General features: G+C 36.2%; 1 protein-coding gene, 2 long non-coding RNA genes and 1 other non-coding gene across 10 annotated transcripts; all 4 read left to right on the top strand.

The window, feature by feature from the left end:
• The first annotated feature begins 34,115 nt into the window (after window positions 1-34,115).
• Window positions 34,116-53,082, top strand: LOC123538403 (uncharacterized). Of its 2 annotated transcripts, XM_045322484.2 has the most exons (6): window positions 34,116-34,346; window positions 38,423-38,931; window positions 39,534-39,743; window positions 40,757-41,032; window positions 50,636-50,763; window positions 51,613-53,082. In XM_045322484.2, the coding sequence occupies exons 2-6, from the start codon at window positions 38,913-38,915 to the stop codon at window positions 51,871-51,873; spliced, it is 894 nt and encodes a 297-aa protein (XP_045178419.2). In that variant the 5' UTR covers window positions 34,116-34,346; window positions 38,423-38,912; the 3' UTR covers window positions 51,874-53,082. The 2 variants fall into 2 exon arrangements, with proteins under 2 accessions (XP_045178419.2, XP_053385559.1); XM_053529584.1 differs by lacking the exon at window positions 50,636-50,763 and having other exon boundaries at window positions 51,613-51,749.
• Window positions 53,083-65,569: 12,487 nt separating this feature from the next.
• On the top strand, window positions 65,570-65,642 carry Trnak-cuu (transfer RNA lysine (anticodon CUU)). The gene has a single exon. It is a non-coding gene; the product is annotated as a tRNA-Lys (tRNA).
• Window positions 65,643-123,266: 57,624 nt separating this feature from the next.
• LOC123543765 (uncharacterized) lies at window positions 123,267-135,965 on the top strand. 5 transcript variants are annotated; one of them, XR_008368285.1, is made up of 6 exons: window positions 123,267-125,488; window positions 126,826-127,967; window positions 129,558-129,686; window positions 131,175-131,514; window positions 135,186-135,290; window positions 135,880-135,965. It is a non-coding gene; the product is annotated as an uncharacterized LOC123543765 (long non-coding RNA). The 5 variants fall into 5 exon arrangements; XR_008368288.1 differs by lacking the exon at window positions 123,267-125,488 and having other exon boundaries at window positions 125,999-126,952; window positions 127,473-127,967; XR_008368286.1 differs by lacking the exon at window positions 123,267-125,488 and having other exon boundaries at window positions 125,999-127,547; window positions 127,736-127,967.
• An 11,552-nt stretch (window positions 135,966-147,517) lies between these two features.
• On the top strand, window positions 147,518-246,219 carry LOC123559740 (uncharacterized). Of its 2 annotated transcripts, XR_008368487.1 has the most exons (14): window positions 147,518-147,646; window positions 156,480-156,568; window positions 159,856-159,941; window positions 172,956-173,217; window positions 192,468-192,578; window positions 199,569-199,701; window positions 200,975-201,091; window positions 202,446-202,521; window positions 203,416-203,586; window positions 213,006-213,109; window positions 214,870-214,978; window positions 215,430-215,569; window positions 241,346-241,544; window positions 246,084-246,219. It is a non-coding gene; the product is annotated as an uncharacterized LOC123559740 (long non-coding RNA). The 2 variants fall into 2 exon arrangements; XR_008368488.1 differs by lacking the exon at window positions 202,446-202,521.
• The last annotated feature ends 42,139 nt before the right edge of the window (window positions 246,220-288,358 follow it).

Raw genomic sequence — 288,358 nt, 5'->3', positions numbered from 1 at the left:
ATTAATTCCTTCTGTTTCATTCCCATTTACATATTCATAGTTCTTTCATCACTGCAAAACAAAAATTCATCAACATTAGAACTTCATTTTAATAAGATCAGTGTAAGGTTACAGAATATAAGACTATAAAGCATCTTTTTAAGCTTAAGAGAGTCTTTTTGTTAAAAGCTGAATGAAAGCAGATTTGATAAGCATAAACTCATCCCAAAAATCTTACAGTATTCATGCAGAAAAGGGACTTTCAAGAATACATAAACTAGCTAAGATTCCTACAGGCTAGACATACAATTCATGCAATCAAACTTAATGTAAACACAAATACTGTAAAAATAATTTTGAAAATATGAAAAAATACATACATGATATATTCAATTATTGTATGTCATTACTTATTCACTTCTTAATATATTACACATATTTGTTGAATGGGTCTATAATCAAAATCATTTCTCATAAAATGTTATGAATGAAATAGATCATTTATGTTTATGCTACTTTAATGTCTTTATCTTACTTAGAATAGCAGTATAGTAACTGTAAAAAAAATACTAAAAATGTATGAAGAAATTTACAAACCCCCTAAAATCCAGCTTGTTGTGTATAGACCTTCCTGGAAAATCATTTCACTGTTTAACATCATTGCATCAAGCCAAACAATCCTCAGTGGTTGATCTGTAAATGAAAAAAATCCTGAAAAAGGCTGTAATGTGAGATAAAAATGCCCTGGGCAATTAGCTCAGTACATATTTAGCACAAAGACTTCTATAAAAAGAGTATTAGGTTTTAATTCCTAGCAAGGCTTTCAAAACAAAATGTATCTAAAGTTTATTAATTTTACTAAGTAATTTTTAGTCACTTGCCAAGAACAGTACAAAATGGTGAGGAATCCAGAAATAATGGCCAAGTGAACAGTATGCAAATTTAACATGAAAAGCTTTGGAAAAAACTGTCTCTTTCCAAGTAAAAACAATATTTATGTCTTGTAGAAGTTTTATGTATGGACTGATTTGACATTACATGTAAGAAATTAGTGGTTGAAGCTGACAATAGATGTGTTTCAACTATTCCTAATCAGTCACTTTCTGTTGTAATTTTGTCTGGCACCAGAATCACAAGGTTTTCATGTAATGTCTTGCATACTGATTCTACTGAATACTTCTTGTAATTGTCTTGCATACAGATTCTACTGAATAAGAGTCAAAACCGATTTTAAAAAAGTTAAATTCATGGCAGATTTAGTAAATAAAATATAGTCTACAATATATTGACACTTGTAAATAAAATGTAAACTGCACTAAATCTACCTCGAATCTGTCATTAGACTTAGTGTCAAATGGGGGTATTTTGGAAAAAGATTGGCCAAAATGTAATAAAAAATTAAAAAAATTTTTTTAACGACATATCGCTTAAATACTTACTTCTTGAGTTTCTAACTGTCATTCTTTTGAAATCGAAAAAATCATCAAAATTTTTGTTTTTTAGTTTCATTTTCTCCGCGACTTCGATGTTTACAAATGGCTGTCGATTAAAGGGCGATAAATTATCAATCATTTAAAAATTTTAAAGAAAACGAAATTGCAAAACAGGGAAAAATGTTATAAATGTCACTTCATTTTTTTCTTTGGCGGTGAGTATTTTTGAAAAAAAGAAAGGATTAATTGCCGCGAAAGTGGTAACGTCCCCCATTTTTTGTGACGTAATTTTAATTGTGTTTGTAAAAAGACGTAACCCCGAATTTGGACCCAAAATTCATGGGCGTCACATATGTAAAGATTGACATTTTTGATGTGATAAGAAACGGCCCTTTTTCACCCCCTCCCACAAGTGTTGGGGGGATTATGGGGAATGGTCTCCACCCGCCCTGCGTCTGCCCGTTCGTCCGTAACACTTTTGTCGTTTCCAATTTTAAAACCCCCTTGAAGGATTTTCATGAAACTTGGGTAAATGATCACCTCAAAATATGTTCAGAACTCACGAGTCACCCATGTTGACCAAGGTAAAAGTCAAGTCAAGGTCATGGTTTTTTTTCCCTTCCATTCGTGTCCCCCCTGTATCCCCTAAACCCCTTTTAAGGAATTTTTAAAAAAATTTTGGTCAGAGATTGCTCTCAAGACAATGTGCGAGCTTTGAGTCAGCTGTGGGGGCCCAAAAGGTAAAGGTCAAACCTAGGGTCAAAGGTTTTGGCCTTCATTTTGTTTGTTTCCCCTAAACCCTTGGGGTTTTCATGAAATTTGGGGTCAAATGATTACCCCCCTTTCAAGAGTGTGGAACTCGGTCAGCATTTTTGGCAAAAACTCGGGGTCAAGGTTTGACCATCCATTTTGTGTTTGCTCGTATTTCCTAACCCCCATTGAAGGACATTAAAACCGGGGTAAAAATCCCCCATCAAAACGATGTGCGAATCAAGGAGCCCGGGCTGGTCAAGGTTCCCCAAACTTGGGGGTCAAAGGTTTGAGTTTTTTATTTTGGGGGTTGTCTGTACTTCAAAAAACCCCATGAAGGATTTTCATGAAATTGGGTAAAATGATTACTGTATAAGAGATGTGCAGAATGTGTCTGGTGAGAGTCAGTTTTTGGTTAAGGTTAAAGTCAAATTTTGTAAGGGTTTTGGGCCCTTCCTTTTTTTTTTTTCCCATCTGTTTCCAAAAACCCCCTTAAAAGGTTTTATCAATTTTGGTCATATGATACCTATTGAGAACTCTGATTCGCTATGTCAATCGGTTAAGTCAAAAACTAAAGGCAAATTTTTTGAGCTCTCTGCCCCTAAACCCTTGAAGGTTTTTGAAACTTGGAAAAAATGTCCCCTCATAAGATGATGGGGGGGATTTATGAGTCCCCCTGTCAGATAAAGATAAATCATAGCTAGGTAAAAGGGGGTGTACTCTTTCATACCCAAACAGTGGTAGGGGATTGCTGTCTTTAGATCCCTGTTATAATAAAATGTCGGGATTAGAAAATATATTGAAAAATTGAGATGGTGTAGTATGTGAATTAGTGACAAAATGTGCAGTTTGTATTTAAAAATTTCTATGAAGTTTGTTTATAGTTGTACCTTTTTTCCAGCTCTGCCTGAAAATGTCTTTGGTATTTACCCCCAGTGGACTTATGCGCAAGGAACCAAACTGTTTTTTTAGTCCACTTTTCGGAGAATGGGGTGCTTTTTACTCCCCGGGCATCAGAATGAGCTTTTTTGGGTTAAAAATTTTTTTCAGTGTTTTTTTTTCTTTGTTCTTTTGTTATATAAAACTGAATCCCATTACAATTAATGATTCAAACAAAGTATGTGCAGGGGCGGGGCCCTTTTTCCCCCAAAGCAGGTCCCCAAAGGTGTTAATTTGGGTTATTTTTAAGGGTTTAAAAATTTTTTTGGGAACCCTTTGGTTTTCTGTCATATCTTTTTTTACTATTGCTTATTCCTGTAAGTTCCAAAAACTTTGTCAAGCATAAAAAAAAAATTGTGTGGGGGCTGGGCCATTATATTTAAGGTAAAGGCCTCACGTGTTTACTTAGGTTAGTTTTATCCCAAATCCCCAATAGTGGAGCGGGTGTATAGGGGGAAACTTTGTTACCGTGTTCCTTACGCCAAAGATTTACACCACCAGATCACCACCTACAGGATTAACGTATTTTTTTCTTTCAACATCAGGAAGCAATTTCCCCCAAAACGGTGGTTCCCCGTTTGATGCAGTGGGGTTTTCCCATTCAGGTCCGATTCTTCCTCCCTCATGTCCTGTATCACAACACCCCAATGAAGTTTTGTAAATATGTTCTAGTGGGCAAAATTTTCAGTGACATTTTAAGCTTTTTTAAAGTAAATGTATAGTTTAAAATTTTCCTCCCTTCCCCCTTTATACCTTAGTTAAAGTTTGATGCCAATGATGGATTTTCTTCAAAAAAAATTTTTAAATTAACCCCTCCACCCCCATCTCTGGACAAGGGCCCTAATCGACCAATTTTTGAGAATTTCTTTCCCTTTACTTAGAAAATTTAGGTTTTAAAAATTTTTGGCCTTTTACTTTATCTCGTTTTTAGCTCACCTGTCACAAAGGGCAAGGTGGCTTTTGTGATCGGCGGTGTCCGCCGTCGTGTGTCCCTAAACTTTTTCTTTGGACCCTTAGAGGTCACATTTTTCATTGGATTTTATGAAAGTTGGTTGTGTTATCTTTATGATTTAGGCAAGTTTGAAAAATGGGTAAAAGGCTTCAAAAAAAGGTGTAGGTCTAAAAAAAAAAACCTTGTGACTTATAGAGGGGGGCCCTTATTTCACAAGTCTTCTGAAAAAATTTGGCAGAATGTTTTACCCTTTTGATTCTAGGTCAGGTTCGAAATGGGTCATGCCTTTTAAAAATAGGGGCGTAGGGCTAAAAAAAAGAAAAACCTTGGCCTCTATAGGGGCATATATTTCACAAGATCTTATGAAAAAAAATTTGGGCAGAACGTTCATTTAAAGATATCTGGTCAAAAATTTGAAATGGGTCAGTGCCATCAAAACTGGTCGTAGGTCAAAAAAAAACGAAAAAAACCCTTTGGGCCTCTCTAAAAAGGATATTTTTCATGGGATCGTATGAAGTGGTTGAATGTTCATCTTGATGAATTGGTCAAGTTCGAAACTGGGTCACGTGCGATCAAAAACTGGTCAGTAGGTTAAATAGAAAAACCTTGTGACCTCTTAGAGGCCTAATTTTCATGGGGTCTGAAAAGTTGGTTGAATGTTCATTTGATGATATCTAGGTCAAGTTCGAAAGGGTCCTGCCCTCAAAACTAGGTCAGTGTTCAAATATGAAAAACCTTGTGACCTCTCTAAAGGCCCTATTTTTCATGGGACTGTATGAAAATTTGGGCTGAAAAGTTCATTTGTGTATCTAGGCAAGTTCGAAAAAAGGATCATGTGCGGCCAAAAACTAGGTCGCAGGTCTAAAAATAGAAAAAAACCCTTTTGACCCCTCTGAGGCCTATTGTGAACGGTCTCCATTAAATTGGTCAAAGTTACCTTGATGTATCTAGGTCAAGTTTGAAATGGGTCGGTGCCCTTAAAAAAAATAGGTCAGTGGTCAAATAATAAAAAAAAACCCTTTTGACCCCTCTAGAGGCCCAATTTTCATGGGATCTGTTGAAAGTTGGGAATGTTCATCTTTAGATATTAGTCAAGTTTGAAATGGGCAATGCGGTCAAAAATAGGTCAGTAGGTCTAAAATTTTAAAATTTTTGACCCCTTAGGGCCATATTTTCAATGGATTTCTGAAAAATTTATCGAATATTCACTTGTGTTATTAGGTCAGTTTCGACTGGGTCAGTGGGTAAAAACTGGCCATGGTATAAAAATAGAAAAAATTGTGACCCCTCTGAGGCCCTTTTTTCAAAGAGATCTTCATGAAAATTAGTGAGAATTTCACCTTGTGAATTAGGGAAAAATTTAAAAAGGGTCAGTACCTTTTAAAATAGGTCAAAAAGGTCAAATAAAAGAAAAACCCTTTGCCCCTGTAGAGACCAATTTTTCAATGGATTTCATGAAAATTGGTAGAATTTTTTTTGTTATATGTCAGTTCAAAATGGGTAATGAGCTCAAAAACTAGGTCATATGTCAAAAAATGGGGTCATACTAAAACGGGTTTATGTGGGAAGGGTGAGGATTCGGACCCCCTTTGGTCTCTTGTTATTAAATAGATTTGATTCAAACTTAAAACATCAGCACCCATTTGACACAAGGTTCATAACTCTAGCACCAATATTTTTAGAATTATGCCCCTTTTTAGCTCACATGTCACAAAGTGACAGTGTGAGCTTTTGTGATCGCGCAGCGTCCGTCGTCCGTGCGTCCGTCCGTGCGTCCGTGCGTAAACTTTTGCTTGTGACCACTCTAGAGGTCACATTTTTCATGGGATCTTTATGAAAGTTGGTCAGAATGTTCATCTTGATGATATCTAGGTCAAGTTCGAAACTGGGTCAACTGCGGTCAGAAACTAGGTCAGTAGGTCTAAAAATAGAAAAACCTTGTGACCTCTCTAGAGGCCATATTTTTCACAAGATCTTCATGAAAATTGGTCAGAATGTTCACTTTGATAATATCTAGGTCAAGTTCGAAACTGGGTCACGTGCCGTCAAAAACTAGGTCAGTAGGTCAAATAATAGAAAAACCTTGTGACCTCTCTAGAGGCCATATTTTTCATTGGATCTGTATGAAAGTTGGTCTGAATGTTCATCTTGATGATATCTAGGTCAAGTTCGAAACTGGGTCAGCTGCGGTTAAAAACTAGGTCATTAGGTCTAAAAATAGAAAAACCTTGTGACCTCTCTAGAGGCCATACTTTTGAATGGATCTTCATGAAAATTAGTCAGAATGTTCACCTTGATGATGTCTAGGTCAAGTTCGAAACTGGGTCACGTGCCGTCAGAAACTAGGTCAGTAGGTCAAATAATAAAAAAACCTTGTGACCTCTCTAGAGGCCATATTTTTCATGGGATCTGTATGAAGGTTAGTCTGAATGTTCATCTTGATGATATCTAGGTCAAGTTCGAAACTGGGTCAGCTGTGGTTAAAAACTAGGTCAGTAGGTCTAAAAATAGAAAAAACCTTGTGACCTCTCTAGATGCCATATTTTTCACAAGATCTTCATGAAAATTGGTCTGAATGTTCACCTTGATGATATCTAGATCAAGTTCGAAACTGGGTCACGTGCCATCAGAAACTAGGTCAGTAGGTCAAATAATAGAAAAACCTTGTGACCTCTCTAGAGGCCATATTTTTCATGGGATCTGTATGAAAGTTGGTCTGAATGTTCATCCTGATGATATCTAGGTCAAGTTCGAAAACTTGGTTAGCTGCGGTCAAAAACTAGGTCATTAGGTCTAAAAAATAGAAAACCTTGTGACCTCTCTGGAGGCTATACTTTTGAATGGATCTTCATGAAAATTGGTCAGAATGTTCATCTTGATGATATCTAGGTCAAATTTGAAACTGGGTCACGTGCCGTCAATAACTAGGTCAGTAGGTCAAATAATGAAAAAACCTTGTGACCTCTCGAGAGGCCATATTTTTCATGGGATCTGTATGAAAGTTGGTCAGAATGTTCATCTTGATGATATCTAGGTCAGGTTCAAAACTGGGTCACATGAGGTCAAAAACTGGGTCACTATGTCAAATAATAGAAAAAAATGACGTCATACTCAGTACAAAACTGGGTCATGTTGGGACAGGTGAGCGATTCAGGACCATCATGGTCCTCTTGTTTACTTAGAATATTAGGTTACTTTTTGTGCATTTTGACCACATCATCAGCGACATCATTTTATACAAGGGTCATAAGTATGGCACAAGTATTACCTTAGTTATACCCCCTTTTGACACAGGATGGCTGTAGAGTGAATGGTAATTTTGCACATAACTTATGTTTTTCTGCATAATGTTGCAACTTCACATAGGTTCATGAAAACTAAAAAAAGGACAAGCGTTATCAGTTTTTACTTAACTAAAAAACACAACCTGCTATGCTCTGCAGACATGGGTTTTTATTTTCATGATGACACAAAATTTTTCTGGCATAACCCTTGAATACGTACAAAGCACTAATTTTTTTAAAAAGTGTATAGGCCCCTTTCCCACGGTCTCGTGAATTTATTATTTGGGCTGACTTCCTTTGGGTTTTTTATCCCAAAACCCTGATCCCTACTTATATTTTGAAATTTAGTATCGAGGCTTTTTTCTTTTTCATGCCCTCACAAGATTTTAAACTTTTCCACAATTATGTATTTCTACTATTCTACTTTCCAAGCATTTACCTAATCAACCATATTTCATCCGTTTCAGCTTTTCTAATTCAGGCTGTCCAAAACAGATCATTTGGGGAGCCTTATTTCAGAGCCAAAGACCATGTTGGGGGTGTGAAACCAATGGCTTCTTTTAACAAACACAAGGGCCATTAAACATAAATACAACTTGTTGAAGTCATTTTTTGGCTCGACACAAATACTGTTAGCATGTCGAGCAAACTTCGTTTACACGCTCATTAAAAGAACCTTCATTTGAAATGAGGTATTTCTTGAATCCTAAAAGTTTACATAACTTTGAAAAAACTTTGACTCAAATTGCCCCTGATGGGTATGAAAAAGGGGGGAGCCAAATCTTGAAAATTTTTTTCAATTAACGCTTAGTGACTGTTACTGTTTCTAAATTTTTGGAAAAGGCACTCTTCTTCCTTTTCATAAAATAACTGATACACCATTAAATACTGATTTTTGTTTGCATTTTTTACCAATGGGCCTACAAAACTATAGCTCCTTTTTCCTTTTTACACCGGAGGGAACTGTTTCAAGGGGGCCTTTAAATTATTTTTTTTTGGCATTTTTCGAATGTACATACTACATTTTCTACACCATTTCTTCACTGCATCACGCACACCTAAAAGAAAAAATTCTGTCTTTTTCTTTTAAAGGGTTTTTCTTTACACCAAATGTGAACGGGTCAGAGAGTCATAAATTTTTCCGACAATATAAATTTGGTCACCCAAAGCACCCCTATTTCTACAATGAAATAATCGTTGAATAATCAGCCAAAGGTCAACCACCCGGGGTAATTTGCGACTACTATATTAATCACCATTTGGTTATTTGGTATAAAGTCATTTTTTATAAAAGAAAAATTCTCTGCGCCTGATTGATAAAGATACATGACCCCTTCCCAAAAACTTGTATCAAGAATCCTTGTTTAAAGGGAGCCAGCAGTTTATTTCTAATGGACTTTTCGTTCAAATATCATTAAGCGCCACCTGTGTTAACAGCAGATCATGTTGTCCCCTTTTGTTGACTGCTTAAATACGGGTTTAAACTGTGACTTTTTCCCATATTTAAAGTGGCAGTTTTCCCTTTGTTCCACCCAGTGTACCATGCAGAGAAAGGGCCCAATTTAGAAATAATATTATGCCAAGATAAAAATTTTACGGCAGGGGAGGAAGTTTTTGGGGTAGCCAAGGCGAACCTGATAACGCCGGAGCTGAGCCAGATAAATTTCTCCACTTAGGCAAAACCTTATTCTATTTACTTGTCTTTACTTCTTTTTCGAAAATTTGGGAATTTTTTTTATAAAAATAAGTGTGCAACAACCTTTTTTAATGACGTCATATTCGAATGACGTCACTTATATAATGACGTAATAAAAACGACAAAATCGCAAAAATTTCTTCTTTTAGAGTAAAAACCATTATTTACCACTCATTTTCTATTTTGGACTTTTTTACCATAAGGTAATGGTTTTTAAGCAAAATTTTATAACAAAAATCGATCATAAGGCACAGACATCTGACCGCATACACGGTCCCTTTTCAAATGACGGATATCAAAAAGATTTAAAAGGCACCCGATATCGGTCAAAATACTGCAAGTGCAGAAAAATTTGCCTCTTCCTGCTGTGTCTTTAGAAAACACCAACAAACCATTTTTTTCCGCTGGTATCCCAGGCACCAAAGGGTATTTGGGCCAACACCAAAAAGATGTTCAGCTTGGGACCATCGGGTATTTTGGGCCCCCAAAACCAAATAATGTTTTCCCGCCCCGACACCCATCAGGATTTTGGGGCAAACACAAAAAAGCTATTCCGCCCCAATTTCCCGGGTATTCCAGCTAAACACCTATTCAACAGCAATACCATCTTGAAGCCCACACCTACATGGGGAAGCCCATTGTTGGACCCCCAAAAATTTAATCATGTCTGCAAAAATTGTAAATATTACTTCTTACTTTAAAAAATAAAAATCTGTTCCCATATTTTATCAGTTTTTAAAAAAATATGGGCCCGGATTATGCACATAATTAAAACACAAGTGCATAGCACAAATATTTAAAATTTTTTGCATTTTAACGACTGCAATTTTTTATTAAACTGATAAAATTTTGGGAAAATGCTTTTTTATTTCAATTCTAACAACATAAATTATTCGCATTTTTTCAGTACTACATTTTCAGCTAATACGTCATTTGGGTCACTGCTTTCAATTTACTCCCATGGTTAAAAAGTGTTTTATAATTTTTTAAAAGTATTTAAAAAATAATAATCAACAGCTCGCAAAAAAATTTTTAAAAAGAACATCAAATTTTTTTTACTTACCCAAGGTTGGGACTTAACTTTTGTATGAATCTCACATTGCGAATCATAACTGGGGGAATTATTCGTAGAGATCAAAACGGTTTTTTTTGGCCTCACATAATCAATATGACTTGATCATAATAAAATTTTTGAAATGTTTTTCAATCTTTTGGTCCTGGGTGTATGTAATGGAAAGAACAAACTAGGGGGAAATTATAATACTGTCAGCCAACCAAGTTTTTCAAAGATAAAAAAGTGTGATAAAATATAATAATTTTCAGTTCGGTTGTCCGATTAGCGCTTAACTTCACTCTCCCGTCGTGGGTTTAAAGCCATGAAAACCACATCTGCAACCAGAATTTAACCAATCAGAACCACAGTGTCCAACCTGAACCAGAATTTCATTAGCCAATCAGAATGTAAACCGTATTTCTCCATCCCCATTACTGACAGTATACTGAATCGGGAACAATATTTTTAAGTTTCCACCTTTTGAAATGTACTTAACCTGTATGTATCGTTTCTTTTCAGAAACAGGTAATAATGTAGTTTCATTTTGAAAGATATTTTCATAAAATGTAGAACTGCTGGTAGAATAATTCATGATTTAAATATTTACAATTCTAACATGGTTCAATTTTATTTCCAGGTAAGCAAAGAAGGAAATCAAGAGCTGTATATTTTGCAATAAACAACAGTTGACACGCTGACCGGTAAGAGAGCATTATGACGTCAAAATGCCGCATGAATTATGATACATTCCTCCTCGGGTAGATGAAGTCCAGCATAATATTTATTAAAATATGTCAATAAGCATGTCAGAATGAAAACAATCAAGGCCTTTTTGTGATTTATCGTCTAATTTACCACGGTTCATCGTTAGATGCTTCCGTATTTAACCACTTGGGCTAACGCCCTCATGGTTCAATTCTTACGCATCTGAACTCTGAACTGTGGTTAACTAGACGATAAACAACTCGAAGGCCTTGATTATTTGTTCATTCTAACATCGCTCGATTTGATATCCAGTTAAAGAAGAAAATAAAGCTCTATTTATCCTGCGATTAACAACAATTGACACGGGGACCGGTAAGAGAGCATAATGACGTCAATTATGATGTCATATTGCCGCCTGACATCAAATACATTACTTCTTGCGTAAATGAAGTCCAGCGTAATATTTATTAAAATATATCGATGAGCATGTCAGAATGAAAACAGTCAAGGCCTTCTTGTAATTTATCGTCTAATCAACCACGGTTCATCGTTCAGATGCTTCAGTATTTAACCAATCGGGCTAATGCCCTCGTGGTTCAATTCCTACGCATCTGAACTCTGAACCTTTGTAAATCAGACGATGAACCTCTCAAAGGCCTAAGCCACCTTGATTATTTGTTAAATGTATACAATTGCAAAATCTAGTACATACTAAGTGTGTTCACAGTATTGATTTTCAACAGTTACAACACACATTAATTTGTTCGTTTAACTTTTCATATACAGTTTAAACCTACTTATCCACCAACAATTTTTGACAGTGATGTCATTTTGTCAACAAACTATTTATAACCATGGTATATCCCCAAACGGTTGTACTAATAAACTTTGAAAATATGGCAGTTGACATAAATCCAATTGACAGTTTATTTTCCAGTACAGGTACATCCAATATTTGCTTTACACTTGAGAACTTATTATTTCGATTCTAACACATACTAGTATCAACAGTGTTAGAAAAAAATGGTAACTACTTTTTCGGACCGCGCTACGCACCTGGATCGGATGACGTCATTGCACGTGAGTGGTATATTGCAGAATAACCCGAGATAGATTTTGCTCTACATGTATGTAGGTTATTTGCTGGTCGTGTTAGAATATGAATTATACCAAATGTTAATTCAACATATGCCTGTCTCACCATCAGTCAATTGTGTTTTGGAATAGATATTGTTTTTCTCGTTATTCTTCTCAAGCTTGTTAAAGTTGTAACTTGTTACAGTTGTAAACATGCTCAAAGCCTTTTGAGCCATTTAATGTGGAGTGAAATTTGTTTGGGAATCCTTTAAGGTTATTAACCGTTCTTAGCAAGTCAACATCTTTTTTAAACTTATTTCTTTTTATTTTTTAGAAAAATGTATCCAAGATTCCGGCGTCATCTGGTTAGTATGGAGTTGATCATATGGGATAGTGAGGAGGCCAAAAGGGCGAAGTCAGAAGGGCAGAGATGGAGTCCTGCTATTTCTGCAGAACGGGTACAGTGTCGGAAGCAACTGAACGAGTAAAAGCCCGTAATGGTGACACTCAGGATGAGAAAGATGTTCTTGGTATGTAGAAAATAATTTCAATAAGTTAATTTTTTAATCAGTACTACCTTTGTCAGGGGTTGATAAAAAAATCTTTGGTCAGACTATTATGTGCAGGCTGACCTGGGCCCTGAGTGTGAAAAAACTCCCTAAAATTCATTAAATGCAAATTTTCACATGACCAAGGTTTATACTATATAGTAAGAGGGGAGCGTTGGTGTAGTTGATAAGGTGTCGTCCATCAATCCAGGGGTCATTGGTTCGAGCCCTACTGTGGTTGCGACCATGCATGTTTAAATGTTGAAAATCTGGGCCAGTAAGTTTTAACTGCGGAGAAGTCTCATTTGTCTGTGGACATGTGAAAAAAATTGGGATTTCCGCATCCCTGGCTGTTACAACAGAATCATTTCTAACACATGTATTACTCTACTGACAATAAGCTTCATGTATGTTATGGTTGAACAGTCCTGATTTAATTCAAGATTAAATCATTTGTTTGATAACGGTTTTTGGCTGTCTTGATACAGTCCATAATGACAGGATATTTAATAAAAAACTTGGTAGCTGAACTTGAAAACAAATAGGCTGTCAGTGATTGTCTTATTGTAGGAGAGTATGTGGTCCAGTTTGGTTCTTTTCATGGAAGGAGGTTCAGGTGGCTCCTTGAGAACTCACCAGGATATGTGGGCTGGTTGGTGGCCTCAGGTGAGCAAAGAAGCAGACCCGTCAAACGTGGAAAAAAAACGAACTTGCTCTAAAGGTATCTTTCATACTGTAGATAATTTCGTCCCATATGCTCTTTAACACTCTCACAAATGTGGTTTTTATATTTACAAATTGTCGTGTGACTATCTGTAAGTAATATTCAGTTATAATTGATACTTTTTTACCTTGAAGTCAGGGGCGGCAAATTCAATTGTCTGTATTGCACAGGTTGTCCCAAAGCTTGTACAGACAAGTGAAATTTGGCCAGAATTTACTATAAAAGAATCATACGGACAAGTAAAAACTAGCAAATGTCAAAAACAGATAAGCAAGTCAAAATCAGATTTTGCTGCCCGAATGAAAAGTTTCAATCTGTAAATCTGATAATCTAATACTTGTATCTTAACAGATTCTACTTTTCTTCCATTACATACAAATTACTCCATGGCCAAATGGTTGTAAAGAACATTTCAAAAATATAACTTTATTTTGTGTACAGATTTATAATTTCTAAAATAACATGCTCTTAACATTAAAAAACCAACAGCATATTATAAAAGTTATCTGTGATGTAATTAGTAATAACCTCGGCTTGCTCTAGCAATCAAGTTATTATTGCTTCACCCAGCCACGGTAACTTTACATAGAAAATAAAAGGAAATAAGCTGGAGACAAACTATTTGCTCGAGTGCGCAGTGTTTCACTGTATTATATTATGAATTTTAGTGATTTAAATCAGCACTGTTTCTTTCTGTTAAAATTTTGTCTGGTAAAACAGGATATATTACGGGACCGACTGTCATATAAATGTACCAGTACCTTTAGCATAGACTGCAATGCACATGTAGCTTAGGTGACTGTTTTACAATATATTTTATTGCCTTTTTATACGCCGCCCGCCCTCCTTAGCTCAATAGTAAGCGTCGTCTACGGATCGCGGGTCGTGAGTACGAATCCGGCGGGCGTATGTTCTCCGTGACTATTGATAACGACATTGTCTGAAATCATTAGTCCCCACCTCTGATCATGTGGGAATTGGCATTACTTGCGGAGACAGTTTTACTGGTACGAACCAGGAACCTGTAGGTTAACTGCCCACCGTTACTGACGAATACTGTTGAAAACGGTTAAACCCAAAACAAACACAAACATTTATACGTCCATCTTTGAGAGTAGGCGTATAATGTGACATCTGTTGCATGCCAAAGTATGTCCACCCTCAGTCGAACAGTGTTTATCCACTGTGCTTTAATAATTTTGTAACAGTCTGGCACTCATACAAAGGCAACACAATTTTGTGAAAGCCATCAGTTGTTTTTGTTTTTTTTTTCCAGAAGTACATGATGATGTTTGAGGAGGGCAAGGAGATTGTGAAGAGAAAATCTGAGCCAGCCACTCGGTCACCAGCCTTAGTTAAATCTCTGATGAATGGTCCTTTGCCTCCACCAGATGTGTTGAAGAAAAGAATACAGAGGCTATCTTCTCCACCAAAGTTTACACCAAGTAAGCATCTGTTTCCATTCAGGCTATCTTTAATATTTTTTACTGCAAAATTTGCAAAATATACCATACAGCAGCAAGTGATAATAATGGTGTTTTGTTTACTTGCCAATCCTTCCGGGTTCAAAGTTACACCAGAATCCAGTTTGTAGTCCAGTGCAGCTGACTGGATGTAAAGGAGTCAAAATCGTCAGAAATGAGAGAGAGTGAGAATTATAGTTCTAACAATGTTATTCTTCATAATGTTCAGTCTATATGTCTTGTGTGTATATCTTGTGAAAGTGTTGCAAAATATTGTATTTGGTAAATTGCATTTGGATCGCATTCAGTACACGTGTAATAGAGCTTTACTTAAGCCAGTGCTAGGGGGCGTGAGAGATGTTTCACATTTCATTACCTCTCATGAACAGACACAATAGTACCAAGTCCACTATTATGCTTTTTGGGTTTTATTCTATGCTTCCAAGGGATCTTTTTACAGACTTTATTGGAATGACAAGAAATAATTGCAGTGGTAAGTTTACAGCTCATTTGATGACATAAGATGATGTTTTTGGTATTTAAGTCTTTCCTTTTTATTCATAGATATTCCAACCAGACAGGACAGTGAAACTGTAGCTGCTGAAAAGCAAGTCTTACCTGAGCTAGGTCAGTGGTCTTTACTTACTGCTATGAATATATCCACATATGAATTTGAAGTATTGCTATTCAAATAAACTCGAAGAGACCAATGGTCCCAGTCAATACTTCTTTTGTAAAATACACACTGTAAGCTACGATTCGCTTTGAAGTGTTAACAGAAGTGAAATGTTTCTAGGCCATAAAGCAGATGAATTGAAGCACTCGTAATTTATGAAAAAGTACCTTCAGAATCAAACCTGTTTTATTTCAAATTTTGGTCAGGAAAGTACATTCCTTTTTTAGCTCGACTATTCGACTATTTTGCATACTTGTTTACCATCATGACCCCAGACTGTAAAAAGGAGGAGGCAACTGTATCAAGCATTTTGACTGAATTATGGCCCCTTTTCGACTTAGAATATGCTTATTGTAATGTTGAAGATTTACTCATAGCTTATATTATACATATCAAGCACTGAGAATACTCGAGCGCCCTGTCCACTGACAGCTCTTGTTTTAATCCATACACTTTGCAGGCCCTATAGATTTAAGAAAATCTGTTATTTTTTTTCATCCAAAGAGATGTTATGAAGACATAAATGCATTGCTTTGTTAATTATTCTTAACTTGAAAATAGTTTTATTACGGTATGTGTAATTGCAATAACTTGCTAATTTTCAAGATGAGCCATAAAGCATGGATTAAATTGTTAAAAACATCACATATATTACTTTGCAGATACCCCAACAACAGAGGATATGGAATTAGTTGCATGCCTTGAGGAACACGTGTCTGCTCAGAGAGGTTTGTGTTTAAAACATAGCTTGAGAACACAAAAGAGAAATTCAGGCCTTGATGTTAAAACGCTAAAATTGAACTTGGTTCTTTCTCAAAGGTTTTCTCAGTTCGATCCCATGCATTGCAGTTGTGAGATGAACTAAAATTAGCTTCATGTAAAGCAGTAACTTCCGAACTTGCTTGCTTCACGTGGTACTGATAGAACACTGATGGGCTTGGCATGCCCTTGAAAGTGTTTTAACTCACTGCGGAGATGCGACTGATATCCGTATTCTTGAGACTTTACATTTTCATTTATGATTTCATTACCAAATTAGATTGAAATTTTACTGGCCATGCTAAAATATAGTAGAAACCCCACAAAGGTCAATGAAAACATTTGTTTCAGGCAAAACATTAATATTACCTCATAACCGAACTGTGTTTCATGAATACAGTTGTGTAGACTGCCTTGAAGCCATCTTCGGACAGATTAAGAAACCGTTTCATTGTTTTGGTTCATCTCATTTTTATTTTGAAATAAGTTGCAAGTATGGGCATGCTTTAAAGGTTACTAATGACTGGTAGTATCTATTTACAGTCTATATGATATCAGTTTTACTTTAGTAGAAATACTGTTAGAAAAGGGGGAGCTGATGGTACAGGTATGTTCACCATTTTCTGCCAACTATTTTATGACAATTTTACTAATATCATGATTGCTTACAAAGGAGGTTCTCCAGAATATGTTCAATTTACATGACTACTTATATTCTAGTTATCTGATATAATAGGCTATTCCTGGTAAGTTAGATACAATTTTCCAGTGGCAAAAGAATCATTAACTTGCATTTACTTTTTCTAAAAAGCTTAGTGTTTAGGCATATTCCAAAAATAACTGAACTTGCTGAAATCTGGCACTGAAAGGAAAGGAAACTTCGGTTTCATTTTAGAGCATGCATAGTCTGCTTGTAAGGATAAGTTAAACTCGTTTTAACTGAGCAAGTGTAATGATACTATGTCAGTGGAAAATTAGAAACATATATACTGTGTGGCTATTATGAGTGTTGTGGTCTTATGGTGCAATATTTAACCTGAACAGACAAGACCAGCAGCCAGTACTTCTATCTAAGGGAATTTTCTAGCCATAAATCATTTTGTATTGCAAACATTTCATATTCTTTGCAACTAAATTGATGTACTCTTTACAAAAAGTTTCAAAACCATCACAGTCTGCAGTTTTTACAGTTTTTGGTCTTTTGTTTACTACTTGCAGATTATGAAATTAAATGGACTAAATCATGTCATACTTTATTTCACACCATTCTCCTTTCCTTTTTAGGTTATTCAGTCATAGACATTATTTAAGTGTAATATGCTGACTTTACTTAATATAAACCTGATGCTGGTTCTTGTGTGTGTTTTGCTTTCCTTTGGTAATAGGAACCTACATGTAGCTTACTATATTAACTGCTATTTACATTATACACATTGTATTCACTGCTTCGGTATCTTGGCTATCAGGTTTACAGAACATCTGTGAAAATCAATTGACTACCACATTTTATGCCAGTAATCTGAGTCAGCTTACCTTGAGCATTAAAACCCCGAGTGCTGTATATCATCTGGCATTGTCTAGATTTTAAACAGATTTTTCTGTAAACTTTCTTCCATATGGTAAAACTCGGATATAACATACTGCACAGGACTCGGCAAAGGCAGTTACTGTATACATGATACGATACACATTTATTGCAAACAAAGTTCTTTATTACCATAACTGAATAGTGAGTTCTCCGTATGCAAACATTTTACAGAGGGGTAAAGATGGTTTACAAATGAGCCGGCGAAAACCTAACTGTGTGTTGTATCCGAATTTGTTGTAATTGAGTTCTGCTGTACTATGCTTTTATTTTAGATTAAAAAATTTATCTTGAACTCGGATTAGTTTGAAGAAATGCATTTATCTCATCCTCAAAATGTGATGTGCCTTGAAATATTCACTTCTTTTCCTGAATGGAAAACTTTAGTATGTTTTAAGTAAACATGCAATCAGTATCTTTCGCAATTATCCAGATGTTCTTTAAAGTGTGTTCAGTAATCTGGGTTTGTAAATTTCGGATAGATTACAAAAAGCAAAAATGACTATTGAAGTAAACACACATGGTTTGCATATATATTCATGCTTTGATGGGTGCACCAAGATATCGAATACAACAGAAATAGAAACCCTATTTAACAAAGATGCACAAAATTTTCACATACACAAGACATAGGCAAATACTCATGACAAAGGCATTATAGAGTTAACTGATTGAATACTAAATTTTCATTATTTCTTCTCGCTTCATTCTGCGCATTACATGCTGCATTATCTGTACATACTTTGCTTTCCAGTCCTTGGACTGTTGCCATATGTTTTAAAACATTGGTGACAATATCATCTTGTGATCATATATAAATGCTAGCAAAGTTATTGTATCGTCTGTAAGCATATGCACTGTCTTCTGTGTATCTATTTTTATGCCCCCGAAGGGAGGCATATTAGTTTTCAACTGTCCGTCTGTTCGTTAGTTCGTTCGTTTGTCACAACGTTAACTTTTTGCATAAAGGCACTTTACTCACGAACCACTGCACCCAGGACCTTCAAACTTCACATGCTGATAGTACTTATTGAGTACACGACCCCTACTGACTTTTGGGTCACCAGGTCAAAGGTCAAGGTCACCAGGTCAAAGGTCAAGGCCCTGCTGGGGCATTTGTCACCATTAGTGACAGCTCTTGTTCAGACCTATTTAGTATATACTCTGAGATGGGTTATTTTTCCATTATTTTGTGACAATAGATAAGACTACCGGTACTCATATTTTGGTGTATCTTATTTTAAATATATCATGACAGGCAAATCAGAGACTATTGGTTATGATCAAGTGGATGTTTTTTCTTAGTGGAAATATACTGCGGGCTATCATATAGTATGTGCTGGTCAAAGAAATTGTTAAAGATAAAGTACATGCTGTTTATTCTTTGAGAGCGATAAGCGGTTTTGCAAAATTTAAACCGGTTTAACCTATTAATCGAATTGGATCTGATTAACTAGGTAATCATTCCAGTCCTACATTTATTGTAAAAGCATTCAAAAGCAAATTATCCAATTAATTTTTATTTTACACATCACCATCGAAATGCCTGTCAGCATGGTCATTTAGCATGTATTTTGGATATGTGTTGTAATAAAAGCTGAAAGATAGAAAGAACTTCTTATGAAGTGTTTATAAAAACTCTGAAAATTTTGGTAACATTATTCTTTAATGATATTGCTTGAAAATGAGCAAATTGTTTGAATGTGAAACACTGTTTTATTTGGATGTCAAATAAAAGCGTTATTTAGATTGTGTACAATATTTTTTGACAGCTGTTGTATTAAGAGGGGAAAATAATAATGATATGATAACATTGACTATTGCAGGTTCCAAAAAAAAACCACAGATAGAACAGGGAATGTTACCATGACAGATCTGAAGTCGAATGTTACCAGAGCACGTAAGAATTTATTTTTTAACCCTTAGCCTGCTGCAGGCGAATTTAACAGTCTTTGCAAACAGCTTGGAACCAGATCAGACCGATTAAATCGCGTCTTGATCAGGTTCCAAGCTGTTTGCTACTCTACAATTGTCTTCCAGTTTGGAAGCAAATTGAATGACTTTACAATTTTAGCAGACGACAATTTCCAGCAGACACAATTTCTTAGCATGCTAAGTTAACTGGTTCAACATTAACAGATGAGAAACTGATGTCCAAAAAGAAAAGCTATATTGCTTTGAACATAATTTCGTTGTTTTTGTTTGTTTGTAACAAAATTGTAATGAGTTCTATATCATGCGCGACCGACACCATACAGTTTTAGCAGTTGACAACTGTCTGTGTAATCAGTACCCCATGGATTTAATTAAAGCAAGATTTTATTCATGTGTAAGCCTTTGCATTTCCTTTTTAGCTCGACATTGAAGAATAAGTAAGCTTCCTACTCACCACTTCGAGTCGGCGCACACCTTGGTTAGTTTTGTCAGTTCACTTTTTAATTCACCCACCCACCCCATGCAGAGTATAGGAATTGGCTGCCTCCGTACGTCCGTAACACTTTCGTTCCGCTCCATAATCCCTAAACCCTTGAAGGATTTTCATAAACTTGGGTCAAATGATCACCTCATCAAGACGATGTGCAGAACCCATGAGTCAGCCTTGTCGGTTCAAGGTCAAGGTCACAACTCAAGTCAAAGGTTTGAGCCTGCCATTCTGTGTCCGCTCTATATCTCCTAAACCCCTTGAAGGAATTTTATAAAACTTGGGTCAAATGATCACCTCATCAAGACGATGTGCAGAACCCATGAGTCAGCCTTGTCGGTTCAAGGTCAAGGTCACAACTCAGGGTCAAAGGTTTGAGCCTTCCATTTTGTGTCCGCTCCATATCTCTTAAACCCCTTGAAGGAATTTTATAAAACTTGGGTCAAATGATCACCTCATCAAGACGATGTGCAGAACCCATGAGTCAGTCATGCCGGCTCAAGGTCAAGGTCACAACTTAGGGTCAAAGGTTTGAGCCTTCCATTTTGTGTCCGCTCTATATCTCCTAAACCCCTTGAAGGATTTTCATCAAACTTGGGTCAAACGATCACCTCCTCAAGGCGATGTGCAGAACTTATGAGTCAGCCATGTCGGCTCAAGGTCAAGGTCACAACTGAAGGTCAAAGGTTTGAGCCTTCCATTTCGTGTTCGCTCTATATCTCCTAAACCCCTTAAAGGAATTTTATAAAACTTGGGTCAAATGATTACCTCATCAGAACGATGTGCAGAAATTATGAGTCAACCATGCCAGCTCAAGGTCAAGGTCACAACTAAGGGTCGAAGGTTTGAGCCTTCCATTTGGTGTCCACTCTGTATCTCCTAAACCCCTTGAAGGATTTTCATCAAACTTGGGTCAAATGATCACCTCATCAAGAACTCATGAGTCAGCCATGTCAACTCAAGGTCAAGGTCACAACTGAAGATCAAAGGTTTCAGCTCTGTATCTCCTAAACCCCTTGAAGGATTTTCATGAAACTTGGGTCAAATGATCACCTCATCAAGACATTGTGCAGAATTCATGAGTCAGCCATGTCTGTTCAAGGTCAAGGTCACAGCTAAAATCAAAGGTTTACCCTTTCACTATCCATAGCAGTGGCGGGGGATTTAGCTGTCTTTCAGACTGGCTTGTTGACAAAGTCTTTTGATATAAAGCTTCAAAACTTTCAACACTTGTTTACCATCACCATGGCCAGTTGTAGGCAAGAGCACATAACTATCAAGGATTTTGGCTGAATTAGGGCCCCTTTGGACTTAGAAATCCTGGTTAAGTTTTTCGTATCAGTTCATATTTTGGCAAAGTCTTTTGAGATAAAGCTTTGAAACTTTACACACTTGTGTACCATCACCATGTCCAGTTATAGGCAAGAGCACATAACTCCATCAAGAATTTTGGCTGAATTATGGCCCTTTTTGGCATAGAAATCTTGGTTAAGTTTTTCGTACCAGTTCATATTTTGGCAAAGTCTTTTGAGATAAAGCTTTGAAACTTTCAACACTTGTTTACCATCACCATGACCAGTTATGAACAAATGTACATAACTCCATCAAGGATTTTGGCTGAATTATGGCCCCTTTCTATTTAGAAATCTTGGTTAAGTTTTTCGTACCAGTTCATATTTTGTGTAAAGTGTTTGACATATGGTTTTGAAACTTTTATCACTTATTCACTATAATAGTCTATATCTGTAGGAAAGAGTACATAACTCTATCATCTATTTTGGCTGAATTACGGCCCTTTTTGGACTTGGAAATCTGTTCTGTTTTCATACAAGTCCATGTTTTGTCAAAACTATTTGACATATAGCTTTTAAACTTTGAACACTTGTTTATCATTATGATATACATCTGTAGGCAAGAGTACATAACTCTGACAACTATTTTGGCTTAATTATGACCCTTTTTGGACTTTGAAATTGGTTCACACATTGCCATTTAGTGCAAGACTTATTGAAATCCACAAATATTGGAACATTGTTTGTCTAATCTATTTTTTTCTTTTGTCTGAATATCTATGATAATATTTTGACCCCATTCTTCAATCAATTCTTCGAATAGTCGAGCGCGCTGTCATCAGACAGCTCTTGATTTATATGAGCATAAACATATATAAACATATTTTGTGTCATAATATGATATGAACCTTAGTATGTGTGTAAATTCTATACATGTGCCTTATTTCTGTAGTTCCATGTTTAATGGTATTTGACAATTTTGCCATAAATACAATATGTGATGATGCGCATATGAGGAAAGAACGATGACATCACTGTGCTCCAAATGGCTGCTGTTTGATAATATTTGATAATATATAAAAATAATTGATATTATTTAATTTGCTACATCTGTTTTATTCATAGTTGGATTTCTTTTTTTTTTCTGTATTTTCATAACATTTGAGACAGATTATAGTATTCCTTAAATTCTTTCAAACATATACATCTTCTAAAGTTGAATATTCCCCTTGAACCAAAAAATGCACTCCTGCAGTATTAGCATGTAGATAACTGTACCTGTCTTTGAACCGCTTCAAAAGGTCAGTACCGGTGTAAGAGTGAAAATTCTGTCTTTGATATTGACAGACATTGAAAAGAATTTGAATAAATTTTGTTTTATAAGAAAAAATGTCAGTTTCTTTTTTCAACAGTTTTCCGTGACAATGAGATAACACTTGCCCCAGCACCTAAGCCGAAATCAAGGTCATATACCACCTTGTTGCAGCCAGGTAAAGACAGTGAGATGACACTTCCTCTAACAAAATCCAAGTCATCTTCTACTTTGTTGCAGCCAGGTAAAAATAAGATTAGACAACAGTTTATTACTGAATGTTGTATTCTATATCTGTCCTATTAAGGATAGAACAACTTTTATATTGTGGCCCCAAAAATTGCCTCTGATGAGATTCAAACCTAAGACTTCTGAATCCAAGGTCAAGTGCAATACTGGTCAATGGACAAGTGCCTCCATTTAAACGTGACTTGCTTTTGCAAATTCACTTTGAAATACAGGAAAGAAAACATAAAATGTTGCATATAAAGTCCTTTAAGTTAATTTTGTTTAAACAATTTTCATTTTGTTGGCATAGTTAGCAAATTGTAAACTTAATTATTATTAAGATATGTGCATATGAATTCTTATGACTAAACTATAACATTCATTTTAATTTTCATTGGTTACAACAATAAAAGTAGTGTTATAATCAAAATATCACAAGTTTACATATAAGTCAATCAAAGAAGTCATGACGTGTTTAGTTCCAGTTTTGTTCTATCAGTTGCAGTTTAACATGATTTTTTGATAAAATAACGTGATTTCAATCGAGAAATATACTATCAGGAACCTATAGGAACTGTCAAGGTATTGAATTTTTATTCTGTTTTTTTAGCACGACTATTCGAAGAATAAGGGAGCTATCCTAATCGCTTTGCGTACCACCCCAAATATTTTCAAAGTCCATTGAGGTATTGCTTTCACATTTTGCATCATACTTGCTTACCATCATGACCCCAGACTGTAAAAAGGAAGAGGCAACTCTATCAAGCATTTTGACTGAATTATGGCCCCTTTTTGACTTAGAATATGCTTATTGTAATGTTAAAGTTTTACTCATTGCTTATATTATGCTATCAAGCACTGAGAATAGTCGAGCGCGCTGTCCACTGACAGCTCTTGTTTTTTTAGCTCACCTGTCACAAAGTGACAAGGTGAGCTTTGTGATCGCGCGGTGTCCGTCGTCCGTCGTCCGTCCGTCCGTGCGTGCGTGCGTCTGTAAACTTTTGCTTGTGACCACTCTAGAGGTCACATTTTTCATGGGATCTTTATGAAAGTTGGTCAGAATGTTCATCTTGATGATATCTAGGTCAAGTTCGAAACTGGGTCACATGCGGTCAAAAACTAGGTCAGTAGGTCTAAAAATAGAAAAACCTTGTGACCACTCTAGAGGTCACATTTTTCATGGGATCTTCATGAAAGTTGGTCAGAATTTTCATCTTGATGATATCTAGGTCAGTTTCGAAACTGGGTCACGTGCGGTCAAAAACTAGGTCAGTAGGTCCAAAAATAGAAAAACCTTGTGACCACTCTAAAGGTCACATTTTTCATGGGATCTTTATTAAAGTTGGTCAGAATGTTCATCTTGATGATATCTAGGTCAAGTTCGAAAGTGGGTCACGTGCCTTCAAAAACTAGGTCAGTAGGTCTAAAAATAGAAAAACCTTGTGACCTCTCTAGAGGCCATATATTTCAAAAGATCTTCATGAAAATTGGTCAGAACGTTCACCTTGATGATATCTAGGTCAAGTTCGAAACTCGGTCACGTGCCATCAAAAACTAGGTCAGCAGGTCAAATAATAGAAAAACCTTGTGACCTCTCTAAAAGCCATATTTTTCATGGGATCTGTATGAAAGTTGGTCAGAATGTTCATCTTGATGATATCTAGGTCAAGTTCGAAACTGGGTCACGTGCGATCAAAAACTAGGTCAGTAGGTCTAAAAATAGAAAAACCTTGTGACCTCTCTAGAGGCCATATATTTCATGACATCTTCATGAAAATTGGTCAGAACGTTCACCTTGATGATATCTAGGTCAAGTTTGAAAATGGGTCACGTGCCATCAAAAGCTAGGTCAGTAGGTCAAATAATAGAAAAACCTTGTGACCACTCTAGAGGCCATATTTTTCATGGGATCTGTATGAAAATTAATCTGAATGTTCATCTTGATGATATCTAGGTCAAGTTCGAAAGTGGGTCACGTGCCGTCAAAAACTAGGTCAGTAGGTCAAATAATAGAAAAACCTTGTGACCTCTCTAGAGGCCATATTTTTCATTGGATCTGTATGAAAATTGGTCTGAATGTTCATCTTGATGATATCTAGGTCAAGTTCGAAACAGGGTCATGGGCGGTCAAAAACTAGGTCAGTAGGTATAAAAATAGAAAAACCTTGTGACCTGTCTAGAGGCCATACTTGTGAATGGATCTCCATAAAAATTGGTCAGAATGTTCACCTTGATGATATCTAGGTCAGGTTTGAAACTGGGTCATGTGCCTTATAAAACTAGGTCAGTAGGTCAAATAATAAAAAACCTTGTGACCTCTCTAAAGGCCATACTTTTCATGGGATCTGTATGAAAGTTGGTCTGAATGTTCATCTTGATGATATCTAGGTCAAGTTTGAAACTGAGTCAACTACGGTCAAAAACTAGGTCAGTAGGTCTAAAATTATTAAAATTTTTTGACCTCTCCAGAGGCCATATTTTTCAATGGATCTTCATGAAAATTGATCTGAATGTTCACCTTGATGATATCTAGGTCAGTTTCGAAACTGGGTCATGTGCGGTCAAAATATAGGCCAGTAGGTATAAAAATAGAAAAACCTTGTGACCTCTCTAGAGGCCATATTTTTCATAAGATCTTCATGAAAATTAGTGAGAATGTTCACCTTGATGATATCTAGGTAAAGTTGAAAACAGGGTCATGTACCTTCGAAAACTAGGTCAATAGGTCATATAATAGAAAAACCTAGAGACCATATTTTTCAATGGATCTTCATGGAAATTGGTCAGAATTTTTATCTTGATAATATCTAGGTCAAGTTCAAAACTGGGTCACATGACCTCAAAAACTAGGTCACTATGTCAAATAATAGAAAAAACGACGTCATACTCAAAACTGGGTCATGTGGGAAGAGGTGAGCGATTCAGGACCATCATGGTCCTCTTGTTTAATAAAATATAAATTACTACATAAATCTTTTACATATATGTAGTTCGTAATACCACACTAGAGTCACCCCTGGGTGTAAGATACATTTTTCAAGCACTGGTAAAAATACCGGAAATTCCCGTCTGGTATGCAAGAAATGTAAGAGACTATAAGATTCTTTCACTGGTTGTAGATGCAGATTGGAATATCCGGCTCTCGGGTAACTGTTTAGGTGGTAATGAGGCTTCTTGCCGAGTTACCGCTTAAACAGTTACCGGAGAGCCGGATATTTTCATTTACAGCACGATAGTCATCTTACACCCCGAGGTGTAAGATGGACTTTTCCAGCACTGGTAAAGATACCGGAAATCCCCGTCTGGTATGCAAGAAAGGCTAGAAGTTTATAATCAGCTTCGAATTCATAATGGCCCTTAGGCTGTCATTCATTCTCGAAGTCTACGACACTTCATTGAATACGACACTTTGCCGAAATTGACACATCATCACTCCGACACTTTGCGACACATAGTCAAAGCTACCTATTCATCGAATTTTGTTGAATGTTGGTCGAAAAAATAGGAGGAGTACATGTACTTAAAATATTGAAGCAGAACAGACAGCGGAAACACTTACTAAACTCTGCTTGATTTATAACAAAATCAATCAGTTAGATTAATCGAGTTACAGAACATTGTTCACAAGATAACATTTCTAATCAATTATGGCTTATCACGCATTGAAAATTTATTGTAAATTTTCATCATAAAGGCCTTTTCAAAGGGTACAATTTCGACTAAGTGTTGTACTTATATGAAAATTAGATCAATTGTTGTATTCAGCTAAGTGTCGGATTTGACCATGTTTCATGTTCAGTGAAGTGTCATATTCTGCCAAGTGTCTTTCGACAAAGTGTCATGCATGCCTATTTCCCAGGATGATTATCACCTCCCAACCCAGCTCTGTCATGTTTTAACGTCTTAGTAAAACCAAACTATGACATGCTCAGTGTTTCATGGTGAATGCCAGTGTCAGATATTGGTATGTTCTTCAGTGTCAGATATTTGGTATAGTCATTTGTGTTATTGTTTGCTTCAACTGAATCATGAGTTATTGTTGATAAAGCATTTTGTTTTCTCAACATTTTTAGCTCACCTGTCACATAGTGACAAGGTGAGCTTTTGTGATCACGCAGCGTCTGTCGTCCGTCGTCCGTTCGTCCGTGCGTCCGTCCGTCCGTAAACTTTTGCTTGTGACCACTCTAGAGGTCACATTTTTCGTGGGATCTTTATGAAAGTTGGTCAGAATGTTCATCTTGATGATATCTAGGTCAAGTTCGAAACTGGGTCACGTGCCGTCAAAAACTAGGTCAGTAGGTCTAAAAATAGAAAAACCTTGTGACCTCTCTAGAGGCCATATATTTCAAAAGATCTTCATGAAAATTGGTCAGAATGTTCACCTTGATGATGTCTAGGTCAAGTTCGAAACTGGGTCACGTGCCATCAAAAACTAGGTCAGTAGGTCTAAAAATAGAAAAACCTTGTGACCTTTCTAGAGGCCATATATTTCACAAGATCTTCATGAAAATTGGTCAGAATGTTCACCTTGATGATATCTAGGTCAAGTTCAAAACTGGGTCACGTGCCGTCAAAAATTAGGTCAGTAGGTCAAATAATAGAAAAACCTTGTGACCTCTCTAAAGGCCATATTTTTCATGGGATCTGTATGAAAATTGGTCTGAATGTTCATCTTGATGATATCTAGGTCAAGTTCGAAACTGGGTCGCGTTCGGTCAAAAATAAGGTCAGTAGGTCTAAAAATAGAAAAACCTTGTGACCTCTCTAGAGGCCATATATTTCATGAGATCTTCATGAAAATTGGTCAGAATGTTCACCTTGATGATATCTAGGTCAGGTTCGAAAGTGGGTCACGTGCCTTCAAAAACTAGGTCAGTAGGTCAAATAATAGAAAAACCTTGTGACCTCTCTAGAGGCCATATTTTTCATGGGATCTGTATGAAAGTTGGTCTGAATGTTCATCTTGATGATATCTAGGTCAGATTTGAAAGTGGGTCACGTGCCGTCAAAAACTAGGTCATTAGGTCAAATAATAGAAAAACTTTGTGACCTCTCTAAAGGCCATATTTTTCATGGGATCTGTATGAAAATTGGTCTGAATGTTCATCTTGATGATATCTAGGTCAAGTTCGAAACAGGGTGATGTGCGGTCAAAAACTAGGTCAGTAGGTCTAAAAATAGAAAAACCTTGTGACCTCTCTAGAGGCCATACATATGAATGGATCTCCATAAAAATTGGTCAGAATGTTCACCTTCATGATATCTAGGTCAGGTTTGAAACTGGGTCACGTGCCTTAAAAAACTAGGTCAGTAGGTCAAATAATAAAAAAACCTTGTGACCTCTCTAGAGGCCATACTTTTCATGGGATCTGTATGAAAGTTGGTCTGAATGTTCATCTTGATGATATCTAGGTCAGTTTTGAAACTGGGTCAACTGCGGTCAAAAACTAGGTCAGTAGGTCTTAAATTATTAAAATCTTTTGACCTCTCTAGAGGCCATATTTTTCAATGGATCTTCATGAAAATTGATCTGAATGTTCACCTTGATGATATCTAGGTCAGTTTCGAAACTGGGTCACGTGCGGTCAAAAACTAGGCCAGTAGGTATAAAAATAGAAAAACCTTGTGACCTCTCTAGAGGCCATATTTTTAATGAGATCTTCATGAAAATTAGTGAGAGTGTTCACCTTGATGATATCTAGGTAAAGTTCAAAACAGGGTCACGTACCTTCGAAAACTAGGTCAATAGGTCAAATAATAGAAAAACCTTGTGACCTCTCTAGAGACCATATTTTCAATGGATCTTCATGAAAATTGGTCAGAATTTTTATCTTGATAATATCTAGGTCAAGTTCAAGCTCAGAAACTAGGTCACTATGTCAAATAATAGAAAAAACGACATCATACTCAAAACTGGGTCATGTGGGAAGAGGTGAGCGATTCAGGACCATCATGGTCCTCTTGTTTTCAGTAACTAGTCAAGAACAAACACACCCTGAGATCATCCAGATAACTACACCTGATGCACAGTCATCTATTCCTCTCGAATCCTTGCAACAGCCTTCAGCTACTTCAGGTATGAGAACAGGAATTGGTAACTTCTTAAAGCGACTTACCTACACATAGTGGTGTGAGAATTTACAAAATCAAAATTTTACCTATATTGACCTTTTATGTGGCATATTTAAAGTTCTAACAATGTATGTTTCATTGAAATCTGTCCCAGATTGAACAATTGTCTGCCATAAATGATAAGGGTTTTCCAGGTCGAATGCTGTCTTTCTGTTCTGAATTTTGCTTACTCCATTTAAAAATAACCTTAGGGCAGAGGTAAAACCTACCTAAATTTCTTCCACAATATATAATCTAAGAGTGAAAGTAAAATAGAGAACTTTCACCGTGTGCAACTCAATGTTTTTAAACTTGTGTAACTCTACCCCTTCTTTTATTTAGTAAATTATGTCTCCCACCACACAGTGGTGTGGGAGACATATTGATTTACTCCAGTCTGTGTGTGTGTGTCTGTCACAAACCTTGTCCGCACTCTCAGTGGAACATTTCTCATCCGATTTTCATCAAATTTAAACAAAATGTGTTTGACCATGAGACCTCGGCCAAGTTCGATAACCAGCCAAATCGGTCCAGGTATTTTGGAGTTACGGCCCTTGAATTACCAAAAATTGGCCTTTATACTCTTGTCCGCACTCTAATTCGAACATTTCTCATCCGATCTTCACCAAACTTGAACAAAATGTGTTTGACCATGAGACCTCGGCCAAGTTCGATAACCAGCCAAATCGATCCAGGCATTTTGGAGTTAAAGCCCTTGAATTACCAAAAATCTGCCTTTTTACTCTTGTCCGCACTCTTATTCGAACATTTCTCATCCGATCTTCACCAAACTTGAACAAAATGTGTTTGACTATGAGATCTCGGCCAGGTTCGATAACCAGTCAAATCGGTCCAGGCATTTTAAAGTTACGGCCCTTGAATTACCAAAAAAGTCCGTCTGTTTACTCTTGTCCGCTCTCTAAGTCGAACATTTCTCATCCGATCTTCACCAAACTTGAACAAAATGTGTTTGGCCATAAGACCTTACCCAAGTTCAATAACTAGCCAAATCCGCCCAGGCACTTTTGATTTATGGCCCTTGAATTACTGATTGGATCCACTCATCCAGACCATCTAATTGGATCCACTCGTCTAAAACATCTAGAGAAACTAACATTTTTCATAGGGGCAGTTGTGGGAGACATGCGCTTTTCTCAAAAGCATCTCTAGTTCACTTTGAACACCAAGAAATCGCTTGTAAGATTCATGTTTTTCCATTTCTGTACAAGAAGTCAATAGTAAGTCTTGAAAGAAGTAAAAACTTACTAGGAGAAAAGGAAGTTAAGGAAAAAAAATGTTGGTCCCAGTAGGGCTTGAACCTACATCCCCTAAGTATTGCAGTAAAAGTAGGTTTATGGTAGGAATTGAGTACTATTCAAAAAGGAGGTTCTCTATTAGTGATCTGATACCTTAAATATAGCAGTTGTTTTTTAGCTCACCTGTCACATAGTGACAAGGTGAGCTTTTGTGATCACCCTTCGTCAGTCGTCAGTCCGTGCGTGCGTCTTGCATAAAAAAACATTGGTTTGAATTCCTATTAGCTGTGTATTAACAGGGAATGAAATTAATTTTTACATGCAATACAAAATTTGACATATCTTTGTCAAAGAACTATGTTATACTTTCATATACATGCATCACCAATGTTCATTTGCCAAATAGACAGGGCACAATTTCCTATTTCTACTGATATTTTAGGGGGAAAAATGATTCAGTGATGAGAATATTTAGCCTCAAATCATCCATCCTATATTTTTCTTTATTTAAGAAATTTACAGCTTTATCGAGTAATGAAACAGTTTCAACTACATATGCAGAATTCTTGGTTTGCGATGTTTTCTCAGATTGACTTCTGTTGAAAGTCATTTCAATAAAGCTTTCTACTGTTTGCAGATAAAATTGTTCTTTCACCTTTTCTTAAATGGATAGACTTTTACCTTTACGTCATAAAAGCAGCAATGCTGAAGCTATTTTTAGATCTCGTTTATAGAGGTTACACCGACTATCCAATACAAGTAAAACAAACTTGTTTACATTGATTGTATGACCGAGAAAAGATGATTATGATGATTTAAATACTGTTGGAACGGGTGTTTAAACGGAATATAACAATTGTTCTAGATCTAATCTTCATTTAGAATTTTGCCACACTACGTCATTTAGGTGTTCACATCTGCATCTTCAAAAAAAAGACACCCTCTTGTACATTACAGGCCTTTTCTGCCTAAATTTCAGTACCTTTTGCTGCAGACTTTTCTTTTAAATAATGTATCTCCCATTTAGTTTTCACAATAATTATAAAACGCAACTGAATTGAGTTGTTGGATCCGCTCATCATTGATTGAATGGCACAAGTTAGATTCTCGGAACCGACCATGCCTCTTTAGTTGAAAAAAGTTAGCAATTTCTTACGAAATATGTGAGTCTTAGCCTAACTAATTTTAAGCAATCCTAGGGAACAGTTAAAAGTTATTTTCTCCACTGGAAAGAAATTGTCATCGCTAGAGTTGGGTTTAAATGCTGATTTTGTTGCAAATATGAGATAAATTCAAGTGAAACATACATGTATCTAAAGGTAGTCCAAATTCAAATGAAACATACATGTATCTAAAGGTAGTCCAAATAATTACAAGTACTCTTGAAGAGTTGAATATCGTTATATTTGTTGACTGGTCGATATCCCCTTTATGTAGACAGCGTAAAATATCAAAATGTAAAATCGGTCTACCCGAGGTCTCATTATTTAGACTAATCAAAAGAGGGATTCAATTTTTCATTAATTTTTGTAAAAAAATATCATAATTCCCCTTAACACGATTAACGTTACTTATATGTGCAAGGGATAAAACAAATAACTTTACATGATGGTGTAGGTCTACTGTGATTTATTCTCAGTTATTTTGGTCCTTTTAGAGTGACTGTCGAAATATTATACCAAACTAAACGTCGAATTATTTTGACTTATGTGAGTCCATTACTGGTTCTTTCCATGAACGAAGACATCCAAAGACAAGGATTATCAATTGCCTGTAGATCTATGTAAATAGCTGAAATAGTGTTTAAACAACTTCAGTAGTAGATAAATTCACATACACGTAAACCACACCAAAAAAACAAAAAAAAAACAAACAAAACAATAAAAAAAACAACAGATTTGCGATAGTTAAGGTACTGAAGACTGTAAAAGTTTGAATATCCAATAAATCAGTTTTTATGGATATGACAATTAGATCTACAAGTGTTGTGCAGCTTGAAGGTTCAATGTTACCTTTCTATAAAACCTTGTATACCTTGCGTGGTTGGAAATTTCGTCAATAATAATAAACAAAAAAAACTGCTGTTTTCAAAAAAAATTAACATAGTTGAAATATTCCATATTCTACTTTTAAAGCAATATATCTAATATCACCTTATTGCGCTTTAAATACAATGTATGCAAGTACGGTGATACTTCAAAGATAGATTCAGAGCGCGCGCTTTGTGTGACGTTAAGATAAAGAAAAAAAGTTTCACAGCAAGGTAAATGAATAATTTATTGAGGATGAGGTGGGGTTAACCTGTCCGGATTACTCCAAAAATAGCTTCAGCTTCACCGTTTTTGTGAAGTAAACATGCAAATCTATAGATTTCAAAAATATTGAAGGGGCAACTTGATCTGCAAACAGTAGTATCTCACCCAAAGTTAAATGTGGCAAAGTTTAATGTGAGACAATTTCATTATGGTGTATGCATTTATGGACACATTGTTGACCGGTATCTATCTGTTTATCTATCTATCTATCTATCTATCTATCGATCTATCTATCTATCGATCGATGACGACTACACATTTTGCACGTCAAAATCAAGAAGAGAAGGACTGTACTGATAAAAAAGTTACAGTGGAAGAAACTAAAAATAAATTTAGTAATATCAAAAGATTAAAACTTGAGTTGGCAGTGCAGCACTGAACTGCTCTAGGGTAGGGAGGTGGGCTATACTGGGGCAAGTTCTTTCACCTTTTTGGGTGGCATAGCTGTTATGTAGGATGTAAACAATAACCAGGCAACTGAACTAATAGTAAAACCTGACTGGAAAAGTATTGAAATTTCTAATGGGCTAATCATTGATACAAATCAAATTTCTTGTTACGTATCTCATTCTTTGACCGGTGAGCATTTAAAATATTCATTCTGTAAGTTTCGCATTTCGGATTAGGTTTGAAGATGCAGGCCCCACACTTAAAATAAACACTGCAGCAAAGTGTTATTGATTAGCTTTTGTTGTTGCAACAAAATAATCTTTTCTAATACGACACATGGGGTGAGAATGTTGCATGCATAGTTCACATCTTCTCCAAAGATTTTGAACTCTCGTTTGTCTAGAATTTTACAATTTCCTGAAATTACAGTGCAATCCAGTTATTTTGTGTGATAGCTGTTGTACAATTATTGTTGCAATATATGCATTTCTGTTACTGGAATCGGGGATTTATTTTCCAATTTATCTTGCAGGTCATTTACAACCTCTTTTGTTCTACCTAATTAATGTATATAGACAAAAAAAACAGAGTCAAGAACATTCATTTAGACAATTTTGAAAAATATGAGTCATTAAGTAGAGGTATATTTATCACTGTGAAGTCTGCATTCTATACACACTAATTAGTTCAACTTGTGACGTAATTATTTCGTTATGTCTCCCACCACACAGTGGTGTGGGAGACATATTGATTTACTCCAGTCTGTGTGTGTGTGTCTGTCTGTCTGTCTGTCACAAAGCTTGTCCGCACTCTAAGTCGAACATTTCTCATCCGATCTTCACCGAACTTGAACAAAATGTGTTTGACCATAAGACCTCAGCTAAAATCAAAAACTAGCTAAATCCGCCCAGGCACTTTTGAATTATGGCCCTTGAATTAATGATTGGATCCACTTGTCCAGACCGTCTAATTGGATCCACTCTAGACCATCTACAGAAACTAGACATTTTTCATAGGGGCATTTGTGGGAGACATGCGCTTTTCTCAAAAGCATCTCTAGTTTCAGTCCGATATTATCGGTGGACGGACCATCAGGGGAGGTGACTAGAGTCACAAATTGGGACTACACATTAATGTGACAGCTTAATATTTTTCTTGTAGGAAGAAGTGCGATGACGTCAATGTGGGCAACAAATGTTGGTAATGAATGTGGGCAGGTTGCCATGACGGTTCTAACGACCAGTGAAGGTGAGGGCCTGGCCAACATGATCACAGGTCTCTGTCGTAGATATCACTTGGCAGGAGTTCCTGCACCACGGCTCCTTTATGTTGACAGGGACTGCTGTGGCAACAGTTGTGTCCTTAAATACTTCAGCTGGCCATTCCTGATTGTGAGGTATAAACTTGTGTTTCAATGCTTTATTTTGTACATTTTCATGTTAGCTTTGAGTTTTGCCTGTACATTGGAAGGGTCTTACCACAAATCTTTTGAAAGTCAGGGAAAAATGGAATCTGTGAGCCCACACGCTTAGCTCAATAGGTAAGAGCGTTGGTCTATGGATCTCGGGTCGCGAGTTCGATCCTCGGGCGGGGCGTATGTTCTCCGTGACTGTTTGATAAACGACATTGTGTCTGATATCATTAGTCCTCCACCTCTGATTCATGTGGGGAAGTTGGCAGTTACTTGAGGAGAACGGGTTTGTACTGGTACAGAATCCAGGAACACTGGTTTCGTTAACTGCCCGCTGTTACATGACTGAAATACTGTTGAAAAACGACGTTAAACCCAAAACAAACAAACAAATGGAATCTGTGGGTCATTTTTTTTTTTTTTTTTTTTGTTCAGTGGCTGTGGAAGTGTTCAAGCAATATTTATATGCATTGTCTAACACATTTTAGTGTCATTTGTACAAACATGATTTTAATGTGTTTCAATCAATTTCCTTTTTGTTAACTTTGATTTTTTTGTACTTACAAATTAAAGTTTGTTATATCTGAAGCGAAAAAAACATAAAAGAATGGTATGAATGGTTGTAAGGGAGGAGGAGGCAGAGACGTTGCCGCCCCAATATTTCGGCCTGGAGAAGCAATACGGCGATTCAATATTTTTGAAAATATCCAGATTTTTTCAGTATCTTCCAATGCTCCAAGTTAGAGGGGGCGAAATGGCTGGAATCAACAAGAAGCCGCCAATGAAATAACTTTTTTTAAATTGAATTAAAAGGTTGTTGAGTGTGAAAGTCTACATAGGGCAGCGACATGTCAGTTAAGAAATAGAAAGTTTTCTTTTCAAATAGCTGGTTATACTTGAACGTAATAAGTGAAGTTTTGCTCAATACAAGTTAAGCGCCGACAAAAGCTGTAAAAGCTGTTTCCAAATCCGATGCTAATAAGTAATTATGTCTCCCCCAGGAGACATATTGTTTTTGCCCTGTCCGTCCGTCCGTACGTCACACTACATTTCCGAGCAATAACTGGAGAACCATTTGACCTAGAACCTTCAAACTTTATAGGGTTGTAGGGCTGCTGGAGTAGAAGACCCCTATTGATTTTGGGGTCACTCTGTCAAAGGTCAAGGTCACAGGGGCCTGAACATTGAAAACCATTTCCGATCAATAACTAGAGAACCACTTGACCCAGAATGTTGAAACTTCATAGGATGATTGGTCATGAAGAGTAGATGACCCCTATTGATTTTGGGGTCACTCGGTCAAAGGTCAAGGTCACAGGGGCCTGAACATTGAAAACCATTTCCGATCAATAACTAGAGAACCACTTGACCCAGAATGTTGAAACTTCATAGGATGATTGTTCATGAAGAGTAGATGACCCCTATTGATTTTGGGGTCACTCCGTCAAAGGTCAAGGTCACAGGGGCCTGAACATTGAAAACCATTTCCGATCAATAACTAGAGAACCACTTGACCCAGAATGTTGAAACTTCATAGGATGATTGGTCATGAAGAGTAGATGATCCCTATTGATTTTGGGGTCACTCCGTCAAAGGTCAAGGTCACAGGGGCCTGAACATTGAAAACCATTTCCGATCAATAACTAGAGAACCACTTGACCCAGAAAGTTGAAACTTCATAGGATGATTGATCATGAAGAGTAGATGACCCCTATTGATTTTGGGGTCACTCCATCAAAGGTCAAGGTCACAGGGGCCTGAACATGGAAAACCATTTCCGATCAATAACTGGAGAACCACTTCACCCAGATTGTTGAAACTTCATAGGATGATTGTACATGCAAAGTAGATGACCCCTATCGATTTTGGGGTCACTCCATTAAAGGTCAAGGTCACAGGGGCCTGAACATTGAAAACCATTTCCGGTCAGTAACTTGAGAACCACTTGACCCAGAATGTTGAAACTTAATAGGATGATTGGTCATGCAGAGTAGATGACCCCTAACGATTTTGGGGTCACTCTGTGAAAGGTCAAGGCCACAGGGGCCTGAACATTGAAAACCATTTCCGGTCAGTAACTTGAGAACCACTTGACCCAGAATGATGAAACTTCATAGGATGATTGGTCATGCAGAGTAGATGACCCACTAACGATTTTGGGGTCACTCTATTAAAGGTCAAGGCCACAGGGGCCTGAACATGGAAAACCATTTCCCAATCAATAACTTGAGAACCTCTCAACCCAGAATGTTGAAACTTCATAGGATGATTGTTCATACAGAGTAAATGACCCCTATTGTTTTTGGGGTCACTCCGTTAAAGGTCAAGGTCACAGGGGCCTGAACATTGATAACCAGTTCCGATCAATAACTTGAGAACCACTTGACCCAGAATGTTGAAACTTCATAGGATGATTGAACATGCAGAGTAGATGACCCCTATTGATTTTGGAGTCAGTCAATTAAAGGTCAAGGTCACAGTGGCCTGTTCATGTAAAATCATTTTTTGGAAATAACTTGAGAACCACTTGACCTACAATGTTGAAACTTAATAGGATGATTGGACATTCAGAGTAGATGACCCCTATTTATTTTGAGGTCACTTGATCAAAGGTCAAGGTCACAGGAGCCTGAACAGTGACTTGAGAACCACTAGGCCCAGAGTGTTGAAATTTAGCGGGATGACTGGACATGCCAAGTAGATGATCCCTATTGCAGCCAACCATCAGTGTCTCTTTGACTTTCGCTCCTGGCCCCTATTGACTTCTTGCCTATAGGACTTTGCATTTGGGGAGACTTGCGCTTTTTTACAAAAGCATTTTCTAGTTACTATAAGTTTTAAAAATGAATTTAATTTATCAACAGATCATCAGTCGTGAATCAGAAATAGTTAATTCTAATCAGGGAATAATTTTCAAAGCGTTCAGAAGTCTCCTAAATGGTATTGACACAAGAACAGTTCAACTCAAAATAACAATATCAGAACACCTGGTTTGGCAGACACTCAATTCGCCCGCCAGCTTAGCTCAGTAGGTAAGAGCGTTGGTCTACGGATTTCGGGGTCGCGAGTTCGATCCTCGGGCGGGGCGTATGTTCCCCGTGACTATTTGATAAACGACATTGTGTCTGAAATCATTAGTCCTCCACCTCTGATTCATGTGGGGAAGTTGGCAGTTGCTTGCGGAGAACAGGTTTGTACTGGTACAGAATACAGGAATACTGGTTAGGTTAACTGCCCGCCATTACATGACTGAAATACTGTTGAAAAACGGCGTTAAACCCAAAACAAACAAAAAAAAAAAGCAGACACTCAAAATTCCGTTGAACTAATTTTAGAATTAATTTCAGTAAACACTTTGTTATTTTGAAGTAAATGCCTTCTTGATAAAAATGTTTACATGGTCTCTAAAAACACGGAAAACTCATTACTTCATGTGTCATTTGATCCAGTTAATTAATGGTGAGTTTATGTGTATTATCTAAATTATAACGTCTACAACTATTACATTGAAAAATAGAATAATAATGTATATTATTTAACATTCATAGACGTATTATTACATGATACACTTTTATCTGCCATTTGTGGCGTCTAAACGTCAACGTCCATTTGGCGCGTCAACGTCATTTCCGTATTTCACGTATCGTGTATTTTATTGTCAACTGAAGAAGCTTATTAAAGCGAAACATGTTTTGACAAAACTGTGTTGGTTTATGAATTTTCAACATCATTATTTCTGATACAAATTTCAAAATTTTTCTCACTGCCTGGGAGGGGACACCCCTCACATATCCACCCCATTAATGTCTCCCGTCGCCCAAATGTCATACACCTTGCGACGCGCCTGGGAGGCTGAAAATACCGTGGTATTGGTCAGTGAAAAGTATGGTTAAGTCTGGGAAAAATCAGTGAAAGTCCAGGGAATTTTATTTTCTCAACTAAATGGCAGCCTTGGACATTATATTCCTTATGCGAGATGTATGGAAGTATTTTTTTAACTGTGGAAAACAGATTTCTGTATAACATGTATATGTTATGTTTATAATTCTATATCTTTACAGGTTGGACATATGGCATTTTATGAGACGGTTGTCTGTCGGTTGCACAACAGACGCCCATCCTTTATATGGGACGTTCAAGTGGGAAGATGAAGATGTTAGTCTTCTCAAATGAGCAAAGAGGGCAGAGATGATCCAACAACACATACCAAGTCCATCTGAGTCTGATGTGCTCTGAAGCATTAAGAAGGACGAGCTTGCTTTACACTGCCGCCGCATCACAAGAGGCACACAGGAAACAACAACATTGATCACACAACTGATCCAATCCCTAGAAGGTGACAAAGGACTTGATGTTCTTGGTGTGCCTCTTATTGACTCTCTCAAGATGCAGCAGATCTGGGCTCAGCAGAGTCACCACGTTGCGTGCCTGCAGGATCCAGATGGTGTCCAACTCTACACACAGGTTGGAACAATAAGAAAGGGTGGTGTGGAATGGCCGAAGTAGAGATGCGCTAGAGGTTCGACTTCATTGGAAAGTTTCCATCTACACATGAACCGCTTCATACCAGGTATAATTAATCAATTTTTGAAAAGTTCTCTTTGTGAAAGGGTACTTCAGTTTCTGGTGGTTCAAAATGGTTCTTCAGTTAGAAAGATTTGATGGTCCTGAAAACACACTGGTCTTGGGTCAGCAGACCAGTGTTATTGTTGAGCCCTGACGGGGAGGGAGAATTATTTGGATCATCCTGCTGGTTGGTGACCTGCTCAGATGATTGCTTTCTAAGAATATCGAACTAAGATTTTTTTCATTCAGTGTTACACAGATTTCATACTTTGATAAGTGTAGGCTATTTTAACTGTAAATTATCCTAATATGCTGTTTCGTTTAAAACACACTTATACTAAAGTGATGCCACATTATTGTCAAATGACAATATTTATTGGGCGGACAATAAAGAGTGCTACTATAGCTACCATACTTTTCCGTTAAGGGCATAAACGCAAGAATATTTAACTATGGCTATGGCCTTGTCAAATTATAATGACCATTGGCATATCAGTGGGATTTCAAACAAGCATGTCATGCAATACTACACTGCCTCACATTATTATTTCTGTTTTTACTGCAGAACTTTAAAAGACATGAAATTTTTTTGTAAACATTTTGCAGGGACATTGGCGAGTGATGTCAACTTCCAAGTCTTCCTTTTGGATGGAGTCCACCGGTGGAACCAGGATCGACAGAAGGAGATAACCACACTGGAAAACAAGGCACCACTGTCGTATGATGGCATTCTACAACACTCAGTCAATCAGTTGGCAAATGTGGTGCTTGGCAAAGAGATTTTTCCAGACTTCACAATACCTGGAACATACACGGGTATGTCAGTTATTGTTTTTAACTTAATGTCTCAGCTTCATTTATCTGAATTCCAGCTACTTATGCAATGAAAATGCTGCCAGGTCATAATAGATGAATACATTCTCCTGCAAAGTCATTAACTTTCCATGAAATGGGCAGGAATATCCGAGTTGTTTTTTAACATGAACCTTGTATCCATTTAAATTTTCATTCAAATTTGTATTTCCTCAAGTTCAAGTAGTGGCAAAGTTCAAAGTGATTGCCACTTGTCAAAACATTAGCAGAGAAATCACTTTACCATTAATTGAAATAAAAGAAACATCAAGCTATTGGTAAACAATTACAAAACACAACATAAAACTGTCAATATCACTTTTTTCTAGGGTGCCTCATGGAAATGAATTTAAGGAAACAGAATTGTTACTACAACAGTGATAATTACAGGTCAAGCCCTGCGAGTCTGTTTTGAATTTTGCTCACTTCATTTAAAACTAACCTTGGGGCACAAGTAAAACCTACATATACCAACATTTCCAAAATATTAATTAAGTAATCTAAAAAGTGAAAAAATGGTTATGGTTGGAATAAAGTGAATACTCTATGAAAAGGAGTTAATCTATTATGGGTCTAATACCTTGAATTAACCAAATGACACTGATGTTACTGTTCAAGACGAAGTGTTATTAGACATTTCTAACGTTAACGTAAATCGGAAACGGATTACTGAATCCGTAAATATTATTTGCAAATAATGGTCTAAGGGAGATACTATTGCATTACTATTAGATGAAATTGTCTCCCGTAGACCACAAATTAGCCTAAAATTTTACGGATTCAGTATTCCGTTTCGTAATTACGTTTACGTTAGAAAGGTCTATTAGGCGGTTCATATGTATTTTAAATGTAATGACTGCTTTGGATAAGAAACTCGAGTATAGGTTTAGTGTATTTATATGCAGGTGAATTTATGGTAACAGCTGCTTTGTTTATGAAACTCAAGTTTAGTTATAGTGCAAGTATTTATTTTGCAGGTGAACTTATCGGTTCAGAGTATTTTTACTCTCAGTCAACAGGCACAACTGTCAGGTATAAGGAGGCGGAACAGTCCATGGAAGAAGAGGAGGATGTGGAGGAGGATAGTACTGTCGAGGAAGATGACAGCTACGACGAGCCTGCTATTGACGACTTGACTGTTCCAACACTTGCCACTACCAATATACAAAGACAGTCTGAGCCGGGAAGAATGTGCGTCCGTATTCCAACAGAGGAGGACCGGCAGTTCCAGCAGGAACTTAACCAACATTTAGGTTTGTCAAGGTTTTCACCTCAACTAGTCGAAGTATATGGAGAGGTATTCTACTATTCTACTCAACGTCAGTGTCTTTCCACGTCCCTGGCTTGGTATAAGTTTCTTTTACCCTTTATCTTTTTTCTCCTTATCTGTAATTATTTGATTGATTTGCTTTATACTTAACAGTTTTTCCTTATCATCTCCCTAATCATATGGCACAAGTGTCATAACTATCACAGCAACAGTTTATGAATTATCTCCCATTTTTATATCCCAAAAGGGACATATTATGTTTTAACCACGGTGTCCTTCTGTCTTTCTCCATCCATCTGTTAGCAACTTGTGTCCGCTGTGTAACTCCTGAACCCGTTTATGGATTTCAAAAAAAAATACATAAATACTCACCACACACAGACAATGTGCAGAGTGCATGTTTTGGATGTCTCTCTCCAAGGTCAAGGTCACAGGTGTCAAAGGTCATATATGACTTTGCTTTGTGCATATTGCACTGCATTGTGGTATCTTGCATTTATTTGGCAGATCACATTTTTGTTGAAAAGTAACAGTGAACCATAATTTGTCGTAGATTCGTGTATAGGCAATTTCGCTAGATATTTATACAGCAATTTAATATTTTTGACACAGACTCAAGCTGTTGAGCAATATCTTCAGCCATCATTGGAGTCATTAAACAGTTCATTGACAGATCAAGTTTCCTCAGATATGCCCAGATATGCCCAGTTTCACTACCTCGCATTGAAATAGTCTAGTGCACTGTCTTCTTTGACAGCTGTTGCTTTTTGACTGCTTTGACTGGTGTCCAGAAATTTACGGGTTATTTATTGTATGCCATTATTAGAAGTTCAATATCTCCTTAATAAGGAAAACCCGAACAAAACGCTGTCAGGCGTGACCTGCTTGTTGTCGACTTAAGTTGACATGCTACATAAACTTTTTATAATGCATAAATACATTGAATTAATCAGTACAAAAATGAAAACATATTGTAGTAATTCTTGTTATTTTTTCTGTCTGCAGTCCTACTTTTTTCCTTTTTAATCTGTCTTTTGTGAACTTCTGACAAAATATATTTTGCATCTTGTGAGTAATATGAAGAATTTTGCCCACTTATTACAGTATGTTTTATTAGCTCACCTGTCACATAGTGACAAGGTGAGCTTTTGTGTTCACCCTTTGTCCGTCGTCAGTCCGTGCGTCCGTCAACAATTTCTTGTCTGCACGATAGTGGTTTCATTTATGATTTTATTTTAACCAAACTTGCACACAACTTGTATCACCATAAGATCACGGTTCCTTTCTTGAACTGGCCAGATCCCACTATGGGTTCCAGAGTTATGGCCCCTGAAAGGTCCAAAATTAGCTATTTTGACCTTGTCTGCACAACAGCAGCTTTATTTATGATTTGATTTTTACCAAACTGGCACACAACTTGTATCACCATAAGATCTTGGTCCTTTCTTGAACGGGCGAGATTCCTTTATAGGTTCCAGAGTTATGGCCCCTGAAAGGACCAGAATGAGCTATTTTGACCTTGTCTGCACAATAGCAGCTTCATTTATGATTTTATATTAACCAAACTTGCACACAACTTGTATCACCATAAGATCACGGTTCCTTTCTTGAACTGGCCAGATCCCATTATGGGTTCACGAGTTATTGCCCCTGAAAAGGCCAAAATCAGCTATTTTGACCTTTTCTGCACAATAGCAGCTTTATTTATGATTTGATTTTTACCAAACTGGCACACAACTTGTATCACCAGAAGATCTTGGTTCCTTTCTTGAACTGGCCGGATTCCTTTATGGGTTCCAGAGTTATGGCCCCTGAAAGGGCCAGAATTAGCTATTTTGACCTTGTCTGCACAATAGCAGCTTCATTTATGATTTTATTTTAACCAAACTTGCACATAACTTGTATCACCATAAGATCCCGGTTCCTTTCTTGAACTGGCCGGATTCCATTATGGGTTCCAGAGTTATGGCCCCTGAAAGGGCCAGAATTAGCTATTTTGACCTTGTCTGCACAATAGCAGCTTCATTTATGATTTTATTTTAACCAAACTTGCACATAACTTGTATCACCATAAGATCCCGGTTCCTTTCTTGAACTGGCCGGATTCCATTATGGGTTCCAGAGTTATGGCCCCTGAAAGGGCCAGAATTAGCTATTTTGACCTTGTCTGCACAATAGCAGCTTCATTTATGATTTTATTTTAACCAAACTTGCACATAACTTGTATCACCATAAGATCCCGGTTCCTTTCTTGAACTGGCCGGATTCCATTATGGGTTCCAGAGTTATGGCCCCTGAAAGGGCCAGAATTAGCTATTTTGACCTTATCTGCACAATAGCAGCTTCATTTATGATTTTATTTTAACCAAACTTGCACATAACTTGTATCACCATAAGATCCCGGTTCCTTTCTTGAACTGGCTAGATTCCATTATGGGTTCCAGAGTGATGGCCCCTGAAAGGGCCAAAATTAGCTATTTTGACCTTGTCTGCACAAGAGCAGCTTCATTTATGATTTGAATTTAATCAAACTTGCACAAAACTTGTGTCACCATAAGATCTCGGTTCCTTTGTTGAACCAGCCAGATCCCATAATGGGTTCCAGAGTTAGGGCAGTCTGAGTCCATAGCTCCTGTCCAAACAGTTCCAAGGCAGTCTGAGTCCATAGTTCCTGTCCAAGGCAGTCTGAGTCCATAGTTCCTGTCCAAACAGTTCCAAGGCAGTCTGAGTCCATAGTTCCTGTCCAAACAGTTCCAAGGCAGTCTGAGTCCATAGTTCCAAGGCAGTCTGAGTCCATAGTTCCTGTCCAAACAGTTCCAAGGCAGTCTGAGTCCATAGTTCCTGTCCAAACAGTTCCAAGGCAGCCTGAGTCCATAGTTCCTGTCCAAACAGTTCCAAGGCAGCCTTCAACAGCTACTTCCAGTAAGTAAATAGTGTAGATGACTATTTTGAACTCATTTCTTGTGGGTTATTTGGTGGTGGGGGGGAGCAAGGTCCCAGTTACAGTAAAGTGTATCTCAAAATTACAGATGCATTTTAGGCATCTTTTTTTATGTCTGGACTTGAAATGGAACTGTGTCATGTTGGTAAATATTTTATTGTAGAAAATAAATGGTTGCCACAGTTGATGTTACATTTCAGAAAATGCATGTAAATGAAAAATAATGAGAAATTTCAAAACTACGGTTTCATTCAAGTGGCATAAATATACCATGCAGGAAAATGTATACCCTTTGGGAAATACGAAGGATATACTGTATTGCTAGCATTTCTGGTGGAGATTTCATTTTGGCAATATTAGCGCAAACAGAAACAAAACTAAAAAAATAAAACTTGGCCAACTTATATTAAAAAAAAATTTAACTTTAGATGATGTATTGCTGCAAACATTATGTAACGATTACTGGGTTTATCGGACATGCTTCAATTACTAGGTGAAACCAGTTTCAAATTTGCAAAACCGTAAAACGCTCTTGAACAGTAAACATATCCCACAGTCCAAGTAAACTGTATATTAGCTCTAATTCACTTTGCATCCTTGACAGCAACATAGACCCACAGTATATTTCTGCTGAAACACATCTATAAAATCAATAGTCTGTGATTATCCTGTTGTTGATTTATTCAGAAATACACCAAAATATGACTTATTATCAATCCGACTGCTTCCTCAGTAGATATCGCTTCTATCAGGTCCATAATATTAGTTACACTGCTTGTTGGTGACAGGATATGGGATATATGCTGTTGAGGAAATCCATATCTCTTGAGCCTGATATGGATTTTGGAGACAGCATATATCCAATATCCTGTCGCCAACAAGCAGTGTAACAATTTTATCTTGCAGACTACCTTTTACATTCTCCCTGTAATTGTACCCCCCGACAACAAAGTTGTAAGGGGGGGTATACTGGTTTCAGGATGTCTGTCTGTCTGTCCGTCTGTCTGTCTGTCCATAGACGCAATCTTGTGTGCACCATCTCTCCTTATCCCCTTGACAGAATTTAATGAAACTTCACACAAGTGATCAGTACCAACAGTAGTTGTGCATGGGGCATGTTAGGTTCTTTTAGAAAAAAAATTTGCAGAGTTATGGGACTTTGTTTTTTGTTACTATACTATATACATAGACACAATCTTGTGCACACCATCTCTCCTCATCCCCTTGACACAATTTAATGAAACTTCACACAAGTGATCAGTAACAACAGTAGTTGTGCATGGGGCATGTTAGGTTCTTTCAGAAAAAATATTTGCAGAGTTATGGGACTTTGTTTTTTGTTACTATACTATATACATAGACACAATCTTGTGCGCACCATCTCTCCTCATCCCCTTGACACAATTTAATGAAACTTCACACAAGTGATCAGTAACAACAGTAGTTGTGCATGGGTCATGTTAGGTTCTTTCAGTGACAAAAATTGCAGAGTTATGGGACTTTGTTTCTTGTTAACATACTATGTACATACAGTCTGCATATGCAATCTTGTGCGTGCCTAATCTACCAAACCCTTGCACACAATTTAATGAAACTTCACACAAGTGATCAGTACAAACCCTAGTTGTGCATGGTGCATGTTACATTCTTTTAGATAAATATTCTGCATAGTTATGGGACTTTGTTTTTTGTTACTACAGTAAACCTCACTTATAAGGAACTCGGATATTAGGAACACTCCGTTATAAGGAACAGTTTTCAATTTCCCGATCTAATTCCTTCTTTATTCAATGTAAAAATCCTCGGTTATAGGGAACTCGGTTATAAGGAACACTCGGTTATAAGGAACACTTTTTCCAGTCCCAAAGTACGAAAATCAATGGAAAACCCCTCGGTTATAGCGAACAGACTTAAAGAATGAAAATTATTGAAAACCAGAAATAAACATGAGAATCGCTGATGACGTCAGAGTAACGTCGGCACTTTTTTGTGCTTTCATGTTCATGTATAAACACAATTTTTTTCATTTCTATGATCTTATGTTTGTTAATTCACAGATACGAAAAATAGAAAATATGCAATATAATCATTAGATGTATTTCATGTTAACAATAGTAAACGAAAATCAGTCACGGTTACGGTCACATTCACCAAACCTTGGATTTTAATATTGGTCATTATTAGTCTAGTTTCCTGAAGATGGAAATATCCTAAATAAATGTGCTAATTACGTGTGATTAACAATGGCAAACAGTCCAGTTTACCAAATTTCTAATTGTAAAAAATATAGCAGGTGCTAAAATGGACAATAGCAAAACTATAGGTATAGGCCTAATTTACCCTTTAACCTATGACGTTGTTGTCCAGTGTGTGCAAAATTTAAAAAAATGAACATTTATTTTATATTAATATTGATGCCTCTTCACATAACATGCAATCGAGGAAATTGAAGGAAGTTACTGCAACATTTCTTACAGTCATAATGTAGCGCTCTTTAAAATAAAGAAGATAGAAATAACTGACAAAAATTAAACAAAATTTTGTCACATAAAGATTCATAGTCGGCCTAGAGGATGAACACATAGCCCTTTCAAACGCCGGTCAAATAGTGTTTGCTATACAAATAAAAAATTAATTGTGTTCTTTATACATACCTCGGTTACAAGGAACTAGTTCGCTATACGGATATAAGGAACCTCGGTTATAAGGAACAATTTTTAGAGGTCCCAAGCTGTTCCTTATAAGCGAGGTTTACTGTATACTGTATACATACAGTCTATATACATACAGTCTACATAATTATGCAATCTTGTGTGCGTCAAATTGCAATGTACTGTGTCAGTGCATGCGGGGGGTACATTCATCACCTTTAGTGATAGCTCTAGTAAACATAATTTTTATATTAATAAAGCTACTTACAGTTACAGTGCTGACTAGAATTCTGCAATCTTTTCTGCTCTGATCATGCTTTGATTATAGTTGATAAACACCAGCCATAAAATGCAAAATGAACTGTATTTTGACTGAATCACAAAACACAGAAGCTCATTTATACAGGTCATGAACTGGTTTTCAAAAACTTTTAAGGTCCATCCTTTCGAAAAATCATCACATTACACGATGTCAGACATGTCTTAAAACTTTGGCTTTCGTCCTGTTTCCTTTCTCTTGCAAGTAGATTAAATGATCCTACAACAATCTGCTGTCTTACGAATATGTTAATCCCCTTGATTTACGATGATTTAACTAAAACATCATTTCAACCTGGCAATCGTGGCCTTCCCATACAGAGTTACTGTTCTGTTCTTCTATTGCCACTAACTTCACGAACATAATTTAGATAGGAAAAAATAGAACGGCAAGAAAACGCTAAATTTTTTATCTCTGAAATGATATCTATAGCTGGAGCTTATAATCTGACTTGATTCAATTATGCTAGCGATGTGGCAGCCATTTTGTTTTTAATCAAAATTCATATCTGAAATGTACTTGCAGAATATGGAATATATCCTGTCTCCACGTGACGTCTATTGACCAAATGCAAGAATCTTGTAGGAGGCAAGATAAATACACATATCAACACATCAAAATGCAGTAACTGTGTATTAATTCTTAATATGAAATTAGGTGCTACCTAAAAGGCAGAGCTCCCTGAAAAATCACAGTGCCCCTTTAAAATTAAAGGAGTGGTGTCGGAATTGTCTGGAATTATAGATTCGTTTAGGAAGTTTATGTTCTATTAGATCTATTAAAATTATAAGTATTAATGATAATCCATGATTTCTGAATGCATGTTTTAGACTGCATCAAATTTAATTCTTGACATGTGAAATACTCGTAAGATATTCTGTATATAATTAAAAGAAAGTTCGATATAGATTAAAATCTGCACCAAGATAAAGAAGAAAACGTATTTGAATAATTTCTGTTATTATTATTAAAACGTACTGCATCAACAATTTTACATATTAAATTATTATTATACATTGTACTGGAAGCCAGTCACAAATGATAACCCCTTCAAATTGAAAAGCTTCAAAGCTAACAGAATCTCATTAGGCCAATAGCTGAAGGAATTCTGTCTCTTTGCGTGTGAATGTTTGGCAATAAGGACTTAATGTAAAAAGTTAATGTTTCAATTCCAAAGTTAATAGAAATTAGAATTTACGTAATCCTGGAAATGACTATTGTAATTCTTTTAACCTTTAGCATGCTAGATAAATTGTCGTCTGCTGGAAATGTCGTCTGCTAAAATTGTAAAGTTCATTCAATTTGCTTCAAAATTGGAAGAAATATTGTCAGAGTAGCAAACAGCTTGGAACCTGATTAAATCGGCGTCTGATCTGGTTCCAAGCCTGCAGCAGGCTAAGGGTTAAATGTCATTATTGTCAAATTTTGGTTCTTTCTGAAAGGAAGAATGATTGTGTCCAACTTTCAGTCAAAAATACTGCTATAATAGACGCCTGGTATGGGAAAATTACAATCATTTACATGACTGTACAAAGCTTGTTTTAAACCCAAAAGACTAGCAATTTTTAAAAGTTAATGATCAGAATTTTACCTGAGAAAAACAGTGTATGCCGAAATTCTCGAAAAACCCTGTTTATTTACTAATCTTCTAAGTTAACATTTTTATAGCTTTTTATGGTTAATCTTTTAGCACTATAAAATAGGGATGGTAGTAAGAACCTTTAAATTTATGTTTATTGATAATTCATCGCCAATAGTTTTAGTTTTTTAGATAAACTCTTGTCAGTGATTTTAAAGCTAACGGATGAAATATATGCGAACGGGGAGAAGAGCATTATTTGCTTTTCACAGTTCAATGCCTGTATATTTTGATCCTAAAGCTGTTTTTGTTTTTAAAGTTATGTCTACTGACTACTGCACAGGCACTGCATTGGAGCCTGACATCAAAACTAAACACTTGTTAAATTTCACATGAATGACTTTAGTTATACAATATTTTCAAAACTCATAATAATAGAAAAAAAAACTGAAATAAAAAAAAAGGAATTGAAAAAAAAAAAAAAAATCTGGTCCAGGAGGTTCGAACTCGTGACCTCTGGTTTTCAACGCGAACTCGCTAACCACTACACCACTGTGGAGTTATGACGTCATCATGACAAACATAAGTATATATAATAAAGTTCGGTAATGGCAGCGTGAGGAAAGTCGTTTCAAAGTGAAAATATTGTATTTTATTTCTTTTTTCTTCGTACAAAATGTATTTAGCACTAAATTTTTATTATCAAACGTGCATTTACATTTTTATTCAATATTCAAAGCAGTAAGCGAGACGCTTTTGTCAACTGTAAACAGTGAGCGTCTACTGACGTCTTTACTGATTAATTACTATGTGCATAGAGCACATGAAAAAATCCGAACAACACCAATTCCAAAAAGTACCACGAATTTTCAACTCGATAGTATACACAGTTAGATCTCTCTATTCGTTATTTGTTCATACGTCTAACTGTAATGTGACGCTGTCGGCGCGCCTAGCGGCGCCGGTAGCTCTGCTATAAATAAGTATTTCCTGACCAGTTCATAATTACTTGCAATAATTTGGGGTCAGTAGGTCAAAGGTCAAGGTCACAGTGACCCTGAACAGTTAAACGGTTTCCGGATGATAACTTGAGAACGCTTGAGCCTAGGATCATAAGTTTTGGTACACGGGTGTAACATCATGAAATGCAGGTCAAGTTCGACTTTGAGGTCTGTAGGTCAAAGGTCAAGGTCACAGGGACTCGGAACAGTTAAATGGTTTCCAGATGGTAACTTGAGAATGCTTGGGCCTAGGATCATAAATTTTGGTACACAGGTGTAACATCATGAAATGCAGGTCAAGTTTGACTTTGAGGTCTGTAGGTCGAAGGTCAAGGTCACAGGGACTCGGAACAGTTAAATGGTTTCCGGATGATAACTTGAGAACGCTTGGGCCTAGGACCATAAATTTTGGTACACAGGTGTAGCATCATGAAATGCAGGTCAAGTTTGACTGAGGTCTGTAGGTCAAAGGTCAAGGTCACAGTGACTCAGAACAGTTAAATGGTTTCCGGATGATAACTTGAGAACACTTGGGCCAAGGACCATAACTTTTAGTACACAGGTGTAATATCATGAAATACAGGTCAGGTTCTACTTTGAGGTCAGTAGGTCAAAGGTCAAGGTCACAGTGACTTGGAACATTTAAACGGTTTCCGGATGATAACTTGAGAATGCTTGGGACTAAGATCAGGAAACTTAATCTGGAGGTTGGTCATGTCAAGCAGATGACCCATATTGATTTTGAGTTCCAAAGGTCAAAGGTCATTTAAACCTTTTACGGACAATAACTTGAGAACGCTTGGGCGGAGGATCATGAAACTTCATAGGGAGGTTGATCATGACTAGCAGATGACCTCTGTTGATTTTGTGGTCATTAGGTCAAAGGTCAAGCAAGTTCTCTTTGACATCGGCTAAGTTCTGTGACAAGGCCATATTGTGGGGGTATAATTCGTCACTCTTGTGACATCTCTAGTTTAATGTATTGGCCGCGGCCTATTGTCCAGATAATACAGTATTTGTTAATACACATTTTCTGTGTTATGGCTCAAATATAGTACAGTGTTGGTGAACATTTTTATTTACACAATTTTCCAGAATGTGTTAATCCTGAGCAACCAGTAGAGACCTCTCCTGTCACACAACCAGTAGAGACCTCTCCTGTCACACAACCAGTAGAGACCTCTCCTGTCACAAGTACCTTGAATGAAACAATTCCAGATTATGTAAGTTGAAATTTTGATTAAGTTTGATCATGGAGTCCATTCGAATGTATATTTGAGTTCCACTTAAACCGGTACTAGGGGGCATTACAGATGTTGCACATTTCATTACTGTGAAATCATTAATATTCGTGGAGAACTAATTTTCGTGAATTTCGCGGTTGAGTCAATCCATGAAATTTAATCTCAAATGAACAAGTAAATTTCCGTTCATTTTAGGTTCAAAAGTTGAAATCCACGAATTCATATTAAGCATCTGTTTACAGATTTAATTCCAATCTGTGTCTTTTCTTGTATTATATCTGCCCCTGTCCTTCATCCTCAGTTGTTTTTAGATCACGAGTGTGGACTGGCGGTACCTGATAAAAAGTCTGTGTATTTTACTTTTGTTTGTGATTTCTCTTTGCTTATTATTTCATGCTCATTTTCTGGCTTTTTTTACTTGCAGTGATGTCAATATTTTTGATACGACCAAGAAAGAGCGCCACAGTATTTTACATACTATTTTAGATTAAGGGCATGTAATATGATATTAGATTCAGTATAATTTATAGTAAAACCATATTTAATCACTATTTATGCACTCAATTGGTAAAACATTATAGTCAAATAATTTCACCCGGGCTGCGCTGCGCCCTGCTGAAATTATATGATGTATAATCGCCAACCATGCATAAATAGTGTTAAAGCACTCTTGCAATAAATTGTTTTTTAATTATGTAATAATGTTGTTTTTGGTCCAAGCTAATAACATGAATCTGATACAGTTATTTACAGATCTAACAGCCAATAATGGCTGACATTGAACTTTAAACTTGATATTATTTAAATACGAATTTGTACTTTTAACAGAGTGACATTGGACCAGACAGTATACCAGGATTCAGCAAAGTACAAAACCTCGCCACATTTCTATGTTCTCTTCGTAAGCAGACAGATGGTTTAACAACTGCCCAAGTAAATGAATTAATTCAGCTGTGGAATGCCCTTTCGGACTACGATAAGTCTAGAACTAAGTTCCCACAGAGGTTTTCTTCACCAGGATCAGGCCGTTTCAAAAGTCCAAAAAAAATGGTTGCAATTACAGGGGTTTTTTTTTGCCTGATTTTATAGCCGTTATTCGGTCATGTTCCCAATTGAAAATAGTATCTTTTTTTCCCAATTGAAGCAAAAAAAATCCCAATTCAAAGCCAAAAAAAATCCAAGAAAAATCGATCCATTTTACCGAGAAAAACAGCAAATATGTCTTTACTCCCGCATCTTGATTTGTAAATTCCCGATGAAAAGTCGCCCGCCATCTTGAAATTTGAAAAAATACATCGATATGAAAATAACCGATAATTTAGCGATAAAGTTATAAAAACGTATCAAGTTTACAATGAATCAATTACAAATGCAATGCCCTAGTTATGTTTTCATAAATAATTTGTCAAAATGTTTTTATAAGGCCGAAATTTGAGTTCAAAGTGCCAGGCCGCAAGCGTCACTATACTCCGAAATTTCGAGTTGAAATTTACACAAAATACGTTCGTTCATCTTACATGATATTATTTATTTTGCATTTAGGGGTTATATTTGTCTAGCATTGGATTATGATAATAAAAAGGAAGAGAATTAAGTTTAAATTACCAAATTTTTCGAGTTATATTGGAAAAACAACGGACAGCGACGCTCGCGGGCACCTGTTATAACTCGGAATTCGGATAACATCTTTTCGGATACCAACGTTCAAGCATACTTTATCCTGTTACGTGTGACGGCTTTCTAGCGTTTAATTTTCATTTTGAAGTTTAATGGTGAAATGTTATGCAATCATCGCCTTCTGTAGCACAGTGAAATATCCTGGTGACTTCTGTCAGCAGATAAAAATTGCTGGGAAAAAATGTTGAAAAATGATTGACTCAACTTCTTCCAGACTTACAGTCATTAAAACATTCAGCTTTATATATTTGTGTAAGATGACTTTCTCTTCGAATTATTATAGCTGTGCTTAATTCTGTGATTGTTTTTTTTAAAAATCTGTCGTAGGACAATCTGATCCTGCATTTATTTTTTATTTAATTCTAAAAGCCTTAATTATTAATCATTATCAAAAGCTTGTTAGTGTTAGTTTGATGAAGAACCTATGTGCGGCTGCACGAAGTCGACTTAGCTAAGAGTCACTGGTCAGTCTGATGAGGATATGTATCCACAAAGTCATCAGTCGCTTTCACCAGCACAACTTACCAGGGTTGACTTGTTGACTGTTTCAAGAATATGAAAGTCTATGAAATTGATCTGTAAATCTTATCACACTGAGTTACAGTTAATTAAACATAAAAATCAGTAATTGTGTTCATTTTGGCTTTAACAAGAATGGATATTGAAATTTGTACTTTTTCCCAATTTGGCAAAAATGCCGCGAAAATTCCCAATCCCAGGGGTATGGGTCATGTTCCCAAAATGGTGAGAAAAAACCCTGCAATTGGAGTAACGAGCATAGAAAGGTATGCAATTGCTATCTGTTTTTTTGAAAATTGATATTATGGGAGTGAAAAAATCCTGTCTTTTTTCTTCAAAATAAGCTCCGACTTTTACAAATTGTTGTAAAACTTTACACGATCTTTTAAACAGAAAACAATATTGTAGCATAAAACTGCTGTTCTTGTCACTTTCCCGGGGTGTTTCAACAGGAGAGAAAACATGTGTTAACAGAGATTCTAGCGCTCGCATGCTATTATAACATCTTTTTATATATGCACGTTCTGTGGCAAAGCGTAAATGTCATTCGGCCACAAAACAGATAATAATAATTCAAAACGAAATGACGTCAACGAAAAAAAGGAACTCAGACATTCCCGCGCATTTTGTGGACATTTAATGATGTTGAGTGACATTGTATTCATTTATCACTTTTTAGGTGTTTTATGCTAGAATAGCGTTAGCGCATGTTCATTTCGTGTTATAACATCTGCAGAATCCCTCGGGTACCAACCAATCCCTCGGGATTCTGCAGATGTTATAACACATGCGTTATCCCTACAGCATTAAACCTTCAGTATTTTTTGTGTATTCAGTCATGACAGGCTCCAAGGTCAAGGTCACACTTTGAAGTCAAAGGTTAACCAGGTCTGTTCCCTGTCTGGTCCATAACTGTCATTAATCAAGGGATTTTGAAATTACTTGGCATAAATGTTACTCATAATGAGACAATTTGTCATGTGCAAGATCCAGACCCCTAGCTCTATTGTCAGGGTCACATTTAGAAAGTAAAGGTTAACATGGTCTGTTCCTTATATGGTTCAAAACACTGCAATTGATGAAGGGATTTTAAAATTACTTGGCATAAATGTTCCCTATAAAGACATGAGTTGTCATGCACAAGACCCAGACCCCTGTCTCCAAGGTCAAGGTCACACTGAGAAGTTAAAGGTTTCTCCTGCCTGGTTTATAACTCTGCCATTCATCAGGGGATTTGAAAATAATTTGAAATAAATTTTAACCATATTGAGTGTGTCGCGCCTATGACCTGGGCTTCTTAGGTCAAGGTCATGAAATGATGTGGGATTTTTTTACACATACAGCTGTAGCATTCTTGAGCAATCTGAGGTCCATTTGCAGATCTTGTTCACTTCTATAATTGGAGCTCTTAGTTGTAAATGCATTATTTCCTCAAACCAAATTAATAATGATTCCCAACATCATTCATCATTACAAAAATTGGAAACAATAATTAGTATTAAATAAATATGTTATGTTTTACTCATTAATCTTCCAAAAAGGTAACCTTTTCTGCCAGAAATTAATCACATATTTTTTGTGATACTTAGATTGATATGCATATATCTCTAGTGTTTTTCTCTTTCATTTTGTTACATGGTCAGAACAATGGATCAACTGTTTTCCATAATGAAAATGGACACTCTTTTTAAGCTATGTTTTAATTCAATATGGAGTCGATTGGTTTTTAGAATTCATGACTCTTTATTAACAGAGCTGTCCTTGGACCTAATCCAACCCGAGCAAATTGGCCTGATTGCAACAGGTATGTGGAAACTCTTGTTGAAGACCTCTTGAGGGCATATCCGAGCGATCTGCGGGTAAAGGGCAGACCGAGTTTGTCAAGATGGTTACGAATTGTGCAAGCTTACGGAAGAATCCAGAACCTCATTGTCAAGAATCCACGTGTTATAGAATCAACTGAAATACAGCTTCCGAGCTTGAACAAAACAACCATTACACAGTGGTAAGATCTATTTTTCATGATTTTATATTTTTTCCGAATAGTGAAATAGTGAATATTCATTGCCATCCCTACTACTAAGAAATGCTTGATTTACTTCTTCCTCTCTGCTGCGAGCCACAAATCTAGCTTGAAGAATACAGGTCTTTTGTATTTAGATGTCATATAGCTGGAACAAACTTGGTGGTATGGTTTTATTTGTGCTGGAAAAAATTGTCCTGGGGTTGTCTTCCACCATAAAAAAAAACCCTGCTGCTATATGATGATGTGATATTAACTGGACAAAGTCATTACAACACTCGTGTAAGAAAGCTTTGCAGTTGTCATATACAGTAGATGAAGGCCTGTCAGATTGAATCGTTCATATAGTAAGAGAAAGCTGCCTTGAAGTTTCGAGAGAGAAAAAAAGATACCATGTAATTCAAATATTACGTTTCTGACTTTCCACATTTAGTTTATTATACACAATTAAAATTGATAAAATGCTTGGCAGAGTCTCCCATTTCATTACTTTATGCAGCTTGGGTAATATATTCAATATGAATATACACTTATATCCTCTGTGTAATCTGTTCATCAAATGAAGTGATTTTAATTAATTTTACCCAAATGTGACTCCTACATTTTGTTCATCAAGTGGCAGGCATGTGAAAATCTCAATATTTTTCATTTGTCCATGAAGAAATGAGCTTTAAAAATGTACTTGTCCGCAGTCAAAGCTTACTTGCCAAGAATTTCAACATTTAAGCATGCATGAAACTACAGTATTTCTTTGTTTTGGACAATGATCTACAGGTAGTAAAAAGCAAACATATAATACCTTAATGTTCAAGAAAGCCTCCAAGACATGCTGGTGTTCATCCGCAAGGTAGTCAAACATTAAACAAAAATACCTAGAAGGCTGCCTATCATGCCATGCGAAACTTTCTCACTCGTACCGGTGAACTCTTTGTGCTTTGTTCAATTTGTTGGCAAACGAAGTTGAAACCAGATTTGTCCAAAACTTTGTGATAACTGATAAATGTTTCTGGTTTCTCTACGCCATGTTACTGTGTACAAAATCATGTGAGACTGAGACCAGGAACAAATCAGTATGCAGAAAAAGAGATGCTAAACTGCAGGAATTGAGAGGCTTTAAACAACTGATTTATTCGTCTCATACGTCTAATTGTTTATATAATCCATAACCTTGAAGCAGTGTTTGGCATTTCATAGTTATTCTTTCCTTTTCTCATTTCAAACCAGAAATTTTGTGCTTGTCTGCGGATGAAAGGAATTCAACACCCTTGAGTGTTGTTCACTTTTTGGTTTAAATGAAAATTTATGTATTGCTCCAATTTCAGGTATAACAAGAAAGGAAAGAAGAAGGACCAAAAGATATTGCTGCAAGGTATACAGTTACCAAAGCCTCAAATGACTGGAACTGGAGCTCCTGAACCAAAGGTAAAACTGGAAACCTTGCCAGCAGTAAACACAGAAAAGTTTGAGTTCACTTTCCCCCCTGACACTGCAGGAATGGCCAAACTGAAGGTACGACCATCGAAGTTGCCAGTGCTGACACCTTCACAACCTACTTTACAGCCGATTCTGCCGAAGCCGATTGTTATCCCTCAATTTCCTCAATTTGTGGCAGTTAAGTTACAGCAAGCAGCATTGCAGCCAGCAGCTACTGTCCAGAAGCGAAAAGCGGAAAATCAATCGGAGGTGGTTCGCCGGAAATATACAAGGACTGCAACTTCGATCAAGTGCCCTAAGTGCGGCCTGGAACGATTGGAGCCCATACACAAGCAGTACACATGGGATATAGGTACTGTGCACGAACAGAAACAGTCCCCTTCGACCAATGGCGCGATAATTTAAAAGCAAGTGGAGCAGCCCGGAAAAAGAAATCTTGATCTTTTTATAACCAATTTAAAGGAAGCAGGTGTTATATATAGATAAAAAAATTGAAATGTAATAGGACTGTTCAAGCAAATTATAAGAAAATAAATTAGGGATGGGAACGAATGTTCGAATATTCGAAAATCGGCCGAATATTCGAATATGAAAATCAAATTCGAATATTCATAAATTAGTGAAAATATTTTTTTTCTTCTCAAAATAACAAAGAAATATAAAATTATCGTTGATTTTGTGCAATATAAGCATGCTAATTCTGCAGAATAAAACCGTTTGTTCTGTCATGTTTGTTTATCGCGTATCAAAAGATGTCCAATTAACAAGAAAATTGCAATGCATAATTGGCAGGGACCACCGTTATGGATTAACAGTTTGCAACAGGCGTAATTGTGTTGCATGTCAAAAATTGTCCAATTAACAAGTGAATTGCAATGCATAATTGGCAGGCGTCATCGTTACGGATTAACAGTTTGCAACAGGCGTAAATGTGATGCCTTTTTATCTTTTGTTCATTTTTATTGGCGCCTGTTTTATCTAACAAATTTAAGTTTTTTTTTTCGAAAACAATACCAAACTTGTAGATATTGGTGATCTTTATATGATCTTGAAACGAGGCTATGAATATGACGGACGTAATTTTTTAATCTCTCTTGGTGTTGAGTGAGAAAATACATAATTATTGGATAATATTTGCTTTTTTGATCGGACATTATTGAAAATCTAGAAAACTTTGTTCGTTGTTACGGAGTTAACACTTAGTGACTAATTACTATAGTGGATGGGGTCCAAAAATAGAAAAAGGACTAAGTCGGAAGCTTCACCAAATTCTACACTGTTGACTCAGGATAAACGCCCTTTTCTTGAAACTTTAAGAGCAATGGCACAAAACTTAACCTCACCGACTCAAACTCAGGCTGGGTTTGTGAACCAGTTTCCAGTTTACTTGGGCAGCAATCCAGGAAATAATGCAGGTCAGTTCGTTCCTCCATCAACTTACATGTATATGTCGCCACCACAAATGGTTAACTCAGTACAGAATCCACAGTCTTCGGCAAGTAGTAATGTTGACTTTACATTTTTGTTTGAAAAGTTGGAAAATAAAATTGACTCGAAATTTGCAGCCATTGACAATAAATTGAGGAAACTGGATGATATTGAAAACAAAATTTCGGAATTGACCCAGAAAATGTTTAGCATGGATACGAGATTAGGTGCGATTGAACTGAAAGTGAGCGATTGTCAACATAATATAACAGACCTAGAGGCTAGTCGTGCGTATGATTCAAATTTGTGACGAAATTAGGTCAAAGCAATTAATGATCGATAAACAGTTAGAAAACGAGAAAAAGGTGCAACAAGAAATTTCGAAAGATCATGATCGTTTGCAACGGGAAAATACAAGGTTATCAGAGGAGATTATTGATCTCCAGGCACGCTCCATGCGTGATAATCTGCTGTTGTATGATTTCGAAGAAGGGAAAAAAGCAGATAGAGAGAAAAGCAGAAGACTGTGTATCATTAGTATATAATCTCTGCAGGGATGAGTTAGAAATTGACAATCCGCAGGAGAATGCCAAAATTGTTCGAGCTCATCGTATTGGGCAGTATAACCATGACAAGAAACGCCCCATAGTAGTTAAATTCAGGGACCCGGATGTAAAATCAGTAATTAAGCAAAAGGTTTTGGACAAAAAAGAAGCGACAGGGCATGGGGCAAGTGACCAGTACCCTAGAGCAATTCAGGATAGACGGAGGTTGTTGACCCCATATATGAAAAAAGCACGTGATGCAGGTTTGCGTGCAAATCTCCACCTTGACCGTCTATACATTGGCAACAGATTATACACAGTCAACGACCTTCCGATTCATGAGCTTGAAAATTCAAGTTCTATTCCGGGTTTGCATTTTATTGGCAGTAATTCTATGGAAACAAATCAAGGGTCAGTATAGGAAACACTATGGGAACAGTTTAAGATTGTACTGTGGAATATTCATGGTTTAACATCTAAAATAAATGATGCTGATTTTTTAAGTTTTCTTTCACAATATGACCTGATACTTTTGACAGAAACATGGACATCAAGAATTTCAAATGTATCTATACCGGAATTTGAATATTTTAATTGTCCCCGACCGAAAAATAGCCAAAAATCAAAACGTGCTAGTGGGGGCATAGTTATATACTTTAAAAAGGAATTTTTAGGTAAAATCGAAGTAGTTAATTCGAATGCAAAAGGAATAGTATGGATTAAATTGAAAAAAGATTTTTTTTGGTATGATAAAGATATTTATATAAGTGTATGCTATTTTCCACCAGAAGATTCGAACTTACATAAATCGCCGAACTCGTGTTTATTTGAGTGCGATTTATTTGATCAGTTGAACACAGACATAAGGAACTACAGTGACCTGGGGTATGTGTTTTGCACAGGTGATTTCAACTCACGTACTGGAGAGAGACCGGATATCATTGAAACTATAAATATGAACCGTTACATTTCTGCACCTTTAGATGATGATAATTTGAATGACTTACCAAACAGGAGAAATAATGATAAAAAAGTTAACTCTTTTGGGAATCAATTATTGTCGCTTTGTAAAGAAAATAATATACAGATTTTGAATGGACGTCTCGAAAATGGTGAATGAACTTTTCATTCAAAAGTAAGAAATAAATGTATTCAAAGTACGGTGGATTACGTTTTGTCACACTATAGTAATTGCTCTAGTGTAACCAACTTCAATATTTTAGAGCTAACGGAATTTTCGGACCACTGTCCGGTGGCATTTTCACTGAATTACAGTACTAAGTTTAAAATACAGACAGAATTGATCAAGGTTGATAAAATTAAGTGGAAGGAGGATAACAAGGAAACATTTTTTTATAACCTTGAATTAAAAAGGCACATATTTGATCAAACATGTGATAAACTAATAAACGGAGAGAATGATATAAACGAGTGTGTTAATTGTTTATCAGATGTTATTCATGATATATCATTTAAAAGTTTTGGTAGAACATGTACAGTTAAGGAGCGTAAAAATGATAAAAAAGCTCCGTGGTTTAATACAGAATGTAAAGAAGCAAAGAACTATTTTTTCAAGTGTAAAAGGGACTTTAAAGCTAGTAAATGCGATAGAAGTAAACTTATATTTTTGCAAAGTAGGGATAGCTATGCGAAAGTTAAAAATAAAGCTAAAAGAGATTTTTACTTTAAAGAAAAACAAAAGCTTTCTGATTTGAGTAGAAAGTCTCCAAGAAATTTCTGGAAATATATTAAGAAATTTAACAAAAGAAACAATAGTGGAAATATTTCTAATTCTAACGATTTCTTAAAGCATTTTGAAGATTTGTCGAATAGTTCGGACTGGCAAGTTCCTAATGATATTTTTGATAATGGACGTAATGAATCGGTTCGGATAGACCAGCTAGATTGTGTAATTACTGTTGAAGAAATAGAAAAAGTTATTTTATCTATGAATAGAAATAAGAGTCCCGATTTTAATAATATTGTTGCAGACTTTTTTATAGATGCTAAAGCATTTATAAGTCCATTATTTATGTATTATTTTTAACAAAGTTTTTGATTCGGGTGTATATCCAGAAAACTGGACTAAACGTATCATTGTACCTATTCATAAAAAAGGTGATAAAGACAATCCTGCTAATTATAGAGGAATAACATTGGTTAGTATCATGGGTAAGATTCTATCGCTAGTGTTGAGAAACAGAATTAACTCTTGGTGCGAATCGGAAAATGTTTTTAGTGATGTGCAGTATGGTTTTAGGCAATCACGATCTACAACTGACGCGATATTTATACTTCATTCATTAATTAAGAAAATATTAGATAAAAACAAAAAATTTTATTGTATATTTATCGACTATGAAAAAGCATTTGATACTGTTGTTAGGGATGCACTCTGGGTTAAATTAGTTGATTCTGGAATAAGTTGTAAAATGGTTAATATTGTAAAGTCTGTATATTCTTGTGTAAAATCATGTGTTAAACTAAATTTTGATGTATCAGATTTCTTCGATGTTTCGATTGGTTTAAAGCAAGGAGAGCCATTATCTCCCTTGTTATTTATACTGTTCATTAATGATATCGAAAAATGTATTAATTTAGAGAGAATGACTCCATATGCTCTTGAACTTTTATCAAAATATCTTCTGTTATTTGCTGATGACATTGCACTATTTACTACTGATATCGATAGTCTACAGGCACAAGTCGATAGCATATATCAGTATTCATGTAAATGGGGTCTTAAAATTAACGTTTCGAAAACAAAAGACTGTGTTTTTGAAAAGCGTAAATCAATTCATGATAAAGCTATTAAAATAAATGGTGTTAATATAGAATTTGTAGATACATTTACATATTTAGGCGTTAAATTTGCTTACACCGGGGATATAAAATTAGCTATTAAGGCCTTATCAGACCAAGCTTTGAAGGCGTATCATAATTTACTGTCTTTATTTGACAGAGTTGATTTTGACATCAAAACGAAATTAAAGCTTTTTGACTCTATGGTTGCACCTATCTTATTGTATGGATCTGAAATCTGGGGAGTGTACAACTGTAGTGAAGTAGATAAGATACATATTAAATTTTGTAAATATTTGTTAGGGGTAAAAAAACAAACACCTAATTATGCGATTTTTGGAGAATTGGGTAGATTTCCATTGTCAGTGTTATGTCAAGAAAGAGCCTTGAAATTTTGGATTAAGGTTAAGAAACAACCCACATCCCAATTATTCAACATTTATATTGATCAGCTAAATAATGTAAGAGGTAATTGCTGGGCTACTAATATTCATAACCTTATTAATAACTTAGGATATGCGGATGTTATGGAGCATTTAGACAATAATATTAACTACACAGCACTATTTAAGCAACGTCTGCGTGACCAGTTCGTACAGAAATGGCACGACTCTATTAATAATATGTCGAAACTTGATTTATACAGAAAATACAAAGATGTTTTTTGTTTCGAGAAATATTTAGATAATGTAGGAAACAATAAGTTACGTAAAGAGTTATCTCGTTTTAGATTGTGTTCGCATTCTTTAGAAATTGAAGTTGGTAGATATAGTGGTTTGGATAGACAAGATAGACTTTGTAAATTATGTTCACAGAATTTTGTTGAAAATGAATTTCATTTCTTGTTATGTTGTCCAGTATATAGAGATTTAAGAATTCTTCATAAGATACCATCATCTTTTCCAACTGTTGACAAATTTGTTCGAGTTATGTCAAACTCTAAGAAAAAGCAAGTATACAATCTATGTAAATTCTTGAAATTTGCTTTTAGCCGTAGAGCTGAGTTGTTACAAAACGCTTGATATGTTAACTACATGATGTAACGTATGAATTTTGTTTTTGTTAACGCTTTAAAACTACTTTATATTGTACGAATTGTATGTTTGCCATATTCATAATTGTATATTGCCAAAGGCAGATAACTGCCGATTTGCAAATAAACTTGACTTGACTTGACTATAAAAAAAATATTTTGTACGACATTTCAGACCGTCCGCAGAATCGGTTTTCATCCACAGCACCCTGGCAATTCATTTATTGAAATCGGCCGTATTTGAAATAAATTTCGAAGTAGTTTATAATAAAATCAAGAAATAACATATGATTGATGCATAAGATCATGTTGAAGGAGGTTTAAGTCTGCCTTTGGTAAGTTTATCGGCTTTTTACACGCTGATTGAAAATTTTCAAAATGGCGGCGATAATACAACAGCGTGACGTGCTTAAATTGGACGGCCTTCTATTTTTAGATAAAGTTGCGACGGTCTAAATTATAATCGATTTGAAAGTTTTCTTTATCATTTTGAAGCTAAAACACGGGATTAGTTAAATATGTTCATAATTATACTGACAGAATCGTGAAATAAAACACTAGGGTGGTGGGTTTAACTTGGTAGGAACAAACATTTTTAGGCCTTATTACGTACGATGATTCACGTTTACACTGCGAAATATATTGTGTATATGCCAATCACTTAATAAGAATTTAAAGCTGCCATTAAAAAATGTCGAATATTCGAATATATTCGAATATGGCAAACCGAATATTCGAATATTGATTTCAGTATTCGTTCCCATCCCTAAAATAAATATTAATTAAGACTTCTGAGAAAGGAAAATTTAAGCCAATTCTTTATAGGAAAATTTTAATGAATTCGGACTTGTGAGGAAGTAATGTCCAAGCCGATTGTGGTGGGAAAATTTAAATGTATTTGGACTTGTGAGGAAGGAATGTCCAAGCTGATTCTTTATAGGAAAATTTAAGTGTATTCGGACTTGCGAGGAAGGAATGTCCAAGCCGATTGTGGTGGGAAAATTTAATTGTATTCGGACTTGTGAGGAAGGAATGTCCAAGCCGATTCTTTATAAGAAAATTGAAGTGTATTCAGACTTGTGAGGAAGGAATGTCCAAGCCGATTCTTTATAGGAAAATTGAAGTGTATTCGGACTTGTGAGGAAGGAATGTCCAAGCCGGTTCTTTATAAGAAAATTGAAGTGTATTCAGACTTGTGAGGAAGGAATGTCCAAGCCGATTGTGGTGGGAAAATTTAAATGTATTTGGACTTGTGAGGAAGGAATGTCCAAGCTGGTTCTTTATAAAAAAAATTCAAGTGTATTCGGACTTGTGAGGAAGGAATGTCCAAGCCGATTTTTTATAGGAAAATTTAAGTGTATTTGGACTTGTGAGGAAGGAATGTCCAAGCCGATTGTGATAAAAAATTTACATGAATTCGCAATTCTGAGGGAGGAACGTTCAAGCCAGTTGTGAAGGGAAATTTTAAAATGCATTCTGACTTGTAAGGAAGGAATGTGCAAGCAGATTATAAAAAAATAATTATGTGAAACATAGTGCACTATTTGTTAAAAATTTACAGAGAATAGAGAAAATTAGAGGAATATAATGGTATTAATAGACTTGTGAACACTTTTGTGGAAGCCTGTTGTGGAGAATTTGAGAAAAAATAGCAAAATTGAATCGGACTTGTGAAAAGCATTGTCGAAGACAATTGTTTAATAACTTAAGTTCACAGAATACAGTAAGCTAGAAAAAAGCTCAAAATTTTTAATGCAGCCAGTCTTTTTAAAAAAAAAAAATTGAGAAGGACTGAAGGTTCCAAGCCCTTTGAATGCAGAGGAAATCTTTTGAGTCAAGTCTACTTTTCACTTGGATAAAACCCTTAGTATTACTTAAATCTTGATAGCGCAGCTCACTTTTGATATTTAATCAAAATACAAGATGTGGGCAGCAACAACATCATTGTAATAAGTTCTACATGTACATGTAGCTATAGACAAGTTGATATATTGAATGGTTTCATCAAAACTTCTGTGTTGCCATTCCTATTTCATTTTTGTGCCCGCCCCCCATGAGTGGTGGGGGCATATACATTTGTCTGTTGCGCCTAGCTCCAAAAGTATTTGACATAGAGTCACAAAACTTTACAAGAATGTTGGTCAGCATATGCTCCTGGGGTTTCGCGTCAAGATTCATTCAGTATTGTAGGAGTTATGGCCCCTGACTTATTAAAAAATTGGTCATTTTAATGTTGTGTCGTGCGTAGCTCCAAAAGTATTTGACATAGAGTCACTAAAGTTTTCAGGAATGTTGGTCAGCATGTGCAGTTGTGAACCTGGGGTTTTGCATCAGGATTCATTCAGTTATGTAGTAGTTATGGCCCCTGACTTAGTTAAAAAATGGTCATTTTAATGTTTTGTTGTGCGTAGCTCCAAAAGTATTTGTCATAGAGTCACCAAAGTTTACAGGAATGTTGGTCAGCATGTGCAGTTGTGAACCTGGGGTTTTGCGTCAGGATTCATTCAGTTATGTAGTAGTTATGGCCCCTGACTTAGTTAAAAAATGGTCATTTTAATGTTGTGTCGTGCGTAGCTCCAAAAGTATTTGTCATAGAGTCACCAAAGTTTACAGGAATGTTGGTCAGCATGTGCAGTTGTGCACCTGGGGTTTTGCGTCCGGATTCATTTAGTCGTGTAGTATTTATGGCCACTGACTTAGTAAACAAATGGTCATTTTAATGTTGTGTCGCGCGTAGCTCCAAAAATATTTGACCTTGAGTCACCAAAGTTTACAGGAATGTTGGTCAGCATGTGCAATTGTGCACCTGGGGGTTTTGCATCCAGATTCATTCAGTATTGTAGGAGTTGTGGCCCCTGACCTAGGAAAAAATTGTCATTTTAATGTTTTGTTGCGCGTAGCTTCCAAAATATTTTACTTACAGTCATTATTTCACTATGCAAGACCAGACTTCTTGTCCAGACTTACTCAAAAAAAAAAGTTTGTGAAACATGTTTGTTAAAATGTACTTGACCTAGAATCATAAAACATTAGAAGATTGTTTTATAGCCTATGAAGTGTTCTCTTTAGGATTTTACTCAGCTTGGCCAGAGTTATGGCCAACGAAGTGAAAAATACACTTAAGGTTTTTAAAAGAACATCTTAAAAATTGTTAACCAGTCATTAAACCATGTTACAGTGGCAGGATTGGGGGGCACCTGTGTCCTGTGGACACGCATCTAGTTTTTTTTTTCAATTTCTTTTTGTCTTCATTGCCATGAACTGGGTGGGTTTTCAGTTTGTTACACATACATTGTACTTAGTTTTGAAACACACACACAGGAAGCTTTAGTAGTTTAATGGTGAGAACACTTTCCTCTTATGGAAAGAGATCTGAGTTCAAATCTCAGCTGAAGCGTACATGTGTTGTAATACTAGTATGATTTCCATTGACATAAAAATAAGTAAACAAATTACAATAATTTATTTGTTTCATGCTGTTTATTTTATATAAGAGTAATATGAGGCATTATATTACCAGGTCTTTTACTTTCTGGGTTAATATTTCGTACCAGTTCATATTTTGACAAAGTCTTTAAAGATAAAGCTTTGAAACTTTCAACACTTGTTTACCATCACCATGGCCAGTTATAGGCAAGAGTACATAACTCCATCAGGGATTTTGGCTGAATTATGGCCCCTTTCGACTTAGAAATCTTGGTTAAGTTTTTCGTACCAGTTCATATTTTTTGTAAAGTGTTTGACATATGGCTTTGAAACTTTTATCACTTGTTTAGTATAATAGTCTCTATCTGTAGGAAAGAGAACATAACTCTGTCATCTATTTTGGCTGAATTATATTCCTTTTTGGACTTTGAAATTGGTTCTGTTTTCATACAAGTCTGTGTTTTGTCAAAACTATTTGACATATGGCTTTTAAACTTCGAACACTTGTTTATCATTATGATTTCCATCTGTAGGCAAGAGTACATAACTATTTTGACTGAATTATGGCCCTTTTTGGACTTTGAAATTGGCTCATATATTGCCATTTAGTGCAAGACTTATCGAAATCAAAGTAATATCCGTGGAAATATTTTGACCCCATTCTTCAATCAATTCTTCGAATAGTCAAGCGCGCTGTCATCAGACAGCTCTTGTTTTTCTTTTTTCCCCTTTTTTTCTTTCCTCCTTTTTAGTCCCCTACTGGTTGAAAACCAGTTTCGGGGACTATAGGAATGCACTTTTCCGTCATTCCGTCCGTCCGTCCGTCCGTCCGAGCTCACATTTGCAGATTTAGGTGGCTATAGGAACAATAGGTAACTGTACTTTTACTTTGATGTCATTCATTCCGTAAGGCTATTATGTGGCTATTTTTCTCTTACGTGGCTAAAAGAACAATAGAAAGAACAAAAGAGTAGCCACATAAGTATCCATATGTAGGAACGTCCGTCCGTCCGCAATTTCGTGTCCGGTCCATAACTCTGTCATCCATGAAGGGATTTTAATATTACTTGGCACAAATGTTCCCCATGATGAGACGACGTGTCATGCGCAAAACCCGGACCCCTAGCTCAAAGGTCAAGGTCACAATTGGAGGTCAAAGGTCAACAGGGCTTTTTTCCTGTCCGTTCCACAACTCTCCCATCCTTGAAGGGTTTTAAGTATTACTTGGCACAAATGTTCCCCATGATGAGATGATGTGTCATGCGCAAATCCCGGACCCCTAGCTCAAAGGTCAAGGTCACAATTGGAGGTCAAAGGTCAACAGGGCTTTTTTCCTGTCCGGTCCATAACTCTCCCATCCATGAAGGGATTTTAATATTACTTGGCACAAATGTTCCCCATGAGGAGACGACGTGTCATGCGCAAAACCTGGACCCCTAGCTTAAAGGTCAAGGTCACAATTGGAGGTCAAAGGTCAACAAGGCTTTTTCCTGTCCGGTCCATAACTCTCCCATCTATGAAGGGATTTTAATATTACTTGGCAGAAATGTACCTCAATATAAGACGATGTGTCATGCACAACTTTCAGACCCCTAGCTCAAAGGTCAAGGTCACACTAAGCAGTCAAATGTTAACATAGCATGAACAGGGTCTGTTTCGTGTCCGGTCCATAACTCTGACATTCATTAAGGGATTTTAATATCACTTAGCACAAGTGTTCCCCATGATGAGACGACGTGTCATGCGCAAATCCCGGACCCCTAGCTCAAAGGTCAAGGTCACAATTGGGGGTCGAAGGTCAACAGAGTTTTTTTCCTGTACCGTCCATAACTGTGCCATCCATGAAGGGATTTTAATATTACTTGGCACAAATGTTTCCCATGATGAGACGACGTGTCATGCGCAACACCCAGTACCCTAGCTTAAAGGTCAAGGTCACACTTTGAGATCAAAGGTCAAGAGGATTTTTTTCCTGTCCGGTCTATAACTTTGTCATGCAAAGCAGGATTTAGATATCAGTTGGCACAAATATTCCCTTGGATGAGACAACATGTCATGCGCAAGAACCAGGTCCCTAGGTCTAAGGTCAAGGTCATATTTAGAGGTCAAAGGTCAAATTCAAGAATGACTTTGTACGGAACATTTCTTCTTCATGCATGGAGGGATTTTGATGTAACTTGGAACAAATGTTCACCACCATGAGGCACCCTTGTTTTTAGAATTACGTCCCTTTGTTTTACTATAAATAGATTTTATTGTAACTTTTTTATTACTGGCGGTAGAGAAAAATCGAGACCACTTTTCTATGGTACAGCATGCATGTTACATCCAATTTTTAGGTGTATTTTGACCTATCTCTACCTGGTAAAGAGTTTCTTGTGGACTTATATTATATTGATTTTTTTTTCTTTTTTTTTTTTTAAAGATTAATTTCCCTTTGTTGTTACTATAAATAACTTACATGATAACATTTTTATAATCAGCCAAAAAAATTCAATATGAAAACAACTGTGGGTTTTTATATATGCACATTTTAATCCAAGTGTGTTGTTATAACATATTGTATATGTAGTACAATATTGTTTATACATCATTGACAGATATCAGTTCATTATGTTATACTGCAGTAGAGAAAATTAGGTGCCTTCCAGTAGGGGACTTTGTATTGCATGGCAATACTTCATTCACTTGTTCTCCTTTCCTTTACTTTCTCTGCTCTGATTTCTGGATTAGCCCTGGAGACTCATGGGTGATATCCTTAGCTCAGTCGGTAGAGCGTTTGCCTAGTAATCAAGGGGACCCGAGATCGAATACAGGTCCGGCCGTACATTTTTTTTCGGATTGCAATTTTATCTTTCAGATTTTTTTTCTCAAGTATGTAACAATAATTTCTTTTGCAATAATTTGCTTTTGAAAATTATTGTTTGCGCACATTTCATAATTTCTAAGCGCATATCATATATTTGCCCTTAGAGATTATTATACTTCTTGAAGGCAGTAATTTTTAGAAACAATTGGGAAACACTGTTGGTGGTTGTTTTCCTTTTACTTACATACGTTTGAGTTATAATAGAAAGACGGCGTAGCCCATAGCCGGCATTAAATATATGGGTTCGTCTCTGATGTAATGCATAAACAGAACGTTGCATACAATGATCTAATGACAAGTGCAACAAAGCATTGCATTTGTCACCTGAGCACAATAGGCAACGTCATGGGTGAATAGTTAAAGCCCTTCTCCCGTCCTACCTTTTAACCTTGAATTGTCACTGAAAACGCATGAAAATCCTGACTATGAACAGTAACGCCTGTCAAAATAGAGTTTATTTTATATTAAATTCTATATGAAATACCTGTGGTTTTGCGTGCTAAAGTGTGGCACGTGGCTGTTAACTGTTACCTATTGTAATCATGGGTTGCATACACACAAAAGAATTTGAATAGCTGCGGAGCAGGGCTTTAATATAGGTTAGTAACTAACAGCATAGGACGGAATGGGATAATGGTACAGTGGATAGGATTATAGGAATATGACGGAATAAGGTGCTATGTAGCATGAAAGAAAATGAAAAACACGGGTATGGTGGAAATAGTATATTTATATTTTACGGCCCGCTTGTAATTAAACACATTAGGCTTCAGCCCCATGACAGAACTCTGGCATGTTTTCCTTGTCAGAGATTGGCAAGAGGACGTTGTAGACTTGTTGATAGGAGACTAGACGACTTCAGTCTCATTTATTTATTATGCCCCCTTTCGAAGAAGGAGGGGTATATTGTTTTGCAGTCTGTTGGTATGTAGACCAAGCCGTTTCCGGAAGATAACTCAAGAATGCTCGGGCCTAGGAGCATGAAACTAGAGAGGTATGTCATGTCCAGCAGATGACCACTATTGATTTTGAGGTCAATAGATCAAAGGTCAAGGTCACAGTGACCCAGAACAGTGAAACGGTTTCCGGATGATAACTCCAGAACTCTTGGGCCTAGGATCATGAAAGTTGATAGGGAGGTTGGTCATATCCAGTCCTATTACTTTTGAGGTCAGTAGATCAAAGGTCAAGGTCTCAGTAACCCAAAGCAGTTAACCGTTTCCGGATGATAGCTTAAGAACACTTGGGCCTAGAAACACGAAACTTGATTGGGAGGCTGATCATGACCAGCAAACGGCCCCTACTGATTTTGAGGTCAATAGGTAAAAGGTCAAGGTCACGTTGATCCAGAACAGTAGAACTTTCTTGTACAGTCGCCATATAATTTCTGTTCCAGGTGCAATTACTGAACGCATCAAGGGAGGGCATTTCGTGTTGAAAGAGCTCTTGTTTTTGTTGGGTTTAACGTCACACTGACACAATTATAGGTCATATGGCGACTTTCCAACGTTGATAGTGGAGGACAACCCCAGGTGCTGCTCTGTGCATTATTTCATCACGAACGGGTACCATGCCACTGACATCCCGTTAGCCAACTGGATGGCTTCCTCACATGAAGAATTCAACGCTCCAGGTGAGGCTGGAACGCACATCGATGAGGGGCATGTGATTTGAAGTCAGCAACCTTAAACACCCGGCCACGGAGCCCCCTAGACTTTAGTCTCAGCTGCCTCGGCGTTTCTTCTCTAAAAGGAACAATTAAAACTTCTTATACAAGAAAACAGAACACACTGTCAACATTCACAACAAAAAATGTTTTTGTGCTCCGTAAGGGTGACATACTTTTGGCTATGAATGATAACAATTAAAATGATTCCGACCAAACTACACAAATGATACAATCATGTGAAGGGGTATGGAGCCCCACATTCCATAATATACTGTTACCTCCAAAGCCCACCCGCATAGCTTTATAGGGAGATTGTTGATATACAGGTCGCGGGGTAGTGAATTCAATCCACGGGTAGGGCGTATGTTCTCCATGACGATTTGATAGATTTTTTTTTGAAATCATTTGTCTTTCACCACTTATTCATATGGAAAAGTTGGCGGTTACTTGCGGAGATCAGTTTTGTACTGGTTCAGAATCCAAGAACGCCGAGAATAATTTTAAAAAATCATTCCAGGTGAGTGTGTGGGGAGTGCACCAATTTTAGATAATAAAAAAAAAAACAACAAAGAAACATCCTATTTAAGAAGTTAAAACACTGTTGAATTACTCTGACTTGAAAGATGTCAGATTATTCAAAACACTTTTTACATTCACCATTCTATCATCCTATGAAGTATGAAAGTCATTGATCAAATGGTTGTCCAGTAATTGATCGGAAACATTTTCCATCTTCAAGCACTTGTGACCTTGACTTTTGATGGAGTGACCTCAAATCAATAGGGGTCATCTGCCTTGCGTGTCCAATCATTCTATGAAGTTTCAACATTCTAGGTAAAGTGGTTCTCGAGTCATTGATCGTATACGGTTTTCCATATTCTGACCCCTGTGTCCCTGACCTTTGATAAAATGACAAGAAAAACAATAGGAGTGATCTCTGTAAACCCTATCACGCTATGAATTTTGATTGTTCTAGGTCGAATACAGTCATTGATTGAACATGAAGCGTGACGGCTTCAGCAGACTGGACATGTTTCAAAGTTAATACACGAAGTTTGGCTTTGAAACCAGAAACCATGTTAACTTCATATTTTGATCGTTTATCAGGTTGGACAGAAACATTTAACAGAATGTACGAATTAACGAAAATGATGATCTGGTTTTAAGAAGTCGTTTCGTTTGCACACCATACTGTGTTCGTTTCGTTTGCACACCATATTGTGTTTGTTTCATTATTTACAGTAGTGCGTATTAAAAACCGTTTGATATATCTTCAAAAACTTAGTTTGTAGCATCGTTCCTTTTCATCGGGCCAGTTTTATTTAAATTGTACGGAGGAGTAAGAGCTCCAATTTGGGGCCAATAGAGATATAAATAGAAATACATTTAAACAACTTTTCTCATTAACCACATGTCGGATATTCATCAAACTTCACCAGGCCCTTTTAGAGATCAGTACAACTAAAACTAGAAATACTTTAGAGAGCTCTAGGGATCTTCACCAAAGTTGTAATTATACCACCCTGCTGTTTATTTTAGGTCAAAACTTCACCCGCCAACTGCACTGCTATTTTCATAATGTAGTATGCTCTTTCTGATCGAATTCCAGACGTTTCACCCCCAAGACTTTTCCTCCCCTAGACATTTCACCCCCAAGATATTTCCTCCCAAGACTTTTCACCCCCAATTTTACAAACCCTAGACTTTTCACCCCCAATTTTTAACATACTGAAAATATCTTGAAATATTTTGTTATTTGATATATAAGATCTTTTTTATATATTTTTTATAGATTGTTAGGGCATTTATGAAGATAATTTGTTATTTTACCGACCACAATTCTATAAAATATACACTATACATGTAGTCAACTTAATCAATTGATCTTTTTAAATGTCAATTTGTTGAGACTTCTTGATTATTTTTTTTTCTATGTTATTCAAATGGATTCAAGTTTTTATTATGTAATATAAATTATAATTATGAAAAATATGAGTAGATTTAGATTACAATAGTAGATGTAAATATTAACTAGGGGATAGAATTAGAGGGTGTTTATCCTTTAGTATAATAATGATAGCCCAATTGTGATAACATGTAATATGGGTATTTATATGTGCAGTATGATGTGGAATTTATTTTTATGATATATTTCTATATATTTAACAAGATATATAGTCTCAGGTAACTCAGTATTGAGTGGCAGCATTCAATATGTTTAATGTTACTATATGTAATACATGTATGTACTGTGATGTTATTTATGTATGCTGATGAGACTGAAATGAATATATAAACTAATATTACTATTTGAAAGTCATTCATTTCATTGTAGGTCAATATTTTAAACTCTTCATAGGTGTTGTGTTTAATCAACACCTTTTGATTGACAGGAATAATGTGTTAAAATATAAATGGATTAACTGGCTAACCTGTAGTATGTTAAACTTTAATTAATCTAAACCTTGACTGACCTTATGGAAATAAAAAACAAACAGAATTATACTCTCACTCAAAAATGATGTTGCTTCAAAAATGAAACTAACTTTCAGTATCTTGTCTAAGTTTATTTGAAAAATAAATGAATTTTGACAGCTTCAGTAATTCCTTCCTGTTTTCCATAGACAACAGATTTTGGGCCATCTACAGTAATATGGTTTTAAATATTTTCTTTGTAATTCTTTATACAACGGACATACAAGAAGAAAGTGATATTCATTTTCTAAAGAATTAAGATTACAAAATTTACATTTCATATGTTGTTATGTCTGCCTCTTTCTATTTCAAAATCATGTGATGATAATCTAAATCTACTATTAAAGAGCAATTCGAATTTTTTTATCTTCAATTATAATTATTAATAAGTATTTTTCAAGATTAAAGGAATGTTTAAATCTACTATAAGAGATCTTGAGTAATTGTTGAGAATTGTTAATGTAAGCATATCAAGTTTGATACTAATTGTCCAATATTCTCTGTAGATAAAGAATTACTGTTACTATCCTGACTTATCCATATATCCAACAATCCCAGGTTTTCTAACAGCATTTTTATTTGAAACGCCCAGTTTGAATTATTATTATGTACAGTTATGTTATTGTTTGCATCGTTACGCAGTACATGATAAATTCTTTTGTAGTGAGTTTCATTCGAATTCAGTAAACGGAACCAGTAGCATACCATATTTATCCTTTTTGTTTTCTTATTCTATTATACTTAGTACGCATGCTTGTAAAATTAATTCTATTTCCCTCATTTTTGTCTTTCACAAATTAATGTATTTCTTGCTTTCTTGAAATTATTTTTTGCTATATATAACAAGATTCATCAAACCATTTTGACTTATTAGATAATCGAGAATTTGTTATTATTTCAAATTATTGATAAAACTTGAACATGTACAGTTTATCATTATAATGACAAAATATACTAAAACATGCAAGACAATGCTGCCAATTAATTAACGGTTGATAGACTTCACTTGCCTATTTTTTAAAGGATAACAAAAACTAACAATTACGTTGTCAACAACAGATGATGCGCGATACAAACAATTTTAATATAACATTTTTTCCACAATAGATTTATTGCTTATTTCCTACACAAAATCAGCATAATATTTAGACAAAATTAATTGAAGTCCGAAAATCCCCAAATTTTGTTTTAATCAGCCAAATCATTAATCTTCTAACACTTGATTGACTTATATAATTTATTTTCTCACAATATAACAAACAAGACAAATGGGTCATTTTTTATTCGATCTTATTTTTTACCACTGATAATTTATTATACAAAATTTGCAAATATATATATATATATATATTTCTATACCATGATGTAAATTATTTGATAGCGGCTTTTAGCAATGTATTTTTTTTATGTCACAACACTGTTAATTGATAGCAAACTTTCAAACCTTGCAAAACAAGGCTAATTTTAACATCAATAAAATATTTTACTTTGTAGTTATTATTATCAAAAGTACTTTTATTTTTTTTGAATCACTGAACATCAAACAAAGGGATTAAATATTTTTTTAGTTTTGTAACTATTATCAAAAGTACCTTTACTCATCAAAGTCACATTTTCAATCATTGAACAAACAAATGGATTAAAAGATAACCTTGTAAATAACTTATGTTTAAAGTTAATTAACCTAATTATAATACATATGAAATTATTCATAACTATACAGCCCCCTCCCCCCAAAAAAACATTATAATCATATTTAATAATAAAAACAAATAGGGGGTGAAAAGTCTTCATATGCTATAAAACACCAGACTTTTCACCCCCAATTTGGGGGTGAAAAGTCTTGGGAGGAAAAGTCTTGGGAGGAACAGTCTTGGGGGTGAAACGTCTGACACCCTTTCTGATCTTGTACCTTTTCATTTTTCCATTCTTTTCTGTTTTCGAACTAGTAATTAGGGGCAGCTGATAAAAATACTGTGAACAAGTTATAAGATTTGCCTCCCTTACATTATAGGTCTTAAAAAGCACTAACAAGGTCTCAAGAATTATCTCCCTTATAAAGCATTGTGCTTTTGGCTGTAGCTTTTGTTGTTTCGACATTTTGGCGTCGAACAATTCTACTTCAGTCATTGCGCTTTTACGAAAATACCTTAACACATTTTGCAACAGTATAATTTCTGTTGCACCGCCAATGTATACAAAAGCAAAATAAAGATGAAGTCAAATAATATTACAACTAACATAATAGATTAAAAATATTAACTTAATGCCAGCAAACAGACGATGGAGAAAAAAACCGACTTTGATTACGAAGCGCTCATGTATCGCGTGTGAAATATTCATTGTGTTTGACTTTGCAACAAAATTAATCAAATTTATGAAATACACGGTGTATGATCAATCCTATATTGTTGGTATAAAAGTCGCGTCTTCAACTCACTGGTGCGTACAAGCACCCAACTTTTCCTATTAGCCATGGATAAACAAGATAAGTCGGAAATGTAGTGACCTTATTTATCATCCCTTTATTCTTAAATTCGTCTTTATTTCATATCGTGGATGGTTTTACGGAACAAATCGAAGATGTAAAAATGTAATCGACACAGTATTTTGCCAAACTTTGTATCCAATGTATGAAATAAAATGTGTTTTCAGTTTCATGTCATAGCAGAGGAAGGTAACATGTGTGTTGAAAATGCATTTAAAATACGAATCTTGGTATTTTGGTATTGTTTGGATGTTTAATTATATGGTATTTAATATTAGAATGCTGTTTATACATAAAAATAGCGGAAATAGCTTCTCGCAAATGCAAAAATCTTGCAAAATTTAGTTTTTAGTAAGTCAACTATATTTTTTGTATAAAGGCACCTATATTATGCCACAAATATTTCGTCCCAGAGCTTAGGAAACATCAATTTTGGGAGGTATTTGTGAGGGGCGACTGTTTCTGGCTGGAAAAATCCTTCCTTTATCCTTCGGCATATAGGCCTATTTGTCAATACATGCGCGTGCCAGTTTTTAATTTTTGTATAAGACTTTGTTTATTATAGTGTCGACTTATTGAATGGTCAAGTCAAATTTGGACTATGAGACACATTTTCTCTGTGCGCATTACCTCCCGAATCCTATCCTTGTAGGTCAGGTGGCCTGACGGGATTCGAACTTCGATCTCCCGCTCTGAAGGCGGACGCTAGGTCAAAGGAGACGCAAACTTTGTATGTGTGTTCATTGGGTGTATCTGAGTAAATGTAGATATAGCGATCTCTCTTTTCTCTCTCTCTCTCTCTCTCTCTCTCTCTCTCACTCTTTCTTTCTCTCTCTCCCTCTCTGTCAATTTTAACCGCCTCGGTAGCCTAGTGGTAGAGCGTCCGCTTCGAGTGCGGGAGGTCGTGGGTTCGATTCCGGGCCGCGTCATACCAAAGACATAAAAATAGTACTAGCAGCTTCCTCGCTTGGCGCTCAGCATTAAGGGGATAGTGCTAGGACTGGTCAGCTCGGTGTCAGTATAATGTGACTGGGTGGGGTATTATGCCACGTGTCTACGGCGTGATATTCCAGTGAGGCAACCCTATAAAGTTGGGCACTGTGCTCACTGCTACAAGTAGACACCGTCGTTTATATAACTGAAAAAGTGTTGAAAAAGACGTTAAACCCGAACACACACACACTCTCTCAATTTATCTATCTTGATTCGCAATCGAGAACAAATAATACAATGTTGTATTTCAGTTGTATTAGTATACATTATACAAATTTTCATGATCACATTGATTAACTTAATAGTCCTTTTTTGGGCTAAAAATGTTCTCCCCGATCTACATACAAGCTTTGCTATTAAACAGTTGTTTACATAAGGCAGTGTAAACCTATATATACAAATGTATGAGGATAGGCTATAGTGGACGCAACTTGACCCCGATGGTTGACCTTTGTATTATAATACATAATGAGGCACAATCTATTTTTGAAAAGGAGTGTACGTAAAACACGAGATGCACGAGAAAAAGGAAATGTAAACTTGTGTAAATATAAATTAGTGTATTGGAAAGTTTTAACTAATCAAATGTAAGTATATATACTTTGAAACTGCATTATATACAAACTAATTTCATATAAATATATACGGCTATCCTAAGCACCCTTGATTTCTATAATGAAATATTCGATATGAATAATCAGCCTAAGGTCAACCATCGCGGTCAAGTTGCGACTACTATAAGAGTTTATGAGCATGAAATTTACGTTAAAACATGCTTAAAGTTAATAAAAAATTCCTTAATGAAAAAGGCAATGACGAAAAAAGGCGTTTTATTTACCATGTTTTGAGCTTAAATCATTCGAGAATGACAACGATATTTCCTCCATGCAATGGTTTAATCAAAAATGGCGAACAGATAACGAAGAATTCAACGGCAGACATGTAACTCGCTATTTTAAGTAAAATAAGTAAGCTAACAACAACATAAATGTATATATTTACGTGTATACATTTCATGTCTCATAAATACTTCCGCAATCCTAGCCTGTCCTCATGGGTTTATCTGGAGATACGGAACTTTCGGTACCGTGATCCTAGCCACTGCCATTACATAATGTAAACTTCTCAAATAGCAAAATAGGCTATTTTTCAAACTCGTCCTTTGGTGACACAGTCTGTTTGTTATGTATACTGGGTTCATATAGAGTATGAATGCTTAATATAATACAAGAAATACAAGATACATTTCCCGACCGAATCTCTCGCTTGAACACCAGCGTATATGGTACATATTACGGCTAAACCATGACTGCCTCGTCTGAAACATCTAATTTACAGAAAAAGTTTGCGTAATCCTGTTACATGACATTTAAATTAAATTGTTGCCCTTCGCCTTCCACAGCTTATATCGCGCAGTCGCCACGCAGTTGTCCTTCCTTACACTCACATTCACCTCTGCAACAGGTTAATGTCAAGATTTTTTACGTAACTTTGAAACGACATTTTCACAAGCTTTAAGAATACTGGTACCCTCAGCACAATTAGTTTCTTCAACACAAAGTGTCTATTAAACAAATCATTTACTAGCATTCTAAATGCACGGACTATATTTGTGTTTCATACAGTAGATCTAACTCTGTAAATAGTGTGATAAGCAGCGGTACAAGGGAGAGCGTAGCTGCGTTTTTCTAAGTTACCACATCTACACGGTCTGTCAATGATCTTCGTTTTGGCGTATGGAGCCAAAGTAGCGATGAACGCCGCTTACCAGTCTTGGCACTGAAAAAAACAAAACATATTTGCTAAATATTGCATTAAAATTTTGGAAAATAACGGAGGTGCCTCAGTTCAGTGTTATACGTAAAATATAGGTGCTTTATATTTTGATGAAATCGTGTTTTTAAGAGTATAAATTGATTTTAAAAAATGGTTTCTTTTCTTTTACTGTTTCTACGGATAAAATTTTAATATATCTGTACGAAATTGTGCCCAAAACATCACGAATCTGTAAGGATTGCAATAAACGATTTACTTTTGCATCATTTGTACAGCAGTACTCAAACTGTAACGATTATTTAGCGAAAACTGCTGAAGCTTTTCATTTCGTTTTCATGCAGGTGGAAGCTTAGAAGTTACTTAAGTTCCGTGATAACATAAATAAAATCAACTTACGTCTCTAAAATCGTATTTTTCCACGTACTCGCCTCCTGCTCCGTAGCATGTTTACATTTTTTGTACGTAAAAGTTCGTTGCTTATACCAAAAAGTGAAAGCACCGCAAGCTTTGTACCAAAAATATAGGATTGATCATACACCGTGAAATAGCAATACATAAGACACAGACAGCGATAGGAACTTTGAACGTTTGTTCAAATCTGGAACTTTCTTTAATATGGGACTTTTACATGAATTTTTGGTGAAACTCGGCCTCAGTTTTACGCGTTTTGAGTTCGTAGCTTAATCGCTTGTGACGTCGAAATAAACTTGACAACTTAATGTACATGGAGAGTTTCTTTTGCTGTATTTTAGTTATATAAGAAAGGTTGCTGAAAATGTATTAAGTACTTCCTTTTGCGCTCTGTTGAAAATACATGTACGACATAACTGGTAAACTTTGAAGACATACAGCAGCAAAATGGAGAATAATAGAGAACTGAATAAAAAAGGAACAGCTGTCAGAAATAACATCAACATTAAAATTTCAAAAATGCTGGATTTAGCGTTTTGTGTATCTACGTGTACCATTGCTTTACTCTACCTGACACGTGTTCTCTCCCCGCCGTCCAGCTGACGCACGTTCTATCTCTTTTGCCCAGTGACATGCGTTCTATCCCCGCCGTCCAGTTGTCACACATTCTATCTCTGTCGTCCGGCCGACTTGGTCATATCCCTGTCTTCCAGCAGGGAGGGCGTTGGTCTACGGATCGCGGGGTCGCGAGTTCGATCCGCGGGCGGGGCGTATGTTCTCCGTGACGATTTGATGAAAGACATTGTGTCTGAAATCATTCGTCCTCCACCTCTGATAATTCATGTGGGAAAGTTGGTAGTTACTTGCGGAGAATAGGTTTGTATTGGTACAGAATCCAGAAAGACTGGTTAGGTTAACTGTCCGCCGTTACATGACTGAAATACTGTTGAAAAATGGCGTTAAACACAAAAAAAAAAAAAAAAAAAAAAAAAAAAACAAAGTCACAAGTTCTATTCTTGCTGTCCAGCTACCCGACGCGTCCAGTCTCCACCATACAGCTGTCACATGTTCCGCCGTTCAGCTGTCATGCGTTCGATACCCGCCGTTCAGCTGTCATGCATTCTATTCCCGCCATCCAGCTGTCACGCGCTCTATCCCCGCCTTCTAGCTGTCACGCGTTCTATCACCGCCTTCTAGCTGTCACGCGTTCTATCCCCGCCTTCTTGCTGTCACACGTTCTATCTCCCCCACTTGGTGATACGAGTTCTATCCTGAAGTCACGCACACTATCTCCGCCGTCCAGCTGACACGCCTTCTATTCCCGATGTGCAACTGACACACTTGCAGCTGACATGTTATATCCCGCCGTTCAACTGACACGCCTGCTGACTCCGATGTGCAACTGACACGCCTTCTATCCCCGATGTCCAACTGACACGCCTGCTATCCCTGCCGTCCAGCTGACATGTTATATTCATGCCGTCTAAATGATACGTTGCAGCCACTATCTACAGCGAGTCATTGCGGATAATTGTAGCCATACAGAACATTTCCAGCGAGCTAGAACAGAAAGAAAACTGCAGTGAGTAATTGCAGGCCCACTGAACCCTTATTATATGCAGCAGCGGTGGTGGTTTGTACTGGTGAAATGGGAGATAATTAAATCTGAAATAAAAGGCACCAAACTTGTTTATTTCCCCTTTCCCAGCTGCTTGTTCAATATGCATTGAAGTGTATCTCTTTTGCATGGGTATCACGGGAAATCTCTGTTTCTTGTTACATGTGCTCTCAAAATGAATGAAAAGTAAAGGTAAGAACTTTATTATCCCCCGACGAAAGTCGGAGGGATATAGTTTTGGCGTTGTCCGTCCGTCCGTCCGTCCGTCCTTCCGTCCGTCTTTCCGTCCGTCCGTCCGGAGCCATATCTAGGAAATGGTTGGGAATATTTATTTAAAACTTCATATACATGTTCACCACTATGAGTTCTTGCGGCCCGTCAAGTTTCAGTCAGATTGCCCAAGTAACACCAGAGTTATGGCCCTTAGAAGTTTTTAGTATTAACTATATAGGGTACTATAAATATGGCAATTTCTGCATCATAACTTTTGATATATTTGACTTAGAACTATGAAACTTAAACAGAATTTAGATCACCATAATGTGGTTGTGTACACACAATTTCATTCGGATTTATTTTGTAAATTAAGAGTTATTGCCCTTTAATTGTATAAAAATCCACATATTTGTACATAACAAACTTACCATTTGGTAGAATTTCATTAAATTTCTTTCATTCTTTTCCATGAACTTTATTGTAAACATGTGAAGTTGTGTACCCACACCTGGTCACCCCCTTACCTTGATCACACACCTCCCCCTGACACCCCCCGCCCCTCCAAAAAAAAAAAAAAAAAAAAAAAAAAAATTCCTTTTGTTAGATTTTTTTCAAACAAACTTCATATACATGTTCACCACTATGAGGTTATGGGGCCCATCAAGTTTCAGACAGATTGCCCAAGTAACACCAGAGTTATGGCCCTTAGAAATTTCTAGTGTTAACTATATAGGGTACTATAGATATGGCAATTTCTGCATCGTAACTTTTGATATATTTTACCTAGAACTATGAAACTTTAACAGAATTTAGAGCACTATAATGTGGTTGTGCACAGACAGTTTTGTACGGATTTCTTTTGTAACTTCAGAGTTATTGCCCTTTAATTGTCTAAAAATCCACATAATTTATTTGTACATAACAAACTTACCATTTGGCAGAATTTCATTAAATTTCTTTCATTCTTTTATATGAACATTTATTATAAACATGTGAAGTTGCGCACCCGCACCTGCCTTGGTCACACCCCCTCCCCCCCCCCCAAAAAAAATATAAAAAAAATTTTCATTTCTTATTTTAGATTTTTTTCAAACCTTCCAAGTTGTACCATTCCCCCACCTCACTTCTCCACCAAGTCATGCCCACCACTGATCATGCATCCTCTCCCCCCCCCCCCCCCACCAACTTCACCCTTTTACCCTTTTTTTTTTCATGTTTAATTTTCAGTCAATATTTATAATCAACATGTGAAATTTTGTTTCCTCTCCCGTTCCCCTGCACCCCCACCCCCTAAAAAAATAAATATATACATATATATATTTCCATTCCTTTTTTTTTTTTTAAATGTTCAAACCTTCAACATGTTAAGTTGTGACTGCACAAACCTTGCCCTCAGCCATGTTCAAGATATCTTACCTGTGTTCTCTTATGGAAACTGTCCTTTTAAGTTCAAATGTACATGTTAAACAGCAACACCTGGTGCCAAACCACTCGAAGACAAAATTTCGTTCCAGTTAAACTTCAAGCTCATATTTCAATTAACTGCATTTAATTTTAAAAGCTAAGCTTATTACAGTAAGCATATCCCATTCAAAATAAATTCTTTAGTCAGGATCAAACTGATGCTAAAATATTAAGAAAGTCAGTAGGTCATATTCATGGTGAATGAAATTCAGTTTTAGTATTGGTGTGCAAAACTGTGCATGTCATCCAAATTTCAAGGCTTTTATCTGATTCTATTTCCTAGACTGTTTAATTATAATTACCTGATACCTACTTTCTTGTTTTTTAAGATACAGCCTTGAAATCAGGTCAGAGTCAGGATTTATTATATACTCTTTAATTAAACATTTGTTTTCTGTTAAATTGATTTTGACTAATGAAATTATTTGCTTCTTATTAACATCCTTTCACTTTTTGCTGGATATATCTTTTTGCCATTCCTCACCACAAACCCTTTCGGCGGGGGATACCAATTCATCGAATTTGCTTGTTCTTATTATGTTGATCTGAGATATTTCATATATATAATAATATACGACGCTTTTATATTTAAATTATATATGCTGAGCTCGAAAAAAACATCTTCTTCCATTGTTTAAAAACAATAAGTATTACAGTCTGTGCAGTGTGTTATATTATTATTCCAGTGAAACATCCGCACTGACCGTCTCTAATGCCCGTCCCCCTACTTTAGTAGCAGCAATCTTGCCGAATCCCCGCCAAACACACACAGCTGTGTCTATGCCACGAGATCTTGCTGAGGTTTTATCGCCCTTTCAGCAGGCCAAAGACCTGGATTTGGAGGGCATTCATTCAATCTAAACTCTGTCTCTCGTTCGAAAGTTTGAGAGACTCAAATTAGCTTAAGTAGTCAATATCATTGAAACTGAAAGACGTACAAATTTATTCCAAAGATAGAAAATGATCTTTCTTTTGTCATTTTCAAAATCAAACGAGAGATAGTGTTTAGATCGTCCAGTCTCCAGCTCGTTCAAGTGGTGTAGTTTTGTATCTATAAAAAGATCATAAAAGACCAAGGCAGAAAACTACCTTGAGCAGCCACTGGGTGGCCCTGGAGCGGCATATAAGATGACCTTGCAGTGTTTAAAATTTCATTATTTTTCCATGTCTTGTGTTTTTTTTACAAAGTTTGTTACAAGGAAATACAGCCATAGGCCTACTCTATACGAACGTGCAACCAACTGAAGCCAACAGTGTGAGCCTAGAGCAGCTGCATTGTGCGAAAATACCAAAAGGTGACTGGTTATGTTCGAACTGATTCATTTCACTATTTTGACCTATCTTGAAGTTTTTTTTACTTGGAACATGCCGTGACAGCCAGAACAGACACACTTAATGACTTATTCGCCCATACTATACATGGACAAACATGTGCATTTTATGTATATATTCTTAATTCCTATAGTTTGAAAAGATTCTAGGGTAGGTTGGTATGTTAAAACCGCTGCATGCTTTGTGTAAATAGATGAATCAGCTTCATATTTAAACTATTTAAAGCGGCATGTCTCCAGATCGTACGGCAACAACAAGAACAAAAAAAAAGATATCTTATTTTGGATATTTTCAAATAAATGCTATATTTCTTACGGCTTTAAAACTTAATTACTGACAAACTTTATGTTATGGAAACGCATGAGAATTTGCTGTTTTTAATACTTTTTACGATGAAAGTCGAAAAACGTTTGTCACGCAGGTAAAATGTCTCGATTATAAATATCTATATTTCGAAGTTATTATTCACTACTTCAGCTATAACGCACGGGAAAGTGTCTTTATTGCCGCGGTGGTCCGGGGTTCGATTTCCGGCGCAGTTGTCTTTTTTTTTTCTTGATTTGGAATTTTTAAAATAATTTAGAAACAAAAAATCGTATTCTAATGTCCATATGACCAAACTTGAATTTGAAAGAAAGATTATTTTCAAGCCAAATCTTTAAGAGTCAAAATAAACTGCTTATATGCTTATGTGTTTAACCGCGATGAGTTTTTGTTTTTTTGCTTTTTTTGTTTTTGTTTTTCACCATTTGTCCTATAGAACTTCATAATTTTTACCGCGGGAGGACATCCAGCCCCTTTCTATTTTTGGCCACGGAAATACCCGATGTTACTAGCCGTTATTTTCCGTTGACGCACGAGCGATTGGAAGATACCATTTATGAAAGACAGGGTAGGGGGCAGATTTGAAATATGAAAAAAAAACTGAAATGAAATGTAAACATCAACAAGAAGTCCAAATAAGAAGGAAGAAATGCAGCATTGTTTAGGATTCGATCAATACAGTGATATACAATAATTGAAAAATGACCTGCAAACTGCAAACAATTGTAAATAAACCCTTATTGCTACTGTCCATTATCCAATGAAATCGTCCGCTTGATTTGACCTACTATATATACGGAAATTCAAATTTTGACCTTCAGAAATTTAGCGCTTGCCAAGTATTACACATTGACTAACAAAGTTATCAAGATGGCTTTTCTTAGCAGTTGCTGGATTTCTGTTAACAGTTTTTGTTCTTCCCTGTTCCAGAGGTTGAGGTCTTTTGCCCTGCGACTTGGCCAGTCGCAGGGCGAGGGTGGGACTTGTAAGTACATTTTCGATTCATTTTCAGTCAATCTTGGTGGCTTTCTTTATCTTCTTATGAATTCAATTATAGAGTTAAAGGTATGTTTACTGACTGTTTGAAAATATTTGAATTTTCATGCATGTGCTCAAGTGAAGAAAACTGAGCTGGCGGACTCGAACTCGCACTAGGTATTCGGCTACCAACTCCTGTGAGTGATTCTGTACTCCTGTGATTTATATATATTATGTACGTGTACTGGATAATCACAACTAAACCATGTATATTTATTACCTATTTTACTGAAGATTTGAAAAGTATTGATTGTGTAAGATCATACCGCAACAATTACACTGGCCTTAGCTTTCACAGAAGCCGTGGTTCCAGCGCCATGGCCATGGAGGATTTGTCGCAGAAACGATGGAGAAATATGGCCGACTGACTATATTTACGCTCTCATCAGTACTTTTTTACTTTTTCTAACGAGTGTTTCATGTTTGAGTGAAAACAACCAGTGAGAGGGGGGCCCACTGCCCACATGTGTATTCTTCCAGCCACAAACACCTGTTTAGTGCAATTCTGTGTCATTAATGTAAACACTTATGTATAGTTTGACGAAGGACTGCCGTTCTTGTATAATTCCCATTAAAAATGGTAAAATCTTGTTCAAAACGACCCCTGAGCACGTTCGCAGCAAAATGTAAGCCTGACACTGTCGAGCAAAAACTTTTTCTCTGTAATCGATGATTTTTCATTGCAAGCATACAAAAATGATCGACAAAATATCATTCCAACGCAGTGTGCATTGGGTACAGTTACAACGCATTATGGTGGATCTTGTTTCTTTAATTTCACTATTGACTTTAAATTGGAGTAAGCAGCATTTTCCCAGAATTTTGATTTGGTAGGAACATGAAATCACTTTAACATTAGATAGCAAGAGAAACTGAATGTTCACAATAAATATGACATTGATTCACATCCGTACAATATTAATTTTCTGATTTGACCACATGTCATCGTATGATAAACCAACTTGACTTAAGTACGATACAATTACTAATACGTAGCATACCTTAACAAAATGCCATTGAGCAGCTGTGTTACTGGAGTTAAGACATTTTACAAGTAGGCTAATTTACCTCTTCTTCAACAATATCATTTTATTATGCCCCCCCCCCCCCCCCTTCAAAGGAGGGGTATATTGTTTTGCAGATGTCTGTCTGTCTGTCAGTCAGTCTGTATGTAGACCAATCAGTTTCCGGATGATGACTAAAGAACATTAAGGCCTAGGATCATGAAAGTTTATAGGAATGTTGGTCATCACCTGCAGATGACACCTATTGATTTTGAGATATGTAGGTCGAAGGTCAAGGTCACAGTGATCCTGAACGTTAAATGGTTTTCAGATGATAACTCAAGATCGCTTGGGCCTCAGATTCAACAGAACAGAAGTGCAAATCAATAGTATATTATTACTAAACATTAAGTTTCTGTTGCTGTCTGATGTCAAAGTGATTTCATGGACCTACCCCAATCCAATCAAAATCTCAGGAAAATGCTGTTTACTTAAGTTAAAAGTCAATAACAGCATTAAAGAAACAAGATCCACCGTAATGCGTTGCAATTGTACCCACCGCACACTGCATTGGAATAATTTTTGGTCGAATTTTTCATATTTACCTTTTACAAAAATATTTTTTTGCTTGACCGGGTCGAGCTTACAATTTGCTGCAAATGTGCTCAGGTTTTGTACAAGATTTTACCATTTTTAATGGGAATTCTACAAAAACGGCAGTCCCTCGTCAAACTGTACAAAAGTGCTTACAATAATGACAAAGAATTGCACTGAACAAGTGTTTCTAGTTGGAAGAGTATACATGTCGGGCTCCTGTATCACTGTTTGTTTTCAGTCAAATGTGAAAAGGTCATTAGAAAATGTACCGATGATAGCATAAATGTAGTCAGTCGACCATATTTCTCCACCGTTTCTGCAACGAATCCTACACAGTCGTGGCGTCGGAACCACCGCTTCCGCGAAAACTATTGCCAGTGTGACTATATCCATGTCAAATTTTAGACAGGCTTACTGTGGCTGAGTAGCTGCTTTTTTATTTCTGACTTTTGCAGCCACCGCAGTTTGACCGTCAAATATAAAACAAACTGTACATGTCAGATTAGTTCGACTGTCCTATTAATATCTATCTATCTATCTTTGTGAGAAAAATATGATTTGTCGTGAAAATGAAGATATTTTAAGGCGATGCTATCTATTTTCATAAATAATGGTATTATTTCGGATTAAATTAGGAAATTTTTAAGAAAAAGAAAAGCAAGCATATTCTGTGTGTTAGCCATTGATTTTGTTCCATAAAAATTGGAAGCAAAGTAAATATAGCGTTTTTTGGAAGGCATTCTAATTGTTTCTGTCAATCGATCAGATAACATCCTCGTTATTGAAATGAACATAACATTGACACAGACCCCTTTTCTAAAATTTAGCAATAATATGCAATGACCAACCAATATAAAGATAAAACATAGGAGAGATTGTCGTGATGTCACGCATTAACAATCTGTTTATTTGGTGGTGGGCAAAACAAATGTTTTTACATTGTGTATTGGATAGGAATTTTACTTCTTAATAACTGTTTCTCTCATTTATGGATACTAAAAATCAGAAAGTTTCGAAATACGTACAATTTTCATATTTTTGTATTCAAATATCTTTTTTAAATGAATAACCGTTTTAAATGACATATGACAGCGGTGTAGTGATGTTCAAACTTTTAGAAAAACACTTTGAGTTAAGTGTTCATAATTCATCCATTTTAACTTAAGAAATGATTTATAGCAAAACAGTGCTAAATATCACTATTTATACACGATGGGCGGTTATACGCCGGGCGTAATAATTTCATTGTAAAATTTATATCAAATATGATGGAACTATTTCTTTGCACAAGCATGGTGCCAATAGTAGGTATTTGTTAAAACTCTAAGACCGGAAACGGTAATACGTCTTGCGGCAGAATTCAGCTCGAGCGAAAATTATTGTGAATTATTCAGCAAAGTGAATAACTAATTCAGTATTTGTATAAATTAATCAAAATATTTGTGCAATGTGACATTTCGTTTAAAACGTGTTATTGAGTAAAATATTTCATGAAATTTGAAAGCGCTATTTCTTGATGTGTACATGGCGCTAAATATCATGTTGACTTGACGAGAATTCGAAATAATAGTTAAAAGTAATTGATAAATCACTTGTTTTATGATCTTTGCATTGATAAAAAAAAATATATTGATATGATTTATGTTTTAAGAAAGTTTAGGCCATTAGAAAAACATCACTGTTTAAAAAAACATGTACATTCAGCAACAGTCACGCTGCCCACCTGATCGCTGTCTTATAAATCAGTTCTAAAAATAGAAAATACAATGCATCTGTATACAAACACAATCTCTCCTATACCTGTCAGCTACTGGAAGCAGCCTATCCGAAGAAAACTTCTCGCACAATTTTATTCAAATTTGCTACCAAGATCCAATTAACCACATAGACCCATTTTTGTTTGTACTTACCAATTGAATTGTGACTTCTAAAACAGGAAAGTTTGTCAGTATATGTGTAAAATATTCACCCATCAACAAGATATGAATATGACGTCTTGTATGAATTACCTAAGAAAAATTATTCAAGGACATTATGGGTTCTTCACACAGATATTAATTCAAGATGTTGAATATACACAACTGTCGGAATTTACCCGAAGTTATTCTATTTACTTTTTTGCAGTTTCAGGGGCCCTATTTATAAAAAACCTGGATCAGCCCAATGCTTGTTCAATGTAACTATTTGTATATCATTTCATTATTTCAAAGTTATTTCAGCTTGTCTGATACTTTATTAAAATAGCACTTTACCATTTTCAGCTTGACTATTGGAAGAATTAGGGGAGCTATCCTACTCGCGTCGGCAAATGTTAAAGTTTGCGTACCATCCCAAATATTTTCAAAGTCCATTGAGATATTGCTTTCATATTTTGCATACTTGTTTACCATCATGCCCCCAGTCTGTAAAAAGGAGGAGGCAACTTTATAAAGCATTTTGACTGAATTATGGCCTCTTTTCGACTTAGAATAAATGTTAAAGTTTGCGTACCACCCCAAATATTTTCAGAGTCCATTGAGATATTGCTTTCATATTTTAAATACTTGTTTACCATCATGACCCCCAGTCTATAAAAAGCAGGCAACTCTATCAAGCATTTTGACTGAATTCAACTATGGCCCCTTTTTGACTTAGAATATGCTTATTGTAATGTTCAAGTTTTACTCAGCTTATTATACTATCAAGCACTGAGAATAGTCGAGCATGCTGTCCGCTGACAGCTCTTGTTGTGAATTGTAACATGTACTGCAAATGGTGATCATGAATCTTAAGTCGGGGAGTAAGTTGAAGTATGAACAAACCAATCTGTGTACAATTTATGCACTTGTAAATTTTACAAGTCACGTAATGAGCACTACCTTAATAAAGGTTGCGCCTATTAACAGATCGAGGCAAATGTTACTGGATATGATTCAAGGGGCATGTTCTAAAATCTTGCCTGGCCAGTTCTGGCCTGGCCCGATGTGTCCATTTTTTGGTAGATTTTAGACATAAATACATTTTGAATGTGTGTTAACTGGTATTGTCCTTGGCAAAATTACAAACCTGTAAATAAACCTGTAGCTAACATAACTATTAAGTCTACTTTAAAGGTGATGCCTGCAGTGGGGTGGACATATTTGGCTGCTTTTATAGGCAAGAAAAATGCTGGTTGCAGTTCAAAATGGCATCCTTTGTTTATTTTCTGACCTAATAGAGGACACATTTTGTAGTTTTAAGTGTGTTTATTATCATATAGACAAATTTTCAAACGATAGCTTGGTGGCCATTAAATTTTAATTTATCTTCACTTGGCTTTTGGTCTTACATGTTTATATTTGTTTGTTAAAAAGTTAGTGTCAGTTTATAGTGAGGAAAAAGTGATAGGCGTGGATAAAAATGTAATTCCTAAAATGAACTCTTTACAGGATGTGTATTGTTTTGGACAAATACATAAATTTATACCTTATTTTAAGATTTTTCGTGACAGATGAGCTATTTTTACCACTTGATGTCCATTGTGCGTAGTGCGTCGTGCGTAGTATGTCGTCCGTCAAAAATTTCTAAAACAATCTTCTAATGAAAACCACTGGGCAGAATTACACCAAACTTCACAGGAATGATCCTTGGGTGGCCCCCTTTCAAAATTGATCAAATCGAATTCCATGCAGAACTCTGGTTGCCATGGCAACCAAAGGGAAATACTTTAAAAATCTTCTTGTCTAAAACCACAGGACCTATGGCTTTGATATCTGGTGTGTAGCATCATCTAGTGGTCCTCTACCAAGATTGTTCAAATTATCCCACTAGGGTCAAATGTGGCCCCGCCCCGGGAGTCACATGGTTTATAAAGACTTATATAGGGAAAACTTTGAAAATCTTCTTGTACAAAACCAGGTGGCATAGGGCTTTGATATTTGGTATGTAGCATCATCTAGTGGTCCTCTACCAAGATTTTTCAAATTATTCCCCTAGGGTCAGATGCCGCCCCACCCCGGAAGTCCCAAATTTTACATAGACTTATATAGGAAAAAAGTTTAAAAATCTTATTGTCTGAAACCACAACACTTAGACCTTTGATATTTGGTTTGTAGCATTGTCTTATTGTCCTCAACCAAAATTGTTCAAATTGTACCGCTTGAAAAGATGCCCTGCCCTGTCCCAAGTTTTATATAAACTTGTATGGTAAAAAGCTTCAAAAATCTTGTCTGAAACCATATGACCTAGGCTTTTGATATTTGGTATGATGCATTGTCTTGTAGTCCTCTACCAAAATTGTTCAAATTATGCCCCTGGGGTTAAGGGGCAAAAACCAGTGCAACTAAATATAAGTATTATGATATATTGTAGACAATGTTTGCGTAGCATGTATTTATTGAACATCTGGTACCAGCATTTTTATCATTGATACACTGTTACGTCCATTTAAAGTAACCCACCAAAAATTTTTGGCTTCATTTTTTCAATGCAGTGAGAATGTGCCAAAAACTAAAAACGAAAATTGTGTTTTTCTGAAAATATACGAGCGGCAAAATCCAATGAACAACTTATTAATTTGGTGAGGCCTAACTGTTAGCTTTAAAATCTATAGACATTACAAGTTAAAGCATAGCAAAAGTTCCTTCTAGGGCATATCTATATAAATATAAAATGATCATCTTGTAAAATTTTGGTTGCAATATCTGTTTTATACTGCCAAAAAAATTTCAAGTAAGTATTTACGCTAGTTATTTAACATAAATTGTTAATCCAACAACAAATTAAATGTTACCACTTTCAGTAGAGTAAATACGGCAATAAGACATTGACTCGGTTAATCAGTTATGATTTGATGCTGAATTTGTTGTGTATAATTAGAGGGTTGCAATGGGGTTGTTTTCATATATTAACTATGCATTTCAAGGTAATGATAATATTTAGTAGTTTACATTTAAATTTGCTGATATATGTCTATCTGGTCGACTGAATTTATGTTAATTGTTCCTCAAGAATGGAGGAAATAACATCCTCGGGTTTAGTAATATGTAATCCACAGAACGCGTTCAGTCAGACAGTCGCCTCAATTAGGAAAGAATAGTTTTAACGTCAGAGGTTATTTCTAAGGTCACAGAGTTTTATTGGCCAGAGCTTTCGGTATCAGTAGCTCAGTCAAGTGTGACTTATTGAACTATAATATTCCTTCTCAAGAGAAGGAATAATGATTCATATAATTATAGACATTGTTTAACTGGAAGTTACAGGAATGTTGAACAGCTTGTTGTTGCTATTGATAATGATTTGAATAATGATGGTGATGATGATGATAAAGATGATACAAATGCTGCTGCAAACTGTTTGCTAAAAATAGATAACATGCTATTATCATACTTAAATAGACATTGTTTTAGTGAAGGTTCATAATAGGGAAATGTTGCTGCTGTGATGATGATGACACAATAGATTTAACAGGCTTTTATGATTCTTAGATAAATATGGTTAAAGTGAAGGGTCATATATGGTGCTTATCAAAACTGGAATACATTTATGAAGTCAAATAAGATTTTATTTATTGTAAAACATGGACAATTGTCAAATACATTTATATAATTTACACTGGATAACCTGCTGTCCTGACGCCCGCTGGTCAAAAAGCCTGCTGGAAAAGTAACCCAGCTGTAAATCGGTAGATAAAGGTTTTCATTTAATTATTTCTATAAAAAGGAAGCCAATTCTTGCAAATTTGTTATTTTTCAACGACAGTTTTGTTGTGGAATGGGCATGGATTACATTAATAAATTTTTTACAATTTTTAGGCCAGCTGCCAATTGGAGTTTTCAACAGTCATTTTTATTTTCAGCTATGCCTATTTAATATTTTTCCAGAAATAAGGTAGAACTTGGAAACTTCACACAAGTTTTCACAGGTTGTTCATAAACAAAACTGTGTGAATCTTTGGATTTTTGTTCGATTTTTCAAACTGAAGAAATTATTATGGACTTCTAAAAACATAACGATCATTTTCAGCCCAGAAGTTTTAAATGTAAGCCATGTCGATTCCTCGACAAAATTGTCAAGCTGATTTTTAGAATGGCTTCAATAGAAATAAATGAAAAACTTTACCGACCGATTTACAGCTGGGTTATTTTTCCAGCCTTTTTTTTTGTTTTTGTCCAGTGGCCGTCAGGATAGTCGATTATCTAGTGTGATATTGTAGCCACAAAACCAAATCAAATTCAAAAGTCAAATTGCTCTTTTCAAAGTCAATACAGCTTTAAAAAAAAAAAGAAGCTGTGTAGAGCACTTAAACCGGCTGTAGGGCAAAGGTCAAGGTCACAAACTGAGCTGAAAGTTAAAAATTAGCCAACATATTTTTGTCTGGAGCATAAATCAGTAAACATGCAAGGTATTGACTTAGGTAGATAGGGATGAGATGATATGCAGAGCACATAAACCTGGTCTATAGGTCACATAAACCTGGTCTATAGGTCACATATTGAGCTCAAAGGTCAAACTTTTTGTCAGTAACTTGTATAACTTGTAACTTCTGCCACTTGTTTCAATCTCTTCTGTACCATGACGACACACCATTCACGTAACTATTTTTGCAAGCTAAATTTCTTAGTGTAGAGACCGTACCGTAGCTCTTCGCATACTTTGATTTTTCAAACTAAAGTGATTTTTACAAATGCACCGATTACGATAAAAAATGTAAACAAAAGACTCTGTCTATAATCTTTGAAATGTATGAATGACACTCGATCTTAGTCATAATACTTACTGACAGTGAATGCTAATGACTCCATGTGTTGCAGAAAGGTATCTAGTTTGTAACTGTAATTTCCCATCAATTGAAATACTCTCAAAACTGGTAAAATAATTACTTATATTTGGACAAAGCTTACGGTCTTTTCTGTTCGACAGCTGCTAAAAGGGCAAATATAAAAGATTCAGTGTAAGTTATATTTTACTGGTACTACCAGTTAGTAAATTCATACTCTGAACAACACGTCAGAGAAATTTGGGCAGATTTGACCGATTATGACGTTGGCAGCATTAGATTATATTTTTTCTTTACACGGAAATTGCCGTTAGGTAACAAAGCGAATACGCCGATAATCCGGAGTCACCGATTATTGTTCCAGTTCACGCAATGTAATCCAGGCAATTAAACTGCATAGCTATTAGCTGCTGCTATATATCTGTTATAGGGAAGTGGTAGAGTGTCTGCCTTAGGTGTGAGAGGTCCTGGGTTCGAGTCCCAGTTAGAGCTTCACTATTTGCATTCTGCTACAGTATAGTTTTGCTGTTAATAGACTGTTCCAGATGTTCTATTTTTTTAGCACACAGTATCATGGATCATTATTTAGCAATCCAGATCAAAGTTAAATGTTAAATCAAATGCACCCAATTAGTAAATATTCACTATATTATGTCCCTTTGATGTTTATGCTCTCCATGTTCGAGAAGAGTTACATTTCCTTGATCACAAAATTTTCTTTAACATGAAAATATTAAATGCTCATAACTCCACACTTCTGGTTAAAATATTGTCTATATTTCTGTTTTTGAAAAATATATGGACACTTGTCTTCAAGTCAAAGCTTTTTAACTTCAAACCTATGATTTGAAAAACTTAGGTACTATCACTACTTAGTGCCTCTGATAATGTCTGTTAACAACTGAAAATAACTGTAAGTATGTGGTTTGATAACTATATTTAACTTGTGTAAGTTTTAACTTTTGCCACTTTTTGGATCGATAGTCTCACAATCGATCCAAAGTTAACAATGTAGAAATTTCGTTACTGCAAACTAAACAAAATAGTGTGGAAAGTAGTTCCATTGCCATAGATTAGGTCAACCATCAAAATACAATTTTTAGCTCGACTATTCAAAGAATAGTCTAGCTAGCTATTCTACTCACCCTGGCGTTGGCGTCTGCGTCACACCTTGGTTAAGTTTTTGCATGCAAGTACATACAGGCATCAATTTAAGGCATATAGCTTTGAAACTTATTTTTTCTTTTTCTAGGTCAATTACCAACCTCTCTGGGTCAAGTCCCTTAACTCTGGCATGTATTTTGAGCAAATTATGCCCCCTTTTGGACTTAGAAAATTCTGGTTAAAGTTTTACATGCAAGTTACTATCTCCAAAACTAATGCAGATATTTAATTGAAACTTCACGTGTGTCTTCAGGGTTATAAAACTAGTTGATAGCAGCAAGTCCCATAACTCTGGCCTTTATTTTGGCCAAATTATGCCCCCGTTTGGACTTAGAAAAATCTGGTTCAAGTTTTGCGTGCAAGTACATACAGCTATTTCTAAAAGGCATATAGTTTTGAAACTTATTTTTTCTTTTTCTAGATCAATTACAAACCTCACTGGGTCAAGTCCCATAACTCTGACATGTATTTTGAGCAAATTATGCCCCCTTTTGGACTTAGTAACTTGCATGTAAAACTTAACTTTAACCAGAATTTTCTATCTCCAAAACAAATGCAGATATTGAACTGAAACTTCACCTGTGTCTTCGGGGTTATAAAACTAGTTGATAGCAGCATGTCCCATAACTGGTTGAAGTTTTGCGTGCAAGTACATACAGCTATTACTAAAAGGCATATGAATTTGAAACTTATTGTTTCTTTTTCTAGATCAATTACCAACCTCACTGGATCAAGTCCCATAACTTTGACATATATTTTGAGCAAATTATTCCCCTTTTGGGATTTAGGAAATTCTGGTTTAATAAAGTTTTACATGCAAGTTTCTATTTCCAAAACTAATACAGATAATGAATTGAAACTTCACATGTGTCTTCGGGGTTATAAAACTAGTTGATAGCAGCAAGTCCTATAACTGATACGCATTTTGGTCAAATTATGTCCCCTTTTGAACTTAAAACTCTTTTGATATTTAACCTTTTTGGGTAATATTTTCCTGCTTCTGGGACAATATTTCGAATAGTCAAGCTTGGCTGTCTTACAAACAGCTCTTGTTCTGTCACGGCTGTATTTTCAGCTGTCAAACGTCCAAAACAAGAAATTCTTAACATATTTTCCAATTTTTATTATACACATTTTTGTTGTGTATTTCTGACTGCATTGACATATTAATGCGCGAAAACTAGGTCACCAACAAACCTACGATGCCAGCTTTGTTTACAACACAGACTGATCCTTCAGACGTTGTTTAAAGATTACAGCTAACCTAGAAGAGTCTTTTCTGTAGCGATTTTGATCGATAAGATTTTATTGAACTGAAAAAAAACAGCCCAAGATAGCAAAGAAAACAGCTGTAGTTCGATTCGTCTTTAAAAAGTTACCTCCCTTCATTTCATTTACGTCCTTTGCAAACATGTCAGAAATACATTTTTCCATGAACAAAAAGAGGTTAATATCTCATTCCAACTTTTCAAATCATCGGGCAAATCATAACTTTATTGTACAACAGACATGCTGCTTTAATCTGTAAATGCTCTAAACTCTGCTGTAGTTTGTTAATATCTGTTTATGCAGGATGAAGGCGTAATTTCACTCCAGTCAGTTTGTCCCCAATTTTAATGGAGTTGGTTAGAGATCTGTTACTTAATATACAGTAAGTAACATGCACATATTTATGTACTGTAAAGCAAGTGTATAAAGTAATTGCTTATAAAAGTTATGATTAGTTGTTATCACGATTTTTGTAAATGTTTTATTTATAATTCTGAATAATTACAACAAGTGATGAGCACACTCAATGCCTTATTTACTGAAGCAAAGATCTAAAAAAAAAATAAATAGATCGGCAACTTGAAAGGCATATAGAACAAATCTTGCCAACATCCCGTGACGAATGAGATTTCAGTGTAAGCATACGTTGATCACTATTAATTAAGTGGGCAAACGCTTTGAAATTAGATTAATTTCAGATGTTTGTTTACAATGATAATGGTGTTTTTTCTATTGTTATTTGTATTTTCTACATGGGGAAGAAATGAACTTATGACTGGAAGTCTGGCAAATAAACAGTTGTTGTTTGAAAAATGGACTCGATTCGGTTTATTAGGGCCAGGCGTACCGTCTGTTTTATACTTAAGGTAAGCGTCTGTTGATTTGATCACAATTGATCAAGTTGGCAAATGCTTTAAAATAAGATAACGTGTTAACATGCGATGATGCGGAAGTATCTCCACTTGCCATTCTTTGTATTTTATAGTTCTTTGACTGAAGGAAACATTAATTATTTTCATCAGTCAGTTCCGAGACTAATATGAATTTAAGAAAAGCTTCTGATTATGGTGTACAGATTGCTATATATAAATTTTATCATTGGAAGTGTCTCGTCATCTGGTTACTGGATGTCTACTACTAGCCTGAGGCCTAGGCATTCAGAAGTCGAACTAATTTGACGTCCTTAGAAATATTGAGATATTTTTTCCATATGTGCAATATCCCCACTCACATCAAACACTCAGATGACCAAAATAGTTGAAGCAATTCCATTGAAACTTTCATCGCTCCTGACGCTTTACATGCTATAGGTTTAAATGCCAATTTTTGCACGAAATTGGTAATAAATTCAAATGCAACTTACATGTATCAAAAGGGGATTCAATTCCTGATTGATTTTTGTAAAAATTATCAAATAATATGCAAAATTACAAATGTTCTGGTGATTTAAACCTTTGTATGTACTGTACACGATTAACGTTACATCTACTGTTACTTCACAAGTGAGTTAGGCCTAAAAAAAATTCTTTGTTTCCCGTAACATGCTAAAAAAACAAATGGGATAGGTAATTCGGAATTTTTTTTTTTTTTTTTTTTTTTTTTGTATCAGGGAGACTTCGGAAATTATTTTTGTTCAAAAATTGAAAACAAATAAAGAGGGTTATGCCTTAAGAGCATCAGTTAGTTGATTACCAACATCACTGGGCATATTTAAAGTTTAAACAGTGCAGTTTTGCATCTTTTTGTTAAAAAGTTAAAAATATTCTCAAAGGCCATAAAAAACATTAATTTAGGGCCGGGTGAAAAATTTAGGGTAGGTCAGGATACCAGAAACAAACAATGTTGTTTTTTACGCCTTAGTGATAAAACCAATAACTTTACATGACTGCGTATTTTTTATTTATATCTTCCATTATTTTGGTCCTCCTGGAGTGTCGCAAATATAAAACAGTATGAACGTCAAATTATTTTGACGCACCCTCCAGTGACCGGACAGCTAACAAATTCTCAGGTGATTTTCTAGCTGTCATGTTGTTGATTTCTTAATGAATAAGTAATGATTTTATATAGTTTTAACTGTTATTTACTAAAGATATCAGTACTTATTTGTAAACAAAATATTGTATGAAATTCACACTGTGAATACATACCAATGTACATTTTTCAATGTCTCTGATAGATTACCAATTTATCAGTCGATAAAACGAATAAGACCTTGTTTGTATACAAATCCATTGCTATTTTCTTTTAGAAATGATAAAATATTGATTGCTGAATGTCCGTGTTATGTTTTTCTAACGGCATAAACTTTCATCCATAAAACACAAATTTAGAAATATCTTTTTGATGAATTGAAAGCTTATAAACCAAGCAATTCATTCATCAGTTTTTACTTTACACATGTATTTCAAATAAAATGGATTATTTATGAACACTTCACTACTGGTTTTCTAAAATTTTGAACATCACATTGCCGCTATTGGTGTTACATGTAATTTAAAAAAAATTTTGAATACTAAAATATGAAAACTGTAAATATTTCAGAACTGTTTTACCTTTGAAAATCCATTGAAAAAATTGTTAAAATCTAAAAATCTGAAAGAAATATATACATGTAATGTCTTGTATTCAGTATTCAGACATTATCAGAATTTCTAGACAACACATACAGGACAGTATGAATACTGAGAGACATATTTTATCTTTAAAATTAGGGCTGGGAGGATCTCAAAATATTGAAACCGATTATTTATATGAAATCAAACCGATTTGTTTAATTGGCCGCCATATTTAAAATGCTGTTCTCTTTCCTGACGACTGTGTCAAGGTACATCCAGCAGCTGATTACATTAGGAACTTCCGGCGGACTTTATCGTTTGCAAGCAGTGCGCTAATTAATAAGCCATATTTTGGTGTACTTTATTTTAACTATATCATGACAAGCAAATTATTGACTATTGACTATGTCCACTGTGTTTTAGCAGAAATATATTGCGGGTCTATTTGCTTGTCAAAGAAATGTGTAAAGATAAAGTACTAATCTTGATTTTTATTGTGTGAGAGCGATTAGCGGTAAAATTTTGCAAAATTGAAACCGGTTTCAGCTAGTAATCAAATCGGATCCAATTAACCAAAGAATCATCCCATTCCTATATAAAATCGGGCAATGATTTCAAAACTTTGCTCTCCTACTTTTTTTTCTTGTCTGTTTATGTGGAAAGTTACAGGAAACATAATGGTGAAAATACAATGGCAAATATTAAAAGAAGTGTCTAGCTGTCCGGTAACTTGATGCCTAGCCAGGGGATTTTGTAGTCATCCAGACTAATAGATTTCTTGAGCCACGCCATGAGAAAACCAACATTGTAACTACCACTTATCCAGACCAGCCTGCGAATATCTGCCCTGAGTCTGGTCAGGATTCATGCTGGTCGGAAAGCCACATGTTGGTTTTCTCATGACATGGCTCTCTTAATGAATAAACTTACTGATACCTGCTATTTACAAAAGATAATTAGATACTTATGTGCAAACAAAATTTTCATTTGAAACAAGATTTTAGAAAAGCATTGGTTCCTGAGTAAACTTTAACTGAACATGTGTAAATTCCAGATTAAGCAAAAATATAAAAGAAACAATAAGCTTCTGAACAACAGAAATGAGTTGCTTGCGATGAGCTCGACTAGCTGGACTTAATAATTAAGTCATCATTTTGGGGAGTAGGTGTTTGTGTGTGCATCTGTTCGTCAGTGCGTCCATCCGATTTTGTCCAGAAGGTAACTTTTACATGCATCTTATTTATATCTAGCATGAATGTTTATCTAAGTTAGAAGATGTGACATGCATAAACCCCATGTTCCTATCTCAAAGATCAAGGTCACAGTTGGGGGTCAAATTTCAAATTGAAGTAGTTCTTCATGCATGGTTAAATTTTGATGTAACTTCAAATGGCATGAATGTTCACCTATGAATTTGCAGGTGGCACTGCAGTTAAGTGCTTTTGCTTTATGTTCCTGATTGCCAAAAACAGACAGTGTCCAATTTGTATGTTCTTACAACTCAGTTTTAGTGAATTTTACCAGTGTGACTGAAGTATTTCTAGTTTTACAAGAGAACTATAGGTTTTAAAAATGCTGCACAACAGACCTAAAAGTATTTAATAATAATTTTCATCCTATTTCAAAATAATTACATAGGTAATTTCTTAAACTTGCATTTGGTTGAAGAATTTAATTTTGGATTAATCTCATAATTTTCAATTTCTTGAAATAAAATAGATGGAGGGAAATACATGTAGGCATAACAGTACATTTTCACTTTGTCATTCTAATGTGTATACATTGTTTTGAATTCTTCTGATATTGTATTTCCAGTATTACAACATTTTGCTAAATCCTCTCCATATTTCAGTGTAAGAATACTTCTTACAACATGTAGGAAAAGGTCTGGGTTCAAGTCCTTTTGGAGAGTATTTTACTACTGGGTATAAAAAATGTAGACTGGATAAAAACATACCTGCTCTGCATAAAAAGTGACTAAAAAGGAAATGTAAAAATTATAGTGTAACACCCACCCCTAATATACCAAATTCAAAAGCTATACAATATACATAGCTTTAATATGTTTGTATTGTTATATTCAACAATAATCTTGTTTACAGACAATGAATAAATATTGATTTGATTTCACAAAAAAACAACGTTTAACTTAATATCACCTGTTGTGCAAGCTTTGAATTTTCAGTTCAGTTTTGTTAAAATCTACTTCTCATTTACCATTCAAGATACTGCTGTGATAGGTCATAGGATGGTGAAATATGATTACTGAATGCAAAAGGCAAGCCTTCCGTTCCTACATCAAAAGTAAAGTTCACAAATATGGTTAAATGTTAAACTCTGTGCACATTTTTACACTAGAAAAGGCTCCGCTGATATTTACACATAATGTGTACAATCTGTGTTGTTCAGAGACAATCGATCCTCCAGTACTTTCAGTGCTTTGATTTAATCCTTTCTGTACTGTTGCAACAGCAGTGACTATGTAAATTGTAAAAAAAAATTACAGACAGTTTAACTGCATTGTCCTGCCATATGTTCACACCTTTTTATACGCCTGTTTGAAAAATGGGACATATTATGGGAACGCCCCTGGCGGGCGGCGTCCACAGACTTTGGCCGGAGCATATCTTCTACATGCATGGAGGGATTTTGATGAAACTTGGCACAGTTGTTCACCATCAAGAGACGGAGTGTCATGCGCAAGAACCAGGTCCCTAGGTCTAAGGTCAAGGTCACACTTAGAGGTTAAAGGTCAAATTCAAGAATTACTTTGTCCGGAGTATATGGAGGGATTTTGATGAAACTTGGCACAGTTGTTCACCATCATGAGACGGAGTGTCTTGCGCAAAAACCAGGTCCCTAGATCTAAGGTCAAGGTCACACTTAGAGGTCAAACGATACAAGAATGAAAACTTTGTCCGGAGCATTTCTTCTTCATGCATAGAGAGATTTTGATATAACTTGTGACAAATGTTCACCACCATGAGGCGGAGTGTCGTGCGCAAGAACCAGGTCCCTAGATCAATGGTCAAGGTCACACTTAGAGGTCAAAGGATGCAAGAATGAAAACGTTGTCAGGAGCATTTCTTCTTCATGCATAGAGGGATTTTGATATAACTTGGCACAAATGTTCACCACCACGAGACGAAGTGTCATGTGCAAGAACCAGTCCCTAGGTCTAAGGTCAAGGTCACACTTAGAGGCCAAAGGTTAGATACAAGAATGACTTTGTCCGAAGCATTTCTTCTTCATGCATGGAGGGATTTTGATGTAACTTGGCACAATTATACACCATCATGAGAGGAAGTGTCATGCACAGTTCCTTTCTTTAGAATTACTTCCCTTTGTTGTTACTATAAATAGCTTATATTGTAACTTCTTCATAACTAGTCGTAGTGAAAAATCGAGACCATTTTTCTGTAGTACAACATGCATGCTACATCCAATTTTGAGGTGTATTTTGACCAATCTCTACCTGATAACGATTTTTGTGTGGACAGATCTGGATATCTTTAAATAAATGTTATATTTAACTTAATTACTGACCGACTATATGTTACAGAAACACTGTTGTATTTACTACTTTTTACGATGTAACAGTTTACTTTAGGTAAACTGCCTTAATTATAAATATCTGTATCATTTAATCCTCTGTAGCTTTATTGGTAACAACAGTGGAAAACTTCTCTATTGTCGTGGCAGTCCAGGTTTGATTTCCAACATCTTTTTATACTCCCAAAGGGACATATTATGTTATGGTCCCGGTGTCCGTCTGTCCGTTGGCAATTTCATGTCCGCTCTTCAACTCTTAACCCCTGGAAGGATTTCAAAGAAACTTGACTCAAATGTTCATCACACTGAGACAACGTGCAGAGCACATGTTTTGGATGTCTCATTTCAAGGTCAAGGTCAAAGGGGTCAAAGGTCTTATGTTTGTGTTTCGTGTCCGCTCTATAACTCTTGAACTGCTTGAAGGATTTTTTCAAAGAAACTTGGCACAAATGTTCACCACACTGATACGACGTACATGCAGAGTTCTCGTTTCGGATGACTAGCTTCAAGTTCAAGGTCACAGGAGTAAAAGGTCATACATGACTTTGCTTTGTATATATTGCTTTGCATTGCAGTGCTTTTGTTTTTAGCTCACCTGTCACGTAGTGACAGGGTGAGCTTTTGTGATCGCCTTTCGTCCGTCTGTCGTCCTCCGTCCACAATTTCTTGTGAACAAGATAGAGACCACATTTTGCAAGCAATTTTGGTCAAACTTGTACAAAACTTATATTTGCATAATATCTCAGTTCCTTTAAAAAACTGGCCAGATCCCATCATGGGTTCTAGAGTTATTGCCCCTTAAAGGGCCAGAATTTGCTATTTTTGTGCGTCAACAATTTCTTGTCTGCACGATAGCAGCTTCATTTATGATTTGAATTTAACCAAACTTGCACAAAACTTGTGTCACCATAAGATATTAGTTCCTTTGTTGAACCAACCAGATCCCTTAATGGGTTCCAGAGTTATGGCCCCTGAAAGGGTCAAAATTAGCTTTTTTGACCTTGTCTGCACAATAGCAGCTTCATTTATGATTTGATTTTAACCAAACTTGCACACAACTTGTATCACCACCAGGTCTTGGTTTCTTTGTTCAACTGGCCAGATTCCGTTAAAGGTTCCAGAGTTATGGCCCCTGAAAGGACCAGAATTAGCAATTTTGACCATGTCTGCACAATAGCAGCTTCATTTATGATTTGAATTTAATCAAACTTGGACAAAACTTATGTCACCATAAGGTCTTGGTTCCTTTCTTGAACCAGATTCCATTATGGGTTCCAGAGTTATGGCCCCTGAAGGAGCCAAAATTAGCTATTTTGACCTTGTCTGCACAATAGCAGCTTCATTTATGATTTGATTTTAACCAAACTTGCACACAACTTGTATCACCATAAAATCTTGATTCATTTTTATATTATGTTATCACCTCGATGTCCGTCTGTCTGTATGTCTGTTGGTTAACAATTTCCCTTCCACTCTGTAACTCTTGAACCCCTTAAAGGATTTCAAAGAAACCTGACACATATGTTCACCTCATCGAAACAATGTGCAGAGTGCATGTTTCGGATGGCTCACTTCAAGGTCAAGGTCACACTTAGGGGTCAAAAGGGTTCTTATAAACTTTTTTTTTGGGTGTGTATATTGCTCTCCCATTTGCGTCAATTGCAAAATTGCTATTGTTTTTTTTTGGAGACCCTTTTTTTCACTTACAATATTTTTTTAATAATTTCCCCTTTTGTAATTTTAAATTTGTTTTTTTAAAGAAACATTTTTTTATTGGCTGTTATTTAAGGGGAAAAAAAACCAAGACCATTTTTGGGGTTTTAAAACCCTTGGATGGTACCCCAATTTTTTTAGGTGTTTTTTGGGAATATCTGTTCCCTTGAAAGGGTTTTTTTTTAAATTTTTGGGTTTTAATTTTTTTCCCCTAAGATTTTTGGGTTCCTGTCCTTTGGACTTAGATTTTTTCTGAGGACTTAGATTTTTTTTTTAATTTTTCCCTTTGGGGTTCCTGCCCTTTTGGGGTTCATCAGTAAAAATTTTGCCTCCTAACCCCGGTGATTTTTAAGGCTGAAATACTGGCCTAATTTTTTTTAAAAATTTTTAATTTTATTTAAAAGAAAACTTAAAAAAAATTTTTTCAACTATATTTTTCAAAATTTCTTTTGATTAAATCTTGATTATGTTTTTTTTGCCCTTTCCCTTGTTTTTAAAAAAAGTAGGGGGGTTACTTTAGGGGGATGGGCCGGGGTTTTTTTGCCCGTTTTTTTTTCCCCGTTTTTCCCAAGCTTTATTCCCAATCCCAAAAGTATGGATTTTTCCCAAAATGAGTGAAAAAAATTTCCCCAAAAATTCTTTCGGGAAAAAAATTTCATAAAAAACCTGCACAACTATTGCCCCAAATTATGGACAATTTTGAAAATTGGAAGTTTTTTAAAAGGGGGGTTGTACAAATTTGAGACAAGTGCATGAGGAAGTGTTTAAACACATTTTACTTTTTCCTAGGGGGACTAAACATTTCCCATTTTGGAAACATTTAGCGAAAAAATTTCCCCAAATTTTTTGGGTATAGGTATTTTTCCCCAAAATTTTTGTTAGAAAAAACTCTGTGGCGCAGCCCAACCGGAAGCTAACGTGCCGTTTTTGACGACGTTTACGAAAAAAATAAATTTTGTTTGTTTATCTTTCTTCTAAAAAAACAAATCTTGAACCTGTCTCCTTTTCCCGATGCTTTTAAATGGTTTTAAATAATGCAGAAATAATAAAATTAAATTCCCGGAAAAATGCTTCAGAACAGTTTTCCCTTTAAAATGATGTCATTGACGTCTTTGGATTTATGTGTCAGTTACCGCGCAAAAATTAAAGCTTTTTTTTTGAAAATACGAAATTTTTGTGCATTTTTTTACTTTAAAAACTTTTTTTCAAACACCCAAATTATTTCCCAAAAATTTTTTAATGAGTCTTTTGCCCTTGTTAAAAATTTAATTTTTTTGCTTCTTTTATGTAGCTAATTAAAATTGTTTTGTGAAATGAAAAAAAAAGGGATGATGGAAACCAAATTGAATTGGAATATAGTTGGGTAAAAGGGGTTATTTGTTCCCGGCCCATTTTCAAAAAAAAAAAAAGCTTTTTTTGATTTGTAATATTTTTTTTTTCGGGTTTCCCTTTGTTAATTTTTTATTTTTACTAAAATTTAAGTTTTAAAAAATTTCAGTAAAAAATTGCGGTTTCTTAAATTTGAATTGAGTTCCCAGGGAATCAAAGCCCGTGACCTATAAAACAAAAATGAAAAAATTCAAAAGCGATGCCCGGGGGGTCTTTTTTAAGGAACACAAGTTTGGTTTTTTTTTATTTTCATTTTTAACAATATCCATGAGAAAAATAGCAGCAAAATGAACGATTTTTCCATGAAAATGCCAGACGAAGGGTATTTCCCCTTGTAAGTATTTTTAAGCTGGTGAAATTTGTTTAAATTTTGTAAAAAACACGAAAATTTTAACTTACGTTACAAATAATATGTTTTTTTGTTCTTTTAACGAAAAAGATAATTTTATTAAATATTTTTTTTATAAAAAAATTTCCCGACAAAAAGAAAAGATATAGGTATTTTAAACATCTCTGTTGCCATGGTTACTTTATATTTTGGGGAAAAGTAGGGTACCATGTAAAGGGGCTTGGAAATTTTGTAAAAATATTCCCACTTTTCCCATTTTGGGCCCTTTAAACAAAATTTTGAAATGAAGCGGTCGAAAAGCCCGTTTTTAGCCTCCTGTACCTTGTGAAAAGGGTGGTTTTTGGTGTCACCCCTTTCCATCGTCCGTGGTAGTCCGTCCGTCCGTCCGTGCGTAAAAAAATTTTCGGGGTCTGCATGATGGGGTTTCATTTTTGGGGTTTATTTCAACCCAAACTTGCCAAAAATTGTATCCCCCATGAGATCGGGGTTTCCCTTTTCTTGAACTGGCTAAAACCCCATTATGGGTTCAGAGTTAGGGGCCCTAAAAGGGGCCAAAAATTACTATTTTGCCTTGTCTGCACAAAAAGCAGCTTATTTATTTTTTGAATTTAATAAAACTTACCCCAAAACTTGTGTCCCCTTTAAGATCTTGGTTCCTTTTTTAAACCCAGGCCAGATCCCGTTAGGGGTTTTCCAGATTTTTAGGGCCCCCTAAAAGGGGCCCAAAAAATTAGCTTTTGGGAAACCTTGTTTTGCACAAAAGCAGCTTCATTTATGTTTTGTTTTTTAAACCAAATTTGCACATAACTTGTATCCATAGATTTTTTGGGGTTTCCTTTTTTGAACTGGCCGATTCCTTTAGGGGTTCCAGAGTGATGGCCCTGAAAGGGCCAAAAATTAGTATTTTGACCTTGTCTGCAAAAATAGCAGTTCATTTAGGGATTTAAAGGGTTCAAACTTGCACAAAACTTGTGTCACCAAAAGATTTTGGGTTTCCTTTTTTGGGGAAAAACCGGGGGGCCCGGGGTTTTCCCATAAGGGGTTTCCCAGGGGTTATGGCCCCTAAAGGGGGCCCAAAAATTCCCATTTGGGCCCTTGTTGCAAAAAGCAGCTTCATTTTTGATTTGATTTAACCAAACTTGCACAAAACTTGTATCACCCCCCAAAGTTCTTGCTTTTTTTTCTTAAAATGGCGAGTTTCCCCTTTAGGGTTCCAGAGTTATGGCCCATTAAAGGTCCCAAAATTGGCTTTTTTGGGTTTTTGCACCCATTTTTAGAGACTTCATTTAGGGTTTTTAAATTTTGATACAAACTTCCAAAATATCTTAAAACAACAAAAAAATTTTGGGAAATTCAAGGGACAAATCGACCAATGGGAGTTCCGAGTTATTATGTCTCCCCAGGGACATAGGGTTTTTGCCCTGCCCGTCCGTGGGGTCCGTACGTCAATTCTTTTCCCCGAGCAATAACTGGAAAACCATTTGCCCTAGCCCCCTTCAAATTTTCATGGGGTTTTTTAGGGCTGCTGGAGTAGACGCCCCCAATTTTTTTTGGGGGTCACCCGTCAAAGGTCAAGGTCCCCCAGGGGCATGAACAGGGGGAAAACCTTTTCCGATCAAAAAAACTAGAAAAACCCATTTGCCCACAGAAGGTTGAAAACTTCATACGATGATTGGTCATAAAGAGTAGATGACCCCTATTGATTTTGGGGTCACTCTGTAAAAGGTAAGGTCACGGGGGCCCTGAACTTGAAAACCTTTTCCGATCAAAAAACTAGGGGCCACTTGACCCAGAATGGGGGAAAACTTAAATATGTGATTGGCATGAAGAGTAGAGGGCCCCCTTTGATTTTGGGGCCCCACCCCGTCAAAAGGTCAAGGTCACAGGGGCCTAAAACATTAAAAACCATTTCCGATCAATAACTAGGAACCACTTGACTCGAATGTTGAAACTTCATACGTTGTTTGGTCATGAAGGTAGATGACCCCTATTGTTTTGGGGGTCACTCCTTTTTAAAAGGTCAAGGTCACGGGGGCCTAAAACATTGAAAACCTTTTCCCGGTTTAAATAACTTGGGGAACCACTTAAACCAGAATGTTGAAATTAATGGGGATGTTTTGGTCAGGCAGATTTGAGGACCCCTAACGATTATGGGGTCACTCTGTAAAAGGGGTCAAGGTCACGGGGGGCCCAAACATTAAAAACCATTTCCGGTCGTAACTTGAAAAACCACTTGACCCGGGAAGGATAAAAACTTTAGGATGTTTGGGTTCATCCCAAGGGGTAGATGATCCCTAACGTTTTTTGGGGGTCACGCTTTTTAAAGGGTAAAGGGCCCAAGGGGGCCCTTTGAACGGGGGAAAACCCTTTTCCCAATAAATAATTTTTGAAAACCTCTCGCCCCGAATGTTGAAACTTCAAAAGGATGATTGTTCATGCAGGAAAATGCCCCCTATTTTTTTTGGGGGGCCACCCCGTTAAAGGTCAAGGTCCGGGGGCCCCTAAAAACATTGATAACCATTTTTTGGGTTTTCCCCAAAAAACTGGAACCATTGCCCCAGAATGTTAAAAATTCTTAGGATGATTGAACTTGAAAGAGTAAGCCCCCTATTTGATTTTGGGGTCAGTCTGTTAAAGGTCAAAGGGTAAAAGGGTTTGTTATGAAAAAATCTTTTTTATGGAAAAAAACTTGAAAACCCATTTGGGATACAATTTTAAAACTTAATGGATGATTGGGAAACTTTCCCGAGTAGATCCCCCTTTTTAAATTTTGGGGTCATTTGATCAAAGGTAAAGGGGTCACAGGGGGCCTGAACAGTGACGGAGAACCATGGGCCCGGGAGTGTTGAAATTTAGGGGGGAGGGCGGGGAAAAGCCCAAGTGGGATGATCCCTTTGCACCCAACCTGCAGTGTCTCTTTTTTTTTTTTTTTGCTCCTGCCCCCTTTTGTTTTTCTTGCCTATGGGGTTTTGATTTGGGGGACATGCGTTTTTTTTACAAAAGCATTTTCTATTTTTTAAAATCTGTTTCCCCTCCCCTATTGTAATAAAAAAAGGGATTTATTTTTCAGTAAGTACTTTTAGGACTATTATGCCCCCCTTCAAAGAAGGGGGGGGTATATTGTTTTGCAGATGTCGGTCGGTGGGGAATGTGGGCCCAAATCCTTTTCCCGGATGATAACTCAAAAAAGTTTGGGGGCCTAGGATCATGAAAGTTGTTTGGGGGGTTTGGTCACCCCAGCAGATGACCCTATTGATTTTGGGTCTGTTTGTCAAAGGTAAAGGCCCACAGTGCCCCTAAATATTTTTAAAACGGTTTCCAGATGATAACTAAAGAAACCTTGGGCCTAGGTTTATGAAGTTGTTTTGGGGGGGTTAGTCTCCCAGAGATGAACCCTTTATTAAATTTTGGGAGGTCAGTTTTTTAAAGGTCAAGGTCACAGTGACCCTAAACCCTTTTTAAAGGGGTTTCCGGATGAAAAAATAAAAGAACGCTTCGCCTAGGGTCGGAAAAGTTGAAAAGGTGGGTTGGTCATGCCCAGCAGAGGGGACCCCTATTGATTTTGATTTCCTTTTTGTCAAAGGTCAAGGCCCAACAGTAAAAACAGGAAAATTTTAAAAATTTGGTTTCCGAGAAAAAAATTAAGAACGTTTGGGGGTTTGTTTGGGAAAAAATTGATAGTTAGGTTGGCCATGACCAGCAGATGCCCCCTATTGATTTTGGGTCATCAGGTAAAAGGTAAAGGGTTTGGGCTTTGGGGCCAGGAACAGTTAAACAGTTTCTGATCTTCTTGTCCAAAACCTTAGGGCCTAGGGCTTTGATATTGGGTTTGTAGAAAAAATTTTGTGGCCCTCTCCCAAGATTGTTCAGTTTATTTTGGGGTAAAATATGGCCCCATCCCGGGGGTCACTGGTTTATATTGACTTATTTGGGAAAAAAAAATTTTGGGAAAAAACCTTAGAAAAAAAACCACAGGGCTGGGGTTTTGAAATTTTGTATATGACCCCATAAAAGTGGTCCTCTACAAAGGTTTGTTCAAATTTTTCCCCAAGGGTCCAAAATATGCCCCCCCCTGGGGGTCAAGGGTTTTTAATGGGACTTAAAAGGGGAAAAAAATTTTAAAAAATTTTTCTTGCCCAAACCACAGACTATGGCTTTGTATTTTGAAATGTAGCATCATCTAGGGTTGTCTCCCCAAAGGTTTTTCCCAAAATTATTTTTAGGGTAAAAGGGGCCCCCGCCTCGGGGGTTTTCCATGGTTCATTTTGATTATATGGGAAAAAAAATTTTTTAAAAATTATTCATGCCAAAAACTTACATCATTCAAATTTGGACCACATGTTTTTTTTGGTGGCAAGATGAACCTTGGGAATGAGTTGACCTTGATCTTGCCCTTTGGACCTATTTCCCTTTTCCCTTTAGCTAAAAAGCCTTCAAATTTTGGACCAAAACCCTTTGGTTTGTGTACTGAAACAAACTTTGCCTTGTTATTAAACCTAGTGACCTATTTTCACTTTTTTAAAGGTCCCGATTTAAAATTTTTGGGACCCCTGCATTTTTTTTTTGTTCCAAAAAAAAAAATTTGCCCTTGATTTTGCCCAAAGGTGCCCTTTATTTCACATTTCCCCAAGCTACACCCTTTTAAAATTTTGAACCAAAAGCATAGTTTTGTGTACTAAAATTTAATTTTGATCTTAAAATTTTGCCTAGTGCCCTTTTTTCCCACATTTCTGAAGGTTTAAGGCTTCTTTTTTGGTTCACTTCCCTTTGTTTTGTTTTTCCGAAATAAAATTTGACCTTGATTTTGACTAGTGCCCTTTCCTTTCCCTTTTTCAAGCTGCACCCTTTAAAAATTTGAACCACAGCAAAAGTAAAGAATTTATTTTTTCCCTTGTCCCAATTACTAAATGCTTAAGGGGGGGGCATTTTTTGGTTCGACGGCTCTTGTTTGAAATTTAATTAGTGTTTTTAGTTGGACTGAGACAATCAGGGAAGATAATTTTGGACTAAATTTTTTGTAAAATTAAACCCCCCTTTATTTCTTTTTTAAAAATGGGTATTTCTCCTAACAATAAAATTACTGATTAAAAATTTTCATTTATGTCAACAGTTTTTTTTGGCAGATCCTTCTTTTGTTATTTTCAATTTTTTTTTTTTAATTATTTCCCCTTTTTGGGTTACTAAAAAATAGCTTATTTTTATTAACTTTTTTTTTTTTGGCCCGGGGGGAAAAAAACCGAGACCATTTTTTCTGGGGGAAAAAAAATGGATGGAAACCCCCAATTTTTTAGGTTATAGGGCATATCTATACCTTGAAAGGGATTTTTTTTTTTTTTTTGGTTTAAAAATTTCTTCCCTTTTTTGGGTTCCCTGCCCTTTCGATTTAATATTTTTTCTGGGGCCCTTTCTTGCCCTCAATTTGTGTGTTTAACAGGTAAAGCGTTTTAGGGCCATAGGGCCCTCTTTTAAAAAATAGTTTTTTAAAAAAATGAGGGAAAAGCTTTAAACCAAATGGAAAACAAAGCCCGCACATACACTTTTAAAGCTTATATTAAAAAGGGGTTACGTGCTTACTAGTAGTTTTATCAATTAGCAGATTCTACAGTTATCAGTGAAACAAAAATACACTGAAAAGTTTTAAAATATCCGTTTTTCCCTTTTTTTATAATAAAAAATATTTTTGGGAAGGGTTTTCATGTTCTTCAAAAACCTGTAAAAAAATTGAATTTGGGGGGACAGAGATAAACGAAATTGAGATTGTAGCAGGGTTAAGGAAAAAAATATATTACACGAAATACAAAAAATTGCTGCTGTTCAACTAATTTGAATTTACCCTGGTAACAAGGTAACCTACTTCCTCAAGTGCAATGATAACAGGTGAGCGATATAGGGCCATTTTGGCCCTCTTGTTATTTGGTTTTCCCCCTTTTTGTTCTCTTTCAATAGGTTTTTTTTTCTAATTTTTCTTCCCTGTTTTGTTACTTTAAAAAAGTTTTTTTTTTTTATGGACTTAGAAATTTTTTTTTTTTTGCCCCCAAAAGGGGGTCATATTTGTTTTCAAATGTCCATCCATTCGTTCGTTCATTCATTTTCAACGTTAACTTTTTACATGAAGGCACTTTAATACTCGCGAACCCCTGCACCCCGGACTTTAAACTTCCCTGCTATAGTATTATTTTAGTACAGGACCCCTACTGGAAATTTTTGGGGTCCCAGGTTTAAAAGGGCAAGGTCCCAGGAGCCCAAAGTTAACTTTTTTTGGGTGAAAAACACTTTATCACAATACTGTACTCAGGGGCCTTCCCAAAATTCACATGTATAATAAGTGTACACAACCCTTATTGCTTTGGGATCCCCCAGGTCCAAAAGGGCGGGCGCCTTTAGTAGGGGTGGGGGTGTCGGGGGGGTTTAACAAATCAAATTCTTTAAATTTTGCTTTTCCTCCCTGATGTAACCCTTCGGGGGATATATTGTTCCGCTTGGCATTGCTCTTGTTTAGCCCCCACCTGGTTACCAAAAAGTGAAAAAAGGGTTTTTGGCCCATTGTGGAACCGTTGGAAGTCCCTGGAATCCCTCCCCCTTCCCTTAAACCCAATTTTCCTAAAAAAATCCCCTTTCCCCCCCCCCCCTTTAAAACCCCCTTTGGGGAGAATTACACCAAAATTCACAGGAAAAAAATCCTTTGGGGGGGCCCCCTTTCAAAAATTATTCAAAGAAATTTAAAACCATGCAGAACTTGGGGTTTCCATGGCAACCAAAGGAAAAAAATTTAAAAATTTTTTCCCCAAAAACCCGAAAAGCCCCTTGGAAACTCAGATATTTGGTGTGAAGGGATTGCCTAGTGGGAAACCTTTTACCAAAATTTTTTTAAAAAATGACCCCGGATCAAAATTGACCCCGCCCGGGGGTCATTTTTTTTTACATAGGAAAATTTTAAAAAATCTTTCCCCCTCAAAAAAAAAGAAGCCCTAGAGCTTAGGGTATTTGGGGTGAAGGGATTTTTCCTAGTGGACCCCTACCAAATTGGTTTTTTAAAAACTTTTCCCCCGGGTTAAAAAATTTACCTGCCCCCGGGGTCACTTGATTTTTTCTTTGGAAAAAAACTTAAAAAATCTTTTCTCAAAACCAGAAGCCCCCAGGCTTGATATTTGACGTGTAGTATTGCCTGTGGGGCATTTACTAAAGTTGTTCAAATCATTTACCCCGGGGTCCAAAATTAAAAACCCCGCCCCCCCCCCCCCGGGTCACTTGTTTTAAGTAGGAAAATTTTTAAAAAAAAATTTTAAAAAAAAAAACCAGAAAGCTGAGCCCTTTGATATTTTTGCTTGTAGCATTGCATGGTGGGGCCTCCCCCCCACCAAAATTTGTTCAAAAAATGATCCCCGAGCAAAATTTACCCCCCCCCAGGGGCCCTTTATTTTTTCCTAGGGAAAAACTTAAAAAATTTTTAAAAAAAAACCCGAAGGCCCCGAGCCCTTTGTTTTTTGACTGTAGCATTGCCTATTTTGGCCCCCTACAAAATTTGTTTAAATCATGACCCCGGGGGCAAAATTTACCCGCACCAGGGGGCACTTGATTTTACATAGGAAAATCTTCAAAAATTTTCTAAAAAAAAAACCAGAAAAGGCCCAGAAACTTAGATATTTTTCTTTTAAACATTGCGTAGTGGACCTCTACAAAATTTATTTAAAACATGACCCCCAGGGTCAAGTTTTACCCCCCCCCGGGGTCACTTCATTTTAATTTGGAAATTTTTTAAAAAAATTTTTACAAAAAAAACAGGGGGCCTAGTTTTAGATATTTGGGGTGTAGCATTGCCTGGTAGGGCTTCTACAAATATATTCAGTCATGACCCCCCGGGGTCAAATTTTACTCCCTTTCCCCTGGGGTTTTCTTGGATTGTTTGATAGAAAAATCTTCAAAATTTTCTTAAAAAAAAACCCCAAAAACCTAGATCTTAGAATTTGACATGTTGCATTGCCTAGTTTGGCCTTTTCAAATTTTTTTAAATCTTGTTAAAAAGTTTTTGCCTATGTGCTCTTGGGCAAAAATTTACTTTTCATTTGAGCAATGGTTCTCGGTTGGCAAAACAGGGGCCCTCAGGGCCCTTTTTTTTTTCTTGATTTGGGATTTTAAAAACGCTTAGAAAAAAAAATTTTATTCTGGTTTTTCTAATTTTTTTTTAAAATGGGCCAAAATTCAATTTTAAAGAAAGGGGGGTTTTTAAAACTTTTATCCTAAATCGGGAAATCAGTGCCTTTAACTCCAGTTTTTTAAAAATTCGGAGAAGGGAAAACATTTTTTAAACAAAAAATTTATGGGGACTGAATTTTATATTTCTTTGTTCATTGAAAAGTGATTATTTTGTTAACTGTTTTTAAAAAGGGTGCCGACCTTTAAAAAATACTGATGAATGGCAAAAATTTTCAGATCTTGATCAGACTGCATGGATAGCAGACTAAAAAATAATTACACTTTTGGGGGTTTTTTTTCTTTTTTCAAAATTTTTACTTACTTTTTGACTTAAAGAATTATTTCATTTTGTATTAAAAACTAAAAATTGTAAGAAAAGAAAAGTTTGTGGGGATCTGTGTGGTGTGGTCTTAATTTTTTGAAGAACCTGCACACTTCCCAAAGATTAATTTTTTTTGTTGAACCCCTTCCCAAAGTTAAATTTTTTGTTGAGGGGAGCTTGCAAAAAGCGAAGACTTGTTTTAACCCCAAAAGGCATATGTCCCAAAGCCCTGAGGGGCTTTTGTCAGGAAATTTTTCTGTCGGGCCATAAAATTTTTACATGCATGGAGCAAAATTTGTTTATATTTGGCATGAATGTTAACCCCAGTGAGATGGGGTCAGTGAAAACCCCAGGTTCCTTTCTCTAAGGTAAGGTATACTTGAAGGTCAAGGGGTTTTTTTTTCAAGGGTGACTTTTTATGGAGGGATTTCTTCTTTATGCATGGAGGGATTTTGATGTAAATTGGCACAAATGCCCCCCTTTTGGGCTTAGAAAGTTCGGTTTTAAAATTTTTCATGAAAAAGGTTTCTTTCTGCAGAACCCAAAAGCAGAAAGATATTAAATTTAAATTCACATTTGCCTTTTGGGTTTTTAAAAATAGTTTATTTTCATCATGGGCCCAAAAAAAAAAAACTCTGACTTTAATTTTGGTCAAAATTAAGTCCCCCTTTTTAACATAAAAAATCTGGTTAAAAATTTTTCATGCAATTACTCCAAAAAAAACTCCAAAACTAATGCGATAACTGGATTTTTAAATCTATAAATATTTAACATGTTGGGGTTCCCTACCATTTTTTGCCTCTGGGACAGTTAAAATTTTAAGTCGAAACATTGGCTGTCTTATGGACAGCTTTTTGTTTTTTCTTTTCTGTTTTTGACTGGTGTTGGGGTGATGATAACTTAACATTGTATGGCAAATGGAAATTTATCTAGATAATTTCCCGATTTAAAGGTTTTACAATGTGGGGTTTTTGCTTGTTTTCATGACTGCCTTGTGGTTTTGATGTTAACGGGAACTTTGTATTGCAATTTCAGTTTGGCATTGAAATGTTGCTTTAAAAAAATATAATTTTGGGAAATTTTTTGTGATTTTTGTTGTGATTTCTGCCCCTGTTTTTTTCGGTCCATTAAAACTGCCATTTATGAAGGGGTTTTAAAAAAACTTTTATATAAATGTTCACCCTAATAAGAAAGACTTTTCATGAGGGAAGCCCCCGCCCCTAGCTCCAAAGTCAAGGTCACACTTACAAATCAAAGGTTTTAAAATGGTTTTTTTCTTTGTCCAGTCCTTTTAAATCTGCCATTTTTATGAAAGGGGTTTTGAAATCATTTAGCATAAATCGCGGGCTTAGCGCAAAAAAAGGTTTTTTAAAATCCTTCTTTTTTTCATTTTTAAGTTAAACCGTTTTTTCGCTAAGCCCCCCCGAAATGTTCCCCCTATTGAGATGAGGTGTCATGTGCAAGACCCAGCCCCAATTCCAAGCCCCAAAGTCACACTTAGAAAACAAAGGTGTTTCTTGTCTAGTCCATTAAATGCCATTTAAACAAGGGGTTTGAAAATAATTTTTACACAAATGTTAACTATATTGGGGAAGATGTTTTTCACACTTTTTGACCGAGGGCTGGCTCATTCACTCCCACTGGGGGACAGGCCCAGTTCCTCAAAAGTGCCCAGTTTCACGTCAGTCTTTGAAAAAGCCCCAGCATGCTGTCTCCGTGGGCAGCTCTTGTTGTGATACTACTGCTACTGTAGATGATGTTTTATGCAGAATTTGGAAAATGTTTAAACATGTTTATCCTGTTGCTGCTGTGTGTGCTGTTTCTGATGATAGTAATTTTGGGCTGTGCTTTTTGAATTTTTAATTTTTAAAATATTACTATCACTGGTCTGAAAAGGTGAAAAAAATGATTTAAAAATGTTCATGATAGAAAAAAAAAGTCACAATGCTAAATAATGTACTACGCATAATGGGTTTTTCAATTTTTAAAACAAAATTATTCTCAGGGAAAATTTTTTTGCTGCTGCTGTGATGGGTTTATGCAGGGTTTTGCTGCTAACTTTCGGTTTGGGTTTATGCTGATGATGTTTCTTAAACAAAAAATTTTTGATTAATTTTCATTTTTGCTTCAATTTTTTTTGTGAGGGAAAATTCTTAATAGGGGAAAATAAAAATGTGGAATTTGGGGGTGGTTGCTGCTATTTTTTTTAATGGCATTGGGTTTTTAAAAATCAATAACCCGACTGGGGATTTCCCGTTTTGGATGTACAATTTGTTTCAAGATTGTTAAAAAATATGGAAATTTTTTACAGGGATACTGTTAAAGGGGATGTTTTTTTTTTGTTGCTGAAGAGGTTTTTCTGTTTTGTGAAATTATCACAATGATTTCCTTATTTTGGTTAATGGGGTATGGTATTAAAAAAGTGTGCTCTGAAGGCTTATTTATTAATATGTGATATTTAAGAGTGATGGATTTTAAAATTTTTGTTTTCAACATTTTATAAGGTTTTTGGGTTAAATTTTTTGCTTGAGCATTGTGTACAAAATTTATGGCCCGCTTTTTGTCTTACTTCGTATTTTTTCTACTTTCAGGTACTGGGTGACCGGGCTATGAGGGCATAACCCCCCGGTAGTGATGGGTCGTTTCTTTGGCTGTGAGGAGGGCTGTCTACTAGGTTTACTCCCCCTTTGTACCCCGGACCCCGTCCGCCCCGTTGTAAGGGTGTTGCGGGGAACCCAGGGGTTTCGCCCGCCCCTGAGTTTGAAGGTATTGGGGAAAGGGGTCCTCGGGGTGGCCATTGTGGAGCTGAGGTGGGTCTGTACCCCCGGTGGGGTCCCTTTTCCCTTTTGTACCTGGGGGTTGAGGGCCTCTCCCCCCACTTCTTGTTCCCCGAGGGAGAGGTGCCCCATCCTTTTGTACCCAGGTATCCCCGGTTTCCCAGGGGAAAACCCAGGGATGGGAAATCTCTGGGAGGGGTGGTTAGGGATTAGGGTTAATTTCCCGGGGGGGGAGGCCAGGGCTTAGATGTACTGGGTTTTTTTTCCCCCCGTTTGGTCATCTAGGGCCCCCGGGCCCCAACCTTTATGGCCCATGCAGATTATTTGGGGAAAGGGGGGTTTTAAATTCCCTTTTATTAGCCAATGGCCCACACCTCCTTTCCCCTTTTTTGTGGTTGAGGAGGAAAAAATGGGGAGCAATTAAAGGGGGTTTAGTTTACTTTAAAAATTAAGCTACTTCATCATCATCCATTTCATTATTTTTTTTTATCCTTTTAAAATTATCCTAAACCATATCATTGTCATTTATTCTCATCATCATCCATTCATCATCATCATCATCCAATTTCATCATCATCATCCATTTAAACATATTACTCATTTCATCATCTTTGTCCAGGCTTTATCATCTGTTCATCCTCATCTTTATTTCCCTTCATCTCATCTACTTATATCATCATTATCTCTTTTCATCATATCTTCTTATTTTATCAACATTTAACTCATTTTATTCATCGTTTATCATCCCTCTAGTCATACCATCATCTTATTCTCATCCCTCTTCTCTATTCTTTATATCATTGTTTTGTCATCTTTACTTGATTTTTTTTTGCAGGGCACTTGTTTTGGGGAGTCCCAATCCCCCCCCCCTCCCCTTTTCCCCATTTCCTTTTTTCAGCATTTTAAAAGTTTTTTTTATAAGTTGTCGGGGCCTTAGGAGGGGAGTTGGGCAAACCCCCCGGGGTGAATGGGTTTTCCAAAGGGAAAGGGGGTTTCCCTCTGCTTATCATTCATGTCCAAAAAATAAATCTTCATATACCCAAATCATCACCAAATCTTCCTCATCTCACATCCATTTATCAGTTTCACCCATTTTTCTCATCCATTCTTCATCATCTATTTTTCATCATATTATCTCTATTCATCATCACATCATCGTCAAATGATAATCATTATCACCCAAAAAACTTTCTTTCATTAGTCACCCACCATCATCTTTTTTCATCATCATCTTCTGTATTCATCATATCTATCATCATCTTTTCATCATCTCATCACATATCTTTTTAGTAAATCCCATCATCTCTATTCATCTCTTTCTTCTCTATTATATCACATCTGTTAAGTCATCAGTACTTGTTTTTTCTGCAACCTTTTTGGGTTAAATCCCAATCCCCCCCCCTCCTTCGCCACATCCCAAATTTGTCAGCATTTTAAAATTTTGGTTTGACAGTTGCAGGGTCTTGGGGAGGGGATTTGGGCAAACCCACCGGTGTATTGGTTTTTCCAAAGGGAAAACAAAATTTGGCATCACTGTTTAAACACCATAAACAGTCATTATCATCCCCCTCCCCCCTTCCTTCTCCACCTCCACTTCCTTCCCCCCCTCCTAAACTTCGTTGTTTTTTTCATCATTTTTCATCTTTAAACCTTTCATTTATCATTACCCCATCTTTCATTATCAAAAAAACCTTTATATATCTATCTGTAATCAGGGGCCCAAACAAAATTTTTATTAAAAGGTTGTTAAATGTTTTTACTAAACAGCCATTTTCTTCCCGTTCTTTAAAAACCATTTTCTTTTTTTAATTTGGTGTGATTTTTTGTTTTTGTATGGGGGATTTTGGAAAGCTTGTGAAAACTAATATTTAAAAAAGGCAAAACAAAATTTACCCCAAGGGAGGCTTTTTTTAATAAGGCAAATTTTGGGGAATGCAGACTGGATTGTCCCAGGCCCCGGGAAATTTTTCCCAGGCCCCCGAAAAATTTAAAGTATTTATGGTAACTATCTTTTTTTTGCCCCGGTACGGGGTTTTTTTCCAGGAGTGACAAAAAAATGTGTGAAAAGTTGTGTGTTGTTTTTGTTGGTAGTTTGGGTGGTGTGTTTGGGTTGTTGTTGTAGGGTGATGTTTTTTTTGGTTTTATGTGGAGTTTGAAAGCTTTTTGTTACATGTTACCCTAAACCCGTAAGTGTTTCTATAAATACTTAAAAACAATTTTTTTTAAAAAAATTTGCCAAGGAGGCTTTTTTAAAAATGGCCCAAAAATTGCATGCAGTACTGGGTTTTGTCCCCCGGACCCAGCAATTTCCCCGGACCCCCGCAAAATTAGTTTTTATGGTAACTATCTTTTTTTGCACGTACTGGTTTTTTTCCAGGAGTGAAAAAAGAATGTGTTTAAAAGTCATTTTGGGGCTTGTTTTGTATGGGTTAAATGTTGTAGGGGTGATTGTTTGTTTTTTCAAAAAAAAACAAAAAATACAAAAAAAAAAAAAAAAAAAAAAAAAAACTAAAAAAAAAAAAAAAAAAAATAAAAAAAATACCAAAAAAAAGTTTGGGGCTTTTTCTTGTTTGTGTATTAAAAAGTAATGATTTTTTTTTTGGACCATTGAAGGGTGGCAAGGAAAAAAGGCCTCAATAGGAAATTTAAATAAATTTTTTCATGGCAGGAAAAGGGACATCAAAAAACAGTGGACAAAAAATTTTTTGTGAAGCCAAAAAAGGGACAACAAGTGCGTGGACGAGATTTTTTTAAGAAGGGAAAAAAGGAAAAATTAACAATTCAGTGGACTGGATTTAATTATGAATCGAAAAAAGGGAAACATCAAATTGCAGTAAATGGAATTTTTTATGAATGCAAGGGAAGGGACATCAAAGTGAAAAAATGGACGGGAGACTACTGGGAGAAGATGTTGCTTCAAAAGATTGGTAAGTTGCTTTTTGCTACAGGTGCAAAGCCCTGACAGATTCCTTTACTATTGATTGAGACATGCAACGTTGCCTTCGAGGACAATCCGGTGTCTATATGTCCGCTAGATTGGGGCGTTTTTTGGAGCGAACTGGTCTGCAACATTGTGCCGGCAATGTTAAGATGATGGTTGTTCCTCTGGGGTTTTGAGAGATGGAATCGGGTTTGTGAGGTTTTGCATTTCTTCCATTTTAAAGACTCCCAATGACAACTGACTTTAATGTCCCGTTCAATGAAACAGTCGGCGATCGATTTGACTTTATTATGAAGCAGTAGAGGAATATCAAAGTGCAATTAACTGGTTTTAAACATAAAGCAAGGAATATTATCAAAGTGTTATGAATTAAATTGTTTCAGGACAGGAAGAAACAAACATCAATTCTAATTGACTGGATTTTCTCAGGAAGAAAAAAAGAACATAAGGAAGGAACATAAAAGTGCAATTAATTCAATTTTATTATGGAGAAAGGGAAAGAACTTTAAAATACAATCAACTTGGATTTTATTTAAGTGCGTGGACAAACGGGATTTCTCAGAGTGAAGAGGGGATATCTGAATGTTATGTGACCCTTTAAAAGTGACTGTATTCATTTGTAGCCTTAAAAGTAAAAAAATAACAAAAATGTTAATTATTGGAATTGATACCTTTTGGGGGGGGGAATCTCTGTCCTGTGTATACCATTTCTTCCCACTCATCCTATTTTATTTCATCCTGACCCTGCCCATCCCATCACTGATTGGTTAGCCAGATATGATTGTACAAATAATTATAATATAGCTATTTGAATTAAAATAAAAATTTGAGAGCATGGCCACAAAACAGAGAAAAGATGTTATAAATAAATTTTAATATAAAATATGTAGTGTGAAAAGCTTATTCATGCAATTGACACTTTCTAATTCACACTTTATATGAAGTAGTGTAAGTACACTTCTTTATAAGTAGATGTATGTATATGATAGAAAAACATAAATTTCTCGGGACTTTCATATTATTTTGGATACAGTGAAATTATCGGAAGTGGAAAAATTTTAAATCTGGAACCACGCTTGTACAGCTTTTCGGAAGTTGCACTCTCGCGTTATTTGAAAAATCTGAATAAAAAAAGGTAATATTTTCTGTTTGGTACATATAGGGCAGAATTACAGGATAATTATATTTCTTGTTGCCATGCTTATTTACAGAATTTTATACCAGTTCATTTTTCTTCAGTTGAGCTGCAAGTTGAAGCAGGAAAATGATGTAAAGTGTAAAGGGCGGGCCCAAAGAAGCAGTACTGGATTTTACTGTGTTCATTTGTAGTGTTTAAAGTGAAGAAAGAACATAAAAAGTTTAAGGCAGCAAAAGAACGAACTTGTATCACTTTGCAAGAAAGAGCATCATTATGCAGTTAACTGGATTTTATTATGAAGCAAGAATGGGATATCAAATGCAGTGGACTGAATTTTATTATGAATCAAGAAAAGAATATCAAAATTCATTTGACTGAATTATATTATGAAGCAAGAAATGAATATCAAAGTGCAGTGGACAGGACTTTATGAAGAAAGGAAGAGACATCAATGTTATGATTTATGTGGTATCGGGCAGGAAGAAACAACATCAATTCTGATTGACTGGATTTTCTCAGGAAGAAAAGAAAGAACATATGAAAGGAACGTTAAAGTGCAATTGATTAAATTTTTTATTATGGAGAAGGAAGAAACATCAAAGTGCAATCGACTTGAATTTATTTAAGTGCATGGACGGACTGGATTTTCTCAGAATGAAGAGGAAATTCTGATGTTAATGTGACCCATAGAAGTGACTGTATTCATTTGTAGTGTTTAAAGTGAAGAAATAACAGAAAAATGTTAATTTTTAGAATTGATACTTTTGTTGGGGTGGGAATCTCTGTCCTGTCTACACCATTTATTCCAATTCATCCTATCCTATTCCAACTTAACCCTGCCCATCCCATTCCTGATTGGTTTACCCAGATATGATATATGAATAATACCTAATATAGCATACTTGAACTAAAAAATTAATGTGGAGCATGGCCAAAAATAAGCAGAGAAAAAATGTGTATAATCAATTTAATATGAAATATGTTAGTGTGAAATCATGTCTTATTCATCCAATTGACACTTTCTATAGTCACACATTATATAAAGTGTTAATAGTACACTTCTTTATAAGTAGATGTATGTATATGATAGAAAAGGTTGAACAAACCTATTTTTCAAGACATTCATAATTTATTATGGATAGAAACTATTATCTGAAGTGGAATAATTATTAAATTTGGAACCATACTTGTACAGTTTTCAGAAGTTACACTCCAACAATATTTTGAAAAGTCTGGAAATCGTTTGAAAGGTAATATGTTTTCTGCTTGGTACATATATGCAGAATTACAGAAGTAATTTATATTTCTTGTTGCCATGCTTATTTACAGTACATATTCCAGTTCATTTTTTCTTCAGTTTGAGCTGCAAGTTTAAGCAGGAAATGATGTCAAGTTCAAGGGAGGCCAAAAACAGTACTGGGAAATTTCCACAGAAAAGTATGAAGAATGTTTGTGAAAAAAAATGACGTGTTCATTGTAGTGTTTAAAGTGAAGAAGTACATAAAAATTTTAATCACGGAATTGATACTTTTTGAGGGGTGGGAATCTGTGTCCTTTGTAGTCCATTCTTTCCCATCAGTCCTAACCCCATTTCATCTTGACCCAGCCCATTCCCATTCCTGATTTGTAATCCAGATATGAATGTTCAAATAATATAAATCATTTGAATTAAAATATTAATATAGAGCATGGCCACAAAATAAGCAGAGAGATGTATATAGATGAATTTAATATGAAATATTTTAGTATGAAAATATGTCTTATGCATGCAGTTGACACATACAATAGTAACATTCATAAGAATTTATAAAGTACACTTCTTTAAGTAAATTATATGTATTTAAAAGAAAAGGTTGAAAACATGAGTTTTTTTGGGGATTTAAATATTGTTATGGATTCAGTTCTATTATCTTATATGGAAATAGAGAACATGAAAACTTCACAGGTCGCTCAACACGACAAAAACGAAAATGTTGCAGGCTAGGTTTGATTGAGCCTGTTCATGGACGGTAGTGGAAATGTATGCTACCGTCCACGCCCTCTAGCCCCGGGTTGAGCAGAACTCAACATTTACACATGCTAAAAGTGCAAAAAGCAATAATTATTGAATCTGGAACCACTCTTGTGTAGAGTATGGGAACAAAATAAAGCAGAGAATGAATTTGTATAAATGAATTCAATATGAAGTAATTGTTCATGTGAAAATATGTTTTATTAATGCAATGAACATTTGCTATAGTTAAACTTGATTAGAAGTGGTAAAAGTACATTTCTTTGTAAAAATTGATATATGATAGAAAAGATCAATAGACTGCCAATGACAACTGACTATGTATAGTCAGCGATTGATTGGAATTTATTATGAAGCAGAAAAGGAATATGATAGTGCAATAGAAAGGATTTAATATGAAACAAGGAAAGATAATCTAAATGTTATAAAAACTGACAATTAAAAATGTTAATTATTAGAATTGATACTTCTGTGGGGGTGGGAATTTCTGTCCTGTCTATACCATTTATAAAGACATTGACACACCAACAGACGATTTATTTATTCAACTTAACTGGATGAAATTTCAAGATAGAGTTAATTATAAAAAAGCCATATTAGTATACAAATCTCTTAACAACCTTCTCCCTAGTTACATGAAGCAACTATTTACGTATACTGAAAATAGGTCATTGAGATCATATGATCAAAGACTACTTTTAGTTCCAAAACCTCGACTTGAATTCTATAGAAAATCACTGGCATACTCTGGTGCAAAATTATGGAACTCACTTCCTTATCATATAAGAACATCAACAAACCTGAACACATTCAAAAGCAATTATTTAAAATGGTGGTTCTCTAGTGGGCAACAACATCTATCAACCGCATGAGAACTATGATATTTTTTGGTATCAGAGTACTTATTTAAAACTATAAATAATTAACAAATAATTGTATATTGTTTGTTTCATTACTTTTGCTTTCAGTGTAACTTTACATAAAACCATGTTGTTTATTCTATTACCTTCCTTATGTAAATTTCATGTAATCCTCTTATATATGCTATTTTGCATTATAATCCCTTCATGACTTTGTTTACTTTAATTTGTTAATTTGTGTTTACTGTATATATGTACATTTGAGGCTCACAGGGAAGACTGGGTACACCCAACTGTGTTGCCTCGTTAAATAAAGACTTTATTATTATTATTATTATTATTATTATTCCGATTCATCCTATCCAATTCCAACTTGACCCTGCCGATCCCATTTCTGATTGGTTACCCAGATATGATTGTATAGATAATACATAATATAGCATACTTGAATTAAAATATTAATGTGGAGCATGGCCAAAAAATAAGCAGAGAAAAGATGTTTATAAATCAATTTAATATGAAATATGTTAGTGTTAAATTATGTCTTGTCCATCCAGTTGACAAAATTCAATATTCACACCTTATATGAAGTGTTAATAGTACACTTCTTTATAAGTAGATGTATGTATATGATAGAAAAGGTTGAAAACATGAATTTTTCGAGACATTCTTAATATTATTATAAATAGTTTATTATCTGAAGTGGAATAGTTATTCAATCTGGAACCACACTTGTACAGTTTTCAGAAGTTACACTCCAACGATATTTTGAAAAGTCTGGAAAAAGAATTGTTTGAAAGGTAATATGTTATTCTACTTGGTACATATATGCAGAATTACAGGAGTAATTTATATTTCTTGTTGCCATGCTTATTTACAGTACTTACACCAGTTCATTTTTTTCTTCAGTTTGAGCTGCAAGTTGAAGCAGGAAAATGGTGTCAAGTGTCAAGGCAAGCCAAAGAAGCAGTACTGGATTTCCCCCAGAAAAGTATGAAGAATGTGTGTGAAAAAAGTGACTGTGTTCATTTGTAGTATTTAAAGTGAAGAAAGAACATAAAAATTTTAATCATTGGAATTGATACTTTTTGTGGGGGTGGGAATCTGTGTCCTTTGTAGTCCAGTTCCTTCCCATCAGTCCTAACCCCATTTCATCTTGACCCAGCCCATCCCATTCCTGATTTGTAATCCAGATATGAATGTACAAATAATATATATCATATTTGAATTAAAATATTAATATAGAGCATGGCCACAAAATAAGCAGAGAGATGTGTATAGATGAATTTAATATGAAATATGTTAGTATGAAAATATGTCTTATGCATGCAGTTGTCACATACAATAGTAACACTTTATAAGAATTGATAAAAGTACACTTCTTTGTAAGTAAATATATGTATATGATGGAAAAGGTTGAAACATGTGTTTTTGGGAGACATTTATAATATTGTTATGGATTCAGTCTATTATCTTAAATGGAATAATTATTGAATCTGGAACCACTCTTGTGTAGAGCATGGGAACAAAATAAGCAGAGTATGGATTTGTATAAATGAATTCAATATGAAATAATTGTTCATGTGAAAATATGTCTTATTAATGCAATGAACATTAAATTTTGCTATAGTTAAACTTGATTAGAAGTGGTAAAAGTACATTTCTTTGTAAAAATGTATATATGATAGAAAAGGTCAATAGACTGCCAATGACAACTGACTAATTTGTCCCATTCATATGTATAGTCAGCGATTGATTGGACTTTATTATGAAGCAGAAAAGGAATATAAAAGTGCAATAGAAAGGATTTAATATGAAGCAAGGAAAGATCATCTAAATATTATAAAAAGTGACATAATTAAAAATGTTAATTATTAGAATTGATACTTCTGTGGGGGTGGGAATCTCTGTCCTGTCTATACCATTTATTCCGATTCATCCTATCCAATTCCAGCTTGACCCTGCCCATCCCATTTCTGATTGGTTACCCAGATATGATTGTATAAATAATACATAATATAGCATACTTGAATTAAAATATTAATGTGGAGCATGGCCAAAAAATAAGCAGAGAAAAGATGTGTATAAATCAATTTAATATGAAATATGTTAGTATTAAATCATGTCTTACTCATCCAATTTATAATTCTATATTCACAGTTATATGAAGTGTTAATAGTACACTTCTTTATAAGTAGATGTATGTATATGATAGAAAAGGTTGAAAACATGAATTTTTCGAGACATTCTTAATATTATTATAAATAGTTTATTATCTGAAGTGGAATAGTTATTCAATCTGGAACCACACTTGTACAGTTTTCAGAAGTTACACTCCAACGATATTTTGAAAAATCTGGAAAAAGAATTGTTTGAAAGGTAATAATGTTATTCTACTTGGTACATATATGCAGAATTACAGGAGTAATTTATATTTATTGTTGCCATGCTTATTTACAGTACTTATACCAGTTCATTGTTTCTTCAGTTTGAGCTGGCAAGTTGAAGCAGGAAAATGGTGTCAAGTGTCAAGGCAAGCCAAAGAAGCAGTACTGGATTTCCCCCAGAAAAGTATGAAGAATGTGTGTGAAAAAAGTGACTGTGTTTATTTGTAGTATTTAAAGTGAAGAAAGAACATCATTGGAATTGATACTTTTTGTGGGGGTGGAAATCTGTGTCCTTTGTAGTCCAGTTCCTTCCCATCAGTCCTAACCCCATTTCATCTTGACCCAGCCCATCCCATTCCTGATTTGTAATCCAGATATGAATGTACAAATAATATATATCATATTTGAATTAAAATTATTAATATAGAGCATGGCCACAAAATAAGCAGAGAGATGTATATAGATGAATTTAATATGAAATATGTTAGTATGAAAATATGTCTTATGCATGCAATTGACACATACAATAGTAACACTTTATAAGAATTGATAAAAGTACACTTCTTTGTAAGTAAATATATGTATATGATAGAAAAGGTTGAAAACATGAGTTTTTGGAGATGTTTGTAATATTGTTATGGATTCAGTCTATTGTCTTATATGGAATAATTATTGAATCGTAAATTCCACCCTGCCCATGACTGGTTGTCCTGATATGTTTATACAAATAATATATAATATAACATACCTGAATGAAAATATTAATGTAGAACATAGTTGCATTCAAAGCAGAGAAAAGATGTGAATAGATAAATTTGATATGAAATATTTTTGTGTGAAAATATGTCATATTCATGTAGTTGACACTTTTTGACACTTTCTATAGTCACACTTTATAAGAAGTGGTAAAAGTATACTTCTGTATAATGTATATATATGTTTATATAGTGTTTAGAGTGAAGAAAGAACATAAAATGTTAATAATTGAAATTGATACTTTGTAGGGGATGGGAACATTGTCCTGTCTATTCCAGTTCCTTCCCATTCATGCCTATCCTAAGCCAACCTGACCCGGTCCGTCCCATTTCTGATGGGTAATTCGTGTATGATAGTACAAATAATATATAATATAGCATATTAGAATTAAAATATTTATGTTGAGCATGGCCCAAATAAAGGAAGAGAAAATATGTGTATAAATAGAATAATTATGAATATGTTTTATTTGTGCAATTGACACTTACTATGGTAACACTTTATAAGAAGTGGTAAAAGTACACTTCTTTATAAGTAGATATATATTTGATAGAAAAGGTTAAAAACATTTGTTTTTTGAGCTGTTCATAATATTATTATGGAAACAGTCTACTACCTAAAGACAAATGATTATTAAATCTGGAACCATCCTTGTATGGGCAGATGAAGGTTCATGTACAGTTGTTGAAAGTTACATTCTTGCTGTATTTTGAGAAGTATGGAAAAAGAATTGTTTGATAGGTAAAATACTTTTCTGTGTTTCAGTCATATTTGCTGAATTTGCTGACCAATGTTGAAGCTGTGGATTTTCCCTGGGAAAGAATGAAGAATGTTTTCAAGAAGAGACTGTATTCATTTGTAGTGTTTGAAGTGACAAAAGAATAACAAATTGGTACTTACTGGAATTTTTTTTTTTTTGTGGAGTTGGAAATCTCCGTCCTGTCTATTCCTGTTCCTTCCCATTCTGTCTTGTCCCATCCTGACCTGGCCCATCCATTCCTGATTGATAATCTAGAAGTGTTTGTAAATAGAACTTGTTGCATATTTGAATTGTATATTGAAGTAGTGCTTTAGATATGGCCACAAAATATGCTGAAAAAGACAGTGTATAAAAAATATTAATACCAAATATGTTAGTGTGAAAATGTGTTTTATTTATGCTATGGATACTTAGTTTAGTTTATTATTGTATAAAACTAAAGTGTGTTTCAGGAAAGTATAATAATTATTTATAAGTCTATACGAGTTTTGTTAAACATATGGATACAGTTATACAGTATTATACAGGATATAAGATAGAATAAATATTAAACCTGGAATGACATTTGTAGCAATATGTAAGGGAAAACTATTGGGTATATAAACATTGAATGTAACAACATGACAAGTCTCTTACATTATACTGTTTCTAGAGACAGAAGACAAAAAGATGTTGAATGTGACAGCTGGAAATTAAAGTAGCAGGCTACAAGACTGGATAGGCACTGGTATGTATTGTTGTTTATAATGATACTTGTAGTGTTGTTTATAAAAGGTTTCATTGATATGTTCACCTGTTCAACACAGGTAAATGTCAACTTCTCCACTCATATTAGAGGTGGAGGATGATTGATTTAGACTTTAGTTTACCAGGATTTAACTAATATATTCCATGTAACTTTTACCATGATTTTAGATGCCTAAGTTCCAAAACTTATTAGCAGAAACGCCCATGGATGAAGAATCAGAAGGCTTAATCAACAGATGGTGAAAATTGTCACATGCTGTAAGAAAAATGTCAGCTGGAAAGATATAATCCCTCACACCACCAGTACCAACTCGGACAGATGGTATCTCAACATATAGTAGATTCACGGTGATACATCATAGAGCAGATATAGCTGGTCAAATCATACAAGAATGTTGAGGTAATGAAACTTAAATTCATACTAAATTTATTTTTTCATAACAGCCATTTACATTCGAACTTCTGCAGATAGTTAGGGTGTACACACAATGAACATTTAAACTTTCACCTCCTGCCGGCAAATGATTCTGCCTTTGTGACCAGTGCAGACCAAGGTCAGCCTGTACCTCGGTGCTGTTCGCTATTCAGTCAGTAAATTTTAAGTCGACACCCCTTTGAATCATAAGTGGTACTGCCCAAATTAAATGATGGACCAGTCCATTATAGAAAAAAAAGCAGGGTAAAGGTTAAAGCATATTGCCATTGCCAAAAAGGTGAAGTTAACTGTCAAAGTTCTAATGCTAACTGCTACAAAGTTTTATTGCTTTTTTTTTTCATTTAAAACCGAACTACATCAGTTATTAAAAAAACTGAATCATTTGATTTGTTTAAATTGAGATCATTCTTTGTCAAATACAGGAACTCTTTGAGTTCAGCTTAATTTGAAATACATCATCAATCACATGCATGGACTGTACAGGGTATAGTTCCTCTCACTAGCTAGTAGTATATTTGGGATAGTTTTAACCTGTACAGACTAGAAAGGTACATATATCTGTATTTGTTGTCTACTGGGTGTACCTACAACATTAAGATACAAAAATGGTATGTATACTATGTCTGCGAAACAAAATTGTTTGTTTCTGGTATCCGGCTTGGTGAATTGTTTTCGGGTTGATAAATCCTCATATCAAGCTATGAAAAAGTCGATAATTGTATAATATTGTCGCTTAAATATTTTTTTCTGCAAATGTCCGAGTGGGTAAGAATTGTAAAAATTTCTTTGGGCTTCCTCAGCCACTTTTAAAGTAGATTTGAAACATCTACAACCTGCCTCAAGCGTTTATGAACATAGATTATATGATACTGATTTATAACATTGTAAACTTGATTCCTCAAAACTGTATTTGTTAGATTTTGAAATTTTAATAAATCATACATGTCAAATGTTAAATATAGATAAGTTACAGCTGCTAAAGTTAAATCTGTCACTAAAATACTGAACTTATTGAAGATCCTTGATTTTCACATTTTTAAAAATGGTGGGTTGAAATCTTTCGTATGAGCGCAAATTGACTTAAAAACGGCAGTAATGAAGAGTGTTTCTTCTGCGAAATGGCCGCTCACTGCTGACAGCCGGCCAGACCCAAAATCACTTGAGCAGAAAGTTTACTTGGAAATCAACCATAGCTACAATTAGCATACAGTAAAACCTGCTGTCACCTCTGTTAAGCAGCCAATCTGTCTAAAGTAGCCAGTGCCTCATTTCCCTTCATTCTACAAATGACATGCATTAAACAGCGACATGCGCTAAACAGCCACTTTTTCCCCACACTCTTGGCTGGCTGCTTTAGACAGGTTTTACTGTACGCTGATTTTAAAGACAATGTCAGCTGTTTTAAAAATGTTGTTGCTTTTTGTAAAAATAGGGTGTTGATGATACCTATTCTGTTTTTGGTAAAGGACAATGAATGCTAGGCAAGTTTCTCAAACATATCTTCTTTCCCTGACAAAAAACATTGATACGAACAAAAAAAATTCATTGCTTCAGACATGTGTAGTTGGTTTCCTGTGAAGAAGAATGTATAATGTAACAGCTGCAGCCAGAGAGTTCGGAGAAAGGGATCAGCTCAAAGAACATTGGAGAGGTCTGATGACAATATTGATATAGGTTATGAAGGTAAGTCTGGTATCATTTAACAAGGTTTTTGGTTATTTGAAATACTTGTACTGCTGTATATTTACTTTACAGTCTGACGGAAGTGTGCACACTATTTTTCAATTTCAGCTAATTGCATGATCAAGTTTAACTTCAATCTTTTAAGACGAAGAACGCAGCCAAGTGAAAAAGTAGCAGATATACAAATAATTAGATTTTTAGATTTTATTGAGGGTAACATCCTGACCAAGTTTCATTAAGATTGGGTCAAAATTGTGACCTCTAGAGTGTTAACAGTCAAATTGTTGATGACGACGGACGGACGACGACGGACACGGCGATCATAAAAGCTCACCTTTAGCATAAAGTGCTAAGGTGAGTATAGCAAAGAACATAAAATGGTACTTGCATATATTAAATTATTAATCAAGACAACAGAACTCTGTGTTCTTAATGCACAAACTGATGATGAATTTCACAGATTACCGGTATATCGAGTGTAACATTCTGACCAAGTTTTATTAAGATTGGGCCAAAACTGTGACCTCTAGAGTGTTAACAGTCAAATTGTTGATGACCGACGGACACAGGGCGATCACAAAAACTCACCTTTGAGCACTTTGTGCTTAGGTGAGCTAAAAATTACTGTATTTCACAGTTGCATTTAAATAATTTTCAAAGAAAACAAATTCCATACCTATTAAAATTTTGGCCCAATCTTAATGAAACTTGGTCAGAATGTTACCCTCAATAAAATCTTGGACAAATTCCATATTGAGTCATCTGGGGTTAAAAACTAGGTCACCAGTTCAAATCTAAGGAAAAGCTTGTTAACACTCTAGGGGCCACATTTATGACTGTATCTTCATGAAACTTAGAATGTTAATCATGATGATCTCAAAGTCCAGTTTAAATCTGGGTCATGTTGGTTCAAAAACTAGGTCACAAGGTCAATTCAAAGGAAAAGCTAGTTAACACTTTGAGGCCACATTTATGACCATATCTTAATGAAACTTGGTTAGATTGTAAATCTTGATGATCTTTAGGTCAAGTTCGAATCTGGGTCATGTGGGGTCAAAAACTAGGTCACCGGGTCAAATCAAAGGAAAAGTTAATTAACACTTTAGAGGCCACATTTATGACCATATCTTAATGAAACTATCTTAATGATCTTATATGTCAATATGTCAGGTGAGCCTTCATGGCCCTCTTGTTTTTATTGTTGGTTTTGGATTAAAACCACCTCATTTTATATCTTTTTTATTTGGCTTGCTTGTTTAAATCCTGAACTGTACATTTTGTATTAATGATGCTTGATAATGTTTGTTTAATGTTGTGTATATACTTTGTATAAACTCAATGTGTAGCCCTTGGAAATAAAGTGGTTACTTACTTACTTGAGTATAGTGTTGCACTGCAAGCTTAAATTGTGTATTGCAATAAGGTCACAATTTAGAAATATTATTTGAGCATAGAAAGAAACAGCAATATTTTCTGGTTTATTCAAAGGTGATCTACAACATGGTTCTACAGCTGCCAATGAACTTCGGTAGAAGAGCTGGTATATAGGGGAATGGAGTGAGCAGATTGCAGTACAGTCAAACCTGTCTATAAAGACCACCCTTGGGAGAGCCAAAATGTAGTCTTTATTGGGAGGTGGTCTTTATTCACAGGTTAAAATATAAATGTTAAAATGGAAACAAAACATGTGTTCTTTAGAGCCAGGTGGTCTTTAAGACAGGTTTGATTGTATACACATCAGTGGAAGTGGAATAGGCAGATTTCAATATATACAACATCAGTGGGAAAAGCACAATGAAGTTCAGCTGTTTCCAGCTTGAAACACATGGTATTTGTTTTTAGCCCAACTATATTAAGAATATGGAGAGCATTCCTACTTGATTCAAACTTAAAACAATTGTTTCATATCATCACCCAGATCATTTGACACAAGATACATAAATGTGGCATCAATATATAATGAATTATGCCCCATTTTTTTTCCTTAGAATTTCAAGTCAATTCATGCTGCTATATTTCTCTACCTTAATTATCACTAAGATAGTTGTTTACTTTATTAGCCATATGATGTGACACATGGTACATTATTCTTGCAGAGATATTTTATGAATCATAGCTAGTAAATGATTTGATGCTGTTCCACTTGAAAGCCCGCCCGCTTAGCTCAATAGAGAGAGCATAGATATACAGATTGATTACAGGGTTGTGAGTTTGATACCTGGGTGGTGCATATGTTGTCTGTGATGATTTGATAAAAGACACTGTGTCTGAAATCATTCATCCTCCACCGCTGATTCATTTGGAGAAATTAGCAGTTACTTGCGAAGAACAGGTTTGTACTGGTACAGAATCCAGGAACACTAGTTAGATTAACTGGCTGCCAAGTAACTGAAATATTGTTGAAAAAAATGGTGTTAAACACAAACAAACTCACCACTGGATCTTTGTTACTAAATACATTTTATTTAGACTCACAGGAGTCTAGGAGTCGTTAAGGTAGGTCTGGTCTGCACATTTGAATAATCTGAGGTGTTGGTGTAAAGTCATTAAAAAATGAAGACTAGATACAGAAATGAAAATCATTCAATGAATTGATAGCAGTATGTATGTAAATCTATTACAATGGCAAGTTTACTTTCCTTCTAAAGTAAAAATACCATTTTAAAACATCCGAGACATTGAATTAATAAAAAAATTGTCTTTAATTCAGCTGCTTGAAATGCTTGGATCTCTTTAATTATTGGCAAAATTATACTTCAAAACCAAGCAACGGTGCCTATGAATTTTTATACGCCTGAAGGGACGTATTATGTTATGACGCTGGTGTCCGTCCGTCTGTCTGTTAGCAATTTTGTGTCCGCTCTGTAACTCTTGAACCCCTTGAAGGATTGCAAGGAAACTTTACACAAATGTTCACCACACCAAGACGACGTGCAGAGCGCATGTTCCGGATGTCTCGCTTCAAGGTCAAGGTCACACTTAGGAGTCAAAGGTCATATCAGTTTGTTTCGTGTCCGCTCTGTAACTCTTGAACCCCTTGAAGGATTTCAAAGAAATTTGACACAAATGTTCACCACACCAAGACGACGTGCAGAGCGCATGTTCCGGATGACTCGCTTCAAGGTCAAGGTCACACTTAAGGGTCAAAGGTCATATATGACTTTGCTTTGTGTATATTGCTCTGCATTGCAGTGCTCTTGTTTTTATTTGGCAGGTCTCTTTTTTGTACTTACAATAATTTTTTTTTTAATTACTTCCCTTTTATGTTACTATAAATAGCTTATTTTGAAACTTTTTTATTATTGGCCGTAGGGAAAAACCGAGACTACTTTTCTGTGGTACAACATGGATGGTACCTCCAATTGTAAGGTGTATTTTTACATACCTGTACCTGATAAGGATTTTTTTGTAGACTTCGAATATTTTTTTGTGGACTTAGATTTGTTTTTTGAAGTTTTTGTTTTGTTGTTCCAGTCCTTTGTGGCTACAACAGTCAAGTTCTTAAAATTTTGCTCCCATCCTATGATGTAAGCCTTCGGGCTTATTTTGCCGTGCTTGGCGGCGCTCTTGTTGTTCATATTATAGGCCACATTTTCATTTATGACTGAGAAGTTTCATTATATTGTAGAAAAAATTCTTCTCATAAAAATGTTACCAAAACTGTTGTATTTTTCCCATGACAAAAATTTTCAAATCAATCTAGCAAAAAAAAAAAAAAAAAAAAAGACCAAATTTTTAGGTATATTCTGTTTTGGAAAATCAGGGTTTATCTATACTACAAAAATTTTTACCTGAATGTGCAGAACTACCTTAAGTCCATAATGCTTTAAAAAATTTTCATAAAAGTTTGCCAAATTCATACGTTATGCATACTTACATGGTTAGAAAAGCACTACTTTTAATATTTAACTAGATCATTAAAGGGAGGTAATAAAAAAATTGATTCAATAAAACATTCTAGTATATTTAGCAATATTCAAACTTTTGACAAACGTGAAAGAAAGTAATTATCAGAAATGGGATTTAAAAAGAAATTAATATACAGTCGAATATCGTTACCTCGATATCGGTTAGCTCAATACTCCGGTTAGCACGATGTGTTTTAGTCAGTCCCAATTTTTCTCTTTATATTTTAATGTTATTATTTATCATTACCTCGATATGATTATCTCAATATTTTGTTTGTCTCGATATTTTGTATAGCTCGATGAGATTTTTCAGTCCCTTCAACTTACCTGTACTGTTTTTACACCTGGTTTCGTTGATATCACAGCTTGTCAAAAAATATCCATGTTTTTTTAAAAGGTGTGAAAATCAACCAATTGTTGTCCGGTGATGTATTAATTATAGTTAGGATATTTTGTGTGTTGTTTTGCTTGTTAATTAATCTTAAATCCAATTAAAATGTCAGCAAGTTTGCATAGAATTCCCAGTAATTAAGTCTTTTAAAACAGTGTGCATGCTGTTTTTCCAGTGTAACAATTAATTTTGACAAACTGTTTTCTGTTTGACTGGGTAAAAATCTGCCATTTAGGATTGAGTAACAATATAGGTACTTAACTAGAAAATTGTTCTTATTGAAGCACAGTAAAAATGACTACTCAACAAGGAACATTATACCGCTGCATTCAGAATGTTTAGGGAAGGATCCGGTAACCAACCCGGAAGGATACCTAGCAGCTCTACATATCCTGTTGTCAATGGGGTAGGACCCGGTAACCAACCAAATTTAGATGTTTTATTTGTCAATAAAATTAAGATCGTATTTTTGTTTTCTATTATTTCTTTCCCCTTCCAAACCCACTGAAAGCAGCATGACATGTAATGACAATATAGACATCCTACACAGACAAAATGTAGTCTCAGATAGTCGATATCGTTACGTCGAACTTTGGATACGTCGATGCAATTTTTGTAGTCCCTTGAATATCGAGGTAACGGTATTTGACTGTATTTTATGTTCTTAACAGAAAATGTAGCAGCTACATTTTAAACAAAGACATTAAGAGCCTTAAGCATGCCAGTGATAACTTCCTCAGATGTGCCTTATTTCACTATCCAGCACTGCAGTAGTTGAGCATGCCAGTGATAACTTCCTCAGATGTGCCTTATTTCACTATCCAGCACTGCAGTAGTTGAGCATGCTGTCTGCTGTGACAGCTGTTTCTTTATATATTTACACATATATTAAATTTTGCCATATCAACAAAAACTTTGGTACTCGGTGATTTTTGTTATTCTTTGTAGAGTTGCCTATTAAAAATAGAAAAATAAAAATAGAAATACAGATTTTATTTAAAGACGGTGAAATTGTAAATTCCCAAAATCATACCTAGTTAGAAAGGTAAAGGTGTTCCTAATTTGATATGGTTTTATAGCTAGAGCCAGTTGAAAGGCATAAATTTCAAGAACTTGGGCTTTATTCCTGTTTCTGGTTTTCATATTTGTTGAACCTTTTGGCCTAAATGCAAAACAGATCAATGAAATGTTTCATTTCAGCCAATGTGGACAGCCTAGGAGGTCCTCATCAAGTTGCAATAGATTCATTAAAAAAAGAAATGGAGTAAGCTGTACTTACTGTATTCTGCTACCTGTAAAAATGGGGTAAGCTTTACTTATTGTGTTCTGTAAAAAAACAAAGAAAGCATCTCATTTTACAAAAACCCAGAATTTTTTTCATCATTGTTAGGTGGTAGAATCTTTGCATGCAGATCCAAAACTTGAAAAGTATTTCACATCATCAATTCAGTGGGGAGGTTGTACGTTTGATGTCACAAATGCAGAAAGTTTACCTCCTTGCGAGACACCAGTACTTATCCCACTGCTAGAGGAATCAATATTTTAAATAAACCCTTTCAAATTTTCTTCACAGTCCAGCTGAAAATACATTTTAGTGAACTATTAAGATAAAAGAATTTGTAACTGTAAAATCATAAATATTCATGAGGGACTATTTTTGTGGATTTGGTGGTTGAGTCACTCCACGAAATTTAATCCAAATGAACGAGTAAAATTTCCATTTTATGTTCAGAATTTGAAATCCATGAATTCATATCCCCACAAAATTGCAGTTTTGACCAAAACCACTAAAGTCTGTGCCAACGAATTTAAATGATTTTTCAGTAATCTATTTTGTTTTATTGAGGTGTATATATGCTGTTTTATTTTGTTTCATTGAGATATTTCTATTCAGGAATCTTCAGAAGCACATAATGACATGGTCAACATCATGGAAGTTCATGGAGTATGCCCGTGGCCAGACAAATCTTCATCTCTTGGGTACATATGAAATTTTGATGTTCTTCAGTGTTAATCAGCAACAGACAAATAAGTATTTCTTTTTTTAGAAGGGCTGGGATGATTTAAAAGCTTGAAACCAGTTAACCATTTGTTTGAAATCGTATTGAACTGGTTAATCAGCAGTTATATTAAAAATACTGTTTCCTTTCCTGACAACCGTATCACCAGCAGCTGACTTCCTAAGAAACTTTATCGCTTGCTAGCAGTGTGACGCTTAATGAGTCACATTTTGGTGTATCTTATTTTAAATAACTCACGACATGCAAATCCGGAGAGTATTGATTATGTTAAGTTGATGTGTTTAGTGGAAATATACTGTGGATCTATGTGCTGGTCAAAGAAATGTATAAAATACAACTCCTGTTTTCTGTTGTTTGAGAGCAATTACTGGATTAGCAAAATTGAAACTGGTTTCAACTAGTAATCATCCCAGTCCTATGTTTTAGCTCACTGGAGCACAAAGTGAGGTATTGTGATCACACTGTGTCCGTTGTCTGTGTGTGTGCATGCGTCAAGTAGACCGTCCTCGAAAATTATATTTAATGAAATTCTCCTCCAAAACCACTGAAATGATTTTAATTAAACTTTGCCTGGGTGTTGCTTAGGAGGTTCTCTACCAAAGTCGTTCAAACAGTTCTGCTTGGTCGCACATTGGGTCCCTCAGAGCAAAAAATAGAAGAAATCATCAAATGACATCTCCTTCTAAACCGATGGTCTAATTTGGAATAGTGGAAACATTAAAAATCTTTTTGTGTGAAACTTCTGGCCTAATTTTGAAATAATTTTACACAAATAATCCTTGTGTGACCCTCTACCAAGATTGTTCAAATTATTCTGATTCGTCAAAAAAAAAAATAGCTGCCAGGGGGCTTGGTCACTTTTCCCTATATGTATATTGTGGAAACTTAGAAAGTCTTCTTGTATACAACTGTTGGCCTGATTTTTAGCTCGCCAGAGCCAAAGGCTCAGGGTGAGCTATTAGGATCACTCACCGTCCGGCGTCCCTAAACTTTTACTTTAAACGAAATCTCCTCCTAAACCGCTAGGCCAATTTCATTCAAACTTCACAGGAATGTTCCTTGGGTGATGCTCTACAAAAATTATTCTAAAAATTGGATTCCATGCAGAACTCTGGTTGCCATGGCAACCGAAAGGAAAAACTTTAAAAGTCTTCTTCTCAAAAACCAGAAGCCCTAGAGCTTAGATATTTGGTGTGAAGCATTGCCTAGTAGACCTCTACCAATTTTATTCAAATCATGACCCCAGGGTCAAAATTGACCCAGTCCCAGGGGTCACTTGATTTTACATAGGAGTATCTTAAAAAATCTTCTTCTCAAAAAGCAGAAGGCCTAGAGCTTAGATATTTGACATGTAGCATTGCCTAGTGGACCTCTACAAAAAATTTTCAAATCATGACCCCCGGGGTCGTCAAATTGACCCCGCCCTAGGGGTTACTTGATTGTACATAGAAAAATCTTCAAAATTTTTCTAAAAATAAACCAGAAGACCTAGAGCTTAGATATTTGACATGTAGCATTGCCTAGTAGACTTCTACAAACATTGTTCAAATCATGGCCCCTGGGGTAAAATTGGCCCTGTCACAAGGATTACTTGATTGTACATTGGAAAATCTTCCAAAAAATTTCTGAAAATCATCAGTTTGACATTTGACGCGTGTAGCTCATATTTCTCTGGTGAGCGATCCAGGGTCATCATGACCCTCTTGTTAAATTATTTCACACAGATAGCAGCATTCGGCAAGTTATCTTCCCAAATGGTGAATAGGTCCTATCATGCGGTGTACTCTCTGCTTTTATCATAGTATTTTAACTATTTTGTTAACCTTTTACGCGTTTTATAGCTGAATAAAAAAGTAATTAAATTATTTAAATAAATATATTCATGTAATTTTTCAGTATCATCTATTTGGATGCTGTTTCTTCTGTTTTTAACATAAAATTTAAAGCCTTGTATAATTTTCATCATTTCAAAATGCTGGCCAGTATGTATACTGAAATATTATTGTAGCATTTATTTTAAGCGAGTTTATGAGCAAAGTGGGGCTGGCTAATTTAGCTAGTTGAAAATATTGCTAAATTTTACCCCTGTATGGATGCTTTGTTTCAAATGGACAGTGATTACTCAGGATATATTAAGTTTGCACAAAATTACCATAAAAATGTGCATGTCATGTGTCCTGTTAACTCTAGTGGGTTCAAGAGTATGTAATCGAAACAGACTTAACACTTCCTGCTCCCACTTGGGTGATAATATTTGACAGTCTGATACTAATGTAATGTGTATGATAAACTCTTTGCAATTATTAACATTATATAGTACACAAATAGTCCATTTTGTGTCTATCTGGAGTTTTATCTCGGACATGGTTAGATAGATTTCGAAAATACATGGTAGAAATGTAAAGTGGTCTAGGGAAATGCAGCAAGTTTCAGACAGAATTGCTTTAAGAAAATTTGAACAGATTTACAATTGTCATTGAGGGGGTAATTACATATGATTAGTAATACATTTTTGGGTCGACTAATCGTAGAATCACACTTTAAGTTTTTGACAAAACCTTTTGTCCTATAGCTTTGAAACTTTTAACACATGTGTACCATCAACATGTCAAGTTTTAGGCAATATTACATAACTCTGTCAAAGATTTTTACTGAATTTAATAGTCTTTATAGGCAAGAGTACATAACTCTGTCAATTTGGCTGAATTTTCGGCCCTTTTTGGACTCGGAAATTGCTTCAGTTTTAGTTAAAGTCAATGTTTTGTCAAAACTATTTGACATGTGGCTTTGAAACTTTAAACACTTGTTTATTATAACAGTCTCTATCTGTAGGCAAGAGTAGATAACTCTGTGAAGTATTTTGGCTGAATTATGGCACTTTTTGGACTTGAAAATTGGTTCAGTCTATGTAAAGTCCATGTTTTGTCAAAACTATTTAACTTGTTGCTTTTAAACACATGCCTGTTAAGGACGCTCGCTACAGTTTCGTAATTTTTTTCTCAATAATAGATTTTGATGAAATGTTTTGTATGAAAAGATCATGTTATGATGTATTGAAAAATGAAATAAAAATACTAGGTCACCAGCTTTGTTTCAATTTAATTTGCCCCTAGATATGGTGCTATTTTAAACATTTTTCAAAATTTCTGTAATCCTAAAATATATTTCAGTAAAGTACAATAATCAGCATAAATTTGATTATCTAAGCATTTTTAGCTCGACTATTCGAAGAATAGTCTAGCTATTCTACTCACCCTGGCGTCGGCGTCGGCGTCGGCGTCACACCTTGGTTAAGTTTTTGCATGCAAGTACATACAGCTATCATTTAAAGGCATATAGCTTTGAAACTTATTTATTCTTTTTCTAGGACAATTACCAACCTCACTGGGTCAAGTTCCATAACTCTAACATGTATTTTGAGCAAATTATGCCCCCTTTTGGACTTAGAAAATTTTGGTTAAAGTTTTACATGCAAGTTACTATCTCCAAAACTAATGCAGATATTGAATTGAAACTTCACATGTGTCTTTGGGGTTATAAAACTATTTGATAGCACCAAGTCCCATAACTCTGACCTTCATTTTGGCCAAATTAATGCCCCCTTTTGGACTTAGAAAATTCTGGTTAAAGTTTTGCGTGCAAGTACATACAGCTATTACTAAAAGGCATATAGATTTGAAACTTATTTTTTCTTTTTCTAGATCAATTACCTACCTCACTGGGTCAAGTCCCATAACTCTGACATGTATTTTGAGCAAATTATGCCCCCTTTTGGACTTAGAAAATCCTGGTTAAAGTTTTACATGCAAGTTACTATCTCCAAAACTAATGCAGATATTGAATTGAAACTTTACATGTGTCTTCGGGGTTATAAAACTAGTTGATAGCACCAAGTCCATAACTCTGACCTTCATTTTGGCCAAATTATGCCCCCTTTTGGACTTAGAAAATTCTGGTTAAAGTTTTGCGTGCAAGTACATACAGCTATTACTAAAAGGCATATAGATTTGAAACTTATTTTTTCTTTTCTAGATCAATTACCTACCTCACTGGGACAAGTCCCATAACTCTGACATGTATTTTGGGCAAATTATGCCCCCTTTTGGACTTATAAAATCCTGGTTAAAGTTTTACATGCAAGTTACTATCTCCAAAACTAATATAGATATTAAATTGAAACTTCACATGTGTCTTCGGGGTTATAAAACTAGTTGATAGAATCAAGTCCCATAACTCTGACATGTATTTTGGGCAAATTATGCCCCCTTTTGGACTTAGAAAATTCTGGTTAAAGTTTTGCGTGCAAGTACATACAGCTATTACCAAAAGGCATATAGCTTTGAATCTTATTTATTCCTTTTCTAGGTCAATTACCAGCCTCACTAGGTCAAGTTCCATAACTCTTAACATGTATTTTGAACAAATTATGCCCCCTTTTGGACTTAGAAAATTCTGGTTAAAGTTTACATGCAAGTTACTATCTCCAAAACTAATGCAGATATTGAATTTAAACCTAACATGTTTCTTCGGGGTTATAAAACTAGTTGATAGCATCAAGTCCCATAACTTTGATATGTATTTTGGTCAAATTATGTCCCCTTTCGAACTTAAACTCTTTTGATATTTAACATTTTGGGTAATAATTTCCTGCTTCTGTGACAATATTTCGAATAGTCGAGCTTGGCTGTCTTACGGACAGCTCTTGTTATAATGGAAAACAATATATCTATTTGAAACATGCTCAGAGAAATCAAAAGAACATGATTTTGTAAAGAAAGGAATACTTGTTCAGCAGACCCAAGGGCTATTTTTGCATATTTTTGTCAATTTTAAGTTGGTACTTCTGCTATTTTATGGAGTTTCACATAATAGAATTTAATCAAATTCTGCACATACCTTTGGTTATGTCTACCTAATCTAAAACAAAAAGAAAATTGATAGGTCACCATATTAGATTTCGCTTAAATCAAAGTACGAGGTGGGGTGTGGTGGGCATTTATACAACGCAGGTTGGTACGAAATACTCATTCAATGTTTGAGCAAATTACTTAGAAATATATATATAAAATTATCAAACGGCAGATTTCTTAATAAGCGGATTTTAAGGTGTTTCTGAAGTATTTTAATGGCATAGAATGATGAAAGTTTCTGCCCTCTTTTTTAACAAAACCTATAGTTTACGAATGTACGGTACAGGTACGGTACGGGATTAGAAACAGCTGTGACTCAGTGCACTGGTATAAATAACAGACTCCAGTATATGTCGGACTGAAGCAATTTGAACTAAAAGTACTTTAAATGTATTTATTTTGTAACCATGGTGATACTTACCCTTACCTTTAGTCAGTATATTATACATTTTGTACATTAAATGCATGAGAACATACAATAATTTGCGATTTTTTGCCGTACGCAACATTAGGTAATCACTTCCGGGCATGCGCAGAAGACCACACCAAGTCTGCAGTGAGCTACATCGAAACCAAATTGGCACGGTGTTGGGGTAAATATCGATCCGTCCTGAAAAACTGTAGCGAGTGCCTTTAATCATAAGGCCTAAAAAAAATTCTTTGTTTCCGGTAAAATGCTAAAACAATTAGGGTAGGTAGGTCTAAAAAAAAAATTTTATGCCCCCAAAGGGAGGCATATTAGTTTTCAACTGTCCGTCCATTCGTTCGTTAGTTAGTTCGTTCGTTCGTTAGTCACAACGTTAACTTTTTGCATGAAGGCACTTTACTCGCGAACCACTGCACCCAGGACCTTCAAACTTCACATGCTGATAGTACTTATTGAGTACACCACCCTTAATGACTTTGGGGTCACCAGGTCAAAGGTCAAGGTCACAGGGGCCAACGTTAACTTTTTGCATGAAGGCACTTACTCGCGAACCACTGCACCCAGGACCTTCAAACTTCACATGCTGATAGTACTTGTTGAGTACACCACTCCTACTGACTTTGGGGTCACCAGGTCAAAGGTCAAGGTCACAGGGGCCAACGTTAACTTTTTGCATGAAGGCACTTTACTCGCGAACCACTGCACCCAGGACCTTCAAACTTCACTTGCTGATAGTACTTATTGAGTACACCACCCTTAATGACTTTGGGGTCACCAGGTCAAAGGTCAAGGTCACAGGGGCCAACGTTAACTTTTTGCATGAAGGCACTTTACTCGTGAACCACTGCACCCAGGACCTTCAAACTTCACTTGCTGAGGCCAACATTTTTTAATTTTCTGGTTTACGGGAGCGCCGACCCTATTTTTTGACAAAACAGAATAAAAATAAAAGTCATTTTCAGTACTTTTATTTTCATTTTATCCGCCGACCGTCCATAATTGCTGCTGCCAAAAAAAAAAGTTAAACTGTAAGGTAGAAGTTTTTTAATCAAGATCAGCAGACGCATGAAAAATGGCGGCCTACATGGATGTAAACTTTGTGAAATTAAATAGGAAAAATATACAAGTTAACAGACAATTATCTTTGGAATAAGTTTGCAGAGATAACAAGTATTGTAAGCAAATTGGATCTGAGTAGAAATTACAGAACCTAAAGCTCAACATTAGGAATAATCACATACGAAAAATGACCTTCACTATCAACGCTGATGTTGAAAAAATCTGGCGTATCACATGTACGAGATTTGTTGTCTGTATATTATAATTGGACAACTTTCAAATTCATGTGGGGCTGTCAGAAAAATACCACACTTGATAAAAAGGAAAGAAACCAAAGAAATGGCAAAATGGAAGAGCAAAAGTGAGTATCAACTTGCTAAACATAGTTTTTTTTTACTTTGGAGTCTTGGGGGTTGGAGAAGAAAAAATAACTAATACCATAATTTTCAGTAGTTCTGTTCAAAACAAAGTGCAGTTTCAATGTAAAATCACACATGTCCCTGCAAATGCTTGATAATGATACATGTGATAAAAAATTCAAACTACATGTAGTCAAAATAATTGGACAGTCAGATTAATGGTTGTTTAAATTAATATTTTTGACAGGCAATCTAATCCGAGTGCTCATATGAAAAGATTATCTCAATATTTCCTAGGATTGTGTCAAATTAGTTTGACTAAAGTTCTAGCCAGGTACTGTAACTCAAAAGATAATTATCAAACATGAAACTCTCAGCAATATTCTCATGAGTCCTGTTCACTTGAAGTATACCGATAAAATCTGTAAGAAGACCCTTTGAAAGTATGTTTTGGACAAACATTCAGACACTATATGTCACATGTGCCCTTGACACTGAGGAACACATAATGACATATCCAGTAATAAATGTTTTTTTGGATTCATAACTTAAACTAAGTCCAAGTCCCATCTCAGTGAAGAGTCTTATAAATATCTGATACTGTTGTTTAAACATCAGCCGATAAGGTTGTTATTTTGTATACACATTTCAGCTGAATCAAAATTCAGATTGTTTTGACTTGTTGTACAATATAGGTGGCACTGACAATCAGCAAAATATAAAACGATATTCAAGCCACTGAAACTTAACCAAAGCCATTTAATTTTAAAGCCAGTTTATCAATTTGTAATTTTGGCTTTCTAGTATGACAATGCCTGTCTTTTAAGACTTTGCATCTAAGGCCAATTAATATCATTTATGCAGTTATGCAGGATGCAGACCTAAAGCAGGGCGTTCGGTTGACCCGAGGTCCCGGGTTTTGACCCGCGAAAATAGAGAAAAACTTGTATTTGACCCGCATAAAATATGCCCTGTGCGTCGGCTTGACTCGCAGAAATTTAATTTGATGCGTCTCGAGTTAGAAAGTTCTGCCCCGTATCAATCAAAATCTCAGTGAATTTCAATATTGTTGCCGGCACAAACGGAAGTATGGCAATAGGCGGAGCGTCATATGTTAATTAGCTACTGACAGATGTCAATCACGCCACGCGCCGACTGACACGTAATCATCTCGCGGTTTGTATTGAGTACAATAATTACCCGTCATTATCAAAGGTGTTTATTGATCAATGTGTAAATGTTAATTGGTAAACAATGCAGCCCAAGATTAACATTTTTGTACTACTTGTTAATTATTTTGTGTGCTTGACACGATTACATGAGCCGGTCGGCCGTCACGGTCTATAATAAATTCATTATCATTGCCGAGGTTTTGTTTGGGCAAAAAAAAATAAATGCTTTAAATAAGCAGAAATTATACGTGGTATGGTGAAAAAAATGAAATTTAAAACAGGTATTTTAGCAAGAATTTTTAATGTTTACTTTCGTTTTCCGTATTTGTCACTCGTTTTCGCGACCGCCATTTTCGGACATTTTTATCATTTCTTAAGATTTTTCTAGCACAATCTAAATAAAAAGACAATAAAAAGTCTGCATTTAAGAAAAATATGATCACTCTTAGTTCTAATTTAGAAGAATTTGCCAAGAATAAAGTAAAACACCAAACCCACGCATTTCTAGGCAATGTGCAAAATAAGACAACTAAAATATGAATTTGCTGAAGAAAATCTGTAATGACTAATGTACTTGTTTTAGATAATGTCTATGAGAGTTGCATTAATAAAAGTATAGCTTGTCCCCTGAAAAGCTGATCTTGAATCTTGACTCTTGAAAATGTGACTTTGACTCTTGAAAATCTGATTTTGACTCTTGAAAATTTAGGCTGAAGAGTCAATGACTCTTGAGTTTCAGAACCTACCGAAAGCCCTGCTAAAGTAGTCATTGCATATCCCCATTCTAACAGCAGTTTTTATTCATGTTTATATAATAAGCATTATGCAATGTTCTTATGATATGTCAACTGTGGTATCTGTATATTTTATTATGAAAAACCACAAGTATATTTTTACTACAAAATAGATACATACAAAAACACAAATAATACATATCTTTGGTGACTTTGAAAGTTGCATTATTCATACAAGCTACACATTAAGAAAACAACAGTATACTGAGATGATGAGATCATATAAACCAGTTCAGAATAGTTCATTTGTGAGTGTGTATGCAATTTAAGCTTGCAAGCTTTTGTTTTCTGGGATGTACAAAAAATAAAAAAATTGTACCCTTTTGGACGTTTTATTTTTATTTATTTGGTCGACTGCTCAAAATTGGGATTTTTATTTTTATTTTTATTTGTCCCCCCCCGACCCAAACTTTTTGAAAAATCTCCCGTAAACCAGAAAATAAAAAAATGCTGGCCTGATAGTACTTGTTGAGTACACCACTCCTACTGACTTTGGGGTCACCAGGTCAAAGGTCAAGGTCACAGGGGCCAACGTTAACTTTTTGCATGAAGGCACTTTACTCGCGAACCACTTCACCAAGGACCTTCAAACTTTACATGCTGGTAGTACTTTATGAGTCCACCAACCCTACTGACTTTGGGGTCACCAGGTCAAAGATCAAGGTCACAGGGGCCAACGTTAACTTTTTGCATGAAGGCACTTTACATGCGAACCACTTCACCCAGGACCTTCAAACTTCACATGCTGATAGTACTTATTGAGTACACCACCCCTACTGACTTTGGGGTCACCAGGTCAAAGGTCAAGGTGCTGCGGGGGGCATTTGTCACCATTAGTGACAGCTCTTGTTTTTTTTAGCTCACCAGAGCACAAAGTCCTCAAGGTGACCTGTTGTAACTGGTCATTGTCCAGCATCCGTCATGTGCCAATATTTGCCTTATGATCATTCTGGAGGCCACATCTGTGACCCAATCTTTATGAAACTTCGTCAGAATGTAAGTCTTGATGATCTCTAGGTCAAGTTTGAAACTGGGTCATGTGGGGTCAAAAACTAGATCAAAGGCCAGATCAAAGGAAAAGCTTGTGAACATTCTAGAGGCCACAATTTTGACTCAGTTTTTATGAAACTTGGTCAGGATGTTTGTCTTGATGATCTCTAGGTCCAGTTTTAATCTGGGTCATTTGGGTTCAAAAACTAGGTCACATGGTCAGATGGAAGGAAAAGTTTGTGAACACTCTAAAGGTAACTGTTGCGGCTCAATCTATATGAAACTTGGTCAGAATGTTTTGTCTTGATGAGCTTTATGTTAAATTCAAAATTGGGTCATTTGGGGTCAAAAACTAGGTCAGTAGGCCAGATCAACTCTGATGAGCGATATAGGGCCGTCATGGCCCTCTTGTTTTATTAAGTGAGACTTTTCTGAAAATATTTTTGTGTAAAAAAATGAATGTAAATAAGGGGTTATGCCTTTAGAGCATCAGTATGCTGACCATGTTCACAGCATAAAAAGTGCAGTTCTGCAACTTTTTGTGAAAAATTTGACAAAAAATATCCTCGAAGGCCATAAAAACATTTAGGGTTGGGTCAAAAATTTAGGGTAGGTCGGGATACCTAAACAAGCATTTTTTTACACCTAACAGTCTATCTGTAGGAAATAGCACATAACTCTGTCAAGTATAATTGCTGAATTGTGACCCTTGTTTGACTTGGAAATTGGTTCAATTTTAGTTAAAGTCCACATTTTGTCAAAACTATTTGACTTGTGACATTGAAACTTTGAACACTTGTTCGTGGTCATGATCGCCATCGGTAATCAACTGTAGCAAAGATATTTGGCTGAATTTTGGCCCCTTTTGGACTTCAATTAAGTTTTTCGTACAGAAGTTACGTACCATTCCTTATTTTGTCTAACTGTTCGATAGATGGCTTTGAAACTTTGAACACTTGCTTTCAGTCATGCATGGTCTCTATGTGTAGGCAAGAGTACAACTTTTCTACTCACATTTTCTTTTAAGCTAGTCCATTCAAAAAATAATTCGGAACGACTATTTACATCAATTCTTTGAACAGTCAGGCTCGCTGTCAATAGACAGCTCTTATTTATTGTATAACACATTGATTTCTCTGTTCTATCTTATTAACAAATTCAGTATTGGAGGATGGCATGGTACAGAGTGATAATATAAAGGAAATACTTTTTCGATGATGTCATCTCCGACGGATTGAGTTTTGGTAAATACTGCTCTGAAACCACTGGCATCCAACAGCTCATCATACAGTTTTATTTTTGTGTTTAAACAGATGAAATTGGACCCTTTCAGGGACACAACTGATTTTCCCATGCCAAAATTGGCAGATGAAAAATTACCCTTATTTTCAGTAAAAACTCTTTTATAAATAGCCTTGTCTGGCCATCCAGTGGCCAAATGCTTGAGGTTGCTGACTTAAAATCACTTTCCACTCGTCTTTCCACTCATCGATGTGGGTTTGAGCCTCACTCAGGTTGTTCAGCTTCTTCTTGTGGGAAAGCCATCCAGCTGGCTTATGGAAGGTCAGTGGTTTTACTTGGATGCCCACCGGTGATGAAATAATGCACAGAGGGGCAGCTGGGGTCTTCCTCCACCATCAGAAGACCTTTCATTATGTTAGTGCTTCATTAAAGTCAACAAAAAACAAAACTATTTGGCCATCTGGCTCATAATGGGCCATCAGCTATATGTCATGTACGGACAGGTTGTCAAGGGGAAGCATATGAGTTTTACAAACATCTTTCATCTTTTGTTTTATTAAGGTTTGGAAGAAGATTACAAGACTGACGGGGAGGAGGCAGCCTCAGATTCAGAGGAGGAGGATCCTGTATTCATTGAAACCGTCAGGAACACCATTTATAATGTGTGCTGTGGAAGAATTCGGACAGGTTAGAAGTGTTTCTCATTAATTCCCTTTGTTGTTTATCTTTGTATGTTGAACTTGTTTTGCAAACAGTTATTCAAAGCACCTAACCTACATTTTCATCAGTAGGCCAGATAGGTAGAGCAGATCATAGAATTGATCTGCAGTTAGGCTTATGTTCTGATGATTGAATATAATTTGTAAAGGTCATTTGATTGTTACAATATTTTTTCAATAAAGGACGGGATATGATAAGGACTAAAAATGGCCCCCACTAAATATGCATGTAAAACAACACCATTCCATTGGTAATTAACTATATTTTTCAAAATCCACCAAGATATAATGACCAGACGTCGGTAATGAACCAAAAATAATTGATTATTACACCTATCTAAGACTTACGCTCAAAAGATATTTGATCATTTAGAATGGGGGTATAGAAAACTATTTTGCAATATATTTTAGTTTATATTGCTGAACCCTATAAATTGTATGTTGTCACAATACACAGTGATCCAATTTCTTGAAACAAATTTTTATTTTGTATTCTAAGACAGAATGATCGTGCAAAAACAAGGGAGATAACTCTTTCATGTAAGGACGACCAAAAACTCTTAAGAAATAAGAAATTTTTTTAGCTCACATGTCACTTTGTGACAAGGTGAGCTTTTGTGATCGTGCAGCGTTCGGCGTCCGTCGTCTGTCCGTGCGTCCGTCCGTGCGTCCGTAAACTTTTGCTTGTGACCACTCTAGAGGTCACATTTTTCATGGGATCTTTATGAAAATTGGTCTGAATGTTCATCTTGATGATATCTAGGTCAACTTTGAAACTGGGTCACGTGCGGTCCAAAACTAGGTCAGTAGGTCTAAAAATAGAAAAACCTTGTGACCTCTCTAGAGGCCATACTTTTCAATGGATCTTCATGAAAGTTGGTCAGAATGTTCACCTTGATGATATCTAGGTCAAGTTCGAAACTGGGTCATGTGCCTTCGAAAACTAGGTCAGTAGGTCAAATAATAAAAAAACCTTGTGACCTCTCTAGAAGCCATAATTTTCATGGGATCTGTATGAAAGTTGGTCTGAATGTTCATCTTGATGATATCTAGGTCAAGTTCGAAACTGAGTCATGTGCGGTCCAAAACTAGGTCAGTAGGTCTAAAAGTAGAAAAACCTTATGACCTCTCTAAAGGCCATACTTTTCAATGGATCTTCATGAAAGTTGTTCAGTATGTTCACCTTGATGATATCTAGGTCAAGTTTGAAACTGGGTCATGTGCCATCAAAAACTAGGTCAGTAGGTCAAATATAATAAAAAAATTTGTGACCACTCTAGAGGTCACATTTTTCATGGGATCTTTATGAAAGTTGGTCTGAATGTTCATCTTGATGATATCCAGGTCAAGTTCGAAACTGGGTCAACTGCGGTCAAAAACTAGGTCAGTAGATCTAAAAATAGAAAAACCTTGTGACCTCTCTAGAAGCCATACTTGTGAATGGATCTTCATGATAATTGGTCAGAATGTTCACCTTGATGATGTCTAGGTCAAGTTTGAAACTGGGTCACGTGCCTTCAATAACTAGGTCAGTAGGTCAAATAATAGAAAAACATTGTGACCTCTCTAGAGGCCATATTTTTCATGGGATCTGTATGAAAGTTGGTCTGAATGTTCATCTTGATGATATCTAGGTCAAGCTTGAAACTGGGTCAACTGCGGTCAATAACTAGGTCAGTAGATCTAAAAATAGGAAAACCTTGTGACCTCTCTAGAGGCCATACTTTTGAATGGATCTTCATGAAATTTGGTCAGAATGTTCACATGAATGATATCTAGGTCAAGTTCGAAATTGGGTCACGTGCCATCAATAACTAGGTCAGTAGGTCAAATAATAAAAAACCTTGTGACCTCTCTAGAGGCCATATTTTTCAATGGATCTTCATGAAAATTGGTCAGAATTTTTATCTTGATGATATCTAGGTCAGGTTCAAAACTGGGTCACATGAGCTCAAAAACTAGGTTACTATGTCAAATAATAGAAAAAATGACGTCATACTCGGTTCAAAACTGGGTCATGTGGGGACAGGTGAGCGATTCAGGACCATCATGGTCCTCTTGTTAATTTTATACATCTATATTGACTTACTCTCTAACTATTATGTCTGTTTCATTTTATTTCATATCAAGAAAATTTCTAAAACTAAAATTCAAAACTTTCATTTCATATGCGTTACCATAGCAACATAGAAACAGTTATGCATTTTTAGCTTGACTATACGAAGTATAAGGAGAGCTATCCTACTCGACCTGGCGTCGGCATCGGCGTCTTTCCACGTCCCCACCTTGGTTAAAGTTTTTTTACACTTTCTCTTTTTTCAACTTACCTCTGTAATTACTTGATGGATTTGATTCAAACTTGAAATACTTATTCCTCATCATCATCCACATCATCTGACATAAGGGCCATAACTCTGGCACCAATATTTCATGAATTATCCCCCCCTTTTCACTTAGATTTTCAGGTTAAAGTTTTGATGCACTTTGATGCACTTTCACTCTATCTCTGTTATTACTGAATGGATTTGATTCAAACTTAAAATAGTTGTTCAACATCATCACCCACATCATATAACACAAGATGCATAACTCTGGCACCATTTTTTCATGAGTTATTCCCCCTTTTTACTTAGAATTTCAGGTTAAAGTTTTGGTGCACTTTCACTCTACCTCTGTTATTACTGAATGGATCTGATTCAAACTTAAACAATTGTTCAACATCATTACCCTTATCATATGACACAAGGTGCATAACTCTGGGACCAATTTTTCATGAATTATTTCCCCTTTTTACTTAGAATTTTAGGTTAAAGTTTTGATGCACTTTCACTCTGTCTCTGTTATTACTGAATGGATTTGATTCAAACTTAAAATAGTTGTTCAACATCATCACCCACACCATATGACGCAAACTCTGGCACCAATATTTAATGAATTATGCCCCTTTTTGCTTAGGATATACTTATATAGTGTTTTGATACATTTTATCTTTACCTATCTTATTACTTTAAGTTGATATTTTTGACATAGACTCAGGTTATTGTGCAATATCTTCATCCACAATTGGAGTCATTAAACACCAGTGACAGCTCTAGTTTCCTCAGATGTGCCCAGTTTCACTATCCAGCATCGAAATAGTCGAGCGCGCTGTCTCCTGTGACAGCTCTTGTTTGGATTTATAGTAATTTAGCGAGTTATTTCACATACTTGATGAAATTTTAACTTTTTAAAATAAAAAATTTTGCTTCTATATCACCTTACATATTAAGTGTTGTTTTTGTTTTTGTTTCGTATATGGAATGTTCTTCTTCTTGTGTGACATTCGTATAAAACAAAACCTTCGTCTAATAAATCAGGAGGCTGCAGCGATAAAGAACTGACATAGTTGCTCAGTACTCACATGTTAGTCTAAGAAACAGCTATGCACGTGCCCACGTAATAGCTTATAAGTGATCTCTATAGTAAGTTATCAATCATGCGGAGTGATATATGCGCAGAGGTATTTTTAGTCCCCTACTGGTTGAAAACCAGTTTCGGGGACTCTAGGGATGCACTTTTCCGTCATTCCGTCTGTCCGTCCGTCCGTCCGTCCGTCCGCAATTTCGTGTCCAGTCCATAACTCTGTCATCCATGAAGGGATTTTAATATTTCTTGGCACAAATGTTCCCCATGATGAGACGACGTGTCATGCGCAAAACCCGGACCCCTAGCTCAAAGGTCAAGGTCACAATTGGAGGTCAAAGGTCAACAGGGCTTTTTTCCTGTCCGGTCCACAACTCTCCCATCCTTGAAGGGATTTTAGTATTACTTGGCACAAATGTTCCCCATGATGAGATGACGTGTCGTGCACAAATCCCGGACCCCTAGCTCAAAGGTCAAGGTCACAATTCGAGGTCAAAGGTCAACAGGGCTTTTTTCCTGTCCGGTCCATAACTCTCCCATCCATGAAGAGATTTTAATATTACTTGGCACAAGTGTTTCCCATGAGGAGACGACATGTCATGCGCAAAAACCTGGACCCCTAGCTTAAAGGTCAAGGTCACAATTGGAGGTCAAAGGTCAACAAGGCTTTTTTCCTGTCCGGTCCATAACTCTCCCATCCATGAAGGGATTTTAATATTACTTGGCACAAATGTACCTCATAATAAGGCGATGTGTCATGCACAACTTTCAGACCCCTAGCTCAAAGGTCAAGGTCACACTTAGCAGTCAAATGTTAACATAGCATGAACAGGGTCTGTTTCGTGTCCGGTCAATAACTCTGACATTCATTAAGGGATTTTAATATCACTTAGCAGAAGTGTTCCCCATGATGGGACAACGTATCATGCACAAATCCCGGACCCCTAGCTCAAAGGTCAAGGTCACAATTGGGGGTCAAAGGTCAACAGAGTTTTTTTCCTGTCCGGTCCATAACTCTGCCATCCATGAAGGGATTTTAATATTACTTGGCACAAATGTTCCCCATGATGAGACAACATGTCATGCGCAAAGCCCAGACCCTTAGCTCAAAGGTCAAGGTCACAGTTGGAGGTCAAAGGTCAATAAGGTTTTTTCCCTGTCCGATCCAGAACTCTGTCATCCATCAAGGGATTACAATATTACTTGGCATAAATGTTCCCCATGATGAGACGACGTGTCATGCGCAACACCCAGTACCCTAGCTTAAAGGTCAAGGTCACACTTTGAGATCAAAGGTCAAGAGGATTTTTTTCCTGTCCGGTCTATAACTTTGTCATGCAAAGCAGGATTTAGATATCAGTTGGCACAAATATTCCCCTGGATGAGACAACATGTCATGTGCAAGAACCAGGTCCCTAGGTCTAAGGTCAAGGTCATATTTAGAGGTCAAAGGTCAAATTCAAGAATGACTTTGTACGGAACATTTCTTCTTCATGCATGGAGAGATTTTGATGTAACTTGGACCAAATGTTCATCACCATGAGGCACCCTTGTTTTTAGAATTACATCCCTTTGTTATTACTATAAATAGATTTTATTGTAACTTTTTTGTTAGTGGCGGTAGAGAAAAATCGAGACCACTTTTCTGTGGTACAGCATGCATGTTACATCCAATTTTTAGGTGTATTTTGACCTATCTCTACCTGGTAAAGAGTTTCTTGTGGACTTATATTTTATAGATTTTTTTTTTTTTTTTTTTTTTTTTAAAGATTAATTTCCCTTTGTTGTTACTATAAATAACTTACATGATAACATTTTTATAATCAGCCAAAAAAATTCAATATGAAAACAACTGTGGGTTTTTATATATGCACATTTTAATCCAAGTGTGTTGTTATAACATATTGTATATGTAGTACAATATTGTTTATACATCATTGACAGATATCAGTTCATTATGTTATACTGCAGTAGAGAAAATTAGGTGCCTTCCAGTAGGGGACTTTGTATAGCATGGCAATACTTCATTCACTTGTTTATACTAATACGTGCGCAGATGTTTAATACTATTACGTACGCATGTAACGTAATTCTTATTACATGCGGAAGTAATAGATGTTACATGAGCACGAAGTAATTAAAACATCCATGTCCCCCTCTATGATACCTTAACTACATGTATATACATTCCTCCGTGTTTTTTTAAATCATTATAGTTATTCTAGAAAAGAGAGAGAAAACATATAACACCTGCATATGTGCCTTCATTTCAAAAGCGTATTCATTAACAGTGCAGAGAGCCTAGCTAGTGTGGGGCCCGCTTCGACTCCGGTTGGGCGGGGATGGTATTGGTTTGATCTCCGGCCCCGTCATACCAAAGACGTGAGAAATATTACTAGTAGCTCCCTTGCTTGGGTGCTTGTCATTAAAAGGGAAACTGGTTTCTCTGCTCCTACCCTGATGATGGATTCATCAGGAATGAAATGTCGAAATTGATTTATATAAGTTGTAGAACTTGCTTCACAAGCTCAATAAGGCCACCGCAGATTTGCGGATCGCAGGATCATAAGTGCGATCCCCGGACGAGGTTTTTCTTCTCCGTGACGATTTGATAAGGGGTATTGTGACTATAATCATTTGTCCTTCATCTCATAATCATGTGGGGAAGTTGGCAATTACTTGCGGAGAACAGGTTTTTACTGGTACGGAATCCAGGAACTCTGGTTAAGTTAATTGTCCGTTACTGTTGAAAAACGGCTTAAAAACACAAAACAAAACAAATCACAATCAACCTACAATAAATTATTAAAAACAATAATAAAATGACGCGTCTTTCGATATTTTAGATATTCTTTAAACACAAATATAGCTTAGCTATTTTGTTTTTAACATGGCTATAGAATCTATAGGGATTTTATCTTTTATTCATAAAATAAAATATTTCACACCGGAAATGACATGTCAGTGACATTAATTGACTCAACATACATTTATTTATGAAACTTCGTACGGCGATGAAACGGAGTTGATGAAACAATTCTGAGTTGTTGACTTACTATTTTTCATGCGTCATTTATAAAAAAGAAGTATAAAAACACATGTTTATAACTTTATCACAGACATACAGTAAAAGAATAATAACGCGGTTAATTGGTTTAAGATATTTTAACTTGTGGCTAAAAATATAGAATCTACATGTAAATATGGTTTGCAATTATCAAAGAATGGTACTTCCTGTTGGCCAGAAAAAAAAGTTTTACACTCAGATTTGTTGGGAATCGATCTCGCATACCACTGACACCAGGCATAAAATTTCATTTCAGCCGCTGTGCGTACCGATTGCGTCACAGAGACTTATGTACAAACTACGTCATATTTTTTTACATAAATGAACTATCTACATGTATCTACTAGTTGCGGTGTGCATGAGTTATCTTTCTTGTCTCTATAACATTTATGTAAACAATAACAATTTTCTTTTTAAACAACTTTAATTACAGTTTATTCTTTCTTTAATAATGCCGCATAAACAAAATCGACTTGAATATAATCCCGAAATACAGTTCACATAGATCTAAAGCACGTAACTGATCATTAAAATGTCTAAATCTACTTTCAGTTTCACTTTTGTATTAAACTCGGCTCTAAACCTACAATTTTCTTATAAAAACAACTTTTAGTTATCAGTTTCATGATTAGAACAAAACTCCCGCGTATCTGTTTGATGCCCGGTTGCTTAGAGATGAGCAAGTTATCCTGTTTCCTTCAAAGAAAAATGAGTCGTACAAATAACTTGGTTTTGAAGTTTTTAAAAGTCATAGTTTTAACGATTATGATCTTCTTTTTCGTTTTAGACAGTTAAAATTTCAATTATGGAGTTTTCATATTCTAATTATTTAGGGGGCCATTTTGCATATCTTATCAAATCCCGTCCTTTGCATTTTTTGCAAGTAACAGCATGAAGGATTGAACAAGAAGCTCAGAGCTTATTTTGAAACTCTCCTTAAAGTTTGTTTGCCTTCCTCTTACTCATGTTTGAAAGTTGTCAATTACAGGGCATACTCTGGGAAAACTGGCTAGATTAGCTGTTGGAAAAGGGCAATAAAACTTGTATCAACTAACAAGTTACTGAATATTTACATGAAACTAAACACATCAGATTATTTCATGTCACCAGATGTTTTATATGCAACTGAAAACTGAATATTATTCCTGTCAAGAAACCAGGTCAACTTGTCAATACAGAATGATACAGACTTGAAACTTTTAACAAAAACTTCTCCAACAGATCTTACATGAACTTTTTAAGAAGTGAAATCTGGACCTGCATGATAAGTGATATCAAGACCTGTTTGTTTATTTCTCTGTGATGAGGCATTGACGGAGACATTCAGCTTAAAAAAAATTGTATGCCCCTGCCATTAAAGATTAATTATTTGGTCCAGCAGATAACTGTTTAGCTTGACTATTCAAAGAATAATCTGAGCTATTCTACACACCCTGGCATCCGGCACCGGCATCACACCTTGGTTAAAGTTTTGCATGAAAGTACATCTACCTATCATTCATACAGCTTTGCCATTGCCTTGTCCATACTTGCCATTGCCTTGTCCATACTTGTCATTTCCTTGTCCATACTTGCCATTGCCTTGTCCATACTTGACATTGCCTTGTCCATACTTGTCATTTCCTTGTCCATACTTGCCATTGCCTTGTCCATACTTGCCATTGTCTTGTCCATACTTGCCTTTGCCTTGTCCATACTTGCCATTGCCTTGTCCATGCTTGCCATTGCCCTGTCCATACTTGCCATGGCCTTTTCCGTATTTTCCATTGCTTTGTCCGTATTTGTCGGAAATCCTGTGCAAGTTGCTATCTCCGAAACTAATGTAGATATTCATTAGAAACTTAACATGAGTCTTCAAGGTTATAAAAAGTTGTCCATACTTAACGTTGTCTTGTCAATTCTTGGCATTGTCTTGTCTGAAGTTAACATTGCCTTTTCCATACTTGCCATTGCCTTCATACTTGCAATTGCCTTGTCAATATTTGCCATTGCCTTGGCATTGTTTTGTCCATACTTAACATTGCCTTGTCCATAATTGACATTGCTCTGTCCATGCTTGACATTGACTTGTCCATACTTGACATTGCCTTGTCCATACTTGACATTGCATTGTCCATACTTGACATTGCCATGTCTATACTTGATATTGCCTTGTCCATGCTTTACATTGCTTTGTCTATATTTGATACTGCCTTGTCTGTAATTTGACATTCCCTTGCTCATACTCTTTTTCTATACTTGCCATTGCCTTGTCCATACTAGACATTTCTTACAGCACTTTCTGAAGGTAAATGACATCTCTTAAGATTTGCTTTCTTTGGATTATTTTCAGGGATATTAATTGGAACATTAACATTGGAAATGGTTGGGAAAGAGAGCCTGTCTTGTTCTTAAAGATGTGATCTTGAATGTAAACTAAAGGTTAGCTTGTCAGTTTAAAAACATGTCAAAAAGTGATTAGCTGTTTAGCTCACTAAATAAAAACTTGTGAAATGCTTTAAGATGCAATTTGTCAATGACATGGAAGTTTCCCCTAGGGAATGTGTGCATAACATAAGACGTTGTGTAATTGAAATATATAAGCTGGTCTATGTCTCGGAGAGGTAAGCTGGCCAGTGCCCGATCAATGTCTGAAAGACTTTGTTTGTTCTTTCCATCAGTGCTCTGTACATCATTGATGGGCAGTCAGGTTTGTGTTAGTATAGTTTATGACCTTAGGTATGGACTGTCACACAGTGAATTATGTCACATCTGTATTGTTGGCAAATTCAAGATGGGCTCAGATACACTGGCCTGCATAAAGGGCCACAGAGATCAGGAAATCTTGGCTTTAGCTCACCAGAGCATGAAGTGCTCAAGGTGAGATATTGTAACTGTTCATTGTATGGTGTTATCCAGCATCCGTCTTGTGTTGTCCATCAACATTTGCCTTGTTAACACTCTAGAGGCCACATTTGTGACCCAGTCTTTATGAAACTTGGCCAGAATGTTTATCTTGATGATCCCTAGGACAAGTTTTGTGGGGTCAAAAACTAGGTCAGTAGGCCATATCAAAGGAAAATCTTGTTAACACCCTTAGAGTCTAGAGTTTAAGTTAGTTTGAAAGTCATGAGAATTGGTCAGCATGTTTATCTTGTTGACCTGTAGGTCAAATTCTAATTTGGGTCATGTGGGGTCAAAAAGTAGGTCACCCGGTAAAATCAAAGGAAAAGCTTGTTAACACTAGAGGCTACAGTTGTAACCCAGTCTTTTTGAAACTTGGTCAAAATGTTTGCCATGTTGATCTCTAGGTAAAGTTTGAAATTGGGGTCCAAAACTAGTCCGTAGGCCAGATCAAAGTAAAGTCTTGTAAACACTCTATAGAGGTGAAGGTTTAAGTTTGAAACACATGAGAATTGGTCAGAATGTTTATCTTTAGACCTCTAGGTCAAGGTACAATCTGGGGCATGTGGGGGTCAAACACTAGGACACTCAGTCTAATCCTAGGAAAGCTTGTTAACACTGTAGGGACCACAGTTGTAACCCAGTCTTTATGAAACTTGGTAAGAATTTTTTTTTTTATGATCTCTGGGTCAAGTTTGAAATCTGGTCATGTGGAGTCAAAAACTAGTCAGTAGGCCAGATCAACGTAAAATCTTGATAACACTCTAGAGGCCACGGTTAAAGTTTGAAACTCATGAGAATAGGTCAGCATGTTTGTCTTGATGATCTCTTGGTAAAGTTTGAATCTGGGTCATGTGGGGTCAAAAACTAGGTCACCTAGTCAAAGGAAAATCTTGTTAACATTCTAGAGGCCACAGTTGAGACCCAGTCATTATGAAACTAGTCAGAATGTTTGTCTTCATGATCTCTAGGTCAAGTTTGAGAAGTTAGGTCATGTTGGTCAAAAACTAGGTCAGTAGGCTACATCAATTCTGCTAAGCGATATAGGGCCATCAAGGACCTCTTCTTTAGATAGTCTCAGGGGTTTGTATTTGTTCCAGATTAAAATGTACTACCAGCCATAATATATTCTCTATGGTTTTAGGGATTTGTGTTATCATACATGTATACTAAAAATTTAACCAGTGTGTCATTAATAGAATCTTTTAACCTTTAGCCTGCTAAATTTCTAAAACGGACTGATCTATCATCATAATGGCAGTACCACTTATTATTTGAAGGGATCTTCAATGAAAATTTGCTGATGGATCTGCTGGCTGATCTTGGTTTGCACTGGTCGCATAGGCCAACAGCAAGCTAAAGGTTAATATTTACTCTTTCCTGCTTGCTTTCAAAAGCTTTGGGTTGTTTATTCTGCGTAAGATAAGTATATAGCTGCAATACACAGAATATGTTTGAGCAAGCTTACTGGTCCTTTGATAAGTTGACTTCTGCAAAAGTTTGTTTTAGTGTTAAAACATAACATGACCAACATTCATATGTGGGAGTGGCCATATATATAACTGGTGGTGACTGTGATTATATTTGGGTATGCACACTTGCATGTGCTTGCATATAAGTAATACATGTGAAATTTGGCTTAAGTTATTATAATATGTGTATCCCCTTTATTAGCTTGACTATTCGAAGAATAAGTAGAGCTATCCTACTCACCACGGCGTCGGCGTCGGCGTCACACCTTGGTTAAGTTTTTCGTACCAGTCCACATTTTGACAAAGTCTTTTGAGATAAAGCTTTGAAAATTTCAACACTTGTTTACCATCATCATGGCCAGTTACAGGCAAGAGCACATAACTCCATCAAGGATTTTGGCTGAATTATGGCCCCTTTTGACTTAGAAATCATGGTTAAGTTTTTCGTACCAGTTCATATTTTGACAAAGTCTTTTAAGATAAAGCTTTGAAACTTTCAACACTTGTTTTCCATCACCATGTCCAGTTATAGGCAAGAGTACATAACTCCATCAGGGATTTTGGCTGAATTATGGCCCTTTTTGACTTAGAAATCTGGGTTAATATTTCGTACCAGTTCATATTTTGACAAAGTCTTTTGAGATAAAGCTTTGAAACTTTCAACACCTGTTTACCATCACCATGTCCAGTTATAGGCAAGAGTACATAACTCCATCAAGGATTTTGGCTGAATTATGGCCCCTTTTGACTTAGAAATCTTGGTTAAGTTTTTCGTACCAGTTCATATTTTTTGTAAAGTGTTTGACATATGGCTTTGAAACTTCTATCACTTGTTTAGTATAATAGTCTCTATCTGTAGGAAAGAGAACATATCTCTGTCATCTATTTTGGCTGAATTATGGCCCTTTTTGGACTTTGAAATTGGTTCTGTTTTCATACAAGTCCATGTTTTGTCAAAACTATTTGACATATGGCTTTTAAACTTAGAACACTTGCTTATCATTATGATTTACATCAGTAGGCAAGAGTACATAACTATTTTGACTGAATTATGGCCCTTTTTGGACTTTGAAATTGGCTCATATATTGCCATTTAGTGCAAGACTTATCGAAATCAAAGTAATACAGGAACATTGTTTGTCTAATATATTTATTTCTTTTGTCTTAATATCCGTGGAAATATTTTGACCCCATTCTTCAATCAATTCTTCGAATAGTCGAGCGCGCTGTCATCAGACAGCTCTTGTTGCACTCTGAAGTACAATATAAATTCACCATGTTATGCTTATATTTTCTATGCACTTGTAGGAGTCATCTATGTTAAATCTTTGCTGTTTTTTTCTCTTACACTAGATGTGAAGGCAGCCAGGTTAAAAAGATGACACAGTTCCTACAGAATTACAGACAGCTGTGGAATCTGAAAGTTGATGCATATCTAGGTAGGAAAAAATCACTGAATACATTCAGTTATTGATTCACATTAATAAAATTCTTTTAGTGGACATGCCCATGAGCTGTTCCAACTAGATTAGAGCTAGTCAGATCATTCTTATGAATAAAGGGTATCAGCTCTTAGTATTGAAACAAAACAAATTACAACTAAAAAAAAATGAAAATATTGAACAACAACCTCTTAAAATGACTACCAATTTGTTCTGTCTGTGTGAAGATTGAATTGTCTGATTGGAAATATAAGGCCTAAATTAAAAAATGGTTTGTTTGTAGTGCTCAGACCGACCCATCAAAATAGTCCTGACCCCAAAATTTTTTTAGGCAGTCCAGGGGGCAAATTTTTGTTTGTTTTGTTTTGATCCTGTTTGATGCAAAATGCAATTTCAGCATCTGTTTCTTAATATACAACAGATCATTCAGCATGTAGTTTCTAAATTAGTACATGACCACAGACCGCCGACATCTTTCGCGTTTCGGAAGTCTCAAGTTACGATACCAGACTGTCAGCAGGGCTGTAAAATTCCACTCGCCCGCGAGTTAAAGTCTGGATAGGACGAGTGGACCGCTGTATACTCGACCGATCGGCGAGTGGTTTTTACGTCGTTACTTTACCAAATTCAGAAATTACATCACGAATAAATACCTGGATTGACAGGAATTTACCCGCGAATAGTAAAGATATCAAAACGTCATGCCGGTTATTTTCCATTCCATGAGCACATGCGACTTACATCGCCGTGACTTATGTTTATCGACATCTACACAGAAAACGCGCTTAGTGCATTCATTTTTCAAAATAATCGCTTCAAATTTTCAACATTGTTTGAGAAGTGATACAGTTTGATTAATAAGATAGTGTAATAGCTGGAAATCTGATAACCGAACTTTCGTGTATCCGGTTATCATTCACTTTACGAACCAGTACTCGCCATGTGTAAAATACAGATTTTAATCCAGTTTCCTTTAATGTATGTTTAGTACTGACATAACACTTTGATTTCATCAGAGAATCTTTGCTTGTTATAAATCACTTTTGTTAATATTTTGATTTCCAGCATTCCTGCATGATGTATTTACAAGTTGAATATGTCCGCCATTTTTAGCTCACCTGTCACAAAGTGACAAGGTGAGCTTTTGTGATCGCGCAGCGTCCGTCGTCCGTGCGTCAGTCCGTGCGTGCGTAAACTTTTGCTTGTGACATCTCTAGAGGTCACATTTTTCATGGGATCTTTATGAAAATGGGTCAGAATGTTCATCTTGGTAAATTCTAGGTCAAGTTCGAAACTGGGTCACATGCCGTCAAAAACTAGATCAGTAGGTCTAAAAATAGAAAAACCTTGTGACCTCTCTAGAGGCCATAATTTTCAATGGATCTTCATGAAAATTGGTCAGAATGTTCACCTTGATGATATCTAAGTCAAGTTCGAAACTGGGTCACTTGCCTTCAAAAACTAGGTCAGTAGGTCTAAAAATAGAAAAACCTTGTGACCTCTCTAGAGGCCATATTTTTCATGGGATCTCTATGAAAGTTGGTCTGAATGTTTATCTTGATGATATCTAGGTCAAATTCGAAACTGGGTCACGTGCGGTCAAAAACTAGGTCAGTAGGTCTAAAAATAGAAAAACCTTGTGACCTCTCTAGAGGCCATATATTTCATGAAATCTTCATGAAAATTGGTCAGAATGTTCACCTTGATGATATCTAAGTCAGGTTCGAAAGTGGGTCACGTGCTGTCAAAAACTAGGTCAGTAGGTCAAATAATAGAAAAACCTTGTGACCTCTCTAGAGGCCATATTTTCCATGGGATCTGTATGAAAGTTGGTCTGAATGTTCATCTTGATGATATCTAGGTCAAATTCGAAAGTGGGTCACGTGCCATCAAAAACTAGGTCAGTAGGTTAAATAATAGAAAAACCTTGTGACCTCTCTTAAAGGCCATATTTTTCAATGGATCTTCATGAAAGTTTGTCTGAATGTTCATCTTGATGATATCTATGTCAAGTTCGAAACAGGGTCATGTGCGGTCAAAAACTAGGTCAGTAGGTCTAAAAATAGAAAAACCTTGTGACCTCTCTAGAGGCCATACTTGTGAATGGATCTCCATAAAAATTGGTCAGAATGTTCATCTTGATGATATCTAGGTGAAGTTCGATAGTGGGTCACGTGCCATCAAAAAATAGGTCAGTTGGTCTAAAAATAGAAAAACCTTGTGACCTCTCTAGAGGCCATACTTGTGAATGGATCTCCATAAAAATTGGTCAGAATGTTTATCTTGATGATATCTACGTCAAGTTTGAAACTGGGTCAGCTGCGACCAAAAACTAGGTCAGTAGGTCTTGAAATAGAAAAACCTTGTGACTTCTCTAGAGGCCATACCCTTGAATGGATCTTCATGAAAATTGGTCAGAATGTTCACCTTGATGATATCTAGGTCAAGTTTGAAACTGGGTCACGTGCCTTGAAAAACTAGGTCAATAGGTCAAATAACAGAAAAACCTTGTGACCTCTCTAGAGACCATATTTTTCAATGGATCTTCATGAAAATTGGTCAGAATTTTTATCTTGATAATATCTAGGTCAAGTTCAAAACTGGGTCACATGAGCTCAAAAACTAGGTCACTATGTCAAATAATAGAAAAAACGACGTCATACTCAAAACTGGATCATGTGGAAAGAGGTGAGCGATTCAGGACCATCATGGTCCTCTTGTTGTTATGAATGTTCGCGCATGAATTTTGGTAATTTTGCAGGGAATGCTTAAATGACTGATTTATATTGCCATAGAATACTGTTTTGTTAACTTTGATTGTTTTAAAAGTAAATCTTATTCGGAAGCGAATATGTAATTAGCAAACTTCAGGAATATTCTGGAACGCTCCGTGTAACTATTTGTCTGCTTTGAACGCGCAATGCTGGAAAATGCTGGAACGCTATATTTTCGTCTCTATTTTGGTTTATCGGAGACAATTATATCAGTTCCCCTTCTTAAATCAATTCTTTATATCTGCCCTTACCTTTTAATCCCTTTATAGCAGCACAGTTTATGTTAATTCCATATTATTTAATGTTTACTGTGACTTGACCCGATTACACTGACAGCGCGCTTTTTGTGTCAAGGATTTTGATTGGTCCCCAGCATTCCAGCATCCCTTCCAGCATTGCGTCAGTTATAAAAGGACGCACGTTCCAGCAATCTGGGTCAGTTGCAACAATAACAATAACATTGATCTACTTTTAAAGTTCGATCTTCAACAACTTTCAAAAATGCAGTCAAGCTCTGAAGCTTTAGGTACAAGCGGTTTACCAAATTTCCTTTACTATACTATCGCTATATTCTAGAATCGTGAATTATATCGTAGATCTCTATAAAATATGGTTTTAGTAGAACTTTGATAAAAACTAAATGGCTGAAAGTAGTTCTTTGCAACTGGTTCATTGCTGTGTCTGCCTTTAATCTCCTACGTGTTTATCATTTTTATTGTAAGAAGCATATTTTGTCGTTAATATATTGAATACGTTATCGTTAAATTAAATAACATATAAAACTCTGAACTTCATTACTGTTATCATTTAAAGTGTATTTATAGGATCAGTTCCTCCACCATAGCCCGATCCATATCTACAACAAACCATTTTATAGAAATGGTTTCTTCGTAATCCGTGCTCTTAGTCACAAACAACTTTCTCACCACTGGCTCAACTTTCGCACTCAGCTTTCTCCACCAAAACTGATCATCTGAAACAACGTAGATCTTCCACTCGACAAGACTGACACAGCGATGATGCGATTTACTCAGCGAATATGATAAGAGTGAAGATTAAATATTCCTAGTCCATCCTGTGTACGTATTTGTCAGAAACACAAAAGCCTGGGTGCTTACAATATCGACAGAAATGTAGGCAAATTTCCATAAAAACGATCAAATTTTCATATAACTATTTGTAAAATTTCAAACAGCGCGATTTTAATTATTTATTTCTTTCTAAAAGTAAATAAATGAAACATACTATGGTCATAAAATTCAGACTTATGACCAGAAAGTACAAAAAACAGAATTAAAAATCTTAAATAATGAAAAAGTGGCAGCAATATAAATACATGGGGTAAAACTACTTTTGGCGAACGGATTTCTGTTAGTGCAGTCACGTAAATGGAAATGTGGTTTTAAAATAAAGCAGTATGATGTCGTTGTTGTTTTTAATAAGTTTTAAATGAATCTTTGGACATTTATTTTTTACACAACACTTTGTAAGATATTCTTCCTTAAAAAAGACGTAAATTCCATGATGGCAAATAGGTCACAGAGGTAGGATATCCACTATCATCGTTTGACACAATTACCTGTCAGTTTATTCGTGATATTGCACATAGCTTTAAAAAAAAAGAAATTTTTTTTATTATTCAGTATTGATTTCATCTCAATAATTTAAAGAACCGAGGCGGTACGATCAGACAGTGATGTTTCACATGGCGCGAAAACTTTACGTAATGCCATGACAATCTCGGGCAACTATACCGCTTTGATCTCCACTTCGGATGCCATGATACCGACATACTTTTTTTAGCTCTTTGAGGAGGTTTTAATTGATGAGGAAAACAAGGTCAATTACTTAGTTTATCAACAGAATAATTACCGATAATTTTCTTTTTTCTCGCTTTCAATACAAGTGGGTTGATGGTGATTATTGTGTCTCTATTTTTGGGACACTTTTCAAAATAATTACTTTTCGGGAAATAAGTCTGTTCCTTTGTTTGTTCGTTTTGTCCTCGTGTGTTGGCTTTGTGTGTGTGCACGTGTATGTGTGTGTGTGTTTGTGGTATACACGTCTGCGTGCTGTAGGTTTCGTTTTGGGGAGGCTGCGATTTTGGTACATGGCATTCCCTGTTTAATATTTGTCTTTGTTTTTTTGAGAAAGTGAAAATAACAAAATATTTTATGCTGTCTTAACACTTTAGGAAAATATGGTAGGGGGAGACTGTGATTATAAGTACTATCGATGCAGTTATTATAGAGAGCAACTGGGTGGTGGAGACGACCAAAACAGAGAGAAAGAAAAATAAGAATGTCTGCTGTAAAAAGGAAATTTAAGAAGAACAAATATGCTTCTTTAAAAAGGAAGTGTAGTGTACAAGAGAAGAATATTTTCTACATTTGAAATTTACTTACTGAACATGTAAAAAAACTCCTTTCATAAAAATGACAATATTTTATATTATGTCAATTGTTAGGACAAGACTTAGTGAACAGTCACTAAGGGTGAGTAGATTTTACTGCCTACTAGTCCTGCAGGGCGAGTGGTGCGAAATTGTTTTTACACCCTACTGAGTACCGCCAAATGAACTATAATATGGTTTTTAATCCCCCGCCGTGGCGGAGGGATTATAGGAATGGTCTGCGTCCGTCCTTCCGTCCTTCCGTCCGTAACAAATTCGTGTCCGGTCCATATCTCCTAAACCCCTTGAAGGATTTTCATGAAACTTGGGTCAAATGATCACCTCATCAAGACGATGTGCAGAACCCATGAGTCAGCCTTGTCGGTTCAAGGTCAAGGTCATAACTCAAGGTCAAAGTTTTGAGCCTGCCATTTTGTGTCCGCTCTATATCTCCTAAACCCCTTGAAGGAATTTTATAAAACTTGGGTCAAATGATCACCTCATCAAGACGATGTGCAGAACCCATGAGTCAGCCATGCCGGCTCAAGGTCAAGGTCACAACTCAAGGTCAAAGGTTTGAGCCTTCCATTTTGTGTCCGCTCTATATCTCTTAAACCCCTTGAAGGAATTTTATAAAACTTGGGTCAAATGATCACCTCATCAAGACCATGTGCAGAACCCATGAGTCAGTCATGCCGGCTCAAGGTCAAGGTCACAACTTAGGGTCAAAGGTTTGAACCTTCCATTTTGTGTCAGCTCTATATCTCCTAAACCCCTTGAAGGATTTTCATCAAACTTGGGTCAAACGATCACCTCATCAAGGCGATGTGCAGAACTTATGAGTCAGCCATGTCAGCTCAAGGTCAAGGTCACAACTGAAGGTCAAAGGTTTGAGCCTTCCATTTCGTGTCCACTCTATATCTCCTAAACCCCTTGAAGGAATTTTATAAAACCTGGGTCAAATGATTACCTCATCAAGACGATGTGCAGAAATTATGAGTCAACCATGCCAGCTCAAGGTCAAGGTCACAACTAAGGGTCGAAGGTTTGAGCCTTCCATTTGGTGTCCACTCTGTATCTCCTTAACCCCTTGAAGGATTTTCATCAAACTTTGGTCAAATGATCACCTCATCAAGAACTCATGAGTCAGCCATGTCAACTCAAGGTCAAGGTCACAACTGAAGGTCAAAGGTTTCAGCTCTGTATCTCCTAAACCCCTTGAAGGATTTTCATGAAACTTTGGTCAAATGATCACCTCATCAAGACGTTGTGCAGAATTCATGAGTCAGCCATGTCAGTTCAAGGTCAAGGTCACAGCTAAAATCAAAGGTTTTACCCTTTCACTATCCATAGCAGTGGCGGGGGATTTAGCTGTCTTTCAGACTGCCTTGTTATAATTATGAATCCATCACTTCCTGTGTCCAGATTAATGATATTGGGTACACAGAATTTAGACAAAAGATGTAACAGTTGCCACCATTTCATTCCTAGCAAAGATGTAACAGAGGCCACCATTTTGTTCCCATCAAAAGATGTAGCTGAGGCCACAATTTCATTCCTGTCAAAAGATATAACAGAGACCACCATTTCATTTCTATCATTAAAAAATGTAAAACAGGCCACTATTTCATTCATACCAGGGGAAGGACAGCAATCAATTTTCAATACCTACCTCTTTTACCACCCCTTCCCCACCACTACCAGGTTGAACAGCTTTGGAGGTCTGCAGTGAGGTCATTATAAACTTTCTGTCTCTACCTGTGTCCAGATTAATGACATTTGAATACTCAGAACTCATAACAGAGGCCACTCTTTCATTACTGTCAAAAGATGTAACAGAGGCCACCCTTTCATTCCTATCAAAGATGTAACAGAGGCCACCATTTCATTCCTATCAAAAGATGTAACAAAGGACTATTTCATTACTGTTAAATGATGTAACAGAGGACACTATTTCATTCATATATATCTAACATTTCCAGGGGGAGGACAGCAAACTTTCTTCCTTACCTACCTCTCCCCACCCAACCTCACAACCAACAGGTTGGACAGCTTTGGAGGTCGGTAGTAGGTCATTATAAACCTTCTGTTTCTTCCCGTGTCCAGATAAATGACATTTGAATACTCAAAGCTTAGACCAAAAATGCATCAGAGGCCATAATTTCATACACAAAATGTCTGACAGCATCTGTAGTGAGAACAACTGTCCTGTAAAAGGTTTTGGGGAAAGAGAGTTGGGAGTGTCGAGATTGTTTGGTGTATTCTTAGTCTATATATCCACAGTAGTGTCATTCAGTTCAAAAAAAAAATTGACTGATTATATAATGTAAGATCTGGTTAAAAATGTCTGCATGCAAGCATGTGCAAGTTTGTGCTTTGTGAAATTACTGGTAGAATTGTCAGCCATGCATGTTCTAAATTAAAAACAAAAAAAACCCAGAAAATCCCTACGTACCTTCTCACTCCTAAAAATCTGGGTCGGAGCACTACAAACAAACAATTTTTTAATTTAGGCCTAATGGAACCCTAGTGTACCACTGGAATGCAAGAATGCAGGTGTGAAGTGCAGCTCTTTATATTTCCATTTATACATTTTCATGATTTGCTTAGTTTTTATGCCCCCACATTTATGTGGGTAAGGGGACATATAGCATTGCTTCTGTCTGTAAGTCCTGAAATGTGTCCAACTCCTCCCACACTGTTAGCCTGATTTGTTTGATATTCAGATGTCCGTAAAGGTAGTTTTTTTTTCTGTGAATATTTCTACTGTAGTTATGACCTGTTGAAAGTTTTGCAGTATAGGATATGGAGAAAAATCTTGTGTGTCCAACTCCTCAAACACTATTGAAATAGGACGTTTTGGCCAGCGGACGTTTTGGCCTGGACGTTTCGGCCTATGATCTTTCGGCCTAGGACGTTTTGGCCAGGCATTTTTTGGGGGTAGGACGTTTTGGCCAAAAATAAATTGTGGTTCCATATCATGCAAAATATGGTCTGGAGATTATTCTAAAGAATGTTATAGTCAAAGAAGTATAAAAAACATTTATTTTTATAGCTCTTTGTTATAGTGTAAGTGAATAAATTAAACTGATAATAAAACATACTCATGGTATTTTATGTTTATTTCTTTATAGTCTTTATATATATATTAGGGATGGGAACGAATACTGAAATCAATATTCGAATATTCGGTTTGCCATATTCGAATATATTCGAATATTCGGTTTGTTATAATGGAAGCTTTAAATTCTTATTAAGTGATTGACTTATACACAACGTATTCATTCGTTTAAAGTGTGGATCATCGTACGTAATAAGGCCAAAAAATGTTTGTTTCGGGTAACCTGATCCTACCTAGCAAAACCCGCCGATCCTAGCGTTTTATTTCACGATTCTGTCAGTATAATCATGAACAGATTTAACTAATTCATTGTTTTAGCTTCAAAATGATACAAAAAATCAAAAATGATTATAATTTAGACCGTTGCATTTTTATCTAAAAATAGCAGGTCGTCCCATTTAAACACGTGACGCGCTGTTGTATTACCGCTTCTCCTGAGCTCCCGCCGCACGCACATTGCGGAGAAGGCATGCGGCTCCACCGGAAGTCGTCATAAATATATTGAGGTCAGCTGATGGAGTCGCAACGAAGGGCGGGAGCAGTGGTCCTAAGAAGGGTGGTTTACCTTCCTCAGCTCAGAGTTGTCTACGAACGCAGAACATGGTACTCCGAGAGGATTACGACAGATCAGCTTGAAAAGACGCCCGTCGACACTCTACGATGAAGACGATGGCGCAGATATTCTCGCTCATATGGGCTTGTACCCGGCAGCGAGTATAAAGAAACCTAATTATCATCATCTTCTTGTATTACCGCCGCCATTTTGAAAATTTTCAATCGGCGTGTAAAAATCGTCGTGTAAAAAGCAAGTAAGGCAGACTTAAACCTCCTTCTTGATTTTATTATAAAGTACTTCAAAATTTAATTCGAATACGGCCGATGGCGGATGAAAACCGATTCTGCGGATGGTCTGAAACGTCGTACAAAATATTGTCAAAAGATCGACAATATCTACAAGTTTGGTATTGTTTTCGAAAGAAAAATTCTACAACCTTTTACATAAAACAGGCGCCAATAAAAATGAACAAAAGATAAAAAGATATCACATTTACGCCTAATACAAACTGTTAATCCGTAGTGATGACCATAGGTAATTATGCATTGCAATTTTCTTGTTAATTGGACATCTTCTGACATGCATCTGACACACTGACGCCTGTTGCAAACTGGTAATCCGTAACGATGGCCCCTGCCAATTATGCATTGCTATTTTCCTGTTAATTGGACATCTTTTGATACGCGATAAACAAACATGACATGGTTTTATTCTGTAGAATTAGCATGCTCATGTTGCCCAAAATCAATGATACTTATTTTGAAAAAAAAAAATACAATAATTTACGAATATTCGAATTTGATTTTCATATTCGAATATTCGACCGATTTTCGAATATTCGTTCCCATCCCTAATATATATATATATATATATATACACACATTGTGTGTGTGTATGTGAAAATATTTGCCATTTACAACAAATCAAAAGAGTTATGAAATTAAATTTTATTCACAATTATTTTTCTTAAAAAATGATCAATTATACTGTAACATATGATTACATATTAATATCCAGATCATATTTTGCATATTATGGAAATATTTTTTTTTTTTGGCCAAAACATCCTACCTCAAAAATTTTCTTGGCCAAAACATCCTAGGCCAAAACGTCCGTCCTCCACTTTGAATGATTGAAAGGATATGTTTAAAAGTTTCACAGATGAAGGACCTTCATGTGAAATGCTATTTTTTCTGGAACTATGGCCCTTTCACAAAATTAGCCATAGTGAAGAAATTTATTATTATTATTATTATTATTATACCAGATTTATATAGCGCCCTTTTCATGATAAACACGTTCAAAGGCACTTTACATGTAGCAAACGCAGTCACACAGGTGGCGAAATTCATCCTCTACTAGTATAGACACAGAGCGATCTGACCAGAGGGACAGTGAGATAAAGCCCCTAGAACAGACAGAGAGAACAGAGAGAGATAAAGGCCTGTCAGGCTAACTTAGCGTAGCTCTTTGCGAATAGACAATCTGGTTCTTTAACGTGCCCGGTGTATAGCACCAATACAAGCGAAGTCATCTTTCCTGGGAAGAACCAATACAAGCCTCTTAGTCAGGTGGGAGGCACTCAAGAGCATCTCAGAAATTTTCACTTCCTGGACTGGGATTCAAACCCTGGACCTCTGGACTGGCAGTCAAGCGTGTTACCACTAGACCACCATCCCACCTTAATTTGGTGTGTTCAACTCCTCAAACACTTTCTGAAGGAATGTATTCAAGGTTGCTCAGCTGCACGACCTTATCTGAATACAATAGATTGTTGCAAAATCTATGAGAGATCAGTATCGGTCTTCAGCTGTTTTTAGCTCGACTATTCGAAGAATAGTCTAGCTATTCTACTCACCCTGGCGTCGGCGTTGGCGTCGGCGTCGGCGTCACACCTTGGTTAAGTTTTTGCATGCAAGTACATACAGCCATCAATTAAAGGCATATAGCTTTGAAACTTATTTTTTCTTTTTCTAGGTCAATTACCAACCTCTCTGGGTCAAGTCCCATAACTCTGACATGTATTTTGAGCAAATTATGCCCCCTTTTGGACTTAGAAAATTTTGGTTAAAGTTTTACATGCAAGTTACTATCTCCAAAACTATATCAGATATTGATTTGAAACTTCACATGTGTCTTCGGGGTTATAAAACTAGTTGATAGCAGCAAGTCCCATAACTCTGACTTTCATTTTGGCCAAATTATGCCCCCTTTTGGACTTAGAAAATTCTGGTTAAAGTTTTGCGTGCAAGTACATACAGCTATTTCTAAAAGGCATATAGATTTGAAACTTATTTTTTCTTTTTCTAGCTCAATTACCAACCTCACTGGGTCAAGACCCATAACTCTGACATGTATTTTGAGCAAATTATGCCCCCTTTTAGACTTAGAAAATTTTGGTTAAAGTTTTACATGCAAGTTATTATCTCCAAAACTAATGCAGATATTGATTTGAAACTTCACATGTGTCTTCAGGGTTATAAAACTAGTTGATAGCAGCAAGTCCCATAACTCTGACCTTCATTTTGGCCAAATTATGCCCCCTTTTGGACTTAGAAAATTCTGGTTAAAGTTTTGCATGCAAGTACATACAACTATTTCTAAAAGGCATATAGATTTGAAACATATTTTTTCTTTTTCTAGATAAATTACCAACCTCACTGGGTCAAGTTCCAGAACTCTGACATGTTTTCTGAGCAAATTATGCCCCCTTTTAGACTTAGAAAATTTTGGTTAAAGTTTTACATGCAAGTTATTATCTCCAAAACTAATGCAGATATTGATTTGAAACTTCACATGTGTCTTCGGGTTATAAAACTAGTTGATAGCAGCAAGTCCCATAACTCTGACCTTCATTTTGGCCAAATTATGCCCCCTTTTGGACTTAGCAAATTCTGGTTAAAGTTTTGCGTGCAAGTACATACAGCTATTACTAAAAGGCATATAGATTTGAAACTTATTTTTTCTTTTTCTAGATCAATTACTAACCTCACTGGATCAAGTTCCATAACTCTGGCATGTATTTTGGGCAAATTATGCCCCCTTTTGGACTTTGAAAATTCTGGCTAAAGTTTTACATGCGAGTTTCTACTTCCAAAACTAATGCAGATATTGAATTGAAACTTCACATGTGCCTTAGGGGTTATAAAACTAGTTGATAGCAGCAAGTCCCATAACTGATATGCATTTTGGTCAAATTATTCCCCCTTTTGAACTTAAAACTCTTTTGATATTTAACCTTTTTAGGTAATATTTTCCTGCCTCTGGGACAATATTTCGAATAGTCGAGCTTGGCTGTCTTACGGACAGCTCTTGTTGTTTTGTATTTTCACCAAGGAAACAAATGAAGGGAATTTGCTAAGCTAGAATGTGCATCTCTTTATACAGTCAATGATGCATACATTGTAGCATCTCATATAAGGTACAAAGACCAAAATGACCATAAAGGCTATTCCTAGGGATGTTAAATGTGAATTTGCATTCAGTAAATGAAATATGGGAAATCTGTGTTCCGTTGTAACCCTTATCATGCTAGAAATGACTGATTTTGCCTTTGCGAACAGTGTAAATCATGATCAGCCTGCAAATCTGTGCAGTCTGATCATGATCTGCACTGTTCGCCATTCAGTCAGTATCTTTTTTTGGTAAGCACCCCTTGTGACAGTTAATGGTACTGTCCAAATTGAAAGGTGTACAAGTTCATTATAGAAATATAGCAGGGTTAGGGTTAATTAAATTTTGTGGATTGACATGATAATGGAATTTGTGAGAATAATTACCCTGTGCACAATTACTTGCCCGCTTAGCTCAATAGGGAGAGCGTTGGTTTACGGATCGCGGGGTTGCAAGTTGTTCATCGGGTGGGGCATTATGTTCTCAGTGACGATTTGATTGTGTCTGAAATAATTCGTCCTTCACCTCTGGTTCATGTGGAGAAGTTGACAGTTACTTGGGGAGAACAAGTTTGTATTGGTACAGAATCCAGAAACACTGGATAGGTTAACTGCTCACGGTTACATGACTGAAATACTCAATCTGTTGAAAAATGGCCTTAAACCTAGGAAAAAACAAACAAACTGTGCACAATTATTTTTCATGTTTAATTTTGTTTGATTACAATAGAAATTCAAGAAGAGTTGAAACTAACATCATAGTTTATATGTTGCAGATTGTGGAAGACTACGAGTGATGCTATTGTATCTCAGGAAATGCATCGGGCCACACAGGAGTCGATACTGGAAGAAGACAAAGGAAGGAGGCCACAAAGGAGTCCATACTGGAAGAAGACAAAGGGAGGATGCCACACAGGAGTCCATACTGGAAGAAGACAAAGGGAGGAGGCCAAGGACTGAAAGGCCCTGATGATTGCATGGGTACCTTAGTTGTTCCAAGGATTCATCTGCTGGGGACTGGATATATAATAATATTAAGTAAGTGTCTGAAGGTCCTTTCATGGAAACAAGGACTTTACACTCATTACACTCACTGATTTGATATACAAGGACTTCATTGTAGTCAAACAAGACTTTAAAAAATCCAGCGTTTTTCCAAGTATTCATTATGGGAAGGATTTTCATATAACTGATGTCAAATTCATTTGTTTACCACATCAAAACAAAATGCACAGCACTTACCATCCCAGTATCTAAGTTGTGTTTGGTGGTATAAATCACCTTCAGATACAGCTCTAGTTAACAGAGCTCCGGAAATTTTGAGAACTCAATCGGTCCGAAACGAAAATCACGACCTCTGTGCTACCCCACCCACCGTATAACCAATATATCATATTTGTAAAACATGATAGAGTAAAGAAATAAGTATATCATGCATTAAAAAATGATTTACCGGTCACCGCTAGTTACCATACAATGAAAAGAGTTATTCAGTTTTATATGTGATAGTTACTTTGTTTAAATTTCAGTGTTTTTCCGAGAAAATACTTGCAAGGGTAAAATTGCCGAGGCATTGTTTTCTTGTGCACCTAACTAGTCTAAAACCCAATGCATGTGACTTCGGTACCATATACATGGCAGATACTTTATGATGTTTCCACATTATTTGACGGAATTTTACAAAATACAACACATCAAAGTGATTTACTCAACACAGTCTCTGCCAAACATCCTCAGTATTTTAGAATACTGTGCCGCAGACCAAATGTGTATGTTAGGCCTAAAAAAAATTCTTTGTTTCCGGTAACATGCTAAAAAAATTAGGGTAGCTAGGTCGGAAAATTTTTTGGGGGGGGGATTTTTTTAGCTCGACTATTCATAGAATAGTAGAGCTATTGGACTCGCCCATGCGTCGGTGTCCGCGTCTGCGTCCGCGTCCCGATTTGGTTAAGTTTTTGTATGTAAGCTGGTATCTCAGCAACCACTTGTGGGAATGGATTGAAACTTCACACACTTATTCACTGTGATAAACTGACTTACAATGCACAGGTTCCATAACTCTGTTTTGCTTTTTTACAAAATTATGCCCCTTTTTTGACTTAGAAATTTTTGGTTAAGGTTTTGTATGTAAGCTGGTATCTCAGTAACCACTTGTGGGAATGGATTGAAACTTCATACACTTATTTACTGTGATAAAATGACTTACACTGCACAGGTTCCATAACTCTATTTTGCTCTTTTACAAAATTTTGCCCCTTTTTCGACTTAGAATTTTTTGGTTAAGGTTTTGTATGTAAGCTGGTATCTCAGTACTCACAAATGGGAATGGATTGAAACTTCACACACTTGTTCACTGTCATGATCTGACATGCACAAAGCAGGTCCCATAACTTTATTTTGCTTTTTTACAAAATTATGCCCCTTTTTCAACATAGAAATTTTTGGTTAAGTTTTTGTATGTAAGCTGGTATCTCAGTATCCACTAATGGGAAAGGATTGAAACTTCACACACTAGTTCACTGTCATGATATGACATGCAGTGCAAAGGGTCAATAACTCAACTTCACATTTTACAAAATTATGCCCCTTTTTCAACTTAGGAGTTTGGGGTTAAATTCTTATATGTAAGCTGGTATCTCAGTACCCACTAATGGGAACGGATTGAAACTTTATACACTTGTCCACTGTCATGAGCTGATAAGCACTATGCAGGTTCCATAACTCTGTTTTACTTTTTTACTAAATTATGCCCCTTTTTCGACTTCCGTATTCATTCAAGCGACAAGGCTGTTGAATAGTCGAGCGTTGCTGTCCTCCGACAGCTCTTGTTTTATTAAGGGAGACTTTTCGGAAATTATTTTTGTGTCAAAAAATGAATACAAATAAGGGGGTTATGCCTTTAGGGCACCAGTAAGTTGATTTCTAACGTCACTGGCCATGTTTAAAGCATAAAAAAAGCAGTTTTGCAACTTTTTGTAAAAAAGTTGAAAAAATACTCTCCAAGGCCATAAAAACATTTAGGGTCAGGCCAAAAATTTAGGGTAGGTCGGGATACCGGAAACAAACAATTTTTTTTTACACCTTATGTGAAGCTGAGACCGGATTTCCCATGTGAATAGTACCAAAAGGTCACGTGGATTGGCCACGTATATTTCATTATGCTCCCCTTCGAAGAAGGAGGGGTATATTGTTTTGCAGATGTCGGTCGGTCGGTCGGAATGTAGACCAATCCGTTTCCGGATGATAACTCAAGAACGCTTGGGCCTAGGATCATGAAAGTTGATAGGGAGGTTGGTCATCACCAGCAGATGACCCCTATTGATTTTGAGGTCTGTATGTCAAAGGTCAAGGTCACAGTGACACTGAATAGTAAAATGGTTTCCGGATGATAACTCAAGAACACTCGGGCCTAGGATCATGAAAGTTGATAGGGAAGTTGGTAATGACCAGCAGATGACCCCTATTGATTTTAAGGTCAGTATGTTAAAGGTCAAGGTCACAGTGACCCTGAACAGTAAAATGGTTTCCGGATGATAACTCAAGAACGCTTAGGCGTAGGGTCACGAAAGTTGATAGGGAGGTTGGTCATGACCAGCAGATGACCCCTATTGATTTTGAGGTCAGAATGTCAAAGGTCAAGGTCACAGTGACCAGGAACTGTAAAATGGTTTCCAGGCAATAACTCTAGAACGCTTGGGCCTAGTGTCAGGAAAATTGATGGTTAGGTTGGCCTTGACCAGCAGATGATCCCTACTGATTTTGAGGTCATTAGGTCAAAGGTCAAGGTCACACTGGCCAGGAACAGTTAAAATGGTTTCTGATCTTCTTGTCCAAAACCATAGGGCCTAGGGCTTTGATATTTGGTATGTAGCTTAATCTAGTGGTCCTCTACCAAGATTGTTCAGATTATTTCCCTGGGGTCAAATATGGCTCCACCCTGGGGGTCACATGGTTTATATAGACTATTATAGGAAAAAATTTTGAAAAACCTCTTACCCAAAACCACAGGGCCTTGGGCTTTGATATTTTATATATGACATCATCGAGTGGTCCTCTACTAAGATTGTTCAAATTATTCTCCTAGGGTCAAATATGGCTCTGCCCTGGGGGTCACAGGGTTTACATAGACTTATATAGGAAAAACTTTGAAAATCTTCTTGTCCAAACCACAAAGACTATAGCTTTGATATTTTGTTATGTAGCATCATTTAGTGGTTCTCTACCAAGTTTGTTCAAATTATCCCTCTAGGGTCAAATATGGCCCCGCCCCAGGGGTCATATGGTTCATATAGACTTATATAGGGAAAAACTTAGAATCTTTATGTCCATAACTTACATCATTCAAATTTGGATCACATGTATAGTTTTGAGTGGCAAGATGAACCTTGACATGAGTTGACCTTGATCTTGACCTAGTGATCTACTTTCACATTTCTGTAGCTACAGCCTTCAAATTTGGACCACATGCATAGGTTTATGTACCGAAAAAAACTTTGACCTTGTTATTGACCTAGTGACCAACTTTCACATTTTTGAAGGTAAAGGCTTCAAATTTGGACCACATGCATAGTTTTGTGTTCCAAAATAAAATTTGACCTTGATTTTGACCTAGTGACCTACTTTCACATTTCTCAAGCTACAGCCTTCAAATTTTAACCACATGCATATTTATATGTACTGAAATGAACTTTGATCTTGAAATTGACCTAGTGACCTACTTTCACATTTCTGAAGGTACAGGCTTCAAATTTGGACCACTTACATAGTTTTGTGTTCCGAAATAAAATTTGACCTTGATTTTGACCTAGTGACCTACTTTCACATTTCTCAAGCTACAGCCTTCAAATTTGAACCACATGCATAGTTTTGTGTACCGATATGAACTTTGATCTTGAGATTGACCTAGTGACCTACTTTCACATTTCTCAAGCCACAGCTTTCAAATTTGGACCACATACACAAAGTCATTGTTTTGTACCGAAATGAAATTTGACCTTGATTTTGACCTTGAACAAGTCTTGAAATTTGGAACATTCAAAAATGGCTCAGTGGATGGCGCCAAGATCACTCTGTAAGCTCTTGTTACGTTAATAGGTTAAAGGTCAATGTCAGATTAAACCAGAATGGTAGAACTTTTGTTTACAGTGAGCATATAATTTCTGTTCCTTGTGCAATTACTGAATGCATCAAGGGGGGCATTTCGTGTTCGACGAGCTCTTGTTTCACTGGCGTTGTACTTAATAAGCAACTACATTTTATAAAGTTGTATGTTCGCTTGTGATGTAAACAAAATACCATTTTGAAACGTTTTTTTTTTTTTTTTGAAAGACCGATTTGATAAACAGTACCACTCCAGTTTTCTTTATCATTTAAGTTGGCCGGTCCATTTTTATGCCCCCAGCTTCTACTGATGCGGGAGGCATATAGTGATTGTCCTGTCCGTCCGTTCATTCGTCCGTCCGTACGAGGTTCACCGAATGGGACCGATTCGTCTAGCATCAATACCCCTTACTAGATTGACTTGATACTAATGCAGATGTAACCTGTGACCATTCCTCATCTTTAGACATCACTGACCTTAGTTTGACCTTGCTCTTGACCTCATTTTGGACTTGGGTTGCTTTATATGGGCCATCTCTTGATTAACCAAATGGGACCGTTTCGTCTAGCATCAATATAGCTTACAAGAATGAATTGATACTAATACAGATGTAAACTGTGACCATTCCTCATCTTCAAACATCACCTGACCTCAGTTTGACCTTGACCTTGACCTCGTTTTGGACTCAAGTGCAAAATCTATCGACATAATGCCACTGGGGGCATCAAGCGTTTAATTGAATCCAGCTCCTTGTTTTTTTTGTATAGTCAGGTTGCAAAGATGATTTTCTGCACTTGTTTCAACTGGAGTCCCAATGAATCATGTAATTTTTACAAATCAAGTTACAAAAATTATTTATATTGGTTTCCCGTGTGATGTCTCATTAAATGCAATGACCTTTTGTTTCTTTTACCTGTCTTCAAACATAGCCTTTTGAAATAAAACAGTTTGTCAGCTAGAGTCCAAATAAAAGAAATTGGTACCTGTCAAAAGCATTTGGAGACAGTCAGAAGCATTTGGAAACCAGTCAAAAATGTTTAATACATTGCAGTTGGCTGCCTGCAAACATTAAAGGATGTTCCGCGCGAGCACTGTTGTGTCATATGCTAATTACGGACCGATTACCAAGGTGACAGTCAGACCATTTGACACGTTTATTGATTATCTGAGGTTGCGACCAACAGTTTCCTGCTTGGCAGGTGATCGTGTATTGAGATTTCAGACCAAAATTTATATGTTTTATACGCCCAAAGGGACGTATTATGTTATGACGCTGGTGTCCGTCTGTCTCTCCGTTAGCAATCCCCTTGAAGGATTTCAAGGAAACTTGACACAAATGTTCACTACACCGAGACGACGTGCAGAGCGCATGTTTTGGATGTCTCGCTTCAAGGTCAAGGTTACACTTAGAAGTCAAAGGTGATATCAGTTTGTTTCGTGTCCGCTCTGTAACTCTTGAACCCCTTGAATGATTTCAAAGAAACTTGACACAAATATTCACCACATCAAGACAACATCCAGAGCGCATGTTCCAGACGACTCGCTTCAAGGTGAAGTTCACACTTAGGGGTCAAAAGTCATATCAGTTTGTTTCATGTCCGTTCTGTAACTCTTGAACTGCTGAAAGGATTTCAAAGAAACATGGCAGAAATGTTCACCACACTGAGACGATGTGCAGAGCACATGTTCCGGATGACTTGCTTCAAGGTCAAGGTCACACTTAAGGGTCAAAGGTCATATATGACTTTGCTTTGTGTATATTGCTCTGCATTGCAGTGCTCTTGTTTTTATTTGGCAGATCTCTTTTTTGTTCACTTACAGTATTTTTTTTTTTAATTACTTCCCTTTTATGTTACTATAAATAGCTTATTTTGAAACTTTTTTATTATTGGCCCTAGGGAAAAACAGAGACCACTTTTCTGTGGTACAACATGGATGGTACTTCTAAATTTTAGGTGTATTTTTACATACCTGTACCTGATAATGATTTTTTTTGTGGACTTCGAATATTTTTTTAGCTCACCTGTCACATAGTGACAAGGTGAGCTTTTGTGATCACCCGTCGTCCGTCGTCAGTCCGTGCGTCCGTCCGTGCGTCCGTCTCGTGCGTGCGTCAACAATTTCTTGTCTGCACGATAGTGGTTTCATTTATGATTTTATTTTAACCAAACTTGCACACAACTTGTATCACCATAAGATCTCGGTTCCTTTCTTGAACTGGCCAGATCCCGTTACAGGTTCCAGAGTTATGGCCCCTGAAAGGGCCAAAATTAGCTATTTTGACCTTGTCTGCACAATAGCAGCTTTATTTATAATTTGATTTTTACCAAACTGGCACACAACTTGTATCACCATAAGATCTCGGTTCCTTTCTTGAACTGGTCAGATTCCATTATGGGTTCGAGAGTTATGGCCCCTGAAAGGGCCAGAATTAGCTGTTTTGACCTTGTCTGCACAATAGCAGCTTCATTTATGATTTTATTTTAACCAAACTTGCACACAACTTGTAATACCATATGATCTTGTTTCCTTTCTTGAACTGGCCAGATTCCATTATGGGTTCCAGAGTGATGGCCCCTGAAAGGGCCAGAATTAGCTATTTTGACCTTGTTTGCACAATAGCAGCTTCATTTATGATTTGAATTTAATCAAACTTGCACAAAACTTGTGTCACCATAAGATCTCGGTTCCTTTCTTGAACCGGCCAGATCCCATAATGGATTCCAGAGTTATGGCCCCTAAAAGGGCCAAAATTAGCTATTTTGACCTTGTCTGCACAATAGCAGCTTCATTTATGATTTGATTTTAACCAAATTTGCACAAAACTTGTATCACCACAAGATCTTGGTTCCTTTCTTGAACTGGCCAGATTCCTTCATGGGTTCCAGAGTTATGGCCCCTTAAAGGTCCAAAATTGGCTATTTTGGCTGTTGCAGCCATATAGAGACTTCATTTATGGTTTTATTTGATACAAACTTCCAAAATATCTTCAACAACAATAAATCTTGGATTCCATGACAAATCAGATCCATTCGTAGGTTCCAGAGTTATTTTATATCTGATTAACTCCCCTGATTGTAATCAAAATGGATTTATATCAGTAAGTACTTACAGGACTTATTTGAAATTTCATTATTGTCATTAGTTGGACTGAGCCAATGAGGGTAGATAACTATGGACTGATTTTATGTCAAATTACCTCCCTTTATTTCAAATTAAAATGGGTATATCTCCGTAACTAATGAAGATACTGATCTGAAATTTCATTTATGTCAACAGATTTATTTGGCAGATCCTTCTTTTGTTAACTTACAATCATTTTTTTTTAATTACTTCCCTTTTACGTTACTATAAATAGCTTGTTTTTAGTAATTTTTTATTATTGGCCGTAGGGAAAAACCGAGACCACTTTTCTGTGGTACAACATGGATGGTACCTCCAATTTTTAGGTGTATTTTGACATATCTGTACCGTGTAAGAATTTTTTTTCATTTTTGGTTTAATTTCTTCCCTTTGTTGTTCCTGTCCTTTGGACTTAGATATTTTTTCTGAGGACCTTCTTGTCCTCAAGTGCAATGATAACAGGTGAGCGATATAGGGCCATCATGGCCCTCTTGTTTGTGGACTTAGATTTGTTTTTTGAAGTTTTCCTTTTGTTGCTTTGGGCTACAACAGTCAAGTTTTTAGCTCACCTGTCACAAAGTGACAAGGTGAGCTTTTTTGATCGCGCTGTGTCCGTCGTCCGTGCGTCCGTAAACTTTTGCTTGTGACCACTCTAGAGGTCACATTTTTTGTCGGATCTTTATGAAAGTTGGTCAGAATGTTCATCTTGAAGATATCTAGGTCAAGTTCGAAACTGGGTCACGTGCCATCAAAAACTAGGTCAGTAGGTCTAAAAATAGAAAAACCTTGTGACCTCTCTAGAGGCCATATATTTCACAAGATCATCATGAAAATTGGTCAGAATGTTCAACTTGATGATATCTAGATCAAGTTTGAAACTGGGTTACGTGCAAAAACTAGGTCAGTAGGTCAAATAATAGAAAAACCTTGTGACCTCTCTAAAGGCCATATTTTTCATGGGATCTGTATGAAAGTTGGTCTGAATGTTCATCTTGATGATTTCTAGGTCAAGTTGGAAACTGGGTCATGTACGGTCAAAAACTAGGTCAGTAAGTCTAAAAATAGAAAAACCTTGTGACCTCTTTAGAGGCCATATATTTCATGAGATCTTCATGAAAATTGGTCAGAATGTTCACCTTGATGATATCTAGGTCAAGTTCGAAAGTGGGTCACGTGCCATCAAAAACTAGGTCAGTAGGTCAAATAATAGAAAAACCTTGTGACCTCTCTAGAGGCCATATTTTTCATGGGATCTGTATGAAAGTTGGTCTGAATGTTCATCTTGATGGTATCTAGATCAAGTTCGAAAGTGGGTCACGTGCCTTCAAAAACTAGGTCAGTAGGTCAAATAATAGAAAAACCTTGTGACCTTTCTAGAGGCCATATTTTTCATGGGATCTGTATGAAAATTGGTCTGAATGTTCATCTTCATGATATCTAGATCAAGTTCGAAAGTTGGTCAGGTGCCTTCAAAAACTAGGTCAGTAGGTCAAATAATAGAAAACCTTGCGACCTTTCTAAAAGCCATATTTTTTATGGGATCTGTATGAAAGTTGGTCTAAATGTTCATCTTGATGATATCTAGGTCAAGTTCGAAACAGGGTCATGTGCGGTCAAAAACTAGGTCAGTAGGTCTAAAAATAGAAAAACCTTGTGACCTCTCTAGAGGCCATACTTTTGAATGGATCTCCATAAAAATTGGTCAGAATGTTCACCTTGATGATATCTAGGTCAGTTTCGAAAGTGGGTCACTTGCCATCAAAAAGTAGGTCAGTAGGTCAAATAATGAAAAAACGTTGTGACCTCTCTAGAGGCCATATTTTTCATGGGATCTGTATGAAAGTCGGTCCGAGTGTTTATCTTGATGACATATAGGTCAAGTTTGAAACTGGGTCAACTGCGATTAAAAACTAGGTCAGTAGGTCTTGAAATAGAAAAACCTTGTGACCTCTCTAGAGGCCATACCCTTGAATGGATCTTCATGAAAATTGGTCAGAATATTCACCTTGATGATATCTAGGTCAGATTTGAAACTGGGTCACGTGTCTTCAAAAACTAGGTCAGTAGGTCAAATAATAAAAAACCTTGTGACCTCTCTAGAGGCCATACGTTTCATGGGATCTGTATGAAAGTTGGTCTGAATGTTCATCTTGATGATATCTAGGTCAAGTTTGAAACTGGGTCAACTGCAGTCAAAAACTAGGTCAGTAGGTCTAAAATTAGAAAAATCTTTTGACCTCTCTAGAGGCCATATTTTTCAATGGATCTTCATGAAAATTGATCTGAATGTTCACCTTGATGATATCTAGATCACTTTCAAAACAGGGTCACGTTCTGTCAAAAACTAGGCCAGTAGGTATAAAAATAGAATAACCTTGTGACCTCTTTAGAGGCCATATTTTTCATGAGATCTTCATGAAAATTAGTGAGAATGTTCACCTTGATGATATCTAGGTAAAGTTCAAAACAGGGTCACGTACCTTCGAAAACTAGGTCAATAGGTCAAATAACAGAAAAACCTTGTGACCTCTCTAGAGACCATATTTTTCAATGGATCTTCATGAAAATTGGTCAGAATTTTTATCTTGATAATATCTAGGTCAAGTTCAAAACTGGGCCACATGAGCTCAAAAACTAGGTCACTATGTCAAATAATAGAAAAAACGACGTCATACTCAAAACTGGGTCATGTGGGAAGAGGTGAGCGATTCAGGACCATCATGGTCCTCTTGTTTAAATTTTGCTTCCATCCTATGATGTAATCCTTTGGGCATATATTGCCCTGCTTGGCGGAGCTCTTTTCATTTTTACAGGACTGATTTTTTTCGGTTATTTTTTTCACTTTTTTTTCACAGATCGGTCTGAAAAGTCTAAAATCAGTCCCAAAACCGACAAAAACAGGCAAATTTTTCCGGAGCCCTGCTAGTAAGTACATAGTGTATTACGCGAAAAACTCTTTATAGGTATAATATGAAAGAAGGCACTGCCTCAATTGGAAATCGATCCGACTTCAACTCGAAAAGAACTGTCTAATGACAGCACGGAAGGACACTTTCTTTAATTCAGTAGTAAAGATCTCATTCGGTTTATCGCATGTAACCGTAGAGGGATTGATCCCGATTTTTGTCACTCCGCAATTTAATTCAATTTAAAGTTAGATTTTGGAATAAAAACAACACTGCACATATTTGTACTGATGCGCAAGACGTTGCAGTTCGGACAAGTAATGTGGATGCTTATTAGGCACAAAGAAAAAGCGTATTCTTCCAAAAAATTCGAAAGTTAGAAGGTCTGTGCACGTGCCGGAAGGACACATTTTTAAATTTGATAGTAAATATCTTATACGGTATATCACATGTTTCTGTAGAGGAATTGATCCTGATTTTCTATTAATTATATAATGATTGATCCACATTTTAGGTTTGAAATAACTCTTCCGTTTGTCTTTTTGTTTTTTTTTGGTACAAATGTTGTGATTTCAGCACCTCCCGAAAAGGTGAAGCATATAAGTCTTTGTTTCGTCAATCTGTCCTGCAATTCTTGGTTAGCTGTTAGGATCAGTGAATGTCTGTCATCCATCCGTTGACCGTCCGTTCACATTTAGTTTATTTACACTCTAGCATCTAGAATTTTTAAGTAATCTTAATCAATCTTGGTCACAATGTTTCTGGTCACAAGACCTTGGATGAGTTTGATTATGGGCTAGATCAAGTCAATATGTCAATAGAGTTGTATTTCCTTGATTTTCTCCAGCACCTTCATTGCTTCACCTGTCCGAAACATATTTACATAGTACAGTGTTTTTTCCACTGATTTGGGAATTGGTCCAGGGCCTTTACAATTGGGAAAATTGTGTCGTAAAACGCATAAATTGGGAATTGTTAAAAGTCATATTTTCTATTAAAATGTCACATTTAAGACAAAAAATGGTCATAAAATTTATCATTATGCATTAAGTAAGCATATTGTCTTGTGTTTCAAGGTTTAATAGGTACAGTCTTGTTTGAAAAATTTGAAAAAAGTAGGAAGAATAACTTTGGGAATTTTAACTTTGTAATTGGGGAAAAAACCATACTATTTGACATTAGGATTGGGGCCCTGTTTCTGCCCCAAATTGACTAGAAAAAAAAACACTGTAGTATATGTATTGCCATAAGATCTTGGATGACTTAGTTTTGAACAAAATCGGTCAAGTAGGACCAGAATTATGGGCCCTTGATTTTGCAAAAACCCCTGTATTTTACCTTTTTATGTCCCCGAAGGTTAGCATATTAAAATCGCACTGTCCGTCAGTGCGTCCGTCCGTGCATCAGTCCGTACATCGGTAATTCTTGTCCAGGCTGTAACTCTTCCATTCATGAAGGGATTTTGAAACAACTTAGCATAAATGTTCACCATAATAAGATGATGTGTCATGCGCAAGACCCAGACATCTAGCTCCAAGGTCAGGGTCACACTTAGAGGTCAAAGGTAAACATGGTCTGTTTCGTGTCTGGTCCATAACTCTGCCATCCATAAAGGGATTTTGAAACAACTTGGCGTAAATGTTTAGCATAATGAGACGATCTGTCATGCACAAGACCCAGACTCCTAGCTCCAAGGTCAAGGTCACACAAGTCAAAGGTTAACAGAGTATTTTTCATGTCTGGTCCATAACTCTTCCATTCATTAAGGGATTTTGAAATTACTTGGCATAAATGATCGTCATAATGAGACAACATGTCATGAGCAAGACCCAGACCCCTAGCTCCAAGGTCAAGGTCACACTTAGAGGTCAAAGGTTAACATGGTCTGTTTCTTGTCCGGTCCGTAACTCTGCCATTGATGAAGGGATTTTGAAATAACTTGGCATAAATGTTCCCTATAATGAGATGAGTTATCATTTGCAAGACCCACACCCCCAGCTCCAAAGTCAAGGTCACACTCAGAAGTCAAAAGTGTTTCTTGTCTGGTCCATAACTCTACCATTTATCAAGGGACTTGAACATAATTTAATACAAATATTAACCATATTGGGAAGATCTGTCAAGCTTATTACCATAGCCTCTTAGGTCAAGGTCACAAAATGATGTGATTTTTTTTGCGCACACCAATTGTGACAGTTCATGTTTACACTATAACACCTCCAGCAATCCAGATCATATTTATATAGAATTTGTATGAGCATAAGATCTCAGATGAGTTTTAATTATGAGTGAAATCTGTTCATTAGGACTAGAGTTACTTGCCCTTGATTTTACAGAAATTGCTATATTTTTACTTTATTTTTACACTCGAGCAAATTCATTTCTTCACCAATCCATTAATAATATTTACACAGGATGTGTATGATTAAAAGATCTTGGAGTTTCAAGAGCTAAATCAGTTTAGTAGGACCAGAGCTCTGTGCCCTTGATATATTGTATATAAAAATTGCTATATTTCACATTGTTCTGAATTTTCTTTCTCTTCCAGTCCTAATCATGTGTATGTGATTGATTTGAAAGTTCAAGTGTAATGTCTTCAGGTGGTCTCAGATCATCAGGGCAGATAACTTTGGACTGATTTATTTCAAATTACCTCCCTTTGTCTTTATTTAAAATGAACATATTTTGGTAACTACTTGCATGATTGATTCCAAATTTCATTTACCTGTGATCAAGTGGACCCATACAATCAGGGTAGACAAGATGGAGCGATTTTTTGACAAATGACCTCCTTTCAATTTAATTTGAATGGATATATATGTCTCCACCTGTCTGCTTGTTAGTCCTGTACTTCAAGTCAGTATGCCGACCAAAGAACCCAAATTTGGAGTATGCACAAAACATTTTTACATGAAAAGGTTGAACAACATGCAACTTCATAGAAACTGAATGTTGCAACTTTGTCACCATTGAGCATTTTGAAATATTCAAGATGGCCACCAAAATTCCAAAGACGGCATATCTTCTAAATTACGGTATTTTGGGACAGGATTGCAACGTATATATTAGTTTTATTGCTAGAGGTAGCATGATAAACATAAATGTTCAATTCAAAGAAGAAATTCATTTGAAAAATCCAAAATGGCAGTCAAAATGGCCTCCAGAAGGGAAAATCCCTATATATTTCATGAAACATTCTAAATATGCGATTTTTTTCCACTGTATATGGGTACTTCTAATAATTTGAAATTTTTACAACACTTTAAATGTTTCTTCAGTAATTTTATAACAAAGAGCAACCAGGCTTTCAAGTGACCCTAAAATTTCTAAAAACTCCTACTTTTTAGGCCTCCCTCAATCCCTGAAAAAAAAATAAAAACACTCAGAAAAGGCCAAATTCATAAGAAAAGCCCTTATTTCTTCAAAATTGTGTTGTAATTTCTGTCTGAACTTAAAAAACAATGCACAAAATCATGAATATAATGAATCAATCAATTTGTTGAAGTTAATATTCTTTAAGATTCATTTACAGAGGCTTAGTCTTAGTTCTATCGCTTTCCATGAGTTCCTGGACTACGGCCTCATGAAACATTTCATTTCACTTAAACAAGCATAAATTATTTACAACTTCCAAGCATACACCTTTAAACAAACAACAAACAACAGTTTATATTTAGGCCTGAGGTCACCCGGAAGCCATTATTTTTGGCAAAATAGCCCTAAATTTTGCTCTTATTTTTTACCAAATAGTGCTTGAAAGCCAGAGAGGTGGATAAAATGGATAATTGTCTTATTCAAAAGCGTAACAGTTGAAACATAAAATGTATAGAAGAAGTATGTATGATTTGCGATAAATTTGCTGTAAATGCCAGTAATGATATATCAAGTATCATTACAATGTTCTTGTATAAAACTGATCCTTCTTCTATTTTCGTATTACGTGTGTTACACTTTTATCTATATATGATATATATTGTTTGACTTGGGCTATTCAATGATTGGCATGTATATAGTGGTTAAGTTTACATATTCTAGTCATAATGACTAGTATCATCATCTGCATTACTGAGTAGTTCATCTACATGTTTTTGACAGCTACAGTATTAATGGCAGTTATATAATATTGTGCAGGCCAGATGAGCCACAGAATGACAGCGGGATGTTGCACATGGTGTTCTGATCGAGAATGGATGAACTTAAGGACAAAGCTGGTGCCAGGTTGTGGGTTCACTTCAAGGATTGTTAACTGTACAAGCGTCTGAAAGAGTTGGATCCTTATTCCACCTAAAACTGATAGCATTAAAATTTCAAGAGTCTGGACTGTTTGACAGCTGCTTCGTTTGGTTACAAATTGATGTCATAATTTGATGTCGTATTATGACGTTAGTGTATGAGCAATTTTAATTTATGATGTCTTTGAAAGAGTTGCAGTAATATCACCAGTAGGCAAGAAAAATGACCTAACATGGCTGCCTGATTAAAATAGGTGATTTTCCAACCCTCGGAACAGAGTAGATAAAATGCTTCGCTAGTGTTCGGTTTTCCATTCCACGCTGCCCCTCAGGTTTCGGAATACTCTGTCTTACACAGGCAGTCATACAAGATCCTTGTACATTTACATGTTGCTACAATATCCACTATTGTCTGCTGAGCATAGTTTCCTCCATCAGCACAGAACATGACACATCCTTGATAGCAGAAAAGTGCACTAACAAAACATAGAAGTGCATCAACAAAACAAATCTGAATATGTCATCACATGTCACTGTCTCAAATCCAAATTCTGCTCACACACCAACTGCTTTGGAATACTATCAATAATAACTCACATTGATATCTTCAAGGAGCATGTGTTTGCCGATTGCAGGTAACCTCGTGGCCTTGTCTTTGTGGTGCTTGCAAATCATGTCTATCAGTTGAACCTTGTGAATCATAACCTGAATACCATGACACAATCACACGCATAACATATGGTTTTGACAAATACAGGCTACAGGGCAGAATATGAATACATGTACTAATGGAAGGAAATGGTGCTCAGTGGACGATAGTGGAATCTCAAGCACCATGTAAGGTACAAAAAAAATGCAACCATTATGCCCCAGATGTCTGTCTGGATGCGATAATGTCTCCAAGCTAAGTGGCATTAGAATGAAAGCCGTTGCCAAACAGCTGACAATAGCTGGACTAATATGGATATGTTGGTGCAGATACAAGCAGATTTTAGAAGAAGCTGTTTCATTGCATCCTGTTTGGATAAGAAAGGAGCTGAAAGTATATCAGATATGACGTTTGGGTATCAGATATGGGAAAGAAGACCATTCCTCTTTCTACGAGAGTGTAAAAGGAGCATACATATAGACACGCATATGGAGGATTGTTTATGATCCAGACCCTTCAACTTTTGATGCCACCAGTTTTTGATAGAGCAAGGATAAAACTTTTAGAGGCTTCTGCCGATCACAATAAAGGAAAGCAGCATCCCTCCACCTTATCTGTTGTAATTGTGCATCAGAATAACAGAGTAACATTTGTATCTTTCTGTAGCTCACCTTGCCAGCACAATATTATGTAACTGCCATAAACATGTACCTCTCAATATAAATACATTGCAGACATAGGGTAAGCTATAGGTGAATTATTCAGTGATGCAGATGATGATTCTAATGATACTGACAGAGACTTCGAAAATGGAAGTGCTAAACATGTCATTCCAATAGCAGTTTGGAAAGTCAAACTTGATATAACATATTTGAATAATAGTTTTAATAATAAGACAGCACAAGGATAAGTTAATTTAACACAGTAACATTGAGATGGCACATGAGAAACGCTCATCCGTATAATTATGGCAATTATTTCAGCTTATAAGCAACGTTTTCATCAAACTTTCCCGACTTATTTAAAGGCGTTTTTTTTAAATCTTTTATTGAAACGCTATAAATAAAAAATACCAGTCTCTAACCACCTATATAGGTATGGGAGAGGTATCGAATTTATAGTGAACAAGCTGTGGCTTTAGGGTTTGTTTAACACCGCTATGTTAACGTTTTACATTATGTCAACGTAACCTACTGAAGCGTATTGTATCGTTAAAAACAACTAGCCTTTTTATCTTTGGACAAAATGGTAAATTTGTTTATTTTTTTAACAATGCAAAGACAAACGGATATTTGCTATTTCTGTCAAGTGACGGCAACCGGTATCCGAATAAAACTTATCCGAATATGAGCTTCGTGAACAGCAGTCTGCTTCATTTTCCACCATTATACCTTTATCTGTTACGCATTTGGATTACAATTACCTTCTTGAATCAAATTTTACAAATGGGGCATTTTAAAGACCTTGAGTGTAATGTTATCTGTAGAAAACTGATCACACCATGTTCTTATATGCTTCTGAATAAGAACATTCATTTTATCAACCTCTTTGTTATGAATTTACTGAAGAAATATGCAAAGTGTTATAAACATTTTCAATCGTTAGAAGTAATCGTATACGGTAGGAAAACCTATATGTTTAGAGTGTCTAATGCAAAATATAAGAATTTTCCATTTTGGCGGTCATTTTGACAGCCATCTTGGATTTTCCAAATGCTTTTCTTCTTTGAAAATTTTCATTTAATGTTTTTCTTGTAATCTCTCGCAATAGGATTTAGATTTCAGTTGATACATATATTTCCCGGGATGAGACATGTCATGTGCAAAACCCGAGCCCATAGCTGATAGGTCAAGGTGTCACACTTGGAAGTCAAAGGCCAAAAGGGCTTTTTTCCTGTCCAGTCTGTAACTCAACAATCCTTTAAGGGATTTTAATATTACTTGGCACAAATGTTCACCACCATGAGATGGAGTGTCATGTGCAAGAACCAGGTCCCTAGGTCCAAGGTCAAGGTCGTACTTAGAGGTCAAAAGTGAAAGTCAAGAATGACTTTGTTCGGAGCATTTCTTCTCCATGCATGGCGGGACTTTGATGTAACTTGGCTCAAATATTCACCACCATGAGGCACCCTTGTTCTCAAAATTACTTTGAATCTCTTTGTTCCTGCTATAAACAACTTATATTGTAACTTTTTTATTACTGGCTGTAGGGAAAAATTGAGACCTCTTTTCTGTGGTACAACATGCATGTTATATCTAAACTTTAGGTGTATTTTGATCTATCTCTAACTGGTAAAGAGTTTTGTATGGACTAATATTTAATATAGAGTTTTTTTAGCTCACCTGAGCAATGCTCAGGTGAGTTTTTCTGATCGCTCGATGTCCGGCGTCTGTCGTCCGTCGTCTGTCGTCTGTCGTCTGTCAACATTTAGCTTGTGTATGCGATAGAGGCTGTATTTTTCAATTAATCTTCATGAATATTGGTCAGAATGATAACCTTGATGAAATCTAGGCCGAGTTCGAAAATGGGTCATCTCGGGTCAAAAACTAGGTCACTAGGTCAAATCAAAGAAAAACCTTGTGTATGCGATAGAGGCTGTATTTTTCAATTAATCTTCATGAATATTGGTCAGAGTGATAACCTTGATGAAATCTAGGCCGAGTTCGAAAATGGGTCATCTCGGATCAAAAACTAGGTCACTAGGTCAAATCAAGGAAAAACCTTGTGTATGCGATAGAGGCTGTATTTTTCAATTGATCTTCATGAATGTTGGTCAGAATGATTGCCTTGATGAAATCTAGGCCAAGTTCGAAAATGGGTCATCTTGGGTGAAAAACTAGGTCACTAGGTCAAATCAAAGAAAAACCTTGTGTATGCGATAGAGGCGGTATTTTTCAATTAATCTTCATGAATATTGGTCAGAATGATAACCTTGATGAAATCTAGGCCGAGTTCGAAAATGGGTCATCTCGGGTCAAAAACTAGGTCACTAGGTCAAATCAAAGAAAAACCTTGTGTATGCGATAGAGGCTGTATTTTTCAATTGATCTTCATGAATATTGGTCAGAATGATTACCTTGATGAAATCTAGGCCAAGTTCGAAAATGGGTCATCTGGGGTCAAAAACTAGGTCACTAGGTCAAATCAAGGAAAAACCTTGTGTATGTGATAGAGGCTGTATTTTTCAATTGATCTTCATGAATTTTGGTCATAATGATTACCTTGATGAAATTTAGACCAAGTTCGAAAATGGGTCATATGGGGTCAAAAACTAGGTCACTAGGTCAAATCAAAGAAAAACCTTGTGTATGCAATAGAGGCTGTATTTTTCAACTGATCTTCATGATATTTAGCCAGAATGATTACCTTGATAAAATCTAGGCCGAGTTCGAAAATGGGTCATCTGGGGTCAAAAACTAGGTCATTAGGTCAAATCGAAGAAAAACATTGTGTATGCAATAGAGGATGTATTTTTCAATTGATCTACCTGAAATTTGGTCAGAGTGATTGCCTTGATGAAATCTAGGTCGATTTTGAATATGGGTTATCTGAGGTCAAAAACTAGGTCACTAGGTCAAATTAAAGAAAAATCTTGTGTATGCGATAGAGACTGTTTTTTTCAATTGATTTTTATGAAATTTGGTCAGGATGATTGCCTTAATGAAATCTAGGTCGAATTTGAATATGGGTCATCTGAGGTCAAAAACAGGTCACTTGGTCAAATCAAAGAAAAAACTTGTGTATGTAATAGAGGCTGTATTTTTCAGTTGATCTTCATGAATTTTGGTCAGAATGATTGCCTTGATAAAATCTAGGTCGAGTTTGAACATGGGTTATCTAGGGTCAAAAACTAGGTCATATCTAAGAAAATGCTTGTTTTATCACAAGAGACCAATTTTTTGGTTCAATCTTAATGAAAATTGGTCAGAATATTTATTTCCATGAAGTCACAAGGTCAAACATGTTTTACACTGTTATGGTGTGTTTCTTAGGTGAGCGACCTAGGGCCATCTTGGCCCTCTTGTTTAAGGATTACCTTCTGTTTGTTGTTACTATAAATAACAATAGAGAAAATTAGGTGCCTTCCAGTAGGGGACTTTGTATTGCATGGCACTACTTCATTCACTTGTTTATATGTATGTCATATGATATACTTCCACTGACACAAATATCACTCAGGTGAGCGATATAGGATATCACTCAGGTGAGTGAAATAGGACCATCTTGTTAGTTTAGATAATATATATGACTGTTATTCAAAAATATTTTGTTTTCAGATCAGCACACAGCAACCCCTTTGTAGTAAATGAGAGATTCCTGATTTTTTGCTACTACTTAGAGACCCACAAAGTATCCAATCCTCATTGCTGCCATTAAAAGTGATAAAGGTTGGTTTATGATTAATTTGTAATTTTACATTATAAGCTTGGAAAGGGAAGTGAATTTTTCAAATGGAATAATTATTGCTAAAAATTGAATATAGTTTGATCTGCTAAATACGATTATCTTAGGGCAATGCCAGAATTAATTGTATGGCGGGTCGGAAGACACTTTTTAGCTTGGCTGTATAAAGTATATGAAAAGCTATCCTACTCCATGCATTCACATCCTTCATTGTCGGCACCTTGCTGGTTAAAGTTTTGATGTACATTCTCTGTATCTCTGTAATTACTGGTTGGATTTACTTCAAACTTAAAAATAGTTATTCCTCATCATCACCAACATCATGTGGTACAAAGATATTAACTCTTGCACCAGTATGTCATGAATTATCCCCGTTTTACTTAGAATTTCAGGTTAAAGTTCTGATGCAATTCACTCTGTCTGGGTTATTACTGAATCAGTTTGATTCAATTTCAGAGGAATGGTTCCGCAGCTGCTATAAGACATAAGGTCTCAAACTATGGCACCAATTTTTAGCTCACCTGAGCACAAAGTGCTCAGGCTGAGGTATTGTGATCGCTCACCGTCCGGCGTCCGGCCATCCGTCCGTCCGTCCGTCCACCCGTCCGTCCACACTTCCCTTTAAACAACATCTCCTCCTACACCAACAGGCCAATTTTGATGAAACTTCACAGGGATGTTCCTTGGATGGCCCCCTTTCAAAATTGTTCAGAGAATTGAATTCCATGCAGAACACTGATGGCCATGGCAACCGAAAGGAAAAACTTTAAAAATTTTCTTCTCAAAAACCAGAAGCCCTAGAGCTTAGATATTTGGTGTGAAGCATTGCCTAGTGGACCTCTACCAATTTTGTTCAAATCATGACCCCGGGGTCAAAATTGACCCCGTCCCAGGGGTCACTTGATTTTACATAAGAAAATCTTAAAAAATCTTCTTCTCAAAAACCAGAAGACTTAGAGCTTAGATATTTGACATGTAGCATTGGCTAGTGGACCTCTACTAAAATTGTTCAAATCATGACCCCGGGGTCAAAATTGACCCCGCCCCAGGGGTCATTTGATTTTACATAGGAAAATCTTCAAAAAATTTCTAAAACTAAACCAGAAGGCCTAAAGCTTAGATATTTCACATGTAGCATTGCCTAGTGGACCTCTACAAAATTTGTTCAAATCGTGGTCCCCGGGGTCAGAATTGACCCTGCCCCAGGGGTCACTTGATTTTAAAAAGGAAAATATTTAAAAAATCTTCTCAAAAACCAGCAGCCCTAGAGCTTAGATATTTGACATGTAGCATTGCCTAGTGGACCTCTACTAAAGTTGTTCAAATTATGACCCGGGGGTCAAAATTGACCCCGCCCTAGGGGTGACTTGACTTTACATAGGAAAATCTTCAAAAGTTTTCTAAAAATAAACCAGAAGGCCTAGAGCTTAGATATTTCACATGTAGCATTACCTAGTGAACCTCTACAAAATTTGTTCATATCATGACCCCCTGGGTCGAAATTGACCCCGCCCCAGGGGTCACTTGATTTTACATAGGAAAATCTTCAAAAAATTTCTAAAAATAAACCAGAAGGCCTAGAGACTAGATATTTGACACGTAGCATTGCCTAGTGGACCTCTACAAAATTTGTTCAAACCTTGTTCCCCGGGGTCAAAATTGACTCCGCCCCTAGGGGTCACTTGATTTTACATAGGAAAATCTTAAAAAAAAAATTCTAAAAATAAACCAGAAGGCCTAGATCTTAGATATTTTACATGTAGCATTGCCTATTAGACTTTTACAAAGTTTATTCAAATCATGACCCCTGGGGTCAAACTGCCCCTGCCCCATGGGGTTACTTGATTGTACATAGAAAAATCTTCAAAATTTTCTAAAAATAAACCAGAAGAGCTTAGATATTTGACATGTAGCATTGCCTAGTGGACCTCTACAAAAAGTTTTCAAATCTTGTTTTTAAAGTTACTTAATGAAAATTTCAACTATATTTTCTCATTAATTCTTTTGATTGATTTCTATTATGATCTTTTGACCTTGAAGACTTGTCCTTAAGTGCAATGATAACAGGTGAACGATATAGGGCCATCATGGCCCCCTTGTTCATGAATTACACCCCATTTTGGAGTGGGCGTCGGCATAACACCTTGGTTAAAGATTTGCATGCAAGTACATATTGCATATAGCTTTTAAACTTACTTTTTCTTCTTCTAAGTCAATTCCCAGCCTCACTGGGATAAGTCCTATAACTCTGACATGCATTTTGGCCAAATTATGCCCCCTTTTGGATTTAGAAAATCCTGGTTAAAGTTTTGCATGCAAGTTACTATCTCAAAAACTAATACAAATATTGAAATGAGACTTTACACATATCTTTGGTTTTATAAAACTTGGTCATAGCATCAAGTCCCATAATTCTGACATGTGTTTTGCAAAATTATGTTCCCTTTTGAATTAAAACTTCCAGTTAAAGTTTTGCATGCAAGTTTCTCCAAAAGTAAAGCAGATACTTGAAACTCTATTGATATTTTAACATTTAGGAATATTGGAAGCAAATTGTAATAGTCAAGCACTGGCTGTATTACGGACAGCTCTTGTTACTTAGAATTTTGATGCAATTTCACTATGTCTCTGTTATAACAGAATTAATTTGATTCAGCTTACAATAATTGTTCTACAGCAACAACCGCATCATTTCACACAAGTGCCATAACTCTTGCACCAATATTTATGAAATATTCCCCATTTTAGCTCACCAGAGCACAAAGTGCTCAGGGTGAGCTATTGTGATCGCTCACCATCCGGCGTCCGTCCGTCCACACTTTCCTTTAAACAACATCTCCTCCTAAACCAACAGGCCAATTTTGATGAAACTTCACAGGGATGTTCCTTGGATGGTCTTCTTTAAAAATTATTCAAAGAATTGAATTCCATGCAGAACTCTGGTTGACATGGCAACAGAAAGGAAAAACTTTAAAAATCTTCTTCTCAAAAACCAGAAGCCCTAGAGCTTAGATATTTGGTGTGAAGCATTGCCTAGTGGACCTCTACCAAGTTTGTTCAAATCATGACCCCGGGGTCAAAATTGACCCCGCCCTAGGGGTCACTTGATTTTACATAGGAAAATCTTAAAAAATCTTCTTCTCAAAAACCAGAAGCCCTAGAGCTTAGGTATTTGACATGTAGCATTGCCTAGAGGACCTCTACTAAAGTTGTTCAAATCATGACCCCGGGGTCAAAATTGACCCCGCCCCAGGGGTCACTTGATTTTACATAGGAAAATCTTCAAAAAATTTCTAAAAATAAACAGAAGGCCTAGAGCTTAGATATTTCACATGTAGCATTGCCTAGTGGACCTCTACAAAATTTGTTCAAATCATGATCCCCAGGGTCAAAATTGACCCCGCCCCAGAGGTCACTTGATTTTACATAGGAAAATCTTCAAAATTTTTCTAAAAATAAACCAGAAGGCCTAGATCTTAGATATTTAACGTGTAGCATTGCCTAGTAGACTTCTACAAAATTTATTAAAATCATGACCTTTGGGATCAAATTGACCCCGCCCAATGGGGTTACTTGATTGTACATAGAAAAATCTTCAAATTTTTCTAAAAATAAACCAGAAGGCCTACAGCTTAGATACTTGACATATAGCATTGCCTAGTGGACCTCTACAAAATCTGTTCAAATCATGAACCCCGGGATCAAAATTGACCCCGGCCCAGGGGTCACTTGATTTTACATAGGAAAATCTTCAAAAATTTTCAAAAAATAAACCAGAAGGCCTACAGCTTAGATATTTCACGTGTAGCATTGCCTAGTGGACCTCTACAAAATCTGTTCAAATCATGACCCCCGGGGTCAAAATTGACCCCGCCCCAGGGGTCACTTGATTTTACATAGGAAAATCTTCAAACATTTTCTAAAACAGAAGGCCTAGAGCTTAGATATTTCACATGTAGCATTGCCTAGTGAACCTCTACAAAATATGTTCAAATCATTCCCCTGCGGTCAAAATTGAGCCCGCACCAGGGGTCACTTCATTTTACATAGGAAAATCTTAAAATAATTTCTAAAAATAAACCAGACTGCCTAGATCTTAGATATTTGACATGTAGCATTGCCTAGAAGACTTCTACAAAATTTGTTCAAATCATGACCCTCAGGGTCAAATTGACCCTGCCCCATGGGGTTACTTGATTGTACATAGGAAAATCTTCAAAATTTTCTAAAAGTAAACCAGAAGGCCTAGAGCTTAGATATTTGACATGTAGCATTGCCTAGTGGACCTCTATAAAATTTGTTCAAATCTTGAAACCCCCCTCCCAAGGTCAAATTGACCCAGCCCCAGGGGTTACTTGATTGTACATAGGGAAATCTTCATAATTTTGCTAAAAATAAACCAGAAGGCCTAGATATTTGATATGTAACATTGCCTAGTAGACTTCTACAAATCATGACCCCCCAGGGTAAAACTGGCCCATGCCTCAGAGGTTTCTTGATTATACATCGGAAAATCTTCCAAAAAATTTCTAAAAATCATCCAGCCATAGACTCAGAGTGAGCTATTGTGATCACTCACCGTCCGTCCATCGTCTGTCCATCTGGCATTAGTCCACACTTTCATTTAAACAACATCTCCTCCTAAACCACCAAGCCAATTTTGACGAAACTTCACAGGGATGTTCCTTGGATGGTCCTCCTTAAAAATTGTTCAAAGAATTGAATTCCATACAGCACTCTGGTTGTCATGGCAGCCCAAAGGAAAAACTTTAAAAATCTTCTTGTCCAAAACTACAGATCATAGGGCTTTCATTTTTGGCATGTATCATTTTTTCAAATTATCCTCCTAGGGTCAAATATTGCCCCACCCTGGGAGTCACATGGTTTATGTTGACTTATATAGGGAAAACTTTGAAAATCTTCTTGTCCAAAACCACAAAGTGTAGAGCCTCATTATTTGCCATGTAACATCATCAAATGGTCCTCTATGAAGTTTGTTCAAATTATGCCCCTGGGGCAAGAAGAGACCCCACCCCGGGGGTCCCAAATTTTACATAAGAGTTATATTGGGAAAAAAACTTTAAAAATCTTCTCGTCTGAAACCGCAAGATCTAGGTCTTTGATATTTGGCATGTAGCATTGTCTTGTGGTCCTCTACCAAGATTATTCAAATTATTACCCAGGGGTAAAAAGAGGCCCCACCCCGGGGGTCCCAAGTTTTACATAGACTTGAATAGGAAAAAACTTAAAAATCTTCTTGTCTGAAACTACAAGACCTAGGCTTTTGATATTTGGTATGTGCATTGCCTAGTAATCCTCTACCAAGATTATGCAAATTATGACCCTAGGGTGAAAAGAGGCCCCACCCAGGGGGTCCCAAGTTTTACATAGACTTGTATAGGAAAAAAAAACTTTTAAAAATCTTCTTGTCTGAAAGTTCAAGGCTTAAGCCTTTGATATTTGGTATGTAGCATTGCCTAGTGGTTTTCTAACAAGAGTGTTCAAATTATGCCCATGAGGTGAAAAGAGGCCCAGCCCCAGGGGTCACTTTTATGAGTTATATAGGAAAAAATACTTTAAAAATTATCTGATAATATTTCCTAGATTGTTTAATTACAATTAAGTGATGACCCCAAGTAATAAGGGGTCACTTGACTGTGACCTTGACCTACTGAAATTGTGACCTACTGACCAACATTTTTGTTTTTGAAGTTACAGTATAAAAATTTGGACCAACTGTATATTTTTTATACAGATTTCAATACTCATCTTGAATAGTCTTAATCGTGACCTTCTGACCTACTTTCTTGTTTTTGAAGATACAGCCTTGAAATTTGGACCACATGTAGAACATTGAGACAGATTTCAATACTGATCTTAAATATTATTAACCCTGACCGACTGACCTACTTCCTTGTTTTTGAAGCTACAGCAAAGAGATTTGGACCACCTGTATAATTTTTTAACAGATTTCAGTAATTATCTTGAAGAATCTTTACCATGACCGTCTCAACTATTTTTTGTTTGTTTTTGAAGCATTAGCAAAGAAATTTGTTTAACCAAGCAATTTATCTCAGGTGAGCGATATAGGGCCATCATGGCCCTCTTGTTATTAAATAGATTTGATGTGTGTTTCATGCCATCACCCGCACCATATGACACAAGGTCCACAATGCTGGCACGAACATGTAATGAGTTATGCCCCAGTCAGAGCAGAGTTTTTCCCCTTGAAAAGACTGAAAATGCTTATAATTCAAGATTGTATTCAATCTTTATACAGTACAACCTCTCCAGAGCAGCCCTCTCTAAAGAAAAAACCTCTCTATCACAACATCATCAAAATTTCCCTAAGCTAAAATATACTATCAAATTTACCTCTCCAGAATAACAACCTCTACACAACAGTCAATATTTGTATCTGCCAAAGGGTGTTGCTCTACAGAGGTTGCACTGTATATATAGATATATATAATTCAAGATTATTGCCTTTGACCCAGTACCTGTAAAAACAGAGATTTTCGCCTTGTTCTGGTAAAAAAGACTGATTTTTGACTGTATCAACATAATCTACTAATGGATTTTCATGAAGTTTTACACATGTGTAGATCACTTGAGGGCAGTGAAGCATGTGCAGTATCGTAAGGATCACTTCACTAACTAGAGTTATTGCCCTTTAATAATTTTACAGTCCATAAATTACCACATAACAAAGTAATCCATTGATGGTTCTTCATGGAGTTATTGCCCTTTAGATTTTGTTCAGTACTATGGTTGCCATGGCAACAAAAGGTGAATTGGATTCCTTTGTCCTGCACTTCTGTGGGTTCCAGCCTTCCTTGCATCTTCATCACTTGCCAATGTTCAGAGAGTCCCTTTGTCATATAACTTTGACATCATTCTTGTTTTTGAAATATTTTTCCGTGATGCCATTGTTGTTATAAAAAATTAACTGAAGTATTTTGAACCTTCCGCAGAAATCAAATATCCTTGCTGACAATCGAGTTTTGCTTCACAAGGGATGACTGGAGGAATGCAGGAGGCAAGTCAGAGAAGGTTCTTGCTGCTGTTTTGAACAACCAGAAGTATTCATTCTTTCTTGATAATAAGGTAAGGGGATTTATCAAGTGAAGCAGAAGCAGAAATTGCTGTTGTGCAGTTTAAAGGTTTCGAAGAATACTGTAAAATCAAATTTTTGACATCATTTTATTTTTGCTAAATTTGTATTTATGTATATTTTGTGCAAATTTGTCCTAGGTAAAATTGCAACATTTATCGTATTCAGGGTTTTTGAAATTTTGAAAAATTCAATCGGTCAGAATCAAAATCACATCCTGCTACACTTCAATAAGGTCTACTTGTCCCACTGTATTTATACACATATTTTTCCATTTGGTAAAGAAATAAGTGTGTTTGCATTAAAATGATAACTAGGACAGCTTTAGTAATCAAAGAATGACAAAAACATTTCAGTGTTATATCTGATTGCTATTTTGTTTACATTTTGTTAAGTTTTGCATTTAGGTCAACTTTTCTCCTTATGGGTCAAAGATATTGCTTTAAAACTTAGAGCAGTTATTTGCCATTAAAAGCTGACTCTCCACAACAAGTACCATAACTCTACATTGCTTTTTGCAATAATTATGGCCCCTTTTGGACTCAGAAAATCAGATTTCTTGGTAAAGTTTTGTGTTTAGGTTGGCTTTTCTCCTAAACTGTCAAAGTTATTGCTTTAAAACTTGCAACACTTGTTAACCATCAAAACCTGACTCTGTACAGCAACAAACATAACTCAATCCTGCATTTTTGCAAGAATTATGGCACCTTTTGGACTTTGATTTGATAGTTTTTCTACATTTTTTCACAACTGCTTTTTCCCACTTTTTATACACCCGTCTCTGAAAGAGCTGGTTGTATTATGTGAACACCTTATGCGGCAGGCAGTTGGCGTCCAAATCATGTCCACTCTGTAAGTCAACCAGTTTTCATCCCCAGGCAGTCTTGGATAATGGCCCTTCAGTTACTCAAAAAAACTGTGAATTTAGCCTTGTCTGCTCTCTAAATCGAATAGTTTTCATCCAATCTTCGCCAAACTTGCTGACAATGTTTGTGGCCACAATATCTTGGGCAGCTTTGATATCCAGCCAAATCGCCACAGACACTCTTGGATTATAACCCTTGAATAAGGCCAAGTTCAATGACCAGCCTATTTTGTGACAGTCTGGCACTCTTGTTCATTGTATAAAATTGTCTGAAAAGTTAAAAATTGTTCTAAAACCAAGAAACTGGCAAATTTCTAAAGCCCTGATAACTACGGATTTTTGATTATATGAAGAATTATGTTTTTGATAATTAATTGTAAATGCTACAATGTATATTTCAGAATATATAGTTGCAGGAGAAGGATCTTGTGATAAAGAAATGTGATGCCTAGAACTAATTAATGATGGAACTGTTGGTTGTATCCAGTGATACTGAGGAACAACAACAACAGCCAGATGTGAGTATCTTATATATTTTGTAACTGCAGTTTTATTAGCTCTCCTGAATACAAAATGCTGAGGGTGAGCTATAGTGACTGCTCACCGTCAAGCATCCTTTAGTCTGCTCATACTTCAGAGAACATCTCGTCTGAGACTACTGTTCAGAATTGCACCAAACTTGCTCAGTAGCCTCCTGGTCTTCTATCAAGCTTGTTCAAATGTTTGAGCCTGGCAGTTTTAAGGGGCTGCCACACCTAAAAATAGAAAACCTTAAACAACTTCTTCTCATTTACTTCTCAATAGATCTTCATTAAACTTGATCTGTAACACCATATAAGGCTTCTCCCAAATTTTATCAAATACGGGCACTTGGCCCCTTTTAGTGGCCTCTAGATAGTTTTAAACAAATTACTCTCATTAATTGCTTGATAGATCTTAAACTTCTGTTTGTAGCATCATTAAAAAGTCCTTTCTAAATTTTTTTTCTTATCGGGTGCTTGGCCCCTTATAGGAGCAGCTAAAGGTAAAACTAGAAATAGCTTTAAACAACATCTTATCATGAATGGTTCTTCAAATGGGGGCACCAGCCCCCTTTTAGGGGCCACTTAAGTTCAAAATATAAAAGTACCTTTAAATGATTTCTACTCGTGAAAGATAAAAGGCCATAGAGGCTAGTACCTTGTATGCAGATAACCACTCTAAAGAGACCTTTCAAAATACCCTGAGCTTGCAGCAATTGTCTTGTGTAATTTTTTTTAACCCAATTTTTGAGATCTAAGAATCATATATTGTTTGAACTGTTTGTCATCTGTCACACTGTTTTATTTAACCAGCTTCTAATGCCTGATTTATTTTTCATCAATATTTAGTTTGTTTAAGCTCTGAAACTCAGGTTAGCGATCTAAGGCCATCATGGCCCTCTTATTACTGGACAATGTCAGTTAAAAGCTTACCTTGTGACATAGTCCAGAATACGGAAATCAAGAGTGTCCACTTCCTTGTTTCAGCAGTTTATACAATGTTCACCAAACTGCATCACTATGTTTATTGGCATATTACCGTGGCCAAGTTTGGTAACCAGTTACCATTGTAGTAACTGTCCACTAATTGGTTGAATTTGAGAAAACAGAATGCTAGTCAAAAGTAATGTGCTGTGATGGGCATACAAAATAACAGTCTGGCACTTATTTTATACTTGGAAAATTTTGTTTCAGCTTTTGTATGTAAACTAGTGTCTTGGATGTTATGATTTTTTCAAAGAGACAGATAACAATTCCTTATTAAAGATATTCTCTATTTTAGGGCAATTAAACATACAAAACTGGATAATGTAAGAAGTTAACTGATTATTTGCATATATTGCTATTTCAGTCATGACGAAGCTCATGAGACCTTGGGGAATCAACAGCAAAAAATGCTGAGCTACATCAGGTTGCTGTACTTAAAGGTGATATTGCTTGTTTCTGACTAGATCTGGTAATGTACTGTGAAAAAAGTAATATTCTTAAGGAACTAATTTAAAGGGATTTCGTGGTCGCATCATTCTGCAAAATTAAGTCTTGATAAACACATAGAATTACCATTCTTTTGTCTTTAATTTGAAATACAAAATTCATATCCCCCACAAAAAATTGTTTGGAACAAAACCATGAAATTTATACCACTTAAAATATTTCACAGTTTCTACCAAAACAATTGAGACTTATATGTTGAAAAATTACTTTCTTTGTTAATTAGTAAATATAAATTTTACTTCAGATAAGCTGGGCGATCTAATCTTGAGATGTTAAGTTGTGTAATTTTCCCATTTTCACTTTCAGTTTTAATTGATTGTAATTTATATATGCCTGTCTGAAAGATGGGACATATGGGAAATTGCCATTGTCATGTAGATGGACGAGTGGGTGGCGTCCACAAACTTTGTTGTCCAGAGCGTTTCTTGTTCATGCATGGAGGAATTTTGATGTAACTTGGCACATATGATCACCATCATAAGACGGATTGTCGTGCGCAAGAACCAGGACCTAAGGTCTAAGGTCAAGGTCACTATTAGAGGCCAAAGGTCAGATGCAAGAATGACTTTGTACTGAGCATTTCTTCTTCTTGCATGGAGGGATTTTGATGTAACTTGGCAAAATTGTTCATCACCATGAGAGGGAGTGCCAATAACCAGGTCCCTTGGTCTAAGGTCAAGGTCACAGAGGTGAAAGGTCAAATTCAAGAATGACTTTCTCTGGGGCATATCTTTTTCATGCATGGAGGGATTTTGATGTAACTTGACACAGTTGTTCACCAGCTATCTACAGACGTACTTTGTGACTATGGCACCCTTGTTTTTCAGTTTTGATATCAGCATCACAGTTGATGACGATGTTATAGGGCGATGGTACAAACATCATTGGTAGTGTGAGTAGTGTCAGAGAACACACAAGTAATGCATTCACTGCAGTGCCGGATCTTAAATATGCAGAAACTTTTGTTGGTGTGGATATTAGTCATGAATTAGACAGAGGTAAGTTACTTTGTGTTTTAACTTGGTTATGATCAACATTAAAATATTTGTTAAAAATACAAAATACAAACCATTTGTTTCTTGTAATACAGTCAACATTGCAACAGATATGCAACAGATATTTAACTGCCATTTGCAAATTATATCTCTGACTTAATGTTAGTTTCAGTTGACTGGTTTTGTTAGCTCACCTGAGCAAAGTTCTCGTGTCGAGCTATTGTGATCACTCAACATCTGGCATCCAGCATCTGTTTGTCCGGCATACATCCACACTTTTCTTCAAATAACATCTCCTCTGAAACCTTGTGGTAGAAATCAGTTTCTTAACAGAACGCCTGAACCATACTTTGAGACAGTACATTTAGACTACAAATACACAGATCTAGGTGACTGTAAAATCATAGATATAGGAGAGATCGCCATTCACGCATTAACATCGGTTTATCTGGTGGTTGGCAAAACAAATGTTTTTACACCGTTTGTGTATGGGATCGGAATTTTTAATTTTTAATAACTTTTTCGCTCATTTGTGGATTTTGAAAATTCAAAAAGTTTTGAAATGCTTACGATTTTCATATTTTCTCATTTAAATATCTTTTTAAAATGAATTACCATTTTAAATGACATATGATTTTAGTAGCGCCGTAGTGATGCTCCAAACTTTTAGAAAAAACACTGTAAGTTAAGCGTTCATAATAAATCTATTTTATTTCGAAATGATAATTAAAAGTAAGCAATAAATTGCTTGTTTTATATCCTTTTAATTGATCAAAAAAATATTGATGTCATTTGTGTTTTAAGAAAGTTTAAGCCTTTAGAAAAACATCACTGTTTACAAAAAAACATGGACGCTTCGCGTCTGCCCACCCGGTATTTGTCTTATCAGTTCTAAAAATAGAAAATACAAGGGATTTGTATACAAACACGATCTCTCCTATATGTGGGAGGCTTAATTTTTCTGGATTATGTAGTTGTATCAGATCCACAAAATTCAATCTGAATGAACAAATAAAACTTCCTTTTATTTTACACAAATTAATGTTAATGCAGTTATTGTTAGGATTAACAATGAAATTTTATGCCTTTGAAATTAGTTGATGTCACATTAAACATTATTAAACTTTTAGTGTCAGAGACTTTGGAGACATTTAGTAGGAAATGCGCATATTGCTGGATGATCTTACACAGAGCTATTGCCCTTTGATTTTTCAGCATTAGTTTTCTATAGCACCATTTCTTGTTCAGATTATACTTCAGCAAAACTACATAGGAAGCTTCACACCCAATAGGAAATGCACATGTCTTGTGTATGTGTTTTCTCATCAACTACTCGCTCATGTCCAATGATTATTCACTGAATTATTGCCCTTTTATTATTCAACATTAGTAAAACGATAAACTAGTTACAGATTTCCACATTGTGCCAAGTTGATGAATTCCCCTTCTGTGCTTTTAGTATGCAATAATTTTACATTGGGTAGAGTCCATCAGTTTTACCAATATTTTGTTGTTCTCATTTGTTAAAGATAAAGAGTCAGTTAGTTGTGGGGCCTACTGTGTGACCTTTTTAGCTCACCTGTCACAAAGTGACAAGGTGAGCTTTTGTGATCGCGTGGCGTCTGTCGTCCGTGCATCCGTGCGTAAACTGTTGCTTGTGACCACTCTAGAGGTCACATTTTTATTTTCATTTTACCTGCCGACTGTCTATAACTGCTACATAGGCACAAGACCACAGTTATTTGGTTAACCACGAGAAGGAATTGCTTACGCGGAAAATAGTTCCTCTGTTTGATGGTGAATATTGGTGAATTTTTTAATGAAAGACCTGCAATAAATGGTATACTTTCATAGAGGAGATATAATAGTAGGTACATGAACAATTTGACAGAATGAGAATGTCAGAATATGCATAACATTACTTTTTTATAGGACCTCCCACAGTTTTGCCCGATTATGGCCATCCAGACAGTATTCTTCATACGCATGTGATTTGGTTCAAAATGATGGAAAAAAGAGCCAGTCAACCCAATGTTTACTGTGGCTGGAATTTTTTCTCTTGAATAATTCTGTTGAGTTCAGGTATTTTTATAGGGGTTGGAATGCATGCAAAATTGCTATAGTGTCCAGTGCCTATATAGAACATATAGTAAAAATAACTGTGGTCTTAGGCTTGATTATCATTGCCAAAAATAAAAGTTTAACTATAATAATAATAATAATAACTTTAAAGACTTTATTTTAAGAGGCAAAGAATTCAGGTAAAATCCAGATCTTCCAAACGAGCCTCTTCATAATGTATACATTTTTTACAACAACAAAAAAAATATATAAATAGCAATATGAAAAAGGTCATGGTACACTACAAAGATCATTACATTGTTAACAAATTATTGACATTATATATACAGTATATAGGAAGAAAGTGAAGATGTAATCTAAAAGTATAGACAATGTTTACACCTGTGACACTTTCCAGTATGCTAGATATTTTTTGTTTGAAAGAATTCATTCCATATTTTAGGACCAGAATAGTCAAGACTTTTCCTATAAAATTCTGTGTTTGGTTTTGGCAAGTGCAAGTTCAGTTTTGGGTCAAGTGACCTTAGGTTTACTGTCTTCATTTGAAAACTTTGTGTTCAAGTATGCAGGACATATATTATTCAGAGACTTGTAAACTAGTATTGCTTTTTTGTATCTGACTCTGTCAGGAAATTTCATCCAATTCAGAACTTTAAATAAATCTTCAGAAGGGGTGTCAAAATTTGCATCAAGTATAATTCTGGCTGCTCGTTTTTGAAATTTAATCACAGACTGTATGGTAGAGGTTTTTGTACCACCCGACAACAAAGTTGTAAGGGGGGGTATACTGGTTTCAGGTTGTCTGTCTGTCCGTCCGTCCATCTGTCTGTCCGTAGACACAATCTTGTGCGCACCATCTCTCCTCATCCCCTTGACACAATTTAATGAAACTTCACACAAGTGATCAGTAACAACAGTAGTTGTGCATGGGGCATGTTAGGTTCTTTCAGAAAAAAAATTTGCAGAGTTACGGGACTTTGTTTTTTGTTACTATACTATATACATAGACACAATCTTGTGCGCACCATCTCTCCTCATCCCCTTGACACAATTTAATGAAACTTCACACAAGTGATCAGTAACAACAGTAGTTGTGCATGGGGCATGTTAGGTTCTTTCAGATAAAAAAATTGCAGAGTTACGGGACTTTGTTTTTTGTTACTTTACTATATACATAGACACAATCTTGTGCGCACCATCTCTCCTCATCCCCTTGACACAGTTTAATGAAACTTTACACAAGCGATCAGTAACAACAGTAGTTGTGCATGGGGCATGTTAGGTTCTTTCAGAAAAAAAATTGCAGAGTTATGGGACTTTGTTTTTTGTTACTATACTATATACATAGACACAATCTTGTGCGCACCATCTCTCCTCATCCCCTTGACACAATATAATGAAACTTCACACAAGTGATCAGTAACAACAGTACTTGTGCATGGGGCATGTTAGGTTGTTTCAACGACAAAAATTGCAGAGTTACGGGACTTTGTTTCTTGTTCACATACTATGTACATACAGTCTGCATATGCAATCTTGTGCGCGCTTAATCTTCCGAACCCTTGCACACAATTTAATGAAACTTCACACAAGTGATCAGTATCAACCCTAGTTGTGCATGGTGCATGTTACGTTCTTTTAGATAAATATTCTGCATAGTTATGGGAGTTTGTTTTTTGTTACTATACTGTATACATACAGTCTATATTCATAACAGTCCACATAATTATGCAATCTTGAGTGCGTCAAATTGCAATGTACTGTGTCAGTGCATGTGGGGGGTACATTCATCATCTTTAGTGATAGCTCTAGTTTATCAAGGTCAGCAGACGCATGAAAAATGGCAGTCTGCATGAAACATTGTCTGAAATTAAATAGGAAAAATATACAAGTTAACAGACAATTATCTTTGGAATAAATTGGCAGAGATAACAAGTATTGTAAAGAAATTGGATCTGAGTAGAAATTACAGCAGCTAAAGCTCAACATTAGGAATAATCGGGTAAAACTATGAAAAATGATTTTCACTATCAACACTGTCCAGCCAGGCATACATACACTAAATAGAAAAATAGCGCGAAAAAAAAAATGGTAGTCGCATAATGGCAGATACAAGTAGTTCTCAGTTTTTTTGCTCTGTAGAGCCATTTTCCTTATTTTCTTTGAAATTTTTATGCCCCCACTTTTAGGGGGGGGGCATATAGATTTGCTCTTGTCTGTCCTTCCGTCCGTCTGTCCGAAAATGTTGTGTCGCGCCTAGCTGCAAAAGTATTTGACGTAGAGTCACAAAACTTTACAGGAATGTTGATCAGCATGTGTAGTTGTGCACCTGGGGTTTCGCGTCCAGGTAATGATTCATTAAGTCTTGTAGGAGTTATGGCTCCTGACTTAGTAAAAAATTGGTCATTTTAATGTTGTGTCGCGCCTAGCTCCAAAAGTATTTGATGTAGTCACCAAAGTTTACAGGAATGTTGATCAACATGTGCAGTTGTGCACCTGGGGTTTCCCGTCCGAATTCATTTAGTCATGTAGGAGTTATGGCCCCTGACTTAGTTAAAAATTGGTCATTTTAATGTTGTGTCGCACGTAGCTCCAAAAGTATTTGACCTAGAGTCACCAAAGTTTACAGGAATGTTGGTCAGCATGTGCAGTTGTGTACCTGGGGTTTCGCATCCAGATTCATTCAGTCTTGTAGGAGTTGTTTCCCAGACTTAGTTAAAAATTGGTCATCTGAACGTTGTGTCACGCATAGCTCCAAAAGTATTTGTCCTAGAGTCACCAAAGTTTAAAGGAATGTTGGTCAGCATGTGCAGTTGTGCACCTGGGGTTTAGCGTTCGAATTCATTCAGTATTGTAGGAATTATGTTCCCTGACCTAGGAAAAAATTTGTGTCCTTTGTCATGTAGTGGGGGCATCTGTGTCCCATGGACACATTTCTAGTTCAGCTAAAATCACATGACAGATCTATGCTTGACATGTAGATAGCATTTTCATAATGAAATGATAACATGACAAAGTTTTTCATGGAAACTTAAATCATACACCACCAGTATAATTTGGGGTCTCATTTTTTAGCTGATTTTGCAGTTTGTGTGTCTGACTGAAATTATTAGTCCCCTACTGGTTGAAAACCAGTTTCGGGGACTATAGGAATGCACTTTTCCGTCATTCTGTCATTCCATCCGTCCGCAATTTCGTATGAAAGTTGGTCTGAATGTTTATCTGGATGATATCTAGGTCAAGTTCGAAACTGGGTCAACTGTAGTCAAAAACTAGGTCAGTAGGTCTAAAAATAGAAAAACCTTGTGACCTCTCTAGAGGCCATACTTTCAAATGGATCTTCATGAAAATTGGTCAGAATGTTCACCTTGATGATATCTAGGTTAAGTTCGAAACTGGGTCACGTGCTGCAATAACTAGGTCATAAGGTCAAATAATAAAAAAAACCTTGTGACCTCTCTAGAGGTCATATTTTTCATGGGATCTGTATGAAAGTTGGTCTGAATATTCATCTTGATGATATCTAGGTTATGTTCGAAACTGGGTCAACTGCGATCAAAAACTAGGTCAGTAGGTCTAAAAATAGAAAAACCTTGTGACCTCACTAGAGGCCATACTTTTGAATGGATCTTCATGAAAATTGGTCAGAATGTTCACCTTGATGATATCTAGGTCAAATTCGAAACTGGGTCATGTGCCATGAATAACTAGGTCAGTAGGTCAAATAATAAAAAACGTTGTGACCTCTCTAGAGGCCGTATTTTTCAATGGATCTTCATGAAAATTGGTCAGAATTTTTATCTTGATGATATCTAGGTCAGGTTCAAGACTGGGTCACATGAGCTCAAAAACTAGGTCACTATGACAAAAAATAGAAAAAACAATGTCATATTCAGTTCAAAATTGGGTCATGTGGGGACAGGTGAGCGATTCAGGACCATCATGGTCCTCTTGTTTTCTTATGACTAATATAAATCTACATTTTTTGGTCCAGATATTGAAAGAACATATTATAACTTCTACTTTGTGTGTTTTGATCTGTAAATGTACACAAACGAATTGCCTAGATTTAGCCTAATAATACGTTTGTGGGCATTTAGGGCTTTTCGCATTAATCTTTGGGACAACTCTTATTCTATAAAAACAATATTTCATTATTTTTCTGTCTTTTATATACGAGTTGGTATTTAGGTAGTAACCAGTGTCCAAAGGGTCCTCCAAGGCTGAGTGGTTGAGGTCGCTGACACAGAACCACTTGCCCTTCATCCAGTTGCCCGGGGGCCTTTTTCCACCATCAAAAGCAGGCAAGTCGCCATTGTGCCAATGTGACGTACATTTAACCCAACAATTCGGTGTTCCAGGGTTTACTGGGCATGTGTTACATGTTTGAAATTGAATAACGAACACGTATCATTATTTGTGTGTGACTATTGTTGATTAGATTTTTCAGATTTTAGGAATGTAGACAAAGTAACAGAAGTTTCACATAGAGCATGGTCACTATCCTAAATGATTAAGTTATCCTAAAATAATTTATGTCGTAGATATATTTCAAATGAATCTTGAGTGCTTAATTTAATTCATTAAACAATTATTATGTTTTTTTTATCAAAACAGCATTGTTTTTTTAAAAACTTTGTCACGGCAGGTGAAACCCGACTGTGTAGCCGACCGTTATCGAAAACGGCTGACATGGGCCGACGATACTAGACAGTAATTACATTGAGTGGTTATCAATTCGTACAATGTTTTACTGCAATAAACCCCTGAAAATGTGCGGGACAGTCTGATCTATATTGAGACTCACTTGAATACGAAATCGAAACTAGAATGTTCCCCATATGGTATTGAATTAATTAAACGGCCGAATAACCCCGAACCCGCTCTATATATTTTTGTGTTCTCAATTGAAAATTGATTTTTGCCTAGTATCTACTTTCACATTTCTCAAGCTACAGCCTCCAGATTAGAAGCACATGCATAGTTTTGTTTACCGAAATGAACTTTGACCTTGAAATTGATCTAGTGACCTACTTTCACATTTCTTAAGCTGCAGCTTTCAAATTTAGACCAGATGCATGAACCACATGCACCTTGTTGTGTACAGAAATGAAATTTGACCTTGATTTTGACCTTGAGGTAGTCTTGAAATTTGGAACATTAAAAAATGGCTCAATGGTGGGCGCCAAGATCACTCTGTGATCTCTTGTTGAGATATTTGACCATGATTAAAGTAAACCGGACATTTCACGCTAATTTTAAGACATTATTTTGAGTTATTTAATGTCTGATATGTTTTAATATCATAATTCGACTTTAGAAATACAGCAACAGTGCCATTGTAATTAATTCATTTACAGGTGCGATTATGTCATAAAATGATCTTCATTTCTGTACGCCGAATCCAGTCTTTCTTCTACGTTTTCCGGAAAAGTGACATTACGCCATCACTTCCAGTTTATCAAACGTGCAGAACTACCTTAAGCTTGATATTCAAATATGAGAGCTGTTGTTGTCACCATTTCGTAGCTGTCAGCATCTGAGTCACAATAGTTTTGCATGTAAGCAGGTTTCTCTAAAACTACAATAACTATGTATCATGACATGAATTCACCAGGGCAAGTTAACTCACTCGAGCTTCTACTTTGTCAAAATTTTGCACCTTTTTACTCAAGTATTTCTGGTAATGTTTTGCATGCAAAAGTGTTTTTCAAAAGCTACAAGGTCAAATGCTTTTAAAACTCAGGTCTTTTGCATCATGAGAAAAAAAAAGTATCTTGTTTAACGTGGGTAGTCAAAGAAAGTCCCCACCTGGAATGGATGTAAGGATGTAACAACTTATTTCCAGCCGAGCCCACGGCAGGCGTCATATTTACCTCCCCAGAAGACCTCACAGGCAAAGTTACATAACTCTAGCTTATAGTATTTTGTCAAAATCATATCATTTTAGCTCACCTGAGCTAAAGGATGGATGCCTATCGTGCATTCATCAACTATTTCTAAAAAAAAATCTTCTTCAGAGGCGCTGGGCAGATTTACACCAAACTTCAAAGGAATGATCCTTGGGTGGTCCCTTTCAGAATCTTCAGAAAATTTAATTCCACCAAGAAATTTGGTTGCAATGGCAACCGAAAGGAAAAGAGCTTAAAAATATACATTTTGATATATTATGTTATATTCAACAGTATATAGATGTCAGAAATGTCAGAGGCTTTGTGCATTTCACAAACATAAGCAAAATTATTTTTAGTTTACAATCTGAAAATGTGACTACTGAAGTAATTTTAGAATTTGTTGGTAAAATCTTCAATATGTAAGCCTGTTGTAGGTGCATTTAGGTGACTGGAATTGGAACAACCAGTTGGATCTTAAGTCACTTATATCTCTGCTTCTAATAAAAAGTTTGATATTTGCAGAGAAACAATTATACTAAATTAAAAGCAAATTCCTGTAACCGGATTTAATTGGTTGGCACCCAGTTGTAGAGAGTTTTTGTTGAATAAAAAAGGAATCTGTCATGGCCAACTTCATAGAGAACTGTAGATAATAATAAAACTGATTTTGTTTAGCAAAACAAAGAAAACATGATCATTTTTGTTGAGCCCTCTGGTGGTGAACTCTACGTAGTTGTCACAATGGTGGTTCGGCGTATGTGAGTCCGTTCATACATGCGTCCAAGTTTGTCCTGTCTGTAACTTACGCATGGATCAAGGGGTTCTTTATAAATGACTTGGCGGATATGTTTGCCTCAGTGACACAGTGTGTCGCGTGCAAGAACCGGATTGGTAGCTTAAAGGTCAAGGTTATACTTAGAGGTTAAAGGTCAAAACTTGGTGCAGTTTTCCTTGTCCGGTTGTAACGCAGCCATGGATTGAGGGTTTCTTAAATAACTTGGCACAATTGTTATCCTCAGGAAGTTAGTCTGTCAGGCGTAAGTAGTTAAAAGGTCAACATTACACTAAGGGGTCAAAGGTCAAAAGTTGATGTGCCCACTGGCTTAGCTCAGTAGGGAGAGCGTTGGTCTATGGATTGCGGGGCAGCCAGTTCAAACCCCGGGAGGGGCCTATGTACTCTGTGACAATTTGATAAAAAACATTGTGTCTAAAATCATTCGTCCTCCACCTCTGATAAATCGAAAGTTGATGCAGTTTGTCTTGTCTAGACTGTAACTTAGCCATGGATGGAGATGTTCTTAAATAACTTGGCAGAAATGATTGCCATAATCAGTTCTGTCGCCACCAAATAGTATCAAAATTGTTAGTTCTTTCGACAGCTGGCAGGCTCAACATGTTGCCTGTGGGCATCTTGTCTGCTATTGCTATTTTACTGTTTATTTCCAGAGCTCAGTGGATTGTGTAGAGTACTGTAACAGTTATAGATGGAAGAAGAGTGAAAACTACAGAAATAGATGTTGTAAAAGAAGAGGCAGCAGCAGAAAGCAGAGGTAGTTATATCTTAAATTGTTCTTGAACTCTGTACAAATGATGATCCACTAAGTTTTGGGTATAGTAAATACAGTCGAAACTCGGTATCTCAAACTCGCTTACCTCGAAATTCCGCTTAAGTCGAAGAAATTTTAAAGTCCCGTCAAATTTCCTTCTTTATATATGTAATTCAACTTCGGTTACGTCAAAATTTGACTTACCGAGACTCCGGATGTGTCGAAAGGGATTTTCAGTCCCGTCAATAAAATTCAAGTGCATTGTAAACTCGGTAAGTCGAAGTGAGAAAAATATGCGATAAAATTTCACACATGTCGTTGTGAATGTGGTTGGTTTTTAACACATGTCCATGTTTATTGCCTAACATATCAAAGGTGCGGCGATTATCAATGTGAGATGACATCATACATGTACTTGTTTGCACGTGCCATTATGATAATTGTTTGATGTAAACCTTAGATTTCTTTAATCAGCAGTCATTCGTTTTTGAAACGTTACGAAAATTGCTTTTAATTTAAACTAATGAATTAATTAGTTTGAACAGTTGGGATCTTTAATAAGGATTAATTAGAGGTAATCGCGATGAGACTGTAAAAAAATAACTTCTTTGGGGAAAGCATCATTCGATCAAATGTCAGATCAAAATGCTGCTAATCCTCCGGGAGAGAAACATAGTACAAAAAAGAAAACTTGACTCAAAAACGTATGAGGTTGGTATCATTTTTATTCTTCGAAAAACTGAAAACCTTGATAAACACAAACTGTACGGAATCCTGTACGCGTAAAGTGCCGACAGAGTATACACGGCATTTAGGAAACAGCTTTTATTTTTTATTAACCGTGTACTCATTTCGTCCTAGTACGTCCCTCCTCATAACTCGAATTTCGGTTACCTTGAAATTCGAGATACCGAGTTTCGACTGTATATAGGTCCACAAAACTTGCAGACGGCTTGGTCTATTGGTCTGGTTGAATTAAAATTAATGTTAATTACTGATTCCTGTTTACCATTTAGGCCATGGATAAGCAAGATATTTGGCGGAAGTACTCCATTTATCAAATCACATTCCGATTATCCATTGTATGCTTCAAAATGGGTGGAATTGAAATATTGCAATCCACATTCCACTTTTTTCACCTTCAAAATTACACTGTCCATCAGGGTACCTTGGCATACTTTAGATTTGCTCAGCTTGTAAGAACTAAGAAACAATAACCATGGCAACTCTTTTCAGTACTGGTTTTAGATTATTTTCCTGACTAAAACTTGAAAATATGTACAGAGTTTAACCTCTTTAATATATTCTTCTGCAAGGTCACAGGTGCCAATGTTAACTTTTTTCATGAAGGCAATTTACTCGCGAACCACTGCACCCAGGACCTTCAGACTTCACATGCTAATAGTACTTATTGAGTACACGACCCCTATTGACTTTGGGGTCAAAGGTCAAAGTCACCAGGTCAAAGGTCAAGGCACTACGGGGGCATTTGTCACCATAAGTGACAGCTCTTTTTTCCTTTTCTTTTTTTGAAATTATGGAGCACTTTCTGAACATTGGATAGGCCATTTTTTGGGATAATGCTATTGTTATGGGTCAAATATTGTGAGTATAAAAATCATTTCATTAAATAAGAATAAGATATTGAAAATATAATTTTTTCTGATTGTATGAACTTCCAAGTTCAGAGTTTCAGAGACCTTTAGATTATCACAAAAAAAGAGACATGAATGGGTGATTGTACTTTCTTTGTGGTATTTCAGCCCCATGCTGTATTACCTAAGGAAGAGGCCTAGAACCAATAACTGCATCATCTGACCTTGCATCACAGGTAGCAGAAACAACAGAAGCTGCTGATGATACTATGGACATGTATGTATTTGCCTTTTTATGTGTTAATCCTTTAACCTGTCCAACCCTTAAAGTATATTATAATTACATAAAGTAAGATTGAAATATCTTTCACAAGTGGACATCTTACGAAGTATTTTACAGTGACAGCCATGAGTGAAAATGTAAGATACAATGTTCATTGGTGAAAGATATTTTGATCTTACTTTATTTCTTTTTATTTCATGTTTTAACAAAATTTACCCATTTTATTGTTTCTGAACAGTGAAAAATTTACTTGATATTTGTTTCTTTGAAAATACAAGATACACATATTTCACTCTAATATTTAGATAATTCACTGACAAATGTGTAATAAGCTGTAATCTTGGTTTGGAGTATTATGACTTCTGCATCTAACTCATTGTTTCATTGCACAGTTTGAAATTTACCTGTAGCAAGGTTTCATTGACAGAATTACTTTACCACTCAGTGTAACATCTTCTGCCAGTGGGGAAGTCCAAATCAGACCAGAACAGACAGAATCAACAACAAGTGGTAAAAAAGATGATGGTAAAGAGATAGATGATTTGCCTGATGATACTGATACAGTCAAAGGAGTTGATAGAGAAGGTAAACATCAACTTCATTCCTTACACCTTACAATGAGAGGTCTCTGTGACCAGGTGCTTTTAGATACAGACTTCAAATGAATTGCCTCTCATTGCTGTAGGTCACTGTGACCAGGTGTTTTTAGTTACAGACTTCAAATGACTTTCCTCTCCTTGCTGTAGGTCACTGTGACCAGGTGTTTTTAGTTACAGACTTCAAATGACTTTCCTCTCCTTGCTGTAGGTCACTGTGACCAGTTGTTTTTAGATACAGACTTCAAATGAATTGCCTCTCATTGCTGTAGGTCACTGTGACCAGGTGTTTTTAGTTACAGACTTCAAATGACTTTCCTCTCCTTGCTGTAGGTCACTGTGACCAGGTGTTTTTAGATACAGACTTCAAATGACTTTCCTCTCCTTGCTGTAGGTCACTGTGACCAGGTGTTTTTAGATACAGACTTCAAATGACTTTCCTCTCCTTGCTGTAGGTCACTGTGACCAGGTGTTTTTAGATACAGACTTCAAATGACTTTCCTCTCCTTGCTGTAAGTCACTGTGACCAGGAGTTTTTAGATACAGACTTCAAATGAATTGCCTCTCATTGCTGTAGGTCACTGTGACCAGGTGTTTTTAGTTACAGACTTCAAATGACTTTCCTCTCCTTGCTGTAGGTCACTGTGACCAGGTGTTTTTAGATACAGACTTCAAATGACTTTCCTCTCCTTGCTGTAGGTCACTGTGACCAGGTGTTTTTAGTTACAGACTTCAAATGACTTTCCTCTCCTTGCTGTAGGTCACTGTGGCCAGGTGTTTTTAGATACAGACTTCAAATGACTTTCCTCTCCTTGCTGTAGGTCACTGTGGCCAGGTGATTTTAGTTACAGACTTCAAATGACTTTCCTCTCCTTGCTGTAGGTCACTGTGGCCAGGTGTTTTTAGATACAGACTTCAAATGACTTTCCTCTCCTTGCTGTAGGTCACTGTGGCCAGGTGATTTTAGTTACAGACTTCAAATGACTTTCCTCTCCTTGCTGTAGGTCACTGTGACCAGGTGTTTTTAGTTACAGACTTCAAATGACTTTCCTCTCCTTGCTGTAGGTCACTGTGACCAGGTGTTTTTAGATACAGACTTCAAATGACTTTCCTCTCCTTGCTGTAGGTCACTGTGACCAGGTGTTTTTAGTTACAGACTTCAAATGACTTTCCTCTCCTTGCTGTAGGTCACTGTGACCAGGTGATTTTAGTTACAGACTTCAAATGACTTTCCTCTCCTTGCTGTAGGTCACTGTGACCAGGTGATTTTAGTTACAGACTTCAAGTGACTTGCCTTTCATTGCTGTAGACCTGAAACCTTGCTTAGGGTTTAGAATTCTTTCATGTAAGGAACCTAACCAGCTAGCTTATGGAAGGTCTGTGATTATATCCCCACAAAACAAAGTTTGTGGGGTGGGGGAGGAAGGGTATATAGGAGTGAGCTCATCTGTCTATCGGTCCATTGGTTTTCATGGTTTCCAGACAATAACTCATGAAATTTTTGACGTTTTAAATAATTTTAAATAATTTTTGGTACACAGGTGTAACAATATAAGATACAGGCCAAATACGACTTGAGGTCAGTAAGTCAAAGGTCAGGGTCACAATAACCTGGAACAGTAAACAGTGCCTGGATGATAACTGGAGAATGCTTGGGCCTAGTATAATAAACTTTGGTACACAGGTGTAACATCATAAAATACAGATCAGATTTTACTTTTAGGTCAGAAAGTCAAGGGTCAAGGTCACAATGATCAAGAACAATTCCGAAGAGTTTAACAGTTTCAGGATAACTTGAGAATGCTTAGCCAAGGATCATAAATTTTGGTACACAGGTGTAACATCATAAAATACAGGTCAGAATCGACTTTGAGGTCAGTAGGTCAAGGTCACAGTGACCTGGAACAAAAAGTTTCCAGATGATAACTTGAAAAAGCTTGGGCCTAGGGTAATGACTTTTGGAACACAGATGTAACATAATAAAATACAGACTTTGGGGTCAGTTATCCGGATGATAACTTTAGAATGTTTTGGCCTAGGACCATGAAAGTTGATAGGAAGGTTGGTCATGGCCAACATATGACACCTATTGATTTTGAGGTCAAAGGTCAAGGTCACTGTAACCCAGAACAGTTAAACCATTTCAGGACAATAACTTGAGAACGCTCGGGCCTAGGATCACGAAACTTAATTTAGGGAGGTTGATCATGACCTACTTTCGACTTTGACATTGACTTACTTTTGTGACAAGGCTGTATTATAGGTGTATAATTCATCACTCCTGTGACAGTTCTAGTTATGTCTCCCCACTCTGGGGGAGACATATTGTTTTTGCCCTGTCCGTCCGTACGTCACACTTCATTTTCGATCAATAACTGGAGAACCATTTGATCTAGAACCTTCAAACTTCATAGGGTTGTAGGGCTGCTGGAGTAGACGACCCCTATTGTTTTTGGGGTCACTCCATCAAAGGTCAAAGTCACAGGGGCCTGAACATTGAAAACCATTTCCGATCAATAACTAGAGAACCACTTGACCCAGAATGTTGAAACTTCATAGGATGATTGGTCATGTAGTGTAGATGACCCCTATTGTTTTTGGGGTCACTCCGTCAAAAGTCAAGGTCACAGGGACCTGAACATTGAAAACCATTTCCGATTAATAACTTGAGTACCACTTGACCCAGAATATTGAAACTTCATAGGATGATTGGTCAGGCAGAGTAGATGACCCCTATTGATTTTAGGGTCACTCTGTTAAAGGTCAATGTCACAGGGGCCTGAACATTGAAAACAATTTCGGTCAGTAACTTGAGAACCACTTGACCCAGAATGTTGAAACTTAATAGGATGATTGGTCATGCAGAGTAGATGACCCTTATCGATTTTGGGGTCACTCTGTTAAAGGTCAAGGTCACAGGGGCCTGAACATTGATAACCATTTCCAATCAATAACTTGAGAACCTCTTGATCCAGAATGTTGAAACTTCATAGGATGATTGGACATGCAGAGTAGATGACCCTTATCGATTTTGGGGTCACTCTGTTAAAGGTCAAGGTCACAGGAGCTTGAACATGAAAAACAATTTCCGATCAATAACTTGAGAACCACTTGACCCAGAATGTTGAAACTTCATAGGATGATTGAACATGCAGAGTAGATGGCCCCTATTGATTTTGGGTCAGTCTATTAAAGGTCAAGGTCACAGGAGCCTGGTCATGTAAAATCATTTCCAGAAAATAACTCGAGAACCACTTGACCCAGAATGTTGAAACTTAATAGGATGATTGGACATGCAGAGTAGATGACTCCTATTTATTTTGGGGTCACTTGATCAAAGGTCAAGGTCACAGGAGCCTGAACAGTGACTTGAGAACCACTAGGCCAAGAATGTTGAAACTTAGCGGGATGATTGGACATGCCAAGTAGATGATCCCTATTGCAGCCAACCATCAGTGTCTCTTTGACTTTCGCTCCTGACCCCTATTGACTTCTTGCCTATAGGACTTTGCATTGGGGGAGACATGCGCTTTTTTACAAAAGCAATTTGTAGTTCTACCCAGTGTCAGTTTGTGCATAAAATAATGCATGGAAGGATATCTGGGGTCTTCATCAAACATTAAAAATGCGGAAAGTCATTTTATGACCAAAAATTGTCACTGTCATTTTACAATGCAGCCACTTTGTAAGGGAATTTTAAAAGAATGTGCAGAGTAGCCTGTATAAGGGAACATAACTGGCAGTGCAGAAATATGATCTTTGTATAGTGTGTTACTCTGGAGAACAACTTCTTCAAGTGGGAAAGAGAGTTTCCAAAAGAAACAAGAGTTTATATCATTGTCGGAAATGCATAGACTCCATGTAAATGTTGTAAACGGAGGTTATTGCCGACAAGCTAACTTTAGTTCCTAAACATTACTCATATATGATGGGTAGGAAATTTATCAGTGTTCTCTTCAGTTAAAATCTTGAAGTGATGACATAACATCATTTATCTGTGAAACATAGAATAAAGCCCATATCTGGCATATGAATGTGTAAATTATTTGACATATAAATGAAAATCTTCACTTTACTTGATTAAACTAGCAATGTTTCAGTCTTTCTGAAGATTAAATATATGAACACTAATGAATATATATATGAACAAAATTGAAATTGTCTTGAATTGGCTTGGAATTTTCAGATCTTTTCTCATTGACAAACATATGAAAATTTGCCTATTTTACGAAGAGAAAGACAATGACTGTGAGAAGTTTCATTAAAATCTACATTGTACAAATTTTAACTCATACGAAAATGTCATTTAAAATTGAGATTTTCCTATAGACTCCCATGATTCTAAAAATTCTAAAATAGGTCCAACTTGCAAATAATGTAGCAGACAACCCAATCTGTTTTTTACCAACCATGCAGATTTGCAGCACAAATTTTCTCAATCCCTGGTAAATTATTTTTAATGTAAAATGGCTTTACATTCTATTTTAAGGTTTTTATTAGTCAGTCGAGAGCCAAATCAAGACAAATACATTTCTTCGCTCTACGCTCGCTCATGATTTGCTCAAAAACCAAAATAAAAAAAAAAAGTCGAAACTCGGTATCTCAAACTCGCTTACCTCGAAATTACGCTGAAGTCGAAGAAATTTTCAAGTCCCGTCAAATTTCCTTCTTTATATATGTAATTCAACTTCGGTTACGTCAAAATTTGACTTACCGAGACTCCGGATGTGTCGAAAGGGATTTTCAGTCCCGTCAATAAAATTCATGTGCATTGTAAACTCGGTAAGTTGAAGTGAGAAAAATATGCGATAAAATATCGCACATGTGATTGTAAATATGGTTGGTTTTTAACACATGTCTATGTTTATTGCCTAACCAGAAAGCCGTGATGCCAACATATCAAAGATGTGGCGATTATCAAAGTGGGATGATGTCATGTTTGTTTGCACGTGCCATAATGATAATTGTTTGATGTAAACATTAGATTTCTTTAATCAGCAGACATTTGTTTTTGAGACATTGTGAAAATTGCTTTTAATTTAAACTAATGAATTAATTGGTTTGACCAGTTGGGATATTTAGTAAGGATTAAGAGGTTATCGTGATGAGACTGTATAAAAATTTGGGGGAAAGCATAACTCGAATTTCGGTTATCTCAAAATAAAAAGCATGGTCCCTTGAAATTCAAGATACCGAGTTTCGGCTGTATTTAAATTATTTTTTCGCTCACCGCCTCAATTTTTTCGGAAAAAATCTTATGAACAACTTTTCAATTTGATGTGGCCTTAATATGTGGTCAGAAACTAGAATAAATTTGTAACTGAGTCATTGGGGAAAAACAAGGTCATAGGTCAAATCATAGAAAAACTTTCTTAACCATTTAGAGACCTCTTCAACTTGATCATTATAAATGTTTGTCATAATGTTTATTTGTATGAAATCTAGGTCAAGTTCAAAAGTGGGGTACCTGAAGTCTAAAACAATGTCACTAGGTCAGATTATTGAAAAACTTGGTTAATTATCAACCTGATTCACATAAAACATTGTTTGTCTACATGACATCTAGGCCAAATTTATGGAAGGGTATTTAAGTAAAAAATCAATTCATGTAAATGACTTATTCTTGTATGTAAATTACATTGATACAATGGTAAATTAATATTCTAATATTCTTTGTCCTAGTTTCTAATTTCTGTGTCCCATTTTCTAATTTATTTGTATGGAAAAGATAATCAATAGTGTTAAAGGTCCATTACTAAAACCCGAACGAGTATTATATGAAAACCAGAGTTTGTAGCTGAGACTTCCTATTTACTGAAAATATGGCCCACTGCATCGGATCTGACCAAATAGTCATGAATATGTTCAAGAATAACTAACAAATAAACAAAAAATGTTGCCTATGTCAAACCGAAAGTATGTTTTCCGACTGCTTACGAACCTGTCGAGCATCTTCGGATTTTTTCGGAAGAATCCTCCGAAACGAGGCTATAATTTATAAATAGATGCAAAATATATTATATGCCCAAACGATAATGTGATTTTTACAAACTTAGCACATGGAATTCAACAATTTTGTAACTCACAAAACCTTCATGAAAAACATTCTTATAATACAGGTAATAAACAGCTATACTACAAGTTTGCAGGAGGACAATTCAGGCCCTTCCCGAATAAAAGTGTTTTTACAACTTCGTCTGCAAACTTTTTCAGTTAATCTCTTTTCAGTATAGTTTTAAGAATATAAATGAATAACTGTCTTACACTGCCGAAATAAAATGTGATTGAAATTTACCTAAATACACTGATTTATGTACATATGGCTACATTAATTTAATAAGATTTTAGACATTAAACACATTGTCTTGGCCTAATATGTCACTGTCAATTTCAAACATAAATTGTGTACATTTCATATTTTTCGTGCAAGTCGTGTATAATTACCATCATGGAAATACAGTTATTTTGTCTTGCGTCTTTAATCGGATATTCGTTTGAAACAATTTTAAAATCACGTGATCCCGAAGAATTTCCGACCGATTACGGAAAAACGATAAACATGAAAGTAGGACAAAATGACCCCCCATGTCAGTCTAAGAAAATACAGAAAACAATCATTTGTTTCTCTGTTCGTGTGTTGATTTCAAGGGAATATTGCACGGCTATCATAATGTTTAGTACTATATTACAAAATGTGTAGTCTTTTTTTAAGATTTATGTCTATTCATTTGTCTTTATTTTGCACCTTTAAACATAACATTTTGTCAAAAAATTTCCTGCATGCAAAATGGATTTTACATATTTTGTTATGTTTAAATTCTTAATGCTGAAGTTTTAATTTTTGTACGCTGTATTTCTTTCTCTAAGTCCTAATTTGCTAATCATTAATTGTAAATTTCATAATACACTTTACAAGTGTTTCATCAGGTCTCATTATTCGCATATTTTTCATTCAGAAAGTATTTTTTATACTTTCAAACTTAGAAATTATAATAGGAAACTTGTCTCGTACGCTTTTAAAAGTTACAATCTGAAAAATAGAATTTAGAAGGGTACCAGTGATATTGGTATCCAACTACATAGAAATAATAACAAAGAAGGAACCAGAAATACTGGTTCCCTTTTAAGACAGAGGGCACTTCAATGGGCTATTCCAGAAAATATCACCACCCCCACCCCCATAGAAGGCATTTCAGCCCACAAACCCTTGGACACATCCCTAAACAACTCCCTTGGACAAGCATAAGTAGGGGAAACACCCCCTGGACAAAGTAATTTGACACAGTGTACCCCCTGGACAACCTATGGAAGTCATTTTACCAGAAAAATAACTCCCTGGATAATTTACCGTTCCATTAATTTGGCCTAGGTGTCATGTAGACAAACACAGTTTTATGTGAATCAGGTTGATAATTAACAAAGTTTTTCAATTATTTGACCTAGTGACATTGTTTTTTACTTTAGGTACCCCACTTTTGAATTATCCACATGAAGCATTTTATGTTAAAGCAACAACACTAAAAAAGCTGCTTCAAAATTTAAACTTTATCTTAAAAGAAACTGGTGTGTAATCGTTCTTTTTTTTTTCCTTTCAAATTTGCCCTGTTGGTATAGAAAGTTGTATGAGGCTCCATAATATACAGAATGTATGGTGAAACATATATCCAGGAATAAATGTAACAACCTTCATGTAGTTTGAAATGGTAGGTATGTTAGATATTTTAGAAATAGTTACTAAAATTGTTCTAAAACTTATGCAACAGTGTACTGTGAAATCATTGTAACCATGAAACTAAAAACATGTGAACAAAGAACATTTCTATATAGTTTTTCTTTACTCAGGAAAACCATGAGTTTAAGCACCAGAAAATTAGCTGTTTGGGCAAAAAAATATTTGACAGATTTTAAATAGATTTTGGTACACAGGTGTAACAACATAAAATACAGGTCAAGTTCAACCACCATTTTGTAATCCCCCACCACGAGTGGGGGTGTGTTATAGGAATGGTCTCCGACCATCCTTCTATCTGTCTGTAACAATTGTGTCTGCTCCATATAACTTTAACCCCTTGAGTTGGGTCAAATGATCACCTAATCAAGGTGATGTGCAGAACTCGTGAGTCAGCCATGTCGGCTCAAGGTCACAACTCAAGGTCAAAGGTTTGAGCCTTCCAATTTGTGTCTGCTCTGTATCTATTAAACCCCTTGAAAGATTTTCATGAAACTTGAGTCAAATGATCACCACATCAAGACAATGAGTCAGCCATTTGGCCCAAGGTCAAGGTCACGACTCAAGTCAAAGGTTTGAGCCTTCCATTTTGTGTTCACTCTGTATCTCCTAAACCCCTCGAAGGAATTTTAATATGACTTGTCTGTAATATTCCCCTTATCAAGACAGAACTCAAAATTCAACCATGCCAGTTCAAAGTCAAGGTCACAACTGAAATGTTTGAGCCTTCAATTTCCTGTCCTCTCCTTATCTGCTAAACCACTTTAAGGATTTTTTTATCCCCCGACGATGAAATCGGGAGGGGGGTATTGAAATGGCGTTTGATGTCCGTCAGTCCGTCCGCAGCCATTTCTCAGTAACTAGCAGGTAGAATTTCATGAAACTTGATATAAACATGAATCAGCATACAGCAATGATGCCCGTTAAGTTTTTTTTTGGATTAGTCAATTTCCCTTAGAGTTGTTGCCCTTGATTTAATAAAAAAATGCCCAAAAATGTCTGTCCACAGCCTTTTCTCAGTAACTATCAGGTAGAATTTCATAAAACTTGAAATAAACATGCACCAACATACTGAGATGATGCCCTTCAGTTTTGTTTTTTGATTGATTAATTTTCCTTAGACTAATTGCCCTTTAATTGTTTAAAAATCTACAGATTTGTACATAACAAACCAACCAATTGGTAGAATTTCGTTAAACTTCTTTCATTCTTTTCCATGAACATTTATTATAAACATATGAAGTTGTGTACCCACACCTGACCACCACCTTGCCTTGGTCACCCCCCCCCCCCCCCCCCAAAAAAAAATCATCATTCCTTTGTTCAAACCTTCCATTAATATTTATCAACATGCAAAGTTGTACTGTTCCCCCACCTCACTCCTCCACCCAGCTGAGTCATGTCCACCACCCCAATCATGCATCCCCCCACACCAACCCCACCCGCAACCAACCAACCAAAAAAGAAATTAAATTGATTTTGACTTTTGAAATTATTTGCTTCTTCGTATCATCCTTAACTAACTTTTTCCCAGATATATTTTTTGCCATTCCTCACCACAAACCCTATCGGCGGGGGATACCAATTCATAGAATTTGCTCGTTTGACACTTTAGTCAAGTGTTCACCTTAATGAGATGGTTTGCAAAACCTATGAGTCAGGCTCAAGGTCAAGATCACTATAAAATATACTTACCAACGTCTAAACTTCCACCCAATACCATCAACCCTTTCATTATCCATAACAGTGGTGGGGGATATAGCTGTCTTTCTAATTGCCTTGTTGACTTAAAATTTGCCAAACTCGTGGTTTCTGGACAATGTCTCATGAAAGGCTTGAAAGATTGAAATAAATTTTGGTACACAGGTGTAATATCATAAAATACAGATCAAGTTTGACTTTGCCTACAAACCACCACAAAGGGAGCGTATGATGCCAGTCTCTGTCTGTCCGTCCATCTTTTAGTAATTTCGAGTCTGCTCTGTAACTCTTGAGTGCCTTGAAGGATTTAGAAGAAACTTAACACGAATATTCAATACATCATGACAGCATACAGAGCACATGTTTTGGATGGCTTGCTTCAAGGTCAAGGTCACACTTAGAGGGTGAAAGGTCATAAGACTTTGTTTTGTGTCAGTTCTGTAACTCTTGAACTGCTCGAAGGACTTTGGCACAAATGTTCACCACATTAGGAGGACATGCAGAGCACAGATTTCAGATGGGTCGCTTCAAGGTCAAGGTCACGTGTCAAAGGTCATACCTTCGAGGGTATATTGCTCGGCATTGCGGTGCTCTTGTTTGACGGTAGTCATGGCCCCATTCCAACTTAAAATTTGCCAAACTCATGCCATACTTCTGTGACAAGGTCTTAATTGTCACTCCTGTCACAGTTCTAGTTACCTTATGGATTTGCTTCAAACTTAAAAAAGTTATTTCCTCATCATCACACACATTATATGGCACAAGCACAATAACTGTTGAACCAATATTTTATGAATTATGTCTCCAACCACACAGTGGTGTGGGAGATATATTGATTTACTCCAGTCTGTGTGTGTGTGTGTGTCTGTATGTGTGTCTGTCACAAAGCTTGTCCACACTCTAAGTCAAACATTTCTCATCCGATTTTCACCAAACTTTAACAAAATGTGTTTGACCATAAGACCTCGGCCAAGTTTGATAACTAGCCAAATCGGTCCAGGCGTCTTGGAGTTATGGCCCTTGAATTACCAAAAATCGGCCTTTTTACTCTTGTCTGCACTCTAATTCAAACATTTCTCATCCGATCTTCACCAAACTTAAACAAAATATGTTTAACTATAAGACCTCGGCCAAGTTCGATAACTAGCCAAATCGGTCCAGGCATTTTGGAGTTATGGCCCTTGAATTATCGAAAAATTGGCCTTTTTACTCTTGACTGCTCTCTAAGTCGAACATTTCTCATCCGATCTTCACCAAACTTGAACAAAATGTGTTTGACCATGAGACCTCGGCCAGGGTTGATAACTAGCCAAATCAGTATAGGCATTTTGGAGTTACGGCCCTTGAATTACCGAAATATCCGCCTTTATACAATTGTCCGCTCTCTAAATCGAACATTTCTCATCCGATCTTCACCAAACTTGAACAAAATGTGTTTGGCCATAAGACCTTAGCCAAGTCCGATAACTAGCCAAATCCGCCCAGGCACTTTTGATTTATGGCCCTTGAATTACTGATTGGATCCACTCATCCAGACCATCTAATTGGATCAACTCGTCCAAACCATCTAGAGAAACTAGACATTTTTCCTAGGGGCAGTTGTGGGAGACATGCGCTTTTCTCAAAAGCATCTCTAGTTATCTACCCTTTTTACTTAGAATTTCAGGTTAAAGTTTTGGTGCACTTTCACTCTTCCTCTGTTCTTACTATATTGATTTGATCAGTTAAAACAGTTGTTCCACATCATCACTCGCATCATATCAAGGCCTCGGATAAAAAGCTGACATGTTGTAATTATAACATATATGTGTCTGTAAAGAAAGGTACATCTACGCTTCAGTAAATAACACCTGTACAAAATTGATAATTTCGAAGTAAAATTCTTTGAATTTGAGATGCTAAGTTTCAGCTATATAATAATAAATATGATTTGACTTTTGTAAACTTTTTGCTAGCTCACCAGAGCAAAAAGTGCTCAAGGTGAGCTATTGTGACCGGTCAATGTTCGGTGTGCGTCGCCCACCATCAGTTGCCCATCGTCCGTCAACATTTGGCTTGTGAACACTCGAGAGGCCACAGCTGTGACCCAATCTTTATGAAACTTGGTCAGAATGTTAGTCTTGATGATCTCTAGGTCAGGTTTGAAACTGGGTCATGTGGGTTCAAAAACTAGGTCACCTGGTCAAATCAAAGGAAAAGCTTGTGAACACTCTAGAGAACACAGTTTTGACCCAATCTTTATGAAACTTGGTCAGAATGTTTGTCTTGATGATCTCTAGGTCAAGTTCGAAACTGGGTCATGTGGGTTCAAAAACTAGGTCATTAGGCCAGATCAAAGGAAAAGCTTGTGAACACTCTAGAGGCTGCAGTTATGACCCAATCTTTTTGAAACTTGGTCAGAATGTAAGTCTTGATAATCTCTAGATCAAGTTAGAAACTGGGTCATGTGGGGTCAAAAACTAAGTCACTAGGCCAGATCGCATGAAAAGCTTGTGAACACTGTAGAGGCTACAGTTATGACCCAGTCTTTATGAAACTTGGTCAGAATGTTTATCTTGATGATGTCTAAGCAGAGTTTGAAACTTGGTCATGTTGGGTCAAAAACTAGGTCAGTAGGCCAGATCAAAGGAAAAGCTTGTGAACATTCTAGAGGCCACAGTTATGACCCAATCTTTTTGAAACTTGGTCAGAATGTTTGTCTTGGAGATTTCTAGGTCAAGTTTGAAACTGGGTCATGTGGGGTCAAAAACTCTTGTCACTTGGCCAGATCACATGAAAAGCTTGTGAACACTCTAGAGGCTACAGTTATGACCCAATCTTTATGAAACTTGGTCAGAATGTTTGCCTTGAGATCTCTAGGTCAGGTTTGAATCTGAGTCATATGGGATCAAAAACTAGGTCACATGGTCAGATCAATTAAAAGCTTGTGAACACTCTAGAGGCATTAGTTGTGACTCAATCTTTATGAAACTGAATCAGAATATTCGTCTTGATGATTTCTAGGTCAGGTTTGAAACTTGGTCATGTGGGATCAATAACTAGGTCACTAGGCCAGATCAAAGGAAAACCTTGTTAACACTCTAGAGACCACAATTTAAGTTTGAAACTTCTGCAAATTAGTCAGAACGTTTGTCTTGATGTTCTATAGTTCAAGTTTGAATCTGGCTGTATTGTTGGAAAAAAAACTAGGTCACCTGGTCATATCAAAGGAAAAGCTTGTGATCACTCTAGAGGCCACAGTTGTGACCCAATATTTATGAAACTTGGTCAGAGTGTTTGCCTTGATGATCTTCAAGTCAAATTCGAAACTGGGTCATGTGGGGTCAAAAACTAGATCAGTAGGCCAGATCAACTCTGGTGAGTGATATAGGGCCATCAGGCCCTCTTGTTTAAAATATGTGCACCTGCAATATGCAGTTCTAAAAATGCAAATGTTTTTATGGCTGGTAATTTTCTTAATTTATCTTTTCTTTCTTGGAGTCTTTATATATTTCAGCTACTAATTCAGAACTTTGCTATTTTCAATATACATCTGCAGCTGGCAATTAGTTCTCCCTTCATTTGAGTAATTTACATATTTACAAGACATTAATACCAATCAAAATGAAGAAGCTGCATGTATTTTCTGCTGATTAAAAGATAAGCTTTTTTTTTTTTTTTTTTGCTGTCTGAACACATGTACAATGTAATGCTGTCCAAATCAGTTTTAGATAAACAAATCAACAGATTTCAAATATTGGTGTTGTTTTCTTTCAATAACTACGATAATATATAACTTCATTTCACGTTTTCACAGTGAATATTTAATACTGAAACTTCACTTGTGGAACTACAAAATAGGTAAAATTTGTTTAAAATCAGTGAAAAGACACGAAATTCAAAGAAACATGTTTTTCAAGATGAAAATATCGTGTACTCATGAGCCATTGGTCCCATAATGATAGATGGCTCAGTATGCGATTTCGCATTCTCCAGTTATTATGAAATGGCATGTTGAACTACATAAATTTTATGCCGGAAGAATGTTAAATTACCTAAACATGTAAATGTAATCACACAGAAAATAGCTGAGCATCATTACAGGTCCACTACCTTAACCATTGAGTTGAAATAGTAGAAATATTAACAATGGTAAAAACATAGATTAGTGTGAGCAGCATAAAGTACGCTGCACAAAGATTTCAGGAAATGTATCCCCTGTAGGTTATAATGTAGTAATTTGTTGTAATTGCCTCCGTTGAAAGAATCTGGCGCCGTTCCACTACAAATCAACCCACTTACTGTTCATAATTTTACTGCTTATTAATTGTAGTTTGTGATGATATATATCGGTTTCAATAGGTTGAAATTCTAGAAAGTATAGTCTTGTGCGCGACACAACATCTCATGATGGGGAACATTTGTGCCAAGTTATTTCAGAATCCATTAATGCATAAAGAAGTTATGGTACGGACACGAAAAATAGACCCTGTTTTACCTTTAAGTGCCACATTAAAGAGAAAAGGAAAACAATCAGACGGGCATTAACTGCATATTGCTGATGTTTGTGTGTAAAGTTTGAGAGAGATAGGTGTAATAGTATTCAAATAATTGCACGACCAGATTTATGAGGACACACATACAAACAGACTAAACAGACAGACCGCATGGTGACTCCTATATACCACCCTCCTTCAAACTTCGTTTGCAGGTAATAATTATGAAGAAATATTACATAGAAAAAGTACTCAAGCAAACATGCATACAGTCAGGAATCCACAACGAATCTTCTTTCGTTGGCAGTTATAAACAAATTGAGATTTTAGCAATGATTTCATTTGATTTTACCAAACTAGTATTGTTTCTTTGTCCAGGAAATAGTGGGATTTACATGTAGATCATTCTTCAAGGGCAAGAAAACATATACTTTTGACGCCGACAATGTACAATTTCTGGACAAAATCAGTGATCAATCTAGTTTTTTGCTATAATTTTACCTGTAATCAGACTAACATATTGTAAACAGAGACAAATCATGTCCAGCTTCCGATAAAATTTAAATATACATACCATCAAACATATCAGTCACTTTAACACCTGTCACGTAGTGACAGGGTGAGCTTTTGTGATCGCCCTTCGTCCGTCCACAATTTCTTGTGAACAAGATAGAGACCACATTTTGCAAGCAATTTTGATCAAACTTGTATTGGCATGATATCTCAGTTCCTTTCGAAACCCATCTTGGGTTCTAGAGTTATTGCCCCTTAAAGGGCCAGAATTTCCTATTATTGTGCATCAACAATTTCTTGTCTGCACGATAGTGGTTTCATTTATGATTTTATTCTAACCAAACTTGCACACAACTTGTATCACCATAAGATCTTGGTTCCTTTCTTGAACTGGCCAGATCCCATTATGGGTTCTAGAGTTATGGCCCCTGAAGAACCAAAATGAGCTATTTTGACCTTGTCTGCACAATAGCAGTTTTATTTATGATATGATTTTTACCAAACTTGCACACAACTTGTATCACCATAAGATCTTAGTTCCTTTCTTGAACTGGCCAGACTCCGGTACGGGTTCCAGAGTTATGGCCCCTGAAAGGGTCAGAATTAGCTATTTTGACCTTGTCTGCACAATAGCAGCTTCATTTATGATTTGAATTTAACCAAACTTGCACAAAACTTGTGTCACCATAAGATCTTGATTCGTTTATTGAACCAACCAGATCCCATAATGGGTTCCAAAGTTATGGCCCCTGAAAGGGCCAAAATTAGCTTTTTTGACCTTGTCTGCACAATAGCAGCTTCATTTATGATTTGATTTTATCCAAACTTGCACACAACTTGTATCACCACAAGATCTTGGTTTCTTTCTTAATTGGCCAGATTCCATTATAGGTTCCAGAGTTATGGCCCCTGATAGGACCAGAATTAGCTATTTTGACCTTGTCTGCACAATAGCAGCTTCATTTATGATTTGAATTTAATCAAACTTGCACAAAACTTATGTCACCATAAAGTCTTGGTTCCTTTCTTGAACCAGATTCCATTATGGGTTCCAGAGTTATGGCCCCTGAAAGGGCCAAAATTAGCTATTTTGACCTTGTCTGCACAATAGCAGCTTCATTTATGATTTGATTTTAACCAAACTTGCACACAACTTATATCACCATAAGATCTCGATTCCTTTTTATTCGCCCGAAGGGACATATTATGCTATCGCCTCGGTGTCTGTATGTCTGTTGGTTAGCAATTTCCCTTCCGCTGGGTAACTCTTGAACCCCTTGAAGGATTTCAAAGAAACCTGACAGAAATGTTCACCTCATTGAAACAATGTGCAGAGCGCATGTTTCGGATGGCTCACTTCAAGGTCAAGGTCACACTTAGGGATCAAAGGTCATATGACTTTGTTTTGTGTGTATATTGCTCTGCATTTGTGTCGATTGCAGTGCTCTTGTTAGCTCACCTGTCACATAGTGACAAGGTGAGCTTTTGTGATCACCCTTCGTCCGTCGTCAGTCCGTCCGTCCGTCCGTCAATAATTTCTTGTCTGCACGATAGTGGTTTCATTTATGATTTTATTTTAACCAAACTTGCACACAACTTGTATCACTATAAGATCTCGATTCCTTTCTTGAACTGGCCAGATCCCATTATGGGTTCCAGAGTTATGGCCCCTGAAAGGGCCAAAATTAGCTATTTTGTCCTTGTCTCTGCACAATAGCAGCTTTATTTATAACTTGATTTTTACCAAACTGGCACACAACTTGTATCACCATAAGATCTTGGTTCCTTTCTTGAACTGGCCAGATTCCATTATGGGTTCCAGAGTTATGGCCCCTGAAAGGGCCAGAATTAGCTATTTTAACCTTGTCTGCACACTAGCAGCTTCATTTATGATTTGATTTTAACCAAACTTGCACACAACTTGTATCACTATAAGATCTTGGTTCTTTTCTTGAACTGGCGAAATTCCATTATGCGTTCCAGAGTTATGGCCCCTGAAAGGGCCAGAATTAGCTATTTTGACCTTGTCTGCACAATAGCAGCTTCATTTATGATTTGAATTTAATCAAACTTGCACAAAACTTGTATCACCATAAGATCTTAGTTCCTTTTTTAAACCAGCCAGATCCCTTAATGGGTTCCAGAGTTATTGCCCCTGAAAGGGCCAAAATTAGCTATTTTGACCTTGTCTGCACAATAGCAGCTTCATTTATGATTTGATTTTAACCAAACTTGCACACAACTTGTATTACCATAAGATCTTGGTTCCTCTCTTGAACTGGCCAGATTCCATCATGGGTTCCAGAGTTATGGCCCCTTAAAGGTCCAAAATTGGCTATTTTGGCTTTTGCAGCCATATAGATACTTCATTTATGGTTTTATTTGATACAAACTTCCAAAATATCTTCGACAACAATAAATCTTGGATTCCATGACAAATCAGATCCAATCGTAGGTTCCAGAGTTATTTTATATCTGATTACCTCCCCTGATTGTAATCAAAATGGATTTATATCAGTAAGTACTTATAGGACTTAATTGAAATTTTACTATTGTCATTAGTTGGACTGAGCCAATCAGGGTAGATAACTATGGACTGAATTTATGTCAAATTACCTCCCTTTATGTCAAATTAAAATGGGTATATCTCCGTAACTAATGAAGATACTGATCTGAAATTTCATTTATGTCAACAGATTTATTTGGCAGATCCTTCTTTTGTTCACTTACAATAATTTTTAGCTCACCAGAGCACAAAGTGCTCGGGGTGAGCTATTGTGATCGCTCACCGTCCGGCGTCCGTCCGTCCGTCCACACTTTCCTTTAAACAATATCTCCTCATAAACCACTAAGCAAGTTTCATCCAAACTTCACAGGAATGTTCCTTGGGTGAAGCTCTACAACATTGTTCAAAGAATTGAATTCCATGCAGAACTCTGGTTGCCATGGCAACCGAAAGGAAAAACTTTTAAAATCTTCTTCTCAAAAACCAGAAGCTCTAGAGCTTAGATATTTGGTGTGAAGCATTGCCTAGTGGACCTCTACCAAGTTTGTTCAAATCATGACCCCGGGGTCAAAATTGACCCCACCCCAGGGGTCACTTGATTTTACATAGGAAAATCTTAAAAAATCTTCTTCTCAAAAACCAGAAGCCCTAGAGCTTAGATATTTCAAATGTAGCAATGCCTAATGGACCTCTACTAAAGTTGTTCAAATCATGACCCTGGGGTCAAAATTGACCCCGCCCCAGGGGTCACTTGATTTTACATAGGAAAATCTTCAAAAAATTTCTAAAAATAATCCAGAAGGCCTAGAGCTTAGATATTTCACATGTAGCATTGCCTAGTGGACCTCTACAAAATTTATTCAAATCATGACTCCGGGGTAAAAATTGACCCCGCCCCAGGGATCACTTGATTTTACATAGGAAAATCTTCAAATTTTTTCTAAAAAATAAACCAGAAGGCCTACAGCTTAGATATTTCACATGTAGCATTGCCTAATGGACCTCTACAAAATTTATTCAAATCATGACCCCCGGGGTCAAAATTGACCCCGGCCCAGGGATCACTTGATTTTACATAGGAAAATCTTCAAAAAATTTCTAAAAATAAACCAGAAGGCCTACAGCTTAGATATTTCACGTGTAGCATGCCTAGTGGACCTCTACAAAATCTGTTCAAATCATGACCCCCCAGGGTCAAAATTGACCCTGTCCCAGGGGTCACTTGATTTTACATAGGAAAATCTTCAAAAATTTTCTAAAAATAAACCAAAAGGCCTATATCTTAGATATTTGACGGGTAGCATTGCCTAGTAGACTTCTACAAAATATATTTCAAATCATGACCCCTGGGGTCAAATTGACCCCGACCCATGGGGCCACTTGATTTTACATAGGAAAATCTCCAAAAATTTTCTAAAAATAAACCAGAAGGCCTAGATCTTAGATATTTGACGTGTAGCATTGCCTAGTAGACTTCTACAAAAAAATTTCAAATCTGGACCCCCCAGGGTCAAATTTACCCAGCCCCAGGGGTTACATGATTGTATATAGGGAAATCTTTTATAAATTTGCTAAAAATAAACCAGAAGGCCTAGATCTTAGATATTTGATATGTTACATTGCCTAGTAGACTTCTACAAACTTTGTTACATTCATGACCCCCGGGGTAAACTTGGCCCCGCCCCAGGGGTTACTTGATTGTACATCAGAAAATCTTCCAAAAAAATTCTAAAAATCATCAGTTTGACATTTGAAACATGTAGCTCATATTACTCTGGTGAGCGATCCAGGGTCATCATGACCCTCTTGTTTTTTTTTTTTATTACTTCCCTTTTACGTTACTATAAATAGCTTATTTTTAGTAACTTTTTTATTATTGGCCGTAGGGAAAAACCGAGACCACTTTGGTACAACATGGATGGTACCTCCAATTGTTAGGTGTATTTTGACATATCTGTACCTTGTAAGAATTTTTTTTCTTTTTCGTTAAATTTCTTCTCTTTGTTGTTCCTGTCCTTTGTAGACTTAGATATTTTTTCTGAGGACCTTCTTGTCCTCAAGTGCAATAATAACAGGTGAGCGATATAGGGCCATCATGGCCCTCTTGTTTTTATTTGGCAGATCCTTCTTTTGTTCACTTACAAAAAATTTTTATGCCCCCAAAGGGAGGCATATAGTTTTTGAACCATCTGTCCGTCTGTCGGTCTGTCCGCAATTTTCGTGTCCGGTCCATATCTTTGTCATCGATGGATGGATTTTCAAATAACTTGGCATGAATGTGTACCACACTAATACAATGTGGCGCGCCCCAGACCCAGGTCCGTAGCTCAAAGGTCAAGATCACACTTAGACGTTAAAGGTCATTTTTCATGATGTGCATTCGTGTCCGGTCCATATCTTTGTCATCAATGGATGGATTTTCAAATAACTTGGCATGAATGTGTACCACAGTAAGACGACGTGTCGCGCGCAAGAGCCAGGTCCGTAGCTCAAAGGTCAAGGTCACACTTAAACGTTAAAGGTCATTTTTCATGATAGTGCATTCGTGTCCAGTCCATATCTTTGTCATCCATGGATGGATTTTTAAATAATTTGGCATGAATGTGTACCACAGTAAGATGACGTGTCGCGCGCAAGACCCAGGTCCGTAGCTCAAAGGTCAAGGTCACATTTAGACGTTAAAGGTCATATTTCATGATAGTGCATTGATGGGTGTGTCCGGTCCATATCTTTGTCATTCATGCATGGATTTTAAAATTATTGGGCATGAATGTGTACCACAGTAAGACGACGTGTCGCGCGCAAGACCCAGGTCCGTAGGTCAAAGGTCCTAAACTCTAACATCGGCCATAACTATTCATTCAAAGTGCCATCGGAGGCATATGTCATCCTATGGAGACAGCTCTTGTTTTAATTACTTCCCTTTTATGTTACTATAAATAGCTTATTTAAGAAGCTTTTTTATTATTGGCCGTAGGGAAAAACCGAGACCACTTTTCTGTGGTACAACATGGATGGTACCTCCAATTTTTAGGTGTATTTTGACATATCTGTACCTTGTAAGATTTTTTTAAAATTTTGGTTAAATTCTTCCCTTTGTTGTTCCTGTCCTTTGGGCTTCATCAGTCAAAATTTTACTCCTAACATCCTCTGATGTAATCCTTCAGGCATGAAGCTACTGGCCTGATTTGAAAATAATTTTATTTGAAGTAACTTTAAGAAAATTTCAACTATATTTTCGCATAATTCTTTTGATTGATCTTGATTATGATTTTTTGACCTTCTTGTCCTTAAGTGCAATGATAACAGGTGAGCGATGTAGGGCCATTTTGGCCTTCTTGTTTAACTTTTAGCTGTAAGTTTATTAGTCCCCTACTGGTTGAAAACCAGTTTCTGGGACTATAGGAATGCACTTTTCCGTCATTCCGTCCGTCCGTCTGTCTGTCCGTCCGTCCGCAATTTCGTGTCCGGTCCATAACTCTGCCATCCATGAAGGGATTTTAATATTACTTGGCACAAATGTTCCCCATGATGAGACGATGTGTCATGCGCAAAACCCGGACCTCTAGCTCAAAGGTCAAGGTCACAATTGGAGGTCAAAGGTCAACAGGGCTTTTTTCCTGTCCGGTCCACAACTCTCCCATCCTTGAAGGGATTTTAGTATTACTTGGCACAAATGTTCCCCATGATGAGATGATGTGTCATGCGCAAATCCTGGACCCCTAGCTCAGAGGTCAAGGTCACAATTGGAGGTCAAAGGTCAACAGGGCTTTTTTCCTGTCCGGTCCATAACTCTCCCATCCATGAAGAGATTTTAATATTACTTGGCACAAATGTTCCCCATGAGGAGACGACGTGTCATGCGCAAAACCTGGACCCCTAGCTTAAAGGTCAAGGTCACAATTGGAGGTCAAAGGTCAACAAGGCTTTTTTCCTGTCCGGTCCATAACTGTCCCATCTATGAAGGGATTTTAATATTACTTGGCACAAATGTACCTCATAATAAGACGATGTGTCATGCACAACTTTCAGACCCCTAGCTCAAAGGTCAAGGTCACACTTGGCAGTCAAATGTTAACATAGCATGAACAGGGTCTGTTTCGTGTCCGGTCCATAACTCTGACATTCATTAAGGAATTTTAATATCACTTAGCACAAGTGTTCCCCATGATGAGACGACGTGTCATGCGCAAATCCCAGACCCTAGCTCAAAGGTCAAGGTCACAATTGGGGGTCAAAGGTCAACAGAGTTTTTTTCCTGTCCCGTCCATAACTCTGCCATCCATGAAGGGATTTTAATATTACTTGGCACAAATGTTCCCCATGATGAGACAACATGTCATGCGCAAAGCCCAGACCCTTAGCTCAAAGGTCAAGGTCACAATTGGAGGTCAAAGGTCAATAAGGTTTTTGCCCTGTCCGATCCAGAACTCTGTCATCCATCAAGGGATTACAATATTACTTGGCATAAATGTTTCCCATGATGAGACGACGTGTCATGCGCAACACCCAATACCTAGCTTAAATGTCAAGGTCACACTTTGAGATCAAAGGTCAAGAGGATTTTTTTCCTGTCCGGTCTATAACTTTGTCATGCAAAGCAGGATTTAGATATCAGTTGGCACAAATATTCCCCTGGATGAGACAACATGTCATGCGCAAGAACCAGGTCCCTAGGTCTAAGGTCAAGGTCATATTTAGAGGTCAAAGGTCAAATTCAAGAATGACTTTGTACGGGACATTTCTTCTTCATGCATGGAGGGATTTTGATGTAACTTGGACCAAATGTTCACCACCATGAGGCACCCTTGTTTTTAGAATTACGTCCCTTTGTTTTTACTATAAATAGATTTTATTGTAACTTTTTTATTACTGGCGGTAGAGAAAAATCGAGACCACTTTTCTGTGGTACAGCATGCATGTTACATCCAATTTTTAGGTGTATTTTGACCTATCTCTACCTGGTAAAGAGTTTCTTGTGGACTTGTATTATATAGATTTTTTTTTTTTTTTTTTTTTTTTTTTAAAAAGATTAATTTCCCTTTGTTGTTACTATAAATAACTTACATGATAACATTTTTATAATCAGCCAAAAAAATTCAATATGAAAACAACTGTAGGTTTTTATATATATAAATTTTAATCCAAGTGTTTTGTTATAACATATTGTATATATAGTACAATATTGTTTATACATCATTGACAGATATCAGTTCATTATGTTATACTGCAGTAGAGAAAATTAGGTGCCTTCCAGTAGGGGACTTTGTATTGCATGGCAATACTTCATTCACTTGTTGTTTTGAACGTTTGCAACAGGAATAGGTGGAATACAGTAGTTTATAGGGTGTGGTCACGGAATACAAGATTTTGCTTTAAAATAAGGTTAGGAATATTGCTAGTTCAGGTTTTGATACATTGTATACTAATTTCATTCTGCCTGTGTGTTTTCAGGCAGGTTAAACTCAATTATTGTGTAAATTTAAAAACTACAGGAGCTCTGGCAGCTTGTTCCTGTATCAGGCCTAAGACCACAGTTATTTTTACTATATGTTCTATATAGGCACTGGACACTATTGCAATTTTGCATGCATTCCAACCCCCCTAAAAATACCTGAACCATCAAACAGAGGAACTATTTTCCACGTAACCACTTCCATATTGTGGTCAACCAAGGGCAAATAACTGGTCTTGTGCCTATTTAGACCTATTTTTCTCTTCAAACTAAAAAATATTTTACCAGTACAATCTCAGATGTATAGCAAATTAAATCTGAAAGTTACACCTCTGTTAAACTATGCACTAAAATTTGACAGCTTCCAATGTTACACATGGTATCGGTCAAATCTGAGCAAAAAAAAAATTCGCGTACTTTTCAGATGAAAAAAAATGCAAAATTCTATAACTTTTTTGTTTGATGAAATTTTCACCCAAAATAAAAAAACAACATGCTTCCATATTATATATCTATCCAAATTAAGAGCCACTTCAAGTTTGATTACAATGTCACTGTTCTAATTTTAGGAAAATTATTCATATTACAAAAAGCACGTCGAAACGCATAGTCTATTCACACGAAAAATTAAAATGTGAACTAAGAAAAATCCTGTAGCTGTCAAATTTGCCCTTTTTAAGCAATTCAGTATGTGGCAAATATGAGAATGAATAGCTTTTGTACATATATGTGTCATATTTTTTTTCAGTGATCATTCATTTATGACTACCCTAGGTAAAATGAGCCAAACAGCTCTGAAAAGTCCAGTATGTGAGCTTACTAAAAAGCTTATGAGTCTTTCTGGAATGAATATTGCACTCAAATCTTACAGTTTACAGGCATTCAGTGCACTCTGTAACTGAAACATGCACACCATGACCATTTACACTGCACAAAATCTTACATTGTGTATCACAGCTGAACTTTCTGGCAAAAACAGCCCCTTAGTATAATCTCTATAAAGAATGATTTTGATATACATCACTGGCTGCTGAAGTTTCCAAACTGGCTAAATTTCTGCAAAAACCTTAATATCAACCTGATAGACTACAACTGGTGCTCCTAATATTTCCGGTGACTAATATCAGTGGAAGTGACCCTTCTTGTGATCGAAACAGGATCTTCTGTGCAGCTGAACAACATCTGAAATATGAGTCAACCTAGTCATAATTTCTTAGATTGAATACTTATTCAGTTTACATGATTGTATGTATGTGCAAACTATATTTCAAAACAATCTGACTGCAAAGAAAGTGTGAAATGCTAAAAAGTGCCCCTCAAAGCAACTTTTCTATGAATATTTATATCACAATCTTCTTTCCCCATACTGAAACTGTCATAATGTAATATAAAACCTCAAATTCAAGTCTTATATAATTGTGTAAAATGTGTCATAACAAACAGTCTGTATAACCAAACTATCAATCACAAAGCAGTCTGTCCAGTTTCCTTGCTTTACTGATTGCTAGATCTGAAGCAATGTTACTGTTTTCAGGTAAAATTAGCTACCATCTGAACTGAGTATTCACACTGGGAATACAGCTTACTGCATCAACTACTATGAACAAATTCCTGTCCAATTTCATGGTAACTGATTATAAATGAAATCTCGCTACCACACATGCTTTAGAAAGTAGTCATTATGGCAAAACTGGCTGAAATAATGTTATTCCACAACAATTCTATTTTCTAGCTTTTTTTCACTTGCCGGTGCAATTTAACAAAGTCTATTAAATTTTACAAAATCACAGAAAGTACCTGATCATGATTAAAAGCATCTAAAAAGGAATAATTTACCCATTCACAACTCCGAACAAATTGTCGTCAGTCAAATCTGAGAAGCTGTAGACATATATGTATAAAGGCAGTCAATCCCCATCTATGCGACAAACTTCACATTGTCCGAGGGCTCTCATTTCAGGTTTTTAGGTACTAAAAGTGTAAGAAGTCCAACAGAATAAGTAAATATACAATTCAGGACCTCAGATATGATGATTTATGCTCAATTAAGCATTAAGGAAACCAATATGCAAGTCTAGTGTGTGAAAATATGCCTGTTTTCCTTCAAAATCAATTAAAATATGCCAATTTCAGGCATAATCTGTCCAATTTTCAAATCCTTGAACTGATTTTTCTTGCACAGATTATGATTACACATATTTCTCTATTCAGACTGTGTGTACTGTGTAAATTCAAGTAACCAAAAGAGCAATTTAATGTAAACAAGAATAGAAAAAAAAATCCGACTTTAGGTCAGATTTCCTCGGCCGCAGCTCAGGTTTCTAGAAAATATCACATTGCAGCATTTGTAATACCCCATTCTGTTTTTCGCTTACCGCTTTCAAGCAAAGAACTTATAAAAATGCATTTCATGCATGAAAACCTGCAAAATTAGAAAAAATCTAGAAATATGTAAACTGAAAGTAGGATTTTTCACATTTTTCAAGTGCATGTTTACTTGTTACCCAAAATGAAGCAATTTCAGCAAATGTAATGATTAATCTAAATATTTACCAGATATCTATGCCTACCAGCCATTCACTGTCAAAATTTCAGCCATGTAGATTGAAAAATAACAAAAATATTGACAATTTACTTTGAATTCGGACATTTTCCATTATTCATTATTTTAACATGTCCAAAAGATTGCGGAATAATACTAATTTCACTTGGGTAATTATTACATTTTACTCAGACTTTATCATAGACTCCCTGTGTAAAATATCAAACTTTAAACTAAAACAAAGGTATTAAATCAATATAATATTTCAATGAAATTTCAAAGTTTTGTTGTTTGTAGCATCATCTGGGACATGTGCAGTGAAAAATCCTAATTTGATTTCTAAAATAGTGTGATATGTACTTCTAAAGTCACTATATGTTCATAGTAAATATACTTTGTTATACCCAAGTGGAAACTGGCAGGTACTCAAAAATGCAGCTCTCTGATTGGTCAGTTAGAACCCCTAACGTATGGTGATGTCATGATAAAGTTATGAATATCAGGCCTAAGACCACAGTTATTTTTACTATATGTGCTATATAGGCACTGGACACTATTGCAATTTTGCATGCATACCAACCCCTTTAAAAATACCTGAACTCAACAGAACTATTCTAGAGAAAAAATTCCAGCCACAGTAAACCTTAACATGGGGTTGACCGGATCTTTTTTCCACCATTTTGAACCAAATCACATGCGTATAAAGAATACTCTGTAGATGGCCACAAACAGGCAAAACAGGCCCTATCAAAAAGTCATGTTATGCTGACACTTTCATTCTGTCAAATTGTACATGTACCTACTATTTTATATCTCCTCTATTAAATCATGCCATTTATTGCAGGTCTTTCACTCAAAAATTCACCAATATTCACCATCAAACAGAGGAACTATTTTCTGCGTAACCACTTCCGTATTGAGGTCAACCAAGGGCAGATAACTGTGGTCTTGTGCCTATTTCTCCACTAAGAGAAGTGTTGTATAAAGCCTTGAACAGTAAAACCAGTGTGCTACAGGAGATTGCTCATGACTGTATGAAAAAGGTAAGTTAAATCTTACCATGCTGGACACGATTGATTCTACCTTTGCGACTAGTGCAGATCATGATCAGCCTGTACATCCACGCAGTCTGGTCATGATCTGTAATGTTCGCTATTCAGTCAGTACCTTTTTGATAAGCACCCTTTTTATCCCCCACCGATGAAATCGGGAGGGGGATATTGAAATGGCGTTGTTCGTCCATCAGTCCGTCCGTCCGTCCGCAGCCATTTCTCAGTAACTAACTGGTAGAATTTCATGAAACTTGAAATGAACATGAACCAACATACTGCGATGATGCCCGTCAAGTTTGTTTTTGGATTGGTCAATTTCCCTAGAGTTATTGCCCTTGATTTAATGAAAAATGTCCATCTGCAGCCATTTCTCAGTAACTAGCAGGTAGAATTTCATCAAACATGAAACAGACATGAACCAAGATACTGCGATGATGCGGGTTTTTTTGATTGGTCAATTTCCCTTGGAGTTATTGCCCTTGATTGAATGAAAAATGCACAAAAATGTCTGTCCGCAGCCATTTCTCAGTAACAAGTTTGTAGAATTTCATGAAACTTGAAATAAATATGAACGAACATACTTTGATGATGCATTTTCTTTTTAGCTCACCTGAGCACCAAGTGCTCAAAGGTGAGCTTTTGTGATCGCCCTGTGTCCGTTGTCGTCCGTCGTCTGTCGTCAACAGTTTGACTGTTAACACTCTAGAGGTCACAATTTTGGCCCAGTCTTAATGAAACTTGGTCAGAATGTTACCCTCAATAAAATCTTGGACGAGTTTGATAATGGGTCATCTGGGGTCAGAAACTAGGTCACCAGGTCAGATCAAAGGAAAAGCTTGTTAACACTGTAGTGGCCATATTTATGACCATACCTTAATGAAACTTGGTCAGAATGTAAATCTTGATGATGTGTAGTTCAAGTTCAGATCTGGGTCAGGTGGGGTCAAAAACTAGGTCACTAGGTCAAATCAAAGGAAAAGCTTGTTAACACTGTAGTGGCCATATTTATGACCATACCTTAATGAAACTTCGGCAGGATGTTAGTCTTGATGATCTATAGGTCAAGTTCAAATCTGGGTCAGGTGGGGTCAAAAACTAGGTCACTAGGTCAAATCGAAGGAAAAGCTTGTTAACACTCCAGAGGCCACATTTATGACTATATCTTTATGAAACTTAATCAGGGTGTTCATCTTGATGATCTTTAGCTCAAGTTTGAATCTGGGTCATTTGGGGTCAAAAACTAGGTCACCAGGTCAAATCAAAGGAAAAGCCAATTAACACTTTGGAGGCTACATCTATGACCATATGTTAATAAAACTTGGTCAGAATGTTGATCTTGATGATTTTTAGGCCAGTAGGTCAGGTGAGCGATACAGGGCCTTCATGGCCTTCTTGTTTTATTAGTCAGTTTTGTTTTATTGGTCAGTTTTCCATACAGTTATTGCCCTTTAATTGTTTAAAAATCCACAGATTTGTACATTACAAACCAACCAATTGGAAGAATTTCATTAAACTTCTTTCATTCTTTTCCATGAACATTTATTATAAACATGTGAAGTTGCGTACCCACACTTGGTCGCCACCTTGCCTTGGTCACATCCTCCCCATACCCCCGCCAAATAAAAAAAAATAAATTCATTTTTAATTTTCCATCAATATTTATAATCATCATGTAAAGTTTTGTACCTTCCCACCCCTTGCCCCCCCCCCCCCCCCCCCCCCAAAAAAAAAAAAAATAAATAAAAAAGATATTCATTTTTTGTTAATTTTATTTTGACTAATGAAATTATTTGCTTCTTTGTAACATTCTTAACTTTTTGCCGGATATATTTTTTTGCCGTTCCTCACAGACCCTTTCGGCGGGGGATACCAAATCATCGTATTTGCTTGTACACAATTAATAGTACTGTCCATATTGGAAGATGGACTAGTTCATTATAGAAATTTAGCTAGGTAAGTTAATATGTAGTTATTTTACTACATGGATGCTTATTATTGCATTGTCTAGGCTTAGCTATTAAGTCACAAATTTCAGAATTTATATTTTTCCCTTTCCACAAACTCATCAGTCGTCTTCTTTAAATACCTTCATAATTTTTTCTTACATAAAGTAATTAAGTGATTCAACAAATAAGATGTCAGCCACTGAACCAGTAGCTTGCATGTTTGAAAACCACCTTAATATGCTGCTGTTCCACATAATAAACAAGCATTTTCTGTAGTAAAGCGACTGTATAGCAAGTGAAAAATGGGCTTTTTAGTATGAAGTGTTCAAGAGTGAGCTTTTGTGGACAGTGATTGTCCGGCATTTGTCGTTGTCTGGTGTAGGTCGTCTGTCAACAGCTCCCAGCCTAAACCACAAGTCCAATTTTGATGAAACTTCACAGGAATGTTGCATGATTCTCATTGAAAATTAGTCAGAGAAATGAGTTCCATACAGAACTCTGGTTGCCATAGCAACCGAAAGGAAAAACTTTAAAAATCTTCTTGTCCAAAACCACAGTAGCTAGGGCTTTGATACTTGGTATGTGGCATCATCTATTGGTCCTTTACTAACTTTGCTCAAATTATCCCCCTAGGGTCAAATATGTCCCCGCCCTGAGGTGGGGGATTGGGGTCACATGGTTTACATAGATTTATATAGGGAAAAACTTTGAAAATCTTCTTGTCCAAAATCACTGCGCCTAGGGCTTTGATATTTGGTATGTAACATTATATAGTGGTCCTCTACAAAGCCTGTTCAAATTATCACCCTAGTTCAAATATGGTCCCGCCCCAGGGATCACATAGTTTATATGGACTTATACTGGAAAAAACACTTTGAAAATCTTCTTGTCAAAAACCACAGGGCATAGGGCTTTGATATGAGGTGTGTGACATCATCTAGTGGTCCTCTACCAAGATTGTTCGAATTATGTCTCTGGGGTTAAAAAAGAGGCCCCGCCCCGGGGGTCCTAATAGACTTAAAAAATCTTCTTGTCTGAAAGGATAAGACCTAGGCCTTTGATATATGGTATGTAGCATTGCCTTATGGTCCTCTACCAAGATTGGGGGGGGGGGGGGGGGGGGGGGGGGGTCCCAAGTTTGATCTTCATGAATTTTGGTCAGAATAATTACCTTGATAAAATCTAGGCCAAGTTTGAAAATGGGTCATCTGGGGGTCAAAAACTAGTTCACTAGGTCAAATAAAAGAAAAACCTTGTGTATGCGATAGAGGCTGTATTTATGTCCTCCCCCACCCGCCAGTGGGCAGTGGGAGACATATTGTTTTTGCCCTGTCCGCTCATACATCACACTTCATTTCCGATCAGTAACTGGAGAACCATTTGACATAGAATCTTCAAACTTCATAGAGTGGCAGGACTTACGGAGTAGACGACCCCTATTGTTTTTTGGGTCACTCCATCAAAGGTCAAGGTCATTTCAGATCAATAACTTGAGATTGACCTAAAATGTTGAAACTTCATAGGATGATTGGTCATGCAGAGTAGAAGACCCCTATTGATTTTGGGGTCACTGAGTTAAAGGTCAAGGTCACAGGGGCCTGACCATAAAAAACCATTTCCGGTCGGTAACTTCAGAACCACTTGACCCAGAATGTTGAAACTTCATAGGATGATTGGACATGCAGACTAGATTACCCTTATTGATTTTGGGGTCACTTGATCAAAGGTCAAGGTCACATGGGCCTGAACATGGAAAACAAATTCCATTCAGTAACTTGAGAACCACTTGACCCAGAATGTTGAAACTTCATAGGATAATTGGTCATGCAGAGGAAATGACCCCTATTGATTTTGGGGTCACTCTGTTAAAGGTCAAGGTCGCAGCAGATAGAAAATTGAAATCCATTTCCGGTTTATAACTTCAGAACCATTTGACCTAGAACCTTCAAACTTCATAGGGAGATAGGAATAACAGAGTAGGTGACCCCTATTGATCAAAGGAAAAGCTTGTTAACATTCTAGAGGCCACATTTTTGACTGTATCTTCATGAAACTTAGTCAGAATGTTAAACTTGATGATCTTTAGGTCAAGTTCGAATCTGGGACATGTGGGGTCAAAAAATAGGTCACAGGGTCAAACCAAAGGAAAAGCTTGTTAACACTCTAGAGGCCACATTTATGACTGTATCTTAATGAAACTTAGTCAGAATGTTAAACTTTATGATCTTTAGGTCAAGTTCGAATCTGGGTCATGTTGGGTAAAAAACTAGGTTACGAGGTCAAATCAAAGGAAAAGTTAGTTAACACTTAGAGCTTTATAGGCCACATTTATGACCATATCTTAATGAAACTTGGTCAGAATGTTAATCTTGATGATCTTTAGGTCAATAGTTCAGGTGAGCGATACAAATTTTTTTTGACAGGAGACTGGAAACAGACCTTTTTTCTTTTTTTTTGCCTCAGTATGGTGTGACACACATATCAGGCAAAATACATAATGATATCAACCTGTATCATAAGTTTCCAACTTATTTTTTCCAGACAAATGTTGAAAGTTGTTTTAACAGACTTTTGTGTGTTGCAGGCTCAGCTAACTTTGACAGTAAATCAGCAGCAACAGTGTGTGACACCTGCTGCACGAGAGAAACTCGAGTACCAGGGTATAGTTCTAACACATACGCTCATCAAACATGAGGACGAATGGTTGTCAAATCATCTGCAATTGGTAAGTTTATTCATATAGATTTTATTGTTGTTTGTGTTTTTAAAGCACAGACAGGGAATGGAGTACCCGGCTATTGTTTTCACATACACTCTCAAACATAAAGATTATATCAAATTAAATCAAAACTTATTTCTTGTTAGAAAGTTTTAACAGTGTTTACTGACAGGAAGATGGTTGGTTGTTTAACTGTCCATACATGCTAAGTTGAGTTTTCATCGGTGTTGTTAGATGTGTTTTTTAAAACACAAAAGAGGTCTTAGAAGTACTTTTGTATAGTTATCACACTTACACTTACCAGACATGAAAAATAATGTGTGTAAAATTTCCCAGCTGTTCAGTTGATATTGTATTGACATGGTTTTGTTTTGTTTTTCAATGCGCAGAAGAGAAATTAGCCAGAATATAGTTTACATACACAACCTAGTGTCAGTGTAGCAAAAAATCAAGCACACAACCGTATTTTTTTTATTTGCTGAATTTTCTAGATATAGAAAAGTTTTGAAAAATCAGAGTTTAATCAAATTCTACATTGTAGAAATAATTTCGATCCAAACGTGCAGAACTACCTTAAACAAAAGAAAAAAAAACATTGTGTAAAATTGCATTTGCCCTTGGAATTTCACAGTAACTTCAAATCACAGTTATAATGGATTAATTATCATTTTAAAAACCCTCAACAACAACATAGTATTTTCATGTAACTGAGTGTTCAGAATCTAACAAAGATTTAAGCAAAACAGTATCCACTAGAAAATTAGGACCTATGTTCTGTTGCAAAGCAATTGTAGATTTTTTCACCACTTCCATAGTATTATTAGTATATCATTCTGTGCTCGACATTAAATTTTGCAAGATAAAAGAACTTGAAAAACAACTGAATAATATGGATAAAAAGTCGGAACAGTGTGTTGAGAAGCAATCTCTAAAATTTTAAGACAATATGCCTATTGTATGATAATAGGGTTTTGGATAGTCATACTAATGGCTGAATTTTTAGCTCACCTGAGCCAAAGGCTCATGGTGAGCTTTTGTGACCGCTAACTATCCGTCATCAGTCGTCTGTCAACCGTCGTGTGTCCGTCAACATTTTCTAAAAAAATCTTCTTGAAAACCACTGGGCAGAATTACACCAAACTTCACAGGAATGATCCTTGGGTGGCCCTCTTTCAAAATTTTTCAAAGAATTGAATTCCATGCAGACCTCTGGTTGCCATGGCAACCGAAAGGACAAAACTTAAAAAATCTCCTTGTCCAAAACCACAGGGCCTATGGCTTTGATATCTGGTGTGTAGCATCATCTAATGGTCCTCTACCAAAATTGTTCAATTATTCCCCTAGGGTCAAATATGGCCCCACCCCGGGGGTCACATGGTTTATATAGTCTTATATAGGGAAAATTTTGAAAATCTTCTTGTCCAAAACCACATGGCCTAGGGCTGTGATATCTGGTGTGTAGCATCATCTAGTAGTCCTCTATCAAAATTTTTCAAATTATTCCCCTAGGGTCAAATATGGCCCCGCCCCAGGGGTCACATGGTTTATAAAAACTTATAGGAAAACTTTGAAAATCTTGTTGTACAAAACCACATGGCCTAGGGCTTTGATATTTAGTATGTAGCATCATCTAGTGGTCCTCTACCAAGATTGTTCAAATTATCCCCCTAGAGTCAAATATGGCCCTGCCCTGGGGTCCCAAATTTTACATAGACTTATATAGGAAAAAAAGTTTAAAAATCTTCTTCTCTGAAACCACAACACTTAGACCTTTGATATTTGGTTTGTAGCATTGTCTTATGGTCCTCGACCAAAATTGTTCAAATTGTATCCCTGGGGTGAAAAGAGGCCCTGCCCTGGGGGTCCCGAGTTATTACATTGGGGTAGATGTCGGTCGGGCGGGCGGGCGGTGGCGGCGGCGGCGGCGTCAAACTGGTGTTTCCGGTCAATAACTTTTGTTTCGGTAAAGATATTTGAATAAAACTTGGTATGTATGTAGCTTATATCAAGACAAAGGCTGGGATTGATTTTGGGGTTTCTGGGGTCAAGGTCAAGGTCACTGTTACTTAAAATAGAAAAAGGGTTTCCGGTCAATAACTTTTGTTTCGGTAAAGATATTTGAATAAAACTTGGTATGTATGTAGCTTATATCAAGACAAAGGCTGGGATTGATTTTGGGGTTTCTGGGGTCAAGGTCAAGGTCACTGTTACTTAAAATAGAAATAGGGTTTCCGGTCAATAACTAAACTTAGGAATGAGCTATCATGATGAAACTTGGTGTATAGAAAACTGATATAAAGTTGTAGCTTGGGATTGATTTTTGGGTTTCTGGGATCAAGGTCAAGGTCATTGTTACTAAAAATAGGGTTAGGGTTAGCATATCTTCTACATACATGGAGGGATTTTGATGAAAGTTGGCACAATTGTTCACCATCATGAGACGGAGTGTCATGCGCAAGAACCAGGTCCCTAGGTCTAAGGTCAAGGTCACACTTAGAGGTCAAAGGATACAAGAATGAAAACTTTGTCCGGAGCATATCTTCTTCATGCATAGAGGGATTTTGATGTAACTTGGCACAATTATACACCATCATGAGACGAAGTGTCTTGCGCAGTTCCCTTCTTTAGAATTACTTCCCTTTGTTGTTACTATAAATAGCTTATATTTTAACTTTTTCATTACTAGACGTAGGGAAAAATCGAGACCACTTTTCTGTAGTACAACATGCATGTTACATCCAATTTTGAGGTGTATTTTGACCAATCTCTACCTGGTAAGGATTTTTGTGTGGATTTACAATTTTTTTTTTTTTTTTTCTTTTTTTTTTTTAAATTAACTTCCCTTAGTTGTTACTTTAAATAACTTATATTGTAACTTTTTTATAATTGACCATAGGGAATAACCAAGACCACTTTTCTGTGGTACAACATAGTTGTTACTTTCTAATTTTAGGTGTATTTTAATGTATCTCTACCTGGTAAGGATTTTTTTTGTGGACTTAGAAAAACAAAAGAATTACAATGATTACTAAACAACCACAAAATTAAAATTACATCTGCAAATACAGGTGCTAGAGTAAAGAAATTTGCTGTGACGGGCGTATATTGTGACATTCTGGCACTCTTGTTTATTCTTATGAAAAGTGTTGAAAACCTGGTTTCGTGGCATTGCCGCGTTTCTTGTATATAGACTTATATAGGAAAAAATTTCTTGTCTGAAATCATATGACCTAGGCTTTTGATATTTTGTATGATGCATTGTCTAGTAGCCCTCTACCAAAATTGTTCAAAGTATGCCCCTGGAGTTAAAAGAGGCCCGTCCTGGGGTTACTTAGTTATTATGCAAGTTATATAGGAAAAAATACTTAAAAAGTCATCTGATCCTTTTTCCTAGGCTGTTTAATTATAATTACCTGATGACCCTAAGTAATATGATGTCACTTGACTGTGACCTTGACCTACTGACCTACTTTCCTGTTTTTAGCTCACCTGTCACAAAGTGACAAGGTGAGCTTTTGTGATCGCGCGGTGTCCGTCGTCCGTCCGTGCGTCCGTCCGTAAACTTTTGCTTGTGACCACTCTAGAGGTCACATTTTTCATGGGATCTTTATGAAAGTTGGTCAGAATGTTCATCTTGATGATATCTAGGTCAAGTTTGAAACTGGGTCACGTGCCGTCAAAAACTAGGTCAGTAGGTCTAAAAATAGAAAAACCTTGTGACCTCTCTAGAGGCCATATATTTCACAAAATCTTCGTGAAAATTGGTCAGAACATTCACCTTGATGATATCTAGGTCAAGTTCGAAACTGGGTCACGTGCCATCAAAAACTAGGTCAGTAGGTCTAAAAATAGAAAAACCTTGTGACCTCTCTAGAGGCCATATATTTCACAAGATCTTCATGAAGATTGGTCAGAACATTCACCTTGATGATATCTAGGTCAAGAAACTAGGTCACGTGCGGTCAAAAACTAGGTCAGTAGGCCAAATAATAGAAAAACCTAAAGGCCATATTTTTCATGGGATCTGTATGAAAGTTGGTCTGAATGTTCATCTTGATGATATCTAGGTCAGGTTCGAAACTGGGTCACGTGCGGTCAAAAACTAGGTCAGTAGGTCTAAAAATAGAAAGACTTTGTGACCTCTCTAATGGCCATATATTTCATGAAATCTTCATGAAAATTGGTCAGAATGTTCACCTTGATGATATCTAGGTCAAGTTCGAAAGTGGGTCACGTGCCATCAAAAACTAGGTCAGTAGGTCAAATAACTGAAGAACCTTGTGACCTCTCTAGAGGCCATATTTTTCATGGGATCTGTATGAAAGTTGGTCTGAATGTTCGTCTTGATGATATCTAGGTCAAGTTCTAAAGTGGGTCACGTGCCATCAAAAACTAGGTCAGTAGGTCAAATAATGGAAAAACCTTGTGACCTCTCTAAAGGCCATATTTTTCATGGGATCTGTATGAAAATTGGTCTGAATGTTCATCTTGATGGTATCTAGGTCAAGTTCGAAACAGGGTCATGTGCGGTCAAAAACTAGGTCAGTAGGTCTAAAAATAGAAAAACCTTGTGACTTCTCTAGAGGCCATACTTGTGAATGGATCTCCATAAAAATTGGTCAGAATGTTCATCTTGATGATATCTAGGTCAAGTTTGAAACTGGGTCACGTGCCGTAAAAAACTAGGTCAGTAGGTCAAATAATAAAAAAACCTTGTGACCTGTCTAGAGGCCATACTTTTCATGAGATCTGTATGAAAGTTGGTCTGAATGTTCATCTTGATGATATCTAGGTCAAGTTTGAAACTGGGTCAACTGCAGTCAAAAACTAGGTCAGTAGGTCTAAAATTATTAAAATCTTTTGACCTCTCTAGAGGCCATATTTTTCAATGGATCTTCATGAAAATTGATCTGAATGTTCACCTTGATGATATCTAGGTCAGTTTCGAAACTGGGTCACGTACGGTCAAAAACTAGGCCAGTAGGTATAAAAGTAGAAAAACCTTGTGACCTCTCTAGAGGCCATATTTTTCATGAGATCCTTATGAAAATTAGTGAGAATGTTCACCTTGATGATATCTAGATAAAGGTCAAAACAGGGTCACGTACCTTCGAAAACTATGTCAATAGGTCAAATAATAGAAAAACCTTGTGACCTGTCTAGAGACCATATTTTTCAATGGATCTTCATGAAAATTGGTCAGAATGTTTATCTTGATAATATCTAGGTCAAGGTCAAAACTGGGTCACATGAGCTGAAAAACTAGGTCACTATGTCAAATAATAGAAAAAACGACGTCATACTCAAAACTGGGTCATGTGGGAAGAGGTGAGCGATTCAGGACCATCATGGTCCTCTTGTTTAAGATACAGCCTTGAAATTTTGATGACATACAGTTTTGCACATCAGTCGTAAAACTGAATTTCATTAACCATGAATATGACCTACTGACTTTCTTAATATTTGTACCCCCCCCCCCCGACAACAAAGTTGTTAGTGGGGGTATACTGGTTTCAGGTTGTCTGTCTGTCTGTCCGTCTGTCCGAGCTCACATTTGCATACTTAGGTGGCTATAGGAACAATAGGTAACTGTACTTTTTCTTTGATGTCATTCATTCCGTAAGGCTTTTATGTGGCTATTTTTCTCTTATGTGGCTAAAAGAACAATAGAGAGAACAAAAGAGTAGCCACATAAGTATCCATATGTAGGAACGTCCGTAGACACAATCTTGTGCGCTCCATCTCTTCTCATCCCCTTGACAGAATTTAATGAAACTTCACACAAGTGATCAGTAACAACAGTAGTTGTGCATGGGGCATGTTAGGTTTTTTCAGAAAAAAAAATGCAGAGTTACGGGACTTTGTTTTTTGTTACAATACTATATACATAGACACACTCTTGTGCGCTCCATTTCTCCTCATCCCCTTGACAGAATTTAATGAAACTTAACACAAGTGATCAGTAACAACATTAGTTGTGCATGGGTCATGTTAGGTTCTTTCAGAAAAAATTTTTGCAGAGTTACAGGACTTTGTTTTTTTGTTACTATACTATATACATAGACACACTCTTGTGCGCTCCATTTCTCCTCATCCCCTTGACAGAATTTAATGAAACTTAACACAAGTGATCAGTAACAACATTAGTTGTGCATGGGTCATGTTAGGTTCTTTCAGAAAAAAATTTTGCAGAGTTATGGGACTTTGTTTTTTGTTACTATACTATATACATAGACACAATCTTGTGCGCACCATATCTTCTTATCCCCTTGACACAATTTAATGAAACTTCACACAAGTGATCAGTAACAACAGTAGGTGTGCATGGGGCATGTTAGGTTCTTTCAGCAACAAAAATTGCAGAGTTATGGGACTTTGTTTCTTGTTAACATACTGTGTACATACAGTCTGCATATGCAGTCTTGTGCGCGCCTAATCTTTCGAACCCTTGCACATAATTTAATGAAACTTCACACAAGTGATCAGTACCAACCCTAGTTGTGCATGGTGTATGTAACGTTCTTTTAGATAAATATTCTGCATAGTTATAGGACTTGTTTTTTGTTACTATACTGTATACATGCAGTCTGTATACATACAGTCCACATAATTATGCAATCTTGTGTGTGTCAAATTGTAATGTACTTTGTCAGTGCATGAGGGGGGTACATTCATCACCTTTAGTGATAGCTCTAGTTTATCATCAGTTTGACATTTGAAACATGTAGCTCCTATTACTCAGGTGAGCGATCCAGGGTCATCATGACCCTCTTGTTATAGATTTATTTGCTATTGAATAGAAATTAATTGGACACTGTTCTTCAGCCTCCAATAAATATGTAATAATATTCACTTGAAATTGTAGTTTTGAGATTCACTAACATGATTCAAGCAATAACTGTTAACATGATTACATTACAGTAAAACACCGCTCGCTCGAGGTCGCAGGGGGATGAGCAAAATGCTCGAGTTTTCCATGGTTTCGAGCGACCCAAACATTGACCAACATAAGAAGAAAATTGTTTGTTTTACCAATATCATTTGTCATCGCCACCATTTGCAGATTAAACGGTGATGCATAATAATAACATGCTTGTGACATTTTTAAAAAAAAAACGTATTAAAAACGTTATCTATGATAGACATTTCAATACGTAATTTGTAAATGGCACACGTGAAGAAACAACTAGGACTTTTTATTTTTATTTATCAACAACTGCATATCAAAATTATCTTCTCAATTTTATGAAAAGGTTATATTATTTCCTTCACTTGCATGCAAACAACTGCTGATTAAAATACTAAGGTCTCATGACAGTCCTTCTCGATCTCGCAGAAAAGAAGATTTAAGTAATCAGTTATTCATCTATATCTGAGCAATAAAACTTTTGTTCAACCTTTTATCAAGAATTAATCTCATTATCAGATCAAATATACTGACAAAAAAAACATTTAGGATAGTCGCAGAATAGACCACGCAATTCTCACGGTATGTGGAAAATTTTAATAAACTGATAAATTCTGACCACCGAAGGTGTGAAAAATTTTGACACCTCTGCTCGAGTTTGCCAGAAGCAACAAAGAGTAAATTAATACACAGGGACCAGATGTCATGCTCGAGCGATCGAGTTATCGATACTCGACCCAGCCATGGTAATTTCGCATAGAAAATATAAGGAAATCGGCCGGGACCACATGAATGGCTCGAGTCATCGATGCTCGAGCGAGCGGTGTTTCACTGTACTTATAAAACAGTTCTTGATGCCTAGAAAGAAGACAGTATTTCTACATTTCTTTTTAATTTTGAATGAGAAATTAACAAATACATTGAAATTTGAAACAATGTCTTCAAAAAAAAAAACTTGAAAATTTCTGTTCAAAGTAAGAAATTTTTTTCTAAAAAAAAAAAAAGGGATTTTCAATACAACAAAACTAAGAACTTGAAAATAAATAATGCTTTTTTTTCCTTTTAAAACCCCAAACAAAAAAACTATTGTGTAAAAAAAACAAATATGTATTTTAGATTTTTTTTTGCATAATGATTTTGAAAAATTGTTCACCATTTAGAAAACCATACAGTTTTTCCCCCTTTTGGGGCCCCTTTTTAAATAAAAAATAAAAATTCACTTTCCGCTTTTTACAAAGGATTTTTTTTCTCTTTGAAAAATGAAGTTCTTTTCAAAAAATTCCCCCCTTCCCTTCCCAAACTCATTTTTTTGGCATCACAATCTCCCTAAAGTTTAGTTTCAAATTTGGGGGAAAAACTAAGGGTTTTTCAGGGCAAACAGCATTTTTTGCAAGATAAAGATTTAAAAACGACCGATTTTTTCATAAAAATTTACCACGGGACGGGCCTTTTTCTGACCGGGAAAAGCTTTTATACAGGCTTTGAAATTTTTTATGGGGCACTTCTTCAATTTTAAAACTTTATTTTTAAACCTTCTTCGGAATAAAATTTTTCTTTCAACATTACCCCCGGGGGTTCAACTGAACTGAAAAGAAATTTTTTGGAAATTTAAAGAAAAGGGTTTTAAAAACGGGTTTTAAAAATACGTTCAAAAAATTTGGCTTCCAGCTGTAAAAAAAATAAAACCCGGTTTTTCAAGATCTTTAAAACTACTTGTGGAAATTGTGCCCCCCTCTTGATGACTGTCGACAGTGTAGACGGGAAACTAAAATGTTTGGTAAAAATTCCCCAAACAAAACCTTTATAGCTTTTTCAAGTAAAAGGGCCCGGGGTTCATGAGAAAACGATCATTGGGGTTTTGTAAACCAAAAAAAGGATTGAAAAAGTATCTGCATCCATACGGGGTTTTTAAAATTGCAACTTTTGGGGTTTTCTAAATAATGCGCTCAAATAATATTATTTTTCCCCCCCCTCTTGGGGGGACATATTTTTTTTTGCCCTTCCGTCTGCCCGAAATCACATTTCTTTTTCCGGCAATAACTGGAAAAACCTTTTTTGACCTAAAAACCTTCAAACGGCTGGGGTTTGGGGCTCAGGGTCGCCCCTATTTTTTTTGGGGGGTCACTCGGGAAAAGGTAAAGGGTCACAGGGCCTGAACTTTAAAAAACCTTTCCCGATCAATAACTAGAAAAACCACTTGACCCAGAATGTTGAAACTAATAAAAAGATTGGTAAAATAAAGGAAGATGCCCCCCAAATTGATTTTGGGGTCACCCTTTTTCCCCAAAGGTCAAGGCACAGGGGCCCTAAACCCAATTAAAAAACCTTTTTCCGATCAATAACTAGAAAACCCAAACTTGCCCCAGAATGTTGAAAACTTCTTAGAAATAAATTGGCCCATGAAGAGTAGATGACCCCAAAAAAATTTTGGGGTCACTCTGTAAAAGGGTCAAGGCACAGGGACCCCTGAACATTAAAAACCATTTTGAATAAAATAACTAAAAACCCATTTTGACCCAGAATGTTGAAATTTCATGGGTTTGGGTCATTTAGAGTAAATGCCCCCTTTTTGTTTTTGGATCACTCCGTTTAAAGGGTTTCAAGGTCACAGGGGCCTGAACTTTGGGGAAAACCTTTTTCCGGGTCAGTAACTTAAAAACCACCCCGCCCCAGAATGTTAAAACTTCATAGGATAAATTGTTCATGCAGAATAAAATGACCCCTATTTTTTTTTGGGGGGTCACTCCTTTAAAAGGTCAAGGTCAGGGGGCCTAACATTGAAAAAACCTTTTTTTTTTTTTTTTTTTCCAAAATTTAAAAACTTCAAAACCCCTTCTTGACCCAAAAAAATTTTTTTGAAATTTCCCAAGGAAAAATTGAACATGCAGAGTAGTTTGACCCCAAATCGTTTTTGGGGTCATTTTTTTAAAAGGTCAAGGCCCACGGGGGATCTGAACAGGGAAAAAAAATTTTCCGATCTTAATTTTTGGGAACCACTCGCCCCAAAAATGTTGAAAACTTTAGGATAAATTGAACATGCAGAGAAGACCCCCCCTTTTGTTTTGGGGACAGCCCCTATTAAAGGAAAAGGTCACGGGGGCCGGGTCAGGGAAAATCTTTTTCTGGAAAATAATTTGGGAAAAACCACTTGACCTAAAAATGTTAAAAATTTAATAGGATATAGGATATGCAGAGTAGATGACCCCTTTTTTTAATTTGGGAGGTCACTTGATCAAAGGTCAAGGTCCGGGAGCCAAAACAGTGATTGAGAACAACTGGGCCCAATAGTGTTAAAAAAAAATTAGTGGATGACTAGAAAATACCTATTGCACCCAAAACCATCAGGTCTCTTTGCCCTTTTCGCTCCAAAACCCATTTTGCTTCTTGCCTATGGGCCCTTTGAAATTGGGGGGAGACATGTGCTTTTTTAAAAAACAATTTCTGTTGTCTTTAGATGACAGTCAAAATATAATCACGTCTTTCCCTACCAGTCAAAAAGGGCACGGGTTTTGGTTTTTCTCTTGATGGGCTAAAAAAATAGTTTTAATACTAATTGCAGAAAATAAAACTTCCAAAATTTAAAGGGAACTACATCTTCATCCAACTTTTTCAGCTTAAAATAAAATTTGAGCCGCGCCATTTAAAAAACCAAATAGGGCTTTGCAACCAAAAGGGATCCGGGACCACCCCCTGCGCGGATGCGCATAGGTCAGGATCCAGCGGTTTCGCTAACAGTTTCCCCAAAATTCCAATGGCTTTAAAAGCGAACACATGGAGCCTGCCCCGACTCCGGGGAAATGCGCAGGCTGGCCCGTCGCATCCCCCCTTATTTAAATTTTTCATGGCAAGCTCATATTTTTCCATAATTTTTTCAAAGGATTTGATGATCTTTTACAAAAAATTAAAAAAAAGAGAGTGTTTTTCAGCCTAAAATGAGCCCCACACTTTGCAAAAAAATACTGTAGTATCAAACATAGATCTGTCTAGAGAACCAAAAGAAAATTTAATTATAACGGGGTTACCAAGCCATCTTCAAACAAAAACTTGTAAAATGGGTTAGCAAAATTTTGGCCAAAGGAAAAAAAACAGCTTTTTTTTAACTTTACATCAAAATAAGGCCCAAAAACCTTTTTCTAAAACCCAAATTTATTTACTGCTTATGGGGCCCTTTTTAAACCAAAATAAAACCTGCAAATCGGGGACCCAAGGGTTTACATAATTTAAATAAAATTAAAAATTTTACACATTTCCCCATGAATGCTGGAAAAGATACATTGTTATTGCCTCAGTACATTATTTTTTACCCCCCCTTTTTTTGAAGACATACTAAAAAAAATTTCTTACAGGGCATGCAAAACACTAGTTATTTGTTAAAAATCTTTGGGACATAAAAAAAAAAAGAAAAAAAAAAATTGTTTTTTTTTAGCCTAAGAAACGGGCTTATTAAAGTGGGGCCAAAAACGGCATCCCAAAGGGCCCATAGTTTTTTTGGGTTCTCCCCAGCTGCATTTTTGAAATGTTATCTAATAAAAAAAAAAAAATTTTAACAATTAACAAATTAAATCAAATGGAAAAAAAATAGTAAAGATACTTTTTTTTTAAAAATGTGTTGTATTTTACTTATCATAAAAGTTCTATAAGTGGTACAAATTTTTTTAAAGGAGTAAAAATAAGTTTTTAAATTTTTTTTTTGTAATTTAACAGAATTTAACTGTCCCTTTAGTCATTTTATTAATGAGTTTTAAAAAAATTTAAAAAAAAAGATCAAGCACTAAACATTAAAAGTTTGCATTTTTTTCAATTTTTAGGGTGGTGAATTAAAAAAAATGTCAAAAACCCTAGCCCAAACCCGAAAGTGTCCCGCACCTTTTGGTTTAGAATGTTCCCCCCAAAAAAATCTTGGGTGAGTTCGATATTGGGTCATCTGGGGGCCAAAAAAATAGGTCCCCCAGGGCAAATCAAAGGAAAAGCTTGTTAACACTCTAGAGGGCACATTTTTTTGGGCCAACCCTTTTTGAAACTTGGTTAGAATTTACCCTTAATAAATCTTGGAAGAATTTTATTTGGGTCAACTGGGGTCAAAAAATAGGGGCACCAGGTCAAAAGAAAAAAAAAGCTTGTTAAACTCTAAGGTCACAATTTTGGCCCCAAACTTAATTTAAACTTGAAACAGAAAGTTTTTCCCAAAAAAAATCTTGGACGAATTTGTTTTTGGGTCAATTTTGAGTCAAAAACTTTGGGGCACCCGGTCAAATCAAAGAAAAAAACTTGTTAACACTGTGGGGCGCCGCATTTTGACTGTAAACTTCATGAAACTTAGTCAAATGTTAATATTTATGATTTATTGGGCCAGTTTGAAAACTGGGTCAAGTAGGATGTAAAAATAGGCCAAATCAAAGGTAAAGCTAGTTGACACTGTAGAGGCCCCCATTTATGACCATATCTTAAAGAAACTTTGGGCAAAATTTTTAATCTTTTTTTATGTTTTAGGGTCAAGTTTTAAGTTGGGTTAGGGGGGTCAAAAACTGGTCACCAGGTCAAATCAAAGGAAAAAAAAAAATTTTTTTTTTCACTTTTAGAGGGCCCCTATTTATGACTGTATCTTCAGAAACTTTTGTCAGGCTCTTTAAAGGAAAAAATTCGAATCTGGGTCATGCAGGTTTAAAAACCCGGGCACCAGGTAAATCAAAGGAATAGCTAGTTTAAAAACTTTTGAGGCCAAATTTAAAGACCATAAACTTTATTTAAATTTTTTGGGCAGAAAGTTAAAACCCTTTATGGGTTTTATTGCCAATTTAAATCTGGGTTAGGTGGAGTTAAAAAAAAAGGTCACCCCGGTCAAATCAAAGGAAACCTTTTTTAAAAAACTATAAAGGCCATATTTATGATGTAACTTCATGAAACTTAATCAAATGTTAAACTTGAAGAATTTTAGGATAAGTTCAAATCTGGGGCTGTTGGGTCCCAAAAACCCAGGGCACCAGGGCAAATCAAAAGAAAAACTAGTTAAAACTTTTGAGGCCCCCATTTTTTTGACCATATCTAAGGGAAAAATCGGGCAGAATGTTAATCCCTTTATGATCTTTTTGGGCAAGAATTTAAAACGGGTCAAGTGGGGTCCCCAAAAAATAGGTCACTAGGTCATATCAAAGGAAAAAACCCCTTTAAAACCAAGAGGCCACATTTATGACTGAAACTTTATGAAAAATTGTCAAAAGGGTTAAGGTCAAGTTCAAAAACCCAGGTAATTTTCGGGCAAAAAAAGGGGGACGGGGTCAAATCTAGGGGGTAGCTAGTTAAAACTTTGAGGTCACATTTAAAGACCATATCAAAAAGAAACTTGGTCAGAATGGTTTTAAACTTGGTGATCTTTTAGGTCAATAGGGAGGGGAGGGGATACCGGGGGCCCTTTATGGACCTCTTGTTTTTAAATACAGCCTTGAAATTTTGGGGGACGAAACAGTTTTGCCAACCCCTGATCTTAAAAATGACTTTTTTGTGACCATAAAATACCTACTGACCTCTTTTCCCTTTTATTTTAGCCCTCAATTTGACATTTGGAAAAAAGTAGCTCAAAATTTCTCAGGTGACGATCCCGGGTCAAAAAAAGACCCCGTTGTAAAAATTTTTAAACCCATAAATATTTATCAAAAATGCCCAAAATTGTACCCTCCACCCCCCCACTATCCCCCAGTCTCCCCAAACCCTTTGATCATGCACATTTCTCCCCCCTCCCCCCCTCCCATTCATTCATTTTTAAACTCATCTGATTTTTTTTGGGGGAAAAAAAAAATGAGTTATTGTCATCACCCTTTATCGTGTCAAAGGTAAAAATTGTTTTTAAACCTGGAACCCCTTTTTCACCATCAATGCTGACCCGTACAAGGGAAAAATAACTCCAACCTGGGTTTTTGCAAGGGAATTTTGGGCCCCCTTTTTGGGAATTTGAAAAATTTAATTTCTTGGGGTTTAAATTTTTGTTTTTGGGCAGCTTTTCCCCATAAATAAACAAAGCTATTTCTTTAAAAAATTGTAAAAACGTTCACCATCATAAAACTGACCATATAAAATCAAGGGGAAAAAAACTCCATCCTGCTTTTTTTCAAGAAATTTTGGGCCCTTTTTTTTGGGCTTAAGAAAATTGGGTAGGACAATTTTTTTTATTTTACAAAAAAAAAAACAGATGAGCGTCAGCACCCGCCCAAGGGAGTGCCTTTTTAGAAAAAAACAAGCATCTTTCGCGGGATGCGGGTTTAATTTTTCCAAAAGGGCCCTAATGCATTGGGCTGACATTTCACTTTTTAAAGGGAGAACATTGCCCCTAGGGAATATACTGTTTGTATAAGTTGGTGCAATAGAATCGGGGCTCAAAGGTTTTTTTCTCAGGCAAATGTTTCCTTTTGAAAATAGGGGATTTAAGACATTTCTTTTGATTCTTGTGTAAAGTTGTCATTTTTATATGTAGAATGGGGGGGATTATTGAGAAGAGTTTTTGGCTAGGTTTAAAAAATTTCCCGATGTAACACTGCTATAAAAAAGATTTAACCTAAAATGTATGATTGGGAAATTTTTTGTCAGGATAATTTTGTAGTATTAAAAAATGAAAAAATTCATGGGAATTTTTTTGTTATTTTTAGGCAACAATAGAACATTGTAAGGGTGATGGTAGATTTTGGGAAAAAGTTATAACAAGTGGTAAAATACAGAGAATTAAGGAAACAGTGATCCAGCCCGATGTAAGTGTTTATGTTTATTTAAAAAATTTTTCCTAGCCATTTAAATTTGTTTCCCGTTTTATAAAGGTTTTTTTGTTGATTTTGCTCTGTAGGCCCATTTTTTTGCATTCTCCCCCTTTTTTGTCATGACCCAAAGTTTCTCCCGGTGAGCTATTGTGGGTCGCTCACCCTCCCAAATTCCTTTAAAAAAAACATCTCCTCCTAAACCACCAAGCCAATTTTGATGAAACTTTTTCAGGGTTAACTTCCCTTTTAAAAATTTTTCAAGGGGAAAAAAATTTCTCACAAAACTCTTTTTGCCAAGACAAACCAAAAAAGGAAAAAAATTTAAAAATCTTCTTGTCCCAAAAAAAGGCAAAAGGGTTAGAGTTTTATATTTTGGGATTTTTTGACATTTTTTTTAATGGTCCTCTATGAAGGGCCCTTTTTTTTAAATTTTTTGCCCCTTTGGGGGGGTTTCCCCAAAATTTTTTAGACTTTTTTGGGAAAAAATTCAAAAATCTTCTTGTCCGGGGGGAAAATGCAAAACCTTTGGCTTTTTATATTGGTATTTTGCATTGGGAAAAGAGGGTTTTTTAGCAAGATTTCCCCCAAAGAAAGCCCCGAGATTAAAAAAAGGGCCCCCCCCAGGGGTTTAAAAAATTTTACATGGACTTATGTAGGAAAAAACTTTAAAAAAACTTTTGTTTATAGTTGATTGGGATGTAGCATTGCCTGTGGTTTTTGTAAACCCAAGGGTCATTCAAATATGAACCCCGGTGTTTTTAAAAAGGGGGCCTGGCCCCGAAGTCACTTGTTAATCCCCCACTAGATGAAAACCAATTTTGGGGCTATCCCCGAATTTCGCTTTTCTGTCCGTTTTTTGCGTTTCATCCCTACGCAATTTTTTTGTCTGGTTAAAAACCCTTCATCCTTATGTCAGGGCCCACACTTTGCAGTCAAATTTTAACATGGCATGAACAGGATCTGTTTTGTGTCCAGCCCATAACTCTGTCATTCATAGAGGGATTTTGATATCAGTTGGCACAAACGTTTCCAATGATGAGTCGATGTTCGTGCGCAAATCTGGGAGCCTTGGCTTAAAGGTCAGTGTCACAATCTGAGGTCAACAGGGCATTTTTACTGTCCATTCCACAACTCTGACATCGATGAAGGGATTTTAATATTACTTGGCACAAGTAATCATAATCAGACGATGTGTCATGCACAACTTTTAGACCCCTAGCTCAAAAGTCATGGTCACACTTTGCAGTCAGATGTAAACATGGCATGAACAGGGTCTGTTTCGTGTCCGGTCCATAACTCTGTCATTCATGTTCCTCATGATGAGTCAACATGTCATGCGCAAATCCCTGACCCTAGACTCAAAGGTTAAAGTCACAATTGGGGGTCAAAGGTCACCTGGAATTTTCCTGTCGGGTCCATAACTCTGCCATTCATGAAGGGATTTTAGTATTACTTGGCACAATTGTTCCCCATGATGAGATGACATGTCATGGGCTACAACTCGAACCCCTAGCTCAAAGTCAATTTTGGAGGTCAAATGTTCAATAGAGTTTTTTTTTCCTGTCCGGCCCATAACTCTGCCATTCATGAAGGGATTTTTAATATTACTTTGCATAAATGTTCCCCATGATGAGACGACATGTCTTGCACAACTCCCAGAACCCTAGCTTAAATGTCAAGGTCACACTGAGATCAAAGGTCAGTAGGAATTTTTTGCTGTTTTGCCTATTTCCTTATTAAGCTATATTACTATATAGGGGTTAAAACTTACTGCGTATTTGATGTTTCCTAGCTTTTGACTGTATGGACCTAATGGTTTCTTTAAATTTCTTTCAAATTAATTCTGTTGTTCAGAGTAATAGCTGGTGATTTCATTTCAGTTTTAGAAAGATTAAGGATGCAGTCTTCTAAACACTGAAACACAACTTGTATGGGCATAATATCTTGGTTCCTTTCAAAAACTGGCCAGATCCCATCATGGGTTCCAGAGTTATGTCCCCTTAAAGGACCAGAATTTACCATTTTTGGGTTATCGAGACCACATTTTGTGATCAACATTAATCAGACTTGCACAAAACTTGTATTGGTATAATATTTTGGTTCCTTTTGAAAATGGCAAGATACCATCATGGGTTACAGAGTTATAGCCCCTTTAAGGTATTGGACCCCTAATAGTAATGTTTTAAAAATGGCATTTGCTTGATATATTCTTAAAGTTGACCATGTTTCACACTGTGTTGCAAATTTTAAACAACTTTCACCGTGCCGTTTTTTTGTAAATTTTGTATAATATATGGTATTTCCTCACGCTCAAGAAGAGACAAAATTCAATGTGATGGCCACAATCTAAAATGCTTGCAGAGAATTCATTACAACATTAATTTTGATAAAAGAAACATCAAACTGTTGTTAAACAATTATAAAACACAAAATAAAACTTTAAAAATCATTTTTATCTAGGGTGCCTCAAGTAAACAGAATTAATGAGACAGAATTCTAACTCCAACATTGAAAAATAAGGTCGAATCCGGTGGTCTGTTTTGAATTTTGCTCACTTTATTCAAAAATAACCTTGGGGCAATAGTAAAACCAACCTGCATTTCTTCCACAACATGTAATCTAACGAATGAAGGCAAAATAGAGAACTTTTACCGCACGTAACTCAGTATTTTTAAAGATGTCTAACTCTACCCCTCCTGATTCAGAGGTAAATTCACACTAAACAGCAAAAAATCGCTTATAAAATGAAATTTTTCCACTTTTGTACAATTCATCCATAATTAGTCTTGAAAGAAGTAAAAACTTACTAGAAAAAAAAGAAAACATGAAAAAAAAAATTTGGTCCCAGTTGGGTTTGAACCTACGCCCCCCTGAAAATTGCAGTCAAACTAGGTTTATGGTAGGAATTGAATACTCTTCAAAAAGGAGATACTCTATTACGGGTCCAATACCTTAAGTGCCAAAATTGGCTATTTTTGGCTTGTGAACATGATAGAGACAACATTTTGCAATCAGCTATCATCAGACTTGCACAAAACTTGTATTGGCATAGTTTCTCAGTTTTGAAAACTTGCCAGACCTCGTCATAAGTTTCAGAGTTATGGTCCCTTAAAGAGAATTCCTATAGTTTTTTTCCTTTCATAGAATTTTTTTAAATTCACATATATGATAGGAAAATTTGTGCTGAAAACAATGAACAAATAAAAACAATAGGTCACCAGGCTTGTTTTTGTGAAAAATTGTTTTGAACACCACAGTTGCTGAAACTGCTAGCGATTTTTCAACATTTTCATAATTTTCTGCTTTTTTATAAATACCAACCAAAATATACATCAAGACAGCACAATACGGCTTTTTCTTTTTACAGATTTTGTCATATACTTATTTGATATCATAGTCATATTTGTAATACTCTATCCTTACAATAATGGGTACAAATGGAAAAAAATGTTGTTTCATATTTACTTTTGTGAACCTTTTTCAATGAAAAATACCCATAGTGAAGAATATTTTTTTTTAATTTTGAAAAAATTCTTTCATAGAATTTTTTCCTGTTTTTCTTGTGTATAGATAATTGTATTGTGAGCATAAAAATGGCTAAAAATGTATGGGTCACCAGGCTAAATTTTATGTTAAGACCGCTAGAATACAACACCTGTTCGGACGGAAAATGGCGCGAACCTGGCCAAATTGATTACATGTATGTCTGCTAGAAGTTAAAAAAAGTTTTAAAAATTCTTAATTCTTTCTATAATTGAATACTAAATAATCTGAAAGGTGATATTGTCTTATCAGTACTAAGTCAATTATCTTACATTATATGGACAAAACTGTCTTTGTACCAAAATGCGATTTGAAAACACAACCACAAAAATAGCAAGATACCTGTCAGGCATGATACTTGTCAATACAACATAAACCAGTATCAACATTTGATTACTGATAAAACTTATCAAAAATGTTATTTCATTCAAGATTCATCATATTTAAGACTGTCTGTAACATGTTTCAACAAATGTTGACTTCAGTTCAGTTTTCCATAGAAAGTGTCGGCTGCGCAGAAAGATGCGCATAAAAAACTATTGGAATTCCCTTTAAAGGTCCAAAATTTGCTATTTTGCCTTTTTGCAGTCTATAGAGACTTCATTTATGGTTTGGATTTAATACAAAAAAATCTTCAACAAAACAATAAATCTTGGGAAATCCATGATGAATCTGTCAGATCCAATCATAGGTTCTGGAGTTACAGCCCCTGGATTGACCCTGAAAGAGCCAAAATTTGATAATTTTTTACCTGTGAACACTATAGAATGTCATTTTATGTTTGATTTTAAATGGAAAAGCAATGTTGTTCTTATGTTAATTTCCTCTGCTGGGATTTCATAAATCATTTAACGAGTGAAAGAATTTTCAAAATTGGGGTAAAAATGAGAAAGTTATAGCTTTTAAAATATTTGGTAAAATTGGGGGGCCATTTTGTTTCCTGGCAACAAAAAAAAAATGGGGATTTATCATATATCTAAATACAATTTGATCTGTAATACTTATTTCTACAGAAAAATTTTCCCTTTCTGTTTTTTTTCAGCTATAATGGAAGAAATTATCGTGCTTTACACCTAAAAACTCAAAAACATGAAAAATAACTGCCATATTTTTTTCAATGTGGTTTCCGATTTTAAAATTCTTCCAGCGTTATGAATGGCTTGGGGATGGCTTTCATAAAAATCAACTTATTTTCAGGTTTTACTTACCCTTTAATCATACTTACACACAACTGAAGTCACAATAAGATCTCTGTTCCTTACAAAAAACTGGCTAGATTCCATTAGGGGTTCTAGAGTTACTGCCCCTGAATGTGGCAAAATTTTCTGTTTTGGCCCTTTCAACATATAGAGGTTTCATTTATGCTTTGATTTTATACAAACTTGCACAGAATGATTATCATGATGATCTCTAGGCCTGGATTCAAACTGGGTCATGTCTGGTCAAAAACTAGGTCATCAGATCAAATCAAAGGCAAAGTTTGTTAACAACCTAGAAGCCACCTTTAAAACCCTATCTTCGTGAAACTTGGTCAGAATGTTTATCTTCATGATATCTAGGCCAGGTTTGAAACTGGGTTATATGGGGTCAGAAAGTAGGTCATAAGGTCAAATCAAAGGAAAAGCTTGTTAACATTCATCAGGCCACATTTATGACCTATCTTCATGCAATTTGGTCAGAATTTTATCTTGTTGATTCTTGGGCCCAATTTTGAAACTTGGTCATATGGGGTCAAAAAAAGGGAAACACCCAGTCAAATAAAAGGGAAAAGCTTGCTAACACTCTTGTTCATTTGATGTGCATGAAACTTGGTCAAATGTTTGTCTGCATGGAATATCCTGGGAATTTTTATCTGGGCCCATGTGGGGGTCAAAAACTAGGTCGCCGGGTCAAATCAAAGAATAAGCTTGTTTACATCCTAGGGAGCACATTCTTTTATTCTATCTTCATAAAATTTGGTCAGAATGTTTGTTCTCATGAATTCTTGGACAATTTTCAAATCTGGGCCATGTTGGGTCAAAAACTAGGTCAGTAGGTCAAATCATAGGAAAAGCTTGTAAACACTCGCCACTTTTTTTATCAATCTTCCTGAAACTTTGTCAGAATGTTTGTTTTCATGAAATTTTGGACAAGTTCATGGGTAATGTGGGGGATAAAAGGTAACTAGGTCAAATCAAAGAACCGCTTTTTTTACACTCAAGAGGCCAGGTTTTTTTGGTCCAATCTTAATGAAAATTTGGGTCAGAATATTTGTCTCCATGAAATCACATGGTAAAATATGTTTCCACTGTTTACGATGTGTTACACAGGTGAGCGACCTAGGGCCATCTTGGCCCTCTAGTTTTAAGATAGACCCTTTTAAATTTGGATGACATGTAAAATTTTAACACACCGATGTTAAAACTGACTTTCAGCGACCATGAATGTGACCACTAACTTACTTTCTTAATTTTTGCATCATTTGATATTTGAAACATGTAGCTCATATTACTCAGGTGAGCAATCCAGGTCATCATGCCCCTCTTGTTTAATATGTAAAACTATATTTGTAAATATTAGTGTTTTTTACCCCAGGTATTAAATTTTTCTTGAATGTGTTTCAGGGTTTCGGGTGATGCCACTCCCAGGGTCTATGAAGAGGGCTGGCTCTTTTGACCCACGGCGAGGTGAAAAAGGCTAGATACCTTCGGGTTTGCCTTAGGTAGCCCAGGTCCACCATTAAGTGGACAGAAGTGGTAAACCTATAGTGAAACAGTACTGTGATGGGGTTGTGAATTTCCTGCTTGAAGGTAGCCTGCCAGGTAACAAGTTTGTGTTATATTACCTGAAGGCAGCTGCCGGTAACATAGTTTGTGATATATTACCTGAAGGCAGCCTGCGGGGTAACATAGTCGTGATATATTACCTGAAGGCAGCCTGCGGGGTAACATAGTTCGTGATATATTCCTGAAGCAGCCTGCCGGTAACAAGTTCATGATATATTACCTGAAGGCAGCCTGCCGGGTAACATAGTTCGTGATATATCACCTGAAGGCAGCCTGCCAGGTAACATAGTTTGTGATATATATTACCTGAAGGTAGCCTGCCAGGAAACATAGTTCGTGATATATTTTAAACCTGAAGGTAGCCTGCCGGGTAACATATTTTTATGATATATTACCTGAAGGGTTGCCCCTTGGATGATCTTCTTTTAAAAACATTTCAAGAATAAATTCCATACTAAAACTCTGGTTGCCATGGCAACTGAAAGGAAAAACTTTAAAAAAATCTTCTTGTCCAAAACCAGGTCCTAGGGTTTTGATATTTAGTATGTAGCATCATCCAGTGGTACTCTCCCAAGATTTTAAATCAAGTCAATATTGGTCCCCGTCCTTGGGGTCACTTGTTTACATAGACTTATAAGGCCAGAGAAAATAAATGTTTGATTCTCATCCGAATTTTGAGAAAAAATGGGGCGGGTGGGGCCACTTTTTATGCCCCCGGCATCTACTGACAACAGGTCCTGGGGTTTTGATATTTGGTATGTACAGCATCTAGTGGTCCTCTACCAAGATTGTTCAAATTATCCCCCTGGGGTCAAATATGGCCCGGCCCTAGGGATCGTCTGGTTTACACTAGTCTAGACTTAAAAAGGAAAATCTTTGAAAATCTTCTTGTCCAAAACAACAGGTCCTAGGCTTTGATATTTGGTATGTAACATTTATCGAGTAGTCCTCTGCCAAATTGTTAAAATTATCCCCTAGGGTCAAATATGGCCCCGCCCTGGGGTCATCTGGTTTACATAGTCTTATAAGGGAAAAATCTTTGAAATCTTCTTGTCCAAAACAACAGGTCCTGGGGCTTTGATATTTGTTATGTAACAGCATCTAGTGGTCCTCTACCAAGAGTGTTCAAATTACCCCCCCTAGGGTCAAATAGGGCCCCCGGGCCCCAGGGTCATCTGGTTTACATAGACTTAAAAAGGGAAAAATCTTTGAAAATCTTCCTGTCCAAAACAACGGTCCAGAGCTTTGATATTAGTATGTAACAGCATCTATGGTCCTTTTCCCAAAGAATATTCAAATTATCCCCCTAGGGCAGATATGGCCCCGTCCTGGGGGTCGTCTGGTTAACACTAGTCATAGACTTAAAAAGGAAAATCTTTGAAAATCTTCTCGTCCAAAACAACAGGTCCTAGGGCTTTGATATTTGGTATGTAACTGCATCTAGAGGTCCTCTACCAAGATTGTTCAAATTATCCCCCTGGGTCAAATAGGGCCCCCCGGCCCGGGGGTCATCGGGTTTTACATAGACTTAAGAAGGAAATCTTTGAAAATCTTCTTGTCCAAAACAACAGGTCCTAGGGCTTTGATTTTTGGTATGTAACAGCACTACTGGTCCTCTCCCAAAGATTGTTCAAATTATCCCCCTAGGATCAATAAATGGCCCTGCCCTGGGGGTCATCTGGTTTACATAGAGTTAAAAAGGGAAATCTTTGAAAATCTTCTTGTCCAAAACAACAGGTCCTAGGGCTTTGATATTTGGTATGTAACAGCATCTAGTGGTCCTCTACCAAGATTTTTCAAATTATCCCCCTAGGGTCAAATATGGCCCCGCCCTGGGTGTCACATGGTTTATATAGACTTGAATAGGGAAAAACTTTGAAAATCTTATCCAAAACCACAGGTCCTAGGGCTTTGATATTTGGTATGTAGCATCAACTAGTGGGCCTCTACAAAGACTGTTCAAATTATATCACTAGGATAAAATATGGCCCTGCTGTGGGGGCCCAAATAGTTTATATTGACTTGTACGGGGAAAAAAACTTTGAAAATCTTTTGCCCTTTAACCACAAGGCCTAGGGCTTTGATATTTTGTATGTAGCTCATCTAATGTCATGTACCAAATTGTTCAAATTATCCCCCTAAGGGTCAATATGGGTCCTTGGGGGGTCACATGGTTTATATAAACTTATAGAGGGAAAACTTTGAAATTTTTGTACAAAACCATAAGGCCTAGAGCTTTGATATTTGGTATGTAGCATTGTGTAGTAGTCTTTTACTAAGATTGCTCAAATTATCCCCTTGGGTTAAGACTAGCCCCATCCAGGGGAAAATAACAAAACAAGCACAAAAACATACTTTTGCCTGCCTGTATTTATTTAGGCAAATTTTAACTGTTCAAGCAAGCAACTCAGGTGAGCGATATAGCGCAGGGGTGTGGAAATCCCAATATTTTTCACTTGTCCACGGACAAATGAACTTAAAAATCTACTTGTCCGCAGTCAAACTTACTTGCCCGGAATTTCAACATTTTAGCATGCCAAAAAATTTCTTTATTTGGACAAAATCTACAAGTAGTAACAAAAGCAAACATAATAAAGTGTAATACTGTAGCTGTTTCAAAAATTAAGCAAATGGGCACTTTAGGTTGTGTTCGTCCGCGAGGCCGTCGGACATTTAACAAAAATACCTGGAAGACTGCCAATCATGCCATGTGAAATCATGTGAGAGAGCATGAAACATTCTGACTGTTACAGTTAGAAAACATGAAACTTCCTGACTCATACTAGCGAGCTCTTTGTGCTTTGACTGTTGACTTCCATTTTTGTTGGCAGACAGGTCGTAACAATGATTTTGGGTCCAAAACTTTGTGATAATTGTTTACTTTTCCCGGGTTTTTCTATTTTCGCCGAGTTCATGATATGGAACCAATCAAAACGCAGAGAAAGAGATGCTAAATTTAGACACAGTATGGTTTTCCCAAAACTGGAGAAATCAAAAGGGCCCCTTGGCGGGTGAAACATCCGTTTTGATGTCAAATTATTTTTTTAAACCCTGCGTAAACTTGAAGCACTGTTCAGCGTTTCTGAATTATTTTTTCCTTCTTTCATTTCAACCAAAAATTTTGTGTTTGTCCACAACAAAGGGGAATGCAAAAACTCACTTTTTCCGCCGTCAAAAAGTCCCGAGTTGGACAAGTCGGACATAGGAATTCCCACACCCCTGTAGGCCATCAGGGCCCTATTATTCTTACATTTTTTCTTATTCAAATATATCACAAATAATGTAGAACTTCATTGGTACTGCACAAATTACAAGGATATTTAGTTATGGAATATCAAATTTTGTATGGGGACCCCCATGTTCAAGTGGTTAAGGCCACTGATTATTTGCCCCTCTAGTTCAATACACTGCTTGGGGTGAAGAATTTTTCGTTTGTGGAAGCCATCCAGTGGATCTACCCAGGTGCTCACCTGTGCCTTTAATGATGGAGGGACTGATACCTTATGTTTTCCTCCACCAAAAATCCTGAATACCACCTTATACTTAACTTTGTTGATGTGGCGTAAACCCAAAAAAGAAATCCAACCAATATATACTGCTGATAGGGAAATTGCTCTCAATATGATTGCATTATATTTAATATTTAATTTCTGATTTAATATTGAAGATAACTTATGTAGCTATTTGTTTTAAGCATATATCTATTCAGGTGATGAGGTAGCAGGCTTGCCGGGAGAGGTGCTGTCGAGGTGTGTGGCACTTTTTGAAAATGGCCTTGAGACAGGATGTATGGCTTGGTTTGATAAACTGTAGAAAGTCGCAGCCAGATTTCAACAACATAGGGTACACCCTTAGAGTTTATTGTGCTTCCTTCCAACTATACGGGTTTAAGTTAACCTTTACCCAGCTGAATTTCTTAATGAACTTGTTTTTGAACAATACCATGTTAAAACTGTTAAAAGGGTGCTTACCAAAAAAATACTGACAGAATGGCAAACAGTGCAGATCATGATCAGACTGCAGAATCAATTGTGTCCAGTGTGATATGGGTTAAAAATGACTAAAGCTTTTCTGTTTGGGAATTTTGTTCTGTCATGTTTGTTTTGCATGGAGTACTGCATACATGTGGTTTACGTCCACGATTGTACTGCTCAGTTGTCTGTCGTCCCTCGCCTGTCGTCGGTCGTCCATTGTCCGTCGTCTTCGTCCGTCTGTCAACATTTTCTTTAAAAAAAAACTTCTTGAAAACCACTGGGCAGAATTACACCAAACTTCACAGGAATGATCCCCTTTGGGGGGTCCCCTTTCAAAAATTTTTCAATGAATTCAATTCTATGCAAACTCTGGTTGCCATGGCAACTGAAATGAAAAACTTTAAAAATCTTCTTGTCCAAAACCGCAAAGCATAGAGCCTTGATATTTGGAATGTGACATCATCTTATGGTCCTCTATCCAAGATTTTTCAAATTTGCCCCGGGGTGAAAAAAGGCCCCCCCTTGGGGTCACAAGTTTTTTCATAGACATATATTAAAATTTTTAAAAACTTCTTGTCTAAAACTACATGACCTAGGCCTTTGATATTATGTATGTAGCATTGCCTTGTGGTCCTTTACCAAAATTGTTCAAATTGCCCCTGGGTTGAAAAGAGGCCCTCCCTGGGGGGCTCATGTTTTTACATAGACTTATATAGGAAAAATCTTCTTGCCTGAAAAGCAAGGCCTAGACTTTTTATATTAAGTATGTTGCCTTTCCTAGTGTTTCTTACCAAAAATTTTTCAAAGTATGGCTTGGTGAAAAGAGGCCCCGCCCTGGGGTAAACCAAGTTTAAAAGACTTATATAGGAAAAAAATTAAAGATCTTCCTGTCTGAAAGTTCAAGGCCGAGGCATTTTGATAATTGGTTTGTACATTGCCTGGTTGATCTCTAACAAGTTTTGTTCAAATTAGCCCCCCAGGGGTGAAAAGAGGCCCCGCCTGTGGGAACACATGTTATAAAATTTTGAGTTATATGGAAAATGACTTAAAAAATTATCAGCTCATATTTCCTAGACTGTTTAATTATAATTACCTGATAACTCAAGCGATTAGGGATCACTTGACTGTGACCTTGACCTACTGACTACTTTTTTTGTTTTTCAAGATACAGCCTTTAAATTTGGATGAAATGTACAATTTTGCACATCAATCTTAAAACTGGTTTTTCAGTGACCATGAAAGGGACCTACTGACCTACTTTCTAATATTTTAGCATCAGTTTGCCATTTAAACATGTTCTCAGATGGCGATTCAGGTCATCATGACCCTCTTGTTTTGTCTATAAATTGTTCAAATTTTTCATAATAAACAGTCCCAGGTGTCACATTGTTTATTTCTAATTATCCAATATCAGTTTCATGCCCTCAAGCCGGACATGTGTTGATTAAGTCCGCTTTGATCATGCGACAATCTTTTGATGACACTGATTAAGTTACAGTCAGTTATTATGATTTAAGAAATGACAGGATTATTATTATTATTATTATATACCACATTTATATAGCACTCTTTTCATATAAAAATACGTTCAAAAGTGCTTTACATAAAAACATTTATATAACGTTCAATAAAAATGGCATTTGAACTATTATAGAGGAAATTAAAATTACATTACGGTAATAAGATACCAAGCATTTTAAATTGGAAGGTAGGCAGATCAAAACATGAAACAAAAATACAATATCATAAAACATTAACTGACCTATCAAAGACACAGGTTAGAGCAGAACAGAACAGAAGATATCTTACATTTTGAACAGACAGAATTAAGTGGCATGATGTCTGCGAAATGCATCACAGCATGCAAACCGTCCCGGATGATTGGGTCAATCCACACCTAAACGTCCGGAGAACAACCGTGACACATTCCACAGAAAAACAACCGCCAACATTTTTCTGTCACACTGGAGTTCTTAAATTTAAAATAATTAATTGGCCGCAAAGTATCTACATTATAAATCAGTAATCCGTGAGACGTTAGTTTCCAAAGAATTGTATGAAATAATGCGTCTTTAGCGCTTTTTTTTTAAAATTTGCACGGTCTCCGCACTCTCTTATGCCAGATGGGAGGGCATTCATAGCCTTGCAGCAGCTGTCTGAAAGCTCCCGTCACCAAATCGTATTGTTCGACATTTGGGCACCACTAGTTTTAATGCTTTTCTGCGATCTCAATTTTCTGGATGGTGTATATATTTCTAGCATGTTCGCTACATAAGCTGGTGATTGATCTTTGAGTGCCTTATATTTTATGTGTTATAATTCTGTATTCTACCCTACATTTCACAGGAAGCCATGAGTTCAAGCAGAACAGGCGTTATGGTTGTATCTGGGTGTTCTGGTTACGATTCTAGCTGCCGTGTTTTTAACATATTGCAGTTTTTTCATTGACTGTTTTGGAATTCCATATAGAAAAGAGTTGCAATAATTCAAACGGGATGTAACAAGAGAGTTGATTAGAGATTTGGTTGTGTTTGTGGTTATAATATTGTCTGATGTGACTAATTTGCCGCAACTGTGCATAGGAATTCCTACACACACTATCCACATGTTGCTCCATCCTCATGTTCGGATCTACTCTGTCTGTCTGTGTGTCCGTCTATCACAAATCTTGTCCACGTTCTAAGTCCGATCTTCACCAAACTTGAACAAAATATGTTTGACCATAAGTCCTCAACCAAGTTTGATAACTAGCATAAATCGGCCCAGGCACTTCGGAATTATGGCCCTTGAATTACTGAAATGAGTGGCCCTTGAATCACTAAACCAAAAATTACTGAACCGAGTGGCCCCTGAATTACTGAACCAAAACTTACTTCTGAAGTGTACTTGTTTTACTATTCAGATGATTAGGCAGTTGTGGGAGACATGCACTTTTCTCAAAAGCAGCTCTAGTTATGTCTCCCACCACACAGTGGTGTGGGAGACATATTGATTTACTCCTGTCTTTTGTGTGTGTCTGACTGTCTGGGTGTCACGAAGCTTGTCCGCACTCTTAAGTCGAACATTTCTCACCCAATCTTCACCAAACTTGAAGAAAAATGTGTCTGACCATAAGAACTCGGCCAAGTTTGATGACTAGCCAAATCGGCCCAGGCACTTCGGAATTATGGCCCTTGAATTACAGAAAAATCCTCAGAGTGCATGCTCTTTCATGCACCCAAAACATGCCCAATACTACTTTTATTAGTAATAAAGGGTACGTTTTTGGTGCAAGAAAGCGCATGCGAACGTAGTATAGGGTAGGTTTTGCGAAAGACTGACTTACTATTTAGATGATTAGGCAAATGTGGGAGATATGCGCTTTTCTTTATCTCTAGTATTTACATTAATTTTACTTTAAAGCTGATTGGTAAAAATGAAAGAATAGCACAGATATATGTAAATATGGGAGAAAACCAAATGATCCCAGAGAACCCAGCATCTCAGTTTGGTAAGTGTCTTAAGGTAATTTACTTGAGATGACCTGCATGTAACAAAGTTTCTCACTTTTGAATGTTAAATAAGAGCTTTTTGTGTGCAGGATTTCAGTTTTCTAGAAATTGATTACTACCTTCAAGATTGATTTTTAATCATTAACTGTTGGGAATCTGTACCAAAATAGTGGAGGGAAAGTACTCATTCTGTTGAACTACAGTAGATTAAAAGGTTATCTTTTGATTTAGTTAATAATATTTCTTTTTGAATAATAGTGTATATATATCATAGACCTTAGTTTCAGACAACTGTGTTCGCGGAAAGGAAGATTCATTGACTTTTTACTATCATTTTCTATTCACTGACTGGTGCTGAAATGAAGAAAGGAATATGTATACAATTATTTGTTGGAATGATGAAATTGCCTCACAGACCTCGAACTGACAATGGTTACTAAATATTCAGTTTTGTTAGATGGTTCGGCAAAGTCACTGAGAAATACTGTAAACATGTTAAAGTTCTATGCAGAAATTTCAGGTCTACATATAAATGTAGATAAAACTAAAGCAGTCTGGATTGGTGCTTTAAGGAACAGTAATAATAATTAACTGTATTTGTCCAGATTTATTGTTGCAGTGGGGAAGTACCTTTAAGTTGTTGGGAGTAAATTTTACAGCAGACTTAGAAGAGATTGTACAATTGAATTTTGGCCCAAAAATTGAAGAAATTAAAAATCTATTGACAATTTGGTCTAAAAGGATTTTAACTCCTATTGGAAAAAATGTAGTTTTGAAAACATTAGCACTACCAAAAATTAATCATCTTTTTGCTAGTCTTCCTACCCCCTCACGTGATATAATAAAAGAAATAGAAAATATGTTTAAGGTTTTGTGGAATAATAACCCAGATAAGGTAAAACGAGATACAGTAAAACCAGACTTTAAAGGGGGAGGCTTAAGAGTAATTGATGTTGAAAAGTTCATAATGGCCATGAATTGTTAATGGTTTAGAAGGTATTTGACCAGTAACTCCTCTTATTATGGTTTAGTTAGTACCATGACTTAGTATCCATGGATTTATTCTATTGAAAAATATGGCACACATTTTTTACAAAAGAAATTTTCAGAAGTTAAAAACCCATTTTGGAAAGAATTTTGTTTTCTCAGGAATACAGTGTCCAATTACTTTTTGTAAAGACCCCAGCAAATTGGGAAGATTTTCTTTCAGAATCCATTTTTAATAGTCATAAATTTCATATAGGCAGAAAGCCTTTCTGTTTTAGAAATTTTATTTGTAAAGGTGTCTTTTTAGTAAATGACTTTATGGGCAAAGACGGAAATTTGCTATCATTTGATTTGTTTCAAGAAATATATGAAATAGAAGGAAACAATTTCTTGTTATATAAAAATATTGTATTGGCAATCTGAGCTTACTTACAAACCTTGCATGTTTCACATAAGGCGAAGAAGGAAAACTTTCCATTACAACCTCTTTTGTCCAAAGTTATTCTTAAACAAAAACAGGGATGTAGGTTTATGTACGACTCACTCGTGGTAACAAAACACAAACCGATATCTCAGCAAAAATGGATAAATGAGATAAATATGGTTAAATTTGATTGGCAAAAAATATACAGTCTACCTTTTAAAGTTACAACAGATCCAAAACTACAGTGGTTACAGTACAGAATCAATCTCAGAATCTTAGGAACTAATCATCTTTGTTTCAAAATGGGTATTGTACATGATAACCAATGCTCCTTTTGTCATAGAGCTTCAGAAACTATTTAACATCTGTTTTACGAATGTCCATTTATAACCACATTCTTGTTAAATGTTAGAAATTAGATTCAAAGTAAGTGTTCATCAATTACATTAGGTGCAAACTGGACAAATACTGATATTTTATTTGGTAACAGACTGTTTCCAGAGGTACTTAACCTTGTCCTTATCTCATGTAAATCATATATTTATTCATGTAAAATGAAAAATGCTTTGCCAAACCTGGAAGGACTAAAAAAAATGTATTAAATACTTATTTAAAGTAAATAAATACAATGCAGTTAAAACTTTTAAGTTACAAAATTTCGAAAGTCAATGGAGACATTTCCTCCCATTGAAAGATTAGAAATTCTTTGAAAAGATATTATTGTGGTTATTATTATACCAGATTTATATAAATGCTCCTTCTTTCTACCTTTTATGCGCTTATATCAAAAGATTGAAAGTTAAAGCACTTCTATATTGTTTGTACCAGTTTAAAAATAGGTTGCCCACTCCTTCCAAATAAACGCCCGTCACACAGATAGATGACTGACACACTAAACCCCCTTGCCTTTCTATTTTCTTTTCCTTTCTGTTTTTTTGGGTTTTTTTTTTTTCTTTTTTTCCTGGAGTACTCCTATTGTATTGTGTTCAAGATATTACAGTATCAACTAACAACCTTGTCTTACAAACTAGTTTCTGTTACCTTTTGCGGTCTTTTTTTTCTCTCTCTTAAACTCGTGAATATTTCTATTGTCTTAAACAAACTGAAGATATTCACTGTACTTTATAACCTGACCACTGGCAAAATATTTTTTCTTAATACATAGTCTTAGAATGGATTAGGTAAATTAGAAAAGGCATGAGTAAATTGTTATTAAGAATAAGAAATATTACTATAAAGATAATCTAAAATTTTAAAGAATAAAAATAACAAACTTTGTTTTATATTAATTTTTTAGCTTTTTAACACAGCCCTACAAAGGGAAACAACTTAGTCAGAAAGTATGTATCATAAATAACAGCTTTTTATCTCCCTTCAGTTATATAAAATTAGATGATATCTTTGCTGGCAATAGAATATTCACGACTGTTGTTGTTGTTATTCACCGACTTTGTCACTATGTATTATGTTCAGTCATCTGTTTGTTATTCAACATATCATGCTTATGATTGATTTACTGAAAGATTCATGCTATATTATGTGAACATGTAAAAGGAGTTTCTCTGGAAATAAAATATAAATTACAAAAAAGAAATAAAATTTCTACCTCAGTTAAAAAAAAAAAAAAAAAATGTTCGGGAAAATGAAATATTCGTTATTTTAGGCCTCACCAAATTAAAAAGTTGCTCATCGGATTTGCTGCTCGTATATTTTCAGAAGCATTAAAAAAAAATTTTATTGGGATGCACTCGCCCCATTGAAAAAAAATCAAGCCAAGATTTTTTGGTGCACTACGTTTTATGGACATAACACTGTACACTGTATATAAACAAAACTGTATCCAAGCGGATGTTGCGAGCTGATTTTGACAGATTAGAGATCTACACGAATCGAGCAGTCATCGACTACAGTAAAAGGTACATTTTTAGAAGTTTCTTCGGGATAAACATCAATTAAATGATATAGTCATATCCAGCAGACATGTTTATTCTTCCAGGTGTCTTATTTGCTGTCACACGTCATAATATTCGTGCGGAAACTGTATCACCAAAGATCACACCATCCTGTTTCGACCGGCAGAGAAAAACGTGGGTTTTGCTAGTACCTGAATATGAAAAGGAGAAATATTAACCTACCAAATTCACAAGTTGATGTTTAATACATATGTTACTATATATAGTAACAAAAATGAATGTGTTTTCAGTAGGTTATTGCTTTCATGCACTGATTATCACTTATCAGCCCGGACCGAAAACTCATTATCATAATCCGCCCAGTGAACACGTGCACGTGAAACCAGTAGCTACATAAAACCTCATCATAGACGTCATAATGGTCTGTCACAGGTCTACACGTTAAACCATTATTTATCGCAGATCTGTTAGATCTAAGTACTATGCTTTGCTTAAAATTAGTAATAAAACAGAACATGCACGTATTTACTTTGGAGCCAGAGTTCCGAATTTCAACAGTGTTCGAGTATGCGTTGTAAAACAGCATGATTCGCACCAATTTTGACGAAGTTGCGAGTTTCTTCTCAGTGAAAATGTTATGACTGCTTTTCATAAACATAGATCTAAAGTGATATCTAGATTCTAGCTATTGTTAATAAAATTGCAGTTTTTCTTTAATGAACTGGCTCAAATTATGTGTTGTTCCATATTTTAGAATGGCAAACCATTGATGAGTTTGATTGATAGTAGATCTGTCATACATTATGAATTTACTTAGCTTCTGACTGGCAAGAAATTCTGCAGATCTAGATCTACTTTGTCTAAATGTGCAAGAATAAGTTTACTGTAGTACACTCACTTACGACCCCATTCCGGCTACAAATAAACACAAATTTTGAGACAAAAGTACCCCAAACTATTTAGCCATTGAAATCTAACGACAGGAGTTGTAATTCTACCCCCTCCCCCCCACCCCCACACACACTTTAGTAGTGCAACAAATCATATGTATTAAAGACATTAATACACGCAAGAGTCTGGCCGGGAGGTGATGATCGGCCCGAAATTCATAATGGCCCTCAGGCCATTATTCATTTTCCGGGCAGATTATCACCTCCCGGCCCGGCTCTGTCGTGTATTAACCTCTAAATAATCTCGCATTTATCACATAATTCCCATTGGAATTGCAATAATTCATGAAGATATTGTACAAAACTTTATACAGGTATCTTGTCTATATTGTATGATCTCTTGAGCAAACAAAAGTTATCATCTGTATCTTTCTTGTGAGGAGTTTGTATCAATTATTGCTAGATATACTGGTTGATTATGAGAAATTTGTATCAATTCTTGTGAGCTGTAGTTCTGATTTTGTCATGATTTAGCGTTTTCCTTGGCCAAAAAGTAGTTTAAACAGCTAATCAAGTGTATGGTTTACACGTACATGGTACGTTATAATCAGTGGTTGTACCTATACCCCTGAACTGACAGAATGTCAATCGAATATTGGAAATAAATAGTACATGTATTTAAAGAAGGAACCAAATAAACTACACACAGAAAGTATGACTGATGCTTTAAATTGTTTATTCACTTATATATGAACATCCCAGCCAGCATGACTATACCGGCCCGATATAGGTATAATGTCGGAATGTCGGCAAAATGTGCCGATGTCCGGCCGTTGTGAGTGAATTAAGTTTTACGGCGAATCGACACAAAATGATCATATATCGCCGAGATTGGACCGTTGAACTGCCTCAAAATATTGAAATCGGTAGATCAACATCAATCAATGTAACTATTATGTAAGTCGGATTGACATAGGGCCAATTTTGGATTCTCTAATATAGCTATATTTTTCAAAATATTATTGATAAACTTGAAAAAGTAATCTAATTGTTTATGTGTGCTAATTTATTAAGCAAGTATGATGTATGCAAGAATTAATCAAACTAGGTTCCAAACAAAATTTGTAGACGGTATTAATTTATCAAAATTTTATATGTAATAAAGGGAGGTTATAATTAAGATTCATTTTTATTTTATGTAGAATGCCGCCGTAGAAATATTTATATTTACAAAAACTGAAAATATGAATATGTTTAAAATTCTAATTGAACAATTTTAAAAGTGTTAAGAATATACAGAAAACTTACGTGTTGTCTTGTGTTAAATTTTGCCAAAAGAGCGCGGATGGTAGATAACCAACAATTGAAGGTTCTTGTAAATGGAAAAAAGGTTAAAAATGGAAATAACCATCAAAGTAATAGCTACAAACAAATTATATCAAAATTCCTTTGAAATTGCAAAAATAATTACACACGTGTCGTAAATGTGTCCCGCCTAGCAACATTCCGACAGCTCGATCGCGTTGCTTTTGTGTCAATTTCACCATGATATGCGTTTTTCTAGTAGGAATTTCATCAGTAATGCCAAAAGTGTAAACGAACACGTGCATGTTGGTGCACATGCACTGCACGTGCAAAATATGTAATGTTAGTTAAAAGGCCTAATACGGCTACTTTGGCTGTGAGTCGCCAAAAATAAATCAATAATTAGCTGCAGTACCTATTCAAATGTCGGTATGTAAAATTTCATGTGAATACATGCATTATTAGCAAAATAGTAATACAATATAAATTGACCAATTAGGAATTTTGTTGAGTGTATTATCTTCATGATCTTGACTTCTACAATTGTCTTCTACACAGCCAAACAAGCAAAATATGTATCATTATATAATTATGTTTTAACAAATATACAATCTTTAATATGAAAATTCGTGCAATTTAAAATATTAAAAATGTGTATAGGGTTTAGGTGATTTTAGGCTATTTTCACCCTTTGACCTTGAATATGACCTTGAAAATGGCCGTGACCGGTTTCCACTAACTAGATCTAAACGAGTGGCTATATTGAAATGCGTTTGGTTTCACCATGGTAACTGTATATGGTAACAAAATTTTCTACCCTAAAATAATGCAAATGAATTGTCATACACACAAGCCTAGTCTGATATATGAAAAATAAAAAGTAATGATATTCATTTTGGAATCTCAGAATGAAGAAAAGTTGCAGCTGAAACGGTGATTTTAGACCATATTTGACCTTGTGTATGACCATGAAATGACCTTGAGTGATATAACATTTATTTTAAACTTTTTTTAGTTTGAATACTTGTATGCAATTAGGTCACATGTGTTTTCTTCATTGATATTTAATAGCCTTATTTTTGACGTGACCTAAAAGGACAATAATAGCGGTCATTTTAAAACACTGCAATGACATTGACCATGGACCAGAGTATTCTGTATGTTAAAAACTGTCTTTCAGAAAAAACAGGTTTTCTGTTACATGCGTTTTCTTCATAAGTATATCTAAATCTGCCTAATAGAGATAAAATTCCGGCCATAGTAGAACATTTAAGTATTACTTAACTTCAGACCCTGCCAAACATTTTGGTATATGACATGTTTTGTAACTTTTTGTGGCTAGGTTACTCATTAACTAAGCCATTTATTAGGTTTTGCTGCTCTACTAAAGTCATACGGAACGAATATCTGTGCTCGCAAGAAAGCAGACAGGATCGTTTCAATAAGTCATACAGTCATTGTGCAAAAAAAAACAAAGACAAATATCAAACAGGGAATGCCATGTACCAAAATCCCAGCCTCCCCAAAACGAAACCTACAGCACGCAGACGTGCACACCACAAACACACACACACACACACATACACATACATGCGCAGACACAAAAAGCCAACACATGAGGACAAAACGAACAAACAAAGGAACACAGTGGGGCACCGCCTTGGAACGGTCAGTGGCAAAAACACCACCGGGGAGCTTAAACCGGTTTATGGTGCGCACCCAACCTCACTCTTACCAACACCTAGTCAAACACTTTGACCATATACGCAATTTTAACGAAGATACAAATTTTTCTATATCTGTGTTCGGTCCCAGTATTCTCAAAAACAGTTTGTTTGCAGCCAATATTCCCTCTTTAACATATTTCAGACGAAAAATAGGTTTCCGCACAGACATGACGTTTTTAATTGTTAAACGCCGGTGATTTACTAAGATTTTATGACATACATGCCATTGGGGTTACATAAGATAGTGAGAAAGGAATAATTTTATCCTCGGTTCATGTTTAAAAAAGGATTTCTTACTGTTCTGAAGTAGTTATCCTGTAAATCATAATAATCTACGACCAGTGCGTGGGTTTACCACTGTCGCCATCAAAATCAGCTCGCAATATCCGGTTGGATACATTTTTGTTTATATACTGTGACTGTACAAATGCTTATAATTCCAGTCCCAGATTGTTCTTAAATGGACTTTAATAACAATAAATACAAACTACACACACATCATCTATAATATACCATAATGTATTGGATTTACTGCATTGAAAATCAGATGAAAAACATACTAATTTATTTGATAACATCAGTCTACATTATTTTGGTAAGGGTAAATTTGTATTGATGCATGCCACGTTTCTGTTTTCTGTTTTCCTGTCCAAATGATCAGCATTTGCATATGAAAGTGGATGGGAAAGGGAATTTACATTATGAGTTGTGTTCAGACCAGTTTAGTTTTCAAATTTTCCAATCCTCAAGTAGAATAATGTTAATCCATGTTAAGGTAGTTCTGCACGTTTGGATCGAAATTTTTTCTACAATGTAGAATTTGATTAAACTCAACTGATTTTTCAAAACTTCAGAATATACATAGGAAATTCAGCAAATAAAAAAGATAGGGTTGTGTGCTTGATTTTTTGCTAGACTGATTTGAAAAATATGGACCTCATGCAATATTTCATAATGGGAGTCTATGGGAAAATCATAACTTTCAAAACAAATAGAAATTTTTCTACTATGTAGATTTTGATCAAACTTCTCACAGTTGTGAATAAAGACATGGCCTATAATTTGATGAAATAAAATGTATAGGTCCATATGCTTATTATGCCCCCCTTCGAAGAAAGAGGGGTATATTGTTTTGCAGATGTCGGTCGGTCGGAATGTAGACCAATCCGTTTCCGGATGATAACTCAAGAACACTTGGGCTTAGGATCATGAAAGTTAATAGGGAGGTTGGTCATCACCAGCAGATGACCCCTATTGGTTTTGAGGTCTGTATTTCAAAGGTCAAGATCACAGTGACCCTGAATAGTAAAACGGTTTCCGGATGATAACTCAAGAACACTTGGGCCTAGGATCATGAAAGTTGATAGGGAGGGTGGTAATGACCAGCAGATGACCCCCATTGATTTTGAGATCAGTACATTAAAGGTCAAGGTCACAGTGACCCTGAACAGTAAAACGGTTTTCGGATGATAACTCAAGAACGCTTAGGCCTAGGGTAACGGAAGTTGATAGGGAGGTTGACCATGACCAGCAGATGACCCCTATTGATTTTGAGATCAGTATATCAAAGGTCAAGGTCACAGTGACCAGGAACATTAAAATGGTTTCCAGACAATAACTCTAGAACGCTTGGACCTTGTGTCAGGAAAATTGATAGTTAGGTGACTACTATTGCAGATGACCCCTATTGATTTTGAGATCATAAGGTCAAAGGTCAAGGTCACATTGGTCAGGAACAGTTAAAACGGTTTCTGATCTTCTTGTCCAAAACCATAGGGCCTAGGACTTTGATATTTGGTATGTAGCAAAATCTAGTGGTCTTCTACCAACATTATTCAGATTATTTCCCTGGGGTCGAATATGGCCCCACCCCGGGGGTCACATGGTTTATATAGACTTATATAGGCAAAAAGTTTGAAAAACCTCTTGTCCAAAACCACAGGGCCTAGGGCTTTGACATTTTGTATATGACATCATCTAGTGGTTCTCTACTAAGATTGTTAAAATTATTCCCTAGGGTCAAATATGGCTCCGTCCTGTGGGTCATATGGTTTACATAGATTTATATAGGGAAAAACTTTGAAAATCTTCTTGTCCAAACCACAAAGACTATGGCTTTGATATTTTGTAATGTAGCATCATTTAGTGGTTCTCAACCAAGTTTGTTCAAGTTATCCCTCTAGGGTCAAATATAGCCCCGCCCCAGGGGTCATATGGTTCATACATGGGGAAAAACTTAGAACCCTCATGTCCATAACTTACATCATTCAAATTTGGACCACATGTACAGTTTTGAGTGGCAAGATGAACCTTGACATGAGTTGACCTTGATCTTGACCTAGTGACCTACTTTCACATTTCTGTAGCTACAGCCTTCAAATTTGGACCACATGCATAGGTTTGTGAACTGAAAAAGACTTTGACCCTGGTATTGACCTAGTGACCTACTTTCACATTTTTGAAGGTACAGGCTTCAAATTTGGACCAAATGCATAGTTTTTTGTTCCAAAATAAAATTTGACCTAGTGACCTACTTTCACATTTCTCAAGCTACAGCCTTCAAATTTCTATCACAAGCATAGTTTTGTGTACTGAAATGAACTTTGATCTTGAGATTGACCTAGTGACCTACTTTCACATTTCTGAAGGTACATGCTTCAAATTTGGACCAAATGCATAGTTTTTTGTTCCAAAATAAAATTTGACCTAGTGACCTACTTTCACATTTCTCAAGCTACAGCCTTCAAATTTCAATCACAAGCATAGTTTTGTGTACTGAAATGAACTTTGATCTTGAGATTGACCTAGTGACCTACTTTCACATTTCTGAAGGTACAGGCTTCAAATTTGGACCACTTGCATAGTTTTTTGTACCGAAATGAACTTTGATCTTGAGATTGACCTAGTGACCTACTTTCACATTCCTGAAGCTACAGGCTTCAAATTTGGACCGCATGCATATTTTTGTGTTCTGAATTGAAATTTGACATTGATTTTTACCTATTACCTACTTTTACATTTTCTCAAGCTACAGCCTTCAAATTTGAAGCACATGCATAGTTCTGTCTACCGAAATGAACTTTGACCTTGAAATTGATCTAGTGACCTGCTTTCACATTTCTCAAGCCATAGCTTTCAAATTTGGACCACATACACATTGTTTTGTACTGAAATTAAATTTGACATTGATTTTGACCTTGAGCTAGTCTTGAAATTTTGAACATTCAAAAATGGCTCAGTGGATGGCGCCAAGATCACTCTGTAATCTCTTGTTAAGTTAATAGGTTAAAGGTCGAGGTCAGATTAAACCAGAATGGAGAACTTTTGTTTACAGTGAGCATATAATTTCTGTTCCTTGTGCAGTTACTGAATGCATCAAGGGGGGCATTTCGTGTTCGACGAGCTCTTGTTTTTATTATATTTGACCATGATTAAAGTGAACTGGACATTTCACGCTAATTTTAAGACATTATTTTGAACTATTTAACGTGTCATATGTTTTAATACCATATTTTGACTTTAGAAATATAGCAACAGTGCCATTGTTATAAACTTACTCACAGGATGCGAATAATTCATAAATTGATTTTCATTTCCGTACGCCGAATCCAGGCTTTATTCTAAGTTTTCCGGATAAATGACATTACGCCATCACTTCCGGTTTATCAGACATGCAGAACTACCTTAATATCCATTTCAGACTTTAATTGACACTTTGTTTCAACAAATTTAATGATAAATCTGTTAAGAAAGTTTAAAGTTAAAACTAAAGCTGTCCTTAAGACAGCACTCTCAACTTTTCTAAGTACTTGTCTCTGAAAAAGAGCTTGGCCAGTAAAAGGGACTAATAAAAGCTTTGAAAGAAATAATAGCATCTGAACGATGAACCATGGTAAATTAGATGCTAAATCATAAGAAGGCTTTACTCGAGGAGTAATGTGTCAAACGACATGCGGCAATTTGACGTAGTAATGCTCTCTTACCAACCCACGCGTCAACCGTTGTTTATCCAGAATATACAGAGCTTGATTTCCTTCTTGTTTAACTGGAAATCAAATCGAGCCATGTTAGAGTCAGTTTTTACTGGTGACTTCCCTTAACCATTGCATTATACTGCATTTTTCAACCAGAATTTGTGTATCATACTATGATCCTGTTTATGACTTACCAGAGTAACATGACAGCAGATGACTCCTATTAATTTTAAGGTCAGTAGATCAAAGGTCACAGTGACCCATAACAGTTAAGCCATTTCCAGATGGTAACTTGAGAACGATTGGGCCTAAGATCAGGAAACTTAATAGGGAGGTTGATCATGACCATCAGATGACCCCTATTGATTTTGAGTTCGGTAGGTCAACGGTCAAGGTCACATTGACCCAGAACAGTAGAACGTTGTTCAGTGACCAAATAATTTCTGTTCATCTGCAAGTATTGAATGCATCAAGGGGGGCATTTCGTGTTCTAAGAGATCTTGTTTTAAAATAAAATGGTTGAAGGAAAATAGGTATAACCATACATTTTCACTTTGTCATTATAATGTATATAAATTTATTCTAATTACAGGTAAATATGCCAAAATACTTATTTTCCAGTACAACATGTTGTTTAGTTTTCCTCTCCATAGTTTAATGTAAGAATGCTTCTTACATCATGTAGGAAGAGGTCTGGGTTCAAGTCCCAGTGGAGAGTATTATACTATAAAAAAAGTTGTAGACTCGACAAAAACATACCTGCTCAGCCAAAAAGTTACAACAAATGGAATGTAAAATTTATAGTCTTATTCAGAGATAACTAAAGGCTGTCACTTAAATAGATTTCCTGAAACAAAACAAATTAAAGACTTCAATATACCTATTTGACTGCAACCATGGTGATGTGTAGATGGAATTAAGACTTTATTCACATAGATTATTTCCTCAATAGTTTTTACATGTATTCACTTAGACATCTACCGTTTAGAAACTACAGGTCAGAATCGCACCAAACTTGGTTTGTTTGTAGAATCCTTATGTTATTACTGATTAGATATATCAAATTTCACCAAAAAAATGCAATGTACGATTTTACACTGTGTCTTTATACAGAGATATTGTCGTGCATTGCAAATTTTTTGTTTAATTACCAGAAAAATATCGCAGTTCTTAATTAAGCTTATGCTTAGACATCGACCATAATAACAGAACCAGTTCTGTTATTTTTTCCTGTTACATTTACACACAATTCACAGTAACACGAACTTAATAATGCATGTCTTTGGATTTAAAGTAGACATTTTAAACATAACAGATTTTTTACCTCTCATCTGTATGACAATTAAAATTAGCCTAAGATTATTTTTGCAGTAAACGTGTTACCATTATAATTCTAATGCTATTCTGCTGCAGTCGTTCTTTCAACAGAATAAAATCATTTACTGACATTCATTAAAGCAATAATGGTAACATGTGTGTCCCAAAAAATGTAATTATTATCGCTTCGAAATGAACTATCCTTCATTATTTTTATACTTCATTGGTTTCTATTGTATATGTTTTGGCGGGTTTTTGAACATTTCGTGCAATTCTGCCAGTATATATAGGTTTTTTCGCGCTTTATCTCCACTCGAGGTTAAAATTTGGCAGCAAACATACGTTTATGCCCACCCTCCCTCCCAGTTAAATTTGATAATTTGGTAAATTTGTTCGAGGCTTTCAACTCTTAAGAGGGAACCGCTTTAACATTCATTTAGTTATCATTATCATTTCCATATTTAAAGTGAAATGTTTAATTTTAGATATACTGCTTTGTAGCACAATAGATGTAAAATAGGTATTTCATTTTATAGCATCTATATTTCAACATGATTTTCACATTTATAATAGTGTCGTTTCAGATTTTTACAATCACACAAAGGCATGCCAAGAGACGAGGGCACAGTCGAGGACAACATAAATTTGACATCTTGTATTGTTGAATATTTACTCCGCGATACATTGTTCGCGATATTTGCTGCCAAATATATATGTTAAACCTATTCATGTTTTGGTTTTATGTTATTAGTTAATTGAGAAAAGAGAATAATTAATTTACTCACAGCTTTAGTTAATAGTGCGAGACGAATAATGTATAAAATTGTTTTCTTTTACCTGACAAAAATGTTTTTCTAACAAATTATAATGGTAACATGTTTACCGCAAAAATAGTCTTAGGCCTATTTTAGTTGTCATAAAGATGCAAGGTAAAATGAAAAAAGTTGTTGCATGAAAAGCATGCAAAACAGTCACATGTTATAGCTCAGGAAGATGATATTTCATGATTGAACTGTAAACATCAGCCCAAACCGGAATGGCACTTTAGATTTCCTTTTTGTCAAACTTTCACACTATTTAAATGTTATCTTATTTATTTTGTTGGGTTAAACGTCGCATCGACACAATTATAGGTCGATATGGCAACTTTCCAGCTTTTGTGAAGGAGGAAGACCCCAGGT

Source organism: Mercenaria mercenaria, chromosome 18 (assembly GCF_021730395.1).
Source record: "Mercenaria mercenaria strain notata chromosome 18, MADL_Memer_1, whole genome shotgun sequence".
NCBI lineage: Eukaryota > Metazoa > Mollusca > Bivalvia > Venerida > Veneridae > Mercenaria > Mercenaria mercenaria.
This window is presented reverse-complemented; position numbering and strand designations above follow the sequence as displayed.

Coding starts and splice junctions, on each gene's coding strand:
- LOC123538403 (XM_045322484.2), top strand. Junction 41,033..50,635: donor GGAACTTAACCAACATTTAG/GTTTGTCAAGGT, acceptor ACAATTTTCCAG/AATGTGTTAATCCTGAGCAA. Junction 50,764..51,612: donor ATGAAACAATTCCAGATTAT/GTAAGTTGAAAT, acceptor TACTTTTAACAG/AGTGACATTGGACCAGACAG.